A 283,201-nucleotide genomic window follows, 5' to 3' on the forward strand; every position below is an offset into this window, starting at 1 on the left:
TTTTTTGAGACGGAGCCTCACTCTGTTGCCCAGGCTGGAGTGCAGAGTGCAATGGTGAGGTCTCGGCTCACTGCAACCTCTGCTTCCCAGGTTCAAGCAATTCTCCTGCCTCAGCCTCCCGAGTGGAATGGTATTACAGGCATGCGCCAGCATGCCTAGCTAATTTTTGTATTTTTAGTGGAGATGGGGTTTCACCACGTTGACCAAGCTGGTCTCGAACTCCTGACCTCAAGTGATCTGCCTGCCTCAGCCTCCCAAAGTGCTGGGATTACAGCTTGAGCCACCCAGCGCAGCCGTTGTAACTTTTTTTTTTTTTTGAGAGGAGTCTCGCTCTGTAGCCCAGGCTGGAGTGCAGTGGCGCCATCTTGGCTCACTGCAAGCTCCGCCTCCCGGGTTCACGCCATTCTCCTGCCTCAGCCTCCTGAGTAGCTGGGACTACAGGCTCCCGCCACCATGCCCGCTAATTTTTTTTGTAATTTTAGTAGCGACGGGGTTTCACCCTGTGAGCCAGGATGGTCTGGATCTCCTGACCTCGTGATCCGCCCGTCTTGACCTCCCAAGTGCTCGGATTACAGGCGTGAGCCACCGTGCCCGGCCCATTTTAACCATTTTTAAGTGTACAGTGTAAGGCACTGAAACCGCCTTTGCAGAACTATAACTGAGGAAATTATGCCAGTGAAAGAAATCAGACCTAACTGACTCTATCTTGCTTCTAACCCTTAAGCTGTCCTTGTTCATTCCTGGGCATAGGCAGAACTAAGTTTGGGAAGGAATTCGGTTCATGGTTTGACTCTGAAACGAAATTGATAACAGCCCTATCCCGAAAATACACCCTTCTTGCCTGGGGTCCAGTCTGCCTTTGCATGACTAACAAATTAGCTACAAGATTAGAAATTAACAATTTAGGGGTCTTGCAGCTTCAGGATCCAAAAGTCTGAACCTCTCCAAATTTGCTCCTGTGGATAACATCACTATTGTAAAACCTAAGAGCAGTGCTTGAGATATTTTGCAGACCCTGCACTCGATGGATCAGCTGACACCACCCAGACCAAACCAGTTTTGCCATCGCAGATAAGGACAGAAGACATAGGAAAACCTAACTTCCACCCCGCTGTGATTTCATCTCCAACCTGACCAATCGGCACTCCCCACTTCTGAAGCCCCTACCCGCCAAATTATCTTTAAAAACTCAGGGCAGGTTGCGGTGGCTCAGGCCTGTAATCCCAGCACTTTGGGAGGCCGAGGAGGGTGGATCACCTGACGTCAGGAGTTCGACAGCAGCCTGGCCAACCTGGGAAATCCGTCTCTATGAAAAACGTAAAAATTAGCTGGGCGTGGTGGCGGGCACCCGCAATCCCAGCTACTCAGGAAGCTGAGGGGAAAGACTCGCTGGAACTCAGGCGGAGGTTGCAGTGAGCCGAGATCGCACGTGCCACTGCCCTCCAGCCTGGGCGACAAGAGCGAAACTCGCTTTCAAACAAAACAAGCAAACAAAAACCCGAAACCAACCAACCAACCAAAATCTGATTCCCGAATGCGTGAAGAAACTGATTTGAGTAATAATAAAACTCCGGTCTACCGCACAGCCGGCTCTGCGTGAATTACTCTTTCGCCATTGCAATTCCCCTGTCTTGATAAATCGGCTCTGTCTACGCAGCGGGCAAGGTGAACCCACTGGGCAGTTACAGCATTATTAGGTATATTAACACTGTTGTGCAAACATCCCCACTCTCGGTCTCCAGAACTTTTTGTCATCCCACACTGAAACTCTACCGATTAAACACTAAGTCCCCATTCTCTCCCCAGGGTTTTTAACAAGCCGTGTTAAACCGAAGGGGCACCTGCTTGCCAGGTGGAGGGCTGGGCACTGGGAGGGTTCTGCCCTCCCGACTGAGCAGGGATTCCCGAGGTGACTAAGCACGCTCTCTGGGTAGCGCTCCCGCCCTCACCTATTGTCCGGGTGGAGGAACCGGTATTTCCGGATTGGGGCCTCAGACCCAGTGATCCCGGCTAAGGGCGAGACTGGCGGGGGAGGGGAACGGAAGCGGGTCATAAAAGTTAACTTTACACTAAAATCGTTAACTTGTCTCACACCCCTCAATAAAACCTGTGACCTCCCCGCCCCTCCAAGAGCCCCCCGCGCACCCACAGTGGCCCACAACCATGCTTCCCGGGGGCTTTGAAGCGTAGAGGAGCTGACCTCCTCCTTGCCCACACCCTGGAGAGGATCAGGAAGCGGACCTGGGCACGCATAGAGAAAGAAGCCCAGCAAATTCCTCTTGCACCCGCTCTGGAAAGAAGTTCAGCTGCAGTTCTGTATAAAAGAAAAGAGGCGGCAAAGTGGGCGCGCGGACTCCAGTGACAAAGGTCTCCTAGGCGGCCGCGGCCCCTGCCCCACCGCTGGGTGGCGTACGTGCAGGCCCACCCTGTCCGCCCTTCCCGACACCCCAAAGTAGCGTTGCGAGCAGCTGCTTCTCCCTCCCGGGTCTCGCGAGCCCAGAACCCTCCGGTCTCAAGGAAGAAGGTGACAGCCGCCGCCCACCTCCTTCCCCTCCCGGCCGGCGCTCTCTGGCTCGCCACCGCCCAATTCCCCCTGCCCCCACCCTGGATTTTTTTTCTCCCTTCTCTCAAACCTCTAAACAGGAAATAGCCCAAGTCACAATAATATACAGGAGCAGCCGCGGAGGCCGCTGGCGCCCTCCCATTCCCGGGGAGCCTCCCGCACTCCGGCTCGGGTGAAGTGCTGCCAGCGACGCGCGCAGGGAGCGCAGGGGACACCAGCCCAGCAACTAGTGCCGCGCCGCCCAGCGCCCCGGAGAGCCGCCCTCGTCCTCGCCCAGCGCCCGACACCGCCGGCCGCGGCCGCCACCCGCTCTAGGCGAGTACCCTCCTCTGTCTCCCTCCCCGGCCCCGGTGCTGCCTGCAGCGCGCCCTGGGAGAGCCGCCGAGGCGCGGCAGCTTGTGCCCAGGCGTCGCCGAGATGCCTTCCCTCCTGTCCCTACTTTGGCCAGGGAATGATTTGGTGGGCGAGAATTCGCGCTGGTGCCCTGGGTCGTTTGTGCAGGCGGGGGTGAGGGGCAGCGCGAGTAAGTAGGAGTTGACGTCCTCTAGGTTTCTCTGCAGAGTGCGCGGTGTACTTCATCGGGCATTTACTTTTTCCCTGCTTCCCCATCGCTCCCGGGGCGGCAGCGCCTCACAGGGTCTCTTTGGGGGAATCATCAACAGGTGTGCCTGAACACGCACCTGCGGCAGCCACAGGTGTCTGGAAGCCACCTTCTTTCTCCTCCCTGGCCTGGCACCCTTTCACTCAAGGGATGGAAACTGTTTCACTTTCTGCTGAGCTACTCTATTACCCGATTAAAAGGGCCTTTGAGTTTCTGTTGGCGCAGCCAACCGTATCTGGAGGGGGCAGGAGCCGGTGCCTTGGAGTGACGCGGGCGGAGCGCGGCGCTGGTTATTGGAAGCTGGTGGGGCTGAGTGCCCGCTGAGCCTCCGCCGCGGGGCTTGAAAACTCCGCACTCCAGAGAGCTTGACTGTACAGCCCTGGAGGTGCTCGCCCTGCCCGCGCAGCCCGAAAAACGGGGATCTTCTCCGCCTAACGCGGCAGAGCCTTAGAAAACATTTAAACAACAACAACAACAGCAACAAATTTCGCTTTCTGACCCATTTGTAAGGGAGGGGCCGAGCTTGTCAGCATATACAGGGCGTTGTCAGTTTTCCAGGGATGCATTGCAAGGTTCTTCTGTAGGGAGCTCTCAGTCAAAACCGAGTCAGAGATCTTTATGTTGGAAAAAGGCCACTGAATTCCAGGCATTCTTCGAGCTTGAGAAGGGCATTTTCAAGAGTGTTTTGAAGTTTGCACGGGGGCTTTCTGCGCAACTAAGTGTCTCAACTATCCTTATTGTCTGTGGCTACTTCCCAGTCCCAGAGGTGGGCGGGTTCCGTAGGGAGGCCTCCGCAGGCAGGTCTTCTGTCCAGGTTTCTAAACGCATTTCCACAAACGTGGTCCATAGGTAAGTTAAGCCCTTAACTAATTCACTTGAGAGATACTATCTATCCTCTTCGTCTCCCGGTGAGGAGACTGTTATTCTAGTTGGTGATAGGGTGACATTCTGTGTACTTTGAAGTGTTCAGGTGTCTTGCCACTTTAAGTAAGGTCCTTGTTCACGGTTGCATTACCTGGAGGCCTTTTGAAATGCAGGATCTCAGGCCCCACCCAGATCTGCTGAATCAAGATCACCCAAGGGATCCGTTTGCACATTAAACTCTGAGAAGCGCTGGCCTAGGTATGTTGGAGGGAAGTTTTCTGTTCAGCTTTCAAGGAGTGCTTTACATTTCCATCAAGTTATGTATTTGAATCTTTGTTTTGCCCACCAGGACAAACACTCTACAGCCGCATGGGTTAGAGCACCTGCACCCCAGGGTGACAGGAAATGTGATTAACATACTGGCCTGTGTTTTTTTTTTTATTCTATGATTTTTATGATTATATTTGGTAAAATATACATAAAATAAAATGTACCATTTTAACCATTTAAAAATGTACCCTTAATTCACGGGCATTAAGTACATTCACAATGTTTTGTCACCATCACCACTACCTATTTCCAGAACTTTTTCATCATCCCAAACAGAAAGCCATTAGAATACCCTATTCCCTCCTTTCCCCAGCCTCTGGGCTTCTGGATACTTTTAATTATTATTATTATATTTTTTGGAGGAAGCAGAAGATGTTGACTAAGAATGTACAGTAAATGTCTCAAAAAATAAGAGAATGTATAGTAAATGTGTAGTAGAATCACGCTGGCAGAATATGAACAAACATTTGGGAATTCCTGGGTAGACAAAGCACTATAGATCAAGGTTCTTAGAGTACATGTACTTTCTTTAATAGAGACAACTGTAAACCCTCAAGGGTTTCCTATTTTGACTGAAATGGAATGGAGTTACCCAGTGCTTAACCTGCTCTAATTAGCTATGCATAGATGCCTGATGATCTCTAACTCTGCACTTCTCTGAACTGGCCTCATCTTAGGTGTCCTGTTGATATTGGGTTTAGTTTTTTTGTTTTTGTTTTTTCATTATTTTATTTTATTTTTTGAGACAGAGACTTGCTGTGTTTCCAGGCTAGAGTGTAGTGGTGCAATTTTGGTTCACTGCAGCTTCAACCTCTCAGGCTCAAGTGATACTCCCACCTCAGCCTCCCAAGTAGCTGGGACTACAGGTGCACGCTACCACGCCTGGCTAATTTTGTTTATTTTTGTAGAGGCTAGTTTAAATTATTATTATTTTTTTTTTCTGTAGATCGGGTTCTCGCTTTGCTGCCCAGTCTAGTCTCGAACTCCTGGCTTTAAGCCATCCTCCCGCCTTGGCCTCCCAAAGTGTTGGTATTACAGGTGTGAGCCTCCGCTATTTTTTCTTGACCCTTGACTCTTCTTGTGTTATGACTTTCATCAGAATGAGGTTATCAGCTCATTTACAGAATTTACAGCTTCCTTTGATTGAAAAGTCCCTTTGAAATGGTGAATGAAGATAATTCAAATGGCAAGATTTGGCAGAACATTCTCTCTTCAGAAGATTCCTGCATTCACAGACTTTCAGAATGTTATTACGTCCTTTTAATTCTAGTAAGGCAGGAGAGAAAAGGTTTGCCCTCCTATAGTATGTTCTCTTCTGAAATAACAACATAGTTCAGAGTTTTATTTGGTAAATGGATGCGTTTTGCAATCTACATAAAAAAACATTTCTTAGAAAATGTCCAGTGAATGGTTTTATCAGTGATTCAGTGATGTTTGGGGAATCACCTGGTAGCTTAGTAAAAGTGGAAACTCTCCAAATATTCCAGATTTACTAAGTCAAACTCATTTTTTTGTTTGTTTTTTTGAGATGGAGTTTCGCTCTTGTCACCCAGGCTGGAGTGCAATGACACAATCTTGGCTTACTGCAACTTCTGCTTCCGAGGTTCAAGCGATTTTCCTGTCTTAGCCTCCCAAGTAGCTGGGATTACAGGCATGTGCTGCCACGCACAGCTAATTTTTGTATTTTTAGTAGAGACGGGGTTTCTCCATGTTAGTTAGGCTGGCCTCAAACTCCTGACCTCAGGTGATCCACCTACCTCGGCTTCCCAAAGTGCTGGGATTACAGGTGTGAGCCACGGTGCCTGGCCAAGTCAAAGTCTTTATACTACAATCTGTGCATTTAATAGCACCCTGAGAGATTTTTTTTTTTTTTTTTTTTGAGACAGAGTCTAACTCTGTCATCCAGGTTGGAATGCACTGGCGCCATCTCAGCTCACTGCAACCTCTGCCCCCTGGGTTCAAGCAATTCTTGTGCCTCAGTCTCCCAAGCAGCTGTGACTACAGGCATGCACCACAATGCCCAGCTAATTTTTAGTAGAGACAGGGTTTGTCCATGTTGGCCAGGCTGGTCTTGAACTCCTGGCCTCAGGTGATCTGCCCACCTCGGCTTCCACCTCCCAAAGTGCTGGATTACAGGCATGAGCCACTGCGCCTGGCCCACCTTGATTCTGATATGTAACTAGGTTTGGGGGTCACTAAAATAAACACACATGCACACGCACACACACTTGAATGTGAGTGCAAACCAAGATATAAAATTAATCTGAAGTTACAAGAGAACACAATTTTATATACAACATGAAATAAAATTAACAATAGTTTCTTCCTTTTTTTTTTTTTTTTTTTTTTTTGAGACGGAGTCTCGCTCTGTCGCCCAGGCTGGAGTGCAGTGGCCGGATCTCAGCTCACTGCAAGCTCTGCCTCCCGGGTTCACGCCATTCTCCTGCCTCAGCCTCCGAGTAGCTGGGACTACAGACGCCCGCCACCTCGCCCGGTTAGTTTTTTGTATTTTTAGTAGAGACGGTGTTTCACCGTGTTAGCCAGGATGGTCTCGATCTCCTGACCTCGTGATCCGCCCGTCTCGGCCTCCCAAAGTGCTGGGATTACAGGCTTGAGCCACCGCGCCCAGCCAAGTTTCTTCCTTATAATTAGGTAGACAGTTCAAGTTTGGCAAATCTAATCAGCACCTTTTGATATTGATCGTCACTGAACTTTAGAATCCCCAGTGTCCAGAACTACTGGTCTCCATAGGAGATATCAAGGTACTGGGCTAGTATTTGATTTAGCATTAATGAACATTAGTTGTGCACCCATTGCGAAACAGGGTTTTTCAGATATACTCCCATTAAATCTTTATGACAACCGTGAACATGGTATTTCTTTTTTTCTCATTTTACGGAAGAGAAAATTGAGGCCACTTTGGGTCTTCTTGCTTGAAATCATGATTCTTTTCATGGTCCTCCCACATAGAATAAGAAATTCCTTACTCCCCTTCACCTCCAACAGTTATATTGAGATGTAATGCATGACAAGCTGTGTACAGTATTCATAAATTCTTCATTCAAATCTTTTGGAACATCAGGTACTGTGCTAGGCCCTGAGGCAAATAAAAGGATGAGCCAAAATGGAAATAAATTTCAAAACAGCAAAGGACTCAAAAGCAAAAGGTTCTTTCCATGGTACCATGAGACCTCCAATAAGTTAGATTATACTTGAATGGGGTCTTAGGTTGGCTAGGCCAGCTCCCCCAAAAATCAAGTCTTGGGCATTTTCTTATTGAGATCGGTCAGAAGTGTCATCTCTGCATGACAGTACCTACCTGGCACCCTGAAATGCTACACAGTGTAGAAGAAAGGACCCAGGATTTAGGTGCGGAAGAACTGACCTCTGCTATAACCAGCTGAATGAACCACAGTAAATCTCATAAGCTCGAAGCTGCAACATGCTGTTCTATAAAAAAAGGAAATAATTTTCTTGCTCCTGAATTATAGTGAAGACTCAAACAGACCTTATTTGTACAAGGGCTTGTAAAATGTAAAATGATAACAAAATCTGCTCACCTCCATTTGGGAGAAATTTATAATGCAAAGGAAATAGAAAAAGCCATACATTGACCTAGCACTTTTCAGTTTACTTTTTAGTTAACTGAGGCTATCTATAATTCTCTTTTAGCTTTGTCCATTTTTGTTTTAAATAGTTACATTGAGATATAATTCACATACTATATAATTCACCTATCTAGTCTACAATTCAATGTCTTTTAGTATATTCGTGGAGTTGTTAACCATCACCACAATCAATATTAAGAGATTTTCAAGGCTAGGTGTGGTAGTTCGTGCCTGTAATCCCAGCAGTTTGGAAGGCTGAGGTGGGAGGATTGCTTGAGCCCGGGAGTTCAAGTCCAGCCTGGGCAACATAGGGAGACCGCTGTCTCTACAAAAACCTTAAAAATTAGCTGGGCATGGTAGTCTATGCCTATAGTACCAGCTACTCAGGAGACCGAGTTGGGGGATCACTTGAGCCCAAGCGATTGGGGCTTCGGCAAGCTATGATCATGCCCCTGGACTCCAGCCTGGGCGACACAGTAAGACCCTGTCTCAAAAAAAATAAACATTAAAAAAAAGAAAGATGTTTTTAATGCCCCCCAAAGAACATTTTCCCCAGTAAACCCCCTCCACCCCTTAGCTGGCTCCTGTCAATATTCCCGCCCCCCCCAACTAGGCTACCAGGAGTCTACTTTCTGTCCCTATAGATTAACCTATTCTGAACTTTTCATATAAATGGAATCATAGACTATGCGGCCCTTCATGTCTGGCTTCTTTCACTTAGCATGTTTGCGAGGTTTATCTATGGGAGCTGTGGTTCATGCCAGTAATCCCACTCCTTTGGGGGACCGAGGTGGGAGGATCACCTGAGTCCAGGAGTTTGAGACCAGCCTGGGCAACATGGTGAAACCTGTCTCTACAGAAACAAAAACTAAAGGCTTATGTATATTGTAGTATGTATATGTTCCTTTTTTTTTTTTTTTTTTTTTTTGAGTCAGGATCTTGCTCTGTTGCACAGTCATGGTTCACTGCTGCAGCCTTGAACTTCAGGCCTCAAGCAGTCCTCCTGCCTCAGCCTCCCAAAGTGCTAAGATTATAGGTGTGAGCCATCATGCCAGGCCACTACTTTATTCTTTTTATTGCTGAATAATCATCCATTGCATGAACATGTCATGTTTTGCTTATCCATTCATATCATGGGCATCTGGATTGTTTCTGCTTTTTGGCTGTTATGAATAATGTTGCTATGAATACTCATGTACAGGTTTTTATGTGGACATATGTTTTCATTTGCTTGGGTACATACCTAGAAGTGGAAAACATATGGTAACTCCATATTTAATATTTTCAGGAATTGCCACACTGTTTTCCAGAGTGGCTACATTCTTCTACAGTCCCACCAGCCAGGTATTCGGGGTTCCAATTCCATATCTTCATACATATACATTATTACTGTTGTCTGTCTTTTTAAATTTTAACCATGCTAGTTGGTGTGTGATTTTGGATTTTACTTCTTTGATGGCTAATGATGTTGAATATTTAACTTTTCATGTGCTTATTAGACCATTCTTCCTGGACTTTTTTCTTGATTCTTTTCCAAGGGAAAATGACACAAGGTAAGAGAAAATGCTGTTTTGAATAGATTCTCCAGTTTCAATGGTTTAGATGAGAATACTGAAAATGTAAATTGAGCCCTTTGCTCTTTTGGAGTTTCTTTCAGCTTAGGCCTCAGGGCCTAGTGTAATACCTGATGTTCCTAAAGATTTGAATGAAGAATTAATGAATACATAGTTTCTTGGGGTTGATGGGGAGTAAGTAAGCAGGGACTTACTATTCTACCTGCTGATTTAATGTCCATGAAAAAAATCATACACTAAGATGTTAATAACGCACACACACAAATGCGCTAGTGCACATGGTGGACATTTTAAACTCTTTCACCAAAATATTTATTGATTAACATCTGTCAGGGCCAGATGAGGTGGTTCACGCCTATAATACCAAGGAAAGGTATTTGGGAGGCTGAGGTGGGCAGATCACTTGAATCCAAGAGTTCCAGACCAGCCTGGCCAACATAGTGAAACCCGGTCTCTACTAAAAATATGAAAAATTAGCCAGGTATGGTGGCGTGTGCCTGTCCTCCCAGCAACTCAGGAGGCTGACGTGGGAGAATCCTTTATGCCTGGGAGGTCAAGGCTTCAGTGAGCTGTGATTGCACCACTGCACTCCACCTGGGCAACAGAGCAAGACCTGTCCCCCACCCCCCAAAAAACTCCGTCAATTCTACTTACTAAAATATACAATAATATACTTTAAAATCATATTAATACATTGTCTATATATTTTATTAGGGTACTCTTTATTTTATTCTCAAGTACTGCCAAATGAAGAGTACACTAAGGCTGGGCACAGTGTCTCACGCCTGTAATCCTAGCACCTTGGGAGGCTGAGGCATGCAGATCACTTGAGGTCAGGAGTTCGAGACTAAAACCGGGCGTGGTGGCTCACGCCTGTAATCCCAGCACTTTGGGAAGCTGAGGCAGGAGGATCACCTGAGGTCAGGAGTTTGAGACCAGCCTGGCCAACATAGTGAAACCCCATCTCTACTAAAAATAAAAAATTAGCTGGGTGTGGTGGCATGCCTGTAACCCCAGCTACTTGGGAGGCTGAGGCAGGAAAATCGCTTGAACCCAGGAGGCGGAGGTTGTAGTGAGCTGAGATCATGCCATTGCACTATAGCCTGGGGGACAAGAGCGAAACTCTGTCTCAAAAAAAAAGAGTAAAAAAAGAGTAGACTAATAAGACATTTTTCACGAGTCAGTGCATTTTTGTTCTTTCTTTCCCAAGCTGCATGGCAGTGTTTTTTCTTTGTAGCCATGGAGAATTATCTTCGTTCTCTACAGTCACAAGCCAGTATTGAGTTTCTTAAATATCTGTTGTGTTTTGGAGGCTCGCTATATTGACCTCAGGTTATACTGTTTGGATCTTGTATTATGGGGAAATGTCGGTAATAGCAGAGAACTAGGGAAGTCAGCTGGATTTAGAAAAAGAAAACTTCCATTTGAGGATTCTTTGAGACAGCAGTGGGATAGGTGAATGGAATTGTGTAGTGCAGTGATTCTCAAACATTAGTTTGCATCTGAACCATCTGGAAGGCTTGTCAAAATACAGATCACGGGCCCCCCTCCTGGAGTTTCTGATTGCGTAGATCGGGCGTGGGGGCTCAAGAATCTGTGTCTAAGAGTGCCCACCCAGGTCATGCTGCTGCTGCTGCTCTGGGAATCCCACTTTGAGAACCAGCGGTTTGGAGGCCTTTGGAAGCGCAGGATCGGAACTTGCTGAGGGAAGGGGCCAGGCTTGAGGCTGGTCTGGGCATCCTGTGTGTGCGGGGGCTTGGTGGAGTACCAGCCACCAAGTACCAGGTGGCTTGGTAGGTACCAGCCAAAGCAGGGCGCATAGACAAGTGCTGAGGGCGAATGCAGGAATACTGTGGGGAGGGGTGGCTGCGAGGCAGATCAGAACCAGCTAAGAGATGGGGAAGGAATGGACAGAGGGTTATGAGGAGACCTGGGTGAGTGAAGACCCACAAACTCCTCTGTAAAGGTTCAGGAGAGTGAGGACATGTATCGGTGTTGGTGTCAGGGGAGGGACTGAGCGGTCACCCGGATGGTAGGTGTAGTAGCTGTGCAGGCCTGGCCTTTCCACCATACCTTCAGGAAGGGCAGCATCCCTGGGCAGTGGGATGTGCTGCTTGAGGCCACAGGGTCACATGTGGACTTTCCTGTAAGATTAGGGAATTCCTTCAGTCTTTCCGGCCGTAGTCCCAGGGGTCATGACTAAGTTCTCTTCCTCTTTCTGCCTGTCACTGATAATCAACCAGGATGAGTTTTACAAACCAGAAGCAAAGGTTCTTTGTGCAAGGAGTTACTGTCATCTCTAAAACTGGAGTTTGTGTCCTTGTGTGCATTTGCCTGCTCAGCTTAATAGCTTTAGGCATCCAGTCTTCTTAGCATAACTTGATATAAGCCGATTCTGAGAGTGGGTGCTGACATATGGAAGTGTTTTTGACAATCCATGTTGTGAAGGTCAGGAGGTTTGCTATAGGAAAGAAATCCAAGAAGGGCAGTGGCCGACGGGTGCTGGGTCCTCTGAAAGTGAGCTGTGTTCTACCCTTCCCGCTCATGTCACAAAGCCGAGAGAAACATCCCCTAATTTGATTGTAGATTTCATTTTAAAGGAATCTTCATTGTGTCTGAGGATGTAAAATATTTCTCTTGGGTTTCAGAAAGGGGCCAAAGCCTGCCCCAAGGTGTTCTCTGTTATCCTTCGGGGCACCTGTTGTTAGCAGAGAGCAAGGTGATTTAATATCCATGCTTGTAAACCAACTGCCTGGTGACTTGCTGTGTGGTCAGGAACTGAGTAGCAGCTCCTTAGTTTAGACTTTCCAATTTGCCCTTGATCCCACTCAGCCCTTTGCACACATGAACATTCCTGCTGGCCCCTTTAGGCCCTGGGTATGCAATTCCTCTGGTTAATGGACAGGACTGGACAGGAAACATTTCACAACCCTGCATCTGTGGAGAGGGAGTGTCTTGGAATCCCCAAGACCCCCCCACAAGTTTCGATGATTCACTAGGAGGACTCACAGGACTCGGCATAGGATTGTACTCATGGCTGTGATTTATTACGGCTCAAAGATGCAAAGCAAAATAAACCAAGGGGAAAAGTACAGGAGCGAAGTCCAAGGAAACCAGGCACAAGCTTCCAAGGTTCCTCTCCCAGTGGAGTTACACGTGATGTGCTGAATTCCCTGGCAACTAGTTGTGACCACACGTGTGAAATGTTATCAACCAGGGAAGCTTGTAAGGGACTCACTGTCCCGGGTTTTTACTGGGGGATTGTTACACTGGTGTCCTCTGCCTACCAGCTACCCAAATTTCAGACTCACATAAGGAAAGCAGCTGTTCAGCATAAACCACATGGTTTGTACAGTTTAGGGGCAGTGTGGCTCTTATCAGTCCTGGCAATGGTGGGAATCCAAATTCTCAGGCATCAGCTGAGAGCCACCTTATAAGTGGATCTTTCAAAGGATAACAGTCCTTGCTATGTTACCTTTTGGATGGGGATGAGAGTGGCAGGTGAGGATGGTGGTGGGGACCCCTGAACTTGGAGAAGGGATCTGTTAATGCAGCCTCAGGGCCTGGTACTGCAGGAGAAGGTGGAAGAAAGTGAACTGGGGTTTTGCACTTAGATCCAGGGTTCAGAATAACTGGGATTCCCACACTACAGGGATAAAGAAGGATGGAAAAGAGTTCAAAGTCCTGTGCATTCATTCATCCATTTATTCATTCTTAACAGGGGCTTATCAATGCCTATACCCTTTGAGGTGCTGTGCCAAGGTGCTAAGGATACCATGGTGAGCAGGGTAAAGTCTCTGCCCTCATGAGACCCACTTCTAGAAGGAATGAATGAGGAAAAGGGCAGTTAAATCATTGCTATGAGGATATACCAAGGGCCCTAGGGTATCCACCTGGTAGACTTAGTGGGAGTCAGAAGGCACAAATTTTATAATCAGACTAAACTGGGTAGGAATCACACCTCTAGTATTTATTACCTGTGTGCCTTGGGCAAGTTACTTAGTCACCTGGTGCCTAGATTTCTTCATTTCTTCATCTAAAAACAGGGACAATTTATAACCTTTTAAAAGATAGGGTCTCACTGGTTGCCCAGGCTGGAGTGCAGTGGCACAATCTCGACTTACTGAAACCTCTGCGTCCTGGATTCAAAGGATCCTCCTACCTCAGCTTCCCAAATAGCTGGGACTACAGGCATGTGCCAACACACCCGGCTAATTTCTGTATTTTTTGTAGAGACAGGGTTTCAACATATTGCCCAGGCTGGTCTCGAACGCTTGAGCTCAAGCAACCCTCCTGCCTCGGCCTCCCAAAGTGCTGGGATTACAGGCATGAGCCACCATGCCCACCTTTTCTTTTAAGGCTGTTGTGAGAACTAAACAAGGTCGTGTATGTAGGGTGCTTACTTCAGGGGCTGGCACAGTAGAAATGCTCACTAAATAATGACTTAGCAACGCCTAGCCAAGGAGAGGTGTGTGTTCACCGGAAAGACTGGCATCTGCTGCATCCTCACTCTGCAAGTCACTTCAGAGGCGTTCCCTTCAGCCCTGGGCTCATAGGTGCACACAAGCCTGCATTCCTGCCACGTTGCTCTGCTTACTGGTCTAGGAATGCTTTCCTGTTTCATTTTTCTGTTTTTTTTGTTTTTGTTTTTGTTTTTGTTTTGAGACGGGGTCTCGCTCTGTCACCCAGGCTGGAGTACAGTGGCTGATCTTGGCTGACTGCAGTCTCCGCCTCCTGAGTTCAAGTGATTCTTCTGCCTCAGCCTCCTGAGTAGCTGGGACTACAGTGTGCGCCACCATGCCCAGCTAAGTTTTGTATTTTTAATAGAGATGACGTTTCATTCACCATGTTACCCAGGTTTGTCTCGAACTCCTGATCTCAAGTGACCTGCCTGCCTCAGCCTCCCAATGTTCCGGGATTACAGATGTGAGCCACCACGCCCAGCCTCATTTTTCTGGCTCTTGAAGGCACTTTTCTCTTTGCCTGGATGCCCCAGATTTATTTTGTCAGCCTAAGGAATGTGTACACCTATTATTAAGACTCAACTCAAGTATTTTCTCTTTTATCTCTTTCTCTTTCCCAAACCAAGCCCCTTGGACAGGATTGTTCATGCTCTCCTTTGTCCTACCCTGGTTCCATGGTCACTCCCATCCATATTACAGCATGCTGGGTCACAGTTGCTTGTTGCTCCATTAGACTGGGTGATTCTTGAGGGCAAGGATGATGTGGTATTATTTGAATCTCCAATGTCAATCAGAGTGTTTGATAGGGACTGGCTCAGGGGATGTGGAGGGAATGAATGAATGAGTATGGAGTTGGACTAGAACACCCAACATGAAATGGATACAATGTCAGCAAAATAGGTCTCTGCCCTCAGAGCAGAGCTTACAGTCTGGAGGAGGCAGATGGTGAACAGGTAAACATAAATATAACCATTAGAGACTGAGCAGTGACACAAGTCCTGCAGCAGGTGCAGGCAGTCTCTCCTGGGAAGAGGGAGAAATAGGAGGTTGCAATGTTGATACCCTGGGCAATGTGGGGTTGTTGTCTGGAGTGTGGATGGTGGTGGAGGCCTGAAGGGCTGGTCCTGTGGGGTGCACACCTGGAGAGCTAGGAGTCCTCCAGAGGAGGTGGAGAGTGGTCACCAGCACCTCAGCTGCCAGAGGGCAGGACTGCAGCAAGATCTAAGTGTCCACTTGGAAGGCTGAAGTGCTCCACTCAAGCAAGACAAACTGGGGTCAAGAAACCCAGGGTCGATAGAGGAAGTATGACCCAGCAACCTGAAAGACCTGTCTGAGCTGTGCCTTAGTCAGCTCGGGCTGCTATAATGAAGTACCAATGACTAGGTGGGTTGAGTAACAGACATTTGTTTCTCAGCGCTCTGGAGACATGAGGTTTGATACCAGGTGCCAGCATGGTTGGGTTCTTGGTGAGGGCCCTTTTCCTGGCTTGCAGACAGCTACCATCTTGCTATGTGCTCACATGGCCTTTCCTAGATGCATTGAGGAGAGAGAGAGAGAGAGAGAGAGAGAGAGAGAGAGAGAGAGAGCTGTTTCTCTCCTTCTCCCTCTTGTTGTAAGGACACTAATCCCATCATGAGGTTCCCACCCTCATGACCTCATCTAAACCTAATTACCTCCCAAAAGTCCTATCTCGAAATACCATCACACTGGAGGTTAGGGCTTCAACATATGAATTTTGGTGAGATACAAACATTCAGTTCTTAGCAACCCAGGCCAATAACTATTTGCTGAGTAAATAATCATGGCTGGCACTCTAATAGCACTTTGGATGGGACAGGACCTAAGTGTTTTGCATATAGTCATTACATTTCATTCTCAAACAAATCTCACTAGGTACGTGCCATTATTATCCCCAGTTTACAGATGAGGAAACCCAGGCCCTGAAGAGTTTAAGTGATTTGCTAATTAAGTGTAAACCTGGATTCTCACCAGGCAGTCTGCTTCTAGAGTCTAGGTTTTTGTTGTTGTTGTTGTTGTTGTTTGTTTTTTGAGGCAGAGTCTTGCTCTGTCACCCAGGCTGGAGTACAGTGACACGATCTCATCTCACTGAAACCTCTGCCTCCCGGATTCAAGTGATTCTCCTGCCTCAGCCCCCGAGTGGCTGGGATTACAGGCACGAGCCACTACACCTAGCTATTTTTTTTTTTTTTTTTTTTGAGACGGAGTTTCACTCTTTTGCCAGGCTGGAGTGCAGGGGTGCGATCTCGGCTCACTGCAACCTCCACCTCCCGGGTTCAAGCAATTCTCCTGCCTCAGCCTCCCGAGGAGCTGGGACTATAGGCTTGCACCACCACACCCAGTTAATTTTTATATTTTTGGTACAGATGGGGTTTTACCATGTTGGCCAGGATGGTCTCGATCTTTTGTCGTGATTCACCTGTCTCGGCTTCCCAAAGTGCTGGGATTACAGGTGTAAGCCACCATGCTTGGCCTAATTTTTGCATTTTTAGTAGAGATGGTATTTTACCATGTTGGCCAGGCTGGTCTCAAACTCCTGGCCTCACGTGATCCATTCGCCTCAGCCTCCCAAAGTGCTGAGATTACAGGCATGAGTCATCCCGCCCAGCCAAGTCTAGGGTCTTAATCATTATATGTGCCTGACTCTTAAGAAGTAAACTCTAATATTACTGGACATCTGTCAAGTGCTAGTTCCTGAGTGAGGAGAGATATTAGAGATAGAAGGATAACTATGACATCATACCTACCTTTTAGGCTATCTCAGAATGCTCAAAGAGACATTATTTTTTGATGTCAATTCAAATTTGATACCACCAAGAAACTTTTGTCTTTATCTTGTAACTGTGGTCCATAGAACCAATAGCAGAGGAAAGTGTTTTGCAATTTCAAAATGTGTCTTGTGGCTGAACTGCAGACAAAAAATAGGTTTCTTTAAGAATAATGGGTGCAGTGGCTCATGTCTATAATCCCAGCACTTTGGGAGGCCAAAGCGGGAGGATCACTTGAGACCAGGAGTTTGAGACCAGTCTGGGTGACATCGTGAGACCTCATCTCTGCTGAAAAAAATAAACAATGAACTGAGTCATCGAGTTAAAATGTACAATTCATTTTAGTAGAGTGTATACTATGATGAGAATAACTTCAATGATGGTAAAAGGTATTCTAAAATTTATAATACTAATCAAATCATAATACAGTTTTAGAAAATGTAGAACCACTTATGTAAAAAAGTTTTTTTTAGCTAAAAATAAATGTAGATGATTTGGAAATATTTTATAGGAAAAATTTAGAACAAAATGTCTTAAAGACTTTGCAGTGTTTCTGGATCTTGACTACTAGGGTCATGTGCAAGCTCAGTGAATGCAGGAGGAAACTCACATCCATTTCCTGGATGGGGGTGTCTGGGGAAAAACTCAGCCCATGATGGAGAGGGAGAGGATGAGGAGGACAGTGACCCCTTGGTGAGAAGCCTGGTGATGGTGGTAGGGGGTGTTCACTCAGGCTTCCTGGAGAAGGAGAAGGAAGAGGATATCCTCTTGTCATGAACTCCACATTTGGATTCACTGGAAAACAGATTCGGGAAAGAGCAGGAGGAGAGGGAAGAGGTTGGGACCCTCCTGTCTCTAAGGAAGCAACACCCACTGCTCAGAGCAGTGCTCTGTGTGTGTCATCAGATGCTAGAGGATCCACTTCCAGAAGGCACTGAGCAGAGTGGAAAGAGTCAGCCCTGCTTTGTAGGAGCTGTGCGATCCAGGGCAGGTTCCTTAGCTCTGCCTGATCCCTGAATTATGTGGCTCGAGTTTCACTGTTCTTTTGGTTATTCTCTGTCTCAGGTCTGCAGCCTCCCGTCATGAGCAGAGGTTTTGTCCAGCTGCCCACACTCTTCAACCAATGATCATGAGCTTCTTTTTTTCCTTCCTTCCTTCCCTCCTTCCTTCCTTCCTCTTTCTTTTTCTTTTTCTTTTTTTCCTTCCTTCCTTCCTTCCTTCCTTCCTTCCTTCCTTCCTTCCTTCCTTCCTTCCTTCCCTCCCTCCCTCCCTCCTTCCTTCCTTCCTTCCTTCCCTCCTTCCCTCCTTCCCTCTCTCTCTCTCTCTCTTTCTTTCTTGACAGGGTTTTGCTCTGTTGCCCAGGCTGGATGGTCTGTGCAGTGGTGCGATCACAGCTCACTGCAACATCTGCCTCCCAGGCTCAAACGATCCTCTCATCTCAGCCTCCTGAGTAGCTGGAACCACAGATGTGCACCACCAGGCCCAGCTAATTTTTGTATTTTTTTGTTGAGATGGAGTTTTGTCATGTTGCCCAGGCTAGTCTCGAACTCCTGGGCTCAAGTGATACGCTTCGGCCTCCCAAAGTGCTGGGAATACGAGCATGAGCCACGGTACTCAGCTGAGCTTTTTTTTTCAAGGGACAGAATCTGGCCTTGAGAAGAAGAAAGAGACTTTCCAACTTTCTTCAAGGTCTTTGAATCGCTTTCTGTAGGTCCCCAGATGTCCTGGTCACAGCTCATCTTGTCATTTGCTTCAAATCTTTCCTCCTCTTCCTCTACTTTGATGGGTAATATCCCAGCAGGCTCCATTTCTTTCTCATGACAATGCGCAGTCATTTCATTTCCTCTCTCCGGAAGACTTTGGGCTGCTCAATCTGGACATCTTTAAGATGCCCCTTTGGGTCTGCCTTTCTGTTCTGTTCTTCCCCAGGGTTAGTATAGAATTGATTTTTCTGTCCCACGTGGTTGGTCAGAGGCATGCTTGACTTTGGAACATCAATCACTTTCCATCCTCATCGTTCTGCCTGTCATCAGCAGGGTCTCCATCCCCTGGTTCCAACTTATCAGCCCTATTCTCTTCTCCAAGAGGAACTGCCAGTTCTCTCATCTTGAACCAACATTCCACCCGTTCCATACCCAGACCCTCTGTACTGTCTGGAGGTCCCATGTCTTTCTTGTTTGCTCACAATAGTTGTAAGTGGGTTTTAGCTTCTCCTCTTGAGTCTGGATGGATTTGGCTTCTGCTGCCAGAGCCTAGATTGTTCCCACATATCAGACATTGGCTCATCTTGAGGGTGGAGGATTTTCTTTTCCCAGCTGGTTTGCTATAAAGTATATGATGGGCCCAATCACAGGGCTGGACAGATCCAGGCCATCAGGAACTTCTGGGCTTTCACCTTTTTCCATCACAGGACAAAACTGTATGAGAACTTTACTAAAACAAAAACAAACAAACAAACAAACAAACAAACAAACAAACAAACAAACAAAAAGGCCAGGGACCATGGTTTATGCCTGTAATCCCAGAACTTTGGGAGGCTGAGGTGGCAGGTAACTTGAGGTCCGGAGTTCGAGACCAGCCTGACCAACACAGCAAACCCCCTTCTCTACTAAAAATACAAAAATTAGCCAGGCAGCCCTGCGGCTGGGCGTGGTGGCTCATGCCTCTAGTCCCAGCACTTTGGGAGGCCAAGGTGGGAAGATCACCTGAGGTCGGGAGTTTGAGATCAGCCTCACCAACATGGAGAAACCCCATCTCTACTCAAAATACAAAATTAGCTGGGCGTGGTGGCACATGCCTGTAATCCCAGCTACCTGGGAGACTGAGGCAGGAGAATCGCTTGAACCTGGGAGGCGGAGGTTGTAGTGAGCCGAGATCACACCACTGCACTCCAGCCTGGGTGACACAGCGAGACTCCATCTCAAAAAAAAAAAGGGGGGGGGCTGGGTGCAGTGGCTCAGGCCTATAATCCCAGCATTTTGGGAGGCCAAGGTGGGCAGATCACCTGAGGTCAGGAGTTCGAGACCAGTCTGGCCAACATGGTAAAACTCCGCTTCTACTAAAAATACAAAAAAATTAGCTGAGCGTGGTGGCTCGCACCTGTAATCCCAGCTGCTGGGGAGGCTGAGGTGGGAGAATTGCTTGAACCCTGGAGGCGGAGGTTGCAGTGAGCTGAGATTGAGCCACTGCACTCCAACCTGGGTGATAGAGTGAGACTTCATCTCAAAAGAACAACCAAACAAATAAATAAAATCTTTTACTTTAGTCAGTGTTATGGGTTGAATTGTATTTCCCACCTCCAAAATTTATATGTTCAAGTCCCAACCCCCAGTTCCTCAGAATGTGCCTTTATTTGGAGATGCGGTGTTTATAGAGGTAATCAAGCTACAATGAGATCATTAAGGTGGGCCCTAATCCAATCTGTGCTTATAAGAGGAGGAAATTTGGACACAGACACATACAGAGGGAGGGTGATGTGGAGACATAGAGAAAAGATGGGCCTTTGCAAGCTAGAGAGAGTGACCTGGAGCAGCTCCTTCCCTCACAGACCTCGCAGGACCCACCCTCCCAGCACCTTGGTCTTAGATTTGCAAGCATGAGATAATGAATTTCTGTTGTTGAAGCCACCCAGTCTGTGGTATTTTGTTGTGGCAGCCCCAGGAAACTAATTCAAGCAGAATAAGAAATTCTACCTAAAATCAAGAGAGCTATTAATGCAGCAGCTCATGGCACAGCTACTATCTCCCATTGATGAGCAGCGAGAGTGAGACCAGGTCTCCCGTAGCCAGGTCCTTCTGTCTCGAACTTGGCAGTGTCTCCTGGGTTTACCAAGAGCAACAGCTCTGTAGCAGGACAAAGTTTCTCCACAGGGCCCTATACTGCCACAGAGTCCCCTGAGGCCTTTCTGGCCAGCTGGGGCACAACACTGTGGTCACTGGGCAGGCTTCTGCCTGGAGTCAAACCTTTGTCTAGAGCAAGTAGGCGACCGCTGCCAAGAGCGTTGGGGGCAGGCTTAGATCAGTAGGGAACTCAAACACTCTCAGAGCTGCCCCGGCCTCCTTCTTTCCTCTGCTTAATCTTCCATGGCCTCAGAGTGCCCACCCTTTCCTCCGCACGTGCTTAAACACATTTTAAGTCATTGTGGTTCCAGTTTTAATAGATGAAGCCCAAAGTATGTGAGAAGGCAGAATGGGAACAGCCAACCCAGTCTGGGGATTCAACCAAAGAAAGCTTTCTGGAAGAAATGAAGCCACAACTAGTCAGCAAGGAAATTAAAATACACTTACACGGTGTATATTATGTGCTGGATGTTACATGTGCTAAATGCTTTCCATGTAATAACTGGTGTAATTTTAAAAACAACTCTATGAGGTAGGCATTGTTATTAGCCCCGCTTTACAGAAAACTGAGGCAGAGATATTGACTCTTCCGAAGTCACACAGCTAGTCAGTGATGGAGCCAGACTTCATTCCCAGGCAGTATGGTCTCCCAGTTCATGCTACAGAGTGGGATGGGTGTATCAGCAGGTGCAGCCTGGGATCACGTGAACTACTCTCTTCAGCTGCTGTCAGCCGACTGCTGTATCCCAACACATCATACCCAGTGTAGTCACTACCAAGTTCCCAATTCTGATGTGAGGGGTGTTCCTTCCCTAAAATTCCAGAGCAGAGATGACTGATATTACCCTCACCCAATGAATGGTCAAGCCACACTTGTCTTAAACCAGCTCCTGCCAAGATTCTGAATTCTGTGCAACACCTCCTTGCTCATGTGTTCCCAGGCAAGGGAACTGCTAGAATCCTACAACTCTAGGCTCATAGAGTTTCTGCTCATAGCAGAAACAGCATAAGATCAATTTCTACCAACAGTAATAGGGAGTGGTGTTCCCTCACATAAGGAGTTCAAAGTTTTTTTATTTCTTTTTGTTTTTTTGAGAGACAGAGTCTCGCTGTCGCCCAGGCTGGAATGCAGTGGTGCCATCTCGGCTTACTGCCACCTTCGCCTCCCAGGCTCAAGCGATTCTCCTGCCTTAGCTTCTCAAGTAGCTGGGACTACAGGTGTGTACCACCACACCCAGCTAATTTTTGTATTTTTTTTTTTTAGTAGAGATGGGGTTTCACTATGTGTTGGCCAGGCTAGTCTCGAACTCCTAACCTCAGGTGATCCGCCTGCCTCAGCCTCCCAAAGTGCTGGGATTACAGGTGTGAGCCACTGCACCCAGCCTTAAAGTTTTTATTTCTTAGGACTGAGAGTACTCAAAGAATCCATGAATTGTTATATATATGCAAGTTGTTTGGGAAGGGCATTCGATTAAGTGATTTTAATTTCGGCTTTAACTATTCAGTAGCAGGGGTTAAAAATCTAGGACGAATCACAAGCACAAGGGAGGGCCTCCCCAGCTGGCCCACCAGAGCCAGGCCCCTTTCCTCTGCTTCCCACAGCAGGACTCAGGAGCCTGCTTTCCTTTCTTTGTGGTGTTTTCCACCGCTCACTCCAGCCCTGGGGTCCCTGTACCCTCCAGACAGCCTGTCTTTCAGTCTCACTGTTTTTCCCACAAGGATCACTCTTCTTGAAGAGGCATTAGGAATGGAAAAAGAAGGACAGATGGGAGAGAGGAAGGGAGGGAGGGATGCTATCCACCGAATGTATATACATTATGGCATTATTTATTCATTTATTTTGAGATAGAGTCTCACTCTGTCACTTAGGCTGGAGTGCAGTGTCATGATCTTGGCTCACTGCAACCTCCACCTCCTGGGGTCAAGCGATTCTTATGCCTCAGCCTCCCGAGTAGCTGGGATTACAGGTGCCCACCACCATGCCCTGCTAATTTTTGTGTTTTGAGTACAGACAGCGTTCCACCATGTTGGCCAGGCAGGTCTTGAACTCCTGGCCTCATGTGATCCACCCACCTCGGCCTGCCACAGTGCTGGGATTACAGGCGTGAGCCACCGTGCCCGGTTGCATTTATTATTTAAAACAAGCCCTTGTGGTCTTAGTCTAGCTGTATGAATGATGGAACAGAGGTTCAGAAAGGTCAGTAACTTGTTCACAGTCACGACGTCTTAAACAGTAGAGGTGGGATTCAAACCAAGTCTTTCCCCTGTGTCATGGGGTTGGTATGACTGGGGACACACAGGAATGGGTGAGGGTGTCTTCGAGGTCTCATGCTGGGTGAACCAGGAGGTGGATGCGCAGAAGCAGGAAAAGGCGAGGGGCACTGCAGCTGGGGTTGGGCACATCGGTTATTTCCAATAGACACTGCGTTGTGCCAGAGGACAGGATTGGAGTGATAGATTTGATGACTTCCAGTTGAAGGTAATAGTTTAAACCTAGTAGTGAATATGTTCTGAGGATGAATGACTCTGAGGAGAGATGGCTAGTTTGGGCTGAGCGGGGTGAGTCTAGAAGAGCCACACTAAGCTTTATTAACTCTTTGGTAATTATTTTATATCATGTAATCTGCTCTTCTTACAGTGTATTGGTGGGGCATCTGAGTAGCAAATATGTAAAGATATTATTTACGAACATATTAAGGAGGAGAGAAATGCAATGCTTTTTTCAGTAGAGCTAAAAAAGCAAAAACAAAAAAATTGCTGTTTCCCTAACTCTTCTACTTTTAGTTAAAGCTCTTTCCAGCTCCTGAAAAGCAGACCACACCCTATAAAACAGACTGTACAGGGCATTAGTTCATTTCCATTTTTATACTTCCAAAGCACAGTAACTGTTAAAACACCCAGTGAAGAAGCATGGCCACTGTCTTTCTCCAGAAGAAATAAAGTAGAAATATTCGTTCAAAGGAAATGTCAGTCTGATCTGTGAAGTTTTATATTCAATTTTAATCATCCAGAAAGAAAACCTGAGCATCCTGACTTAAAAGCTTTTTTTGGATCATGTATATTTAAAAACATTTTTTAATTAGATAAATGATTTTTAGTTAATAGTTGCAGTTATAAACAATTTCTAGAATGCTAAGGGAATTAACCCAATATATGCATATTTCTAAATAATTTCTAGAATTATAAAGAAAGTGTCATATCTGGAAGGGGCATTTTGGTTAGATATATTATTTCCTGTGTTATTAACCTTATGTACAATTATGAGAGATTCCACACAAAGATGACAATTTTAAAAAATGAATAAATAAATTAGCAAGTTGAACAGTCTAATTTATGGAAGAAAATCAAATTCTAATATTTACTAAGGCAGAATTATTTTCCTGATGAAAGAGACAATTTTAATTTTATATGAAATCATCATAGATAAGAATCACTGTAAGAGCTGCATGTTAAGCGCACCAAAAATTGCAATAAAATGAAACTTTAAAACATCCCATTTGCAAAATATCATGTCACTTTTCACTGCAGGAGAACGGCTTCCAATGGGTAACAAGTTTAAGTTGATTTTTTCTTGTTGTTAGCTCAGGCTTTGTTTCTTATTTGAGAGTACTGTATAGTAATTTTTATCATGCGTCATCAGAAATACAATTTGTTAGAACAATGACTGTTGTGTGAGTGTAATTACATCTTCCTGTATGATTAAATGAGGGCTGTATGGGACCTTTACTGAGAGGTGGCAGCTGTAGCCAACCAAGTTCAGCCTATAAAAGAATTCCTGGGACTAACTGGTACTAATTGTTTGCAGAACAACCAGTGGGAGTAATATTCATGAATACTATGGAAATGAAATATTCCAAGACCAAATGGTTTAGCCCTTGTTTTTTATTTTATTGTGGTCAGATTATATTAATTGCATAATCAGGCCAAGTGAAGTGGGAGCTCTTGGTCTTTTGTTGTTTTTGGAAGAAAACTTCGCCTTCATCTCTTCAGTCCTCTCATAAACAGGGAAATTGAGGCTTAGGGAGTAGTTGAAGGGTGATTTAAAGTCACCAAACTTTAATATACTCTGTCAGATTTTTAAGTACACTCTACCATATACATGAATATATCAGTTTGTAAATAATGTACCTTATTACAATTTAAAATATATTAGTTCTCAAGGTAAATATTATGAATATTTAAAACACAAACATTCGTTTTTTTTTGTTTTTTTTTTGAGACAGATTCTCTCTCTGTCACCCAGGCTGAAATAAAATGACACGATTATAGCTTACTGCAGCCTCGAACTTGTGGGCTCAAGTGATCCTCCTTCCTCAGTCTCCGAAAGTGCTAGGATTACAGATGTGAGCCACCATGCCCAGCAACACTCAAATTTTTAAAACATGAGAGAAGAAAAGAAGAAACAGATGGCTTAATACTTTCTTCCCACATCCCAAAGATTGTTGGTACGTGCACCTCACTTTGGAGATTTAGGTCATTTAGATGAAAAGAAACTTGCTAATGAGGAAAGAGAACCTATAGAAGTAGGGTTTAAGATTTAGGGGGATGGGGAAGGGTTTGGAACACTCACTTTGGACATGTAGGTTAATCACAGTTAACATAACATAATGGCTCCCCTTCTATTTTGCTTCCCTTTATGTATGGGTTTGTTTAGACAAAGAGCTGCATGACTCTTGTATGTTACCATAGCACATCAAATAGAAAAAAAAAAAAAAAAGCTTGAAGAAGTTGGTGAGGAAGGAGCTATGTAAGTCAGAACTCTCAGAGTGACAGAAACTCAACTAAAATTAAATTTCACAAAAGTCAATTTATTAGCTTTCATAAAACGATAACTGGAATCTCCTAGGGTGACAGTGGCCTCCGGCATAGCTAGATCCAGAAGCTCACGTGATGTCATGACATTTCTCTTGGTATAATATAATATAATATAATATAATATAATATAATATAAAGAGCCCTCTCCATGTGGCGGGGCACATGACTACTATCAAGAGCTCTAACTTCCTATCAGCCTTGGTTAGCAAATCCAATGGAAACAGGACATTGCCCTCCTATAGTCATATGTTCATCCCAGGGAAGACTGGTTGACCCGGTATGTGGATCATGTGTACTATGGTCCATTGAGTGGGCCACCATGATGGGTGGTCTACCTTTACCCATGGACAAAGGGTAAGGAAGCTCTTCAAAAGCAAGAGGAGACTTTAAAAAAATGGAGATGAAGTAGATTCTGAACCTCTCCAATCAATATATTTTCATGCTGGCAGGGATTGCACATGTTGGGTTCTAGAGGTATTTAAAAAGATGTTTTTAATAATAATTTTAAAAACCCACCAAATTGCCAGGCGCGGTGGCTCACGCCTGTAATCCCAGCACTTTGGGAGGCCGAGGTGGGCGGATCACAAGGTCAGGAGATGGAGACCATCCTGGCGAACATGGTGAAACCCCGTTTCTACTAAAAATACAAAAAATTAGCCGGGCGTGGTGGCGGGCGCCTGTAGTCCCAGCTACTCGAGAGGCTGAGGCAGGAGAATGATGTGAACCCGGGAGGCGGAGGTTGCAGTGAGCCGAGATTGCGCCACAGAACTCCAGCCTGGGCGACAGAGCCAGACTTTGTCTCAAAAAAACAAACGAACAAACAAAAAACCCCACCAAATTATTTCTTAGTTAATCTTTGCTATTGACCCAAGCAAGGAGTTTATAGTATTTAGAAATGCATTGCTATAAAATGACAACTGGAATTCCTCCCTCATTTGTCAAAGCACGGTCTTTTAGAGAGAGATATATTTGTAGAAAGAGCAAATCTGCTTCTGATTTTAGTTCATCCAGCAGCAGGCAGGCTTTTTGGACCAATTATTACCAGACCTTGAGATAAATCACCTCATGAGCCATTAGTTCTTGAAGGATTAGCGGCCTCAAAGATTTATGTGCGGATTAATTGGAGTGTACATTAGATCGCCGTGTTTAAAACCGCAGTCATTCCTGCAAATCATTTTCATTAGTGCTTTATTCAGAATTATGTAGCCTTGTATAATGCTGCCATTGCAGGGAAATCTGAAAGACATTCTCTTTATTTGTGGTCTGCCCCCCATCACCACCGTTGTGTTTAATAGATCTAGCTAGGGCTACATAGAGAACATCCAAAGGAACAGCAGCTTCCAGTAAAGATTAGTTCAGTTGCTTCAGGTGAACAGTGACTGAAATTTACAGGACCTTGTATCGAGAGAGACAAGATGAGGTATAAGAAATATATCGGTATTCTGGAAGCAGCAGTTGGTATTACCCCACTTAACAAAAGAGAACTTCTACCTGAGAGCAGAAGACACGTGAACCTTTGGCAACAACCTGGGTAAGCAGTGGAAGCTGGAAGCTTCTCGCTATAGATGTAAATACTTTTTGGCTGTTTTGGGGACCCAGATAGAAAAAAGGGTCCTCTGTCTTGTGGAGATAATAAATGAGTTCTTCATTAAGAACTTGTTTTTCTTGGTGGAGATGGAACTCCTAGACTGATTTAAAAATAGGAATGAAATTGTGGGATAGTATTCTAATACCCAATTAGATGAATAATGGGTGTGTCTAGAGCCCATTTTTACAATCTAGATATTTAATTTTCTGATTTTGAAAGTTTTTTTTTACATGGTTTACAAAGGTAGCAATTCTTAAGAACGAAGAAAATATGCCTTATTACTATAATGTTTTTCAACAATACAAGTGTTTTTCTGATTCAAGTGTATGTGCAGACTATGTTTCGGGGAAGTACTTTGCTTGAAACAGCAGTTTTTCATTGGACCTCTCTTTCTGCAGTCCCGCTGATTTACCATGATGCAGAAAGGTTTAGAAGTTCTTTATGCATAGCTACAAGCCTTAGTTCTAACTTCCTTCTCTGAAGTCTTTCTTTTGTGCTTTTTACACATTAAAGACAAGTTGAATTTACGGTGCCTGTATGGTAGACAGTATTTTTAGGATCTGAATTTAATTTTTAAACTGAATGAGTCACACAGTAGCATGTACTGATCAACTTGCATCTGTGTAGCAAATATTTCTTTTCAATAATTAGACTGTCACTAGCTTATTTTTTATCATATGAACAATGTACATTCATTATAGAAGATTTAGAAAATACAGAAAAATAAGGGGGAAAATTACTCTTTGTTCTATCTCCCCACGAGAACTACTAGAATAATTTAGGTCAGTGGCTGTCTATGGGGAGGCGGAAATAGGGAATTTGGCTCCCCAGGGGACAGTTGTCAATGTCTGGGGGCATTTTTTTGTCGTTATAGTCCAGGGGTTGCTATTGGCATCTATTTGGTAGAGTCTGGGGATACTGCCCGACATCCACAATGCACAGGACAGCCCCCTGCAACAAAGAATTATCCAGCCCACAGTGTCAATAGTGCCACTGGTGAGACATTTGATTTAGATAGATTTTCTTCCCATCTGTAAAAGGATGCATTTTATTAGAAGAAAAATAAATATTTCTTTGGGAAATCTTAAGGATGCTTTAGAATGGAATTCTGAGGCAACATTTTAAATTATCTTATTATTATTCTACTGTTATTGTCTTGAAAGTAAATGGAAGTATGTATATGCATGGAGCGGGCAGGGAGTATATAGAGACTCGATCAGCGTCCACATAGGTTAATGCTGTTCAGCCAGGGCTGTGGAAAACATTGTAATGACTACATTGTGATTCTCCAAGTAGTCTCTCGAGATTGGGCATGCTGTAGCCTAGACCTTAGTCTCAGAATGACAGAAGTTTGGAACTGGGAGGACCTTTGCCAGCGATGGCAAACAGGTTTCATGTGGAAGGCAGGTGCCAGCTGATGGTTAGTGCTTGGAGTATCTAGCTAGGAGGACCCTGAGGCCAAACCCGGGCTTAGAGGGAAAGGAATATCGCAACTGATTAGGGATGTTTGTTCTGAACCTATGATTAGGGAATAGGGGAGATGCAACCTGTGACCTATATATTTGCCATTCCTAAATTCTAGTTTAGTGTTCGAATTTTACAAGTGGGAAACTCAGCCTCATTGGAGTCATCCTGATCAAGGGTCTGGCTCTCAGACAGAAACGGGATGTTCTTAGTTTCTGCCTCAGGGTCTTTCATAAAGAGATTCGCCCTAAACAAGCTCACATGATTCAGATGTACAAGTTGATTGCTAGATTATTAATTTTTGTTCGGAGATAACCTCTTCTAGCAATTGGAATAAGTACCCTAAATAGACCTAAATAGATCTCTGCCTCTCCTCATTTCCCCAAATCAAACCAAACAGAAGTCAAGTTATTACAAAGTGGCCCTTAATAAGGGAAGTTGAACGTGCCTTTTTTTTTTGAGAGAGAGAACATTTCCTTAAGCTGGATGAAATAGCATTGGATCAGAGGACAAACAAGATCTTCCTTATACCTATAATACTCCGAGTTCTGTGAATACACAGGGATGAAATATTATTTCACTGATCTCTCTCTCTTTTTTTTTTTTTTTTTTGAGACAGAGTTTCGCTCTTGCTGCCCAGACTGGAGTGCAATGGTGCGATCTCGGCTTATGGCAACCTCCGCCTCCCGGGTTCCAGAGAGTCTCCTGCCTCAGCCTCCCGAGTAGCTGGGATTACAGACATGCGCCACCATGCCTAGCTAATTTTGTAGTTTTAGTGGAGATGGAGTTTCTCCATGTTGGTCAGGGTGGTTTCGAACTCCTGACCTCAGGTGATCTGCCCACCTTGGCCTCCCAAAGTGCTGGGATTACAGGCATGAGCCACCACGCCTGGCCCTTTCTTTCTATTTATTTATTTATTTTTATTTTTTTGAGACGGAGTCTCGGTCTGTCACCCAGGCTGGAGTGCGGCAGGGCAATCTCAGCTCACTGCAACTTCTGCCTCCCAGGTTCAAGTGATTCTCCTGCCTCAGCCTCCTGAATAGCTGAGATTACAGGTGCGTGTCACCACACCCGGCTAATTTTTTGTATTTTTGGTAGAGACAGGGTTTCACAGTGTGATCTGCCTGCCTCGGCCTCCCAAAGTGCTGGGATTACAGGTGTGAACCACTGCACCCGGCCTCTTTCTTTAAAGAAAAAAAAAAAAATAGGGAGAGACTCTCGCTGTATTGCTCAGGCAGGAGTGCAGTGGCTATTCACAGGTGTGACCTCACCATTGATAAGCCCAGGAGTTTTGACCTGCTCTGCTTCTGACCTGGGGCCAGTTCACCCCTCCTGATTAATCTTGCACTTTCTGATCTTCCTGATGGCTTTTAGTCCCAATACCTCCCCTCTCAGCAGCTGTTAAAGATATCCAGCAGTAGGAGAGTAGGTTATTGGCTGAGCTTCTATGGAAAGAAGTTGTCCTAGGAGCATTTTAACCAGAAATTTCTGTTGGCCTGGTTGACTAGATAGTGAGGCTGATTTTTTTTTTCCCAAGAACTCTGTCTCATTCATTCTTTTCAAGAAGTATTCTGATTACTACAACATACATGTAATACTGCATAGTTTTTAGGAACAGCTGCTTTTGCATTTTAAAACACAACTGAGGCTGGGAACAGTTGCTTACGTCTGTAATCCCAGTACTTTGGGAGACTGAGGTGGGCAGATCACCTGAGGTCCGGAGTTCGAGGCCAGCCTCACCAACATGGTGAAACCCCATCTCTAAAAGTACAAAAATTGACCGGGAGTGGTGGCGGGCTCTTGTAATCCCAGCTACTTTGGAGGCTAAGACAGGGATAATTGCTTGAACCTGGGAGGCAGACGTTGCAGTGAGCCAAGATCACGTCACTGCACTCCAGCCTGGGCAACAGAGCAAGACTCCCTCTCCAAAAAAAAAAAAAAAAAAAAAAAAGCCACAATTGGAAGTCAGGTTATAATCCAGTATTTAAAACCTCAAGAAATTCATTCATTCTTCTCGTGCTTCCCCCTCTGTAATACTTTTTTTTTTTTTTTTTTTTTTTTGAGATGGAGTCACACTGTGTCACCCAGGACGCTGGAGTGCAGTGGCAGGATCTTGGTTCACTGTAATCTCTGCCTTCCGGATTCAAGCAATTCTCCTGTCTCCACCTCCCAAGTAGCTGGGACTACAGATTCCACCATGCCTGGCTAATTTTTATATTTTCAGTAGAGACGCAGTTTTACCATGTTGGCCAGGCTAGTCTCGAACTCTTGACCCCAAGTGATCCACCCGCCTCGGCCTCCCAAAGTGCTGGGATTACAGGCATGAGCCACCATGCCCAGCAACCCTCTGTAATACTTTTTCTTGCTGTCTGCAAGCAAGGATGTGCTTGGGCTTCTATTCTGCAAACTGTACAGTTGCATGATTGGCCAAAACGAACAGCTACCAACCGACAATTGACTGAGTGTTGCAAGTTCATTGAAACAGAGAGTGGATGACTTATACATGTGCATATTTGCCCATTGCCCAGCACATGGTAGGTGCTCAGGAAATATTTTCCAGTGCTAACTCTGTTTCAGTATAGCCACAAATGAAGAAAGATAGAATAAAAAGAATTGATACCCAAATACTAAAATAAAATACTCAGCCACCTATGAATCTTCCTTTTGAAATCTGTAAAGTTTTTCAGCTTTAACTCATGTTACCTGACAATTTTACATTATCTGTCAATACTATTGAAATCCAAGAATATATTTGATTTCTTTCTGCCAAGTGTTCTCTTAGTTTAGAGGCCCTATTCAATAATAGTGTATTTTAGAAACAACTGATTGTTATTGGGGGTTTGTATACATGACAAAACTCCCTAGATTATTATAGAGAAAGTTAAAGTCAAGATGCCTTAGAAATGCAGAAAACTGCTTGAATTAAAAAGCAAGCCATTTTTAGAAAAGAAATAAGCTCTCTTTGGAGCTGATATCTGTAGAAAAGTTTGCATATGAAGCCAAAAGCATAACCAAGCACCTCTCGATTTGTAAGCCATTTATTTATCTTTGGAAGTAATAATAGAAACCATGTATGGGCTGGACTCTAATCCCGTTGCTTGCTTTGTAGGATGTCCAGATGGCCTAGCTTTAGCCTTTGCCTGCATTTCCTGCTGATCCTCGGACAAGGGAAATGTGCCTCCCGCCTGTACAAATAAAATCGACACCATCTTTTCTTTCTACTTCATCGTGTAGGGAGTAGAGTGTTTTGCACAGATGTCACAATATCACTTTGTCTAGCAAACAGAAGAGTATGTCCAGAACTGGTGAGAGGCTGCATTCTTCCTCCCACTGGAAGTTTTTCCTGTGACTGCCCGAGTGAAGCTGCCTTCACAAGCTCAACCCAGAAAGGAGCTTGCCTCCTTTGGGTATTTGAAAGGCACATGCAGGCTTCATAAGAATGTGCAGAAGGGGTATTTCTTGGGTTTCTTGGTCTTAGGGGTAAAATGAGAAAGTATTTGCCATCTTTCCTGCTGGTGAGCAACCCATAAATATAAACACAAGCCTAGGCCAGGCGCGGTGGCTCACGCCTGTCATCCTAGCACTTTGGGAGGCCAAGGTGGGTGGATCACTTGAGGTCGGGAATTCGAGACCAGCCTGGCCAACACGGTGAAACCCTGTTTCTACTAAAAATACAAAAATTAGCCGTCCGTGGTGGCACGTGCCTGTAATCCCAGCTACCTGAGAGGCTGAGGCAGGAAAATTGCTTGAACCCAGGAGGCTGTGGTTGCAGTGAGCCGAGATCGTGCCACTGTACTCCAGACTGGGCGACAAGTGAGACTCTGTCTCAAAAAACAAAACAATAAACACAAGCCAGTATTATAAATGCCATGAAAAACAAATTCCCCCTTACTTTAAAATGTTTTCTCTGTAGTATACTTTGGAATGGTAAATTTTATGTTATGTGTATTTTACCATAATAAAAAAATTTTTTCCTTTTTTTTTTTTGAGACAGAGTTTCACTCTTGTCTCCAGGCTGGAATGCAGTGGCAAGATCTCGCCTCACTGTAACCTCTGCCTCCTGAATTCCAGCGATTCTCCTGCCTCAGCCTCCTGAGTAGCTGGGATTACAGTGCCCCCCACACCACACCTGGCTAATTTTTTTTTTTTGAGATGGAGTCTCGCTCTGTCGCCCATTTTGGAGTGCAGTGGCGCGATCTCGGCTCACTGCAAGCTCTGCCTCCTGGGTTCACGCCATTCTCCTGCCTCAGCCTCCCGAGTAGCTGGGACTACAGGCGCCCGCCACCACGCCCGGCTAATTTTTTTGTATTTTTAGTAGAGACAGGGTTTCACCATGCTAGCCAGGATGGTCTCGATCTCCTGACCTCGTGATCCGCCTGCCTTGGCCTCCCAAAATGCTAGGATTACAGGCGTGAGCCACTGTGCCTGGCCTAGCTAATTTTTATATTTTTAGTAGAGAGGGGGTTTCACCATGTTGGCCAGGCTGGTCTTGATCGAATTCCTGGCCTCAGATGATCCACCTGCCTCACCCTCCCTAAGTGCTGGAATTACAGGCATGAGCCACCGTGCCCAGCCTAAAATATTTTGTTCTAGCTATTTCCTCACCAGCTGAATATTTGTTTAACCTGAAAGGCGAATTCTTATAAGATCTTGTTTCTCAGAGTGATCCTTAGGTGAACTGGTGATACCAAAGTTTAGGTGGCAGTTCACTTTCTCCATTTTTTGAAGACGGAAAACATTAGGGGCAGCAATTCCATTATTTCTGAGAGAAATGAAAACATATATCCACATAAACACTTATACAACAAGTGTTCATAATGGCCAAAGAGCAGAAACAACCCAAACCTCCACCAACTGATGAATAGATAATAAAATGTGGTATATCCATACAATGGAATATTATTTGGCCATAAAAATAAATGAAGTGCTGATGTATGCCACATCATCAATGAACCCTGAATACATTAAGCTAAGTAAAAGAAGGCAGTCACGAAAGGTCTCATATCATATGAGTCCATTTATATGAAATATTCAGAATAGATAAATCTATAGAGTAAAAAATTAGATTGGTGGTTGCCTAGAGCCAAGAGGCAGGGAGAGAATTGGGGGATCAGGGAATGATGGCTAAGGGTTATGGGGCTTCTTTTGTGGGGGTAATGAAGATATTCTAAAATGAATTGTGGGCTGGGCGCGGTGGCTGACGCCTGTAATCCCAGTACTTTGGGAAGCCAAGGTGGGTGGATCACCTAAGGTCGGGAGTTCAAGACCAGCCTGACCAACACGGAGAAACCCCGTTTCTACTAAAAATACAAAATTAGCCGGTGTGGTAGGGCATGCTTGTAATCCCAGCTACTCAGGAGGTAGAGGCAGGAGAATTGCTTGAACCCGGCAGGCGGAGGTTGTGCTGAGCCGATATCACACCATTGCACCCCAGCCTGTGCAACAAGAGCAAAACTCCGTCTCAAAAGAAAAAGGATTGTGGTGACAGTTGCATAACTCTGTGAAGGTACTAAATGGATCGTGGGGACAATTGCATAAGTCTGTGAAGGTACTAAAAGTCATCCTAAAAACAAGCAAATTGTATGGTATGTGGACTTCCGTGCATTTCCCAAAATCTTACCATGCAGGGAATGAGCATGTTGGATTTTTAACAACACCGTCTTTTCCAGGGTGCGAAGTACCACATTACCGTCATCTCCCTGTGAGTGGGACTGGTACCCCGGCTGCAGCTCCAGACGAAAGTACTCCAGGAAGCACAGAGCTGTGCCAGTACACGGCCCACGTTGCCAGGTATTTGCTTATTTTATCTCTCATCAACCTAGTTACTGGTCTCCCCCAAAATTTGTTCTAAGAGTTACCGTTTTCACATCCTAGAGGTAGTCTGAGTTACCATTTTCGATGTTGCTGATACATACATTTTCACAGAAAATTTAATGGTAATGTCCTATTTACCAAAGAGCAGAAACATCTTACCTGAATTAATGGACTGAATTGATAGGTATAACTTTGCCATGGATGGTGAATGCTTATTGAGGATGACCTTCCTGGCATATAAGTACAACTTCTGTGGTTCAAAATAAATGCCTCAGGCCGGGCGCGGTGGCTCAAGCCTGTAATCCCAGCACTTTGGGAGGCCGAGACGGGCGGATCACGAGGTCAGGAGATCGAGACCATCCTGGCTAACACGGTGAAACCCCATCTCTACTAAAAAATACAAAAAACTAGCCGGGCAAGGTGGCAGGCTACTGCACTCCAGCCTGGGGGACAAAGCGAGACTGCGTCTCAAAAAAAAAAAAAAAAAAAAAAAACAAAATAAATGCCTCAATTGGCATTTGGTGCTGATGATGTCTGGGATTGGAGGTCATTTTAATAGGTTATGTTTTTTCATTATTATTGAGGTAGTAAAATTATATAACAGTGGTAAGCACTTTGATGAAAAGATAAAGGACATCAGTCACGCTGGCTTCTAAAGATTAATTATGTCCAAGCTTTTAGTGAAAGAGCTAGGAGCGAGTATTATCTATTTACTGATTCACTTTTAAGAATGAATTAAATGAGATTTACAAGGTCTTAAATCTTGACAGATGTGGGATGCATTTGTTTTTTGTTACACTTTGACCTCAGTTTATAGGCCAGTCCATGGCTAGCTGGAATGGGGTTGGAATTTTTTTCATGTGCTTGTTTTATAATGACTGTCTGTTGAAACTGGCAGCCCCTACCCGAGTGGATTCCAGATAAACGTGTGAACTGGAGTTTAGTGGAGTGTGAATGGCACACTCCGGAAGAGCAGATAGTCGTTCAGATCCTAGTCCTGCTACCTTCTAATTGTGTGATCTTGGGCACATGTCTTAATGCTTCTGAGCCTCAGATCCTTCATCTGTAAAGGGAATGTCGACATGAAACTAAATGAGTTAATGGGCCCAGCAAGTACCAGGCCCATGCTAAGGCCTTTCTCAGTGTCTAGTTGTCCAAATGAGGACATTTAAGTGGGGGAAGGCCTCATTTTCCACTGAATTAACAGGGCTGGATGTGGGTTTTGTTTACTGAAATGTTCTCTCTGGAGCTCTTAAAGGTCCCAGCCAGGCAAGGCAGCTCACACCTGTAATCCCACTGTTTTGGGAAGTAGAGGTGGGAGGATCGCTTGAGGCCAGGAGTTTGAAACCAGCCTGGGCAACATAGTGAGACCCTGTCTCTATTTATTTTTTTTTTTTTTTTCCCTAAGACGGAGTTTTGCTCTGTCGCCCAGGCTGGAGTGCAGTGGCCCAATCTTGGCTCACTGCAAACTGCACTTCCCAGGTTCACGCCATTCTCCTGCCTCAGCCTCCCGAGTGGCTGGGACTACAAGCGCCTGCCACCACGCTCGGCTAATTGTTTGTATTTTTAGTAGAGATGGGGTTTCACCATGTTAGCCAGGATGGTCTCGATCTCCTGACCTCGTGATCCGCCCACCTCGGCCTCCCAAAGTGCTGGGATTACAGGCATGAGCCACCGCCCCCGGCCGACCCTGTCTCTATTTTTAAAAAAATAATAATAACTTGCTGGGCATGGTGGTGTGCTCCTGTAGTCCTAGCTATATGAGAAGCTGAGGTGGGAGGATCGCTTGAGTGCAGGAATTCGAGACTGCAGTGAGCTATAATTGCACCACTGCATTCCAGCCTGGGCAACAGAGAGACTCTGTCACAGCGACAAAAAAAAAAGTCCCAAACATGAGAAGACAGATACCTGCTCAGACTCCAGACATTGTTTTCCTTGGCTGGGCATGGTGGCTCACGCCTGTAATCCCAGCAATTTGGGAGGCCAGTGTGGAAGGATGGCTTGAGCCCAGGAGTTTGAGACCAGCCTGGGCAACATGGCGAAACCCCATCTCTGCAAAAAATACAAAATATTAGCCAGGTGTGGTGGTGCATACCGATAATCCCAGCTACTCGGGAGGCTGAGGCACGAGAATCACTTGAACCCAGGAGGTGGAGGTTGCTGTGAGCTGAGATCGTGCCACTGCATTTTAGCCTTGCGATAGAGAGAAACTGTCTCAAAAAAGAAAAAATTGTTCTCCTAAAATCTTTAAATTAGATTTCTAGATAGGATCTGTTGATTATTCAAATAAATTGGCAGGGTACTGTAGAGTATGGCAAAGAGAGATTGGAGCTAGCATTGTCTGTTGGAGGAAAGGCTCTTTCTCACTCTAGCCAGCCCCTCCTGATAAGTACCTCCCTTGTTCTGGTTCCCTGTACCTGCACTTCGAACCACATGCCTTTCCAACATCAATTAGATTGCCTAAGTCAGTGCCTTACTCCAGAGTTCTTTCATGTGTAAACACTGAAGCTTGGCTTCTGGGACGAATTAGCCTTGGGCAGGCATGAGTGATGAGGATTTTTTTCCCAGGCATCTCACATCGCCCTAGTTTCAGATCCAGCGAACACTCATTAAGGGCCTTTTATGTACCAGGCAAGGGGCAAGGTGCTTTCACACATATTGTTCCTCCTCACAACAACCCTAAGAGGAAGGTATTACTAGCTCCCTTTTGTAAATAAATAACCTGAGATTCAAAGATTTTAAATGATTCCCTTGTGGTTGCACAGCCCCTGACTTCCAAGTTCAGTGAGATTTCTATAACAGCTGATTTCTACACTAATTCTACAGAGCTTGAAGACTTAACTCCTTAACTCAGACAAGTAAAAAGGTTTCTCTCTAAGGCCAGTTTGGATCAATTGCTAGGTGGCTGTCTAGAGTTAAGGATTTGCAAGTGCTGCTCAAGTTTGTTGAGCAAGAATGTTGTGATCCATTGGCAATGTCCGGTGTGGGTGGAGCAGGTGTCTGCAAAGCTGCTCTGGACCTGAGGTTTCTAATCATCAGCCTCTACTCATTCTGCCCTCCTCTGCCATTCTAGAGTCTCCTCTGATGAGCACTATTTGCCTGAGGCTGGATTTTTGCTACTTTAAGGGGCTTTGATTATCACCTTTCTGATTTGGCAGAATCATCTTTGCCTTCAGAAATAATGCTAAGGCTTTGGGAGGCTGAGGCAGGAGGATCCCTTAAGCCTAGGAGTTCAAGATCAGCCTGGGTGACATAGCCAGACCCTGTCTCTAAAAAAAAAAGGAGAAGGTCAGGCACGGTGGTTCACACCTATAATCCCAGCACTTTGGGAGGCCGAGGCAAAAGGAGTCCTTGAGCCCAGGAGTTCAAGACCAACCTGGGCAACATAAGGAGACCCTCTTTCAATTTTATAATTATATTAAAAATTAATAATAAATAAAAAGAAAAAAGAAAAAGAAAAGATGCTAATAGTCTGGTGAAGAGCTTCATTTTCTAGATATGAAGTCTCATTGTTAGGCAATTTAGATAACTTAAAGTTATCACTGACTCACCCCATCATATAAGCTTAGAAAAGTGAGTTGAGGCCGGGCTCAGTGGCTCACGCCTGTAATCCTAGCACTTTGGGAGGCCAATGAGGGTGGATCACCTGAGGTCAGGAGTTCCAGACCAGCCTGGCCAACATGGTAAAACCTTGTCTCTACTAAAAATACAAAAATTAGCCTGGTGTGGTGGTGGGCGCCTACAATCCCAGCTACTCAGGAGGCTGAGGCACGAGAATTGCTTGAACCTGGTGGGCCAGAGACTGCAGTGAGCCGAGATGGTGCCACTTCACTCACTCCAGCCTGGGTGAAAGGGCGAAAGAGTGAAACTCCATTCCAAAAAACAAAAAAGAAAGAAAAGAAAAGTGAGTTGAAGATGAAAGCTTGAAACTTTTACTTCTGTGCACCTGGGAGCCCCTCTATACCTTCTTTCCCTCTAGGGGCTCCTCGGTTTACAGGAATTCTCAGGGAAATCACTCCAGCAGCCAAACTTCCGTACTGGGATGGACAGACCCAGAGCAGTGACACATCGTTATCACCTGGAGGGCGTGTTAAAACAGGGATTCCTGGGCCCCACCCCCGGGGTTTCTGCTTCAGGCAGTCTGGGGTAAGTCCCAGGAATTTGCATGTCTGGTTTCCACTACTTCGACAACCACTAACCTGGAGAGTACTTGTAATGGCTGGTTTAGAGCATGGGCTTGTTTACAGATGGTGTGTGTGGCCGGTTTCTCTACCTGTGGTGAAGGGATTCTTTCCTCAAATATTTAATAAGCATCTCACACTGTGCTGCTGACGGAAATGTAGAGGAATATGAAGCTTGTCCCTGGTAGACTTTGGAGCCTAATTTGGAATCAGTAAATTGCATTGCTGTGTGTAAAGTACTGCCCTCACCCCCTTAAGTGGATGTGGCAGAAGGCCTGAAGCAGTGACTAAGTCAGGGGAGTCTTCCTGGGGCAGGTGATATTTGAAAGGAAACCTGAGGATAAAAGGTTATTGGCAATGTGCGCTTATGGGGGAAGAGAAACTCAGGGAGCACAGCCTGTACATTAAAGGGTCTGGAGATACTGCACTAGGTGAGAAGAAAAGGTCTGTGTTTGTTCTGAGAATTCCATTGTGACTCCTATATGTAAACCAAAAAGTATCAGAGACAAGTCTCAATCAGCTTAGAGAGTTTGGCCAGGCAGGGTGGCTCACGCCTGTAATCCTAGCACTTTTTGGGAGGCCTGAGGCCAGCAGATCGCTTGAGGCCAGGAGTTTGAGACCAGCCTGGCCAACATGGTGAAACACCATCTCTACTAAAAATACAAAAATTAGCTGGGTATGTGGTGTGCGCCTGTAATCCCAGCTTCTTGGGAGGCTGAGGCACCAGAACTGCTTGAACCTGGGAGGCAGAAGTTGTGGTGAGCCGAGATTGCCACTGCACTCCGGCCTGGGCAACAGAGCAAGACTCTGTCCGCTCCCCGCCAAAAAAAAATTTTTAGAAAGTTTATTTTGCCAAGGTTACAGGACATGCCCATAACACAGGCTCAGGAGGTCCTGACGACATGTGCCTAAGGTGGTAAGAGTACAGCTTGCTTTTATACATTTTAGGGAGACATAATACATCAATCAATACATGTAAGATTTATAACCAACTACATTGGTTCTATCTGGCAGAGCAGGACAACTCAAAAGAGGTGGAGGGGCTGCCAGGTCATAGGTACTCTACTCTAGAGGTACCTAGGGGCTGCCAGGTCATAAGTACTGCTATTCTAAAGCCTCCAAGTAACAGGCTTTAGAGAATAAACTGTAAACATTTCTTATCAGACTTAAGGTCAGTGTTGATGTTAATATTGGAGGGGTATGATGGGGCATGTCCAACCCCCACTTCCCTTCATGGCCTGAACCAGTCTTTCAGGTTAAATTTCAGGGTGCCCTGGCCGAGAAGGAATTCCATTCAGATGGTTGCAGGGGCCCTTCAAATTTTATTTTTGGTTTATAGATATGAAAGGAAGATGCAACTATATGATGATAATGATGAAATGTGGGTGCTCACTGTGTAGTTGGTGCTGTGCTAAATATGTTACTTGCATTGTCTTATTTCTCATACCCATCCCATGAGGTGGAGGTCCAACTCTAATCCCCATTTGTAGTAGTTTGCTGAAGCCACAGTAACAAAGCACCATAAACTGGGTGGCCTAAACAGAAATTAACATAAATTATTGTCTCATGGTTCTAGAGGCTAGAAGTCTGAACTCAAGGTGTCTGCAGAGTTGGTTTCTTTTTTTTTTTTTTTTTTTTTGAGACAGTCTCTGTCGTTCAGGCTGGATTACAGTGGCATGATCTTGGCTCATTGCAACCTCTACCTCCCGGGTTCAAGCGATTCTCCTGCCTGAGACTTTTGAGTAGCTGGGATTACAGGCACACACCACCATGCCTAACTAATTTTTGTATTTTTAGTGGAGACGGGTTTCCCATTTTGGCCAGGCTGGTCTTGAACTCTTGACCTCAAGTGATCCATCTGCCTTGGCCTCCCAAAGTGCTGGGATGACAGGCATCAGCCACCATGCCTGGTCCTTATTCTTTCTTACTTTCTAACGACTTAAAGTCAAACATGTTTTCCAAACAGAAATTAGAGTGTGTGCTTCTTTACTCATGAACCAACAAGACAGAGTGCTGGTCATTTGGCCTATCCTTGGAAATCTGTGATGTCTGGACATCTTAAGCATAGGATATAGATGAGTAATACTCAAGCTAGGTTCTGAAACATAATTTAATTATACTTCTGCATGTTTAAAAGAATTCAGAACCTAAAAATTAAAAGCTGACCCAGAGGCAGGCACCGTGGCCGGCCGGGTGCGGTGATTCACTCCTGTAATCCCAGCACTTTGGGAGGCTGAGGTGGTGGATCACCTGAGGTCAGGAGTTCCAGACCAGCCTGACCAGCATGGCGAAAACCCATCTCTACTAAAAAACAAAAACAAAAACTTAGCTGGGCGTGATGGTGCACGCCTGTAATCCCAGCTATCCCAGCTACTCAGGAGGCTGAGGCAGGAGAATCGCTTGAGCCCAGGGGACAGAGGTTGCAATGAGCCTAGATCCTGCCACTGCACTCCAGCCTGGGGGACAGAGCAAGACCTTGCCTCAAAAAAAAAAAAAAAAAAAAAGAAAAGGAAAAAAAGAAAAAGAAAAAGAAAAAAAGCTGACCCAGAGCCCTAGATCTCTTAACTTTTTACAGCCAAATCTTAAAAGGCTTCTCTGTGTTTTTTGTTCCTTTTCCTCACTATCACCTGCCCTTCTGACACTTTCTCCTCTACCTATGCCAGAAACTTACAGACCCAGTAAGTGGTTTCAGGTGTCCTATGGGCTGGGCACAGCACTAAATAAAAGCTCTTGCCTTAGAAGGAACTGCAGTCTAATTGGCAATCGGTAGTCACGTTGCTGTTTAAAGGAAGCGTATTCTTCTTCTTATTATTATTTTTAAGACAAGGTCTTGCTCTGTTCCCCAGGCTGGAGTGCAGTGGCATGATCATAGCTCACTGCAGCCTCCATCCCCTGGCCTCAAGCAATCCTCCTGCTTCAGCCTCCCAAAGTGCTGGGATTATAGGTGTGAGCCACTGCATCAGGCCAGAAGCTTATCTTATGATTTCCATTTCATCTGATAAAATTGAGATGAAGAATTTGTTTCTAGTTCCAGCTGGAATGGGGAGTTCTCCACTCACATCGGTTTTGATTCTTCACTCATATCAGTTGAATGGTTGATGATAGAACTTTTCAGTTCAGTCAAAATTTTTATTCATTTAGAGGTAATCTGATTGTGTAGTGAGATTAGGCAATCCCCTTGGGCAGAATTCACCACCCCCCTCCATCAAAATTATTTGATATTTGAAAAAAACAGGCCGGGCACAGTGGTCTATGCCTGTAATCCCAGCACTTTGAGAGGCCGAGGTGGGCAGATTGCTTGAGCTCTGAGTTCAAGACCAACCTGGGCAACATGCTGAAACCCTGTCTCTACAGAAAATACAAAAAAAAAAAAAAGAAAAAAAAAAGCTGGGTGTGGTGGCAGGCACCTGTAGTCCCAGCTACTTGGGGGTGCTGAGGCAGGAAGATCACTGGCGACCAGGAGGTCCAGGCTGCAGTGAGCCAAGATTACGCCACTGTACTCCAGTCTGGGTGACAAAGTGAGACCCTGTCTCAAAAAAAAAAAAAAAATAGTGATGTTTGAAAAAATATACACAATTTTTATTATAATTATTTCTGTTTGATATTGATATTTGAAATATAATTATTGATATTCAAGTAATCAAAATATGCATATATAAAATTATTTTTACTTCACATCTTAAGACTGGTTACTTAAAATAATTAACTCTGTCAATATACTTTGAAAGAGGCTTCGTAAATTGTTAAAGTTAAATTTGTCTCTTCTGATAGCTGTAGCTCAGCAGAATAAATATGGCAATAGTCAGCTGGGTGCAGGAGCTCTTGCCTGTAATCCCAGCACTTTGGGAGGCCAAGGTGGGCAGATCAAGAGGTCAGGAGATTGAGACCATCCTGGCTAACACAGTGAAACCCCGTCTCTACTAAAAATACAAAAAATTATCCGAGTGTGGTGGAGCGTGCCTGTAGTCCCAGCTACTCGGGAGGCTGAGGCAAGAGAATCGCTTGAACCCAGGTGGCAGAGGTTGCAGTGAGCTTAGATCATGCCACTGCACTCCAGCTTGGGCAACAGAGGGAGACTCTGTCTCAAAAAAATAGAAATATATATATATGGCAATAAAGAGGGATGCTTTCCCAAGACTTAGAACAAGAAATCAAAATACTTTAGCAACTGAAGGATGATTCAAGCAAAGGCAGAACTCTATCAAGAAGGGAGAAGATATGTAAAAAATAAAATGTCATTGGGAAGAATAGCTAGGATTGGCTCTGGAAAAAATAACAGAAAAACACTCTGCTTATGTGATTCAGTGTTTACAATGTGAATCCGAAGGATGTCTGAATCTTTTGGAAATAAACTTGGATTGACTTGTTTAAAAACTTAGATCATGTCTCAGTGACAGAGCTCAGCAAAAAACCAAAACAACAACAAAAAAAACAAAAACAAACAAAAAAACAGAAACAAACAAAAACTTAGCTTATGACTTTGGAGGTAGGAAAAGCTGAAAGCTCCCTACATCCCTGAAGTTAAATGAAAGATTTCACTCTTGTGTTTAACCTGGCCGTCAGATCCTAGGTTAGCAAACAATCTGATGTACCTTCTACAAACCTGATTTTATTCATTATGACTCCCCACCTTGCTTGCTTTCCTTCACTACTGTAGGAATGTGGAAAAGTTTAGCTGGATGTAGTCCTGGCCTACCAGCAAGCACTCCCAGAGATCATGGGACAGAAAGGCTCAGAGACCAAAACCAGGTGTTACATCACACTATTCACTCAACTTGAAAACAGTGAAAAGCAAGGGGAAAAAGATGGTGTATTAGTCTATTTTCATGCTGCTGATAAAGACATACCCAAGACTGGGCAATTTACAAAAGAAAGAGGTTTAACTGGACTTACGGTTCCACATGGCTGGGGAGGCCTCACAACATGGCAGAAAGTAAAATGCACGTCTTACATGGCAGCAGACAAGAGAAGAGAGCTTGTGCAGGGAAACTCTCTTTTTTAAAAGCATCAGATCTCATGAGACTTATTCACTATCCTGAGAACAGGATGGGAGAGACTTGCCCCCTTGATTCAATTACCTCCCACTGGGTCCCTCCCATAACTCATGGAAATTCAAGATGAGATTTGGGTGGGGACACAGCCAAACCATATCAGATGGAGACTAACATAGGTAGGTGAGGATACAAATGGGGTGAGAGATCCACACTTCTGGAACCCTGTGCTTGCAGTGTCAGCTTTCCCTGCTAATGGTGTGGTCACAAAAACCAAAGTTAAGATTGAACAAGGGGCTTCAACAGATGGGAAGTATCTGAAAGTCAGCACATGTATACTCAGTTGGAGGGATGCAAGGCAATATGCCTGCCAATAGTTGTAGGTCATCAGTGATCTGTGTTTTTTCTTTCTTTCTTTCTTTTTTTTTTTTTAAGATGGAGTTTCACTCGTATTGCCCAGGCTGGAGTACAATGGCATGATCTCGGCCCACTGCCACCTCAGCCTCCTGGATTCAAGTGATTCTCCTGCCTCAGCCTTCCAGGTAGCTGGGACTACAGGCGTGTGCCACTATGCCCAGCTAATTTTTCTATTTTTAGTAGAGACAGGGTTTCAACATCTTGGCCAGGCTGGTCTAGAACCCCTGACCTCGTGATCCACCTGCCTCGGCCTCCCAAAGTGCTGGGGTTGCAGGCGTGAGCCACTGTGTCCAGCCTGATCTGTGTTTTATCCACATTTTGGGGTAGAGTATATGTGGGGCCAGAACTGAACATGACGGATGTCACCGATGGGTGATCAATTAGGAATGACATAGCTGTCAATCTGGGGGTAACATGAGCTGAGCACTATTATATATTATTAATATTTATGAAGTGTTTATTATTAACAACAATGTAAATCATAATCTAGAAAAATATTTTATATATAATTATATATTATATAAACAGTATATAATTGACTGGGTATGGTGGCTCACGCCTGTAATCCCAGCACTTTGGAAGGCTGAGGTGGGTGGATAAGCTGAGGTCAGGAATTTGAGACCAGCCTGGACAACATGGTGGAACCCCGTCTGTACTGAAAAATACAAAATTAGCTGGGTGTGGTGGTGCATGCCTGTAATTCCAGCTACTTGGGAGACTGAGGCAGGAGAATTGCTTGAACCCTGGAGACAGAGGTTGCAGTGAACCAAGATCATGCCATGCCACTCCAGTCTGGGTGACAAGAGCAAAAACTCCATCTCAAAAAAATAAATAACAGCATATAATTATACAAATTATATTTTATAAAATTGTATTATATATAATAAACATAATTTTATATTATATATGAATATATATGCCTTTATATATTATATATAAATATACATAAAATATATAATTTTGTATTATATATTATATATAAAATACAATTATAAGTTAAATATTTATTAAGTTTACTATTAAGTAAATATTATAAGATTTAAAATCTCATTCTTCCATTTCTTTGTGTATATATAAGTAAAACTCTCATTTGTTTCATTCTTTTAATCTATATTTAACACACGAATATTCTATTCTGTTTATCTTTAACATATCTTACAGGTTATTATCTTACATGTCTTACAACTTCCTGTCTACACTTAACACATCTTATGAATTCTGCGTGAGTCTTACAAGCTACTTATTTCCTCGTTATCTATGCTAAATAAATCAGGAGTTTCATTCATTTGGTTTATAAGTGTCCTCTCTACTAGTTTGAAAGATAACTTTAAGCCGGGCGCGGTGGCTCACGCCTGTAATCCCAGCACTTTGGGAGGCCGAGGCGGGCGGATCACAAGGTCAGGAGATCGAGACCACGGTGAAACCCCGTCTCTACTAAAAATACAAAAAATTAGCCGGGCGCGGTTGTGGGTGCCTGTAGTCCCAGCTACTCGGGAGGCTGAGGCAGGAGAATGGCGTGAACCCGGGAGGCGGAGCTTGCAGTGAGCCGAGATCGCGCCACTGCACTCCAGCCTGGGCGGCAGAGCGAGACTCCGTCTCAAAAAAAAAAAAAAAAAAAAAAAAGAAAGATAACTTTAAATGAAAGTATTCAGCCAATTCTGGTATATTCATACAAATGGAATATTATGCAGTTAGAAAAAAATGATGATATAGATCTAGTTCATGAAACAAATAGTCAAACTCTATTCTTATGTAGAAGTAGGTTGCAAAAGAGCAAATCTGGTATATCCCAACTATATACCCAGGTATCTAAGTTGTGTACAATATGTGCCTACTTATCTGTGCAGAGATACCTGGAAAGGGGCTCGGTAGTTGACTCTGGATGGTGACATTTTAGTTGCACTTTACCACTTTTTGGTGATCTATTTACTGTATAGTTTGAGTGAATAAACAATTATCACTTACATTAAAAACTGAAATCCAAATGTGTGTGTGTTTGTACAAACATATATGTAAATAACATAAAGAGAATTGTAAGACCAGACGCTTTTCTTTTGAAAACTGTACACAACATTTTGCAAATAATTACTTTTTAAAAAAGTATCTTTATTTAAAAATATTTTTAGCCAGGTGCAGTGGCTCAGGCCTGTAATCCCAGCACTTTGGGAGGCCAAGGCAGGGGATTGCCTCAGTTCAGGAATTCAAGACCAGCCTGGGCAACATGGCGAAACCCCATCTCTACCCAAAATACAAAAATTAGCTGGGCATGGTGGTGCATGCCTATGTTCCCAGCTATTTGAGAGGCTGAGGTGGGAGGATCACTTGAGCCTGGGAGGCAGAGGTTGTGGTGACCTGAGATTGTATCATTGCACTCCAGCCTGGGTGAGAGAGTGAGACCTTGTCTCAAAAAAAAAAAAAAAAAAGAGATGGGGTTTCACCATGTTGCCCAGACTGATCTCAAACTCCTGAGCTCAAGCAATCCATCCACCTCAGCCCTCCCAGAGTGCTGGGATTACCGGTGTGCGTGAGCTGCCGCGCCCCGCTGCAAATACTTTTTTTTTAAACTTCAGAATGTTTGGCCGGGCGCTGTGGTTCAAGCCTGTAATCCCAGCACTTTGGGAGGCCGAGACGGGCGGATCACGAGGTCAGGAGATCGAGACCATCCTGGCGAACACGGTGAAACCCCGTCTCTACTAAAAAATACAAAAAACTAGACGGGCGCGGTGGCGGGCGCCTGTAGTCCCAGCTACTCGGGAGGCTGAGGCAGGAGAATGGCATGAACCCGGGAGGCGGAGCTTGCAGTGAGCTGAGATCCGGCCACTGCACTCCAGCCTGGGCAACAGAGCCAGACTCCGTCTCAAAAAAAAAAAAAAAAAAAAAAAAAAACTTCAGAATGTTTTACCTGACTTCAAAATTGTAATCTTTCTGTCTTGTGTCAGAGAAATGTAACAATGTCCCTTTAGCAGAATTTCCTAAACCTCTCCCATGATGAGAATCACCTGGGTTGCATGTGAAAGCTTTCAGATCCCAATGCCCTTCTCAGACTGTCACTGAATTGGAATCTCTAGTAAGGGACCTAGGACACTTTTTTAAAATTTTTTTTGATGGAGTCTTGTTCTGTCGCCCAGGCTGGAGTGCAGTGGCGCGATCTCAGCTCACTGCAAGCTCCGCCTCCCGGGTTCATGCCATTCTCCTGCCTCAGCCTCCTGGGTAGCTGGGACTACAGGTGCCCGCCACCATGCCCGGCTAATTTTTTGTATTTTGAGTAGAGACAGGGTTTCATTATGTTAGCCAGGATGGTCTCGATCTCCTGACCTCATGATCCACCCGCCTTGGCCTCTCAAAGTGCTGAAATTACAGGTGTGAGCCACCGCGCCCAGCCAGGCCACTGGTTTTAACAACTGCCTCTGGTGATTTTTATCATCAGTGAAATTTAGGACACTGTCCTATAGAACCATAAATTTTATGAGCCACATTTTCAATTTTTATTGAACATCTCCTGGAGGTGCCTTTTCCAGGCCAGTTTCCTTTGTTTAAAGAGGCCCATGCAAATTTTCATGGCTACCCTGGAAAGCTATTTGCAGGCTTTTCCTAAGGCCACTTTCAGATCCGAAAATACTTTGTGAATCTAAGAGACTCTTCAACAACTTTAATCTGTGTTGCTCGAGGATCCTGAATTCTTAGAGCTAGCGGATTCTGGTGATAAGTTTTTTAAAGCAATTCAGGAGTAGTGCACAGGGCCCTCTGGTTTCCCCAGAGTATTGGGCAGTCCCATGGGCCTTGCTCACCTTAGATTCCCTCTTAGAGCCGCTGAGAGGAGTGCCTTTTTTTTTTTTTTTTTTTTTTTGAGACGGAGTCTCGCTCTGTTGCCCAGGCTGGAGTGCAGTGGCCGGATCTCAGCTCACTGCAAGCTCCGCCTCCCGGGTTTACGCCATTCTCCTGCCTCAGCCTCCCGAGTAGCTGGGACTACAGGCGCCCGCCACCTCGCCCGGCTAAGTTTTTGTATTTTTTAGTAGAGACGGGGTTTCACCGTGTCAGCCAGGATGGTCTCAATCTCCTGACCTCGTGATCCGCCCGTCTCGGCCTCCCAAAGTGCTGGGATTACAGGCTTGAGCCACCGCGCCCGGCCTGGAGTGCCTTTTTATTTAGTGAAAATTTTTGTTTACTGAAGTGTTTTTCTTACAGTATTTTGGGGGTGAAGGGAGCTCTGAAATTCAGTTAGGCAACAGAACAACATTTGAATCAAAGATTCTCTCGTTGCAGGGAGTCAAATCGCATTTGTGGCATCGACCTTTTAAATATTTCATTGGAAGAGTTTCACAAACTTGATTCCCCAGCATTGCTTGGATAAAACTGACTTCAGTTGCTGTGAGAGCAAAAATCGTCTTGCATTCTGTTAAAAGGAGCTAAAAGGAAAGCAACAATAACAGCCACACCTTTCCTCCCACCCCATGCAATTGTTTTATTGGGTAGAGGCGAAGAATAGAGGAGCTAGAAAGCCATGAAGTGAATGGGTTTTGAATCTGACGGACCTGGGCTTGGATTTTTTCTTTTTTTGAGACGGAGTCTTGCTCTGTCGCCCAGGCTGGAGCGTAGTGGCACGATCTCAGCTCACTGCAAGCTCTGCCTCCGAGGTTCAAGCGATTCTCCTGCCTCAGCCTCGCGAGTAGCTGGAATTACGGGTGCCCATCACTATGCCCGGATAATTTTTATATTTTTACTAGAGACAGGGTTTCACCATGTTGGCCAGGCTGGTCTTGAATGCCTGGCCTCAAGTGATCTGCCTGCCTTGGCCTCCCAAAGTGCTGGGATTACAGGCATGAGCCACTGCGCCTGGCTGGATTCTTTCTTTTTTTGAGACAGGGTCTCACTGTGTCGCTGAGGCTGGAGTGCAGTGGCACAATCACGGCTCACTGCAGCCCCAACCTCCTGGACTCAAGTGATTCTTCTGCCTCAGCCTCCTGAGTGGCTGGGACTTCAGGTGTATGCCATCATGCTGGCTCATTTACTTTTATTATTTTTATTTTTTTGTAGAGACAGGGTCTTCCTATGTTGCCTAGGCTGGTCTTGAACTCCTGGGCTCATGCAATCCTCCCACCTTGGTCTCCCAAAGTGCTGGGATTACAGGTGTGGCCACCATGCCCAGTGGGTTTGGATTACATCTGCTTAGGGATGACCTTGGGCAAACTGCTTTCTCTGAAGCATAATTTCTTCAGGTATGAAGCAGGGGCAATAATACTGACTATATAGTCACTACATTGAATGACTTAGTGTAGTATATGAAAAGCTCCTGGCACATAATATGCATTTAGTCAATCATTATTTATCAGAGTTTCTGTTTCTGTTTGTTTGTTTCTCAGTGGAGGGCTATAAGGGGGTCTCTATCCCCGAAAAGAGAGTGTGGCTTTCATATATTCTGCAGTGTAAACAGCAGTAAAATAATAAAAGCTGTCATACCTCGGAGCACCTTGGAGTGCCTCTGAGGACCCAGGGTGTCCTGCTAGGAAGAAGTGTTCCTCCATGTTGCAGAGCATGCTCCCTGGCAGGTATGTCTAAACTAGACCATATGCCATAGGATGCTTCTTGGCTTTCCAGGACTGGATCTGGGTTACAGTCTGCCTCAGCCCCAGGCGGAGCACCACCGTGGCCTCTGCCCACCAGCCTGAGCACACCCAGATGAGCCCTATAAGTCACCTAGGAGTCTGCATGTGGTCAGCCTAGACTACAGCCATCTCCTTCCAACCCAGGACTCCCCCCAAACACCAGTCTAGGGCACCTCAGCTTCTTAATCCATTCAGGCCACAGCTGACTCTGAATTGCACAGCTAATTCTTTTCTTTTCTTTTTTTTTTTTTTTTTGAGACAGGGTCTTGCTCTGTTACCCAGGCTGGAGTGCAGTGGTGTGATCTCGGCTAGGCAGCCTCTGCTTCCCAGGCTCAAGCCATCCTCTTGCTTCAGCCTCCCAAGCAGCTGGGACTACAGGCATGCACCACCACACCCAGCTAATTTTTTTTGTAGAGATCAGGTCTTGCTATGTTGCCCAAGGCTGGTCTTGAACTCCCGGGCTCAAACAATCCTCCCATCTTAGCCTCCCAAATTGCTGGGATTACAGGTGTGAGCCATCTGCCTGACCTTATTTACTGTTTTTAATTAAAATAACATAGGGCCAGGCACTGTGGTTCATGCCTGTAATCACAGCACTTTGGGAGACCAAGGTGGGAGGATAGCTAGAAGCCAGGAGTTTGAGGCCAGCCTGTGCAACATAGCAAGACCTCATCTCTACTCAAAATAATTTCTTTTTCCGAGTAGCTGGGATTACAGGCATGTGCCACCATGCCTGGCTAAGTTTTGTATTTTTAGTAGAGACGGGGTTTCACCATGTTGGCCAGGCTGGTCTTGAATTCCTGACCTCAAGTGATCTGCCTGCCTCCCAAAGTGCTGGGATTACAGGCGTGAGCCACCGTGCCCAGCCTTAAATATACGTTTTTTAAAAATTAGCCAGGCCTGGTGGCGTGGGCCTGTAGTCCCAGCTACTTGGGAGGCTGGGGTGGAAGGATTGCTTGAGTCCAGGAGTTGGGGGTTGCTGTGAGCTGTGATTGTGCCACTGCACTCCAGCCTGGGCAAGAGTGAGAACTTTTCTCAAAAATAAATAAAATAGGCTGGGTGCAGTTGCTCACGCCTGTAATCCTAGCACTTTGGGAGGCCAAGACAGGTGGAGCAGTTGAGGTCAGGAGTTTGAAACCAGCCTGGCCAACATGGTGAAACCCCATCTCCACGAAAAAAAACCAGAAAAATTAGCTGGGCGTGGTGGCACATGCCTATAATCCCAGCTACTTGGGAGGCTGAGGCAGGATAATTGCTTGAACTCAGGAGGGAGAGGTTGCAGTGAGCCAAGATCACACCACTGCACCCCAATCTGGGCAACAGCAAGACTCTGTCTCAAAAAGAAAAGAAAAGAGAAGGGAAGGGAGGGGAGGAGAGGGGAGGGGAGGGGAGAGGAGGGGAGGGGAGAGGAAAGAAAAACTGTAGTAGGATCTCGTTTTTGTAAACATTTTCCGTCTCTTGATAGTCATCCATGTAGTCTTCTCAGTGTATACGTGTCTGGAATGTTCACCTAATGTCGAAGATAGGTATTAGGACTTTAGTTTTTAAATTTATTTGTGTTCTTCTGAACTCCTCAAATGCTTTATAATGAGCACCTTGTTCTTGCAAAACTCAGTGGTCTAAAACATTAACAAAAATGAAAATAGTTTTCAGTAACTATGGAACAATGTAAATAGCCTTACACCTAAAGTTACTTGCTTTACTAAATAGAAGAATGTCTGTCTGGCCTGGTGTGGTGGCTCACGTCTGTAATCCCAGCACTCTGGGAGGCCGGGAGGCTGAAGCAGGCAGATCAATTGAAGCCAGGAGTTCAAGACCAGCTTGGCCAATGTGCTGAAACTCCATCTCTACTAAAAATACAATAAGTAGCCGGGCATGGTGGCACATGCCTGTAATCCCAGCTACTCGGGAGGCTAAGGCACGAGAATCACTTGGACCTGGGAGGCAGAGGTTATGGTGAGCCAAGATTGCACCACTGCACTCCAGCCTGGGCAACAGAGCAAAAGTCTGTCAAAAAAAAAAAAAAAAAAAAAAAAAAGGAAGAAGAGGAAGAAGACTGTCTGCATGAAAATTTGTTCTGTTCTTTGAGATACTAGAAATGTAGATACTAACATATTGGGTTTAATGGCAAAAACTGCAATTACTTTTGCACCAACCTGAAATAATTGAAAAGTGGCAACTTAGAGCAGCTTTCTGTTCTTTCTACATAATATCAAGATATGGGAACAATCCTGAAGACAGGCAGTCTGAAAATTACTTATGAGTCATCCACAGACTGTTTCTAAAGGAAAAGCAAGAATCTTCAGATGCCCAAAAGACGGAGGAGGCCTGAGAGTTCCTACAGTGGTTTAGAATGTGTTCCTCTGTGCTGGAAGATAGCTTGAAAAGACTTTGGTGTCTTTGTAATCTTCACACATCTATGATTGCTATAAAGTCAGCTTTGTTCCCTATTTCTAGACCCATCATATACTGGAATGAGGAGCATCTCAATTCAGAGGTCTATTATTTTTGGGGGTGGGTGTCAGAGGGCATATGGCATTAGAAGCAGCTCTGTATACAACTGAAAGCAGTCTTGTAGCTATTTGGGATCTGGGAAGTGTACATGTTAACTACCCCCACCCCAAAAAAGAAAAAAGAAGAGGACTTTAACAAACTTTGAAAGTGATCATGAGGGCTGGATGCGGTGGCTCGTGCCTGTAATCCCAGAGCTTTGGGAGGCCGAAGCAGGTGGATCACCTGAGGTCAGGAGTTCGAGACCAGCCTGGCCAACATGGTGAAACCCCATCTCTACTAAAAATACAAAAATTAGCCAGGTGTGGTGGTAGGCACCTGCAGTCCCAGCTACTCGGGAGGCTGAGGCAGGAGAATCGCTTGAACCGGGGAGGCAGACGTTGCAGTGAGCCAAGACCGCGCCATTGTACGTTGCACTCCAGCCTGAGCAACAAGAGTGAAACTCCGTCTCAAAAAAAAAAAAAAAAAAGAAAATGAGTAACAAATAATAACTAAAAGTGAAAGCATAAGGGGGCAAGCAGAATGTTAGATGCCGCTCTCCCGGAGGTAATCGGAGGGGCCATTGACTGGGGTGGTTATTGTGGGAGGAAGCCTGCAGGTGAACCGGGGTTGTTATTGTTAACTGGTGTTTGGACTGAGGAAGATGGGCGGAGCCAGGAGAGGAGATGAGGCTACCTGGAAGCGGGGGCGAGGCGTGGGGAGGACAGAAGGCCTTTACTGAAAAAAACCTCAGGTCCCTCTGGCGGAGTTTCAGCTGCTGCCTCAGCACTTTAGTCATCCCTGTAGTTGAGCAATTCTCCTGACGTGTCACCATGTGTTTACATATCTTTGTCTTCATCACACTGTGAGCAGCCTCCCTTTTATAAATTGTCATTATCTTCTCTATAGCTACCCCAGGGTATATGGTAGGCATTCAAGAAAGGTTTGTTAAAGGAGAGTTATGATTCCAGTCTACTTTACAGTGTACACGTTAACTAAATTGTTTGGTGAACCTGTAAACTTTTTGTTTTTGTTTTGAGACGGAGTTTCATTCTTGTCACCCAGGCTGGAGTACAGTGGCGTGATCTCAGCTTACTGAAACCTCCACCTCCCGAGTTCAAGTGATCCTCCTGCCTCAGTCTCCCAAGTAGCTGGGACTACAGGCGCCTGCCACCATGCCCAGCTAATTTTATTGTATTTTTAGTAGAGACGGGGTTTCACCATGTTGGTCAGGCTGGTCTCGAACTCCTGACCTCAGTTGATCCACCCGCCTTGGCCTCCCAAAGTGCTGGGATTACAGGCGTGAACCAGTGCGCCCGGCTGAACTGTAAACTTTTCAATGTTAGTTTTCTTTGCTCCCAGTCATTGATACATTATAACCATATTGCAGATATATACGTAGATATACATATATAGGTATATGTGTGTGTTTTTCTCAAGAATCTCCACATTCTTGAGAAAATATGACTAAGAGGCATTTAGTTTATCACATTAATTTGAGGTCTTCTGACTAACTTATTTCTTATTTTATTTTTTGAGACAGTGTCTTGTTCTGTCACCCAGGCTGGAGTGTAGTGGTGCAGTCATAGCTTACTGCAGCCTCAAACTCCTGGGCTCAAGCAATCCTCTCCCCTCAGTCCTTGAGTAGCTGGGACTACAGGCACATGCTACCATGCCCAGCTAATTTTATTTTATTATTATTTTTTGTAGAGACAGGGTCTCATTATGTTGTCCAGGCTAAACTCAAATCCTTAGGCTCAAGCAATCCTCCCATCTAGCCTCCAAAAGTGCTGGAATTACAAGCATGAATCCCTGCACCCAGCTGACCAACCTGTTTCAGAGACCTTATATATTGTAATATACACTGAAAAGTGTTGAAAAAATTGTCCATTGCACAAACAATAACTAACTTTAAAAAGAAAAATATTGGCCGGGCGCGGTGGCTCAAGCCTGTAATCCCAGCACTTTGGGAGGCCGAGACGGGCGGATCACGAGGTCGGGAGATCGAGACCATCCTGGCTAACACGGTGAAACCCCGTCTCTACTAAAAAAATACAAAAAACTAGCCGGGCGACGTGGCGGGCGCCTGTAGTCCCAGCTACTCGGGAGACTGAGGCAGGAGAATGGCGTAAACCCGGGAGGCGGAGCTTGCAGTGAGCTGAGATCCGGCCACTGCACTCTAGCCTGGGCAGCAGAGTGAGACTCCGTCTCAAAAAAAAAAAAAAAAAAAAAAAAAAGAAAAATATATGCACAAGCCTGTTTTTTCATGAAATCATTTTTTTGCATACTTTCCAGTTCTTATATTTTTAAAATAATTTTGTCATTGTCATCATCATATTAGATATAATTTGTGTTTTTGTTGATAATTATAGCATTATCATTCTCCTTGTCATACAATTTTTTTTTTTTTTTTTTGAGACAGTCTCGCTCTGTTGCCTAGGCTGGAGTGCAGTGGCGCCATCTCAGCTCACTCCACTCCCCGGGTTCACGCCACTCTCCAGCCTCAGCCTCCTGAGTAACTGGGACTACAGGCACCCACCACCACGCCCAGCTAATTTTTTTAATTTTTAGTAGAGGTAGTGTTTCACTGTGTTAGCCAGGATGGTCTCGATCTCCTGACCTCGTGATCTGCCCACCTCGCCCTCCCAAAGTGCTGGGATTACAGGCCTGAGCCACCGCGCGCAGCCCCTTATTACAATTTTAAATGATGGTCTGCTATGCCAATTAAGTTGATTCACTGTAATTTAATAGCCCAGCCCACCATCATTGGACATCGGTGATTTCCACCGTTCATTATTAGATATAGGCATACAATGAAGTGCTGCCTCACACCTAGTTACCCACTGTAATCTAACCTCTAGTCGTATCTTTCCATTAAAACAACTCTGACCAAGATAAGCAGTGGTCCTCTACTTAACATCATCAGTTCTTACCTTAATTGACCTCCTCGAAATTCCGTGTTGTTGGCCTCCCGCTCTTTCCTAAAGTTTGTTCTTTCCTTGGCTTTTTGGACACTCCCCCAGAGGCGTTTTCTTTCCTTTCTGGCAGCTCCTCTTTGGTCTCTGTTCCGGCGACTCAAGTCTGCCCTCTAAATATTGGCATTCCCAGAGATGAGTCCTGTCCTCAGTCCTCTCTTGGCTTAATCTATATCACGTCTCTGAATGTGGGATTGTCCCCTCCCAAGACTTCAACTTTTATGATATATTGATGATACCCAAATCAGTTCCTCCATCCCAAATACTCATCAGTGCCTAGCACATACTAGACACTTGATACATTTGTTAAATTACTTAACATCTTCACTTGGATGACCCATAGCACTTGAAAATCAGTCTATAACTAAACTCATCATCCTTCTTCAAGCTCCTCCCAAGATCTGCTCCCACTCCTGTGTTCTCTGTTTTGATAAAAGCCACCGTCATCTCCTTTAAGTAAGCCAGAAACCTGAGAGTCAGCATAGGCTCACTTCCCTCTCGCGTCTCCCCATATCTAGTCAGGCAGTCATCCAGCCTCCCGATATACTTCCTTAGTTTCTCTAGAATCTGGCTCCCTTTTGTCGAACACTGCCTCACTTCATAGCCACGTCATCTCTTACCTGCATTCACACAAAAATGCGTTCTTTGCCTGTCTTGTCATTCTTACTAACACTCTCCTCCTCGCCAACCCTGTCCCCCACCAACTGTCACATCCATCTTTATACTTGCCTGGGCAACTTCACCTCCTGGCACCTCAGGAGTAAGCCTGCTGTCTCTTCATTCCTTACTTCTCTCTGTGTTATTTATTACCCTTACCTGGAAGGCTTTTTTCCTACTTTGTGTCTCAAAAACTCATTCCGGCCTCTCCTTTAGAATGCATAGGCAACCCCATCTCTGGAAAGCCTTCCCTAACTCTTTCCCCCAAGACCACTCTGAACCTGCCAGGAATCTCAGTACTTACACAGTTTAGCATTACTTGTTGATTGTCTACTGCAATAGACAGAATTCCCTGAGGCAGGATCCTGAGTATTTTATCAAGGAGTTAACAGAGATGTTCAGTAAGTACCGGTTGAGTAGAAGATTTTTTTTTTTTTTTTTAGACGGAGTATCACTCTGTCACCAGGTTGGAGTGCAATGGTGCAATCTCGTCTCACTGTAACCTCTGCCTCCTGGGTTCAAGCGATTCTCCTGCCTCAGACTCCCGAATAGCTGGGACTACAGGTGCATGCCACCATGCCCAGCTAATTTTTTGTATTTTTAGTAGAGATGGGGTCTCATCATCTTGGCCAGCATGGTCTTGATCTCTTGACCTCGTGATCCGCCCACCTCGGCCTCCCAAACTGCTGTGATTATAGGCATGAGCCACCGCGCCCTGCCAAGTAGAAGTTCTTTGGATAAACACATTCTAGGAGTGGGGTTAAAATGTGCAGAATGTGTGAAGAATATGACTAATAAATTTCTTCTCCAAAGAGTTCTATTGATTTACACTGCCACCAACAAAAAAGCCAGTATATCAACTGAACCATGTTTCTAACAACCATTTACTGAATGTTTATCATCTGTCAGGTGTTGTGCCAGAAGAATGGAGTTCCTGTCTATAAATATTTCATCATTTCGAGTAGTGCAGTCCAACAGAACTTTCTGCAGTAATGGAAATATTCTATATCAGCACTGTCCAATAGGGTAGCTATTAGCCACATGTGGCTTCTGAGCCCTTGAAATGAGACAAGTGTGACTGAGGAACTGAATTTGTCGTTTCCTCTAATTTTAGTTAATTTACATGTAAATGTAAACACTGGTGGCAAGTGGTCATCTTATTGAACAGTGCAGCTCTGGAGAGAAAAAAGGAAATCAGTCAGTAGACATAACTGCCACATTCTGGATTATTTTTTAAATGCTAGTGGCTCTAAGCCCACGTCACTAAGGTGTGGCCATCTCTCAAGAGCTATCATTTTTATTAGCACCACCTAATTTGGGAAATATTTTATTTTTTTCCTTTTTTTTTTTTTTGATTAAAACAATTTTAAAAAAAATAGAGATGGGGTCTCGCTATGTTGCCCAGACTGGTCTCAAACTCGTGGGCTCAAGTGATTCTCCCGCCTTGCTGTCCCAAAGTGCTGGGATTACAGGCATGAGTCACCGTGCCTGGCCAGATTTGGGAAACATTTTATAAATAGGTGCTTAGATCAGGAGAGCAACGTCTTACATCAGGAATACGACCAAAATGTATAAGTCTGAAGACTTGAGGCAAAGTGGGAAACGTTAGTCACAGTGCTTTTTATCCAGAGGTGTGGACTTAGTTACTCCAAAGGAGGCCAGAAGCATAACACTTCTGGAGAGGCATCTACTGGACTTGTTTTTCCACGAAACTGCTAGACTTGTTTTGATCAGGCAGGAAGTGAAGCAACTTTTCAGGGAGAAAGCCCAGCATCTGCATCTCCTCTGGGGCAGATCACACCTTTTACCTTCTACTTGTGAGCCTAGGTCGAGTTTTATTTTACAATTAAGGGAAGAGCACGGCAGGCAAAACTATTCTCTTACAAGATGGCTTTTTAAGATTTCAAACCCAAGGTTATATTTTTAATCGGTACCTGTTTGGATTCTCCAAATTAATTTATATGCTCTTAAAATAAAGACACTTACCTAACTGCACAATTCTTTGCACATAGAGGACTTTGAAACGAATAAGCACACTGAGTTGCATTACATGAATCCTATCAGATAAGCACTTGTGACCTACTGGCAACCTTTTATAAGCTGATGATGGGAGAGGAGTTTCAATCTCTGTAATTGAATAACAATTCAATTATTGGAATTGTTGGAAATGTGCCAAAGAGATAACCTGGAGTATATTGTCCTGAAAAGTCCTGTTTTAATATTTAATACGAACATCTTATACCCTTGGAATTCGGGTAGGCAGTTGTTGGGCTAAGAAATCTGGGGTACAAGGCCGTGTATGTGTTGGTTGGCCGGGCAGGCCTCTAGACAGGACTCAAAACTTTGAGGTTTTTCCCAGTTCGACTCTTCGTAAGAGAACAGAAGCACCGCCTGTGTGAGGCCCTGCGAACCTCGCCCAAAAGTCTTCCTACAGGATGCCCCCGCGACCTCATCGGGGAAACCCTACGGACACTCGGGCCAGCAGCGCCCAGAGCTCACTCCAGGTCTCCAAACCAGGGCGCGCGCGCTCGGAACTGGACCTGCTTGCTCCAGTGCACGCCGCGGAACGAACCATCGGGCTGGCGGGGGTGGAGGGGTACAGGCGCGAGCGGCGCGGACCGCTCGGGCCTTGGGCTTCTCCTGCCGCCGCCGCCGCCGCCGCCTCCCGCCCCCGGCCAGGATTCGCGCATGACGCGGTTCGCCGCGGGGGCCTCGGAGGCGCGGCGCCGGCGAGCCCTTCCCCGGCAGGCGTGTGGGTGGTAGCGGCCGATTTGAGAGTTTCCCGGGCCGGGCGGCCCGCGCGGAGGCGCAACGCTGGGGCGGGGGGCGGGCCGACGCCGCAGCCGCCGGCGCCGCGGGAGGAGGGACAAAGGGGTGGGTCCCCGCGGGTCGGCACCCCGGCGGCTGGGGCTGCGGGTCAGAGTACTGTCCCGTGGTGCCCAGGAGGAGTAGGAGCAGGAGCAGAAGCGGGACCCGGAGCTGCGCGCCTACGCGGGACCTGCGTCCGAGATGCCGGTGCGAGGAGACCGCGGGTTTCCTCCCCGGCGGGAGCTGTCAGGTTGGCTCCGCGTAAGTGCCTCCTTGCGCCGCGCGGTTGGGAGGAGGGTCGCGAGCGTGAGCGTGGGAGCGCGGGGGCTCTGCTCGCGTGCTGCTCTGAAGTTGTTCCCCGATGCGCCGTAGGAAGCTGGGATTCTCGCACCCGGGCGTGGGACGCAGGGGAGGGGTAGGTTTCACCGTCCGGGTTGATGGCTCGTGGCCTCCGGGGCTCCTAGAACCTTTACTCTGAAGTCACTTGGGATGGAGATTAAGGCGCGAGTAGGGACACGGTCTTGAACCCAGTGTCCTGGATTTATGCTGGCTTGGAGGCGTCTCGTTGTGTCTGTTGTGTCGCTTGCATGTCTTTGTGTTTCCTTCTCTATTTCAAACCACACTCTGTATTGATGCAGTTACAGACTTGTGTACATGAGAGAAACTGAAAACTCCTCACAGAGCAGAATCCCTTTTCCTTTTCAATCAGTTGCCTCTGTAGTATAAGTAAATAAAAATTTTTTTTTCCAGTGGAGAATGGGGATGGAGGTTTGGAAGGACCCACAAAAGAGGAGTGTGATGAATGTTTGTGTTCTGACACTATCCTACCTGTCACCAGTTCCTTTTATTTTGTGTCTTCATTTGTCAAGTTTCCGCTTTTACACGGTAGTTTAAGTTATAAATACAGGGTTTTAACATTCTTGAAATGTGGACAAACTTGGGAGTGAGTGCTCCCGCGCTTAGTAGTGGAATACAGCCTCCCACCTCTGTTTCAGCTTCAGTTCTTAGGCTAGGCTGCTTTTCTGGCAGCTGTCTGGCCTGAGTAATGATGGTTGTGGTTTCCCTTAAGTTCCCAGCGGAGAGTCATCCCATGATAGAAACTGCCTTGCGCTGCTCACTCCCGCTCTCAGTCCGGGGAACCCCAGCGGGGAGGAGGGAGGCCGTTTTCTTCAGCTTCCCAGGTGGTCTGTGCTGGGTGTGCTGACGGTCCTCTTGGGAAAACAGGTCCACCTTTGTCAGCATGATTCAGAGAGAGAGGTAATTTTCTAAGAGAGCACACCTGGGCAGATCACGCGACGTGAGAAATTCGTAGCGGTAAATATATTTGTAGCAAAGTACTAGCGCATATCCTGCTTGAGAGAATGAAATTTGATTATTCAGTAAGTTTTCATGAACCACTCCATTTCAATGTAGGGATTACGGAGATGGGCAGGAGCGTGCCTCTGTCACCCAGTCCTGTTGGGAAAGCCTGCAAGTCATTAAGAATCTGATGCGTGCCATTTAGTAATATGGACAGGGTGCTGGAGCTTCCTCACTGTGGCGAGACGGCAGAAGCAGAGGTGCTTTACTAAAGCACCGGTGGCTTTTGAGGTGTTTCTTGTGGCTTTTCAGAGCTACTTCTGCAGATTGATGAAGGGGAACTTCTCCCCCATGAAATGCTGCTGTAACTTTTTCAGTACTATCCAGCCCCTACTGCTGCCAGTCACTGTGGGAGATACAAAGATGAACAAGATTCAATTTCTGCATTTCGGAAGCTAGTGGACCTGAAACTGTTAGACTTTACTCTGCAATCTGTGTTGGGATTCCTGAGACTGAGAGGGGGGATGTATGATGCCGATGCACACTTTGTAATACAGAAATTCAGCAAAGGGTGGGATTGATCCTGGATGCACTCCTTTCAGGGATTCTTGCTGGCAATAAAAGATTCGAACAGATACCTCACCGTGCAAGCCGCTGTAGAAAATGGGGCTAGTAATGCGCCCACCTCACGGGGCTGAGTGAGGTCTGAGTGAAATGACGTAGGGTACAAGGCATGTGGTGGATGCTAAGTAAATGGTAGCTATAACATGAACCAAAACGGGTGCTGAAAACTCTTTAAGTGCTGGGTCCTGGGTTGAAAAGGGAAGTGAGATCTGGAGATACAAGTAGGAGGTGCCAGGTAGGTGTCCAGGAAAAAACTGAAAGAGTTGTTGTTCACACTCTGTTGAAAGGCCTTGAAGGCCATAACGAAGCTTTCGGTGGGAGAAAGTCATAGAAATCCCTAATGTATTAAATGACTTGTCTTTCCCTACAAAAGAAGTGAACCAGTTTCCCAGTAAACATTCCACCCCACAACTATTTTTGAGGCATTCATAGGCTTAAGACCAATGAATTTATACATCACCCCCTGGGGAACTGCATTTGCAATGACTTTTGCCTACATTTAACTTTTGATCTAGTTCTTTGTACATCGACAAAAGTTCACAGCCAACCATTTCTCTTCAGGACAAGCGTGAGAACTTTCTGCATACTACTGAAGGCAAGGGAGATTTTGAGGTTAGCAAGGTTTTCTCTCCTTAAGAAGGTTATCTTTTTACTAGACACAAGTTCTTGAAACTAGGTGGGGCCACTTTAGTCCTGTGTACAATAATATGTGTAGTAATATAAACAGTAATTTAAAAAGTCATGCAGATTTGGTTGGGGAGTGGCTGAAGTGTGGGTGTGGTGTGGGGTCAGGTTGAAGCGGTAGGAGGGTTTGCAATCACTGCTGAAACTTTCAACATATTCTACCAACAATATGAGCCACCAGGGAATTCCTTTCCTAATCTCTAAAACGAATCTCATTAAGCAGTTGTGGCTACAGATGAATTTATCTAGGTTGAGAGCTGATTCCCAATAACATGCCTCATTGATTTGACTCTAAGCAGTAATCAGGGGCCTAATAGTTGTTGGACCAGCCAGCTTTGATTTTCCAGAGGTGATTTGGTATATGGTAGTGTCTGAGGGTGAGATTGCCCCAGATGGGAGTGGAGGGAAGCAGAACAGTTTTATCTGGTGTTTAACTGAGTTTGTGTCTTGATCCTAAATCCAAGGGTCAGGGTCAGAACCATAGACTCAGAGGTTAGATTTAACACCCATTTAGTGCGTTAAACACATCAATGGTTATGGGAACTTTGTTAAGGTTTAAAAAACTATTTAGGGCCTATTTCACCCTCATAGGAATTTTTGCAATCAGCCTTTTTAGTAGATGCCCATATAGAAAGTGAATTTGGGACGGTCTAAGGTGGTATTACGATTAAACTTTTTGAAAAGGCTATGTGATAGCAATGGGAAAAAAAATTCAGGCTTGGAAATCCAATATGCAGTATTGCAATAGCTAGTTTTAATTTAATTTTTTGTTTGTTTGTTTGTTTTTGGAGATGGAGTCTTGCTCTGTTGCCCAGGCTGGAGTGTGGTGGCGCGATCTTGGCTCACTGCAACCTCTGCTGCCCGGGTTCAAGCGGTTCTCCTACTTCAGCATTCCAAGTAGCTGGGATTACAGAAGTGAGCCACCGTGCCTGGCCACTAGTTTTAATTGTGGTTGGTACCTAGGAAAGCAGTTGGTTGAGCTAGTATGCTGCATACACTGTAGTATGAGAGACAGAGTTCTAAGTTGGAGAGTGTCTGCTCCCACTTTTTCCATTTGATTAGGAAAAGCACTTCTTAGAACTGGGTGACTGACAGCTAGAGCCCCGGAAGACCTGCACAGGCTGGGGCAATGGCTACCCATAACAGTGACAGTTCCATTCTATTTTCTAAAGGAATTCGTGTCTCTATCGTCCAGCTGGCCATTAAACAACCAAAGCTTCGTCATCCTAGATAACCTGTGAGCTCTCAGAGGAGACAGAGTAAGGACTCTCATACCCCCCAAATACCTAATCATTTAATAAAGTATTTTCTCTACCTTTTATGCTATGCCCACAACAGTGCTTTCCAAAGTCTGGTATACAGACAGACTTACAGGTGGTACAGGGAGATACATATTCTATTTTTCAGTTATGATGCTTGAATATTATATGTTAGGAATAAAAAGCAGAAAACCAGCTACCACATCCATTTATTTCATGGCTAGATTGCTTAGAATGAGGCAAAAATAAATATTAAGTAAAGCAGTGAGTTTGCATAAAGAAAAATTATCAATTGGGAATGAGTAATTTGAGGCTAAGGCAAAAATGGTGAAGATAGCCCTTGACATCTAAGGTGTGCACAGTACTGCTTAACATTTGAGTGTGGCGCTTACTAATAGAGAGCCTAGTATACCTCAACCATGCCTTCAAGAAAGTCAAACACAGAATGGCCCAGAATAGCCAGGAAAGTTGAATTTGATGGACTTTCTGTCTTAAGCGCGTGCATCCTGCTCTTATCCACCAGATGTCTTAGGTGCGGTTGCAGACAGTGGATTTGTAGAGCTGTTTGTTTTAATGTCTGGCCCAATTCTCATTCCTTTCTCTGCTTCCATAAGCCATTCTGCAGTTTTTAAAGGTCTGTTGGTACGACATTTTTGATATGATAGAGTGATAGTGGAGGAAGTATTTTGGCACTGATGAAGGACATCACTCTATTATCAAGTGACTCTTGCTCATGATTCATTGCCGAAGAATGTGGACAGCCAAACAGCTTCACCTATAAATGCATTTAATTTCTCAAAGTCAGAAGAATGTCAACTGGATAAGTTGTTCTTCTCTTTTTTTCTTCTTCTTCTTTTTTTTTTTTAATATGAAGCTTGTATTGGTCTGTAAAATAGGCTTTAACAAGGATTTTCATAGGAACTGGAAGCCTTGAGGTAGAAAACAAGTAGCCCTGCTTTGACCTAGAGAGATGCATGCTCATGGTAGGCGAATAAATCAAGGAGAAGAGAAAATACTGTTTCAGTAGACTCTCTAGTGATGTGTGTGTTCACACCATTTATGAGAAATCCGTAGTTTTCAATTAGTAACTTGTACTTTAGTCATTTAAAATCAGCACAGATATTTGTTTAGTGCCTCTGCCAGATGGTTAAAGTTAAATCAGGTTTTTTTGTTTGTTTTTTTTTTTTTTTTTTTTTTTGAGACGGAGTCTCGCTCTGCTGCCCAGGCTGGAGTGCAGTGGCCGGATCTCAGCTCACTGCAAGCTCCGCCTCCCGGGTTCACGCCATTCTCCTGCCTCAGCCTCCCGAGTAGCTGGGACTACAGGCGCCCGCCACCGCGCCCAGCTAGTTTTTTGTATTTTTTAGTAGAGACAGGGTTTCACCGTGTTAGCCAGGATGGTCTCGATCTCCTGACCTTGTGATCCGCCCCTCTCGGCCTCCCAAAGTGCTGGGATTACAGGCTTGAGCCACCGCGCCTGGCCTAAATCAGGGTTTTTTAACCTGAAAAACATAATGTAGCTTTCCTTAACCATTTACACACCACTGTATATTTCAGACCATAGTCAGATACATTTTGTTATAATGAATGCTTATTTTAACTTTTAGCCCAATTAGAATATCAGTGGTTATGGTTTCTATTTTGTTTTTCTTCCTACAGTTACTGTATGGGGGTGCAATAACAGCAGCAGTGGTGAAAGTGAATTTCTTTCTTTCTTTTTTTTTTTTTTTTTTTTTTTGAGATGGTGTCTGGCTCTGTTGCCCAGGCTGGAGTGCAGTGGCGTGATCTTGGCTCACTTCAAGCTCCACCTCCCGGGTTCACACCATTCTCTTGCCTCAGCCTCCTGAATAGCTGGGACTACAGGCGCCCACCACCACACCTGGCTAATTTTTTGTATTTTTACTAGAGACGGGGTTTCACTGTGTTAACCAGGATGGTCTTGATCTCCTGACCTTGTGATCCGCCCACCTCGGCCTCCCAAAGTGCTGGGATTACAGCGCCCGGCTGAAAGTGAATTTTTTAATGGATCTTCCATGAATCAAATATTTGTATTTTAGGAAGTTAGACTGACCAAAAGATTTTAAATCATACCTTTAATCATGGCAAAGATCTTATGTCACATTCTTGAGTACACATGTTTACTAAATTTTACTTATATGTGTATGTGAACATGGACTTCAGAATTAATTAGTGTGGTAATTATTATTTCTATTATAGACTCCAATCAGCCATATTAAATATATGCATTATGTTCACAGGGAAAACATGGTATCATCTTTGGAAACTTTATAGTATGCCCTATATTATAGATACCCTATATAACTATGGGACTAAATACATGAGTTAGTGACAAGTCAGGCATTTGGAGGGAATGTTTGTAACCCATTGTGGGAGAGAGTTATTAGAATAGTTATTCTTACTGGTAGGTAACAGTTGTGACTGTAATGAATAGATCGTGACTAAAATCCAGTTATGCCTTTGCCATCGTATTAAAAGCTTTGATGGAGACATGAGCATATTGCAGATACTTTGGATTTTGTCCCTTGAGTTGAAGGTAAACAGAGAAAACAGTACTTTCTAGTCATCAGTAGAAATTAATGAACTCTTCCAGGACATGTAGCTTCAGGGACTTTCTAAGTTCTTCTGAGGGGGAAATAATGTTCCATTTGGAGCTGTTTATTTCCATTTGTTGAGAGTCATTTGTTATCAGAGTATTAAAGAAGTGTTCCGAGTTCTAGGTTGTGTTTCTTTGATGCCTTATGAGGCGGAGCACACCTGAGACTCTGGGTGGAGCTCTACAATGGGAACAGGAGTAAGTAATGTAGGCTTCGAGAGACAACCATTCTGCTCTCAGTCCTTGGAAGCCGGTTCCTAGGTGTATATGGCAAAGCAGGTGAAATTATTTGAGGGAATTAATTAGCAAAACTTAACATTTCTGGTTTTGAAAAGAATGAATCATTTGGAAGGAACTTCCTGGTGAGCCCAGTTTTAGCAGCCTGGTTTCTCCCTTACCCTTCTGCAGTCTGGCTACATCAATTGTGTTCTTGCCTGTGATTGGTGAGGATGCACATGCTAGTATTTATTCTAGCCCTTATCACTTCCCATCAGCCCTGAGTCCCTCCCTGGTCTGAGTCATCTTGGTAACCCCAGAAGCTAACAGAGCACCAAATATATCCACTAAAATTGGACTGACTTGATTTGGGGCAGGCTTGTTGTATAAGCTAGTAGGAATAAGATACTAATTGAGAAATTAGGACAGTGGATTCCTGACATTTATATAGTGAGTGGATGATCATTTGTTAGAATTGCGAATTTCATCCAGAAAATTTTATCCAAAAAAAATTATAGAATTTCATCCAGACCATTTTTGTAATGGCGTGGAAGCAGCATCAGCTACACTACTGATTAGCTGGGTGACTTTTGCTGTCTTGTGACTCTAGTTCTCGATTTCTCTCTTTTTTTGTGTGTGTTGGAGTCTAGCCCTGTCACCGAGGCTGGAGTGCAATGGCCCGATCTCGGCTCACTGCAATGCCCGCCTCCTAGGTTCAAGCGATTCTCCTGCCTCAGCCTCCCAAGTAGCTAGGGTTACAAGCATGTGCCACTACGCCCTGCTAATTTTTTGTATCTATAGTAGAGACGGGGTTTCATCATGTTGGCCAGGCTGGTCTCGAACTCCTGACCTCATGATCTGCCTGACTCGGCCTCCCGAAGTGCTGGGATTACAGGCATGAGGCACCGCGCCCGGCCTAGTTCTCAATTTCTTTATCAGAAAATGAGTAGTTACAGTTGATCGTCTCAGTCTTTGGCGCTTAAGATTCTGAGGGTTTTGAAGTTTGAGTAGAAAACCTAGAGAACATTCTAAATGATTTCTATTTGTTCTTACCATCTTAAAATGTTTTTGTGGTCCTTAAATTATGTTTGCTTTCTTTCTTTTTCTTTTCTCTCCTTTTCTCTTTTCTTTTTAGTGGATTCTCTCTGAAAAGCATTTTTAAAAAAGACAAACAGAGCCCAAGAGTGACTGGTGGTTGTTTTGCTCATGAAGTGATGGAAAGATCTATTATTCAGTTGCAGCTTAAATTATGTACCAGCACAGCATGTGTTGGATTCTCTTCCTTACTCTGCAGCCTAAACCAGCAACTGCAACCATCTTGCAGAGCTTCTTGAGAATCCTTCTTCCTCTTCCTCTTCCTCTCCACCCCCATGGACTTCTCCCCAGGGCCACATAGCCTATGACATACGCTTGGAAGGAGGAGCAGGCTTGCAGCTGGGAGCTCTGTCTGATTTGTTCTTCACAAATGTGTTGAAGATGAGCCTACTCGTCACTACTGCAGAACCACATTGTTCACTGGTGTAAAATCACTCCTGTCATCTGAGTTTCAGCTTAACTTCAGGCATGTTGGAGTTTTTCAACATCACCTTAGGCAAAGAGAGTACTTTGCCTTCTGGGATTGGTCTGTTTAGTGTCTGGGTGAGTTTTAAGAGGGGAGAGAGATTGTGGCATCTTAGACACTCACTGAAATTTTCCAGAAATGGAACTGGAAACATTTATGCGTTTCCTTCTGGTGTTATTGTTAAAGCCTAAAAACAAAGGCAAGTGGCAACACATTGAAATGAAGAGGCCCCAAGTTTGCAACACATTGAAAGGAAGAGGCCCCAAGTTTGTTTTGAGCCTAAATTGAATTTTAATCAAAGGTCTGGGAGAAATATTTAGTCTACTTATACTATTTAAGTGTGCAGTTTGGCAGATGACTTTGGGAAGTGAAGGATCAGGAAGAGGCAGAAAAAGGTAGACTCAATTTGCCAGACATAGAGCTAAAAAAGTTTGCCCGATGTTTCCACGAAGAAAATTTTCCTGTGGAAGCAGTGGCATGTCCTCTGTTACAAGTCTGCTTATTGATAATGAAGGTTTTTCTGTGTTACCAATTTCATTGAAGTTATATATGTTATATGTGTGTGTATACACACACACACACACACACACACACACACACAAATCTCAAGTAGAGTGCTTGATAAATTTTTTTTTTTTTGAGGTGGGGTTTCACTCTTTTTGCCCAGGCTGAAGTGCAATGGCGCCATCTCGGCTCACCGCAATCTGCGCCCTCTGGGTTCAAGCGATTCTCCTGCCTCAGCCTCCCGAGTAGCTGGGACTACAGGCGCGTGCCACCATGCCTGGCTAATTTTGTATCTCTTTTTTTTTAGTAGAGACAGAGTTTCTCCGTGTTGGTCAGGCTGGTGTCGAACTCCTGATCTTGGGTGATCTACCTGCCTCAGCCTCCAAAGTGCTGGAATTACAGGTGTGAGCCACCGCGCCTGGTCAATGAATTTTATTTATTGTGGTGAAGTACACATAACACTAAGTGTAGCATTTTAACCATTTGAAAGTATAACATTCAATGGCATTTAATACACTCACAGTATTTTGTAAACACCATCATCACTCTCTAGTTCCAGAGGTGGATGAATTTTTACATGAATGTGTTCACCTGCATGATTACCACCTAGATTAAAAACTAGAATTTTCCATCACTCTAGAAAGTTCTCTCTTGCCACTTTTCCAATGATTACCACACCTACCTACAAGGGAACTTCTCTTCTGAGTTCTCTCACCATGGAATACTTTTGCTTGAACTTGAGAGAGGACCAATATATAAAGAAAATGAACATTTTGTGTCTGTCATCTTTCACTCAGCCGAACCTCTGTGAAATTCATCCATATTTGTTGCGTGAGATTCAGTAGTTCTTTTTTGCCACTGAGTAGTATTCCATTTATATGCATCTGCTACATTTGGCTTATCTCTTCTATTGATAGGTATTTGGGTTATTTTCAGTGTTTTTGCTCTTATGAATAAAGCTGCCTTAAAAAGCACCTACACATTGCCTTGTGGACATGTGCACTCATTTCTCTTGCGTGAATTCCTAGGACCATAGGTTAGGGATTTTTTAAAAAACTTTTTTAAATTAAAAATATATTTTTTTGAGACAGTTTCGCTCTGTCACCCAGACTGGAGTGCAGTGGCGTGATCTCAGCTCACTGCGACCTGTGCCTCCCAGATTCAAGTGATTCTTCTGCCTCAGCTTCCCCAGTAGCTGGGATTACAGGTATCTGCCACTACACCTAGCTAATTTTTGTATTTTTAGTGGAGACAGGTTTCTCTTCAACTCCTGAGTTCAAGCAGTATGCACACCTTGGCCTCCCAAAATGCTGGGATTACAAGTGTGAGCCACCATGCCCAGCCAGGTTACGGATGCTTAACTTTGATTCTTTAACCTCTGAAGTTAGATAGACCTGGGTGTGAATTCTTTTGTCCTGCCACTTGCTTGCTTGACCTTGAGCAATTTACCTTTTACTCATGTTCAGTTTTCTCAGCTGTAAAATGGGCCCACCCTATCAGTCATGGTTCAGTCAAGAAAACATGTCATTCTAGCTATTTCAAGGAGAAGGGGATTCCATACAAAGTATTAGTTGCCTTCAGAACAAAGAAAAGAGGAGATGCGCAAAAAATGGAAGCCCACTGCTGGCTTTCTGATGTGCCGCAAAGAAAGTTACAAAGCTGCTGCCACCCGGCCGGGCGTGGTGGCTCAAGCCTGTAATCCCAGCACTTTGGGAGGCCGAGACGGGCGGATCAGGTGGTCAGGAGATCGAGACCATCCTGGCTGACACGGTGAAACCCCGTCTCTACTAAAAAATACAAAAAAAAAACCAACAAAAAACTAGCCGGGCGAGCTGGCGGGCGCCTATAGTCCCAGCTACTCGGGAGGCTGAGGCAGGAGAATGGCGTGAACCCAGGAGGCGGAGCTTGCAGTGAGCTGAGATCCGGCCACTGCACTCCAGCCTGGGCGGCAGAGCGAGACTCCGTCTCAAAAAAAAAAAAAAAAAAAAAAGAAAGAAAAGAAAGCTGCTGCCACCCAGAGCAGACCCAGAAGGTCTTGACCTTCCACCTTCTCAGCCTCTCCAGCCTTGAGGGTGGTGAAAGGGCGGGGAACCTGGACATGCTGGAAAGCTCATGTCTGAGGATTCCAACTTTTGCCTGCTACTGCTGCTGTCTGTAGGAAGAAGAAAAACAAACGGCTTCTGCTTTCCTTCATCCGTCCGGATCTTAAACACGTGTACCTCGCTGGTAGAACTCTGTTGGCAAGAGAGTTGAGGGGTCTCTGGTAGAAACAGAAACTCAGTGCCAGCAAAGAAGAAGTGGCATAGATGCCATCTGGGGTTGCTTTGAGGTGCTCAGTAAATGGCAGTGGTTATAATTTATTATTTTCATCATTATTCCTCAAGAACTGCTGCTGCAGTTCAGACTGATTTCTTTCTTTCTCTCTTTTTAGTGGTTTTTTTTTTTTTTTTTTTTTTTGAGACGAGCTTGCTCTGTCACCCAGACTGGAGTGCAGTGGTGCCATCACGGCTCACTGCAGCCTAGACTTCCCCGGCTCAAGTGATCCTCTTACCTCAGCCTCCTGATTAGCTGGAACCACAGCCATGCACCACCACACCTGGCTAATTTTTAAATCTTTTGTAGAGATGAGGTCTGTCCATTTTGTCCAGGTGGGTCTTGAACTCCTGGGCTCAAACGATCCTCCTACTTTGGCCTCCTGAAATGCTGGGGTTATAGGCGTGAGTCACCATGCTTGTGGCCACCAGACTGATTTCTTTCTTTCTTTCTTTTTTTTTTTTTTTGAGACAGAGTCTTGCTTTGTCGCCCAGGCTGGAGTGCAGTGGCACAATCTCAGCTCACTACAACCTCTGCCTCCCGGGTTCAGGCAATTCTCCTGCCTCAGCCTCCTGAGTAGCTGGGATTACAGGCGTGTGCCACCATGCCTGGCTAATTTTTGTATTTTTAGTAGAGGCAGGGTTTCACCATGTTGGCCAGGCTGGTCTCAAACTCCTGACCTCAGGTGATCTGCCCACCTTGGCCTCCCAAAGTGCTGGGATTATAGGCGTGAGCCACCGTGCCCGGCCCAGACTGATTTTTTTTTTTTTTTTTTTTTTTTTTTGAGACGGAGTCTCGCTCTGCCGCCCAGGCTGGAGTGCAGTGGCCGGATCTCAGCTCACTGCAAGCTCCGCCTCCCGGGTTCACGCCATTCTCCTGCCTCAGCCTCCCGAGTAGCTGGGACTACAGGCGCCGCCACCTCGCCCGGCTAGTTTTTTGTATTTTTAAAGTAGAGACGGGGTTTCACCGTGTCAGCCAGGATGGTCTCGATCTCCTGACCTCGTGATCCGCCCGTCTCGGCCTCCCAAAGTGTTGAGATTACAGGCTTGAGCCACCGCGCCCGGCCCCAGACTGATTTTTATAACTCATGTTCATTCTTTTCACTTTATAGTCATATGGATGCCACTGTAAGAGCTCCCTGCCACATAAGGTGTTGTTTTTCTGGAAGGGCCTCTCAGATTCTGCATCTGTTGCTCTGTGATTCTAGGTACTTTCCTAAAGGAATAAGCTTGAGAAATTAGTTTTCAAGCCTGTAAGTTAATGTAGAGCTGAAAGGTGACTTAATTCTAAGAGCTGCTGTTTTGATGTATAATTTTATGGAACCTAATGAGTGTTTTCTTTTCAAAGTCATTCCAATTTATTACTAATAAAAGGTAATATATAAATCTGGCTGATAGATGGGGTTACTTTTTTCCCTGTCTTTAACTTCCTTTGTCTTTTGATAAATGAGATGGAAGATTTTTATCATATTTAGTACCTCAAATCTCTTGCGGAGGGAACACTGTAGTCTACCAAAACAGTTGGCAGAAGTGTCTGTCCTGTTATGAGCTTATTTTAGGAAACATGAGCTATAATGTAGTGCTTTTAAGACATTTAAAAATCTTGAATCAATATTGGCAACAACCTCTCTGTAATGATGTCACACATGGAAAAAACTGAGTTTTTCTGAACTTTAGAATGTGAATTCTTCCCTCCTTCACATAATTTTTCCTATAACCCAGACCTGTTTTACTTTCCAGGGACCCTACTATTACTGCCCTAAGGTAATTTGCTAGAAACGGAGTGGTCAAGATGTATTGATTAACATTTTCGGCTTCTGTAGTACTACTTCTGAAGGCTCCTTGCAGAGAAATTTGAAATGATAAGGAAAGCAAATATTCTAAGTGGAAAGATAAGTATAACCAGTGACTATTTCAGCCACTGGTTTAGCAGTTCAAGTGAGCTGGCTGTTTGTAAAGCTTGCTTAGTAAATGAATGTGCTAGAAATACATTGACAGAATTTGGTTTTATCTCTTTTTCTCCAGACTTTTAGTCGGCCAGGGCTAACAATGGATGTCCAAACAGTTTACAGTGGCTGATATACAATGCACAAAGGGCTTCACTGTTTGGAGACTGGAAAATAGAGCCAGAGGGGAGCTTCTTATGGGCATTGACCTAATTCACTTCTTTTGGCAAAAATGCTTGGTTTTAAATCGACATACATATTTTTGACCTAAATATCTATCAGTATTTCAGCTAGTAGTGTTACAGCTGGAGGAAGGGACCCGTGGTGTTGCTTTGTATATTTTTATAAAGTACAGCCTTTATTTTTATTTGACAGTATTCTTTAGAAGTGAATTGTCAAATGAACTAATATTCCACAAAAGTTAGGGAAAGTTAAGAGAGGCAACTGAAATTCCATCAGTTTCCTCCTTAGTCCCTGGAGCCTCCCCACAATCAGGAATTTGTTAGTCACCTGCTTTTTAAAGATAAGTTTCTCTGTGGGCGTTTCTGCTGAGAAATGTGGGGAAACAGGACTGGGCTAAAAATAAAATTAGTTCAGGCATTGCCGAACTTCTAAGTATCATGTTTGTGATGCACTTTTCCAGGAAACATAAATTGGCAATGTTTTTGCTCCTTTTTATTACCACAGAAAGAATATTTGCAGTCAGCATGCATGGCCTGCTCTCGCCTATTAATAGAACAGAAGGAACATACACATGTCTATGTGGGGGAAAAACATCTCATTTGGCTTAGTAGTAAGCTCCAAGTAACAATTGCATTGTTGTTCTGAATTGTCTTTGAGTGTGATTGGATGATTAAATATAAATGTTGACCTGATTGGATTATATCACAGCAATGAACTGTCCTAAAACAACAGCTGTAACATACCACTCCAGACGGTTACCAGACTTACTTGGCTGGCTTTATATTTAAGTGTTGTAGAAACTGGGGATGCTGTCATTTCTGTTTCTCTATCTTTTTCGTCTGTTCCAATTTGAGATATACTGGCTATGTTAGTGTAGTCTGCTACATGGATAGTCCTTTATCTTTCAGCAACATAAGCAACATAAGCTTTTTGACTGAGATGAGCGTAATCAAAAGGAATGCTTGGAAACAGTGAACTGTAAAAAATGTCCTCAGTTAGATATAGGCTTCAGTGCATGTGTTTATCCTTTCAGAAGATCGGTGTGTTTTCAGTGAGGGTCTAAACCCACTGGCCTGGATTCCACCTCTTGTTGGATGGGTGGTCAGTTTTAACGTTAGGGAGTATTGATTGTGAGCTCGAGGGCAGGGCTGGTTCTTTGCATTCCTAAGTAGGGATGGTGTAGAGTAGTTGCTCAGTAAATAGGGGAAGGTGAAAGGAAGAGAAGGGAGAAGGTGAGTCTCAAAAGCCTGGAGTGCGATAAGCACACGTTTATCACACTGGGTTTGTATTCTCTTCCCTTTCTTAGAGTATTCCTTGCCTCCTTTAAAAAGCACTTTGCAGGAAATAATGGAGATCTTTTGAACCTGTGACTGTATTGTTGGACCAACAAGTCCAAAATATGCATTAATGGAGCTTATAAAACTGCTCTGAGAATGTGTTCTTGAGTTCTACAAATATTATGGGGTGTGTTGGGGGCTGGCTCACTCCAGCTCAGTTCCCGTGTGTTAAGTGGAACTTCTGATCTGTGAAATGCCTAACCATGGCGGAGCCCAGGAGACAAAGGAAGGTGTGGTTTGTTTTGCTGTAAGACCACGTTTGGTTAGCTTTTCTCTAGCAAAGCTGGGGAAGGAGATCACAGGACTGATGTAGTGTTAGGCCCTTGGTGTAGATCTCACTGACTTTTCCCAATCAACGAGGGGTAAATGTTAACCCTATTTTGTAGGTGGAAAACAGAGGCTCAGAAACATTAAGTAAATTGCCCAGTGTCACATGGCTTGTGTGACAGGGAGGGGATTTGAGCCAAGGTCCATTTGACTAATTTGAAACCTGTAGATTCTGTCAACTCCACCTGTCTCTGCTTTTTAGAATCACAGTGGCAAGAAAATAGGAGAAGCTTAGGCCCTGTGTTGATTATTAGGAGTTTAAACATCGTTGCTGAAAGTGCATAGAAATATTTGTATCCCCAGAGAATCTTGAGTAACAGTAACATATCAATGTTGTCAAGAGATGTCTTCATTCATCAGAGACCTCTCTGTGCTCATTACTGTATGAGATCTCAAAGACTCCAATTCCCTCTAAGACACAGCCTTATAGGGAAGTATTAAGCGATTATGTATATAGCTAGCTAAAATCACTACTTTATTATAGACATGTTAAGAATATGTCTTATCGGCCGGGCGCGGTGGCTCAAGCCTGTAATCCCAGCACTTTGGGAGGCCGAGGCGGGCGGATCACAAGGTCAGGAGATCGAGACCACAGTGAAACCCCGTCTCTACTAAAAATACAAAAAATTAGCCGGGCGCGGTGGCGGGCGCCTGTAGTCCCAGCTACTCAGGAGGCTGAGGCAGGAGAATGGCGGGAACCTGGGAGGCGGAGCTTGCAGTGAGCCGAGATCGCGCCACTGCACTCCAGCCTGGGCAACAGCGTGAGACTCCGTCTCAAAAAAAAAAAAAAAAAAAAAAAAAAAAAAGAATATGTCTTATCATGTGAGAGTATTCTTTCAGGTCTATAGCCTCTAGTTAGAAATGACTGTGTTGTTCCATCAACCACTTCCCTCAAAAACTATTATTAATATCAGGAAAAACATATGGTTACAAACTCCAGGGTTATAGAATTGGAAAGGACAGCATAGATATGCTGTGTTTGCCTTGAGGATTGGAATTCCATTGCAAGTTTCCTTGGGGTCAAAGTACATCTCCTAAAACATCTAATACCTCCAAGAGGTTTTAGGTTATCAGACAGCCACACTTTAGTGTGGAGTAGACCAGTCAGCTTTCTTCTACTATCTAACTGACACCATACACATTGTTAAAGAGAGAATTTTGATTGGGGATGGAGATAGGGAATTTTGAAGCCAGAACTTTCTGGTGGTGGAGCAGATATTGCCTAGACATTGGCCTTGGGACAGGGTGGAGGAGGAGGACACTGATAACCAGAGCAACCAGCCCAAGGTGTAGAAAGACCTAGGAAGTCTCCACATACAAACTTTGCTTCTTTCCTGTTTCTCCACTGAACCCTAGGAAGGGTGCTTATTTCTCTTCCTCACTGTCTGTCTTTCCCCAGGACCCAGAATTGATAGGTTAGTTGAGTTTCTGTGGGCAGTCTAAGGTTGTATTACTATTTAAAATGTTAGTAGCATTTTCAGATTCACTGAGATTCTTGCTGAGTGTGGTGGCATATGCCTGTGGTCCCAACTACTTGGAGACTGAGGCAGGCAGGAGGATCGCTTGAGCCCAGGAGTTGGAAGCTACAGTGAGTTCTGATACCAGCCTGGGCACCACAGTGGAGACTCGACCTTTTTTTTTTTTTTTTTTTTTTTAAAAAGAAAGAAAAAGGAAAGTTGATTCTTGGTTCTAACTCAGTTGTGACAAATGGTGAATATAGGGTTCTGACCAGATTCTAAATTGGACTTCATGGTGGGCAAGGGAAACTTCCACTGCCTATCCCCTCTCTTTAAAAAATTTCTCCTATAGCAGTTTGCCTTGACTTGTGGGTGCCACCTCCCTCAGTGTCTTTTTCTGAGGGTACATAAACTGCATCCTAGCTTGAGATCAGGAGCCAAGGTTTTTACTTCTCTGTGTCCAACATAATTTTTCTGCATAGTGTCTTGCCCAATACATGTGTTGATAATACTGATAAACATAATCTTCTTTGAAGATTATCTGAAGCAAGATTTTGACCCTTAGGTCAGCTTCCCCTGCAGTATGTGATTGGAAACTGTGAACAAGTTCAGATTTTAGTTTAGGTAAAAATGTAACCAGAGAAGTTGCTACCAAGCGTAGTTCACTTTGAGCTGACCTAACTTTTGGATTATGTACTCACTAAGAACTTATCTCTTGTTAATTAAATAAGTACAAGGAAATCAATAACCCGATAAAAACACTTAAAACAAGTTTATCCCCAAATGGTGTGCTTGATGCTAAGGACAGACCTAAAGTTTATTGAGGATAGAAGTGAAAAATGAGGCAAAAGAAACCAGGAGTTGAGATGTGTGTGTGCCTGTACCAGCACCCGTGTGGGCGCCTCGCAGGTAAGGTCCATGGCCCCTGCACGTCAGTCTTCTGTTACTAACTTTTGCATAAATTGAGTCTGGTGGTTAGCAAGCTACATACAGGCAGCTGCCTGTTGGTTGTTTTTTCTCTGCCTGTTAGCTAAGAACTGTTCTTGCATTTTAAATGGTTATGTAAACATCTATATGATCTCCTTGATTTTTGCCTCTTGTAATGGAAAGCCTAAACTATTTATTGTCAGGCCCTTTGAGAAAATGTTTCCTGGCTCCTGCCTCAGACCTCCCGGAAGCAGGGTGTTAGCTTGATTGTCTCCAGTTCTGCAATCTGGGAATAGTAGATCAGGATGCTGACTTGTGGGAAGATGCTGGCTGCATGAGACGCCCCCGGCTGCAGTCACTCATAGCTTGGAAAAGCGAAAAGGAAAAGGGGTTGGATCTGAGCACTGACAGGCAGGTTTGCTTCTGGTTGGACTGATGTAGGACTGATAACAAGGGCCACTTGAGAAGTTGCAAATGCAGATTTCCCCGTGTTAGGTGGTGACCAATAAAAGCACATTTTGTTTTTAGGATGTAGAAAGGCCATAAAACTGAAATGTCTTTCTATCATCAAACATTTCTGTCTGTGTTTTTGATGTTTCAGATGTTCCTATTTCTCTGGATTGCAGGATTTCAACTCTGCAACATGGACTGTTGCGTTTCTGAGTTGTTGAGTATTTCAGTTCCAAACAGTTCGTTATTTCCTGTCAGAGGAAACTTCAGAGTAACAATGAAGTGCTGGTGTGTGTTCAAAGGCTTGGAGAAGTGAAAAGCAGTGGAGAAATTTTGTGAGGTTCCTTTGGCTTAGAAGATTGAGAAAGGCTTTGAGCGAATGAATGTATGTATCAGTCACTGTTACTCCAGGTCCATTAGCTGTTTCCAGGCCTTTGTGTGTCCTAAAAACAAACATCATTTTGTGGGTGGGGACTGTGTCCTATGTTGACAGGTCTTTGTTTTCAAAGTGTGATATACAATGGAGACTAAATGTTCAATGACTGAATGCAGTTCATTTTTTAATTGTTTTTTTTTTTTTTTTTAAGACAGTCTCACTCTGTTGCCTAGGCTGGAGTGCAGTAGTGGTATGATCTCAGCTCACTGCAACCTCCACCTCCCAGGTTGAAGTGATTTTCCTGCCTCAGTCTCCCGACTACCTGGGATTATAGGCACATGCCACCGTGCCCGGCTAATTTTTGTATTTTTAGTAGAGACAGGGATTTGCCATGTTGGCCAGGCTGGTGTTGAACTGCTAACCTCAGGTGATCCGCCCCCCTCTGTCTCCCAAAGTGCTGGGATTAGAGGCGTGAGCCACCACGCCCAGCCGTATGTTTTAAATCTTATATTAAGCTTATACCACTGTTGATTGCCCTTGCTAGAGTGGGGCTTATTGTTAATATTAGAAACACCCCTCATTTGAGTGGTACTTTACAGTTTATAGCAACCTCTACATAAAGCTGGGCATGGTGGCATATGCCTGTAACTCCAGCTGCTTGGGAGACTGAGGCTGGAGGATTGCTCAAGCCCAGAAGTTCGAGACCAGCCTGGGCAACATAGCAAGAACTTATATCAAAAAATAAAAAAAAAATAAACTTTCTTATAAAATTCTCACTTTGATCCTCACCAAGAACCCTGTGAGATGAGTGTTATTCACCGGATGCTCAGAGAACCTAGAGATCATACAGCTGGCTAGTGCATACCAGGAACTTGAACTACTTATAAACTGGAGCAGTCGGAGAAAGTTTGGTGTGTGTGACGTTGTCTGTCTCTTGGTCTCCAGGCCCCAACAGGAAGCAAAAGCCTAATTCATCTTGGCAAATGCAGTAGAAGTTCTTGCTTGGATTTTCTTTCCATAGACAGTTTTTGGTGGTGGTTTGTTGCTCTCCTTGGGATAAACATTTCTTGATAGTGCAGTTCTTCCCTCAGTATGTTCTTATTCTGGTGTGTACATCCATTTCTCAGAATGTTTAGTAAACATTTCTTTTGCATACCCTAATGCCAGTTTCTTACCTACTCCTCAGGAATGTGCTGCGGTAGTGGCTTTGGAACCTGGTGTAGACATTATAGGTTGCTTTATTCATTCCTCACAGTGACAAGGGGATCTTGATTGGTGCTAAGTCCTTGGATGGTTCCCTTGGCCTCATTGGCTCCGAGGAAGCCATCACTGCAGGTGTGATCAGTGCCAGGGTCTCCCTTTCTTTCTTCTCTCTCACTTTTTTTTTTTTTTTTTTTGAGATGTGGTTTCACTCTGTCACCCAGGCTAGTGTGCAGTGGCACAGTCTCAGCTCACTTGAGTCTCCTGGGCTCAAGCTGTCCTCCCATCTCAATGTCCTGAGTAGCTGGCACTATAGGCGTGCGCCAGTATGCCTGGCTAATTTTTGTATTTTTAGTAGAGACAGGATTTCACCATGTTGCCCAAGCTGGTCTTGAACTCTTGAACTCAGACGATTCACCCACTTCAGCCTCCCAAAGTGCTGAGATTACAGGCATGAGCCACCACACTTGGCTTTTATTGTAATTTTTAAAGTCTATTTCTAATTTCCTGTGAATTATGTTTTGAAATTTTCAATTTGTGGGGAACCGGCATTCTCTCCCTTTTTCTTTCTGCATCACTGCACCACCTAGTGGATAATACATCTGTTACCAGGCAGTGGCCTTTCATGATTTCCTATAACTACAAATTCTACAAAAAGGAAAACTGGGTGCCTTTTTATGCTTTTAAATCACATATAATTTCTGCCTGCAATTTTTGTTACCAGGCAAGTAGGGACTTTTTGAGAGGAGCTTAATAGTGTTTAATTCAGAATTTTAAAAAATGTCAGCCTGGGCCGGGCGCGGTGGCTCACGCCTGTAATCCCAGCACTTTGGGAGGCCGAGGCGGGCGGATCACAAGGTCAGGAGATCGAGACCATCCTGGCTAACACTGTGAAACCCCGTCTCTACTAAAAATGCAAAAAATTAGCCGGGCGAGGCGGCGGGCGCCTGTAGTCCCAGCTACTCGGGAGGCTGAGGCAGGAGAATGGCGTGAACCCGGGAGGCGGAGCTTGCAGTGAGCCGAGATGGCGCCACTGCACTCCAGCCTGGGAGACTAAGCGAGACTCCGTCTCAAAAAAAAAAAAAAAAAAAAAAGTCAGCCTGTATTTGAAGTTTCCCATGTCACCAATGGGATAATGATGCAAACTGTGAGCTTCATTCAGTTTATATGATAATGGCATACAGGATAGAAGAATGAGGTCTTCTTCTAAGTTTAGAAACAAGGCTATTTCAAACACCCGAACTTTTTTTTTATTTTTATTTTTTTATAACTTGCTTCAATTTCATCTGCTCTGTTTTATTATTAAGTCAAAAGAATTAGGAAGGCTTGTTGATTTGCATTTTCATTATTTTTAGTAGCTTGGCTTTGGCTCCACGTTTGATACAGGAAACCTCACCTTTCCCCTCCCTGTCTCTTGTCTTTGCTGCCCCCTGCCTGGATGGAGTATGTTCCTGTATGACGGAGCAATTGTTTGTTTTTCTCTGTTGATTTCCATCAGGTGCTGTGGGCACCGGTCATTGTGCTAAGTATACCATGCAAGAACGCATTCAGTTATCACGTTTATGATATTTTAAATATGTAACATACTTATGCAGTTGAAACCATAAATTGTAAGATTTTTAGTCTTGTCCATAGATTAACAGTTTAAAATAAAATTATTGTGTCTCTTACTGACAGCTGGTGAAATCAGTATTTTCGGAGTATCAGTTTGCTAAGTTTTGTCATGTGCCTCTGTAAGGAATTCAGTCTTCCTCTGCGCTCCCTCAGCCTTCTTATTTTTCCCTCCCAGGAAAAATTTTAGAGATTACCAAAAGGATTCTTAAAGTGTAAAAATGAATTTCACTGTTTTTGAGAATAAGTGCTATTTTTTCCTTAATATCTGGCATTCTGCTAATGGTTGTAGCACTGTAAATTGCTAAAAGTTATAGGTCATTACACATGAAGAGGCTTAAAAGTGCCCTTTGATCCATAATTAACTACAAAATATGGAGCGGGAGCTGTATGCACACAGTGTCTGCCATAGCATTAGTTACACTAGCAAAACATCGGAAATGGCTTAAATGACTGCTAGGGATATGGTTAATTATATGGTAAATGTGGCTATTTCCAAATTTAAATTAACTAAAATTAAACATTGCATTCTTCAGTTGCAGTAGCCACATTTCACATGTTCAGAAGCCACATGTGGCTAGTGGTTACTGTGTTGGACTGCACAGCTATAGAACATTGTCACCATGGGCAGAAACTTCTGTTGGAGAGTATTGCTAGGCAGGTGCTTCTCAAACAATTTTTTTTCCCTGTCACCTCCCTGATGAGAGGTGCTTCTCAAGCTTTAATGTGCATATGAATCACATAGGGGCTCTAGTTAGAATGCGTGTTTTTATCAGTAGGTCCAAGTTAGGGCTTGAGATTCTGTATTTTTAACAGGCTCCCAGGGGTTGGCTACGTAATACCCAAAGGGTGGGCTTCTTGCATTTATTCTCCAATTCTAATAGGAAAGGCATGTGTTTGAAGCTCAGGACTCCGTATGTAGGCTCACTGGCTTTATGGGATTAACCAGGCTCATTGTTATGTGGCACTAATGTGTCCTTCTTTTCTTTGGGAACCATCCTCTGATGGTGCCCAAGGTCAGGGAGGGGACAGTTGACCTTATGTGTTTCCTATGGGGCCAACCTTGATTGCATTTAGCTGAGCAGCTCTAATAATTGGTTTTTCAACCTACCTTTTGACAAAGCCGTTTATAATTATCTTTATCTTGGTGCCTATTATGGGGGTGGTGGTTTGTATGTATGTTTGTTTTTTTAAAGTGAAGCTATGTTTCAGTGTTATATGAGCTTAGTCAGGTTTAAAATCATAGGGTAGACAGGGCTGTGCCTGTGTTGCCAAATTAGCACCTTCCTTTTGGCTTATTAATGGCTTCTTTGTAATTACAAATAAGAATGGTCTGTTTATAGCTTAGTGTGTCAGAACTAGGAACATAGAGGTCTTAAATGTAATTATCTGCTGATTTTTTTTTTTTGCCTCATATCTTATGAACATTGGACTCATGCAAATTTGCATTCAAATTGTGACCAGACACCTCTTAGTGGTGGGGCATTGCCATGGGCAAGTTCCTTGAGATCTCACGCCTTCTATTTTTGTATGTGAAAAAAGCAGGAGTAGGGTTTTCGGAGGATTAACAGGCAATAGCCATAAAGTACTTAGCACGGTGTCTGGCATATTGTTAATGTCCAGTCAGTGATGATGTGTTTCAGGCCCCCCTTTTCCATGGTATTCACAAAGGCACAAGCATTAGGGAACTTGTACATATATACCAAAGCTGACCAGCCAGAAATAGAATCTGACCTGATTCGCTTCCTGCACCCTCTTGTTACCAACTCACTACAGAAGAGTCACTTAGCTGTGTCGACTGGACCCAGGCCAGCGGCATGGAAATAGCTATCATGCTTGCAAAGATGTTCTGAGTTGTCAGAGTGATTGAATCCATGATTGGTCTGGTGCCCAAGCACCAACAATCATGTTTTTGTTTGTGTGTTTGTTTGTTTTTTAAGAGACAGGGCCTCACTCTGTCACCCAGGCTAGAGTGCAGTGGTGCCATTGTAGCTTACTGCAGTCTCAAACTCCTGGGCTCAGGCAGTGCTCTCTTCATGGCCTCCCAATGTGCTGGGATTACAGACATGAGCCACTGAGCCCAGCTGGGATTTCTTTTGATTTGAAGACCAGTGATAGTCACTAGTAGGTTTTGGAAGGCACAATAGGTGTATAGCGGACAGGCAAGGTTCTTCAGTGGAAAGGATATAAGCTTTCTAGCCACACCAGCCTGAGTTAAGAGTCTGGCCTCTGCCACTTTTTACTTGTTTGAGCTCAACCAACTTACTTTACTTCTGACTTCAGTGTGCTTTCTGTTAAATGAGTCTATTAATAATGATATTGATAGTAGCTAAAATTGAGCATGTACTATGTGCCAGGCATTATCTTGATTTCTGTACATGCATTGTCTGATTAAATTCTCACAACAACCTTAGAGAGGTGGGTCTTGTTACTGCTACTGCCTCTGCTTTACAGATGGAGGAAACTGAGGCAAGGAGAAATTAAGTAACTTGCCCTGGGTAAAGGGTGGAGCATGAATTTGAATCCACACTTTATGACTGCAGACTCTACGATGCGCTTTTTTTTAAAACAGCTTTATTGAGATATAATTCATATATCATACAATAAAAGTATGCAACCAGTGGTTTTTAGTACTGTATATTCACAGAGTTGTGCAACCATCACCACAATTCATTTTAGAACACTTTCTTCACCCCAAAAGGAAACCGCATACCCATTAGCAGTCACTCCTCATTTCCCCCATAGTCTTAGGGAGCCAGTAATCTTTCAGCCTCTGTGGATTTGCCCCTCCTTGACATTTTACATAAATGGCATCATACAATATTTGTCATTTTATGTCTGACTTCTTTTGCTTATTATACACACACACACACACACACACACAAAATATTTTCTGAAGACAGAGTCTCACTCTCTCCCCCAGGCTAGAGTGCAGTGGTGCAATCTGGGTTCACTGCAACCTCCGCCCCCCCAGTTCAAGTGATTTTCCTGCTTCAGCCTCCCCAGTAGCTGGGATTACAGGTGCCACCACACCTGGCTAATCTTTTATATTTTTAGTAGAGATGGGGTTTTACCATGTTGGCCAGGCTGGTCTTGAATTCCTGATCTCAAGTGATCCACCTGCCTTGACCTCTCACAGTACTGGGATTACAGTCATGAGCCACCATGCCTGGCCTTGCTTATATTATTTTTAAGGATCATCCATTTTGTAGCATGTGTAGATACTTTGGTCCACCTTATTGTTGAGTAACAGTTCATTGTATGGATGTACCACATTTCATTTATCCAGTCATCAGTTGATGGACATTTGGGCTGTTTCCACTTGTTTGCTATTTTAAATAATACCATTATGAACATTTGTCTACAAGTTGTTGTGTACACATGTACTTTCAATTTTCTTGGGTTCTGTGATGTACTTGTTGGTTTTGTTTTTCTTTTTTTCTACCATGTGTTCATAATGCTCTTCTGAGAGGAAGAAAACAGACTTTTCTTACTTGGGAGCGGTCAGCTTATTTGCTGCTACGTATTAATGATGGAAAACCCTCATCAAGAGTGCTTATCCTGTGATGAGTACTGAGCAATGCTCTTCAGAAGCATTACTTTATTCAATCCTCATAATTCGAATAGGGTAGGGATCTTGACCTCATTTTGCGGATGAGGCAACTGAGCCTTACCAAGTGAACTGTTCCAGATCACAGAGCTTGGAGAGTGTGTAGGGGACTGAGCTTAGACCCAGGTGTGTGTGACGGCCTCCAGAGCTCCTGCCACTGTGTTATGTGGACACCATTGTCTACCTCCCACTGGAAGGTTTACCAGCCTGGATGTTACAGAGTGCTTTCATGGGGTTTGCCTGGTTTCACCCTGTGAAATGGGTGATGATGCGATTATTTGATGAAGTGGCAGTGAATTTCAGTGAGCGCCCAAACTCATGGGTGAATTGAGGCGCAGTCTTGGATGGAGGTCTGTTTTTGGAGTTTAAGTTTATTGCTGTTTGCGTTTCAACACAACTGCTTTGAAAGCTACAGGTTGCCTCAGGCACCCTGTCATCCTTTCCCAATTCTTTTTTTTTTGAGACTGAGTTTCGCTCTGTCACCCAGGCTGGAGTGCAGTGGCACGGTCTCAGCTCACTGGAGCCTCTGCATTCCAGGTTCAAGCCATTCTCTTGCCTCAGCCTCCCGAGTAGCTGGGACTACAGGCACGTGCCACTACACCCAGCGAATTTTTGTATTTTCAGTAGAGATGGGGTTTCACCATGTTGGCCAGGCTGGTCTTGATCTCCTGACCTCAGATGATACGCCCGCCTCGGCCTCCCAAAGTGCTGGGATTACAGGCGTGAGCCACCATGCCTGGCCACCTGTCCCAATTCTTTATTATTTATTTAAATGCACGCTAAAAAATTTACCTTAGGTAAATAAAGGACAATGTGGTTAAAAAACACAACTCAGTAAATCTGGTACTCTTCAGTAGTAGGTCTGGGATCTAGTTGTGTTAATTCTGGTGACCTATCACAAACCCCTCTCTAAGCTTATTTATGTAGCTTTTTGCCTTTAAACTTGGTCATCACCAAGCTGTGTCCATTGTGAAGTGTGTGCTGTGAGCGCATTGCATACGCTATATTTAATCATCCACTGTTGGCACTCATTGCGTTGTGAAGGGTGGGTAAGGACCTGGTGAAATCACATCTGAAACTGAAATACTTGTGGAATAAATGATGAAAGGGTTTTATTTGTAAAACAAACACTATATAAGGGATCGTTGGATTAGGTGGCAACTAGTTTATTGCTACCAGGAGGGGTTTAAGTTTGAATAGACCACAGGTAAGTGCCCTTCTGAAGCCAAAAGGACTTGGTTTATAATGTTAAAAATTATTTGTTTTTGGAAGAACAAGAGTTGAACTCATTTTCTGCCTTCTCTGGGAAAAAAGCATTTCCTGTTTTGTTATTAGACAGCTGTTTCAGAGTTTTGTCCAGTGAGCAGAATTTTGACTAAATTCTTCACAATAGTTAAAAATAAGACCAATTTCCTGGGGGCAGGTGGGGAACTATAAAAGTCCTATTTTCGTCTGGAGGTAGGTTTACCTACCAGCCTAGGCCAGCTAGCTGTTTCTTTACACTGCCCCTTTCTAAGGATTTGAGTTGGTTTGTAAAATGACATCGCAGACACAACATAATACCAGAGGGGGCTGAACGTGGTGGCTCACATCTGTAATCTCAACATTTTGCAAAGGCAAGGCAGGAGGAGTCTCAGGAGTTCGAGATCAGCCTGGGCAACGTAGTGAGACCTTGTCTCTACTAAAATTAAAAAAAAAAAAAAAATTAGCCAGGCGTGGTGGCATGTGCCTTTAAGTCCCAGCTACTCCGGGGCTGAGGTGGGAGGACCGCTTGAGCCCAAGAGGTTGAAGCTGCTGTAAGCCCTGATTGTGCACTGCACTCCAGCCTGGGCGACAGAACAAGATCCTGTCTCAAACATACACACAGGCACGCACGCACCACAGGGAAACATCATGCATAAAACCATTGGCCCATTTATTGGGTGGTGTCCTCCCGAAGTTTCAGATCCACTGTTTGGAGCCTACTTGGAACCTGACTGATTTCAGTGAGTGCTCCCTCTGTCTTACTTTGTCTTTCCTTCCTTTCTTTCCTTTCTCCCTCCTTTCCTTCTTTCCACCTATCCAGTAACATGTATTAAGGCTCAGCATGTGGAAAGCACACATCACGTTCTTCATGGAGATGAGGATCTGGAGTCAGGCAGCAGCACGGATCCCATCTCTGACAGTGCTGGGCTGTGTACACTCTCTGGCCTCAGCTTCCCTGTTTGTAAAATGGGGATGGTGGTGCTAACTCACAGGGTTGTGGGCGTTCAGGGAAGTATTGTATATTTAGTACTTGGTGTGGTGCCCTGCCAAATGTTAATGACTTCCTTCCTCTCCAGTTTTCACACTCACCTTGTCTCCCATTTCTGGGGTGAATATGCATTTTAAGGCTCCCAAGCCATAGATTAAACTGTTTTGACATGTCTGTCCCTGCTGAGAACGTGAAATTCTGTGTGTGTTATTAAACAAACAGTTTACTGCCCGACTGCACTGAGTACTTGCAATGTCTTGAACACACCTTGCAGGTCACCCCTCCTGACTCTGAACGTGCTATTTCCTCTATGCAGAACGCCCACCCACCTGACCAGTAAGTTATCCTTCAGTGTGGAGCTGTGGGAGAGGGAGCCTCCCAGTGCTTGGGACATACCTCCCTCCACCCAGGCCTTTCATCTCCAGTTGACAACCTGCCTGTGCCATCGATTTCACTGTTTTGTGGTTTTTCTAGAGACAGGATCTCACTGTATTGCCAAGGCTGGAGTGCAGTGGCATGATCATAGCTCACTGTAGCCTCCAACTCCTGGGCTCAAGTGATCCTCCTGCCTCAGTCTCCTAAGCAGCTGGGACTGTAGGCACAATGCTACTGCACCTGGCTAGATTTTAACATTTTTCTTTTCGTAGAGATAGGATCTTGCTTTGTTGCCCAGCCCAGTCCTGAACTCCTGGGCTCAACTGATGCTCCCACTTCAGCCTCTTAAAGTGCTGGGATTACAGGCTTAAGCCACCATGGGGGCTGGCCTCGCTTCACATTTTATGTAGTTGCTATAACCCCATCACTCACCCTGCTCCAGCCCACGTGGCCTTTTCTCTTTCTTAAATGTACTAAGCTTGTTTCCCACCCCAGTGCCTTTGCATTTGCTGTTCCCACAGCAATCTGGAGAGCTGTTCAGATTTTCCTAGGATTAATTCTTCCCAGTCTCCCATCCCATGGCACTTATTAAACTGTTGTGACATGTCTGTCCTGAGGTGATGATATATATTGACTCTTGTCTGCTTCCTCTGTTAAAACCCTCCCTGTGAGGAAAGGACTTTGGCACATATCCTCTGGCAGCATCTGACATGGTGTAAGTACTCAGGGAGTATATGTCGAATGAATGAGCCTTTTGGTCCGCTCTTGTACTTGCACTGAGTTGTAATTGCTTGTTTACACACCCCGCCTCCCCACTGGGCTGTGTGACTTCCTTAGCGTCAGGACTTGGGGTGATTTGTCTTTCCGTCCACAGGGCCAGGTGCATGGTTACTCTTGGATCTATGAGTATGGAAGCTAGGAATCTTTGAGAAGGCACATCCTTCAACCCATAAGCTCTGCTCGTGGAGGCAGCTGTCCACCACAAAATGTCCTTCTGATGCCAGTGGTAGAACAAGTGCTGGTTGGAGCAGGCTGCAATTGTTCTTATGTTCTGATGGCCATCTTCTACTGTCCCCTCCCCCTTTTCTTTGTCAGGTCTTTGCCCTGCGCTGTTCTTTGGACCCTGAACAAACCCTTCTCCCCACCCCTCCAATCCTGTCCTTTCCTTCAGACCTCATGTCGGTGTCCCTGGCTCATGGAAACCCTCCCTGGCCAACCTGCTTTGATCAGATGCTGGCTCCTGCAAAGCTTCCTGAGGGCAGTGCTTTGTTTTGCACTTCATTTGTCCCTCAGAGCACAATGCACTTGGTCGGCATTTGTTGAATGAATGAGTAAAGAATTAGTGATGGCATATTTGCATACCCATATTCATGGTAGCATTTTTCACTATAGCCAAGAGGTGAAAGTAACCCAAGTGTCTGTTGACAGATGAATGGATAAACAAAATAAGTCATATACATACAATGGAATATTATTCAGCCTTAAAAAGGGAGGAACTTCTGACATACACCAGCGCCTAGACGAACCTTGAGGACATTATGCCATGTGAAGTAAGCCAGTCACAGGAAGACAAATCCTGTGTGAGTCCACTTATATGATGTGTCTGTTGTAGTCAAATTTGTAGAATCACAAAACAGAATGGTGGTTGTCAGGAGCTGTGGGGAGAGGGAAATGGGGAGTTGTTTGATAGGCAAGAGTTTTGGTTTTGCAAGATGAAGAGTTCTTAAGTTCAGTATATTCTGAAGTGTGAATATACTACTGTCCTAGTCAATTCCTACTCCTGTAACTGGGAAATTTAAAAAAACCCAGAAATTTATTTGCCCACAGTTTTGGCTGGGAAGTTTAATAAGATCAAGGCAACAGCAGATTTGGCATCTGGTGAGGGCAGCTCTCTGCTTCCAAGATGGCAGTTGCTGTATCCTCACATGACAGAAGAGGTAGAAGAGCAAGGGGGTCTAGCTAGGTCCCTCTAGCCCTTTTGTAAGAGCATGAATCCCATTCATGAGGTTGGAGCCCTCTTAATCACTTCCTAAAAGCCCCACCCCTTAACACTATCGCACTGGGTCTTAGGTTCCAGCATGTGAGTTTTGGTGAGACACATAAATTGAAACCTTAGCAACTGCTACACTGTATACCCTTGAAAAGTGAGAGGTTAGGAGTGCCGACCCTCACACAGTCAAAAATCCATGTATAACTTTTGACTCCCTAAAAACTAAACCAATAACCTGCTGTTTATCAGAAACCTTACCATAACATAAACAATTAACACATTTTATATGCTATATGTATTATATACTGTTTTCTCACAATAAAGTAAGCTAGGGAAGGAAAATACATTTATTACACTAAGTGGAAGTGGATCATCCTAAAGGACTTCATCCTGATTGTCTCCATGTTGAGTAGGCTGAGGAAGAGGAGGGTTTGGTCCTGCTGTGCCCTGGCGGAAGAGGTGGAGGAGGTGAAGGGGAGGCAGGGGAGGCAGGCACACTCTGTATAGCTTTTACTGAAAAAAACCCATGGATAAGTGAACCAGGGCAGTTCAAACCTTGCTGTTCAAACCTAACTGTACTTAGAAATGGTTAAGATAATAAATTTTAGGTTATATATTTTTCAGCACAATTAAAAATAAAAAAGATTTAGTGTTGCTAGAAACTATGACCTCTGGAGATCACTGTAGAAGAATCTGGAATTCTTAAATTCTAGGACATCTCTGACTTCTGGGTAATATGCGTGAACTTAAGGGAAAGAAGTATTTATTTCTGCATCAGGGTAAGCTCAGGTGTTTTCCTTAGGACTGTCAGAGTGAAGGAGTGAGCTGGCCTGAACCCTCCCCGAATTGCCTGGGTTGTCAGGCTCCTCTGCACGTGGGGCCTAGTGAGCCAGTCCATAGGCTGAACCTGGCTGGTATGTACAGAGCCTGCACATGTCTGCACAGCCTAGGTTAAGGTTTGGACACTTGCTTAGATTCCAAGGTCCTCCTTTGTACCCACTGCCCTCTTCGCTTGTAGGATTTATTATTATTATTATTATTATTTTTGAGGCAGAGTTTCGCTCTTGTCACCTAGGCTGGAGTGCAGTGGTGGGATCTTGGCTCACTGCAGGGTTCAAGCGATTCTCCTGCCTCAGTCTCCAGAGTAGCTGGGATTACAGGCACCTGCCAATATGCCTGGATTTTTTTTTTTTTTTTTTGCATTTTTAGTAGAGACGAGGTTTCAACATGTTGGCCAGACTGGTCTTGAATTCCTGACCTCAGGTGATCCTCCCACCTCAGCCTCCCAGAATGCTGGGATTATAGGCATGAGCCACTGCACCAGCCTGGATATATATATATATTTTTGAGACAGGGTCTCGTTCTGTGGCCCAGGCTGGAATGCAGCAGCCCGATCTCAGGTCACTGCAACCTCCGCCTCCTGGGCTCAGGTGATCCTCCTACCTCAGCCTCCCAAGTAGCTGGGACTGCAGGTGTGCACCACCATGCCCAGCTAATTTTTCTGTTTTTAGTAGAGATGGGGTTTCACCATGTTGGCCAGGCTGCTCTCGAACTTCTGGGCTCAGGCGATCTGCGCATCTCGACCTCCCAGAGTGCTAGGATTACAGGCATGAGCAACTGTACCTGGCAAAGTGTAGGATTTGAAACAAACTTTTATTCACTTTTGATCTCATTTAACTGTCATAACACTTACTAAGAACTCAACTGAGAACTTACTGTCATAGACCCTTAGGAAAGGACACACACATTTCCCAGTGCCTGTCCTGCACCAGCACGAGTGCTTTGTGGAGATTGCCTTGTTTCTTGCTGACATTGCCCTTCTGAGGTGTAGATGGTTTTATCGCCACTGTATAAAGAAGGGTATAGTATATCCAGTGCCCCACAGCTAAGTGACAGGACAAGGATCTCACTCCAGATCTTGTGACTTTAAAAATCACTTCGTTGGCTCTGCTTCGCCTTGTTTCCTAGATGGTGGCCATCTCATGGTCCAGATTTATATACATCTCAGCCTCAAATCAGATGGCACATTTTCCATTTGCAAGCTATTTGACTCAACCCATTGGCATATAACATACACCATGGTAGCAAGAATTGGCCAGAGGCTCCCCAAGACCAGGCTTCTGAAATCCCAACCCCAGCTCCCAAGCCCCAAGCATCCCATAAAATCTTTGCTAGATGTTCAGAAACCTAAAATTTGCTTCTCCACCCCTCCCTTCTCCCCAGGTGGTAAAGACAAAGAAACAGACGGCAGGGTTCTTTGTTATTCTTTTATCTGCTAAGTTTCCAAAAAGGTTAGATAGTGGAACTTTGCTGAGCAAGCCTTCTGTCCCTGAGTTGTCTCTGAGCAGCACCAAATGATCGAGTCTTATCTCCCCCTTGTTATCTCCAAGGATATAAAATGTTTTCTTTTCATGCCTTTTAATTTCTATGTAACATTAGCCATTCAGTTGACCTGAAACATTGCTAGTTTATTTCTGGCTGGCTTGTGTGTGTGTGTGTGTATCAGAGGGTCTATACTGTATACATAAATACTTCTCTAACTATTCTTTTCCATAGTGTTGCTCTAAAATGTCTCATTTACTTAATACTGTCAACTTAGATGGTGAATCATTTTATGTGCCTAAAAGAAATACCTACTCGGATGCTCTAGTTCCCTGGCAAGGGAGAGAGAGGGAGAAGAAAAAAGCTGTGAAAGTGGTGCAAATCCGAACTGCTTTCTTTTTTGCTCATAAGTAGTGCTTTTCAAAGCGTTTGGCATCCCTGCCGTATGGATGTGTCACTGTGTGAGATGACAACAGGATTTGCTGGAAATGTGGGCCACTATTGTATCCGCCTTACGTAACCACGTGGAGTGATGGAAATGGGTGAGCAGCCCGGGATGTAGGCGGTGGCCTGGCCCATGCATCTCCAGAGACCATGAAGACTGCTCAAGCCCTGCGTAGGATGTGGATCCAGGCTGTTAAAAAGTTGGGGAGATGGAAAGGCCGTGTGAGTCCCTCTGCAAGCTCTCCCCTTGTTTTCCCCAACCTTTCTTCATGGGAAGGGGAGGGAAGCAAAACCATTCTCTCAGTAACTCCTTTATCCTCAGATGTGTTTGTGCTTCTGGCATCTTTCAGCAACAAATTGTGAGATTGTAGGTTGTAGTTAGTCACTGGTGGTTTTTTAAAAAAATACTTGTATTGATTTTAGCACATCTGTGTGAAACTTATAGCCTCTTACTGGATCTGTGGATCAAAGGCTGCTGTTGTCCATGTGCTCGGAATCTGTAATGGTTTTGCTTCCTGGGTAGAGCTTAACATACTGGCTTTTGTGTTTGTTCATGTATGAGAATTTCTTGTTTTGGCATAAAACTTTTTGCTTTCTTATGTTGCAGAAATCTATATTCTTACTATGTCTAGGCTTCTAACTTAGAAGAAGAAAAAGTGTTTTTCACATGTTCTTTTTTTCCTTGTGGTTTGAACATGTGTGAGTGTTTACTTTTATGACTTGAGACTTACGAAGCGTGTCTCTTATGTGGACAGCTTTCAATTAATCTTTGGTTTTAGCTTTGACCTCCATCACTGGGCAGCAGCAGTCCGTGGATATAGAATCTAAAAGCTGCCTGCTCAGGGGGACTTTGGGCAGTGAACACTTCGGTATCTGTTTTAGGGTTGGCTTTTAACACGTTTCTACATTTTTTATGTAAAATATATAGGATTTTAACCTGTCTGGCCAAGATTTTTCGAAGGAAAAAAGCTTTATAAAAAGTAGATTAAAAAAAGCACAACAAATAACTATTTGCCTTAGTTCCTTTCTCTTATTTTGTCACACAAAAACCTTACTGTTAATGCATTAAGTTTTTTGTTTATGGTAGAAGAGTTAGCTTACTTTTAACTTTCCATGAGGTCTAAGAAGCCTGTTACGATATAAAGGGGGTTGTCATGAACACTACTTACATGAAAAGTAAAAGTGATAAGGAAAGATGATGAAAGCACATTGAAGATCCTCCTGATGGATAGAATGTTGACACTTGGATTAAGAAGGCGATTTAGCGTTTTCTGCGTGCACCTCCCCCCACAGCTCCCCAGACCTAACACCTGTGTCCCCACCCTGCCCACCGCACCTGCCTTGCTTCACCCCCCTTGCCCCTTTCAAATTACTGGTACCATCCCTCAACTCGCTCTCCTTCCAGTTGAAATTATTGTACCCTCTTCACTTTGCAAAATTCTAACTGCATTGAAAAATTTGCTGTTAAGTATACCTGTGCCTCTTGGATACCTAGATCCTTCACCAGGAGTGAGTATTCACTTTGATGTTCACCCACTCATCTCCCTATTTTTTATTTATTTATTTATTTTATTTATTTATTTTTTGAGACGGAGTCTAGCTCTGTTGCCCAGGCTGGAGTGCAGTGGTGCGATCTCGGCTCACTGCAAGCTCCGCCTCCCGGGTTCACGCCATTCTCCTGCCTCAGCCTCCCGAGTAGCTGGGACTACAGGTGCCCACCACTACGCCCAGCTAATTTTTTGTATTTTTAGTAGAGATGGGGTTTCACTGTGTTAGCCAGGACGGTCCCGGTCTCCTGACCTTGTGATCCACCTATCTCGGCCTCCCAAAGTGCTGGGATTACAGGCATGAGCCACTGCGCCTGGCCTGGCCTCATCTCCCTATTCTTTTAAACTTATGAAATGTTTGGTACTCTAAAAGAATTAAATATCTAAATCATGAAGCATAATAAACAAATGCCATGAGCCCATTACACATATCTGCAGACCGTTACCAAAACAAAACACAAGGGAAATTTGTGTACCTCCCACCACACTCTGCCTCCTGGCCAGGTCACCTCATCCTGAATGTTATGTTTTTCATTTCCTTGCTTTTTCTTTATATTTTCACTGCATGGGTGCGTACGCGCGCACACACATACACATACACACAAACACACACCCCTAAATAATAGATTAATTTTGTTGGCAATTTTTTTCTGTAGCGAAAATGCATAACAAAATTTACTGTCTTTACCATTTGTAAATGTACAGTTCAGTAGTGTAAAGTTATTCAAGTTGTTGTAAAACATTGTTTTTTGAGCTGTATAAAAATGGTATCATACTCTACAAATCCTTCTGGGGTGTTTTTCACTCAACTTTATGTTTGAGATGCATCCCTTTTGTGGTGGTCTGTGTGACTGGTTTGTCTGTCTTCATTGCAATATAACATTGTATTTTAATAATGTATCAATTTGTCCATCCTGCCCTTGAGAGATACTGGGATATTTTCCAGGTTTTGGCCGTTGGGAACATTGCTGCTGTGAATATACATGTGTCCTTGTGCATATAGTCACACAGTTTTCTGGGGGCCTCTGCCTGGGTAGAGGAATGACTGGGTCGTGGAATGTGCATGCCTTTAATTCTGATGTATGTGTGCTGTCTCTATGGGCCTGCCTGTAAAGCTCCCCCTCGTGCTAAGCAGCTACCTGCTGTCATTCAGAGAAACGTCAGTTATTGCTAGCAAGTCTGATCTGCGCATAGCCAAGCACAAGTTGGGCGGGACCAGAGCCCGGTGGCCTAGTTTGAATGCCATGACCACAGCTCCCAGCTAAGCTGCTGCACCCTGGCAGCCCAGGGATGTTCCCAGAGCTGATGTTCTGAGGAATAAGGATGATTATGTGGGGTGCTCTATGTTTCTGAAAAATTATATAAATGAGGCAGGAAAGACACTCAGTAGTTTGCTCTTTGGTAAACTGCCCAAGGGCTTTGGCGGTTTTATTCGCTGATGTGTCTGAAGTGCCACAAACCATGTGCTCGGCAGAAAGTGGATGCTTAATCAGTGTTTTTGCATAAATGAACAAATGAATGAATAATGAAGAGTTTTCTGTGAGACTTTCCCAAAAAGTCACAGTTCTGTAGGCTAAATATACATAGTTATGGTGTATTTTTAATGCTCAACAGAGCTGCAAAAATTTACTTTTACTCTAGTTCCCTACCTTTACAATTAAGATTTTCTGTTTATCACTTGGCTTAGCAGAGCATATGTTCTTTGAATATTACATTAAGTAGCTAATGGTTAATTTTACTACCTGTTGACCGTAGGTAAGAAGAAGCCTCGCGATCTGATTGGTTTCAGGCACCAGGCAAGTTAATAGCAAGGTCTGATTGGTGGTGGTGCTGGTAGGAGATTAATCCTCTCTGACAAATTTAATTTAAATTACCCTTGCAGGCAGCGCAGGAACACTTAAAGATACTGTCATCCTGTTGTTGAAGGGCTGTGAATTTCAAAAGCCAGATTCATTCTACTTGAGCCACATTTAAAAAATAAAATTTTGCAGGAACTCATTTATTTGGCTAAATGATAAATTTAAATCCAAAACTTTGAAGAGTTTGTAGTTTTAAATTCTAAAATAGAAAAGTATTTTTAAAAGTAATGTACTCATAAAAATATTCTCTGTAATAGCACAGCTCCTTGGGATATTGAGCTTTTTTTTTTGGTATGTAGCATTGCCCAATCCTGGGGATGATTGTCATAGTCCCAGTTAGGTTTTTTCCTGATAATTTTAAAGTAAGTTTTGTGGGGAGGGTGCTATGTGATTTTTTTTCCCTTTAATTCATGTGGCTATGACTATATCCAAAGAAGAGTTGGCAAATATATTTATTTTACCACAACTTCTAGATTAGTTCACTTTGTTGAAAGTTGACAGCTTTAAGGTATAAGAAGGCATTGAGAAGATGAGCTTGGAGAAGTGGGCATGCTCATGAGGTCATTTCTGGGTGGTAGTGGCTTGGTTTTACTAAGGCCACATCTAAAACTGAAGTTGGTAAGGAGTTAGTAAGGTGTTCTATGGAAATGGAAAAGGGCAACCAATTCCGATTTACTGCAGGAGTTCAGTTGAGTGTCTGCTTTCTTTTTCCCTCCCTCCCTCCCTCCTTCCCTCCTTCCCTCCCTCCCTCCCTCCCTCCCTCCCTCCCTCCCTCCCTCCCTCCTTCCCTCCTTCCCTCCTTCCCTCCTTCCCTCCTTCCCTCCTTCCCTCCTTCCCTCCTTCCCTCCTTCCCTCCTTCCTTCCTTCCTTCCTTCCTTCCTTCCTTCCTTCCTTCCTTCCTTCCTTCCTTTCGAGACAGAGTCTCACTCTGGAGTGCAGTGGTGCAATCTCAGCTCATTGCAACCTCCACCTCCTAGGTTCAAGGGATTTTCTTGCTTCAGCCTCCCACGCAGCTGGGACTACAGATGTGCACCACCACACCCAGCTAATTTTTTTTTGTCTTTAGTAGAGACAGGTTTTCACCATGTTGGCCAGGCTGGTCTTGAACTTCTGGCCCCAAGTGAACCAGCTGCCTTGGCCTCCCAAAGTGTTGGGATTACAGGCATGAACCACCATGCCCGACTGGGTTTCTGCTTTCTGTTTCCGTTTAAGAAAACTTTTTGGCCAGGCACGGTGGCTCACACCTGTAATCCCAGCACTTTGGGAGGCCGAGGCAGGCAGATCATCTAAGGTTGGGAGTTCGAGACCAGCCTGACCAACATGGTGAAACCCTGTCTCTACTAAAAATGCAAAAATTACCTGGGTGTGGTGGTACATGCCTGTAATCCCAGCTACTCGGGAGACAGGCAGGAGAATCGCTAGAACCCAGGAAGTGGAGGTTGGGGTGAGCCCAGTTCGTGCCATTGCACTCCAGCCTGGGCAACAAGAGTGAAATGCCATCTCAAAAAAAAAAAAAAAAAATTTAACAAATATGTACAACTTCATTAAAATCTTGGAAAAAATTTTTTTTATACATATTGGAAAATGCTGTTTTCGACACAGGCAAAATTCCAGAGAGGAATGGCTGTAGAGCACGTCTAGAAAGTCAGATCATGGGCACCTGAGTTTTTAGTCCACCCACCTCACGTATGCTATCAAAGCAGCAGAGAGCCACGAATTTGATAGAAACTTTAAGAAAATTTATAGGCTGGGCACGATGTCTCACACCTGTAATCCCGGCACTTTGGGAGGCTAAGGTGGGTAGATCATTTGAGGTCAGGAGTTCGAGATGAGCCTGGCCAACATGGTGAAACCATGTCTCTACCAAAAATGCAAAAAATGAGCTGGATGTGGTGGCGCACAACTGTAATCCCAGCTACTTGGGAGGCTGAGGTATGTGAATCACTTGAACCCAGGAGGCAGAGGTTGCAGTGAACCTAGATCACACACCTTCATTCCAGCCTGGGTGACAGAGTGAGACCCCGTCTCAAAAAAAAAAAAAAAAAAAGTAAGTAGCAATGAGTGCTTCAATCATATTAATTGAATGATAAATGAATAGTGTATCCATCTCTTGATGTATTAAAAAGAAAAAAACTTCTTTGAGTGCCTACTCTGTGTGCCAGACACTGTTGTAGCAGATAATGGGACAAAGATGAGTAAGATATAAAAATTTCACCTGAAAATTCACTTTTATCTTTTCAAATTGAAGAACAGTTGTCATAGTGAACAGACTTTAAGTAATTGGGGAGTTTTACATATTTTAGATAATCTTTTACATATTTTAGACTTTAAGTAATTGGGGAGTTTTACATATTTTAGATAATCTTTTGGAATGTTTACATATTTCCTTGTGTTGATGGGCCTTCATTTAACCTAAATCTTGCACTTTTGGGCTGCTTGTGTCCCTGGCACCCCGGGCCCCATTCACCATCCAGACCCAGGATTGCTGGTAGCACAGATCTCTCGTTCTGACCTTTTTCAGGTATTTTGAGGGTTTTTAAAAAAAAAATATATGTGAGGTCTCACTATGTTGCTCTGGTTGGACTACGACATGTGCCACCATGCCTGGCTAACTTTAAAAATTTTTTGTAGAGATGGGAGTCTCACTATGTTGCACAGGCTGGTCTTGAACTCCTAGGCTCAAGCGATCTCTCACTTCAGCCTAAGTGCTGGGAATAGAGACATGAGCCACTGCACCCAGCCCTCCTCTAATTTCTTAAAACATATACACATAGTCCAGGCTTGGTGACTCATGCCTTTAATCCCAGCACTTTGGGAGGCCGAGGCGGGTGGATCACGAGATCAGGAGTTTGAGACCAGCCTGATCAGCATGGTGAAACCCCATCTCTACTAAAATACAAAAATTAGCCGGGAATGGTGGTGTGCGCCTGTAATTCTAGCTACCCCAGGAGACTGAGTCAGGAGAATCGCTTGAACCTGGGAGGTGGAGGTTGCGGTGAGTCAAGGTCACGCCACCGCACTCCAGCCTGGGTGACAGAGCGAGACTCCGTCTCAAGCAAAACAAAACAAAACAAAAAACCAATGTATACACATACTATAGATACTCCTTTTTTGTCTGTGGCTGCTATTTCAAATATTTAAAGTCTTTGATTCTTCAGTTTATGTTTCTTTTACCTCTCACTCATGGTGATGTGGATGTTTAAATTGTGGGCTCATTTCTTTGGATACATACTATCTGGGGAGTCCTTGAAGGCTGTGTTTGAGTGTGATCTCTGGAGAGGATTCGCATCTGCCTCTGTGTACCTGGTGGTATGGCCAGTGCAGAACCACAGTAGGCGTTAGTGTTTGGCAGGGTGTGGTCACGTCTGTAATATGAATGCCCAAACCTATGTGAATACAGGTCTGTTGATAGAAATTCTCTGGGGTTTTATTTTTAGTTATTTCCACTCTACCCATAGCCAAGGTCTCCATCTGTGTGCTGGTATTTTTTTCCCCTAATAGATCCACCCAGACCTGATTTCCCACCCTGTTGAGATCCCCACCCTCCTCTAAATGCCTGCTTCAGTGCTGGCTTGTCTCTGTGGTTCTGAGTGTTCTTGGCATTTCTAGCTTTCTCAAGGCAGCCTGCATTTAATAGATTATTATTTGTAAAATGACACCACCAGTTTTAGTTTTTTCTAGATACTTACTTTGGAATATTGTCAGAGATGGAAGTCCCAGTGGTCCATTTATGAAGACTTTCATCTTTCATACCCAGTGATACAGACGGAGAAAAAGCCAAAAGATCCCGCAGGTCGCCCAATTGGACATACCCTATGATAAGGCTAAGGCTATTTTTAGACATAAACATGCAGAAAACTTGCCTACGAGGTCACCTTTGACAGGAAGAGGGGGAGGATGATTAGAAAAAAATAATCTATTTGAAACTAGATATTTTTAAAGGGTTTTATGATGACAGTGTTTTGGAATAGTGATAATAAAAGGACTCAGCACTTAACATTCCATTCTTTTTAGGGTCTGTCTCTCACTTTCAAGTATTGTTTCCAGTTTCATTTCACTGAAGGAGTGTGTTTGAAAATAGGTAGCATAATGAACAAATATTAACTCTTTTTGGTATAGAGTGTGAGCTGGACTTGATGTCGAGGCATTTTGAATGATAATTTTATTTCTAGTATTGAAAAGGTTGTGGTTTTCATCAGACCGGTTTTGTTCTGTTAAAACAGGCCCCAGGCATGGAAGAGCTGATATGGGAACAGTACACTGTGACCCTACAAAAGGTGAGTTCTGCACATTTCATATATTCTACAGTCATGTTCTTGATTTTACGGATCATGGATCTTATTTATTTTTGCCTACACACAGTTTTGACTTTTTTTCCCCCCTTGAGGTGCATAATGCATTATAAATACTGTTAATAATTGCTATGTTAACAAAGATTTGCATGCTATTGTATTTTTTGATTAAGGACTGTTTAATATAGAACATTTTAGAGGTTATTTAGTGTATACACTTAACTCCAGATAGAACAGGTTATGAAAGAGAGAAAAGAAAGGGAAGAATGAAAGTGACCTGTAATGTTTAAGGATGTTGAGGGAGCTATTTACAACTTCTATAATTTTAATTATAACATATACATACCTTATAACTCTTAAAAAGTGTAGGATCCAAGAGACTGTAAGTCATTTGGGTGAGGCTGAGCTAGAGAACTGCCCTCATGGTTCCGCTTTTTTTTTTTTTTTTTTTTTTGAGACGGAATTGCACTCTTGTCGCCCAGGTTGGAGTGCAATGGTGCAATCTAGTCTCACTGCAACCTCCGCCTCCTGGGTTCAAGCAATTCTCCTGCCTCAGCCTCCCAAGTAGCTGGAATTACATACAGGTGCCCATCACCACGCCTGGCTCATTTTGTATTTTTAATAGAGACGGGGTTTCTTCATGTTGGTCAGGCTGGTCTCAAACTCCCAACCTCAGGTGATCCACCTGCCTCGGCCTCCCAAAGTGCTGGGGTTACAGGCGTGAGGCACCACGCCCAGCCGGTTCCGCATTTTTATTCCATCAAGCTGCCTTCCAGTCTTCATGACTGTGATTTTCCTGGGTTCTGCAGGGTTTCTTCTGGCTCCTGCAGGGTTTCTTCTGGCTCTGAATTCCTCCGGGATCTGTCGTCTCCTAGAGGGACCGTAAGCTCCTCATAGGGAGAGTTTTCCTTTGACCCTCAGAACTGTGAGCTTCAAGCTTTGTCTTCTATGAAAATTAAAGACATTCCCGAATTTAATGTTTATTGAATTAACCCAGGTAGAAAAAAATGTCTCTGGGCCAGTGCCCAGGTGCCCAGACTTCCAGATCAGTAATCACAGTTTCTTCAGTTGAGGAATTTTGTCTGCTTAGGTCTTATTTTTCAACTCTCCTCGTCTTTCTGACTCTCCTCTGCCCTTTCCCTGAGCATTTCATGCATTCCTTGAGTTGTGGACCCAAAATTGGCAGAGGTCAGAGATTGTTTTAGGCTTGGCATAGAGGATGGAGCTGCCTCTGTCTAAAACCAGGTGCCAGCTGGTGGAAGTTGCCAAATTCAAAGCCATGTGATTAATAGACAACACCCCCAACCTGTTTTGAGTTTGTAATTGTTGATCATCAGTCAGCATAGTGGGCCCCACATGGGAAACTTTCCTTGGGAGGAAAGATTTTCTTTTAGTCTCGGAGTAAATTTTTATATAATCTAACCCAGATTTAAGAATATACAGTCACATATACTCATTATCTGGATGAAACTGGGCTTAGATTTTTTTTTTTTTGAAACGGAGTTTCATTCCATTGCCCAGGCTGGAGTGTAGTGGCATGATCTCAGCTCACTGCAACCTTCACCTCCCAGGTTCAAGTGATTTTCCTGCCCCAGCCTCCTGAGTAGCTGGGATTACAGGCACGTGCCACCATGCCTGGCTAATTTTTATATTTTTAGTAGAGATGGGGTTTTGCCATGTTGGCCAGGCTGGTCTCGAACTCCTGGACTCAAGCAATTCTCTTGCCTTGGCCTCCGAAAGTGCTGGGATTACAGGCGCGAGCCACCACACCTGGCCCAGACTTAGCTTTTTAAAACACAAATGAATTAGGATTATGTATTATCTGTGCTCACCATTGTGCATTGCTAGACTGATCATGGATGTAATCTTATTTCCTATCTTCCATGCATGTAGAAAAGGGTTTAATGCTTTGCTTTCTCATGAGATCTCAACACACATTTTATGTTCAAATTTTATCTTTAAAATCCATTTGTGGGCTGGGCACGGTGGCTCATGCCTCCACACTTTGGGAGGTGGAGGCAGGCAGATCATGAGGTCAGGAGATCGAGACGATCCTGGTCAACATGGTGAAACCCTGTCTCTACTAAAAATACAAAAATTAGCTGGGTGTGGTGGCGCACGCCTGTAGTCCCAGCTACTCGGGAGGCTGAGGCAAGAGAATTGCTTGAACCCGGGAGGTGGAGGTTGCAGTGAGCTGAGCACCACTGCACTCCAGCCTGGCAACAGAGCAAAACTCCGTCTCAAAAAAAAAAAAAAAAAAAAAAATCCATCTACGTCTTTTTCACTTTATGTTGAAATGAAACTACCAGCTCATCTACTTTGAGGTTAAAGGTATACTTTTAAAATACAATTTTAGGCAGCCATAAAAAAGAAAGAAATCATGTCCTTTGCAGCAACACGAATGCACCTGGAGGCCATTATCCTAAGCAAATTAATGCAGAAACAGAAAACTAAATACTGCATGTTCTCACTTAGAAGTGGGAGCTAAACATTGGGTACATATGGACACAAAGATAGGAACAGTTAACACTGGGAATTCCAAAAGTAGGGAGGGAGGGAGAGGAGCAAAGCTTGAAAAACTACTACTTGGGTACTGTGTTCAGTACTTCGGCGACAGGATCATTAGAAGCCCAAACCTCAGCATCAGACAATACCCATATATAGCAAACCTGCACATGTGCCCCTGAATCTAAAATAAAAATAAAGCAAAATAAAATTAAAAAGGATTGACGTAGCACAGGGAAGAGCGGTCTCTTCCCACGTAGCTAGAAAGTTGTGGGGTTTTTTTGTTTTTTGGTTTTTTTTTTTTTTGAGACGGAGTCTCGCTCTGTAGCCCAGGCTGGAGTGCAGTGGCCGGATCTCAGCTCACTGCAAGCTCCGCCTCCCGGGTTCCCGCCATTCTCCGGCCTCAGCCTCCCGAGTAGCTGGGACTACAGGCGCTGCCACCTCGCCCGGCTATTTTTTGTATTTCTTAGTAGAGACGGGGTTTCACCGTGTTAGCCAGGATAGTCTCGATCTCCTGACCTCGTGATCCGCCCATCTCGGCCTGCCAAAGTGCTGGGATTACAGGCTTGAGCCACCGCGCCCGGCCTGTTTTTTGTTTTTTAGAGACATCTCCAGTTGCCCATTTAGAGTGCAGAAGCTGCCTTGGCTTGTTGCAGCCTTGACCTCACAGGCTCAGGTGATTCTCCCACCTCAGCCTCCCTAGTAGCTGGGACTACAGACGTGCACCACCATGACCAGCTAATTTTTTGTATTTCTTGTAAAGACAGGGTTTTGCCATGTTGTCCAGGCTGGTCTCCAGCTCCTGGACTCAAGCAATTTGCCCGCCTTGGCGTCCCAAAGTGCTGGGATTATAGACATGAGCCATGAGTCTAGGCAGAAGGTTTTTTTTGTTTTGTTTTGTTTTTAAGATGTCAAAACATCATAATATACGGAAAAATTAAAAATATTTACAGTATGGGCCGGGCACGGTGGCTCCCTGCTGTAATCCCAGTGCTTTGGGAGTTCGAGACAGGAGGCTTATTTGAGCCCAGAAATTTGAGGCTGCGGTGAGTAGTGATCACACCACTGCACTCTAGCCTAGCAACAGATCAAAACTCTGTCTCTTAAAAAAAAAAACAAAAACAAACAAACAAACAAAACTACAATAAGAAAATCTGAAAATGAAAAAAATACAGTTTTAGTACAGATTCAGTTTTTACTGAAGTTTTTTCCAGCTCAGGCCAGCATGATGCAAAGAGGTACAACTGGTGCTTCAAACAGTACATTCCTATTTGGACTGAAGACATTGTTTCCTATTGCTGCCAGCTTCTAGTGATAACTGCAGTCTGCACTATCAATCTTTTCCAGCCTCCACAGGCTGTTTCTTTCAGATAAGGAATTTCCCTTTATAAACCTGTCAGCTGACTATGACTATACTTTATTTTGTTTCTCATTTGTTTCTGTAAGCCCATCTGTTCCTGAACAGTCTCTGGTTATTGATTTGACCTTTATTTTATTGAGTGCGTGTAATAAATCCTGAAAGCCACTTATTGAAGGATTTTTAATATTTCTCCTCTCTGATGTACAGGATTCCAAAAGAGGATTTGGAATTGCAGTGTCTGGAGGCCGAGACAACCCCCACTTTGAAAATGGAGAAACGTCGATTGTCATTTCTGACGTGCTCCCGGGTGGGCCTGCTGACGGGCTGCTCCAGTGAGTGTCTCCCTCACCCCGCGGCCCCTGCCAGCCCTACTGGTTGGCCCTAGACAGGGTATTTTGGTTGGTATCCACTTTATATTAAAAAAAGAAAAAACAACAAACTTTTATATAATATTTGGAAAGTCTTCAAGCTGGAGTGGAAGCCGTAACACACCATGTTTGAACAATGCCCAAATCTTGGGAACACCCCATCTTTGGAGCGAGGAGGGCAGTTGTTTCTGTAAGGAGATAGTCCCAAACGTCCCTCCTAGGTTTAGGAATCATTTCTGAACATGCAGTTTTAAATTGGCATGCTTCTCAACCCCAATGCTTACCCAACACTGTTTATATTTGTTTTAATTTATATTCTTTTAAGAATTGAATAAGGAGACTTTGGTTTATTTATTATCTTATTTGTAAGAGGGATGTGGAAGTTGGGAAAATTTACTATAGGAAAACCACAAGTTTTCCAACTGCCAGCTTTCTGGCCTGAAGAGGTAACACCATTTTATTTTACTTTTTAATTATTATTATTATTTTTTTTTGAGACAGAATCTTGCTCTGTCACCCAATCTGGATTGCAGTGGTGTGATCTCAGTTCACCACAACCGTCACCTTCCAAGTTCAAGCAATTCTCTCCCGCCTCAGCCACCTGAGTAGCTGGGATTACAGGTGCCTGCCACCACACCCAGCTAATTTTTGTATTTTTAGTAGAGACGGAGTTTCGCCATGTTGACCAGGCTGGTGTTGAACTCCTGACCTGAAGTGATCTGCCCACCTTGGCCCCCCAAAGTGCTGGGATTACAGGCATGAGCCACCGTACCCAGCTGGTAATGCCATTTTAAATGATACATGCCTGATTCCCACAGGATAACCTCTCAGGACGAAATCAAAAGTTAACTGTATGGCTGCATTGGCTAAATAGCTCAAAAGTTTAGGTTCTGTTGGTGTTTAAAGCCTCTGTGGGCTAAGCACAGTGGCTCATGCCTATAATCTTGTACTTTGGGAAGCTGAGGTGGCAGGAACACTTGAGGCCAGGTATTCAAGATCAGCCTGGGCAACATAGTGAGACCCTGTTGGGATGGCATGCACCTTCTCGGGTCCCAGCTACTTGGGAGGCTAAGGTGAGAATCCTTTGAGCTCGGGAAGTTGAGGTTGTAGTGAGCTACTGCAGTCCATCCTGGGTGAGAGACGGAAACCATGCCTCTAAAAAAATAAAATTATAGTTAAGAAAGCCTCTGTAGTTTTATCAAAGTTAGTATTTCATATGGAGAAATGCAAAATTTTAAAGTAATATTTGGGATGAACTGGAGCAATAGGATTCTGTGATTTCAAAATTTCTTTAAGAATCCAAGGCAAGCTTTTGGCCCTTTTCCTGCACAAAAGCACAAATGGATGGATATACACCTACTTGGAGGGAGTGTTTTTAGACTTTTCTGAAGCTCACCGTGCACCTCAGGCAATAGGGGATTTATGGAGAAGTTTCTTTTGGTGTCCAGACCTCACCGTCATCAAGTACCAGTACCTCCTGGTGTGACCCTGTAGTCTGGGGAGATCAGGCCTCTCTCTTCCCAGATGATTTCCATTTAGACACTCAGAATTGAGCTGTATGGCCCCCAGTTCCTTTCTTTGGAAGATCTCATGCCAAGTTGACTGGGCCTTGGGCGCCACCAGACCCTGAGCCCTTTAGAAAGCCTTTCAGGTCGATTTGCTGCTTCTATTTGTTCCTAAATAAATAATTTACAATGAATAGATGGGAGTTTTTCATGACCCATTTTTGTTTCTTGTTTACAGAGAAAATGACAGAGTGGTCATGGTCAATGGCACCCCCATGGAGGATGTGCTTCATTCGTTTGCAGTTCAGCAGCTCAGAAAAAGTGGGAAGATCGCTGCTATTGTAAGTACTGGGTTTGCTTTCAGCTCGCCTCAATAGCATTTTGTTTTTTTGCCCAGAAGAAAATTACCCCTTGCTTTTAAGCATTTGACAGAATTACATAACCTAGGGACCGCTGTTCTTGGATTCTCAGTACTTTTGGAGGGGTGTGAAGATGTGTGTAAGTTATCCTTCCTGCCTTTCCTTGTGTCTTCTCCTGAGGCCAGTGATTCTCTGATCTGAGTTAGTTTGCCTTAGGAATAAAGTTAGGCAATTATTCCCTAAGAGAATTAGCTAGATTCAGAAAAAATTTAGGAAAAAATTTTCAGCTCAAAAACTCATTATAAAGGCCCAAGCAAGGTGTATTATATCTTCATAGACTAAGAGTTTCATTAGAAGACTGTCTGTAATCTTCATTCATCTATTCATTCATTCATTCACTGGCTGAGGATCAACTATGAGCTGGATGCCATTAGGCCCTGGGGCCAATCTGTGCTGCAAGGTGTGTTCACTCTAGTGGGGCAGGTAGACACACAAAGTGAGAATGCTAATAAAATAGGAATACACCCACATATATGGTGTGTATATATATATATACACACACACATACACACATATATATAGAGAGAGATACAGGTATAGGTTTTTTTGTGTTTTTTTGTGTTTTTTTTTGAGATGGGAGTTTTGCTCTTGTTGCTCAGGCTGGAGTGCTATGGCGTCATCTTGGCTCACCGCAACCTCTGCCTCCCGGGTTCAATCAATTCTCCTGCCTCAGCCTCCCAAGTAGCTGGGATTACAGACATGCTCCACCATGCCCGGCTAATTTTGTATTTTTAGTAGAGACGGGGTTTCTCCATGTTGATCAGGCTGGTCCCGAACTTCAGGTGATCTGCTGACCTTGGCCTCCCAAAGTGCTGAGATTACAGGCGTGAGCCACCACACCCAGCCACATATATGGTATTTAATGTTTTTCAACTTTATATTATGAAGATTTTCAAACAGGAAAGTTGAAAGATCAGTGTAATAAACATTTATCTTCTAAAATATTACTATTCTGCCATCTTTACTTGGTCTCTGTATGTATATAAACACTCATGTCTTGCCAGCCATTCGAAGGAAAGTTACAGACGTGACAGTTCGTTTCTACGTACTTCACATGTATTTCCTGTGAATGAGGACATTCATCTATATAATACTATTATCCAGTCTAAGAAAAGTAATAATTTTACAGTATTATCTAATATCCAGTCCATATCTCAAGATGTCTTTTTCATTTTTAGAGATGGGATCTTGTGTTTCCCAGGCTGATCTTGATCTCCTGGGTTCAAGCGATCCTTCCACCTCAGCCTCCCAAAGTGCTGGGATTACAGGTGTGAGCCACCATACCCAGCTCTCAGAATGTCTTTGATAGATGTTTTCTTCCCTATCCAGGATCCAGAGTTCACTCATTGCATTTAATCATTATCTCTTTAGTTCCTTTTACTCTAGAAGGGTTCCTCTTTCCCCTTGCCCCTCTTCCCCACCCCTCACTTTAAAAATGGCATTGGGCCAGGCTCAGTGGTTCATGCCAGCACTTTGGGAGATGGAGGCAGGCAGATCACCTGAGGTCTGGAGTTCGAGACCAGCCTGGCCAACATAGTGAAACCCCGTCTTTACTAAAAATACAAAAATTAGCCAGGCATGGTGGTGTGCGCCTGTAATCCCAGCAGTCGGGAGGGTGAGGCACGAGAATCTCTTGAACCTGGGAGGCGGAGGTTGCAGTGAGCTGAGTACAGTCCAGCCTGGGCAACAGAGTGAGACTGTGTCTTAATAATTAATAAATAAGTAAATAAATAAATAAGGCATTGACTTTTCTTCCTTAAAATTTTAAAAATTTATGCATAATGCATAGTTACAGGGTATGTGTGATTAATTTAATACATTCATATGATTTGTAAAATTCAGACGAGATCGGGTGCGTTCACGATGGTATGGCCATAGACATGATTTGTAAAATTCAAATCGGTGTTTTTGGAATATCCATCACCTTAAATAATTGTCTTTTCTTTATGGTAGAAACATTCAGATTATTATCTTCCAGCTATTTTGGAATGTACAGTGGATTCCTGTAAGCTATAGTCACCCTACCAATCTCACATTAGGTCTTATTTCTTCTGTCAGACCATATATTTGTACCTATCAATCAACTTCTCTCCATCCCCTTTTGCCCCTTACGCAGCTAGGTATAGAATGTCACACTTTCTGAATTTTTGTTTGAGTTTTATAACTTAGTGATTTGGGCCTCTGAGGCTTTTCAAACTTCAGTAGAAGCAGATTTTGGAGGTACTATTTTTATTATTACCTTAATTCAAGGCACTGTACTCAGAGCTTCAACATCATTGTCTTATTCTAACCCTGTGAGATTTTTATTGTCCGTTTCCCAATGAGGAACCCGAACTTGAGTGAGTCGGCAGGGATACAGTTTTACTGAAACCAGAACTAGGGCTGTTAAAACCACTGCCTTCTCCACGTTCAGTTGTGATTGTCCTGCGTCCACACTGAGTTTGTTTTGACAACAGGTGGTCAAGAGGCCCCGGAAGGTCCAGGTGGCCCCGCTTCAGGCCAGCCCTCCCCTGGATCAGGATGACCGGGCTTTTGAGGTGATGGACGAGTTTGACGGCAGAAGTTTCCGGAGTGGGTACAGCGAGAGGAGCCGGCTGAGCAGCCATGGGGGGCGCAGCCGCAGCTGGGAGGACAGCCCAGAAAGGGGGCGTCCCCACGAGCGGGCTCGGAGCCGGGAGCGGGACCTCAGCCGGGACCGGAGCCGCGGCCGGAGCCTGGAGCGGGGCCTGGACCAAGACCATGGGCGCGCCCGAGACCGCAGCCGTGGCCGGAGCCTGGAGCGGGGCCTGGACCACGACTTTGGGCCATCCCGGGACCGCGACCACAGCCGCGGCCGAAGCATTGACCAGGACTATGAGCGGGCTTATCACCAGGCCTACGACCCGGACTACGAGCGGGCCTACAGCCCGGAGTACAGGCGTGGGGCCCGCCACGACGCCCGCTCTCGGGGGCCCCGAAGCCGCAGCCGCGAGCACCCGCGCTCACGCAGCCCCAGCCCTGAGCCGAGGGGACGGCCGGGGCCCATCGGGGTCCTCCTGACGAAAAGCAGAGCGAACGAAGGTAGGCATGCTTGATGTAGGAAGAAAAGCAGTGTTGTGATAGGAATAACTAACTTTTTTCTTTTCTTTCTTCTTTTTTTCCCGAGAGAGTTGCTCTGTTGTCCAGGCTGGAGGGCAGTGGCATGATCTCGGCTCACTGCAACCTCCACCTACCGGGTTCAAGAGATTCTCCTGCCTCAGCCTCCTGAGTAGCTGGGACTACAGGCGCTCGCCACCACACCCAGCTAATTTTGTATTTTTAGTGGAGACAGGTTTCAACATGTTGGCCAGGCTGGTCTTGAACTCCTGACTTCAGGTGATCCATCCACCTCAGTCCCTCACAGTGCTGGGATTACAGGTGTGAGCCACCGCGCCTGGCCAGGAATAGCTAACCTTTTTTTTTTTTTTTTTTTTTTTTTTTTGAGACGGAGTCTTGAGTCTGGCTCTGTCGCCCAGGCTGGAATGCAGTGGCGTAATCTGGGCTCACTGCAACTTCCACCTCCCATGTTCATGCAGTTCTCCTGCCTCAGCCTCTCTAGTAGCTGGGATTACAGGTGTGCACCACCAAACCTGGCTGAGTTTTTTATTTTTAGTAGAGACGGGGTTACACCATGTTGGCCAGGCTGGTCTTGAACTCCTGACCTCAGGTAATTTGCCCACCGCAGCCTCCCAAAGTGCTGGGATTGTAGGCATGAGCCACTGCACCTGGCCAGCTAACTTTTTTTTTTTTTTGAGACAGAGTCTCGCTGTGTCACCCTGGCTGGAGAGTGCAGTGGCATGATCTCGGCTTATACAACCTCTGCCTCCCAAGTTCAAGTGATTCTCCTGCCTCAGCCTCCCAAGTAGCTGGGATTATAGGTGCCTGCCACCCTGTCTGGCTAATTTTTGTATTTTCAGTAGAGAGAGGGTTTTGCCAGGTTGGCCAGGCTAGTCTCAAACTCCTGACCTCAGGTGATCTGCCCACCTCGGCCTCCCAAAGTGCTGGGATTACAGGTGTGAACCACCGCGTCTGGCCGAGCTATCTCTTGATTGCACTTAACCAGCATTGTACCCAGCATTGACCTAAATGCCTAACACCACTTAGTTCGTTTAATCCTCAGAACTACCTAATGGGGGAGGACTCTTGTATCTCCATTTTATAGACAAGGAAACTGAGGCACAAAGGTTCATTGACATATACAAAGTTGTGTCATCAGTGGAGGAGCCAGGCTCCAGAATTTTGGCTTTAAACTAGGAGAACAGTGATTCTCAAGGCAGTGCATCATCTGGGCACCTGTGAGAAATGCAGACTCTCAGGCCCAGGCCAGCCCCACTGGATCAGAAACCATGGGATGGGGCCGGTGCAGTGGCTTACACCTGTCATCTCAGCACTGTGGGAGGCCGACGTGGGCAGATCACTTGAGGTCAGGAGTTGGAGACCAGCCTGGCCAACACGATGAAACCCCATCTCTACTAAAAATGCAAAAATTAGCTGGACGTGGTGGCGGGTGCCTGTAATTCCCCTCTTCTCGGGAGGCTGAGGTGGGAGAATAGCTTGAACCCTGAGGGGCAGAGTTTGCAGTAAGCAGAGATGGTACCACTGTACTCCACCCTGGGTGACAGAGCAAGACTCTGTCTTGGAAAAAAAAAAAAAAAAGAAACCATGTGGTGGGCCCCCAGAGTCTCTGTGTTAATAAGCTCTCCTAGTGAACTTGCTGCATCTCAGTTGGAAAACCACAGTGGAGGACAGTTCTCCGCCTAATCATTGTTGAGTTTCTGCTCTATGCAAGGGGCCATGTTGAATATTCTTTTACCTAGTCCTCACAGGAACCCTGTGTGTTAGGAGACTTTGTTCCTGTTTTACAAGTGAGGAATACCATGATAGAGAGGGGTTTTATTTATTTATTTTTGAGATGGGGTCTCACTCTGTCACCTAGGCTGGAGTGCAGTGTCATGATCTTGGCTCACTGCAACCTCTGCCTCCTGGGCTCAAGCAATCCTCCCACCTCAACTTCCCCCACCAACAGTAGCTAACTGGGATTACGCCTGGCTAATTTTTTGGTTTTTTTTTTTTTTTTTTTTTTTTGGTATACACGGGGTTTCACCATGTTTCCCAATCTGGGATCCACGTGCCTTGGTTGGGATTACAAAATGCTGGAATTACAGATGTGAGCCACTGTGCCAAGCCATACAGTGGAGTTTACAGGGGACATTTATAGGTGAGGATTCTGAAACTCAGACTGGGGAAGTGACTTGCCCATGGAAGCCAGTAAGTAAAGGTGGAGCTGGAACTCAAACTCCATCCTCTGGAAATAGGTGATTGGAAACAAGTAGGTGAGTGAGCCGGGCTTTTGAGCCTAGTGTTGAGATATGCCTAGCACTATTTCTTGTCTTCTGACTTAAGATTCCTTGTAGCATGTAAAAACTTTAATTTCCTTTTGTTCTCTTAATTGTTCTCATTCTAAGAGGAAAAAAGGTAAAGGGCACTTGAGAATGCAAAGGAAAAGACTTTAAGGTTTGGGATTTGCATTTTGATAGCCTATCAGATGAGAGGGTTTGTTTTCTTTAGTTTTTTTGTGAAGAGTTGAGTTATGTAACTAGGTGTCTATTGAAACAACTGAAGAATAACGCAAAGATGTGAATAGTGACATACCTGGAGTCCAGTCCATGAAAATAAATGAGTACATTGAGATTGCAATATCTCCCTGAGGAGTGTGCATCTTAGGAAGTGTAAGGATCTCACAGTGGTTTTTTTGTTTGTTTTTGTTTTGTTTTGTTTTGTTTTGTTTTTTTGAGACAGAATCTCACTTGTAAGGATCTCACAGTGGTTTTTTTGTTTGTTTTTGTTTTGTTTTGTTTTGTTTTGTTTTTTTGAGACAGAATCTCACTTTGTTGCCCAGGCTAGAGTTTAGTGGTACGACCTCCGCTCACTGCAGCCTCTATCTCCTGGGTTCAGGCAATTCTCCTGCCTCAGCCTCCCGAGTAGCTGGGACTATAGGCACCCACCACCATGTCCGGCTAATTTTTGCACTTTTAGTAGAGATGGGGTTTCACCATGTTGGCCAGACTGGTCTCAAACCCCTGACCTCAGGTGATCTGCCCACCTCGGCCTCCCAAAATGTTAGGATTACAGGTGTGAGCCACTGCACCGGGCCAATTCCACTTTGTAAAAGAAAAATGTTGCTACCTTTTATTAAGTTTTCACAATAATTTGGCTATCATTGGCTAGGGTTGTGTAAGAATTAATCTTTAAAGAAATTCGACAGTAGGTGAGACCTACATTTGATTAAGAAAAAATATGATCCGGCTATTACATTTCATGGCACCAGTTGTCTTTCTTAGAAGCTGGTCAACTGATTTTTAAATCTTCATTTGTGAAATGCCCACATACACACCGGTATATCTATTTGCAAAATTATAATGAGTGCATTTTTTAAGAGGATTGAGGAATTGAGGAAAAATGCCAGAGAGATGTCACTCAAGCTTGTCTCACTCAGCCTTCTGTTCTGGGCTGTGAGGCTGTTTGACCACTAGAGGATCGCCATCCATGAAAGTAGTTTTGCCTTTCTCTTATTCCATTCTTGACTATCAGCTTCCTAAAGGACTAGGGCTGGACCACAACACTTCTAATCTTTATGATAAGATCTGGCTGGCAAGTTTACCATAAATCATTTAAAACTTATTTTAAAATCGACTTCATACCTTTCCTGAATTGTGGAAAGTTACTTTGTTTTGTAATTATAAGATTTTTAGTTTGAACAATAATAAAAAAATTTGTGCCTGTTTTAAAACCTGCTCTGTTGTGGTGGTTTCCTAGAATGTGAAAATTTATTCTTAAAATAATGTATTTTTACAAGTTTATTAAGTAAAACCAGAATAGTCTAAGTAGCCTTGAAAGTATTTAAAAATATACATCCTTAGTAATTACAATGTTTTTGCTTTTGATAGCAATTCAGAGTCCTTAAACCCCCAAAGCTATTTTGGTTTTAGTTAAATGCTTTATTAATTGCTTTGCCTAACTTCTTTACCCCTTTTCTTCACCCACTGAATTCCTTTCAATGCCAAACTTCATATAATCTAAAGTGCTGGATTTTTTGCAGTGCCTGCCTGTAGACAGCCTCATTGTCAGCAGAAAATGCCTATTAAGGTGTGCTGAATTGTTTTTTTCTCCCCAACATTTTATTTGAAAAGTGTTAATTTGGAGTTCGAGGCCAGTCTGGCCTACATGGTGAGACCCTGTCTCTACTAAAATACAAAAATTAGCTGGACGTGGTGGTGGGCACCTGTAATCCCAGCTACTTGGGAGACTGAGGCAGTAGAATCGCTTGAACCTGGGAGGCGGAGGTTGCAGTGAGCTGAGATCATGGCCCCGCACTCCAGCCTGGGTGACAAAGCAAGATTCTGACTCAAAAAAAAAAAAAAAGAAAAATGTTAATTTTATAGCAAATACACTTATAACCTTCACCTAATTTTACCAATTGTTACCATTTTGCCACACTTACTTTCTTTTTTCTCCTCCTGTTTTTTCTTTCCTTCTGCTCCATCACCCTCCCTGTATCTTTCTCAGTGGGTTTTTCGGTACTATTTAAGTAAGTTGCAGGCAACTCACCATTACCCATAAATATTTCAGAGGTATCTTCCAAGGATAAGAACATTCTCCTACATCAGTCACCGTAATACCATCATCACACTTAAGAAAATTAGCATTAATATTGCTTTCATATATTATAGTTCATTTCAAATTGCTCCAAATGATGTAACTCATTCTCCTCCCACCCTCCACTGGATCGGGGGACCTATGATAGTTCATGCATTGCATTTGGTTTTTATGTGTCTTTTAATCTAGAACAGTTTCTCTGCCTTTTTTGTTTTTTATGGCATTGACTTTTTTGAAGAGTTCAGGCCAGTCATCTTACAGAATTTCCCATATACAAAATTAACTTTTTAATATATATTTTAAAATAGTCCTATAAACCAGACTAAGTTTTCTGAACAAGTTGATGACATGTGTATGTTTATGTGTTTGTCTCCTAGAGTATGGTCTCCGGCTTGGGAGTCAGATCTTCATAAAGGAAATGACCAGAACAGGTCTGGCAACTAAAGATGGCAACCTTCACGAAGGAGACATAATTCTCAAGGTGGGTAGATGAGGGCAGAGAACAGTAGTGTGCATACTGCCATTCATAGCCTGCATGTTCGCTTTCAGCACCAACACAGTGAGACTTAGATGCAGTGAGGTCAGTGTTGACAGAGGTGGCAAGAGCAGCATTATGAGATGATTTTTTTTTTTTTTTTTTTTTTTTTTGAGACAGAGTCTCGCTCTGCCGCCCAGGCTGGAGTGCAGTGGCGTGATCTTGGCTCACTGCAAGCATAATGAGATGATTTTTTTCAGAAAAACCAGACATCAAGGGTTGTAACAGTTTAATGTCAGTTTAGAAAACAAAAACAAAAAACTCCATGAATATTTTCTTCTTTCCTGTTTAAAGTTTAGGTCCCTATTCCTTAAACTAAGGAAAGATGAGAAGGAAAGTTGGTGGTATATGAATGCTGAATATTTAATAGGTCTTGTAAACCTCTCCAGTCAGGAAACACGTTCCGGTAGTAAACCAAACCATTGTCTTGAGCTTGGAAGTTAAATAAATTAGCAGAGTAACTTACACCTGTATTTGGCATCCAGGCATGCAGGATTATATTTAATTTAAAGGACAATTCATTTTTATTGAGTCATCCTAAAGCCAATATCTGTTTGAATATCTGAGCAAAGCCTTTACATTTTTAAAAGGGGAAAATATGAATTTTCTACTGTGAATAATTTTATTGCATTTAACGTTACCATTCTTTATAAACACAGATCAATGGGACTGTAACTGAGAACATGTCTTTAACGGATGCTCGAAAATTGATAGAAAAGTCAAGAGGAAAGCTACAGCTAGTGGTGTTGAGAGACAGCCAGCAGACCCTCATCAACATCCCATCATTAAATGACAGTGACTCAGAAATAGAAGGTAAATGAAGAGGAGGCTGTGAGCTTAGCTGGAAGTGAGGAAGGCCGTTGCTTCCCTATTCTATTTAGTGTAGCTATCCAGCTGGAAGTTAAATTTCCAAGGAAAACCCCCTTGAAACCTTAATCCCCAAAGGTCACTGTTTGGTTGTAATTTGCTTATTAAAGTGCCTATTGAAATTAGGTTTCCAATATAAAATTCTGGTGCACTTGCAAACTCTCAGAGAACTATTAATTAGGCAATTGAAAGCAAAACGTGTCAGTAAAAAAATGTGTGTTTGAGTGGTTCAAAGAGCTAACCATATCATGTATATATTTGCTAGTTGCTCATTGTTTTTTTTTTTTTTTTTTTTTGAGACAGAGTCTTCCCTCTGTTGCACAGGCCGGAGTGCAGTGGTACAATCTTGGCTCACTGCAACCTCTGCCTCCCGTGTTCAAGTGATTCTTCAGTCTCAGCCTCCTGAGTAGCTGGGATTACAGGCGCCTGCCACCACGCCTGGCTCATTTTTGTGTTTTTAGTAGAGATGGAGTTTCGCCATGTTGGCGAGGCTGGTCTCGAACTCCTGACCTCGTGACCCGTCTTGTCCTCCCAAAGTGCTGGGATTACAGGAGTGAGCCACCAGGCCCAGCCTTAATTGCTCATTCTTTAAAAGTGGTGATTAGTATTTCTAATAGAGAAGATAATTTGGAGGATAGCTAAGACAAGTAGATGCTAAAAAAGAATCAAAGTGGCTAATATTGTGGCATTCATTAGTTAGCAGTCTCCACCACCTCTTCCCTTTTAAAGAGCTATATTCATTACGTGAATATGAATTATACATAGGATAACATTTTAACCTTGTAAAAATTGCCAATAGAAATAGTTAATCACAATATATCACACTGAACCTTCTACTGTTGCTTTTATGCAGAGAAGTTTAGAAAATATTAAGTTACCAAGTTGTAAAGCAGGCTTTTGTTGATCTTTTTTTTTTTTTTTAAGGAATTTCTTTATAAAACCTTAAAACTTAATTCAGTTTCCAATGTATCAGAAGTTGTTATCACTGTTATGGATGCAGTGCAGAAAAACAAAAGGAGCATGAGAAATAATGCCAGCATGTTAGGGGGTTTGCATTTCTTTCCTTGCTACTCAGTATGTGGTCCTCATCCCCCAGCCCCTGACCCCAGTAGCATCTGCATAATCAGGGAACCTGATAGAATTGCAGAATCTCAGTCTCCCCTCAACGGCCCCACAACAACTATATTCTAACAAGATTTGCCTGCACCTTAAAGTTGGAGAAGCACTGGGCTTCTTGGGAAGAATTAGTGTATACATCTATGATCCAATAATAGAATTTTGACTCTTCTGTAGCAGCTTTGATGGGAAATGAGACAAAAGAGAAATACACAATTCTAAATTTGCCTTCCCCTTTATTTATTAATGCCTTTCCCTTAAAACGAGCAAGTTTTTCTCCAGGGGAGGACTATTAGACTAATAGCACATTTCCTGCCTACCTCACTTCCATTTCCTGTGTTTCCTACCCAGAGAATAGTGCAATTTCTCTGGGTAGGAGAATATTTTAAATATTTTATTTAAAAGTCTTTTCTTATTTTTGAAACTAGATATCTCAGAAATAGAGTCAAACCGATCATTTTCTCCAGAGGAGAGACGTCAGCAGTATTCTGATTATGATTATCATTCCTCAAGTGAGAAGCTGAAGGAAAGGCCAAGGTAAGATGACATGCATTTTCCCTTGTACATGTCATTGTGAATATACACACGTATGTATTTATGAAACTGTTATCTCTTGAGACATTAACATATGACATGTGCTTCAGTTCCAGAGAGGACACGCCGAGCAGATTGTCCAGGATGGGTGCGACACCCACTCCCTTTAAGTCTACAGGGGATATTGCAGGCACAATTGTCCCAGAGACCAACAAGGAACCCAGATACCAAGAGGACCCACCAGGTAAGCCTTTAAGACCACTCAGTTTCAACAGTTGTGTTCAGAAGTATGTGCTCACACAGCCATAACAAAGAGTGAAATCTTGCCCTTTGCAGCCACGTGGATGTAGCTGGAGGCCATTATCCTAAGCTAATTAACATGGGAACAGAAAACCACATAGCACATGTTCTCACTTTTAAGTGGGAGCTAAACACTGGGTACAAATGGACATAAAGGTGGCAATAACAGAAACTGGGGACTACTGGTGGTAAACTACTAAAGGAGGAGATGGAAAGGATTGAAAAACTATTAGGTACCATGCTCACACCTTGGTGGCAGGATCAGTTGTACCCCAAACCTCAGCATCATGCGGTATACCCATGTAACAGACCTGCACGTGCACCCCCTGAACCTAAAATAAAAGTTGAAATTATACATATATGTATACATACATGTATGTGTGCATATATGTGTACACACATGTATGTGTGTATATATGTGTATGTATACAGATATGTATGTACATGTATATGTGTATATATAAATAAGAGTGTACTTAATTCCAGAGGGTGGCTGAAAGGGAGGAGAGAAATAAAAAATTATACATGGAAGAGGCCCTCCTTTCTCTCTCTTTTGACATTGACAAAGTATAAAATAATAGCCTTGTCTATATGCCATTAGAATTGGTCACACTTTGTCATGTTTGATAAGTTGAGGTCATTGTTTTCTCCCATCCTCGATCCTGACCTCTTCCCCCCCAACCCTTCCCCACCACCCTACAATTATCATCATAATTTTATATTCATAAATATTTAAGGGGAAACTATCATTATTATATGTTTTATAAGTTATTAAAAATCCTATGTTCTTGTACATGTGATCGTATACCCTGCATATTAGAGGTTCATTTTTTTATCTCTTGTATTTTGAGAAACCATTGGTACCTGCTAATGCTTCAGAGTTAAACTGCACCTTAGCAACTTCTTTTTGTTTATGATGACATATGTGTGGCATAGACTTACATTTTTTTTGTGGATTTTGTGACTTTTCTATTTAGAAACGCACTCTTGTTAGTCCAGATTGATAACAATAGATATTTCTTAACCCACAGCTCCTCAACCAAAAGCAGCCCCAAGAACTTTTCTTCGTCCTAGTCCTGAAGATGAAGCAATATATGGGTATGTATTTCAGTCTCTCTTTGTTTTCCTTTCTTCCTTACAGCTCTTTCTCTGTAACTGAAATCCAGAAGAGTGGTGGTTTTTGCCTAGATGGTGATTTTGTACATTATCAGCCACCTTTAACAAACCCCCATTAGTAGTGCTTATGAGAAAGAGGAATCATTTGTATGAACAGCAAAATGTAGAAGTGGGTGAACTTTGTGATGTTACTGTTGTCTGTTTATCTACCCATCTAGCTACCTTTCCAGAGTGTTACTCTGAATATTTGTGTTTGTCAGATAAATTCACTCCCAAATAGGTGAAGTATTGCTAAACTACGGTGCCCCGTGGTGACTACACTAATGTGATGGACCCAGTGTCTGTCCGTGTCGAGGAGGGAGGAGGAGTGCTGCTGCGCTCTGCCCTTGATAATCAGAACCCCTAGTTCAGCAGGGTTCAAGGGCAGCAGCCTCCTGCATTAGGATACTGCTTCTTTGTACCCAGACTGTGTCTTTATTTGACAAGAATGCAGTGCAAGCAGGCCTTCCTTTGGAAGAATTTTAGCCCTAACTCTGCCCTTTATTTGCTTTCCCATCTTGACTGTGTTGCCATAAAGATTCCATAATTCTACATCTTCACCAGTAACAGGGACCTACTGATACTCATCTCATGGTCCCAAGAAAGATAAAATTGTAGGATATATGAGATATATGAGAAAAATGAGAGGGCTTTGTAAACTATAAATTACTGTATAGCTAGAAGAAATTAAATCTCTCGTTTGCTAATGTTGTTCTCCCTTTTAAAAAATATCTCCCATCTTTCCTTTCTGAAACGGAACCTATTGCAGCCCTAATACCAAAATGGTAAGGTTCAAAAAGGGAGACAGCGTGGGCCTCCGGTTGGCTGGTGGCAATGATGTTGGGATATTTGTTGCTGGCATTCAAGAGGGGACCTCGGCAGAGCAGGAGGGCCTTCAAGAAGGAGACCAGATTCTGAAGGTAAGAACTGTCCAGCTCTGTTTCTAGAAGTTACTTGTAAGGGGTGTGCTTTTCTGGGTGTTCTTTCTGTAAGGGAAGAGGAAGTGGTTCAGCTGGTGAAATAGAGCAGCTGCGAGTTTGTTGATGCCCAGCGTTGAAGTCTCTGTATTCCTCAAATGGGTCCTGTGGGTCTTGGAACCCAGAACTCATCCATGTATCCGTGAGAAGTGATAGTGTTTCAGTTCTTGCCAAGATTTTATTAGTCTGATTAATGTGAAAACATTGAGACTCTAAGTAAGCACTTACAGGAAAGATTCTTCAAAAAGATCTTTCTGATTTTTGCTTTTTTCACTGTGTTCCCCTTGACTGCCATCTTTCTTAAGGCAGTGTCCTGTAATTGAACAAAGGTGAGTGCTGGCATCAGACTGGGTGATTTGAATTTCGTTCCAGCCTCTTATTAGTTCTGTGACCCTGGTTCACCCTGAGACTCGGGTTTCTGTATCTGTTTAATGGGGATGAGAATACCTGCCTCGCAGGGACCCTGGGAAGATTAGACCAGGTAACACTTACAAGGCAGAGTTCCCTGGCACCGAATAGGAAGGTCAGTGTCCATTCTGTTTTCTTATTGGAAGATAACAAATAGCTGCTAATCAATGTTATTTACATCTAAAATTGTCCAGGAAAGGAAATTCCTGGTTAATCAAATATTGATACATTTAAAGTTACTATGTGTTGGTATAATCTGTTAAAGAATTAAAAAATAACTTGGGTTACTTTTGTGTGTGTGTGTGTGTGTGTGTGTGTGTGTGTGTGTAGCATTCTTTGTTGACTTCAGAATAAATTTCAAGAACATCAAGTACCTACTTACAATAAAAATATAGAATACTAGGGAACTGTCTTTTTTTGACAGTCTCGCTCTGTCACCCCGGCTGGCGTGCAGTGGTGCTATCTCAGATCGCTGCAACCTCCGCCTCCTGGGTTCAATCAATTCCTAGTCCTTAGCCTCCCCAGTAGCTGGGATTACAGGTGCCCTCTTAATTTTTGTCTTTTTAGTAGAGACAGGGTTTCGCCATGTTGCCCAGGCTGGTCTCGAGCTCCTGAGCTCAAGCAATCCACCCGCCTTGGCCTCCCAAAGTGCTGGGATTACAGGCATGAGCCACCGCACCCGGTTGTTAACTGTATTCATTGGAAATTTCTTTCTGCTTCTGCAAACTTGCAGTTCATATATATGAGTTTTTTTTTTTTTTCTTGTTAATGTTAGTAAAAAGTCCATATGTAATAAATTAAGGGGTTTGGTAGGGGCTTCTAGGCTCCAAGGAGAGGGGAGAAAAAAGTTGTAGAATTCTCAAGGAAGCAGGCAACAAAGTACAAAAGCAGGCAGCCCCCTTCCTTCTTGGCCCCATTGCAGTAAGTTCGGATTTCATTTGTGGAGCAGATGAAGGGCAAACCTTGATCGTGAGCTTTGCCAAAGCTTTCCGGTGAAATTCTAGACCCTCCTTGGCCCTGGTCAGGATCCTAGAAGACTGTACCTGCATGAACCTCATGGTACCGCATGATCCTAAGAAATACCACTCGCCAAATGTTACTGATGAAAACCCGTCTGAGTGCCAGCTCATACCAGTTTACTCTTTGCATATATGCTAATGAAGAAAAAAGGCATTTTTTTCTAACTAGTGTGAGGCCATAGGATGATAGCTAGAAATTTGGAGCCTTTGCTCATTAAGGTTCAAGGATAAAATATTTTTGTACGTTGAGGGATTGGGAGATTTTCTAAATTTCCGTGAAGAAACGTAGTGAATTCACCTAGAGGCTTGGCAGTCAGACCTCTCTGTAAGTTGTTAGTTGGGGAGAGTCGCTTCCAAGGATAAAAATTCATGGTATCAGCATTTTTACTTAAGGTGTTTTGTTTCTTGTTATCACCCTGGCAACATGGAAGGAACTCTGGGAACTGGCTTCTTTTGCAGTCATCCCATGTGGAGGTCAGGCAATAGGTGGTCCTCATTTCTTGGGTGCGAATAAATTTTCTGTTGACTACAAAAGAAACTTTCAGTTCTAGAAAGGGGTGAAAAAGATTGAGTTTGCCTACAAGGACGGAGAAGCTGCTGCACAATACTAAGCTGTGGCTGATACAGGATCCTCTTCAGGCTCACAGCAGACATGGCTAGACCCTGTAGACTACTAAACAGCTAATCAAAGAGGATATTTATTGGAAAGGACTGTTCAATGTAACCTTCAAGTAGAAAAGTGCTGCCCTAGCCTTTTTCTACTTTAATTTGTTTCAATGCTCCTTTTCATGGCCAAATTGAATATATAAAGTGAGCCTTATACACATGCTAATCACTTTCTTCTGTTGTGGGATTTTTAAGTGTGGCTCTTTGTTTTGCAAAGGTGACAGCTTGACATGTGGAATGGAGGCATGAGCAGGATATGTATGTTCCTTATCAATAATGGAGATATATGTGCTTTTGCTTATTCCTGTTTGACTTAACTGCTCTTTGCCTGTTATTTATCTCATAGCGTTGTCATTTCTCTTTCAGAAACTTTTATGGGATGGAAAAGAGAAAAAAGACTTCTAAGTTTGGTTATTAACCATGTAGATTTTTCAAATGTAGCTACCATGTGTGCTTTAATTTTGACCATTATAGTTTTTGGCTATCGAAGACTGTGATCTACCCTGACCTAAGGTCAATCTCTTGTGGCCAGAGAGATGGACTGAAGGACTCCCAAGGTCCTCCTCCAGCCTTGTGGCCCTGTCTTATTTAAATAAATAAATATAAGCATATATAGTACATGTAAAAATATAATATGGCTGTATGTAGATACAGATGTAGATAAACAAATGGCACAAGAGAGGATACCAAAATGGGATGATCCCTAATTGGGGGACAGAGACGAACCTTAAATACTAAATACTGTTTCAAAGGAAAAATTAACTCGATTGCTTTAGCACATCACTTTATTTTAAAAGCACCAAATTAGTTTTAGTCTAATGCCAACTTTCACTTACTCAGATTTTGGCCTTAATTAAAGCCCACCCAACTAAGGATAAGTTTCTTCTTTAATAAAGCATTACTCTTGTGATTAAAAGGATTCTGTAATTGTCAATGACTGAAGAAAATATTTCATAGGAATTTTATATCTTTATTTCTACAAAATATTATTAACATCAGGTACTTTAATATGATTTTCGTATTTTACTTATTTATAATTCTGTTTTAAAATAGGCTTAAACATAATAGAACTATGGGCCGGGCATGGTGGCTCACGCATGTAATGCCAGCACTTTGGAGGCCAAGGTGGGCAGATCACCTGAGGTCAAGAGTTCGAGACCAGCCTGGCCAACATGGTGAAACCTCGTCTCTACTAAAAATACAAAAGAAAATTAGCTGGGTGTGGTGGCACATGCCTGTAGTCCCAGCTACTTGGGGAGGCTGAGGCAGAAGAATTGCTTGAACCCAGAAAGCAGAAGTTGCAGTGAGCCAAAGATCATGCCATTGCACTCCAGCCTGGGCGACAGAGGGAGACTCCATCTCAAAAAAAAAAAAAAAAGATGTAGCACTATGATTTTAAAATGTCTTGTTCTTTGTGCTGCATTTCAATTTTACTTGCTTTCTAACTATAAGGCTGAAGCTCTTTAATTTGATAAATACCTTTCAATTTTATAAACACATGTTAAACACTTTTAGGTGATAGAAGCTATAGGAAAAGGGTGGAATTGGTCAGAGTCTTTATTTGCACGCTTTTATTTGAACCGTTTAAAATTAGCGTGAATGCTGGGCCAGCATACTCATTTGCCACAGACCCCAACACTCCCTATTGCATTATAGTTATCTGTTTCATACTTGTGTATTACCTTCTTGGCCACCTCTGTGAGAGACTCACAGAAGGGACATGGATGGAAACAACCACAAGAAATTCTAATCTGATCTGGTGACAGATCCTTGCTTCAATGGCTTATCTCTAAGGTGCAGTTGGCAGTGTGGGGAGGCCAGAAGGTATAGTGCTCAGGCCCATAGCAAGGTGCTGGGTGGGAGGGCTTGAATAGTGACATTAAGGACTCATTTACGTGTTGGCTTTGCTCTGGTCAGGCCCTAATGAAAACAAACAAAAGGCTCAGTGGCACCTTACTATAAACTTCTCTGTTTTTTCTTTTTTTTCTCTCTTTCTGTTTTTCCTTCCTAATAGGTGAACACACAGGATTTCAGAGGACTAGTGCGGGAAGATGCCGTTCTCTACCTGTTAGAAATCCCTAAAGGTGAAATGGTGACCATTTTAGCTCAGAGCCGAGCCGATGGTGAGCAAGTTTGGTCATTTAGTTTTGTTGGGGTTGGGGGTGGGGAGTGGGAAGGATGAGAGAGGTGTCTTGGTACCAGAATAGGCAAATCTGGGTAATAAAAAATTGAGATGGATCTCAACACCCAATCCTTGGGTCCTAGGTGTGTGAAGAAAATCTGGGTGCCATTTAACTTTTCCATAAAAATGTTTTCTATGCATACACTGAAATAATTTTACTAGTTGTGTCATTTTGGAATAAAAGTGCCTTCCTGAACAGTGATGCAGCCTTACGTTCTGCCTGGAGTTATTAGTGAGTTTACATATGACAGGTGCAAAGGCCATGGCTGCTGGCTGGTGCCCCTGTTGCCCCCAGCCAGTCTGACAAGTTGTTTCGCCTTTCCAGGCGTTGTTCTCATCTGTGAAGTGAGGGTTGAGAGTATCTTCCTTGTCTGCTTCAGAGTTTGATTGGCGACTGTGTTAATCAAGTTCTTCAGAGAAACAGAACCGATAGGAGATATTGGAATCAATAGGAGAGAAAGAGATTTATTGTAAAGAATTGGCTCACATAATTATGGGGACTGGCAAGTGCCAAGATCTGCAGTGAAAATGGTCAAGGTAGAGACTCAGGAGAGCCAGTGATTTAGTTCTAGTCTCAGTCTGAAGGGCTGAGAACCCGGAGAGCCAATGGTGTAGTTCCAGTACAAAAGCAGGGAAAAGAGCTGATGTCGCCTTTCGAAGGCCATCAGGCAGGAAGAGTAGTTTCCTCTTAATTGAGAATGGGTCTGGTTTTCATTCTCTTCAGACCCTCAACTGATTGGATGAGGCCCACCCGCATCAGGGAGGGCGATCTTCTTTGCTCAGTCTACCCATTTATACGTGACTCTCATTCAAAAACACCCTCAGAGAAAGACCTAGAATAAAGTCTGACCAAATACCTGGTCATTTCATGGCCCGGTCAAGTTGAAATAAAAATAACCATTGCAGCAAGCCGTGAAGCTGGTAATTTGTCCTTGTTCCTGTTGGAGCTGTGATTCCCATAGGACTTGTGCACTGAATGGAAGGAAGGTAAAGGGGAGATCAGAGATGGGAGAAGCTGTGTTGAGTGTCTAATACTTTTAACTTGTACGAAGCTGAATGCAACAAACAATGCTTTTGTCTTTCAGTGTATAGAGACATCCTGGCTTGTGGCAGAGGGGATTCATTTTTTATAAGAAGCCACTTTGAATGTGAGAAGGAAACTCCACAGAGCCTGGCCTTCACCAGGGGGGAGGTCTTCCGAGTGGTAGACACACTGTATGACGGCAAACTGGGCCACTGGCTGGCTGTGAGGATTGGGAACGAGTTGGAGAAAGGCTTAATCCCCAACAAGAGCAGGTAACAGAGATCGCATTCTCACACACCCCTTTTAATCCTTCCCCTTGCAGAAAACTACAGGCCCCCTCCCTGCAAAAGGAAACCCCACATGAGTTCATTACGTGTCATCATCTGTTTCTTGTTTATGGAGAGTGGCGTGAATTGTAAATAGCCACCAGCTGGTTTGTTGTGAGTAAATTTAGCATCATGTGGTTGGTTGTTGCATGTGGCTGTTTGAACAACTTCCTAAAGAGCGTCTACTGCCTTGTACCGTGTACAAGAGAGATACTGAATGGCCATAGCATGCCAGGACACCTCTTAGAGACAAGGTACCCTTGTCTGGTGTCCCGTCTCCATCCTTGGAGAGGCTTATGCACCCCAGTGAACACTTGGTATTTGGCTGACAGTGCAGGAACCTAGAAAAGAGGCCTGTATTTGAGCAGGAGTTCCAGGTGTGGTGTGTACTGTGTACCGGCGTATCAGAATGAGCCAGATTTCACATGTTTATTGCTGAGCCATTTCTGGTAGATTTCATAGAGACCCAGCCTTTTTCTGCTCCCATTTGGAAGTGACGGTCCCCACATTTCCCACCCTCTGAAACTTCTTCATTGTTAAGTGGAATCTTCTCTGAGCTCAGAAGTAAAATCGATTGGATTTGATTAATGAAATGTATGTTTGCTGCGTTTTCTGGCTTTAGAGATTTACTTCCCATGGTTTCTTCTCAGAGCTGAACAAATGGCCAGTGTTCAGAATGCCCAGAGAGACAATGCTGGGGACAGGGCAGATTTCTGGAGAATGCGTGGCCAGAGGTCTGGGGTGAAGAAGAACCTGAGGAAAAGTCGGGAAGACCTTACAGCCGTTGTGTCTGTCAGCACCAAATTCCCGGCTTATGAGAGGGTTTTGCTGCGAGAAGGTGAGGAAGCAACATGGGGCCTGGAAATGATCTGACTGGGCTCTGAGCCTGTTCATCTTCATTTTCAGACCGTATGGTCAAGTTCTAACTGTTCACCTTCATTTTCAGACTGTATGGTCAGGTTCTAACTGTTCACCTTCATTTTCAGACTGTATGGTCAGGTTCTAACTGTTCACCTTCATTTTCAGACTGTATGGTCAAATTCTAACTTATGTATGTCCGTTATGCCAAAGGCAGTTTATAGAGTTGAAATCAAACTCTAACAAGGAGCATGATTTATAAAAAGCTGTTCCAATTCCTAAATTCAGGCTTATTTCTGCAACCTAAAAAATGTTTTAATACCACTGTTCAAAAATTTCCTTATATTGGCTGGACACTGTATCTTACGACTGTAATCCTAGCACTTTGGGAGGCCAAGGTGGCAGGATCACTGGAGCTCAGAAGTTCAAGACTAACCTGGGCAATATAGTGAGACCTCATCTCTGCAAAAAATAAAAAAAGTTTCCATATATTATCAGTGGCAAAGTTTGTGTTTAAAAATGGTGAGGAGCTAGGCAATGTAGTCCCAGCTACTCAGGAAGCTTGAGGTAGGAGGATCGCTTGAGCCTAGGAGTTTGAGTTTAGTCTGGGCAGCATAGTGAGATCTTGTCTCTTAAAGAAAATATATCTAGGTTAGTATGTGGTTGAATGAAAAGAAAAAAATTGTTTTAAATGGTGAGGATAGTGAAGGCATATTCTTCAGAACAGAGCCAAGCTGAGTTGGGGGTGGTAGAAACCACAGTTTCTCTCATTTAGTTATGTTATCAAAAGGCCATATGATACTTGTACTGCTTATTTTAACAGCTAGGCAAGTGTGTATGCTTTAACGGCCTTTCTTGTCATTTCAGCTGGTTTCAAGAGACCTGTGGTCTTATTCGGCCCCATAGCTGATATAGCAATGGAAAAATTGGCAAATGAGTTACCTGACTGGTTTCAAACTGCTAGTAAGTCTGTCAGTGTTTTTTTTTTTTCTCTCCCATATTTTTATTTTGAAAAATTTCTAACAGAGGAGTTGGAAGAATCGTGAACACCCACGTACCCTTCACCTGGAATCACCAGTTGCTAACATTTTTCATGCACTTTCTCTCACCCACTCCTTGCACCATAGACACACACACACAAACTCTTTCAAATATTTCTGCAGAATCATTTATGACACTTTATCCCGGAATACTTGTGGGAATCTCCTAAGAACAAGGACTTTCTCCCACATAACTGCAATACCATTATCACAGCCAAGAAAGATAACACATTGATACAGTGTAATTTCGTATATAGTCCATTTTCCACATTTTCATCCTAGTTATGTGCTTCATAGCTTTTTTTTTTTTTTTTTTTAAAATTCAGGATACAACCAAGGATCATTCATGACATTTGACTTTTATGTCTTTTTGTGATTTTTATGTCTTTCCAGTCCCCTCTTTTTTCCTAAATAATTTTGTTACACTGATATTTTGAAGAATCCAAGCTAGTTGTCTCCTAGAATGCTTCCTGTTGGACTGGCCTAACCGTTTCTTCACGATTAGATTTCCGCTAAGCAGGCTGTGTGGGTCCTTCCCACTGAATCTCTTTAGGAGGCACCTAATGTCAGGTGTGCCGTCATTGCTGATGCTAGGTGGGAGTATTTGATTGTCACCGTTTTCTAAACAATTATTTAGCTCCCTGCTTTTGCTTTTGCAGAAACGGAACCAAAAGATGCAGGATCTGAGAAATCCACCGGAGTGGTCCGGTTAAATACCGTGAGGCAAATTATTGAACAGGTGAGAAAATTCATCCACAGACCATGTTCTCAGAAATAATTAGATCATGGTTTGCTGCAGTCACTTTTAGAATAGTATCTGTACCTTAATCATTAAATGTTAATAATAAAAAATTGGCCAGGTGCAGTGGCTCACACCTGTAATCCCAGCCCTTTGAGAGGCTGAAGCGGGTAGATCACCTAAGGTCAGGAGTTAGAGACCAGCCTGGCCAACATGGTGAAACCCTGTCTCTACTAAAATTATAATTAGCCGGGCGTGGTGGCAGGTGCCTGTAGTCCCAGCTACTCAGGAGGCTGAGGCAGGAGAATCGCTTGAACCCAGGAGGCAGAGGTTGCAGTGAGCCGAGATGGCACCATTGCACTCCAGCTTGGGTGATGAGAGCGAAACTCCATCTCAAAAAAAAAAAAAAAAAAAAAAAAAAAAGATAATGTGAATGCAAACCATTTCACTGTGTGGAAACCAGTCACTGTTTTCTGGCAGCAACATACTGGTTTTTTTTTTCAGAGTTCTCAGCATTATACCAAATAATGTGTTAATTCATTTTATCAGAAGTTCTAACACATTGATAATATTGAAGTGGGCATTATGTGGAAGGAAATGTGTTCTGCTTCTTGATTTAAATTTACAAGATAGGCCGGGTATGGTGGTTCACGCCTGTAATCCCAGCACTTTGGGAGACAGAGGCAGGCGATCACCTAAAGTCAGGAGTTTGAGACCAGCCTGGCCAACATGGTGAAACCCTGTCTCTACTAAATATACAAAAATTAGCTGGCCATGGTGGTGGTGGGCACCTGTAATCCCAGCTACTCAGGAGGCTGAGACAGGAGAATTGCTTGAACCCGGGAGTCGGAGGTCACAGTGAGCCGAGATTGCACCATTGCACTCCAGGCTGGGCAACAGAGCGAGACTTCATCTCAAATAAGTGAATAAATAAACAAACAAGATACGTCTCATACAGCCTTTACTTATTAAAACGAAGTCTTTGATGCTATATTACTTTATATACCCATTTATATAACTGTTCCCCCTTGTAACAGGATAAGCATGCACTACTGGATGTGACTCCGAAAGCTGTGGACCTGTTGAATTACACCCAGTGGTTCCCAATTGTGATTTTTTTCAACCCAGACTCCAGACAAGGTGTCAAAACCATGAGACAAAGGTTAAATCCAGCGTCCAACAAAAGTTCTCGAAAGTTATTTGATCAAGCCAACAAGCTTAAAAAAACGTGTGCACACCTTTTTACAGGTAAGTGAAATGTAAATGTTGTGCCTTTGCTCAAAAATGAGAAATAGAGAATTGAAGAATAGAAGAAATGACTAATTAATCTGAATGGAGAATTTGAAATCGTGTTCATGACTCCTTGAAAAATAGTTAATCCTATAAAACAAGATGTTAGACCAATGGCATTTGTATATTGAACTTTGTAATTTTGTCTATTTGAAAATGATCCTAAAGATCCATGATATGGTAATAATTAGCCATTTTGATGAAGTTCAGATTTTCCTGTGAGACTATAAGGCTAGTGATTGAGCCAGGCCGAACACCTACATCTCTGTAGAGATTGTGTCATTGTTCAGTACTCGCCATCAATACATGTATTAACTCACAAAGCAAAAGGAACTTGGTTTCATTATTTAAAAATATCCCTGTCTGGCATGGTGGATAACACTTGTAATCCTCCCACTTTGGGAGGCCAAGGCAGGAGGATCACTTGAACCCAGGAGATGGAGACCAGCCTGAGCAGCATGGTGAGATCCTGTCTCTACTATAAAGGGCCAAGCATGGTGGTACATGCCTATGGCTGAGGTGGGAGGATCGCTTGAGCCAGGAGTTCAAGGCTGCAGTGAACTATGATGGCACCGCTGCACTCCTGCCTGGGTGACTGAGCAAGACCCTGTCTCTTAAAAAAAAAAAAAAAAATCTCCAAACTAGAAACTTGGACACTCTGAGTATTGGATGATTTAAAGATTTATTACTCCTCTTTGTTAGGTGTAATAATAATATTGTGATCTTTTTTAAACAAAGTTCTTTTAGGAATGCATACTAAATAAAATATTTATGGTTGACCTAATATAATGTTGGGAATTTGCCTAAATAGTCTGGAGTGAAGAGAGTAGATGGGATTATAGACAGGACAAGACTGGCCGAGACTTGGTAGTTGTTAGTTGTTGAATTGGTTGATATGTACATGGGAGTTCATTAAACTGCTATCTGTACTTTTGTACATGTTTAAAGATTTACCTAATAGAATATATTTTTAAGTCCATGAAACAAAGACCCATTGCTATTACTCATGAAAGTAAAATGGTCTAAGAACATGACATATTTTAATAACAAAATATTCACTATCTATATAAATGATGAATTCTGTGCATATGGGATTATTAAGAGTTTTAAAGGGTTACATAAGTTTTGTGGTCATGCGGGGCATTATTTTGTGGGGGCAACATGAGGAGACTGCAAGGATATGATACCCTCAGGATGAGGCTAGCTTATTGAGTTCATTGCGCATCATCATCCACCCATGTCATTTTTAGCATATCTCTGTTACTGGAGAGGATGGGGGTGAATGATTGTGTTCACATTAGATGCTTGTTTTAGTGTAACTTGGTTTTTCTTGTTAAAGAGAGGTGCACTACTTACCACTGTGGCCAAATGAGACATAGTTTAACCAAATGCAGAGGAGGAAGTAGTCCATCATAAACTAGATTTCTGTGAATGTAGTCTTAAGTACTCATACTCTTGGTATGTTTATCAATATCTTTTCTGTCCTTTTTACTAGTATTATTATTACTATACAATAATATAGTAACATATTAGTAATATAGTGAAGAGTGGTACGGCCTTCCATGTGTGCTGTCTTATTAGGCCATAAGAAAGGCCAGCACTTTTGCATAGTCACAATTCTGGTGAATGGCTGAGCCCAGACTAAACTATGGTGTCCATAACTGTCCAATATTGTACATGTGTTACAGCACAGACATATTCTAATCCCAAAAGGGGTCACGTAATGTAGCCCTTCCTTTTAACAGATTAAAAAACTGAGGCTGAAGTGATTACAAATGAAGTTAAAACTACCCACACTTTATTTTCCCCCCTGCTTTTGTCTGAGTACACTGAATGGCTAGGGTCTTCCCTCAGAGAGTTAAATTTGGGGTTCATGTGAGGATGTAGGAAATCGGGAAGGGAAACAGTGCATTGTAGAGGAAGAACTAGGCTGAAGGCCTACAGTACTTACAGTACTTCTCAGTTAAACAGGAGAAGCTTTTTTCTGAGATTTGCCCATAAGCAAGTTGACTTGTCATAATAAGTTAAGCGTTAGGCTTGCCTCCCCAACTACCAATTTTTAAAAATTTGCTATAAAATACATTTGCATATCACAAAATTTTTTTTTTAAAAAAACAATCTTTGAATTACATGTTTTCTTGGAGTCTTCAAAGCATTCAGTTCATGGTTTGAAGATCATTTAAGTTGAATTATGGATTTAGAGACCCAAATGGGGCTACCCTTTTATACTAAATTGTAGAATTTTAATTCCTGATTTCTCAAAGGATTATAGACTACCTGGTTGACCACAGAAAACAGAAGGAAGATGCTGGGCCCCCTAGCCGGATACCTTTGCTGTTGGTTGCCCATTTAGAGGGGTGTCTAGTGTGCCACTGTTAACCCAGGCACATGAAAAGCTTTATTGAGATTTGACTTACATACCATATAATTTACCCATTGAAAGTATACAATTCGGCTGGTCACGGTGGCTCACACCTGTAATCCCAGCACATTGGGAGGCCAAGGTGGGCAGGTCACTTGAGCTCAGGAGTTTGAGACCAGCCTGGGCAACATGATGAAACCCTGTCTCTACTAAAAATACAAAAATTAGCTGGGCGTGGTGGTGGGTACCTGTAGTCCCAGCTACTCGGGAGGCTGAGCTGGGAGGATCACTTGAGCCCAGGAGCTGGAGGTTGCAGTGAGCCGAGATTGCACTATAGCACTCCAACCTGGGCGACAATGAGATCCTGTCTCAAAAAAAAAAAAAAAAAAAGTATGCAATTCAGTGGGTTTTAGTATGTTCAGAGTTGTACAGCTGTCATCACAATCAATCAATCAATCTTAGAACATTTTTATCATCCCCAAAGACACCCCATACCCATTAGCAGGCATTCCCCATTTCTCCCTTTTCCTAAACCCTCTAGTCTTAGATATTACCTTTTGCTGTTGTTCTTGGTACTTCCAAACCTTATTGGCTGGGGAGGGGGAAGTAGCACTGACCATACATGTCAGGGCTGGACACACATGCGCTCAGAACCTCAGTACTCCCAACTAAGGCAGTGGCTGAGTGAGCATCCTTTCAGTATTTCACTTTCTTGAGCTCAAAAGATAGATTAAGTCTATCCAAGGGGTTATAGGCATAGCCCAGAGGTTGGGAGCAACAGATAATTAACTAGTATTGCTCTAAGGCAAAGAATCTGAGAAGCAGAATGAGATAATCCAATAATAAGCCAAAGGTACTTAATTCAGCAGAGTCAAGGGAAGGAAGCCTCATGTCTGTGCACTTGCCTGTTAAAAAGGGGTCAAAGCATGAGTTGAATGTTACCTTTACATGCAGCTTAGGAAGTTAGCTACTGTGAAGCTCTCAATTTTTATTCATAAACTTGACTGTTAATGTGAATTCAATAAGAGGTTTTGTGATATTCTTTATTTTATCTTTTTTTTTTTTTTTTTTTTTTTTTTTTTTGAGACGGAGTCTCGCTCTGTCGCCCAGGCTGGAGTGCAGTGGCGCGATCTCGGCTCACTGCAAGCTCCGCCTCCCGGGTTCACGCCTTTCTCCTGCCTCAGCCTCCCGAGTAGCTGGGACTACAGGCGCCCACAACCGCGCCCGGCTAATTTTTTGTATTTTTAGTAGAGACGGGGTTTCACTGTGGTCTCGATCTCCTGACCTTGTGATCCGCCCGCCTCGGCCTCCCAAAGTGCTGGGATTACAGGCGTGAGCCACCGCGCCCGGCGATATTCTTTATTTTATCAAGGGGCAAGAACATATTTCCTGCATCTCACAAATGGCCCTTTTTTCTTTATGATGAATACAGACCATACTTAGACAGCTACAACATAAAGCTTTAAAAGACTGTTTAACATTTTTTATATATTTAGTGTAAATCCCTCATTTTGTCTCTGGCGTACAAAATCTCACTTCTATTTTTAAGTATAATATTTTAGCTGTGAGAAAAACACAGTAATCTTTGCAGAGTACCATAATAGGAATATAGAAGTCCATGGAACCAAAGTTCATTTTCTTCAGGTTGTCCAATGGATCAGTGTATTTCAATGTTGTAAATAATTAATAACCAAGGAAATTGTAAGCTCATTCAGGATTTTCCAAGGTCACTGTTAGAACTTCTTAAACAGAAGAAAGCTATGTTACTTGGAGGAAAACCTGAAGCATCCTTGCTCACAAAATTTGCTTAATGGTTATGTTTGGCTTTAGAAGTGATAATACATTACAGAGGCCATGGCAATGTAGTTTAAAAGAAATCCTGATTTACCTGCAGTCTGATAATTTTAGGGGTACAATTTACCCGACTTGCTTGTCTCGTTTATCTCCATTAGGTCCATAATACATATTGCTGAAGAAATGGCATATGTTGTACTTTGTTGGTATTTTATATCTGTGCTGTAAATTTCTGTTTTAGATGGGCCATGTAGTGTAGTGACTGAGGCCATAGGCTCTGAAAGCAATCTTCTGAGCTTGCATCCAGGCTTCACACTTGCTTGGTGTGTGGCCTTGGGCTAGTTAATTTCACTACTCTGTCTTGGTTTCTCATCCATAAGACGGGCATCATAGCAATACCTACCTTGCAAAGTTTGTGTAATCATGAAATGACCTAATTCAGGTAAGGTACTTGGAAAGTAACTGATTAATGCATAGTAAGTGCTATTATGTAAGATATACTTTGTTCTGAGTAGAAAAAACTGGTTGAGTTTGTTTAATCCATATGTATATTCTAAAATGTGTAAGTCTATCAAAATGATATACAGTCAGCTCTCCATATCTGTAGTTTCCACATCCATGAGTTCAACTAACCACATATAGGAAATATTTGAGGGATAAAATGGATGGTTACATCTAAACATGTGCAGGTTTTTTTTCTTGTCATTATTCCCTAAACAATATAGTATAACAATGATTTGTGTAGCATTTACGTTGTATTAGGAATTACAAGTAATCCAGAGATGATTTAAAATATATAAGAGGATGTACATAAGGCATATGCAAATACTATGTCATTTTGTATCAGGGACTTGAGCATCTGTGGATTTTGGTATCCAAGTGGAGGGTGTCCTGGAACCAATCCTCTACAGATACCAAGGGACAACTTTATGTTTAAGTGTTACTTTTAGTATTTTATTGGAGGTAGCCAACAGTATATTAGTGTATATTTTTCTTATTTGTGATATACCTGTCTATGTGAATCTTGCTCTGTCACCCAGGCTGGAGTGCAATGGTGCGATCTCGGCTCAATGCAGCCTGCACCTCCTGGGTTTAAGCAGTTCTTGTGCCTCAGTCTCCTGAGTAGCTGGAACCACAGGTGTGCGTCACCACACTCAGCTAATTTTGGTATTTTTAGTAGAGACCGGGTTGGTCAGGCTGATCTCAAACTCTTGGCCTCAAGTTATCCACTCACCTATGTCTCCCAAAGTGCTGGGATTACAGGCATGAGCCATGGCAGCTTGCGTATATTTGTTTTAGATGTATCTTTGTTCCTGAAAACACACATTTTTTGTTCTTGGCTTTTTTTTTTTTTTTTGAGACAGATTCTTGCCCTGTCGCCCAGGCTGGAGTGCAGTGGCATGATATTGGCTCACTGCAACCTCCGCCTCCTGAGTTCAAGGGATTCTCCTGCCTCAGCCTCCCTAGTTGCTGGGATTACAGGCACCTGCCATCATGCCCGGCTAATTTTTGTATTTTTGTAGAGATGAGGTTTCACCATGTGGCAGGGATGGTCTTGAACTCCTGACCTCAGGCGATTTGCCTGCCTCAGTTTCCCAAAGTGCTGAGATTACAGGCGTGAGCCAGTACACCCAGCCAAAAACACTTTTTAAAAACATTTCTTAAAGTTAGCTTTTCTGAAAATAAACATTCTTTTTTTTTTTTTTGAGACGGAGTCTCGCTGTGTCACCCAGGCTGGAGTGCAGGGCCGCGATCTCGGCTCACTGCAAGCTCTGCCTCCCGGGTTTACGCCATTCTCCTGCCTCAGCCTCCGAGTAGCTGGGACTACAGCCGCCCGCCACCACGCCCGGCTAGTTTTTTGTATTTTTAGTAGAGACGGGGTTTCACCATGTTAGCCAGGATGGTCTCGATCTCCTGACCTCGTGATCCACCCGCCTTGGCCTCCCAAAGTGCTGGGATTACAGGCTTGAGCCACTGCGCCCGGCCGAAAATAAACATTCTAAAAATCTATTTTTAGCTTTATCACATCCTATAATGTGAACTCAGACAGCTACATGGTTAATAGTTTTAATTGCATTCATTAAAAGGAGTTTAGTATTCAAAGATATGCCAACATTTTCTTGCGTCTACCAAAGTCTTAATTCAAATATCACAGAAATGAGTATAAGTTATGTCAAATAGCATCCTTAATAAACGTGGCTCTGGAAATTAATGCAGACCTTTTTGTTTATATTTCTATAGCTACAATCAACCTAAATTCAGCCAATGATAGCTGGTTCGGCAGCTTAAAGGACACTATTCAGCATCAGCAAGGAGAAGCGGTTTGGGTCTCTGAAGGAAAGGTATGTGGCATGGATATGCTGCTATGAGGTGAGAGTCCCTGTTCTGAAACTTTCCTGAAGAGGGCAGTGAATGTAGTCAAGCCATGCCCATTTCAAGTGATGCTCACATGTGTGCTGATCAAGTTTGAAATTTCATAAATTCTCTGATCAACTAATAAAAATGAAGGAACTTTTAAAAGAAGAGCAGAATGTGACATGTGCAGCCCTACATTCACTTCCCTTTTACTTTTAACGTAGTAACTAGTGTTATATTCCAAGTACACTAATCAGAGCTTACAAGATCTCATGCTGAGCTCCACAGCTTACTAAGGACGTGGGAAACTTAGAGTGCCGATGAGAGGTGAGGTCAAGCAACTTGGAGAATACGGCTAAACATTAATAAAAAGAAGAAAAGCTAATGGAGTCGGAATTACTTAGACAAAAAGATTGGTTGAGAATGTGCCATCGTTCTGAGAGTTTGAATGGGTGATATGAGAGTGTTAGGGAATTTGTCTAGGCCTCCAGAATTGGATCGCTTCTCCCTGGTGGAGATAGCTCACACACGGCTGTGCTTCAGGGAGGAAAGAGGGAGATTCTGTGGCCCCTTTTACTCTAGAAGCTTTTGGTGCTAGTATCCTGTACACCAGCTGAACTGAGTAGTTTTGTGAGACTTTACAGTGACTGATTTTGTTGCAGAATTGACTAAGTCTTGCTCTTTGAGAACTAGATGTTTGGTCAAAGTATCTGGCATCTATGGCGTGCTTCCACCTTGGAAGGCTCTATGCAAGCTTCCCTGGGGAGGACAAGTTGAACAGGACGTACCTTCTGCCTTTGAGGGTCTGAGAATCTTGTAGAGGCATGGATGTGAGTGTAGCACAAGGCAGTGTGCATGTGTTGATATTACTAGGAGAATGGTACCAGGAGAACAGGCTGTGGAGGAGCTGGATTCAGAAGAAAAGCAAGACAGTCTGAGGCAGTGTGGCTTAGCTGCGGTATGTAGGATGGATGGTAGCACAGATAGGCTGTAGGGCCCCTAATTTGAGTTCCTGCACAAAAATGTCCATAATATCAACATTGTACCAAAGCCAAGTGATTTCAGGGAGAAAAATAAAAGATGCCTTCCCTGGCGAGCACATCAATGTTTCAGTCGCTTGGCTATGTCCTTGGGAATTTTCTTGAGTCCCCACTCCCAGGAGCCACGTCAGACCCCACTGACCCTCCGACACAAATTCCTCTAGATGGAAGGGATGGATGATGACCCTGAAGACCGCATGTCCTACTTAACCGCCATGGGCGCGGACTATCTGAGTTGCGACAGCCGCCTCATCAGTGACTTTGAAGACACGGACGGCGAAGGAGGCGCCTACACTGACAATGAGCTGGATGAGCCAGCCGAGGAGCCGCTGGTGTCGTCCATCACCCGCTCCTCGGAGCCGGTGCAGCACGAGGAGGTGAGGCGAGGCAGGCCACGGGCAGGAGCAGGAGAGCCTGGTGTTTTCCTTGCACTCTCGTGGACAGCTGTGTGTTCAGGGTGCTGTGGAAGGCATTCCTAGGGGTTGGAGCAGATGACTTCCAGGGAGTCTCTCGCTCTGAGTCCACACTGGCATGGTTGAGTCTGTGGGAAAGTGGGACAGGCAGGTGGACTTCAGAAGAGCTTGAGGGGCCAGCACGCCTCACACCCATGCCCTCAGGTGCGACGGATAAACAGAATGGCTTTATGTGCCGGCTGTCCAAATTACTAGCGGAACATTCCTTCCCATGCAGTATTGTTGTATGTACTTGTAACCTTTGATTAGGTTTCTCTCTGTACTCTTAGATGTCCTTGCTTTTCTTCCCCATCCTGCTTTTAACCTTTCTAATCTTGCCAAAGCTCTTGAGTGTTTCCCCATCAGTTTCCTTCTCTCTTGTATTTCAGTTTTTTATTTGAGTTCATGATCAAACCTTCATCTGATCACAGGTACTGGGCATCCACTGTGATTAGATAGCTTATGGGATCCTTGAAATCACATTGACAGACACTGTAAAGTCACAGCCAAGTTAGCAATTATTAGTTGCACCTCAGAGAATGCTGGAATAATGATCTTTGTAGATGGGATTGTTCATATATTTGGATAATTATTGCTGTGGATTTCTCTCTAGCATCTTAGCTCATTCCAGTAAATGATTTTTTTCTTTATGAAATAGAACTACCCTAAAAAAACCACAAAAAACCCAAAACAACAAACTGAAGGGGGAGAAAAATACACCATTACCACAGCAACAAATTAGTTTATGCTAGACAAGTTGTAAAGAATAATTAACTCCCAAATGCCTATAGACATAGGTATTAGTGACACAAGAGATTTTAGACTTTTGGAGAGTTCTTAAAAAACTGTGCTTTAATGGAAGAGACTCTACATTGGATGCAGCCAGTTTTAAAAAATGTGTCTGAAGCATTTGGTGATGGTGTCTGCCTGTTCAGTAAAGAAGCACCGGCTCAGGACCTCAACTTCTGAACTTACTCAAGTTTGCAGAACTCCTCCAAAGCAGTCGAGTGCTCTATTCTCTCTGCTTGGATGTTCTTGTTGTGAATGAACCTTTATGTCTTGTAGAGCATAAGGAAACCCAGCCCAGAGCCACGAGCTCAGATGAGGAGGGCTGCTAGCAGCGATCAACTTAGGGACAATAGCCCGCCCCCAGCATTCAAGCCAGAGCCGCCCAAGGTACGTGGCTGGGAAGCCCAGGATGGGAAGGAAGACGAAGCAGATGCCTCTGGAACCTCCTGGACAGCCAGGGAGGAGCATGCAGACTGAGATGGTGTTTAATTACGGTTCTGACTCACTGTGTTCTCTATTAGAGCCTGTCTTTTGGCCTGTTGGGTGAATCCCCCACATTAGGGAAGGGCAAAAAGGAAGGAAAGGCAATATTAGGAGAACATATAATTTTAGGGCTGTTAGTGTTATTTTTTTTGTTGTTAAAAGATTGTAAAGAAAAAATACTGCATACCTAGAATCACCAATCGCAGAATCTGTTTTTCTTTTGCTGTCCAGCTAAAGTTTTTTGTCCACAGTCTGATTTAGATGCTCCAGATAATAATTTTTTTTTTTTTTTCTTGAGGCGGAGTCTCGCTTTGTTGCCCAGGCTGGAGTGCAGTGGCCCGATCTCGGCTCACTGCAAGCTCCGCCTCCCAGGTTCATGCCATTCTTCTACCTTAGCCTCCTGAGTAGTTGGGACTACAGGCACCCGCCACCACGCCCGGTTAATTTTTTGTATTTTTTTTTTTTTTTTTAGTAGAGACGGGGTTTCACCGTGTTAGCCAGGATGGTCTCTATCTCCTGACCTCGTGATCCGCCCACCTCGGCCTCCCAAAGTGCTGGAATTACAGGCGTGAGCCACCGCTCCCGGCCTAGATGCACCAGATAATTCTTACTGGTGATTTGCTAAAGAGAATAATCATTACCACTGCTTACAATGCCTCTCTTTAAGAGAGCTGCTTATTTGTTTAATAATCATTATCCAGAACAGAAAGACACAAGAGCTTATATCAAAATATTATTTACCTCCAGTCAGAATCAGAGCTATGACTCTATGTTTTTCCTTATACCCAAATAAAATCTATTTAACTCAATAATTTATTATTTATTGTTACTATTTTTTGAGATGGAGTCTCGCTCTGTTGCCCAGGCTGGAGTGTAGTGGTGCAGTCTTGGCTCACTGCAACCTCTACCTCCTGGGCTCAAGTGATTCTCTTGCCTCAGCCTCCCGAGTAGCTAGGACTTAGATGCGTGCACCACTACATTCAGCTAATTTTTGTATTTTTAGTAGAGACGCGGTTTCAACATGTTGGCCAGGCTCGTCTTGAACTCCTGGCCTCAGGTAATCCACCCACTTTGGCCTCCCACAGTGCTGGGATTACAGGTGTGAGCCACTGCGCCTGGCCTAACTCAATAATTTAGATGAGAAGAAAGCCATAATTGATTGTGTGAGCCATCAGAAGTAGTAAATGTGATAGGTACTAAGTAATAATAATAAGTGACCTCATAAAATACATCAGCGAAAATTTGCAAGCTGGGCAAGACGAAGTGTGAAGGAGAAGTGGCTGCTAGCGTGAAGCAGTGCTCCCCTCGCTCCCCACCCCAGTCTCATTCCTCAGCTGGACATGGGTCTCACCTGGGCTGGCTCATGTACCCTCGGTGCAGCAGTGACCTCAGAAGCCCACTCTTGCAGTCCCAAAGCCTGAATTGTTCTGAGATCTTCTCCAAGATGCTAACCTCTTCTAGAACAAAATTATTCCAGGTCTGATCTTACCTCCGGCAATCACAGCCCTCCCAGCACTTTCCCTGCTCCTTTTTGGCTTCCTGGCATTCCTAATAATCTAGTGTAGGAAGGGAGGTAGGGCTCAGGAAGCCTGGCCAGTGGCCGTTTACCCTGCTGTATTACATTCCTTGTCAGAATGGCATTTGTGGACCACCTTTGGAAACTGATCAGGAAATGGAGTGTATTAAATCACTAATACAGATTTGAAAATAAACTTAAAAGCCCAAGGTAAAAACGTGTCATTGCTCTCTGCAGGCCAAAACCCAGAACAAAGAAGAATCCTATGACTTCTCCAAATCCTATGAATATAAGTCAAACCCCTCTGCCATTGCTGGTAATGAAACTCCTGCGGCATCTACCAAAGGTTATCCTCCTCCTGTTGCAGCAAAACCTGCCTTTGGGCGGTCTATACTGAAGCCCTCCACTCCCATCCCTCCTCAAGAGGGTGAGGAGGTGGGAGAGAGCAGTGAGGAGCAAGATAATGCTCCCAAATCAGTCCTGGGCAAAGTCAAAATATTTGAGAAGATGGATCACAAGGCCAGATTACAGAGAATGCAGGAACTCCAAGAAGCACAGAATGCAAGGGTAATTGTTTTTAAACTACGCATCATCAATAAGAGTTTTAAATAAGTCTGATTTCAGTATAACAGCGGACAGCCCCTTTTCCACTGCTGCAGATGTGACAGGGTTGTTCACACACACTGCACCGAAAGCAGGGGCTGTGTGTGTCACTTCAGATTGCTAGCTCCCAGCACGTCCCTTGTTCTTCCAATGAAGAAAACTTGACAATATAGGGGAAGAAGATTCTGCTGTTTCTACACAGGACTTTGTATAGGGTTCTGGAATGAGGAAGTGTGAGGAGAGAATCGGTGCCTCTCAGAAGTCGTTTTAATTAGAATGTGATTTTTTTTTCTTTTCTTTTAAACATGTCTTCATTAGCTCCCAGATTTGCCATGGAAACCAAGCAAACTTTGGGTGCTAAAACAGAAAGGCCCATAGGTTGTACTTTCTGAGCTGTTTGAATTTGTTTACCATGTGCACATAGAACTTTTCAGACATCAAAGAAGAATTTAACTAAAGATCTGTGGAGTATATTTGCCCAGTAGATGTGGGAGTTTTCTTTCAGGTCTAGCACAACAGCAGCAGTACATCTGAGCATTTTTCTTTCCTTGTGGTAAAATATACATAACATAAAATTTACCATTTCAACCACTTTTTTCTTTTGTTTTATTTGTTTTGTTTTTGTTTTTGTTTTTGTTTTGTTTTGTTTTGTTTGAGACAGGGTCTCCCTCTGTCACCCAGGCTGGAGTGTAGCGGTGCGATCACAGTTCACGGCAGCCTCAACCTCTTAGGCTCAGGAGATACTCCCTCCTCAGCCTCCTGAATAGCCGTGACCACAGACACATGCCACTGCACCCCGCTAATTTTTCATATTTTTTGAAGAGACAAGGTTTTGTCATGTTGCTAGGCTGGTCTCTAACTCCTGGGCTCAAGCAAAACCCTCCTCAGCCTCCCAAAGTGCTGGGATTACAGGCATGAGTCACTGCACCCAGCCTCAACCATTTTAAAATGTTCAGTTCAGCGGCATTAAGTACCTTCACATCGCTGTTCAGCCATCACCACCGTCCATCCCCCAGATTTTTTATCCTCCCCACGTGAAACTCCATACCCATTAAATACTAACTCACCATTCTCCTCTCCCCACAGTCCCTGGCACCCACCCCTCTACTTTCTGTTTTCTGTGACTTGGACAGTGTAGGAACCTCCTATAAGTAGAATCATACACTATTTGTCTTTTTGTGATTGGCTTATTTCCCTTAGCATGATGTCCTCAAGGTTCATCCAGGTTGTAGCATGTGTCGAAGTTCCATTCCTTTTAAACAGTTTTCCTGTCTGATGTGCACTGCACATAACCGTGGAAATGAGGACGCCGCCTCTGTGTTTCCTCTTCTTGAAATGGGATGGGAAAATAAGTAGGATATGGGGAAAGGGTGGGACCAGCAGGAAACCAGCAAGCAGAGTGCCCAGTGGTTCATTCTTTTGCTCTTGTTCTTTTCTTTTTTAATTACCACAGATCGAAATTGCCCAGAAGCATCCTGATATCTACGCGGTTCCAATCAAATCGCACAAGCCAGACCCCAGCCTGCCCCAGCACACGAGGTAAGGGCTGCCCAGCAGGCGCAAGTCTAAGGCGGGGACTTCTCAAGGACTGGGACTCGAAGAAAGAATTTCCTTTACCCAAATTTCAGGGTAACAGGAGGATTTTTTCCCCACAGGATGACTGTTTGTCTTACTCATTCCATCAAATTTAATTGTAAAGATTACAGAGTCAAAACTTCTGCATAGTTTACTTGTGTGCTAAAACTCTGACAAAGTGTAATCATTGATGTTTCAAGCCAGTACTTTTGACACATTGGAGCCTGGTTATGTTACATTGCCCATGGTTAGCACATGAGCAGAATTCCTAGGGCTTAGACCTGTTTTGTCGCTGTTTGTTGCCTCTCAGCCAAGATTCTTAATTCCTTTGCATCATCCAGCAAAGTCAGACCACTTGTGCTGCCCTGAGGTCTAAAGGGACCGTGACAAGCAAATGAGTAGTCTCGGTAAATGCCACACAAACAGAAGGAATGTTCACAGTGTCTTCCTGTTGAAGTTTTATACTGGATTGCTTCCTGCTTCCGAGAAGAGAAAAAAAGTCACATTTTCTTGTGGCCATTCTTTTTTTTTTTTTGGAGACAGAGTGACTGTCACCCAGGCTGAAGTGCACTGGTGCAATCTCAGCTCACTGCAACCTCCGTCTCCCAGGTTCAAGCAATGCTTGTGCCTCGGCCTCCAAGGTAGCTGAGATTACAGGTGTGTGCCACCACACCCAGCTAATTTTCGTATTTTTAATAGAGATGGGGTTTCACCATGTTGGCCAGGCTGGTCTCGAACTCCTGACCTCCGTCCACCTCGGCTTCCCAAGATGCTGGGATTACAGGTGTGAGCCACTGTACCTGGCCTCTTGTGGCCATTCTATCTGGAAGCTGAAGTCTAGTTTTCCAGCAATAGGAAACTGGAAGCAAATTTCTTCTTTACCAGTTGAATGGTAACACAGTCAACCAGGTTGCCTCTGACAACAAAGAGTTCTTGGGTATGACAGACTGAAACTGACAGCGAACTCTCGCTGCTGGGTGAGACTAGCCAGGGAGCTTAGGGGTGAGGAGGGCTCCCCCTGTCCAACAGGGAGATTCTTAGGTCAGGGGCACCTGGCTGGCTTCCTCACTCACTGCCCAAGTGGGCATTGGATTTGACTTATTACGAACCTGGAGCAGGACCCGGGATATCTCTGGTTGCTCTGCAGAATGTGGCTCAGAGGTAAGTGATCTGCTCAGTATGCTCAGCCGCTGTGCTCCGAGCCATGCCTCCCTGGGCAGCCGGAGGAATGGATGTGCTTGAAATGTCTTTAACACCCTTTCTTTGTTAGTTCCAGACCCCCTGAGCCACAGAAAGCTCCTTCCAGACTTTATCAGGATACCAGAGGAAGTTATAGCAGTGACGCTGAGGAAGAGGAGTACCGCCAGCAGCTGTCGGAACACTCCAAGCGCGGTTACTATGGCCAGTCTGCCCGATACCGGGACACAGAATTATAGATGTCTGAGCGTGGATTCTCCCGGGCCCGCCTGCCACGGCATCGGACTAGCCGGTCCTGCCAGGCCGCCGGGATGGTTCTTCTCCAGATAGAATGCACCATGGAGACGTGGTGGTACTCTAGCTTGTGTGTCCTCATAGAGAACCCAGGGGACAGCCGGTGCAAATTCAGAACTGAAGGCTCTGTTTGTGGGACTGGGTTAGAGGAGTCTGTGGCTTTTTGCTCAGAATTAAGCAGAACACCATAGTCAGATCCTGTTACTTGCTTTCAGTGGACCAAAATCTGCATTCTGTTTGCATACTTTTAATATGTATATTAAGAAGCAATAACTATTTTTCCTCATTAATAGCTGCCTTCAAGGACTGTTTCAGTGTGAGTCAGAATGTGAAAAAGGAATAAAAAATACTGTTGGACTCAAATTAAATTCAAAGAAGTACTTTATTGCAACTCTCTAAAGTGCCTTGGATGAGAAGTGTCTTAAATTTTCTTCCTTTGAAGCTTTAGGCAGAGCCATAATGGACTAAAACATTTTGACTAAGTTTTTATACCATCTTAATAGCTGTAGCTTTCCCTGCACTGTGTCATCTTTTCAAGGCATTTGTCTTTGTAATATTTTCCCTAAATTCAGACTGTATATATCATAGCTATACTTGATAGTTTGGCTATAAGTGCTCAATAGCTTGGAGACCAAGAAGTTGGTGTCGAAATTTTTTGTTTGTTTAAAACCAAGTGCTGCACAAAAGCAGATACTTGAGGAAAACACTATTTCCAAAAGCACGTGTATTGACAACAGTTTTATAATTTAATAAAAAGGAATACATTGCAATCCATAATTTTCTTTGTGGTGGATTTGTATGCTACTTTCTATTTTAAATACAACTTTTATTTCAATTCCTAATCATAGAAGTGAGTACTTACTCCTTGTCGAACATTGGAAAATGGAAACGTGAAAAAGAAAATTATACCCATAATCCCATCCCTCAGATAATTTTGGTGTATTTTCTCCAATTACGTATTTGTGGATGTCTGTGTGTATGATGCTTGAGGGTGTACTGTGTTTGTAGTTCTATTTCGTATTTTTTCTGTTTATCTTTCTATCACTAACGTTTCTCAGGTGGTTACGACTGTGCAGCAAGGTAGTTAAAGCGTGGTGCACACATCGTCATTAACAACCACAGAGCAATATATCCCATGACTGCTTCATAAGTGAACAATTCTCCTATTGTTAGCTGTTGGGATTATTTCCAGTTTTTTGCCCTTTTTTTTTAATACATGAAATGCACCTCTTTGTATGTAATCCAGTTTTGTATATCATCGATCAACATTTCAGTATTTTTTTGCAGGCAAGTTCTCAGAAGTAGAATTACTGAGTAAAAGTATAGGAACATTTTTAAGGCCCTTGATGTTTACTGCCAAATGGCTTCCTAGGAAAGTTGCATCAATTTACACCCCCACATCCACTCTTCCTCTTCTTCCTCTTCTTCTTTTCTTTTCCTTTCTTTTCTCCTTCCTCCCTCCCTCCCTTCTCTCTCTCTCCTTTTCTTTCTTTCCCCCCCTTTTTTTTTTTTTTTTTTTTTGACAGGGTCTTGCTTTGCTGACCCCAGGCTGGTCCTGGTCTTGAACTCCTTTAGCGATCCTCCCACCTCTGCCTCCCAAAGTGCCGGGATTACAGGTGTGAGCCACCATGCCCAAACACCACTTAAATTCTTGAAGTACTGAAATAAATTTAGAACTTAAGCAAGACAGGTTAGGAATTTAGGCTTGTATTAATAAAAAGAACAATGAATTTGGAAAAGGAGAAAAGAGTCTTGGTTCCATTAAGGATCTTTTATGATATGAATTGACACAAAGGAGTTAGGCTTGTGTTTTAGTGGAGTTAGAAATTTGGCTTACTGGTAACTGAGTTATATTATAAAGGTGTCCTTGTTTATGTCTCTTCCAGTATGGGTGCTGTCACTTATAAGTCATTTAATGTATCTGGAATTTCTGAACACTCCTCAGGGCACTGACTAACATTTGCACATTCCATAAATAAAAGCTACCTTTTGTGAATAGGAGAAAAATGTACTAGTTAACTATACGATAATACTGTTGGCTTGTGTTCTTTAAATCCGGGAATGAGCGCTTTGCAAACGTAGGTGGGGAGGGGAGGAGGCTTTTGGCAGGAGCTAGGTTGTCATCTGGTTCCAGCAATTTTGTGATGCAGGCAGTGCCTCTGTTCCTGAGGATGTCCAGCAGCGTGCCTCATGGACCCCCGGCACCTTCACCCCCCTTTTTTATTCATACCCTCCTTGGTTCTGGGAAAGATTTAAAGCTGCCTACAGTATACATGGAACATAATGGAAAAAAATGATGGTAAGCAAATGAAGAAACAGGGAGAAGAGTATCAGTAGAGGGAAGATGGGGCCATGAGTGAGAGCTGTGTTCAGTTTCTGCACTGTCAGGATTCTGCAGCTCTCCAGAAGCCAGTGTGGCCCCGGCGGCACCTGCATCTGTGATAGAATTATGCCTATTCTTCTAGCCCAGTGAGACAGATGAGCGATGGGTCTTCCAGAATGACATCAGGTGCTACTGATGTCACTAACATCAGTAGTAATTTGACACTAACAAATTCTTCATAGGAAGAAAAGTTGGTTAGGAACAGTCCATTTAAGCAATTACAGTTGTCTTTTGAGAGGTTCCCAGTCAATCCTCCCTGTCCCCTTCGAACCTCTTTTCAGTTGGGATCATTTTGCCAGTTCTAGCTTTCATATACATATAAAGAGAGATTTATTTTAATGAATTGTCATATAGGATTGTAGGGGATTGGTAAGTCTAAAATCTGAAGGGTAAACCAGCAGGCTGGAGAACCAGGGGAGAGAGACAGTCCAATCCTCCTAGCTAGTGTGAGGTCCGTCTTTGTTCTGTTAAGGCCTTCAACTGATTGGATGAGGCCTACTTACATTTCAGAGGACAATCTGGTTTACTCAAAGTCCACCAATTTAAGTGTTAATCTCCTAAAACAACAACAACAGCAACAAAACTTTTACTGAAACAACCAGAATAATGTTTGACCAAATATTTGGGCACCATGGCCCAGCCAAGCTGATGCATAAAAATTAACCATCACAATCCCTCATCCCGTTTACCATGTAGGCCACCCTGCAGCCATCCTTTTTGTTTAGTGTTAAAGCATAAGTGAATGAATCAACCAGAAAAAGGAAGAATTAATTACATATATTTACACATACGTATAGGTTTTATATAATATATATACTCTGGATATACATATATTATAAATTTTTTATTTTATTATATTTTGAGACATAGTCTCACCCAGGCTTAAGTGCAGTGGTGCAGTCACAGCTCACTGCAGCCTCGATCTCCTGGATTCAAGCAATCCTCTCACACCTCAGCCTCCCAAGTAGCTGGGACTACAGGTTTGTGCCAGCATGCCTGGCTAGTTTTTGTATCTTTTGTAGAGAAGAGGTTTCACCATGTTGCCCAGACTGGTCTTGAACTCCTGGGCTCAAGCAATCCATACACTTCGGCCTCCCAAAATGCTAGAACTACAGACTACAGAACTACAGAGCCACCGCGCCCAGCCTATATTTTGTTTTAAATAAAGATGAGCAAATTTAATTTTAATGAATAGAAAAGCATTAAAAATGGGCTGGGTGTGGTGGCTTACGCCTGTAATCCCAGCATTCTGGGATGCTGAGGCAGGTGGATCATCTGAAGTTAGGAGTTCAAGACCAGCCTGGCCAACATGGTGAACCACCGTCTCTACTAAAAATACAAAAAAATAGCTGGGCGTGGTAGCGGTTGCCTGTAATCCAAGAGGCTGAGGCAGGAGAATCGCTTGAACTCGAGGGGCAGAGGTTGCGGTGAGCCGAGATCTCACCATTGTACTCCAGCCTGGGCAACAAGAGCAAAACTCTGTCTCAAAAAAAAAAAAAGCCTTAAAAATGAAGAAACAAAAACGAATGAAATTTGAATAATAGAACTGAAACCCCAATAAAAATAAAATACTTCACATTTAAAAATAATATTTAGTGAAATAAATGAGACAAAAGGCTGAATGGCAAAAATATGTATATGTTCGTGTATATATACAGAGACACAGATAAAACGTCTTATTTCCATCCTGCCTTTTATTTTAAATCTCATTTATATATACATAGATATAAAATTGGTACATTTTATATTCCCCACACTAGTGACTGCAAAGGCAGTTATAGCACTTTGGCATTTATTTTGTGCAATAAGAAGTGAAATGTGGTTTGATTGCTTCTGTACTGTCCTCAGATGCCATTCCGCCTTCGAGAGTCCAGGTTGCTCTGTCCTAAGTTTGAGTCTCTCTAAGAGGGATAACTGGGGAAGAAGGTCGTGACTGAAAGAAAGTATCCTGGGGCCGGGTGCAGTGGCTCATGCCTATAATACCACCACTTTGAGAGGCCGAGGCAGGTGGATCACTTGAGGTCAAGAGTTCGAGACCAGCCTGGCCAACAAGGTCAAACCCTGTCTCTACTAAATAAAATACAAAAATTAGCTGGGCATGGTGGCAAGCACCTGTAAGCCCAGCTACTCAGGAGGCTGAGGCAGGAGAATCACTTGAACCCAGGAGGCAGAGGCTGCAGTGAGCTGAGATCACACCACTGCACTCCACCCTGGGCAGCAGAGCGAGACTGCGTCTCAAAAAAAAAAAAAAAAAAAGACCGGGTGTGGTGACTCATGCCTGTAGTTCCAGCACTTTGGGAGGGCCGAAGGGTGGGGGGGGTTGAATCACCTGAGGTCAGGAGTTCAAGACCAGCCTGGCCAACGTGGCGAAACCCCATCTCTACTAAAAATACAAAAATTAGGCGTGATGGTGCTTGCCTGTAATCCCAGCTACTCCGGAGGCTGAGGCGGAGAATCGCTTGAACCTGGGAGGTGGAAGTTGCCGTAAGCCAAGATTGCACCATTGCACTCCAGTCTGGGCGAGAAAAGCGAAACTCCATCTCAATAAACAAAAATAAAAACAGAAAGTATCCCAAGAGACATGGGTTGAGCTTTGAAAATGCAGCTGTCCCTTGGTATCTGTGGAGGATGTATCCTATGACTTCCCATGGATACCAAAATCCAGCGATGCCCAGGTCTTTGGTATAATGGAGTGGTAGGCCGAGTGCAATGGCTCATGCATGTAATCCCAGCATTTTGGGAGGCTGAGGGGGACGGATTGCTTGAGGCCAGGAGTCCACCTGGGCAACATAGTAAGACACCACTTCTAAAAGAAAGAAAGAAAGAAATTAGCTCAGCATGGTGGCGCTTGCCTGTGGCCCCAGCTACTCTGGAGACTGAGGTGGAAAGATGGCTTGAGCTCAAGAGTGTGAGGCTGCAGTGAGCTATGATCATACCACTGCACCCCAGCCTGGGTGGCAGAGCAAGACACTGTCTCAAAAAAACAAAATAGTGTGGTATTTGCATATAACCTACATACATCCTCCTGTATACTTTAATCTCCAGATTACTTATAGTAGCCAATACAGTATAAATGCTGTGTAAATTGCTGTTATCCTGTATTGTTTTTCTGTTTGTTTGTTTGTTTGTTTGTTTGTTTGTTTGTTTCTCAGGGAATATTTTTGGTCTGAGGTTGGTTGAATCCGAGGATGCAGAACCTGCAGGTAAAGAAGGCCCAGTGTCCAGGAGACCCGCCTCTGAGGCTCAAGGGAGAGAGGAATGGAGAGAACCCGGACCTGGAAGAAAGGAGGGGAGGGCTGGAGCAGGGCAGGAGCTTCCCCCTCCCTTCTCCTCCCCCTCCTTCCCTAATCTCCCACCACATGCTCTTTCTTTTCTGCTTTAATTCCCTGCCCTCTGCCCCCTGCCATTCTCACACATTTCCATTAGGAAGCACAGAAGGGCCCACCATAGGATCTGTGGGAAATGGAAAGGGTGACTCCCCATAGGAAACATGGCTCCACCTCACGAGAAGCCTGGGAAACGGGGATGACGGCAAGACGGTTTGGAAGGGTATTAAACGGGACGGACAGATCCTGAATGCTGTCCAAATGAATGCACCTTTGAGTCACAATGAAACATATGATTCTCTGGGCAAATCTAATATGTAAATTATTCACACCAGATATTTTAAAATATTAAAATGATGTTATACATCTATAAATACATTGGCATTTTATTACTCAAAATAATATGGTGAGTCAGAATATAAAAATCACGAATGAAGTCCCTACCCCAAATCAGATGTTAGTTCCTCCCCAAAACTGGTTTCCTTATTATCCCCATCCTCCTGAGGCAGCCCACAAAAGTTACGAACTCAGATTCTGAAATCAAAGTGACTTTCATTCAAACTCCAGCTCCATCAGGTACAAGCTGTAAAACCTTGGGCAAGTTATTTAAATGTTTTAAGCCTCAGTTTTCTCATTTATAGAATAGGAATAGAAAGCTATAACTAACATGACGTCCTAAGTTTTTTGTGGCATGTTAAGAAGAGCGCATATATAAAATGTTTGCAGGAGTGGCTGGCACAAAGTAAGTGCTCAGTAAAAGCAGCTAGTATTATTATCACTGTCAATGGTTTTGCCATATGAATTTAGAAACCTGAGTGGTGTCTTTGATTTTCTTACTCTTCCTCCAAATGATGACCTACTTTATTATACTTAATAACTATTTTTAACTTGTCCCTCTGTCCCTTTTCCCACAGCCACTACCCTAGTTCAGATGGTTGTAAAGTTTCTAATCCTCTACTCAGCTAGCGGGCAGAATCATCTTTCTAACTTAGATCTGAGAATGTCTCCCTCCTGCTTGAAAAACAGTGATGACTTCCCCTTGCCTAGAACCAATTTCTTTCTTTCTTTTTTTTTTTTTTTTGGCAGTCTCACCCTGTCGCCCAGGCTGGAGTGCAATGGCGCCATCTCAGCTCACTGCAGCCTCCGCCTCCTGGGTTCAAGCAATTCTCCTGCCTCAGCCTCCCGAGTAGCTGGGGCTACAGGCGTGTGCCACCATACCCAGCTAATTTTTTGTATTTTTAGTAGAGCCGGGGTTTCACCGTGTTAGCTAGGATGGTCTCAATCTCCTGAACTCATGATCCACCCGCCTGGGCCTCCCAAAGTGCTGGGATTACAGGCGTGAGCCACTGCGCCTGACCCCAATTTAATTTTATTACAGCATTCAAAATGATTTTCCACACCATCTGTCCCTATAGTAGATTACATCACTGGCTTCGGTTCTTCATCCCTCTATGTCCTCTATGTATCTGTGTCCTCTGTCATGTGACTTTACAGCTCCTCCCACTAAAGATCAGAAGATATTTCCTTGACCCTTGGCTTTGGATTGACCACATGACTTGTTCTCTTGCACCTCTGCCACCCATGAGAGGTGCCGTGTGCCCAGGTCAGCACGAGAGAGATGTAAACAGAAGCACTCTAGCTAAGTCTAGCTTAGATCAGCCAACCCGTAGATGTATGAGAAATAATAAACAAGGGTTGTTTTAAGCCACTGAGTTTGGGGGTGAGTTGTTATGTAACAATAAACCTCCAAATCCTTTCCATGTAACTTTGTCCTGCAAAACTCATGTATGCTCCAATTACATGGAAGCACTTGTCCTCAATGCACTTTCTGAATTCTCTGTGGCCCCCTCCGCTGGGGGATAGCCTTCTTTATTCTTTACCATCTTTTAAAACCCTATTATCTTTCTAGGTCCAGTTACTGTGTCACATTTTCTGTCAAACCTTCTCTGATGCCTCCAATCAAATTTGTCTTTGACTTCTTCAAAAAGCTCCCATAGCCCTTTCTCTATATCCTCTGGCATTCTAGTTATTGATGCACAAATCTGCTTCCCACTAGCTGCTGCTCTCCTTCTCCTTCTCCTCCTCTTCCTCTTCCTCTTCTTCCTTTTCCTCCTTCTTCTCCTCCTCCTCCTCCTCCTGCTTCTCCTTCTTCTTTGAGATGGAATTTTGGTCTTGTTGCCCAGGCTGGAGTGCAATGGCACGATCTCGGCTCACTGCAACCTCCACCTCCCGGGTTCAAGTAATTCTCTGGCCTCAGCCTCCTGAGTAGCTGGGACTACAGGCACATGCCAGCATACCCAGCTAATTTTTGTATATTTAGTAGAGATGTCGTTTCACCATGTGGGCCAGGCTGGTCTCAAACTCCTGACCTCAGGTGATCTACCTGCCTCGACTTCCCAAAGTGTTGGGATTACAGGCGTGAGCCACCGCGCCTGGCCCCCACTTGCTTCTAAGTTTCATAAAGGCAGGTGTATCTGTATTCACCTATGTATTCTTATTAGTGCCCTATATGAAAAATGGAGTGAATTGGCCGGGTGCGGTGGCTCACACCTGTAATCCTAGCACTTTGGGAGGCCAAGGCGGGTGGATCACCAGGTCAGGAGATCGAGACCATCCTGGCTAACACGGTGAAATCCCATCTCTACTAAAAATACACACACACACAAAAATTAGCCGGGTGTGGTGGCAGGCGCCTGTAGTCCCAGCTACTGGGGAGGCTGAGGCAGGAGAATGGCGTGAACCCGGGAGGTGGAGCTTGCAGTGAGCTGAGACCACGCCACTGTACTCCAGCCTGGGTGACAGAACGCGACTCCATCTCAAAAAAAACAGAAAAGAAAAGAAAAGAAAAATGAAGTGAATTAATAAGGAGAGAAATAAATTGAAATGTACTATTTGCTTTTACGACAAAAGAGGGTTGATGACATAATGATTTTCTCATATCATGCCTGGTTTAAACTTGACACCATTGACACAAACTGGAAAACATTAGTAGAAGTGGAGAAAATCTGCTAAGATCTTAATTTGACCAGGCTAATGTTAAAGTGTAATTTTCAAAGGGGTGAAGTTATTCTCATCCAAATATAAAATGAACTCAGTACTAAAAGAGGGAACCAATAAGATGTTAAGACTCATTTAAAGAGCATTTGAGGAACTAGGTAATATTAATATAAGCAATTTAAGAAATATTCGGATAAGAACTTTGAGTTGATACAAAATTGATTAATTACCTACAGAACAGTAAATGATAACCTTTGTAAATATCTTTTCCACTAGACAGAAATTATTTGCATCTCTACCAGACAAAAATTTACACTAACATGTAATTTCACTAAATCTGGGAATTTTGATCAATAGTTTTAGCACTAATCAGTCATTATGGAATTACTATGCTTAGTAATCACCCAAACTATTTTGTAGGTCATTTAATTCTCTAGATTTGGATTATAGCAGGAAGGCATGTTAAGTCAATTAAATATTTATTGACTGCCTCTGTGTGCAGATAAACACAGGCATTATGGACTAAATATGGCTTATTCTCTACCTTCACATTTAACATTGTAAATTTTTTAGTTTGCTTTATTGTTTAGAGTTTATGATAAAATTTCCTGAATAGTTTGATTTGTTCTTTGTAACAACCCTGCATAGTAAGAATGGCAGGTGTGACTATGTGCATTTTATTAGTAATCCATACCTTAGTTCTGTAACTTGGTCGGAGTCCTTCAGCTTATAAGTCACACATACAGTCTAGATTCAAAATGGTTTCCTGCCTTTGAGTCCAGTGTTCTCTCTTTCCATCTAGAGCTCCCTTCTGAAGCATCTCTGGAAACAGTTTGTTGATCATGTCTTTTGGTTTTCTATTTACATTTTTAAAAACACTTTAGAGCTGAGTCTGCAAACTAACAGAACCCATGGAACTAACCTAGCTCAAAATATGATTTATTTGGCCTGCGTGGGGTGATGACATTTTTAAATTTAAATATTAAGTCAAGATTTGGGACTTTTCTTTTTCTTTTTCTCTTTCTTTCTTTCTTTCTTTTTTTTTTTTTTTTTTGAGATGGAGTCTAACTGTGTTGTTCAGGCTGGAGTGCAGTGGTGCTCTCTCAGCTCACTGCAAGCTCCGCCTCCTGGGTTCAAGTGATTCTCTCCCGCCTCAGCCTCCCAAGTAGCTGGGATTACAGGCAGACGCCACCACACCCAGCTAATTTTTTGTGTTTTTAGTAGAGACGGGGTTTCACCGTGTTGGTCAGGCTGGTCTCAAACTCCTGACCTCATGATCCGCCTGCCTTGGCCTCCCAAAGTGCTGGGATTACAAACATGAGCCACCACACCTGGCTGGGACTTTTCTTTTTAAAAATGTTAAGGTTTGGGCAGGCGCAGTGGCTCATACCAGAAATCCCAGCACTTTGGGAGGCCGAGGCAGGCGGATCATGAGGTCAGGAGTTTGAGACCAGCCTGACCAACACGGTGAAACCCCGTCTCTACTAAAAATTTAAAAAGCCGGGCATGGTGGTGCACGCCTATAATCCCAGCTACTCAGGAGGCTGAGGCACGAGAATTGCTTGAACCCAGGAGGCAGAGGTTGCAGTGAGCCAAAATCACACCACTGCACTCCAGCCTGGGCAACAGAGCAAGACTCCATATCAAAAAAAAAGAAAAAAAAAAAGAAAAAGGTAAGTTTGGTGGTGCTGGACATCCATCTTTGCATGACAACTGTAGGCTGGAGCTGGGTGGCTGCTGCTCTGTACAGACAGCACCCACCCAGACTGACTCACTCATATGGCCCTGCTAATGTCTCTGGGCATTGAGTTTGCAACCCTTGCTCACCTCTTTGCTACTTTCTCTTTCCCGTTCAAGTCCCATGCAACGTGCAGCACCCACACAGCCCTAAGGAGAGCCAGCGTTTTGAACGTGCATGCAAAAGGAACTCTGAAGCTCCCTGGGTGGGTCTGCAGCTTCCTCGGGAAGACAGGCTGTGTCACCAGGCTCTGGTGGGAACTAATGAGCATATGTTTTCAGGTCCTGTTCTCTGTGGCTATTACAGTTTAAATGGGTTGGAATAAGACATAGAGATTCAGGGGAACGTGGGAAATATATTTCTGTGGTTTAGAATTTTATTTCCCAAAGCTGTGCTTTCTGAAAGATTGCTGTTCACCTGTGTTAGCAAAGGTTCGGTTAGGTTAGGCTAGGTTAGATTAGGTTAGGTTTAGTAAAGGTTAGGTTAGGTTAGGTTTGTGGACATGGTCTTGGAAAAAGCATTCTGATAATTACCTAAAGAAACAGAATGTTCTCTAGCACATAAACAGGAGATTAGATAATTTAGGTGCAGCTTCAGGGCTCCCTGTGCCTAACCCTAACCCTAACCCTAACCCTTTAGGACTAAGTTAATTAACATCTCCTAAATTGAACACTAGTTATTCATCAATAGATACTCATGTGACAGAGGCAAATGGAAATTAATTGGCTAGTCTTCCCCATTTGGACTAACTTGCCTGAGAGGAGTCGGTAGAGGTTTATTTAGCCAAAGTTTGAGGATGCACCCAGAGAAAAAATCTGCAACCTGTGCTTTCCTAAGAGAGTTTTGAGAACTCAGTATTTAAAGGGAAAAGGACAAGCAGGAGGGAAATAAAGGAGGAAGGGTGGGCAGTGAGGCAAATGGTTATGTTCTCATGAGGCTCTGCTTAGTGCTCAGTAAATCTACATTTTATGTATGATAAAGTGAACATGAAGAGAGGGAGTAGCTGAAAAGTCAATTACGCATTTGTCTCAGGGTAGGTTGGGGGATGATTTCTGGTCTTGTCCTTGTCGGTAAGCTGGGCAATTGACATTGTCAGGGTGCGATTGAACAGAACTTAGTTTTAGGGCTAGTTTATAGGGGGTGATATTTATCCAGAAAGATTTAGGGGCTCACAAGACATTTCCTTGTGAGCAAATTGTGAGAGAGGAGATATGTGGCCTCCTATCCTTGTGGGAGCCTGGCTTGTGGATGAGGCTATGACACAGGGCTGTGAAATGACACCCGAGAACAAAAGGAAAGGCAGTATTGGGTGATTCAGTTCCCAACCTTTGGCCTAGTGGGTTTGGGGTTCCCAAGATTTGATTTACTTTCACGTCCCAAGGGATAGCAATGCTCAGTGGGACGGGAAGGGGAGGCGGGTGCCTCGTCCCTATTCAGCACTTTGTTACTTGCTGCACAAATGGTTGCTCTGTGCGAGGAAAAGGGCCTTGTGAGAGGGAACCTGCGAGGCTGTGAGGCTGGTAGACAGCTAGTCACCTCATCCCGGGTTCAGAGCAAGGGCTGACATCTCAGCAGATCTGGCTTCAGCTCCTCACGGGTCCTGTGCCCTGTCAGTTGCCTACCCTTTCTGGGTGTCAGGCTTTTCATCTGCCAAGGGACAGCAGAATTTCTTTCCACAAAGTATGGTTGTGAGAATTCGATGAGGAAGCTGTGTGAATGACTGGCCAGAGTAGACACTGCAAAAATAGTAGCCCCGCCCCTCCCGCCAATATATGTTAGCTCCTTGCTTTCTTCTCAATGCTTAGGATGTGGAATTGCTCCAAGGGCAAGGAATGGACAAAGTATAGCGGTGGAGAATGTTGGCCCTGGAGCAGACTGCCTGTGCTTGAGCCCCTCCCTGAAAATTGGTGATGATGAGAACTTGAGCTAACTGTACAACCTCTTTGTGCCTCAGTTTATACTTATATACTAGGTATAAAAATTGCACCTATCTCAAAGGGTTGATTGTGAGGATTATATACTATAGTGCAGGTAAGCACTGAGCACAGTGTCAGGCATACAGTAGGGGCTCAACAAACATAAGTCTTTAAAAAAAAAAAAAAAAAACCAGATGCAACCGGGCACTGTGGCTCACGCCTGTAATCCCAGCACTTTGGGAGGCTGAGGCAGGCAGATCACCTGAGATCAGGAGTTTGGGACCAGCCGGACCAACATGGAGAAACCCCATCTCTACTAAAAGTACAAAATTAGCCAGGCGTGTTGGTACGGGCCTGTAATCCCAGCTACTCAGGAGGCTGAGGCAGGAGAATCACTTGAATCTGGGAGGCGGAGGTTGTGGTGAGCCAAGATTGCACTCCAGCCTGGGTGGAGCAACAAGAGCAGAGCTCAGTCAAAAAAAAAAAAAAAACTAGATGCAAAAGTTCATCTCTGTTTTTGAAAACTTGAAGTAAACATTACATAATACAAGATGATTAACTATTATCCATTTTATTTATTTATTTTATTATTATTATTATTATTTTTGAGACAGAGTCTTACTCTGTTGTCTAGGCTGGAGTTCAGTGGCATGATCTCGGCTCACTGCAACCTCCGCCTCCCAAGTTCAAGCGATTCTCCTGCCTCAGCCTCCCGAGTAGCTGGGACTAAAGGCATGGGCCACCAAGCCTGGCTGATTTTTGTATTTTTAATAGAGACGGGGTTTCATCACATTGGCCAGGCTGGTCTCAAACTCCTGACCTCAAGGGACCCACCTGCCTCAGCCTCCTAAAATGCTGGGATTATAGGCATGAGCCACCGTGCCTGGCCTATTATCCATTTTAAAGTGTGCAGCTCAGTGAAATTTAGTGGATTCACAATATTGGGCAAACATCACCTCTATTTAGTTTGAAGACATTTTAATTATCCCAAGAGGAAACCCTGTACCCATTAAGCAGTCACTTCCCATGCACCCCTCCCCCAGACTTGGCAACTGCTGATCTACTTCCCGTCTCTATAGATTTGCCTGTTCTGTAGATTTTATATAAAAGGATGCATACAATATGTAACCTTTTAAGAAGGGCTTCTATGGCTCACCATAATATTTTTGAGGTTCAAAAGCCATTTCGATTATTGCTATCCTCTGAACTCCTTGGCTAATATCCCAGAATGATCAGCTTACTTTTGGGGAGTGAAGATACTTTTAAAAAAACAAACAAGTTAATGGTTAAAATGCTCTTTCTGGACAAATGGAGCCTCTTTCTGTGCATGTTTAAGTGTCAGGCATCTTGGGGTAAGTGGGAAAGAAAGCTATCCCTGGGTCACTGAAGCCCCACAGTGGCACAAGTGACTGGGCGGGATGTGCCTGCCTTGCTAGTGGGAAGACCCAAAGGAACAGGTTAGGGCTGAATTGTCCCTTACCCACAGCTACAGTTTATGAGGCTGGAGAGCAAATACCACCATTTAGGGAGCAGAATGCTGAAGACCAGCATGAAGAACTGTGTCCACATTTCTCCATGTCACTGGGCCTTAGGCAGGTGTTGAGCATTGAGGTAACAGACAAAGGGGTCAACAAACAATGCCTCACCCTAGGAGCAGGAGAGAGAAACTCCAGGGATGGCAGCCCAAAGCCCTTCCCAGGGAGTTCCTTTTAAAAGAAAGTCATCAACCTAACCAACCAGTCGTAAGTCCTTTCCTGTAACATGCACTTATTGAGTGCCTGGCTACTAGGGTCACGGAAATTAACAAAACGAGGTCCTAGGAATGTCAGTGTCATGAAGAACAAATAAGTGAATCCACATAAAGGGCTTAAACCAGGGTCTGGCATATGGTACTTAATGGGTGTTAGCTGTTATTATTACTGTTATCATGGTGCCTTGATTGGTGGATTACTTTCTGATTATTAATTATAGTAGTAGTAGCAGTAGCAGTAGGATAGAGAAACAGATGGGTAGATAGATACATACATAGGTAGACAGATACTTAGATAAATAAATATCAATTCAGTCCTTTGGGGATGGGGGATTCTGCCAGTTGCTGTGTAGATCTTGTGTTGGCCATTCTTGCATTGCTACAGAGAAATATCTGAGACTGGGTAAGTTACAAAGAAAAGAAGTTTAATTAGCTCCCAGTTCTGCAGGCTGTACAAGCATAGCACCAGCATCTGCTTAGCTTCTGGTGAGGCCTCAGGGAACTTTTACTCATGGCAAAAGGTGAATCGAGAGCAGGAGCATCCCATGGCTAGAGCAAGAGCAAGGAATAGAGAGTAGGGAAAAGTGCCACACACCTTCAAAGAGCCAGATCGTTGGGCACAGTGGCTTATGCATATAATCCCAGCATTTTGGAGGTCAAGGTGGGTGGATCACCTGAGGTCAAGAATTCGAGACCAACCTGGCCAACATGCTGAAACCCTGTTTCTACTAAAAATACAAAAATTAGCCAGATGCGGTAGTACGCACCTGTAGTCCCAGCTACTCAGGAGGCCAAGGCATGAGAATCACTTGAACCCGGGAGGCCGGGGTTTCAGTGAGCTGAGATCACGCCACTGCACTCCAGTTGGTGACAGAGTGAGACTCCATCTCAAAAATAAAGAGCCAGATTTTGCAAGAACTCACTATCGCAAGGAAGGTATCAAGTCATTCACAAGAGATCCATCTCTATGACCCAAACACTTCCCACCAGGCCCCACCTCCAGCACTGGGGATAACATCTCGACATGAGATTTGGAGGTGACACATATCTAAACTATATCAGATCTATTCCAATTATGCGTTTCTGAAAAGGGGAGATAACCACAGATGACTTCAGGGACCCACCACCGCTACTGTCATACAAACCTGAGCTCCATAGATCACAGACCTCCATAGGTCCTCTCTAACTGGTGAGCAACAGTGGCATTTGGGTCTCCAGAAAGTAGTGTCCATTCAAAGCCAGTGACTAGTAATCCCTCCCAAAGTCTGGTTACTCCCCCTTTTCCAATCCAAAGTCACTTAGTAAGTGACCTCAGGTGCTTTGGGGGAAGGCTGGGAGGTATAAATTTCTGGTGGGGTAGCAAGTTTTTTCCTCAAGGGGCCCTGGGTCTAAGAACTGGTGCAAGTGTGGAAATTGACTAGGGGACCATGTGTCTCCATTTTGATGATTCTAATCCAACTTCTCTTGACCAAACTTAGAGCTTTCTAGCTTGTATGAACAAGTAAGACTTTAGAAAGCTAGCCATGTATATCAATTCTAGGGACAGCCTAATCTACTAGCTCATTACTAAATCACCGCCAGTCTGGCTGCCCATTACTGATCCACTCTATGGCCTATCCTTGTAACCATACCCGTCCCTGTAACCATGCTCACCATGTCTTTGGCAATCAGGTGTAGCCACGTGGCCTCTACCATCCAGAGTTCCCATCACTTCCCTATCGGAGAAGCCCACCAACAGGGAAAGGATCAGAAATTGCAGCTGGACTTTTTAACTCCAAATGAATGTTTGAAGGCTTAGGTCTAAATTTCTGGATATTGATATAATATAAATGTGTGGTTAATACCTTGATCTATTCTTTAAAAAAAAAAAAAAAAAAAACTTCCTTCTAATTGACAAGGAAAGCTGAAAGCCCGATAATAATATGGGTAAGGAATAAAATTTTTGAGAAAGCAATACAAATAGCAAATGAGTGTATGAAAAACTATTCAGCTCCACTAATAACAATATGAAAATAAGAAAACAATGAAATAATATTTTTCATCTGTGGGGAGGGATACAGAGAAAGAACTCTAGAGTCTAATGTTTTGTAGTTGGAAGTGTAAATTGGCACAAATTTTCTGCAGGACAACGTAGCAATATACATCAAAACCCCTAAAATAGATTCACCTTTGATCTACACTTCTGTTTTGTGATATAATAGATTAAATATATAAGTGTATTAAGATGGCTGGGGACGGAGGCTCACTCCTGTAATTCCAGCACTTTGGGAGGCTAAGGCAGGTGGATCACCTGAGGTCAGGAGTTTGAGACCAGCCTGGCCAAAATGGCGAAACCCCATCTCTACTAAAAATACAAAAATTAGCTGGGCATGGTGGTGCATACCTGTAATCCCAGATACTGGGGAGGCTGAGGCATGAGAATCACTTGAACCCATGAGACAGAGGTTGCAGTGAGCCAAAATCATGCCACTGTGCTCCAACCTGGGTGACAGAGAGAGACTCTGTCGCAAAAAATAAAAGTAAAAATAAAAATAAATGTGTAAGTGTATAAAGATGTCACAGAGATGTTTTTATGAGAAAAAACTTGTAAACAACCTAAATGTTCAACAATGGGGATTTGTTTTAAATAAATTATGGTAAATCCATGGAATATTCAGATATTCATTCGTTCATTCAACAAGCATTTAATGAGCACCTGCCTTGTACCAAATGCTGTTGTAAAATTATCTGTTTTTATGGCGAGGTTGGAGACACAGAATAAACAGATAAAGTTTTAAAGTTTAGGTCATATGAGTTCTGTGATGAGAATTAAAAGGGTGATGTGATAAAGAGTGACTGGGGGTGGGGTTACTTTAGGTAGGTAAGGAAAAGTCTGAAGCAGTATCACTTAAGGGGAGGTGAAGATGGCAAGAGGGATATTAGAAATCATTATGTATATAAGCTTGTTTTTGTTGTTGTTGTTTTGTTTTTTTTTGAGACAGAGTCTCACTCTGTCGCCCAGGCTGGAGTGTGGAGTGCAGTGGTGCTATCTCGGCTCACTGCAACCTCTGTCTCCTGGGTTCAGGAGATTCTCCTGCCTCAGCCTCCTGAGTAGCTGGGACTACAGGTGCACACCACCATACCTGACTAATTTTTGTATTTTTAGTAGAGGCAGAGTTTCACCAGGTTGGCCAGGCTGGTCTCGAACTCCTGACCTATGGTGATTAGCCCACCTCAGCCTCCCAAAGTGCTGGGATTACAGGTGTGAGCCGTCATGCCTGGCCAAGCCTGTATTTCTTGACATGAAAATATATTAGAAAACCAATTTTTCAGCACTTTGGAGGCCAAGGCAGGTGGATCACTTTAGATCAGGAGTTGGAGACCAGCCTGGCCAACATGGCAAAACCCCATCTCTACTAAAAATACCAAAATTAGCCAGGAGTGGTATTGGGCGCTTGTAATCTCAGCTACTTGGGAGGCTGGGGCCTGAGAATCGCTTGAACCCAGGAGGCAGAGGTTGCAGTGAGCTGAGATTGCACCACTGCACTCCAGCCTGGGCGACAGAGCAAGAGTCTGTTTCAAAAAAAAAAAAGAAAACCTATTTTTTCGTGCAACCATATGTATGAGGGTAAGGTGGGGTGGGAGGTGGGGAATGTGCTGGAAAGATGTCTGAAGGAACTGACCTTGGTTAGAATGCTTTCCCAGCTGCTAGTACCTGAAAACCCGTCTCACAGCTCATTTAATAAAGCAGTAAGTTATTGACCATGAAACTGAAAAGTTGAGGCTTCCAGGGGCTCAATAATGTCTCACAGGGGCTGGTTTCTTTCTGTCTCTTCTGCATGTTGGGGAGTTGCTTCACCTCTCATGATCCCATGGTGGTGGCCAACAGTTCCTAGGGCTACATATTTCCTCATTCAGGGGGGATAGAGAATATCTTTGCTTCAACATCCTAGAAACAGACATGAATGTCACTTTGATTGAACTGGCTTGGGTGGCATGACTGATCCCAAACCAAATTCCTTGGCCAGGGCAATGGGCTATGATGATTGACTTATACCACTGAGGACACAACCATGGAGCTGAGAGTGAGGCAATCTCTGCACCACCAGCCTGAGCATTGGTAGGGAGAGGGCATTTCCCAAAGGAAGAGTGGAGAAACTTTTCCTAGATGAAAGAAGGAAGGAACTGCATAGCAAATACTAGTAGTCGAGTACAAAAAAATCACCAAAAAAACAAATAATGGTTGTATCTCTGAGCTTTGGATCATAGGATAACTAGAGATTTTTACTTTCTTTTCTATACTTTACTATATGTCTGAATTCTCTTTTTTTTTGAGACGGAGTTTCACTCTTGTTGCCCAGGCTGGAGTGCAATGGTGCAATATTGGCTCACTGCAACCTCTGCCTCCTGGATTCAAGCGATTCTTCTGCCTCAGCCTCCTGAGTAGTAGGATTATAGATATCTGCCACCATGCCCAGCTAATTTTTTGTATTTTTAGTAGAGATGGGGTTTCACCATGTTGTCCAGGCTGGTCTCAATCTCTTGACCTCACCCACCTCGGCCTCCCAAAGTGTTGGGATTACAGGCGTGAGCCACCGTGCCCAGCCATCTGAATTCTTAACAATGAAAATATATTAATTTTATAACTACAAGACAACATAGTTACTTCCTCTTTTTAAATCTAGCAAAATGAATGATATGCAATAAATGGATGACGATATGATTTTTTGGCTTGAACTTGCCTCTCCTCCCCTAAAGCATTGTCCTTGCAGCAAAACCAGCTATTCTGGCCTTTTTCGTAAATTGAAAAAAAAAAAAAAGGATCTGGTCACCGCTGGGCTTAAGGATCCTCACTATTCACAGAATCTCCTTCCTATCCGCCCTGTCTCACTTAACAATTTAGCAGTGCCTGCACTTGTTCTTCCCCGCTTCACTGTGCTATTCTGGGCCACGGTAATTATTCAGCCAGTGGAGAGTTCTCTTCTGTGACAACTGAGATACCTCAAGCTAAGAATAGGACTCTGACTGATGAAGGAAGGTGACAGCTGTGGGCTGGGAGGAACTTTGCTCTTTGCCAAGGCTTCATTAAAAGGCATAAAACTCAGCTTAATTCTTTGCTCCTCGGTTTGCCATCAGCCTGTGGTTTTGCTGTTCCATGTATTTCTGTGAAATCTTGTCAGCTGCGTAATCACACAAATGATATGGGCTGGAGATACTTACGGAGAGTTCCAGGGAATGTTTCTTCTCAGTAGGCTTCCAGCTTGGGACCCTGGGTTTAAGTTTGCCAGGCAATTCTCTATTTCACCTTTGTGAGTCTTTCCTCAGAGGCATTTTGGTTTGAGGCCAAAAGGATATTTTTGCATTTTCTAAAAGCTTCTAAGAAAAACCAATGAAGTTTTCTGCCCCGTTTGCACAGTAGGTGCTGTTGTAAAGCAGCAAATTACTTTGAAGTTAGAGGATGGGGCTCCCTCACTGCCTCACTCTGTAGCTTTGGGCACTGTAAGCTTTTCGAACCTCAGCTTTCTCATTTGTGAAATGGGGGTTATTTAACCCCCCCTCTTGGTGTTGTTATGATGATTAAATGAGTGTTTGGAGCATATCTAATGCAATAAGTGCCCACCAATATTCTCCTACAGAGGAGAATATCCATGTGTTTCTCAAGAAGTCCCTTGGGCTCAAGCTCCAAGGCCCAGAGTAGCAACCTCAAAAATGCACCCTTAGACAGTACTGGTTTCCCCTTCTTCGGGATCTCATGCTCCTTCCTCCCTCTGACTCCCTCGGATCACCTCTCACATAGGCTAATCTGTATGAAGATCTTTGTCGTGGCCTCTACTTCAATGAACCCAAGGCGAGATGGCCATAAATTAACAAAAACAGCAGAGTATTCTGAATTACACTTCACAGGAGTAAGCATCATTTGGTCACATGAAAGATGATAACAACAATGCTGACAAGAACTAGGATGATTTGGTATTCAGCTCGTTAGAGTCTACAAATCTTGATTTTAGCAAACCAAGGAAGAAGGACTGGATGTGTATGAGTTGCAGCTTAAGGGAACCCAAAAGCTGGAAGTGATAAAGCATAGAGGTATGGACTGATTCAAACTCCCCATACCCCAAATACCTTTTTTTGTTTTGTTTTTCTTTCTTAAAAACAAAAACCGTGTGTGTGTGTGTGTGTGTGTGTGTGTGTTAGGGGGATTATAAAATACCAATGCCCAAAACAGAGTTCTAGTAAACATAACATCAGGATAAGAGATGATCTGTGTCTCAGTCTGCTTTCTGCTGCTATAAAAATACCACTGACTGGGTAATTTATGTAACAAGGAATTTTATTTGGCTCAAGGTTCTAGAGGTTGGGAAGTCCAAGAGCATGATGCCAGTTTCATGCAAGGGTCATCCCATGGCAAAAGGAATCACGTGCTGAGGAAGTGCAAGTGAGAGACAGCGAGAGGAAGTTGGGTAGAATTCAGCCTTTTTATCAGGAGTCCATTCCCAAGCCAACTAACCCAGAACCTAGATAACAGCATTAGTCCATTCAAATAGCCTTCACGACCTAATCACTTTTTATTTTATTTTATTTATTTATTTACTTTGAGACAGAGTCTCACTCTATTGCCCAGGCTGGAGTGGAATGGCACAATCTTGGCTCACTGCAACCTCCGCCTCCTGGGTTCAATTGATTCTCCTGCCCTAGCCTCCCAAGTAACTGGGATCATAGGCATGTGCCACCACCACCATGTGTGAAAATTACTAAAAGTAATTTTGTACTTTTAGTAGAGACGGGGTTTCACCATGTTGGCCAGCCTGGTCTCAAATTCCTGACCTCAGGTGATCCACTGCCTCGGCCTCCCAAAGTGCTGGGATTACAGGTGTGAGCCACCACGCCCGGCCCCTAATTACTTCTTAAAGGTACCAGCTCCTAATCTGCACAATGGCAATTTCAACGTGAGTTTTAGAGGGGACATTCAAACCATAGCAGTCAGTGTTGAGCAAATTACATTTTATTCACTGTAGAGTCAATTCCCAGTTACTCTTATGGTCCTGCAAGTCTCTGCCCATTTTCCATGTCTTTGCTTCCCGCATGGCTGAGCTGGCTGTGGCAGCAGCAGTATACCCTTGGTTATCCAGACAATATCCCTGCATTGCTACAGTGCCACAGTGAGTATGACAAGGAGTCTACAGATGTTGAGATAATGAAAGCACCTGGGAAGGCTCAATAACACTGTATGCTTGTTTTGCTGTTCTGGTTACTATGGCTGTCTAACAAATTACCTCAAAGTTGAGTGGTAGAAATGACCATTTATTATGCTCATGCATTCCCTGGGTCAAGAATTTGGACCCGGTGCAGAACAGCTTGTCTCTGCTCCCCCTTGATGTCTGTGGCCTCGGCTAGAAGACTCGAAGACTTGGAGCTGGAATCATCTGAAGACCACTTTGCTTATCTGCTTAGCAGTTGATGCTACTGTTGGCTGAAATCCCAGTTCCTCTCTCCATGAACTTTCTTTCTTTTCTTTTTTTTTTTTTCTTTTTTTTTTTGAGATGGAGTCTTGCTCTGTCACCCAGGCTGGAGTGCAGTGGCGCCATCTCTGCTCATTGCAACCTCTGTCTCTGGGGTTCAAGCGATTCTCGTGCCTCAGCTTCCTGAGTAGCTGGACTTACAAGTGCGCACCACCATGCCTGGCTAATTTTCGTACTTTTTGTAGAGACAGGGTTTTGCCATGTGGCCCAGGCTGGTCTCGAACTCCTGGACTCAAGCGATCCTCCCACTTCAGCCTTCCAAATTGTTGGGATTACAGGTGTGAGCCACCACACCCCGCCCCATGAACTTTCTCATGTGGTTTATCTGTGAGGGCTTCCTCACAGCCCCGTCACTGGGTTCTGAAGGTCAGCAATCCACAAGAGGGAGCCAGCAGGAAACCGTGTCTCCTCTATGACGCAGCCTCACAAATCATGCATCATTATTTCCATTACCTTACATTCATTGAAGCAGTCGCAAAGTCCCACCCAGGTTCAAGAGGAGAGGAAACAGAATCTGCCTCTTGATGGAAAGAGGTAAGGTTCTGGAAGGATGTGGGACTGGAAATATGGCTGTAATCAGTTTTGGAAAATACTATATTCCACATTTCCACATTCCTAAGGGAATGCCCCAAGGTGCTTCCAAGACTCTGGATAATGATTATTTGAAATAGAGCAAGGGTGATGGTGTTGGGAAGGAACAATGGCTGGCTCTACTGTGAGAAACAAGGGTAGATGTTTGGTCTAGCTTCCTTCCACCATCCCTGAGAGAAACTCTAATAAAAAAGAAGGTCAAAGAAGGATCCCAAGTAAAAAGTGGACACCCAGTAGGTTAAAACACTCCCTCACAACAGAGTTGTTAAGTTTAAATAGTGAATCTTCTGACAAACTTGAAGAACAGAGCTCCATAAAGGCAGGGACCAAGTCTGCCTCTTTCTAAGATGTGTTCAAAGAGCCTCCCACCTACAGCTCCAGCAACGTGTGAACAAGAGGGCCATAGAGGCGGCTGGGTACTGGCAAAGATCCGAGAATAAAGATTGTGTCCCTAACTTGTCCAGTAGGGTTACATTCCGAGTGTCCTAAGTGAGGGCTTATGCTCTCAACATGTTGACATTCTGCAGGCAGCACAAGGATTGCAAACCTCTGGGGAGCTCTATGAAGAGGGCCCTTGAGATTTGTATGTGCCTTTTGGCCCAGTTCTTCCCTCATCCTTTTTCTTCAGGAAGGGGCCTGAAAGTTGCAGATGATTCCATTAGAAATTCTGTCCCTGCTGAGAGGGAACATTATTATTATTATTATTATTATTATTATTATTAATATTACTATACTTTAAGTTCTGGGATACATGTGCAGAACGTGCAGGTTTGTTACATAGGTATACATGTGCCATGGTGTTTTGCTGCACCGATGAACCCATCATCTACATTAGGTATTTCTCCTAATGCTGTCGCTCCCCTTGCCCCCAAGCCCCTGACAGACCCCAGTGTGTGATGTTCCCCGCCCTGTGCCCATATGTTCTCATTGTTCAACTCCCACTTGTGAGTGAGAACGCGTGGTGTGTGGTTTTCTGTTCCTGTATTAGTTTGCTTGAGAATGATGGTTTCCAGCTTCATCCATGTTCCTGCAAATGAACTCATTCTTTTTTATGGCTGCATAGTATTCCATGGTGTATATGTGCCACATTTTCTTTATCCAGTCTACCGTTGATGGCTGTTTGGGTTGGTTCCAGGTCTTTGCTAGGGAACATTATTAATCACGTGGATTTGCATGCATGTATTGAGTGATTATTTGGCACCAGACATTGAATAGGGTAGGAGCATGTCTTGCTGACTCCATAGCCCCAACAGTTGTTCAGAGTTGATAGGGAAATGCTAACACAAAGAAGGAAGAACCAGAGACAAGCAAGGTCGGGAGAGGCAACCTAAAGAAAAGGAAGAGAAGAGTGAGGCTGAAGCCTCAGCTTCCTTCCTCTCACTGCAACTTCTGGGCTACCCTTTAACAATGAAGTCAAATGGAAGTTACCATCCAGTGGAAGAGTGGTAGGCTGGGGAGGGGGTGCTTCTCTTCTGGAAACCCAGGCTTTACAGACTGTTTCTTGTCTTTTTTTTTTCCTTTTTTTTTTTTTTTTTGAGACAGAGTCTTGCTCTGTTGCCCAGGCTGGAGTGCAATGGCGCCATCTCGGCTCACTGCAACCCCTGCCTCCCAGGTTCAAGCAATTCTCCTGCCTCAGCCTCCCGAGTAGCTGGGATTACAGGCATCTGCCACCATGCCCAGCTAATTTTTGTATTTTTTAGTCAAGATGGGGTTTTGCCATGTTGGCCAGGCTAGTCTCAAACTCCTGACTTCAGGTGATCTGCCTGCCTTGGCCTTCCAAAGTCTTGAGATTACAGGTGTGAGCCACCGCGCCTGGCCCCACTTCCTCTTTCAATACAACCAGTTTTGTTTTTCGGGAGTGCTTCCAACTGGATTCATTAGTGCTGTTCTCTCTTGCTTTAAGTATTATCTTAAATGTCACCTCCTCCAGGAGGCCTTCCAAGGCTAACTTAAAAGGCCCCACCATGGGCTCCCACAGTAGCTTGTGCTTCTCCCTAACAAATAATCGATCAAATTGTTGAAAATGCCAATTACTGCCCCTATTTTGGACTGTAAACTCTGTGAGAGAAGAAAATCGTTTTCTTCTATTTTAACTTCAGCTGGGCATGTGGCAGGTGTTCAATAAGTATGTGTTGGGTTCAAAACAGGAAAATATATACTTATTTATTTTCTTCCCTTTAGACTTTCCTGGAGCAAAAGAGAATGGGGAGAAATGCTGGAGAACTTCCATAAGGAAAATACACATCCTACTATATTTTGTTTCTATTAAATAACATTTGCACCAGGATTGGGGCTATTATGTTGTAGTGAAATATAGTTGTATTAGTCTGTTTTCACACTGCTGATAAAGACATACCCAAGACTAGGTAATTTATAAATTAAAAGAGGTTTAATGAACTCACAGTTCCACATGACTAGGGAAGCCTCACAATCATGGTGGAAAGTGAAAGGCACATCTTACATGGCAGCAGGCAAGAGAGAATGAGGGCCAGGTGAAAGGTGAAACGGGAAACCCCTTATAAAATCATCGGATCTCATGACACTTATTCATTACCATAAGAACAGCATGGGGGAAACCACCCCCATGATTCAGTTATCTCCCACTGAGTCCCTCCCACAACATGTGGGAATTATGGGAGCTACAATTCAAGATGAAATTTGGGTGGGGACACAGCGAAACCATATCAGTAGTTAAATGGAGGCAGTCCTCAAGATTTGAGACATCAGGGTTTGAGAACAGGGAGTGGGTCATTCTAAACTGGTAAGCAGTCGTGCTGTGTGTCCCTCCACAGCAAAGAGAGAAACTGACAGGACTGGTCCTTAGTTGAGGGAGACTTTCTTGCCTAGATGTTGAGTGCTGAGTTTTCTAGATATGATTCCTAGAGAAAATGTTTTGGTTTTGGTTTGACCTTTTTTTTTTTATAAGAACTTAATTTTGATTGTTGTTAAAGTAATGCATGTCTATATATTTTTTTAAATCAAATGTTTTGTAAAAACATCTGTAACAAAATAAAGCAGCCCCTGTCCCACCTGTCCCCATCCCCAGTTCTGCTCCCTGAGCCAATGACTTTCAAACTCAGTTAGCTGTTTTATTTTTTTCTGTTATTTACCCCCCTATTTCTAAAGAGTATGCTGATGCTGCTATTTTTTATTTATGTATTTTGACACCATCTATCTGGTGACTTCTTATTTTTATGTAGCGTATGCCTCACTTAATCTCATTCCTACATAAATTCCCTTATCCCATCTTCTCAGTAGGGTTATTTTTATCAGAGATAATAAGATTCCGTTTCATATAACAGAAAATGCAAAATGACAGTGGTTTTAGCAGAATGTTCTTCTCTCTTGAGTAAAAGCAGTTGGGAAGTAGGCCTTTCAGGGCTGGGATGGTGCATCCACAGGTACCTGGAAGGAGGCTTCCCTAACCTTCCCCGCTCTGGCTTCCATCATCCAGGAGAAGGAAGGAGGAAGGGGCTGCATTAACGAGGATGAGGTAGGTTACACCGCAGATGAACAGGCCCAAATCTCTGGCTTGTGAGAAGCAGTAATTCTCTCACATGATACGCCTGTCACTGGTTGGCAGCTGCTCTGCTTCTCTGGCCTTCCCTCTGGGACCTGGGATGATGGAGCAGTTTCTCTCTGGGACCTTATAGATCATGATGGCAGATCAAAAAGGCACCATATACTGTGCACTACCTCTTAACACTTTCTTATTGGAAGTGACTTGTGTCATCTCTGCTCATATATCACTATACAAAATGAGACACATGGCCAAGCCTGAGTTGATGGGGTAGGGAATGATAATTTTCTCCTAGGGAGGGCCAGTGAATATTTGTGAGCACCATCTCAGACATGAGGTAAGGGGAAAGGCAGCTCATCTCAGCAAAATCGGTGCCTATAAGGAGGCTTCTCAGCGTCCTACACAGTATCCCCACTTACATCTCGGTGGCAAAACGTGGCCTAGTTAACTGCTGGGGAAGCTGGAACATGTAGTATTTTTCTCTTGGGACATTTTACCTAAATAAATAAAGTCTGGGTTCACATACTACAGAAGATGGGGACAGTGTATATTGTGTAGGCAGCTAATAATCTCTGCTAAATCTCTATCACAGTTTCGAGTTAAATCGTGTTTACATCATGATGCTCATGCCATTTTTATGGCATATTGACTTAGATAGCATTCGTATTACTTATCCTTTATCCTTAATTATTCATTTATTCCTGGAGTTAGTAATTACTTCATTTTTTCCACTTGTTTAGTTTTCTATGTGTTTCCTAATTCTCTGATAAATCTCTTAATGGGCCTATCAGCCATTTTCCCAAACGCTCAAACACTCTGCCAGCTCATTTGCTCACCAGAGTCCTCCCTCCTGTAGCTCTTTGTGATGGTGCCCCAGCAGACGGCTTGCTCCCGAGGCCTGATGCACAGCTGTCATCTGGATTTTCCCCTTCCGAGCACCCATGTTAATTCTCCCATGTCTTTCATTCTTGGTTTACTTATTCATTTTTTGTTTATTTTGTGAGAATATTACCTTCCAGTAGCTTCTTGAGACAGTGCAAGGCAGATACATGTTTAAAGACTTTGAACGTCTCAAAATAATTTTGCTCTGTCTTTTCACTTCATTTTTTTTTTTTTTTTTTTTTTGAGACAGCATCTCACTCTGTCTCCCAGGCTAGAGTGCAGTGGTGCCATCTTGGCTCACTGCAACCTCCACCTCCTAGGTTGAAGCAATTCTCCTGCCTCAGCCACCCAAGTAACTGGGATTATACAGGCGCCCCAGCACGCCTGGCTAATTTTTTTTTTTTTTTTCATATTTTTAGTAGAGACAGGGTTTTGTCATGTTGGCCAGGCTGGTCATGAACTCCTGACCTCAAGTGATCCACCCACCTTGGCTTCCCAAAGTGCTGGGATTACACGTATGAACCACTGTACCTGGCCATTACACTTCATTTTGTTTGTTTTGTTTTTTTGTTTTTGAGATGGAGCATTACTCTGTTGCCCAGGCTGGAGTACAATGTCATGTTCTTGGCTCACTGCAGCCTCTGCCTCCCGAGTTGAAGTGATTCTCCTGCCTCAGCCTCCCCAGTAGCTGGGATTATAGGCACACGCCACCACACCAAGTTGATTTTTTTGTATTTTTAGTAGAGATAGGATTTCACTATGTTGGCCAGGCTGGTCTTGAACTCCTGACCTCAAGTGATCTGCCCACCTTGGCCTCCTAAAGTGCTGGGATTACAGGCATGAGTCACCCTGCCCTCCTCATTGTACTTCATTTTTAATGTGGGAGTAGAATTAAAGTTGAAAACATAGTACCCAGTGATGCTAGACGACCAGGGTCATTCTGATTCCTGATTCTTTGTGTATGAACAGTTTATTTATTTTGGATCTTGGGATGCTCTTAGGCACTTTCTTTATGTCTGATGTTTTAATATTTCCCAAGGATATATATGTGGGTGAGCACTTTTTTATTCATTGCACTGGGGCATGTTGTGGGTCTTTCAGTCTGAAGACTTAGGTTTGTCAGTTCTGACTTTAAAAAATTATTCGTTAATTTTCTTCCTTCTTTTTTCTCTTTCTAGACCTCCTATTCATAAGATATTGGATCTCCTAAGTTCATTTTCTGGTTTTTCTCATATTTTTTCTTTTATTATCCAGCTCTTTTGTCTTTGTGTTTTTTTGTGTGAGACTTTCTCAAATTTTGTTTTGTTTACCAAAAGAGCAGCAATTTCTCAAAAAATTATTTTAATTTTTTGCTATTGAGATTTATTTTATTTCTTGCTATTGAGATATTCTCCATTTTATCTTCTAAATATTCTAGTGAAAATGTATTGCTGCTATTTCACTTTCTTGTTCTTTGTTCCTTTAAAGAAATCCTCTTCCAGTTTACCATTGTCTATCATCGCACTAAAAATAACAGTGTTTTGTTTTGCTTTAATCTTTTCCTGCTTTCTTCATTGTGTGTTTCCTCTGAGCTCCTTATTCCTTTTGTTTCCTTAATCTCCTTCTTGTGAGAGAGGCTTTCCTCAAGTGTTTGGTGATCCTTGGCTGACCACTCATGTTTGAGAATGAGTCCTAGTGAAGGAAAGTATGGAAGCCACATCCAAATGCGAAGACATGCTGAGGGCAGAACAAATGGAACAGAAATGCAGAATAATAGCCAGATTGGCACCACAAACCTGTTGGGCTTCAGTTTTGGGAGCAGGCATAGTCAGCCAGGAGTTTGACTCCATTAAGTAGGGGTAAGAAAAAATGTTTTTCATGAAATCCATAGTTTTTATATTCATCTCAACCATCAAAAAGAGTGAAAGCAAAATGTAGATTATTCAGACATACAAAAACTAAGATGGTTTAATACTGCCAGACTTTCTCCAAAAGGATTATTAAATGATGTGTCCAGTTGAAAGTAAAGTTAATCTAAAAAGATAAACAAGATAAAATGGTAAACACAGAAATTGAAACAATATGTCAGTGAATATAATTAATTATCAACTATAAATATTGTAAAGCATTTTATTTCTTCTTTAAAACAGTTTTTTTTTTTTTTTTTTGAGACAGAGTCTCGCTCTGTTGCCCAGGCTGGAGTTCAGTGGAGCGATCTCGGCTCACTGCAAGCTCCACGTCCTGGGTTCACCCCATTCTCCTGCCTCAGCCTCTTGAGTAGCTGGGACTACAGGCACCCACCACCATGCTCGGCTAACTTTTTGTATTTTTAGTAGAGATGGGGTTTCACCATGTTAGCCAGGATGGTCTCGATCTCCTGACCTCGTGATCCGCCCGCCTCAGCCTCCCAAAGTGCTGGGATTACAGGTGTGAGCTGCCACGCCCAGCCTGAAACAGCTTTATTGAGGTATAATTTATACACCATAATATTCATGCCCAGTCCAGTGAGTTTTAGTGAATCCATGCAGTTGTACAACCAGCCCACAGCCCAGTGTTAGTGCTCTTCCAGCACCCACAAACTTCCTACATGGCTGCGTGCCCTCAATCCTGGCTTTCATTCTGAACCACAGACTAACACTGATTTGCTTTCTGTTCGTATCATTTTGCCTTTTCTAGAAATTTTATATAAGCAGAATTGGACAATACGTATTATTTGTCATCTGGCTTCTCTCAGAAACCATAATGTTTTTAAGGTTTGTAAATGTTATTGCATGCACTTACATTAAACAGATATTTTTTAGTGTACAATTTCTACTCCTCTGAATTTTTAACCACTTTATTGAGATTTAATTAACATACCATATAATTCACCCATTTGAAGTTTATAATTCAATGTTTTTTAAGTATAGTCATAGAGTTGTATATCAATCACTGTAATGAATTTTAGAACATTTTCATTACTCCAAAAAGAAACCCCTCAATCCTTAGCCATCACTCCACAATCTCCCCATCTCCCTAGACCCTGGGAACCACTGATCCAATTTCTGTCTCTATGAATTTGTCTATTCTGAACATTTCAAACATATGCCGTTTTACAATATGATGGTCTTCTGTGACTTGCTTCTTTCACTTAGCTTAATGTTCTCAAGATTTGTTCATGTTGTAGCATGTATCGGTACTTCATTCCTTTTTATGGTTGAATGATATTTCATTATAAGCATATACTGTTTTCAAAAAAATTCATTCATCAGTTGATACATATTCAGGTTGTTTCCATATTTTGGTTATTGTGAATAATGCTGCTATGAACATATGTGTATGTCGTTGCATAAACATTCGTTTTCGTTTCTCTTGGATATGTACCTCAGAGCTTAACTACTGGGTCAATTCTCTATATAAGCATTTGAGGAACTGCCAGACTGGTTACCAAATTGGTTTAGCCATTTTACATTGTTACCAGCAATAGATGAAAGCTCCAATTCTGCCACATTCTTACCAACCCTTGTTATTATCTGTCTTTTTAAAAATGATATCCATCCTAGTGGGTATGAAGTGGTATCTCACTGTGGCTTTGATTTACATTTTTCCAACAACAATGAAGTTGAGTATCTTTTCATGTGCTTTTTGGCCATTTGTATATTTTTGCAGAAATATCTGTTCAGATCCTTTACCCATTTTAAAACTGTCTTTTTTATTACTGAGTTGTAAGGGTTCTTATATATTCTAGATGCAAGCTCCTGAACAGACACATGATTTACGGAAAGCTTGGTCATTCTGTAGGTTGTCTTTTCACTTTCTTGATGATGGCCTTTGAAGCACAGAAGTTTTTAATTTTGAAAAATGTTAAATGATCTATTTATTTCTGTTGTTACTCATGCTTTTGGTGTTCTCTGTTGATTTTTAAAGATAATTTTTAAGTTATTTATTTATTTTTATTTTTACATTTTATAAGCTCTGGGATACATATGCAGATCATGCAGGTTTGTTACATAGGTATATGTGTGCCATGGTGGTTTGCTGCACCCATCAACCTGTCATCTAGGTTTTAAGCCCTGCATGCATTAGGTATTTGTCCTAATGCTCTCTCTCCCTTTGCCCCTCACCCGCCGACAGGCCCCGGTGTGTGTTGTTTCTCTCCCTGTGTCCATGTGATTTTATTGTTCAACTCTCATTTATGAGTGAGAACATGTAGTGTTTGGTTTTCTGTTCCTGTGTTAGGTGGCTGAAAATTATAGCTTCCAGCATCATCCATGTCCCTACAAAGGACGTGATTTCATTCTTTTTATGGCTGCATCATATTCCAATGGTGTATATGTGCCACATTTTCTTTATGCAGTCCATCATTGATGGGCATTTGGGTTGGTTCCATGTCTTTGCTATTGTAAATAGTACTGCAATAAAAATACCTCTGCATATGACTTTATAGTTGAATGAGTTAAATTCCTTTAGGTATATATCCACTAATGGGATGGCTGGGTCAAATGGTATTTCTGGTTCTAGATCCTTGAAGAATTGCCACACTGTCTTCCACAATGGTTGAACTAATTTGCATTCCCACACACAGTGTAAAAGTGTTCCTATTTCTCCACAGTCTCACCAGCATCTATTGTTTCTTGACTTTTTCACTAATTACCATTCTGAATGGCATGAGATGGTATCTTATGTGGTTTTGATTTGCATTTCTCTAATGATCAGTGATGTTGAGCTTTTTTTCATATGTTTGTTGGCCACATAAATGTCTTCTTTTGAGAAGTGTCTGTTCATATCCTTTGCCCACTTTTTGATGGGGTTGTTTGTTTGTTTTCTTGTAAATTTGTTTAAGTTCTCTGTATATTCTGGATATAAGACCTTTGTCAGATAAGTAGATTGCAAAATTTTTCTCCCATTCTGTAGGGTGCCTGTTCACTCTGATGATAGTTTCTTTTGCTGTGCAGAAGCTGTTTAATTTAATTAGATCCCATTTGTCAATTTTGGCTTTTGTTGCAATTGCTTTTGGCATTTTCTTCATGAAATCTTTGCCCATGCCTATGTCCTAAATGGTATTGTCTAGGTTTTCTTCTAGGGTTTTTATGGTTTTGTGTTTTACATTTAAGTCTTTAATCCATCCTGAGTTAATTTTTGTATAAGGTCTAAGGAAGGGGTCCAAGTTTCAGTTTTCTGCATATGGCTAACCAGTTTTCCCAGCACCATTTATTAAGTAGAGAATGATTTCCCCATTGCTTGTTTTTGTTAGGTTTGTCAAGGATCAGATGGTTATAGACGTGTGGTGTTATTTCTGAGGTCTCTGTTCTGTTCCATTGGTCTATGTCTGTTTTGATACCAGTACCAAGCCTACAGGCTTGCAGTATAGTTTGAAGTCAGGTAGTGTGATGGCTCAGATTTGTTCTTTTTGCTTAGGATTGTCTTGGCTATATGGGCTCTTTTTTTGGTTCCATGTGAAATTTAAAGTAGCTTTTGCTAATTCTGTGAAGAATGTCAATGATAGTTTGATGGGAATGGCATTGAATCTATAAATTACTTTGGGCAGTATGGCCATTTTCACAATATTGATTCTTCCTATCATGAAGATGGAATGTTTTTCTATCGGTTTGTGTCCTCCCTTATTTCCTTGAGGAGTGGTTTGTAGTTCTCCTTGAACAGTCCTCCACATCCCTTGTTGGCTGTATTTCTAGGTATTTTATTCTCTTTGCAGCAATTGTGAGTGGGACTTCATTATGATTTGGCTCTCTGCTTATCTATTGTTGGAGTATAGGAATGCTTGTGAATTTTGCACATTGATTTTGTATCCTGAGACTTTGCTGAAGTTGCTTATCATCTTAAGGAATTTTGGGGCTGAGGTGATGGGGTTTTCTACATATAGAATCATGTCGTCTGCGAACAGAGACAGTTTGACTTCCTCTCTTCCTGTTTGAACATGCTTTATTTCTTTCTTTTGCCTGATTGTCCTGACCAGAACTTCCAATACTATGTTGACTAGGAGTGGTGAGAGAGGGCATACTTGTCTTGAATCAGTTTTCAAAGGGAATACTTCCAGGTTTTGCCTATTCAGTATGATGTTGGCTGTGGATTTTTCACAAATAGTTCATATTATTTTGAGATATGTTCCATCAATACCTAGTTTATTGAGAATTTTTAACATGAAGGAATTTTGAATTTTATAGAAGGTCTTTTCTGCATCTATTGAGATAATCATGTGGTTTTTGTCATTGGTTCTGTTTATGTGATGGATTATGTTTATTGATTTGCATATGTTGAACGACCCTAGCATCCCAGGGATAAAGCCAACTAGATCATGGTGGGTAAGCTTTTTGATGTGCTGCTGGATTTGGCTTGCCAGTATTTTATTGAGGATTTTCACATCGATGTTCATCAGGGATATTGGCGTGAAATTTTCTTTTTTTGCTGTGTCTCTGCCAGGTTTTGGTATCAGAATGATGCTGGCCTCATAAAATTAGTTAGGGAGGAGTCCCTCCTTTTCAGTTGTTTAGAATAGTTTCAGAAGGAATGGTACCAGCTCCTCTTTGTACCTCTGGTAGATTTCAGCTGTGAATCCATCTGGTCCTGGGCTTTTTTTGGTTGGTAGGCTATTAATTACTGCCTCAGTTTCAGAACTTGTTATTGGTCCATTCAGGGATTCGACTTCTTCCTGGTTTAGCCTTGGGAGGAGGTATATGTCCAGGAATTTATCCCTTTCTTCTAGATTTTCTAGTTTATTTGTTTAAAGGTGTTTATGGTATTCTCTGATGGTAGTTTGTATTTCTGTGGGGTCAGTGGTGGCATTCCCTTTATCATTTTTTTTTTGTGCCCTATTTGATTCTTCTATCTTTTCCTCTTTATTAGTCTAGCTAGCAGTCTATTTTGTTAACTTTTTCAAAAAACCAGCTCCTGGATTCATTGATTTTTTTGGAGGGTTTTTTGTGTCTCTGTCTCCTTCAGCTCTGCTCTAGGTTTTTAATTTTAAAGCAGTTGCTCTAAGGATTATAATTGATATTTAATTTCTAATAATCTACTCCAGATTAACACTAATTCTGCTAAAATATAGCAACGTTGTTCCATGATAGGTTCATACCCCACCCTGTGCTATTATTGACATACATGTTAAATCCATATGTGTTATAAACCCCAAAATATAACTATGTTTTGTCAGAAGAAAAGATAAACTAAAATTCAGGTCAACAGCAACATGAAAGAATGGAGGTGGGCAAAAGGATTTCTGTGTATAAATCATAGTGAGGCCTTTTTCAAGTCTTGCAGTAGCATTGAAATATTGAATAGCTTTCAACATTTACAGAAAAAAAGGCTGGCCTTAGGGTAATACTAAAAGCACAAGCCATGCAAGTATAGAATACAAATCACCCTAGGGAGAAAGGAAGGGAAAATGCAGAAAACTTTATCAATCCATCAGTCTAGAAAAGAAAAAAAATAAAAATATTTTGAGATAAAATAGACAGTATGTGGTAGAAAAAGGTCAAAATGAATCAGTAAATACAACAAAGTTAAATATACTACATTTGTTTATTAAAGACAGACATAATCTCTTCCTAACAGACCTAACCAGTAAGCAGCTCTTCTCATTTTTCTGATGAGAAGTCCCACAGGAGAAAGTGGAGCATGTACCCCGACCAAGAGAAGGAGGCAGAAGGAAGGGGCTGACACTTCCCACACAGACGTCTGGCTCTTCCAGTCCATCCTGCTGACTTTCACTGCAGCCCAGGTTTGTGGGCGCTCCCCATAGCTACCTAGAAGTCAGCTTTGTCTTGGGAAACACTCCTGTAGTGCTCTTGTAGAACTCAGTAGAAGCTCTTCGTGGCACATCGCTTGGAAGAAGACCAACAGTCGCCTTCATCGGAAGTTAAAAATACCAATGGTCATTTAAAAACACGTTCTTCACTCAACATAATAGATGCTAGTTTGCAAACACAGCCATTTAAAGACAGACAAGGCAAGATTACTCCTCTACCACTCCAAACAGGGGTAAAAGTATTTTAAAACAAGTTATTTCTGCCAATTACCTGTCTGATTTGTTTGTTCACTTGTTTATATGTTATCTATCCCCCAAGGAGTATTTTTGTGGCTTGCAGAAATGTGAAGAGTATTTTTTTTTTTAAAGAGAGAGAACATCATCACAATGAAGAAAGCCTGGTGCAGTAAATGAAGATGGCGCCAGGGATGACTTGGGTATATACAACGTTTGCCGTGGGGTCCTGTGCTCTTTGCAGAGGTGAGATTCAGGTTTGACTCTGAACTTCCCAGCAGCTGAAACCAAAGCACACAATGGCATCAATAACAAGAGCTACACAATCATTAAAATAAAAACAGCCCAGCTATCCAGGAGAAACAGATCCTTTCCTGGAACTTCTGTTCTTATCACTACCAGGAGGCCCTTGTGTGATATAAAAGGGACAATACCTTCAAGATCACTCCTGCAATAAAAACAATAGGTGGTTTCAAGGGGCTCATTCTGAATGTGTCTCTCAAAGGAGTAATCAGGATGTAAAGGTAATTAAGGAATCTCCAGGAATGGCCAGGAGAGTGTAGTCCGGGTACATAACTCCCAGACAACCAGACATTGTTCAAAGACAATATTTTAGGTCATCAAATGGATTGCGAACAGTTCAATGCTCCCTGGCTATTGTTTTCCACAGCAATAACTTTGACAAGAAGTACCTCACTTTGCCTCAGAGACTTGTCTATGAAACGCTGTGCCTACTCCTCACCTAGATCCCGTCCCTGGGTCTTGCAAGCCTTAAATTCAGCTTTTGTGAGCTAGTTCACTTTCTTGCACACTGTATTGGCCCAGGCTTATGCACAGTCTATGAGGCAAACCCCTTGAACCGCATAGTTGTCTTGGAACCGACAGTCTTGCAATGCTTTGATCATACTGTCAACTAAGATATTCGAAGAAATTCAGATACTAAGATATTCAGAGAAGGCTCAGCCTCTGTCTCTTGACAAAGAGATTTGTGCCAGGGTCAAGTTTACTTTCTCTAGTAGGCCCTAAATTGCTTTGTTATCTTCCCAGCAGCGGAAGTGATAAGAGAAAAGCATTCTGATTTGGAACCAGAGCAGATATGTTTGCGGGAGTGGAAAACCACAGCAGTTTTTTCTTCTGCCACCTTCATTAATGTGAACAAAAATGTTTTCACGCCAAATTCAGAACAGAAACCATTTTTTTTTGGTTTTCTAATTTTGTTGAATCAGCATTTTGTAGATCAGTAGTCATTAAGGAAAGTTCAATGTGAGGCCAGACTTGGGCATTTCGTTCCGCCCTGCACACTTGCTATTTTGAAGGGTCTGATCCTGCATCACCTATGGGGCTCTGAGCGGTGGGGTGAGGATGACCAGACACCACCCATTACTAGGGGGATCTGAAGCAAAAGGTTCTCTAGTGGCCAGGCACAACTGAAGCGGAACGTCTTCTTGAAAGGACCCTGATCTTAAAAATCTTGGCTGGAGAAGACTGATCAACAGGTATTAACTTGTCTTTGGGCCTTCCAAGGGTTGAAAGGAGGGTCTTAAAGGGGCCATTGCCTCTTCTACAACAGACAACGGGTTGAATCAAAGAGCATATAATCGGCTACCAGGAAATGCGATGGCTCCCGTCCCACCCCTCACAAGGGGCATGGGAATCACATTGTTGGTTCCACTTGGCCCCCTTAAGGCAGCACTTTCACATGGGGCCCACCCTTCGTGCTCTGGGTGGTCAGGAGCAGGTTGTGCAAAGGGTGTACATGACTTTCCTCAGCTCTCTGCATGGACCCATCACATAGACATTTTTATTGTGGTGGCTTCACAAAACCACCAAATTTGAAGAAAAAACACTTATTGTTTGAGCAAATGAAAATTCTGACACATTAAAAAAATTCATCTGTAGGTGCAAGTCTCACTATGTCGCCCAGACTGGTCTTGAACTCCTGGGCTCAAGTGATTCCCCAACCTCGGCGTCTCAAACTGCTGGGATTACAGGTGAGAGCCACTAATTGGCCTAATTTCAGTGTTGTTTTGTCTCAGGTAATAGGGAAGCCTGGTGAGGGGGAGAAGGATGGGAAATGGCAAGTTGATAAAGCAGTTAAAAAATAAACAACATTTATCGATTAAGTTTGCCATCTTGTATGGGTGTGGTTCATGGTGCCCCCCAAAAAATCACAAGAGACAGATTGTAAGAATTAGCAAAATGTGACACAAAGATACAAAGTGTCTACATGCTGTTGGAAAAATGGCACCAACAGACTTGCTCAATCTAGCTTGCTGCAAACCTGCAATTTGTAAAAAACACATTATCTCCAAAGTGCAATAAAAAAGGTATGCCTGTATGTAAACTGTTACAACTCTGGCAAATTTGCTTGTTAAAAACTGTACTTTTTAAGCATTCTACACCACTGTAGTTAACAATAATATATAGTTGCAAATAGCTAGAAGGAGAATGTTGACTGATTGAATGATCCCAATGCAAAGAAATAAGTATTTGAGATGATGGGTGAGATAATTAGCCTAATCTGATCACTATGCGTTGTATGTATCAAAATATCACTATGTACCCCATAAATATGTATAATTATTATATGTTGATTTTAAAAAGTTTACTTTTGATATGTGACTTTAATTTTCTCAGAAATTCTGACACTTGCTGTTCAACCCACAAGCTGCACTGTTACAAAAAACCTTCTAGTGATTTCTGTTGTGGTTGTTTTGTCTATCCTTCTTCCTACTGCTCTGCATCCCATTCCTTGAGCCTGGCACTTCTCAAGGCTTTTAGAGAGAAGCCTCACCACCTGGCAGCCCATATGGGTTGGATTACATTGCCTGAGTTGAATTAAAAAAATGATAGAACATTCTTAGAGGTTCTGTGTATGTGTGCTTGCCTAGCTGAGGGATGGCTCACCTTTTCCTTCTCAGAATGTAGTAGATACCTAGATCCCTCTAGGATGGAAGATGGGGAGGTAAGGAGAACTACATGAGGCCGCCTGCCCAGCTTGTAGATGGGCCTGCCTTCCAGTGCAGGGTAATGTGTGTGAATGGGCTGTGCAGCTTCCCAGAGCTGGAGTTGCTGAATGAGGAGATGGAGGCTGCAAAACCTACATAAGACAGAACAGAACTACCCACCCCAGGAAGGAGTGGGCAGCCTTAGCCCCTGCTTTGAGGGAGGCAGCAACTCCTGTCATTTCAGAGCATTTTTCTTCATTCACCCCTTCCCGTGGGTAGGAAAAAGAGTTACCTAGTAGACTTGATCTCAAGTCAGTAATATGTCATGCTAAACCTAGGGACTTCCAGATTGGGTGGACACTTGTTCCATGCTACTTCCAGCTAATGAGGCCAGTCTGACTTCGGAAATCCATACCCTTTGCTTTTTGTTAACACAAGTGTTTCCTTAACCTGAATCCTCTGCTTATTGGCTGTGATTAGGCTTGCCTTTTAAAAAAACCTTTATGTTTTGAGCTCATTGAGATTTGCATGCAATTATGAGATTCCACCTGCCTTTCACCCAGTTTAACCCAATGGTAAAATCTTGCATAATTATAGAACAATATCACAACCAGAAAATTGATATTGGTACACTTGATCATCTTACTCAGATTTTACCAGTTTTTCATGCACTCATCTGTGTGTGTGTGTATGTGTGTGCATGTGTGTGTGTATGTGTGTGCATGTGTGTGTTTTATTCCATGCAGTGTTGTCACACGTGTAGGTTCAGGTGATCACCATCACAGTCAAGATATGAAACAGTTCCATCACAACAAGTGTCCCTCTTGTGTTGCTTTTTTTTTTTTTTTTTTGAGACAGTCTCACTCTGTTGCCCAGGCTGGTCTCGAACTCCTGACCTCAAGTGATCCACCAGCCTTGGCCTCCCAAAGTGCTGGGATTATAGACCTGAGCCACTGTGCCTGGCCTCTTGTTGCTTTTTTGTAACTGTATGTACATCCTCCCTCCACTCAGCCGCTGGCAACGACTCATCTTTATCCCATTTCTATAATTTTGTCATTTTAAGAATGTTACATGAATGGAATCACACAGTATATAATCTTTTGTGACTGGCTTTTTTCCACTCAGCATAATTCCCTGGAGAAGTTGTGTGTATCAACAATAGTTCCTTTCTTTTCATTGTTGAGTAGTATACCACATGGAATCGATGTACCAGTTTAACCATTCATCCACTGAAGGAAATTGGATTGTTTCCAGTTTGGAGGTACAAATTATGCTGCTACAAGCATTCCTGTAAAGGATTTTGTGTGAATATATGTATTCATTTCTGTAAGATAAGTGCTCAAGAGTGCAGTTGCTGGATTGTGCAGTAGTTGCATGTTTAGTTTTTCCAGAAACTACCAAACTATTTTCCAGAGTGGCTGTACCATTTTACATTTTCACCAGCAATGTATATGTGATCTAGTTAACTGCATCCTCATCAGCATTTGGTGTTGACTCTGTTTTTTATGTTAGCTGTTCTGTAGTTGTGTAGCAATATTGCACTGTGATTTTCATTTGCATTTCCCCGATGACTAATAATGTTGAATATCTTCTCATGTGTTTATTGACCATCTGTATATCTTCTTCAGTGAAATATCTCTTCATATCTTTTGCTAATTTTTCTAATTAGATGGACATTTTCTTGACTTTTGAAAGTTCTTTATATATTCTGGATACTAGTCCTCTGTCAGATACATGATTTGCAAATCTTGTCACAGTCTATAGCTTGTCTTTTATCTTATTTTTTCCCAGCATTTTTTTAATTTTAATTTTTATTTTTTGAGATGGAGTCTTGCTTTGTTGCCCAGGCTGGAGTGCAGTGGTGCAATCTTGGCTCACTGCAAACTCAGCCTCCTGGGTTCAAGTGATTCTCCCACCTCAGCCTCCTGAGTATCTGGATTTTCAGGCACCTGCCACTATGCCTAGATAAGTTTTGTATTTTTAGTAGAGACGGGGTTTTGCCATGTTGGCCAGGCTGGTCTCAAACTCCTGACCTCAGGTGATCCTTCTGCCTTAGTCTCCTAAAGTGCTGGGATTACAGGTGTAAGCCACTGTGCCCAGCTCACACTTTTTCTTTTTTTTTTTAAATTTTAGATTCAGGGGTACATGTGCAGGGTTGTTACCTGGCCAGATTGTGTTATGCTGAAGTTTAGGGTATGAATGATCCTATCACCCTGGTACTGAGCATAATACCCACTAGTTAGTTTTTCATCCCTTGTCCTGCTTCCTCCCTTCCCTGTCTAGTAATCCCGTTTCTATTATTGTCATCTTTATGACTATGAGTACCCCATGTTTAGCTCCCACTTACAAGTGAGAATATGTGGTATTTGGTTTTCTGTTTCTGCACTAATTTGCTTAGGATAATGGTCCCCAGCTGAATCCATGTTGTTGTAAACGACATGATTGAGTAAGCTCATCCTGCATTCCTATGCAAAGAGTTCAATGGCAATATATTCTACAACAGTAAAGAAAAATGAGCAAAATTATCCCAAGTAAACTAAATAAGGAGGCTTATCATAAACTGGGAAACTGTTGAAACCAAGCTGATATGGAGTTGCTAGCTGATTCCAGTACAGGCTCAGAATTAGAATAATAATCCAGATTATTTACATTACTCATCCCTCTTGTTTCTTCTGAGCAGCAGCCAGAGATCACTGGTTGGTTCACAGGAATAAGCAGAGTTAGTCTAAATTGCAGAAATAAGCTTAAAAACAACTAATGAGACTAGAATCTAATAGGTTCTTGAAACAATTTTTTTCTCTCTCTACTTTCCCATTTTTACTAAAGACAAATCATAATAGAACTGATTTGTTTGCAAAAATAAGCTTTAGTCTTATACTTTGCCTGATTATTTGCATAATGTGCAGCAAGAATAATTATTTTTCACATAGGCTTTTTAAGTGGCTTTGATGAAACTCTACTCCGTAAGGAATTTCAGATAAGACTTTTTTTTTTAAAGCCAAGACTAGTCATGGGTTCATATCCTCCAATACTTATGAGTTGAGTAAAGTCCTCTCCTCTTGAGGTCCCAAGATAACTTAAGGTTCCTGGGCCTGTTAGAAAGTGAGATTCTTTACTTACCACAGGTAAGAAACCCTGTACAGAGACTATGTAGACAAGGTATGAAGCCAGTTTTCCCAAGGGACTTTTATTGGCTCTATAAGTCAAGTTTGATTCCTTAAAGGAAAGCACACCCCTTCAGTCAAAGCCTTGGTAAAATAATCAGTGTCTCCAATTGTGTCCTGTTACAAAAGAAAACAGATTCTTATTGCACTTATGCAAAACTATATTGCTGTAAGTTAACAATACTCACAAATAGTTTCCACATTCTGGAGAAATAAGGTAGAGAGGAAAAAGTATGCTTCAAATTTTGTTCACAGGAGTGTACTTTACTCAATTGTTAAAAGCTGTAAATAGCTCAAACATTTTCTTGACTCTGAAAAACAAAACAAAGGATCAGCAACATTTTAAGCAAAAGTCAAAAATATTACTTCAGTCTTCTATTAGTTCAGTCCATGCAGTTAACTCCTGTCCTGGTTGATATTAATGAACATTCCACTCTCCATGATAGTCCTGAAGGTTTTTCTTCTATTCTAATGCCATAGTCTCCAAAGTTATCAGAAACCATTTTGCAGGAGCACCTGTCAAAGTCCTATAGCTGACTATAAACTCACCTAAAGAGAACCAAAACAAGGTAATTGTCTGTGTATGATGAAAAGTTTTAGGGCAGCCACAGTCAAAGACACAGTTGACAAGGAAATTTGTTACCTCTATGGCACACAATAATTTAACGTAACAATTATAATTATTACTGATAATATACATTAAGTCATATCAGAATTATAGGAGTTTCCCATAATTTTGGAACACATACCAATAACATATTTACACAAATACAGCCCAAAGAAAGCCAAATGCCATTTCATATTTGACAAGGCTTTCTATATAATTTTAATACCAAATAAGCCAAATATGTGATTTTTTGGCCTTTAGGAGACCTAATATCTAAAAGGTTAATTAGGTCAGAAAAAAGACATAATTTATAATTCGATTTTGGAAATTTTGTCAAATATCAAAGGTTTAAAACTCTTGATATTACAAAATAGAATTCCAGGTCACCATAAGTTATTCATTTAACCAAAATGATAACTCAAATATTTTAAAAAGGCAAAAACTCATGCTCACTGAGAGAGGAGAGAATGAGCTTTCTAAACAGGACCAAGTAAAGACAGCGTGAGCCAACTGAATTTGTCTCTTTTCTTTCTCTTATTGTTCCTACAGTTAATTTAAAAGGCAAGCACAAATATTTGATTTTTTAAAATATTACATGAAAATCTTTTTCAAGAGAAAAAGCAAAATTTCACCTTTACATTAATGTACTATTAATGTTAAACCCAGTTCTTCATAAAGTCTTATAGACCAATCTATCCAATTTTAATCAGTTTGACCATCAGATAAGATTCTCACAAACATTTTAAAACCCTTTACAATGTTTGTGAAAGAGCAGATTAGTGCTTTAAAAAAAAACCTGTTGTGCTTTTATCCCAACGTCCAATGTACAGAAAAACTGAATAATACTTCTTTAACTTTAGCCAATGTTCACACACAGAACATTGTGTTCTTTTACAAGATTAACTTTTCACAAACCTTCCACAACTTGCTGAAGCCTTTAGCTATATCCTATGTAACTTAAAACAATTCTTTAACCCTTTAACCTAGGCTAAAAAAATCCATATTCCCATAAGTTCTTATAATCTTTCACCAGGAACACATTTTGCTTTCCTTACACACCTTGCATGTAAAAACTGTTTCTTCAGTAGTCTCAATTACCTGTCACAATGTTAACTCTTAGCAACTTTTACTTTTGGTGACAACCTTGGTAAGTAAGGGATTTTAATTATGTACTAGATGTGGAGCCTAGGACACCAGACAGAAGTGCAGGTAAGGCCTGACTCTTTCCAGCATAGCTAGGGGGCATGGCTAACTCCACACGTCCCCAGGCCTTACCTAGAATCTAATGGCTCCAAAGTAGATAAGATGAATAATTTTCAAAAGTCAAAGAAGCAATTTATGACCTTAAATTACCAATAATTCTTAAAAATGTCTTTATTTCCCAAAGCTTACTAAAGTCATGTGAAGACATTACAGTTTTTATTTTTCTGACAAAATATTTGATTTCAGTGCTTATTACTTTTAAGCTAATTAATCAGAGTTCTTTCCTATATAAACATCACACACACATGTGAATACAGACAGAAGAAGATCCAGTACTTGTAAGATTTTTCATTTGCCAGTTTTTATGTTTCTCTTTAAAGCATGCAGTTTCTAGGGCCTACTATGCAGGCACAGCTGGAAGGCAAAACAGATCCCCCAAAATTCAGGGTCCCATTTTTATACCTGATCCTAGATCCCAAAAAGGGTGAATCAGCTCATCTCCTATGGGAGTGTTATCTCTCAGTGCAGGGTGGGGACATTCCTTACTTTCCAGGTGGCCAGGAGCATGTGTCTTTAATCCAAACATGCAAAGAACCACGTATTCCCCCACTGCCATTAGCTATCCCCAAAAGTGTATTTCCTACCTAGTTATTACACACCAAAGTTCTCTCATAATGTGAAGCAATTTCTGAAATCCTCAAAAGTCAAAACCATCAGATAACGCAATGCAAAACAGAACACAGCCTTAGATTTTGAGAGGGATCTATCTGCTTTCCATTCCTAGGGTTCCATGAGAAAAACAGAGTTTTCCCCCAAAATGAGGTCTAGGGAGCTTCCTCTGTTTTTCCTAAGGAGAGCCAGGCTGTTACAGCTTGAATATCCACTTTTAATTAAGTTGACTTTTAACAATAGCATTCTAAAAAAAAATTATTTTAAATCTCTTGTTACCTGGTTTTATCCAAGCCAAATGGCCAATATTTCTGGGTTTTGAACTTCACCAAAGGTAACCTCCTAGGTCCTCAGAAAAGGAAAATTCCAGACAGTTTGTGGACAGGAAGAGAATTAACAAATGGTAAAGGTCACACAGACATCAAACCAGAAAGAACTCATCCCCTAAGCCAGGAATTGAACCCTGGATTCAGGCTGCCATTGTGAAAAAACAAGGCCTTAGTCACTAAGCTACAGCACTGGGCAGTTTCCATTGCTCTTCCTAGAAGGAGTCTAGAGCTTGAAAAGGCTTTTAACTGCTCAAGATAATTTTTAGGGCTACCTATTGACATGAACTCCATGTTTGTTGTCTGCCGGATGATGGAGACCAAGAGAAAATATCACTATGTGGTTACAAGGTCAAGCTCCCAAGGACATGAAACAAGACGAGAGGGAAACTTCATCCAGCTTTTTTTGTTTTGGGGACCTGCAGCAAAGTTTGTTACTGAGGTCCTAACCCCATGTTCTATCCTAAGGTACTCCTCTTTATGACAGAGCGATACAGAAAGACAAATTTATAGCACACAGTACACCAGGTTCACTACAGTCACCACTCCACTCAGCACCCAAAATGGAACTGGCAAGGCTCAAACTTGCTTCTGGATGGACCCTGTCAGCTTTCATCCAACCCCTGACCAAGAGTTTCAACATGAGGTCTCTGGGCAAGATGATCGCCCTGAATAGCAGAAAAGATAGGAAAGGGGAAGAAGAGAAAGGAAGAAAAGCATTGCCTGTAGCAGGGTGGGGAGGCAAAGAGCTCAGGGAGGCCAGAGAAAGACCCATTGCAGTGACACTGAATCAAAAGTTTAGGTGGCCACTTGTCAGTTGTGAAGGGCTCTTTCCCGGCAGCTCCGTCAGCTCTCAAGTTTCCCCTTTTGGGGAGGAAAAGGCTCTTACGTCTCATGATCCTGTACAGGTCTAATCCTGTTATGCACAGCAAAGAGTGCAAGGCAAATGAATCCAAAGAGAATTGTGGTTAACATCCTGTAATGGCAAATCCATTTTCAGCCAAGGGAGATTTTACTGACAGGGGCCTCTAACCCCCTAAATCTTAGGAAGAACTCTAACCTTCCTAAGTTGGGCCTCAAACCCAAGTCCGGTCAAGCATTTTTACCTTTTATTAAGAGGGTCCTTTAACCCACACTGTCTTAGGACCGAGACGCTAACTCCTCTAAGTTGGGCCTCTAACCCAATCCCATCCTTTACCCGGATAAAATGTACCCGAATACTTACCCAAAGTTGGCCCATTGGTGCTGCAGTCTATTTCCTTAGGGTCAGGGGTCTCTTCAGTATTGTCTCTTCATGGTCACCAGGAAGATGTTACCAGAAAGGGGTCCCAATCCAGACCCTAAGAGAAGGTTCTTGAATCTCACACAAGAAAGAGTTTGAGGTGAATCTGTGAAGTGAAAGTGAGTTTATTAAGAAAATTAAGGAATAAAGAATGGCAGAATGGCTACACCATAGGCAGAGCGGCAGCATGGGCTGTTCCACTGTTAATACTTATGGTTATTTCTTGACTATATGTTAAACAGGGGTGGATTATTCACGAGTTTTCCAGGAAAGGGGTGGGCAATTCCTGGAACTGAGGGTTCCTCCCCCTTTTAGATCATATAGGGTAACTTCCTGACATTGCCATGGCACTTGTAAACTGTCATGGTGCTGGTGGGAGTGTCTTTTAGCATGCTAATGCATTATAATTAGCATATAATGAGCAGTGAGGACGGCCAGAGGTCACTTTCATCACCATCTTGGTTTTGGTGGGTTTAGGCCGGCTTCTTTACCTCATGCTATTTTATCAGCAAGGCCTTTGTGACCTATATATTGTGCCGACCTTCTATCTCATCCTGTGACGTAGAATACCTAACCTCCTGGAAATCAGCCCAGTAGGTCTCAGCCTTATTTTACCTAGTTCCTATTCAAGATGGAGTTGCTCTGGTTCAAACATCCCTGACAGAAAGACTACAGTAGGAAAGGGAATGGAAAAAATTGATCTGCATACTTGTCACTAGGTGAAGTAACAATGTTGGGCTGTCGTGTGATTCTGCAGAGTGAGGGTAGTGAGGAGTAAAACAGTGTTCAGATGGGTGTTTGGGGAAGTTGTAGGCAGCTGGTGGTTAGATTTTTGGGAAGACGTGGTCTCCCTTCACAGACTACACCAGTACCAGCCCCTCTTGTAGGGCACCCTAACTTCTCCAGGACATGACCAAACTTGGCATTTCATAGAAGAGAAATACCAGGCCTGCCTCAAGTGCTCTCCTTACTGCATTTGCCCCTCTTCAACTTCCCTGTAAAGCTGGAATGTAACTACTTAAGTACTCAAGAGGCCTTGCACAAGAAACACAAAAGCTTTGCATTCCAGCTCTTGGTTCTCTGCCACATGACTGTCTCTAAGAATTTCGATGTTATTTTTGGAATGGAAAAACCAGACACAGTATGGCTTCTTTGAAAAGACAAGGTGATTGCTCTCCAGCTTGTTTTCAGAAAACAAGTACTCTAATGCTTCTGTTCAACAGGCATTTAAAATTCAAGAAGAATGAGGGCATGAGGAAAGAACTGTTTGGACACAGTTAATTCTCTGTATGTGCCTTATTAGTGGTTGTAGTGGAATTTGGAGCAGAATATAATCAAACACATTAGCACTTATGCAGAAGGAGCAAACAGTGAGATGGGCAATATGGCCCACTTTGAGATCATTTGTTTAAAACAACAACAACACTAAAAGAGCCACCTGGCTACTTCCTTAGTTCTGGAATTTTCCCCAGGTGGGCTATTCACGTGACAGAGTGGAGGAAGGGAGTATCTAGCTGGTGTTGGTTTATTTTCTGGCTTCTTTATAGATCATATTAGTGCTGCCTGTAACATATATTAAGCCATGTGCTTCTTTTACAGCTTTTTAACATGATCTTCACATGTACTTTTCGGACTGAATGGTGCCCCATCCTCACCAAAATATAGGTTCACATCCGAATCCCTAAAACCTGTGAATGTAACCTTATTTGGAAGAGGATCTTTGCAGAGGTAATTAAGTTAAGAATCTTGAGATAAGATCATCCTGGATTATCTGGGTGGACCATAAATCCAACAGGTATCCTTACAAGAGACAGAAGAGAAGACAGGCACATGGAGGAGAAGGTCACGTGGAGGTAAAGGCAGAGATTGGAGCGGTACAGCTGCAAGCCAAGGAACACCTAACGCCACCAGAAGCTGGAAGAGGTGAGAATGGGTTCTCCCTATAGCCTTGGGAGGGAGCATGGCCTCCCCAACACCTTGATTTCATACTTCTGGCCTATAGAACTGTGAGAGAATACGTTTCTGTTCTCGTAAGCCACAAAGTTTGTAGTAATTTATTATAGAGACCTGACCCAGGCCTCACATTTTACAGATGTGGACTCTGAGATCCTGAGAGGAAAACTGCTCTACTTCAGGCCACATAGGCAGTTAGCAGCAGGGACAAGAAGAGATGTCAGCTCTTCTGATTCTGCCTCCACCAGACTCCTTTTGCACACAGTGAGCCACTCCACAGACCTGTGTTCACTTTTCCACACCAGATCATTTCTGCAGGAGCTAACTGCCTCCGTTACACTGTATTCTTTCAGTTTTAAGTGACAGACATCCATCAACATAGGTCAAACAATAAAGGAGTCACTGGCTCACGTAACTGGAAAGGCTGAAGGTGGGTTTGACATCAGGTGCTGAATCGAGGCCCCAAGCAATGCCACCAGGGCTTCCCTGCCGTCCCTCAGCTCTTCCTCTGTCAGCCTCAAATCTCTGTGTTTTCCCTCATCCTCTCTGATAGTGGATGTGCTTTCTCCATCGCTGAGGGAAAAGGCTGCTGACAGCTCCAAGTTCACGTCTTTCCTGCACCTTGACTCCAAGGCCAAGAGAGAGCTTCCTGTCACATCCACAGAAAAGCCCCAGGGAAGAGCTTCAAGTGGCCTAGTTTGGGGCACATGTCTAGTCCTTTGGTGGAATGCCAAGGGGCAGGGTCTGTGGGGTGGAAGCTGCCGACTGCTCCCCCAAATCCATGTTCTCCTCTTATTCCAGGGCACTCAGCCACAGTTCTTTCCCAGCCTCCTGTAGCGAGGTGTGATGACAACTCCACTGTCATCAATGGAGTGTGAGCAGATGTGATGTGCCCCACTTCTAGGTCTGGCCCCTCAAAATCTATGTGCTCCTCCATGTTCCTTTTCCCTTCTGGTTGGCTGGAAGGGAGAGGACCCCAGGGCAACCTTGGAAACTTCATATTGAATATGCCAATGATCCCACCAGTTAGCAGTGACCAATCTGAATGACTGCATGGAAGAAGGCCACCCTGCTCACCTATTCATCAGCCTTCTACTGTTACGTGAAGAAAAAATAAACTACTGAATCTGAGCAATTGTAATGGAGGAGTTTATGTCTTCACAGTTAACCTACATTGGCAAACACAATTTGTTACCAAGAGAAGGTGCGAGGGGCAAAACCTTTTTGACTACCCAAAACCTTACCAGCTATGTCAAATATACTAGTCAGGTAGCATGGTTATGCCCTGGTAACCACCGACCACAGCTCTCAGTGGCTTAAAACAACAGAGGGTTATCTCTTACTTGTGCAAGCTGTTTATCCTGGGTTGTCTGGGAAGGACTTTGCCTTAATCTCATTCTCACTCAGGGACCCAGACTGAGAGAGGCTCCATCTTCAAGTTTCCATGATTACCAAGGCAAGATGAAGGTGGTGGTGATTCATTCCCTGTTTTTTAAAGCATCAGCTCCAAAGTGATGTTTAACTGGCCAGATCAAGTCACATAACCATTTCCAATGTCAAGAGGGTGGAGATGTGTGGTTTTACAATGTCCCCAGAAGGAGTATGTTTGGTAAAAGGAAAGACTGAGTATCGCTTGCCTTTGGGTAGAGGAAGTGGGAGAAAGGGAAAGAGGGGTCTCGATCTCCTGACCTCGTGATCCACCTGCCTCGGCCTCCCAAAGTGCTGGGATTACAGACGTGAGCCACCGTGCCCGGCCTGAAATGGATTTTTCTTTTTCTCCTGCATGGTTAGGCTGCAAATTTTCCAAACTGTTATGCTCTGCTTCCCTTTTAAATATAAATTCTAAGGAGATCGAGACCATCCTGGCTAACATGGTGAAACCCCATCTCTACAAAAAATTAGCCAGGCATGGTGATGGGAGCCTGTAGTCCCAGCTACTTGGGAGGCTGAGGCAGGAGAACGGCATGAACCCAGGAGGCGGAGCTTGCAGTGAGCCAAGATTGTGCCAGTGCACTCCAGCCTGGGTAACAGAGCGAGACTCCATCTCAAAAAAATAAAAATAAAAATAAAAAATATATATAGATAGATGGATGTAAATCTATATCTATATCTATATAAGTTCTAGTTTCAGGTCATTTCTTTGTTTATGCAAATAAGCACAGGCTTTTAGAAGCAGCCAGGCAACATCTTAAATACTTCGTTGCTTAGAAATTTCTTCTACCAGATACCCTAAATCATCTCTCTCAACTTCAAAGTTCCACAGATTTCTACAGCAGGAGCACAACGCCACCAGTCTCTTTGCTAAAGCATAGCAAGTGTGACCTTTATTCCAACTCACAATAAGTTCGTCAACTCCATCTGAGACCACCTCAGCCTGGATTTTACTGTCTATGTCACTATCAGCACGTTGGTCATAACCATTCAACAAAGTCTCTAGGAAGTTCCAAACTTTCGCTTATCTTCCTGTCTTCTTCTAATCCCTCCGAACTGTTCTAATGTCTGCCCATCTACCCAGTTCCAAAGTCACTTCCACATGTTCAGGTATCTTTATTGCAATGTCCTACTTCTCTGGTACCAATTTTCTGTATTACTCTGTTCTTACATTGCTATAAGGAACTGCCTGAGACTGGGTAATTTATAAAGAAAAGAGGTTTAATTGACTCACAGTTCTACAGACTGTACAGGAGGCATGACAGGGCAGGCCTCAGGAAGCTCACAATCATGTTGGAAAGGGGAAGGGGAAGCAAGCCCATCTTCACGTGGTGGCAGGAGAGAGAGAGAAAGAGAGTAGGGGAAGAAGTGCTGTGCACTTTTAAACAACCAGATCTCGTGAGAACTCACCAGACTGTCACAAGAACAGGAAGGAGGAAATCCACCTCCATGATCCAATCACCTCCCACCAGGCCCCTCCTCCAATACTGAAGATCATAACTCAACATGAGATTTTCCTGGGGACACAAAGCCAAACCATATCAAGTGGGATTACTTAAATCTGGAAATAAAGGCTGAATCTGGAAATAAAGGGTATGAGACCTGGAGCTATAGACATCCAGGCATTGACACCACGGAACTGTCGATGTTGGCTTCTTTGGTGTCTGTGATAGGGTTCAAAACTTAAAAAAAGAAATGTGATTTGGGTAGACAACTAGCTGGACTCCATTTATCCAAATACTTGAGTCACTGCTTACTCATGAAATCTACAAATCCCCACTCAAGAGATCACTTGATTGGTTTTGCACTTGTGTGGCTTTTTTTTTTTTTTTTCTTTTGAGACAGCCTGTTGCCCAGACTGGAGTGCAGTGGTGTGTTCATAGTTCACTGCAGCCTCAAACTCCTGGGCTTAATGGATCCTCCTGCCTCAGCCTCCTAAATAGCTAGTACTACTGGCACAAGCCACCATGCCCATCTAATTTAAGAATTTCTCTTTTGTAGAGATGAAGTCTCTCTGCGTTGCTCAGGCTAGTCTCAAAGTTATGGTCCCAAAGGATCCTCCTGCCTCTGTGGCTTTTATGTAAAATAAAAGTCACATACAACTTTGAAATTGTTAGAAACCTAAGATATTTAAACATGCTTTTTATTTAACTTTAAATATATTTGAATTTGATGGATTCTTCTATTCATTCACGTTTTGGATATTTGGTGTTATCCTACTTTTTTTCCCCAGGCATAAGTAATATATTTGAAGTCAAATATTTGTCATTGCTTAGCTAAAAAGCCTACAAAAATATTTAAAGTGGTGATTACAGACATTCTAAACTTCTAAATTTAATGAAAACTGTTTTATATGCTCTTGAAGATGTTGAGATCAATAATAACATTAAGAAATTATGTCATCTGTTTTTTCAAGATATTTTTTAAAAAATCAAGAATACATTTTGAACAGCTTTATTGAGATATAATTCACATACTATACAACTGACCCGTTTAAAGTCTACCAGTCAATGATTTTTGTATATTCACAGATACTCGCAACCATCACCAGAGTCAATTTTAGAACATTTTAATCACCTAAGAAACCCTATACCCTTTACCTATATCCTGTTCACCCCAGTCCTAAGTAACCAGTAGTATGCTTTCTGTCTCTATAAAATTCACTTTTTCTGGACGTTCCATATAAATGGAATCATATAATATGTGGTCTTTTCATGACTGGCTTTTTTCGTTTAGAGGAATGGATGTTAAATTCGATTTAAAAACCTTTCTAGAAAATATGAACAGAGATGTCCCACTTTTTGATTTGAACTTCTCTCACAGATTTGTCCAATTTGAGTTCACAATGATGAGGTCGTTGTGTTGGTACGAACCAACCTCTTATGGCCCACAAGGGAGATGCTAACAGGCCTTCTCAGGTCAGGTGCCGGCCTCAGATCCAATCTCTAGACAGAGAGGCAAAGGCAATCAGGAATATGGTAGCCCTGATCAGGGCATGGTTGGGGCACAGCAAAGAGTAATCCCTGGAAAGGGACAAACAGACAGAATTGAAGATGTCTTCTTTAATTAAGCCATCCAAGGGCCCTCTGCCATGCTTTCCTGAATCATGATGAAATTACAAGCAAGATATTGCTGTGATATATGGGGACAGGGACTGAATTAAAAGTCAGAAAGCCTAGGTTTTTACTCTGGTTTTGCAGTTTGACTTTAAGAAAGTCACTTTGTCACACCTTTAATCCCAGCAACTTGGGAGACCGGGGTGGGTGGATCACTTGATCCCAGGAGTTGGGGACCAGCCTGGATGACATGGCAAAACCTCATCTCTACAAAAAAAAAAGCAAAAATTAGCCTGGCCTGGTGGCATACACGTGCCTTTAGCCCCACCTACTTGGGAGGCTGAGGTGGGAGGATTGCTTGAGCCCTAGGAAGTCGAGGCTGCAGTGAGCCATGATCATGCCACTGCACTCCAGCCTGGATGACAGAGCGAGACCCTGTCTTAAAAAAGAAAAAAGTTGCTTTGTATCTCTGAGCCTCAAATTCTTCACCTTTACGTGGGTAAAAATTAGCTGCCTACCATGATTGTTGCTGGTGTTAAAGAGATAATGTGCCTGAAGTCACATAAGACATTAACATTAGAAGACATAAGTGTCCAGTAACTATCTTCTGTCTCCCTCTGATTCTTTAATGCCCTGCATGGTTTCTCCACAGGCCACTGCTTTCTGGAGCCGTTTCAGATTTAATTCTTGGTTACGTGCACTCAGCATTTCTACCTTCCACTTTGTGCTGCCACTGGGGTCTCTGTTTTCAAGGTCTGTGGTTAATGGCCTTATATTAAAATTCAATTCCTCAGGGTCTTCAGAGGTTTTCCCCAGACTGCATCCACCTGCCACTTCCAAGAAGCTGAAAACCATGCACCACTCCCCGCCCCGCCCCCACCCCTACCTTAAGCCTTCACTCACCCTCCCCAGCCCAGCAAACAAGGTTTCATCGGTGGTTACATTGGCCCCCTCAGAGGTCTTCCATAGTCAAGCTTATCCTTAGTCACATCTTAAGCTGCAAAGCCCTGAGTTGAGGAGGGGACATGGTCCCTGCTCTCTAGGGTTAGAGTTCCGAGGCGGGCAGGTAACACAGCCTCTGTGAATGGGACACCTGATATTCCAGTGGCAGGTAGCCTGACACCAGGGCTTTGGGGCCCTGAGTTCCCTTTCAGCTTCACTTACACACACGCACACAGACACACACACACACACATTAACATTTTTCTTTGTATTTATGGCGATGAGTCATAATCAGGATATTCCCATTCAAAGAAGACCAAGGAATCATTGAATGACGTCAAGAAGAGAGCAAAGATCTATGTATTCCTGGCATTTAGAAGTGTATGTTGGAGCTGGAGAGACCTTGGATATAATCCAGGATAAACCCCTCCTTACTCTACCCCCACCACACCTCCATTGATGGAAAAAACTGAAGTCTGAACAGGTGATGTGACTAGTCTAAGATCTCCAAATAAGAAAAAGGGCAAAGACTATCCATTCATTTATTCATTCAGTAAAAGTTTATTGATTCCTATTTATCAGGCACAACCCTTTAAGATGAGAATATCAGGTTATCAGCAGAAAGTCCCTGCCCTCATGGAGCTACATTTGTCATACTATCACGAGATCGGGATAAACAATGTAATGTCAGATAGTGATATATACTAGGAAGAAAGCCAGAATAAAGGGATAGGGAGGAAAGAAGGAGGAGAAGTGACAAATTTGACAAGGAGGTCAGAAAATGTTTCTCTATGAAGTAAATGGACTGAGGTGGTGAGACATATCTGGGGGAAGAGCACTCCAGATAGAGAAAACAGCCGATACAAAGGCCCTAGTGCAGCAACGGAACCAATCTGACCAAGAGGTCTCGATTCTTCGTGCAGAGCTCGTTCATCAAACCACATGCTCTCTAAGTCATCACTGTGGCCCGAAGGGCTTCATGCCACATGCAGTGTCTAGGTTTGACAGTGACCGTGAGAGCCCAGAAGGCACCATGCTGCCCAGATTGGAATAAAGCTGTGTCCCCTACATATATGACATTGACTCAGAACCTCAGCATAGTGAAATAGAAACAGCTCTGACTTGGAGATCCAGACACCTGAGGCCCTGGTCTCTGGGGTGCCTTGTGGGGATATCAAGGAAGACTTCTTGAGCAAAATGAGCTCAATCTGTAACCTAGGGATGAGTAGGAGTGCCCTGGGGAAATGTGTGTATAGGTATTGGGGACCGAGGGGTTAGGCACAGAGCTATGTTCTTAACAGATGGAACAGTAAGTTTAAATGCCCCAAAGAAAAAAAGCACCTGACACAAAAGACTGATCTATGTCAGGATGCCAATTTATTAAGTGAGAACAAGATGAAAGGCTTTCTAATGCACAGAACTCACATCTGCTATCAAGGGCAGCCCATTTCTTGGGTCAGAGTGGCTGGGAGGGTGATTTCGTATCAGAAAATCACTTGGAAAGTGTATTAGTCTATTCTTGCATTGCTATAAAGAACTACCTGAGACTGGGTAATTTATAAAGAAAAGAGGTTGAATTGGCCCGTGGTTCTGCAGACTCTACAGGAAGCATGGATGTGGAGGCATCAGGAAACTTTCAATCATGGCAGAAGGTGAAGGAGAAGCAGTTGGTCTTACACGGCTGGAGCAGGAGAAAGGGAAGGGGGAGGTGCTACATAATTGTAAACAACTAGATCTCATGAGAACACACTAATTACCATGAGAAGGGCAAGGGGGGAGACTGCCCCATGATCAAATCATCTCCCACCAGGTCCCTCCTCCGACATTGGGGATCACAATTTGCCATGAGATTTGGGTGAGGACACAAGTCCAAACCATACCAGAGAGAAATCTTGTTTTTCTGCTCTCCCAGGGACTGTTGAGAAAAGCAGATAGAAACTGTGGGTGCAAGAAACACAAAGGTGAATAAATTTCCCTCTGTTCCTTCCTTTTCTTTTCTGGCCTAATTAAAACAAAGCCCTATTTGATAGAGTTGTTGCATTAGAAATAATGTACACAAATCCTGAATACAGTAGGCAATCAAAATCAGTAGCGAGGATTAGCAGGAGGCCCAGGCTGTTCCTACATCCTCAGCTTCACTTCCTTCAGTTCTCTTTTCCTTTCCTAGGAATAACCACTGCTGGGCCAGTTAACAGCAGTTATGCCCTCTCCTCTTAGGGGGCATCCCACCTCTCTCTCCCTGGGTGACTTTGTGACCTTCTGCAGGATAATGACCAAGATATTTTAAATTCAGCAAATTTGTACATTTCCCACAGTTAGAGTTTGTCAATCTTAAAAAAGCCTACTATATAGGGACATCCACAGCTCAGTCTACTTGTGCTGTGCAGAGCCCAAGCCAAGTCCCTCTTACTGTCTTTCCTCCAGCTTGACTGGCAGGATATCTTTGGGGGCCTGAGGTCTTCTCTTTCATGAGTAGTTGCCAGGAACAAGAACACACACAGACACACAGACACACACACACACACACACACACACACACACTGCACATATGGAGGTACTAGAAACCCCTATCTGGAAGAGGAGTATTGGTCTCTGAGACATGGCTTTAGAGGACTGTGCATCTCAAACCTTAGGGGAGATGTTACTAATATATCTGTATAGACCTCACCCCACTGCAGATCTTATACATCAGGGTATCTGCAACTGGAGGCTTAGACTTTGTATACAGTTTCTGAAGCTTCCCCGGTGAGTCTGACAAGCACCTTAGACAAAGAGCTCCTTCGTCGGGGAATGGGTGGCTCTGTTCACATTATTACAAGACAACTTCTGTCATTAACACACAGCTGTCTCCTAAACATCTGTTTCAGGGGGTCTGTGCTTCACATTGGATTAACTAAAAGCCTGTTCAACAGATTTCTCCAGAACAAAGAAACAGCCTCCATTCGTGAATTACAGCTTTGACTTCTACAGAAACTTGAAACTGCAGGAAGCTCTGATATAAGGTTACCCATAGATACACACACACTCACATACTTGTAGGACACACTTTATTTTATATATATATGTATGTGTGTGTATATATACGTGTGTGTGTGTATATATATGTATAGCTTATCTATTCTAGAAATTGATCAGCCATGAATAATTTTTAAAGCAGCTGGCTTGAATTATCTTTTGTGGGATTTGCATGGTAAGAAGTTTTCAGTATTTAATTTGAACAATGAGAAAAATATGGCTACAGCTCGTCTATTTGACAAATAAGTCTGTCTTGGGGCCAGAGGCATTAGGAATTCTTAACAATCAGTCTGCAACATTATTTCAGAAAAATCTGGTGCCTGATTTGCCCAGCTCTGCTCGGGGTTTCTTTCTTTCTTTCTTTTATTCTTCCCGTCTCTCTTAATTAAAAGAAACCTCACACAGCCCTTTCCCTGCAAAGTGAAATGTTATAATTGCTCTTAACACTCATCGATTTCCTCAGGGAAAATCCTAGGACCATGGAACCTGAGGCCTTAAAGTTTAGAATAGTGAGCTTTGGGTTTTGTTGGGGAATTTTGAGTCTATAAATTTATTCCACCCCCAAATTTACCTGCTATTCTTAGTCCTTGTTCTCTTGCTGGCCATCTGAGAAATCATGGCGATGAGGATGACTGAATTTCAAAATCGCAGGCCTGGGGGTATCCAAATGATTGCACAGCCCAACCTCAGGCGGATGATACTCACAAACCCGTTTCTTAGAGATGAAGCTATTGAGGCCAAGAAGCTCCTGACTGGGTCAGAGGCACACAGTAGAGGAGGGGCTAGAACCCAGCAGCTGGTTTCTCCTACGGTACCCTTCCCATTAGAATTCAGTAGTCTAACTCCTTCTGTGCATACAGATCACCTGGGCAGTGGAGCTCTGCTGGGGGCCAGCAAAGCCCTTCCACCAACATATTTGCATGTATGTTTGCTTTCAAGTCAAATTCCCTACCTTCCTCTCCCATATAAGCATTCCCATATAAAAATTCTGGAGTCTAAATAGTACTATCTACTAATGTTTCTTTGCATTTGTTAAAATGAAGGTTCCAGGCCTTCAGTCCACAGTATCTGATCCCACAGGTGTGGGGGGAAGTGAATGAACTTGACATTCCCCTTTCCCGCCCTGGCATGATCCTGTGGTCTTTGGAGTACACTTCAAGAAGCTGCTCCAGTGAGCGTATTAACTGAGACTTCTAGAGTCCACTATGCCTTAATTCAGAGAAGCACTTCCTTTTTCTGTAAAATATAAGACCTGGAGGATCTTGCCAGGGAATAGGTTTTGAGGAAAGAGTTTCTTCAACAGCTCTCACTCCAATGTGGAACAGCCTCCTTTAATTAACTGACAGATGGAGTCTTCTGAGAAGTGTGGAATGAACTGAGGAGTTTATTTAAAGGGTCCTTGGGAGACTGAGGTGGGCGGATCACGAGGTCAGGAGTTCGAGACCAGCATGACCAACATGGTGAAACCCTGTTGCTACTAAAAATACAGAAATTAACAGAGTGTGGTGGTGTGCACCTGTAATCCCAGCTATTCAGGAGGCTGAGGCAGGAGAATTGCTTGAGCCTGGGAGGCGGAGGTTGCAGTGAGCCGAGATCATGTCACTGCACTCCAGCCTGGGCAACAGAGCGAGACTGTCTCAAAAAAGAAAAAAAAAAAGATGTCCAAGAAACCTGGGCAAAGAAACTGAACTCCTCAGTGGAGGAGACTCCTAGTGCAAGGAGTGGAAAATGAGGGACAGGGAGGGGAAGCATTAGTGGAAGGTGTATGGAACCTGCTTGGAGTTCAGCTTTGATCTTGAGGAAACCTGGCATACGGGTTCCACCAAACAACACACTTCAGCGATTGTTTCCTTGAATTTTGGCCTACATTAATGAAGAATCTGGGGCAAATTTTTCACAGGTTCTTCCTCACTTTATTCATTTTTAAATTTTTTGATAATAACTTTATTGAGATATCATTCACATACCCTACATACAATTCACCCATTAACGTGTACAATTCACTGGTTTTTAGTACATTCAGAGTTGTACAATCATCAGTACAATCAATTGTAGAACATTTTCTTTCTTTCTTTTTTTTTTTTTGAGACGGAGTCTCGCTCTGTCACCCAGGCTGGAGTGCAGTGGCTGGATCTCAGCTCACTGCAAGCTCCGCCTCCCGGGTTTATGCCATTCTCCTGCCTCAGCCTCCCGAGTAGCTGGGACTACAGGCGCCCGCCACCACGCCCGGCTAATTTTTTGTATTTTTTTAGTGGAGACGGGGTTTCACCATGTTAGCCCATGTTGGGATTGTCTGGATCTCCTGACCTCGTGATCCGCCCGTCTCGGCCTCCCAAAGTGCTGGGATTACAGGCTTGAGCCACCACGCCCGGCCTAATTTTAGAACATTTTCACCACCTTAAAAAGAACCCACATATCCTTTAGCCATCATCCCCCTACAATCTCCCCATTTCCTCAGCCCTAAGCAGCCGGTAAGCTACTTTCTGTCTCTACAAATTTCTCTATTCTAGACAATTTAGATAAATGGAATCATATAATATGTGGTCATTTGTGACTGGCTTTTTTCACTTAGCATAATGTCTAAAAATTTTTTAATTATTGTGGATACATAATAATTATACATATTATGGGGTACATATGATATTTTGAAACTTAGTATAATGTTTTCAAGGTTTCTACATGTAGCATAGATGAACACCTCATTCCTTGTTTACTGACAAATATACTCCACTGGCTGCATATTCCATGTTTTGTTAATCCACTCGTCCAGTTGATTGACACTTGGGTTGCTTCCACTTTTTGGTTGTTGTGAATAATGCTGCTATTTGTGCACTGGTTTTTGTGTGAATATGTTCATTTCTTTTGGGTATATACCTAGGAGTGGAATTAGTGGGTCAAATAACAATAAACACTATACTTGACTTCTTGAGAAATTGACAGACTGTTTTCAAAAGTCATCACTTTTTAAAAAAATTTATTAAGACAAATGGAAATCAATGGCTCTGAATTATCCTATAAGAGCTTAGTTACATACAGCTTACTCAGATCTAACTAAAGACTTAACGTAAGCAGGGTTTGGGAGATGCAAAGAATCAAGCTTGGTTTACAAAAATACCAAGCCCAAATACTTGAGAATTTTTATTGGCATAATTTTAAAGGTTGGGGTAGTGTTATATGGATTTGCGTTTATAACCAGAAAAAGAAACTCAGTTATAAATGTGGCCAATAACAACAACAACAACAACAACAAATGACTGTATGACAACCCTTAATTAGTAGCTTTGGAAAAGTTTTAAGTCACCTTATAAGATGAGTAAAGCCTTTAAGACGATAAAATCATCTATGGATTTCAATTACTTCTGCTATCATCTGTTTCTGCATGGGGAAAAAGACTTTAAAAATTTTAAGAATAAAGTATTTGGAAATACTTTACAGTATTTAAGTATAAAATATACACAGAGACGCACACAAATCATAACTGTAACTCCATGAATTTTCACAAAATGAACCTTACTCATGTAATTAGCACCCACATCAAGAAAGAAATAGTCACTAGCACCCCTTGAAACCCTCTTTCCAGTCATAATCATGTCCCTCCCCAAGGACCAGAGGATATCCTGACTTCTAACAGCAACATTCTTAGACACAAATAATACATTTTTAATTGTAAGTTTCAGATGTCAAGAACTGGCCAATGAAATAGATTTGTTTAGCGGAGAGAATTTCTTAAGACTCAGTCAGACTTACTATATTGCATGGTGTAATACATGGTTAAAAATTAAATACTGTTAAGCTTGTATATAAAATAGAGTATAACTTCGGCCCAAAGAAGCTTTTCATTTAACATCAGCAGCAATTTAAGAGCATATACTATATGGCATTTTAAAAATGAATCAACAGACTTTAAACCCTTATTTTGAAAGACATCTCCCTTTTCCTCCAGAATTTGAATTTATTCATGGGAGCAGTCTGTAAAGGAAGTCCTAGGCACCATTAATGACATGTGCTTTAATAATTTAAGAAGTGTATATGTAAACTTGGGCACATTGACAGTATATCACATTGTGGATTAAAGTGTAACGACCAATATAAATACAGCTTCCACAAACAGAGTATAAAAACTGACACACACTTTTCTTGGTATATTGGGTGGGAGGATGTTAAATACCTTAGGATAAGACAAGTTTTCTAATACTGGAACTGACTAACTGCCAAGAACACTGCTGTGGTTCTTATCAGGAAAAAAAGTCTATTATAATCATTTTAGGTACGAAACTTTCTACGCATTAGAATTCTTCCAAGGTGAAAAGATATTACTAAGGGAATTCATTTTGCAAAGAGGAATCATCTTTTTTTTTTTCTCTAAAGATTTTTCATATATTACCAAAATAGTTTAGGATTTTATTAGGATATTTCCTCGGAAGTTTGGGGGTTCCGTGTTCTACCAGGTGATGCCTAATAGATGCCTGATACCGCTCATGAGTCAATAAGAGGAGGATAGAGCGTAATCCTTGCCATGCGCTCCGGGCTGCCCCGGGTACTTTCTGTACGGATGCTGGATGCTTCCAAGGTAACCCAGTCCTTTCATTCCCGCTCCTACCGAGATGCCGGGAAAGCATTCCCGGGCTGATGCGGGGTAGGCAGGTCCTGCGCCCTGCGAGCCGTAACTGCGCTCGGCGTCGTCCTTCCCGAAGTCCTTGGCTTACGCCTCTTCCCATCGAGTCGCCCCAAAGCCCCTCCTCCAGCCATCCCCCTCCTTGTGGGGGCAAAAGTTTAAGGGCGGGCTCCCTTCTCATTAAAGCGCGCCGGGGCCTCTTTAGTGGCTGGACTGTAAACGGGTCCGAGGGTCCACGGCGCTTTCCTCGCTCTTCTCTAGCCCCAGCTCGGCGGGTGGGGACAGACGCTGAGACTGTCGGTGGCCGGCGCTGACGCGTCCTGGCCGTAGGGTGCCTCCCAGCTCGAGGGACTTATTTAAATATTTGGGGCAGGGCACCCTGCCAGGACCCCAGGAAGCCGGCGCAGATTTGGCGGGGACCCCGAGGCTGTGGCGCACTTGCCCCAGCGCAGCGCGAGCACTGGGTGCGCGTGGGTGAGAGTGAGGTTGCGCCCGGGGCCAGCGGGAGGCGGACCCGCCAGGCGGCAGGTGGGTGCGGCCGGCTGGAGCCAGGGCAGCGGCGGCGGCGGCAGCGGCGGCAGCAAGTGGTTGGGCCGTGCGCATTTCCTTCCCTCCCCCTCGGCCTCGGAGCCCGCCCGCGGTGCCCAGTGTGCGGCGCCTTCGGCTCCGCTCAGCGTCCCCTCCCCGCCACCGCCGGCCGCACCCTTCACGGTCCGTCCATGTCCCTGCCGGTGGTGCTCCCGGGCTCCTGCTGCCCCGTGGCTGGGCTTTCGGGTGGGCCGCAGACCGGGGGCCCGGGCGCCGCCGCCGCCGCCGCCCAGGAGCCGCCGCTGCCCCCGCTGCGGCCGCGCTGGCCCCGGGGCGCGCTGCAGCCCCCGTCGCGGCCTCGCTGCGCGGCCACCGCTGCCGCCGGGGTTCTGGCCGCGCCGCCGGCGCTCTCCTCCCGCCGGGCAGCCGCCGCCGCTGCCGCCGCGGCCCCGGGCTCTGCGCTGTTGCCCGCCCGCCCGCTGCTGTCACTCGGGCTGCTGCAGCTGATCCTGGGCTGCTGCATGGTGGCGCTCAGCTTCGGGGCGCTGTCGCTGAGCAGCTCTCCGCAGGTGAAGAACTCGTGCCCGTTCTGGGCCGGCTCCTCGGTGAGTACCGCGCGCGCGCCCCGCTAGCCCGGTCATCCCGTGGATAGGGGGCTCTGGTCGTACCCTTTCATTGTCCCTTAGTTGGCCTCCAGGGCTGCAGTTGGGGGAGCCTTAACGCCATCTGAAGTTTTTGGAGCCTGGAGAAAAATGTTCCGCGACGGTCGAGTTCAGGGGTGAATTGGGCTGCACCTGGGTAGTGTCTGTTGCGCGCAGGCTGAAGGATTTTATTGTCCCAGTTAAGCTAATAGAATTAAGCAAAGACACCCAGCTCTTTGGGAGATTGGAAGGACAGGGTGTGGGTGGCAGGAAAGTGGGAGGAAAGTGATTAAACTTCTTTTGGTCGTTGAATATTTGCTGCACTGACAACGTCTGTGCTGGGAGGGCAGGGATTTTGATCATTTTTGTTCACCGATGTATCAAGAATGCCTGGCACATAGTAGGAGTATTTGTGGGATGGGACAGTTTCGGACACATCGCTTGTTTTATTCTCCATTAAGACACACATAAATGTGAAATGTGTAGGGTGGCTCGACCCCCAGACGAGTTCAGGAGGTAATGAGAGGGTGTGTGTGAACTGGCGCTTGTACCTGGTCATTAAAGGAGGGCCTTAACCCCACTTGGTTCCTGGAGCCATGCAGGCTGCTGTGCAGAATTCAGTTTGTGAGAACCGGGACCTGTCATTAGGGACGAGCTGGCCAAAGGTCCTGGAGCACGCAGCAGCTAGCTAGAGATGTCTGCTCTCCAGGACCCACTCCTCCAACCGGGAACGCTGAGCCTGGGGCCAAAGAGTGCCCAACTTCAGAGAAAAGCTGCTGCCAGCCAGTATCTACGGACACCGGGTGGTCACTCCCCTCTACCTCCTAACAATCGCACAATGTCCAAGGCATGTAACCCCCTGAAGTTCTCTGGGTGTTGAGAGACTTGGAAACACATCTTTGTGGGATGACTATGGAAGATGAGTAAAGTAAATAACCTTCCTTTATATCTTTTTTTTTTAATTTTTAATTTTTATTTTTTATTTTTAAGGGACGGAGTTTCCCCATGTTGCCCAGGCTGGCTTCCAACTCCTGAGCTCAAGTGATTCTCCTGCCTTGGCCTCCCAAAATGTGGGGATTAGAGGCATGAACCACCACAGCCGGCCGTAAATAACCTTTCTATGAACTCACTGTGTAAATCTGAAAGTCTAGCAATGCTGCTAGTTTTTAGTAAGATCTGTAATCAGTGTATGTCCTGAATGGTAAGAACTGCTTTTGCAGTTTCACACATACGGCAATTCAAGACCAAACTGAAAAAAAGGACTCGAAGAACTAGTTGAACCCAAAGTAATTGTTTAAATAAGAACATTAGGTTCCTTGAGACTCGCCTGAAATTGTATACTTCATCCAGTGCCAATTTGCTTTCCTTTTGAAATACTTTCATGTTGAATGATCTTATTGGGGTACATGCTGTGCTGTGGTGAGGGAAGACCACGATTTGTGCCTCATGTAGAAAAAATGCCACCCTAGTGGCCCTGCCTGTGGGCTCTGCAGCTGGCCTCCATGAGTGTTCAGGAAAACTCCAGAAGGATGGATATTCCAGATGGGGTAGGAATTAGACCTGTTATGCTACCTATTCTACTTGTCTGACTAAATCCAGCCAAAGAGTGGGTGCATTTCGTTTCTCTAAATACTATGGGCCAGTAATAATCTTGCATATATTTTTAGGAATTTGCTCTTCATAAAATCGTGATCTATTGTCTTCTCAAACATAGCTAGTTTAGAATTATTAAAAACTATTTTTTGTCTTATAAAATTAAAAGCTGATATCATTTACTATTGTGAATCATTTCAGAGGTAAATGCACTTAGATATCAGTCAAGCCACAGTTGAATTTGATGAAGTACCAAAAAAAAAAAAAAAAAAAAAAGAAGAAAAGAAAAGAAAAAAGGCCTTCAACCAGAAGGTGAAGGTTAATACTCCTGGTCTGGGCCGGGCGCGGTGGCTCATGCCTGGAATCCCAGCACTTTGGGGGGCCGAGGCGGGCGGATCACGAGGTCAGGATATCGAGACCATCCTGGCTAACACGGTGAAACCCTGTCTCTACTAAAAATACAAAAAATTAGCCGGGCGCGGTGGCGGGCACCTGGAGTCCCAGCTACTCGGGAGGCTGAGGCAGGAGAAAGGCGTGAACCCGGGAGGCGGAGCTTGCAGTGAGCCGAGATCGCGCTGCTGCACTGCAGCCTGGGCGACAGAGCCAGACTCCGTCTCAAAAAAAAAAAAAAAAATAAATAAATAAATAAATAAAATAAAATAAAATAAAATAAAATAAATAGATAAATACTCCTGGTCTGCTGGCTGGGTATGTCCTTGTCTCCAAGTCTGGGCATAGCAGAGCAGAGAAAGAAATCAGTGATTTGGAACTGACAAGTTCTCTGCCATGTCTTTCCCCATTCTTCCCCATACCCTCCAAACCCTGGTCTATATGCAACTCTATAACTGTTGGTTATTCCTGCTTTTTGTGACTTGATCCTGAGATTGATCTCAGAATTTGCAAAGTGACAACAGAAGCAATAGATACTGTATTTGTAGAACAATTAATTAAATACAGTTTTAAGAGGATGGCTTTAGGCACCATGACTCTCTTGGTGCTTTAGGGGAAAAAGAGCCTTGTATCACATGTTTTGAATTTATGCATGTGACAGAGGTTGTTTTTGAAAAACTTCGTGTTGTGGAAAAGTTTACATTTTATGCAGTATATGTTGAACCCACATATATCTTTCACCCAGCTTCAACAACGGTTTCGTTTGTACCCGCTTCCCGGGCTCTGCTGCGGGCCTTGTGTCTTCTGATAAACTTCAGGAAGGATGGATATTCCAAGCAGGGTAGGAATTAGATCCTTCGTGCTCCCTAGTCTATTTGTGAGATTAAGTTCTCTTGTTATTTGGAAGCAAATCTCAGGTGTCACATTTCATCTATATATATTTCAATGTGTGTATTTTTATTACAAGAAAATAGAACCAGCGTAGGATTGAGTGGGCAGTTCGAAGAACTACTCCCTTTAACTTTAAATCTTTTATTATGAAAATTAAAAAAATCTCAACAAATGTAGAAAGAAGGGTGTAATGATCCCTCATTTTACCCTTCACCCAGTAGCTATCAACACATGACCACTTTATACCTAACACTGCTTCCCCTTCCTAACACCCTCAGATAATTTTTTTTTTTTTTTGAGACGGAGTCTCACTCTGTTGCCCAGGCTGCAGTGCAATGGCGCGATCTTGGCTCACTGCAAGCTCTGTCTCCCAGGTTCACACTATTCTCGGTCCCAAGTAGCTGGGACCACAGGTGCCCACCACCACGCCCAGCTAATTTTTTTTGTGTTTTTTTTTAGTAGAGACAGGGTTTCACCGTGTTAGCCAGGATGGTCTTGATCTCCTGACCTCGTGATCTGCCTGCCTGGGCCTCCCAAAGTGCTGGGATTACAGGCGTGAGCCACCACATCCGGCCCCACCCTCGGATTATTTTAAGGCAAATTCCAGGTATCACAACTTCAGCCATTAGTATTTTAGTATGTATTTATAAAAGAAATGGGCTTGATAGCACATTGTAACTAATTAAAAGATAGCTAAACTAAGGTTTCTATTAAAAAAAAATGCTGGAAGAGTATGAGTCGAGAACTGCAGAATTAAAAAAAAAGCTTTGACATGCCGTACAATTTACCCATTTAAAGTGTACTGGTCAATGGTTTTTAGTAAATTCACAGTTGTGCAACTATTACAGTTTTAGAAAATGTTTGTCACCCCCAAAGTTTTGAGTAGTTACTCCCCATTCTCCACCACCTCCACCTCTAGCCACCCACTGATTAACCCACTTTCAGTCTCTGTAGATATGTCTGTTCTGGACATTTCATATACATGGGATCATATAATGTGTGGTCTTTTATTATTTGTTTCTTTCACTTAGCATGTTTTCAAGCTTCATCCATGCTGTGGCAAGTCTCAGTATTTCATTCCTATTTTATTGTATGGATATGCCATGTTTATTTATTCATTCACAAGTTTTATTGGCATATGAAGCTAGGTAGTTGAATGGAAGTGCCAACTTATGTCTAAGGTTACTTTGAAGCCACATAGGAACACAGTAGAAGAATATCCTCATATTTCAAGCTTTGACCATTAGGATCTTTAGCCTGCTATATCAACTGAACCCACACATCTTCTTTAGGCTTCACTGAAAAATTTTGCTTGTATATTTGATACAAAATTAGGTTCAAGAGACAAATATATTTATTTGAAATGACTATTTGTTGAACACCGTATAGTTCAAGGATATTTTTTCATACATATTTCCTTAAGAGAGCCCTGAGCCTGAGATTTTGGAGGCTTCTTTCACTTGTTTGAACTTTGAAGGATATTTTATGTATTTTTTAAAACACTTAAGAATTAACAAATTCTATAAAGCATCTTTTCTCATAGTTTTCATTCATACTTTCAGCAACTTGAAGGGAGAGTTTTTAACGTAGTTTGTGTTTTTGAGCACTCTGAGCATTCGATTTCTTCCTGGTATCACTGGTAAATCACTCAATATATTATTATTCCCAAAATTCATGAAGCTAAAAGATGAGCCATCTTGAAAAACAACCTGACGTTTGACTGGAGGTGAGTGGCTAAGGGAGTGTCTCAGTGTCCGTCTTCAGCTGTGCTGTCCTAGCTCTCGGTTTGGGGGGTGTGTTTAGTGTTAACTAGATTCCACTGGGGCATGGGAGTTAACTAGATTACACTGGGGTATGGGAGTTAATGTTAACTAGATTCCACTGGGGTATGGGAGTTAACCAGGTTCCACTGGAGTTAACTAGATTCCACTGGGGTATGGGAGTTAATGCTAACTAGATTCCACTGGGGTATGGGAGTTAACTGTTCCAGTGGGGTTAACTAGATTCCACTGGGTTATGGGAGTTAACTGTTCCAATGGGATTAACTAGATTCCACTGGGGTATGGGAGTTAATGTTAACTAGATTCCACTGGTGTATGGGAGTTAACTCGGTTCCGCTGGGGTTAACTAGATTCCACTGGGGTATGGGAGTTAACTAGGTTCCACTGGGGTTAACTACATTCCACTGCGGTATGGGAGACTCAGTCTGCCACACTGCACTAGATTTAATGAAAGAGGAGAGAGAGTTGCATTGGGTTGTCTTTCCTCCTTCAGAAACAAAATTCCTAACTTCGATGACGTGCATGATCCCTGGGAGATATTTCAGATGAGTGGTAGAGAATTGGTTGTTGTTTTTTGTTCCTCACTGAGTGCCGTGTTATTCTTTATCAGTTGTATACTGCTTTAAGTCACTGATCTGAATTCATGATCATCCTTCTTTGAGTCCATGATTCTTTGGCAAGGTTTCACTTTCATATAAAGAGACAGACATTGGTGAACTTTAGGGTGAACCTTTTTTAAAAAAATTGCAGTGAATAAACGTAAAGAAAAATCAGTGGACCAAAGGAAAAACTAACATAAAGATTATGCTTACTACCAGTTAAATGATAGTAAATATTTTTTATCATACTAATCAAATACTACTTTAATATTTAAAGGATATTTAAAATATAATTTTGAGGATGAGTTTTGATTTCTTTGGTCCTTTATTTTGCATATCAGCAGAGTCACATTTATAAGTTCTGTGCCTCTCGGCCTCAGTTACTCATCTGTAAAATGGGTGGGATGCTGCTTCTTCAGGACTAATTTTGTGAAGGTGTAGCTAGAGTATATATGGGAGAGTGCATCACTGCTGGACCCAAGCACCAGACCTGGAATACACAGGAACCTCTATCAATGGTTTTTAAACACCAAAGTCATAGTTAATCAAAGTAAAGTGAACAGGCCAGTATTTTTGTAGGACATTATAGTTACCATCATGTTTTCATTAGAAATATTCAGTTGCCCATTTTCTCAAAAATTTTTTTTTTTAAATGAGCTATGCTAGACAGATAGGGAAGAAAACCACACACACACACACACACACACACATTTTTTAAAAAATTGCCATCATAAGAGCTATAGGGCAGGGTAGGTTGTTGAGAAGTTTGACATGATTTTCTGCTTATTTACAAGGTAACACAGGATATTTACAACAATGGCTTTTTAAAAATCTCTGTGTTTACACACAGCAGCTTTTGATAAATGATTCAGAACATTTTTGCTCTAACACATGTTAATGGATTAGCAAAGGGAAATAGGGCAGTAGAATTATAAGCTTCTGATCTTAACGATTTGATTTTTACTTTGGAAAATGAAAGCACATTAACCATTTATGGTGGGTAACAGTGACTCTCCCCTGGGGTATCTCAGAGCCCTTCTTTGTAGTATCAGAAAAAAGGAAAGGCCTCTGCTTTTTCCTATAAGCTACAAGAAATGGGTTATCAGTGAGTGAAACAAAACTTGTAATACCTCTCATTATAATACAGAGATTGTTTGGTGTTAGAAAATAGGTTCTTACCTGTTCATTCAGGGCTAGTTCCATCTTGCACTGGATGGAAAGAATGCTGATGGAGTTGCTTTTTGTTGCTGCTGTACTCTTTCAGGAAGCACAGGGGATGAAAAATGTGTTTAGGCTTACATAGTCATCTTTGAGCATGGTCATCTCCTGTCTCTGGCCTCCATTCATTCATTCACTCATTGACTCTTGCCGTAACTAACTGAGTGCCTTCTGGGATCCTTTAGTGGTGTGCGAGTAAGTATGCACAAGTCCAAGCCCTCATCGTGATACTGACGGTTAAACATGTAATAGCATTCCGGCATAGTGGGAGCCATGGAAGGACATTGTTAAGGGACCTTCTTGACTCATTTCTGATGGAGCTCCAGCTACTGCTGCCACCAAGGGAGTGGAGGCATTGAATACTCTGCCTCCTTCTCTTCTTTTCCCAACTCCTTTCCCCATCCGTGAATTCTGCCTCCCTTTCAGATGAAATGGAAGCATCATTCCTTAAGTCTTGAGCTCTTAAAAAATTTATCCCCAACTGTAGCACCTCTGTTCCCATTAACCATTCGAGAGGCTTCTAACCATCCAGGCCTGCTTCCTCTATTTGCTTTTCTCCCCATCAACACTCACAGGGTTCCCCAAGTGCCTCAGGGCTTCACTGGGCTTGAAGAGAGGGAGAAGTTGAATAAAAGTAGGTGTGTGCCTTTGTTGCTGGGTTCAGGAATGAAGAGCCACAACTATAGCTCCCGCCTGGAGCTGGAATATAGTTTCTAAAACATTGTAAAGAGCGGTGGCTTACAGGAATCCTGGTGGGATTTAACTTGAATATGTGCTGAGTCTATATAACAACTTAAATGGAAATGACATTCTTAGTTTGTTTTCCATCCACAGACTTGGTATATGCCTTGACTTACTTGGCTATTCGTTTAATATTGCATGATAAACTTTGTATTTCTCCCCACTGAGGCCTTAAAGATCTTTGTCATATATAGTTTGAGATTATTGATGTTTCTCATTTTGTACATATATACATTTTGTACATATTTTTTAACTTACATTTTCTATAGTTTGTTGCTACCATATGCAAACAAAATACCTCCCCTCCAAAGGAAGAAATACAGATAGCTTAGTTCTTTGGTTTCAGAGATACCTCATTTGAAATGACAGTTGAATCTATTAAAATAAAAAAATTAGAAATACCTTTCAACTTAGAAACTTCACTCCTGGGACTTTTTTCCGCTGAAATAAAAGCACTTGTTTTTAAAGATATGTGTTCATAGATGTTTACTGCAGCATTGTTTGTGAGAGCAAAAAACTAGACATAGAATGAATGCCCATTAATATGGAAATGATTGAATATGTTAAATACAGTCACACAATGGAATGTTATGTAGCCACTAAAGTGAAATGAATTAGAGCTGTTCCAATGCATATGAAGAGATTTCCATGAAGTATTTATTGAGAGAGTAAAGGAAGAGGCAGGGAAAGTATATCTTTTATGATTTTTTTCACAAAAATCACATCCCTGTGAGTGTGTATGTATACACATAGACATATGTGTGTAGTACTAAGAATTTAGAGAAAAATACATGCATATATGTAAACATATAAACAAAAATGTAACATATGTTTATATGTAAACATATAAACAAACATGTAAACAAAAATACATGTAAAATATGTAAACATGCTAGATTGTTAACATGGAGGAGGGTGGGGTGCTGTGGCTGGGTAGGCAAGGTGAGAAGAATAGTTTAGGCATATCGCTATTTTATGGGTTTTTATGGCTGGAGCTGGACACTTCCTTTTAATAATACTTTTTTTTTTTTTTTTGGAGACGAGTCGCGCTCTGTCACCTAGGCTGGAGTGCAGTGGTGCGATCTCGATTCACTGCACCCTCTACCTCCTGGGTTCAAGAGATTCTTGTGCCTCAGCCTCCCAAGTAGCGTCACCATGCCTGGCTAAGGTTTTGTATTTTAGTGGAGATGGGGTTTCACCATGTTGTCCAGGATGGTCTCGAAGTCCTGAGCTCAGGCAATCCGCCTGCCTCGGCCTCCCAAAGTGCTGGGGGTAACAGGAGTGAGCCACCAGGCCCAGCCTGTTTTTTTCTTATTGAGATTTTTTAGCTCGTTTTTTATCGAAGTGTCATTTTGCAACATGGGCTCCTTCTCACAGTAGTTCCTCCCACTTTGTGAAATAAATGCTGTAGAACATATATTAATTGCCAACAATTGGGGCACAATACTGGGAACTAGGACTTTAGAGAGACAAGACAGGAGTTCACAGTTAGTGGGTAATACAGAGACACATCCCTCAATTATTACAATAGAGTTTTTGGAAAAAAAGAAGTGTGTGCAGAGGGCTTCCATGAGTGTGGAGCAGTGGAATCAGTGAGGGCTTCTCAGGGCAGGTGACTGCTAAATGGGGCCTTGAAGGATGGGTAAAAGTTCTCAGGCAGCTAGGAGGGAAGCTGGGAGGACACAGCAGTTCAGCAAAGAGAAAGAAGCGCATAGCCCAGGAATGTCAGGAGCCTGGCTGGCCCGAGGGAGGGCAGGTACTTGGTAGGAAGGTGTGTGGTGGAGGGGCTGGGATATGTAAAAACCAAGCTTGAGAGTAGGTAAGAGAAAATCCTGAAGGGCGTTGTTTCCCATTTCGAAGACTTTACCTGTCCCATAGTGGATGGGTACCTGATGAATGGAAAGGATACCGCCAGACATGCATCCGATGAGGCTGACCCTGGCAACAGATTGGGTGCTGCTAGGAACAGGGAGCTTGGCTGAGAAATAGTAATTCCTCACTCACCAGGAGAGGCTAATTTCTGATTGTGTGTTCTTAATTGACATTAAGATAAAACAGGCCAGGTGTGGTGACGTGCGCCTGTAGTCCTAGCTCCTGGAGAGGCAGAGGCGGGAGGATAACCAGAGCCCAGGAAGTCAAGGCTGCAGTGAGGCATGATCACGCTATTGCACTCCAGCCTGGGTGGCAGAGCAAGACCCTGTCTTTAAAAACAAAACAAAATTAAAGTCAGTAAAAAAGCTTTGAGGACTTGGAAGTAAAAGTCCAAAGTGGTCTACCAGGGTGAACCCTGTAATCCAGGAGGAATATTAAATGTTTGATTTAGAATGTTTTGAAATTTCAGTATCTTTAAAAATATGTACTTTTGTGACTGAGGATTTGTTTATTGGAATTGGTCCATTTTCTATATTTATGATAGTTTATTTTTACAGGTGATACTCTCTGGAATCATAGGATTAACAACTTGGAAAAGGCCTATGATACTCCTGGTATGTACTGATCTTATAAATTGCTACCCTTTATAAAATGTGCTATGTAGGAAGTCTGTTCATATAAACCACTGAAGAAATGCTTAAGCTTCCTTGTTCATTAAAAAAATAAGTTAACAGTAGATAATATTAGAAGTCAGATGATGATAACAAGTAAGTAAGATAATAATTTTGCTGGTTTTCTGATTCACTTTAAGCTCCTTAAGTACCCAGTGCTATACAAGTGTCTTTAGTTCCAGCATTAAACCCATCCTAAAGATAGAATTTAAAAAAAACTACTTACTATGGGCAGTTTTAAATATACACAGTAGTGGAGGGAATAATATAATAAACTCCCTGTACCCATTGCCCAGGTTCCATAATGATTAACTTCCAGCCAATCTTTACAGCTATACTCCCACTCATTTTCTCTCATATTCCTTTTTCTCTATATTCTATTTATTATTATTATTATTATTATTATTATTATTATTTTTGAGACGGAGTCTCACACTGTTGCCCGGGCTGGAGTGCAGTGGCACAATCTCAGCTTGCTGTAACCTTTGCCTCCTGGGTTCAAGCAATCCTCCCAGGTAGCTGGGATTATAGGTGCCCGCCACTGCGCCCAGCTAATTTCTTGTATTTTTAGTAGAGATGGGGTTTCACTGTGTTGGTCAGGCTGGTCTCAAACTCCTGACCTCGTGATCCTCCCGCCTTGGCCTCCCAAAGTGCTGAGATTACAGGCGTGAGCCACCAAGCCTGGCTGTTATTCTTTTTTTTTTTTTTTTTTTGACACAGTCTCACCCTGTTGCCCAGGCTGGAGTGCAGTGGCACGTTCTTAGCTCATCGCAACCTCTGCCTCCCAGATTTAAGCAATTGTCATGCCTCAGCCTCCTGAGTGGCTGAGATTACAGGTGTGCACCAACATGCCTGGCTAATTTTTGTATTTTTAGTAGAGATGGGGTTTCACCATGTTGGCCAGGCTGGTCCCAAACTCCTGATCTCAAGTGATCCACCTGCCTTGGCCTTCCAGAGTGTTGAGATTACAGGCGTGAGCCACCGCGCCTGGCCTCCTCTATATTCTTTTGAAGCAGATCTCATATATTAATCATGAATATATGACTTTTTATTGTTATAATGTTTGAGTTGAACAACCTTGGAATTTTGTTGCATAGATTTGCTATATTATCTCTTTATCGCATAAATATTATATTCTCTTGGAAATATAGACATATACTGGTGATTTTATCCTTTTTTTTGTTATTGAGGTAAAATTTATACAGCAAAATGAATCATTTTAAAGAATATGATTCAGTGGCATTTTTAGAACATTTCCAATGTTCATCCTTTGTTTTTATTTGCTATGTCATTTTGATTCAGGGACTATAAACTTATCATGTACAGTTTTAAATGGTAAGTTTAAACTTATCATTTAAAGTGAATCAAAATAGACAATGCTAATGGAGTTTCCAACTTTTAAAGATAAAATAGAGGGTCTAGGAAATTAGATTTGAATTGTGGTATACTTAAAATTTTTTTTCTTTATAGTATCTCTTATTTTTATTTGTCTCATCCATCTTGAAATGGAGTTAAATAATTTTCTAGAGTCATTTTGTATATATGCTTAATAGTTCATCTTAAACAGATTGTTGTTTGCTAGGCAACGGGCAATTAGTGCAAAACTCCTTAAATTTTTAAATACAAAGAGAAGAAGCACATTGCGGAATCTTTGTGTGTCAGAATAATTAATGGATCCCAATACTGTGATGGTCTTGAAAAACTAACCTGAAGTGGTTTTAGGCCCACAAGATGACATAGGCAACATTTTACATCTCCATCAATGATTGTATTTCATGAAATTCCTTTAATAATTTTGGAAATAATCAATTTTTAACATACTATTTTAATATATTAAACAGTAGGATGAGAGAAAATGAGACTTTGGATGAGTTGTATAGCCTGTGTTATAAGTGGCGAAAATTTGTTTCACAATAACTCTCTAGGTTTACAGTCTCTGTGAAAAATTTTGGTTAGTGTTTAGTGTTTATACGAATATTTGGTAACAGGAATCTCCTTTGCACTGTCTTTTTCCATTGAGTCAATATTAAATTGCTCAGTAATGCAAATCTCCAGTATCTAAATTGAATTAAAAGAAGGAAATCTTCAATGGTATTTGTACTTTGAAAATTCCAAATGATGAAGAGAGTATAAGTGTGTTCTGGATAGATTCAAGAAAGTATACTTATTAAGGCATTTATTTGACCTTGTTGTCTTTTAAAAAGCTGCCTCACATATTTATTATGTAAGCTTAAGCAGCCTTAAATGAAAATGGCCCTGTCTTATTACATTCTTATCCATTTATTTCTCATCTTTGTTAAGTATATGCATTTTGTCACAAAGTTGTAACCAGTGTGTACATACTATGTCCTGCACTGCTTTTTCTGTTTAATGTAAAATTAAGTTACTATCAGGTTTCCATGTATGAGGAGTCTACATGCTTATCATTTAAAACTGTAAGCAGGCTTCTGCCTTATTTCTGTATCATCATCAGTTTTTACCCTATTGTTGGACATTTGAGCTTCTATATTTTGGCTGCTATGAGTTAGGTACTTAGAAGTCATATAGAGATTGTCTTGAAATGTTAATTAGCATCAGTTTATAAAGAAGATAAATTAATTTGTAGGGATTCTACAAGGGAAAACTTTCTATCTCTTGATAATTGGAGACTTAGTCAATATCATAAATGAAAAATCCTCAGTTCATATGTATCTTTTATTTTTTTTTTGAGAGAGGGTCTTGTTCTATTGCCCAGGCTGGAGTGTGGTGGCGTGATCACTGCTCATTGCAGCCTCAAACTCCTAGGCTCAAGGGATCCCCCCAGCTTAGTCTCCTGAGTAGCTGGGACTACAGGTGTGTGCCAAAACACCCAGCTAATGTTTAAATTTTTTTTGCAGAGATGGGAGTCTCACAACATTACCCAGGCTGGTCTCGAACTCCTGGGCTCAAGTGATCTTCCCACCTCAGCTTCCCAAAGTTCTGGGATTACAGGTGTGAGCCACTATGCCTGGCTCACATGAATCTTAATAGTATACCATTATAACTCATGCCAGATGCTTATGTTATGTTAAAACATGGAAAAATGCCAGTCAGATATTCCTAGCCCATCCTTTTAAGAGTGGCATCACTGTGTGCAAGCCACTGAACTCTTCTGAGCCTAGTTTTCTTTTTGGCACAGAGGGGATAATTTAGTGATACCAAGGGAAGTTCTACCCTACTCCTCCCTTAATGGATATTTTTTCTCCATTCCGCCCCCTCCAAGCCCCTCTGCCTCAGTTTCCCAAGTTTAGGGACTGTGCCAGTGCATGCTTTTTGGCTCCATTAGGGGAGCCAGAGGACCCCATGGGCTTGGCTGATTAGAGTTCTGTCCCCTTCCCCTTCTCATCCATACTGTAGGCTCAGGGGCACCTTCTGACTTGGGACTTTCACCCCCTAGCTAGTTGCTTGGCTGGTGCCTTCTCTTCCGGCTCTCAGTTCAGCAGTCACTTCCTGCCAGAGGCCTTTCCTGACCACTCTGATTGCAGTGGCTCCTGCCTTGCCCCTAGCCATATCCCAGCACTGAATTACTGGCTTTGTGGTCTGTGATTAGCCTATGTACCTTACATTTGTTGCCCCTCTCCCCAGACTATAGTCAGTTCCATGAGGACAAGAGTCTTGTCTTTTTCACTCTCTTTCTCTAGGGCCAATGTGCTCAATACACATTTGTTGTTGACTGTGGAGTTAATTTGACAGCCAATAAGAAATTTAGGTCCTGGGTGAATTCTCACAGTTTCTTTTATTTTTGTCTTAAATTTCTCTCACTTGCATTTGTTCTCCAGAACCTTGTATTCATTGCTTTTGAACTTCAAGGTTGTCAGGGAGTGTTTTGGTGGTGGAGGTTTGGAGGGGAAGGATACTCTTTTTCAGGGCCCTTGGAGAGGCAAGCTGTCCTTGTTTTTAGTTGTTCACATCAATCTAGAACACATGAATATTCCCTTTTGAGAACCATTTGCATTTGGGCTTCCTCTTTTGTGGTTGTTACCTTGATAACATCAGGTTTTTTACTGGGTTGAACAAAGAAGGGTCGCTGTGACCTAGTTCCTTCAAACTCGAGTTTTCATGGAAATTCAGGGTTGGAAGCCTTCATTTACTGGGTCATGTTTCTTATGCTAACATACTCGTGTGTTCAGAACAAAAATGATCATATTGGAAAATAGTTGCTAAATATTTGTAGCTATTTATGGCTATGACTAAGAATAAGCTAGGAAGTATGGGTGCGTGTGTGTGTGTGTGTGTGTGTGTGTAGTATTCTAGGTTGTGTGTTTTCCATGAAGAGCTAACATTTTCCATTTTTAAATAATATTTTATTTCTTCTAGACATCATTCCTCTTTCATTCTAAGAAAATGTTCTGTAAGTGTTTATAAATGACGGACAATGCTAGAAACAGCCTCAAAGATTGTCTAGTCTAGGCACCTCAGTTAGAAAACAGAACGGTCTTAATAAGATTTTTAAAAAAATTTTTCTTTTGTGGTACAGGCATTTTTAGTGGCAGGTATTTTTCCTTGGTGGTACATTTAGTAAGAATTGCTGCTGTGAATGTCCACCTAGCTCTTTGCCTATATTTTTGGTTCCTTATGAAGTGGTGATGTGAGCTTTGTTATCTGTTTTCTTGTCAATTAGATGGGGTAAGTACGACCTAAAAATGATAAAGGGACAGCTCCATTCTTTAGCATCAACAACGAAGGTTCTTCCCCAGTGATGTTCTCGGGGCACACACGTGTGGCTTATTCCCAACTGTGGCTCCTGTTGATTTGTACCCCAGACCAAGAATAAATAGATGAGGGTAAATGTATTGGCTATTGGTCTTTCAGTTTATTTTCTAACTTCAAGATTATAGTATTTAGGATAAAACCTCATTACCTTAAGAGACTACAAAATGGCTTAAGGTATGCTTAATTTTTTTTTTTTTTCATCTAAGAGTCCATATAGGCTAGGTTGGTAAGATAGTTCAGCTCACAAAGCCATTTGGGGAGCTAGGAATTTTTCCTCTTATTGTGTCTTGGATGGAGAGTCATAGAATACTTACTTTGTCAAAAGTCAGAAATAGTTTTAGGTGGATTATGCTGTGAGACAGATTGTGGTCTTTTCTTTCCTGAGGATATGGAGAGCTGGAGGGGTCAGAATACCTATGTGCAGTTTTTGAAGCTCTCTGACTTTGGCAGTTGAGTTCTTTGAAGTACATTTCAATAAATCGAAATGAACCCTTGTTTAATAGTTCACAAAACCTGGATTTTAATGCTGACACGTTACCACTGATTGTCAGGTGATCTTGGGGAAATCTCTTGACCCAAAAGTCAAGAGATTTTCCCAAGGTCTAAACCAATAAATGCTTAGATCAAAATAATATTTTAAGATTCCTTCCAACTCTCATATTATAGATTTCCAGAGTCCTCTTTAGTTACCTCGATGGTATTTTAATTTCAGATGGACATTTCAACTGGTCATTATAAGCTCCTTGTATATAAACTGAAATACTATGATTATTTCACTCTGTGTTTTTTAAGGCATAAAATGGAAGACTCTTCTTACTCTTCAGAATTATTAGTAATACATTCTTGCATGTATATAATGCTTAAGAATTTTCCAGGTTCTTTCATATAACTTTTCTAATGGCAGATGTTATTCCTTTTATGTGGATAAGAGAATATGAGCTCAGGAGTTAATATTAGCTCAGGCTTGTCCAGTTCACAATGAGTGGAATGATTATTAGAAAGAACCCAGGGATTTGGGCTCCTAGTTCATTGCTTCTTGCATTGTAACATTTTACCACCTCCTCCATTAGCCAATCAGTAGCCATCTCACTGTGGTCAACAGTGGCTTTTTTGTGGTGTAGAATATAAATTAAATAAGCTGTTGTCTTATTTGTGAATGTCCAATTCTTTTTCAAGATCTGAAGTGGCAAACGTTTTGGGAATTTTATCTTTCACTCAAAAGAGCCAGAGGCAGAAACGACCAAGGTAACACAAGGTGTAGTTTTGAGTCTCAGTCCTATCAATTTCAATCAATGAGTGGCCAAGGAAATGATCTAATTTGTACACTCATCTGTACAGTGGGAGTATACCCGTTCCTCAGGATCGTAATGCACATTGAAACTAAACTGTACAATGGGATTTAAGGCTGTGTAAACACATTATGAATTATTTTTTAATCGTTCATTGAGAAAATCTCCAAGAGAATATCTGGCCCCTCAATTTGATGTGTCATTATGTAACAACCCATGGTAGAAAAATGTGCACTTAGGTATTGTGAAGGCATCTTAGGCTGGGTTCAGGCTTCTCTGTGATCACAGTGCATTTAGTCTGTTGGCAACAGATCTTTGGTTTCTCCCCCGATCACCTTCTCCCAGGAACTGTGCATTGGGTAAGAACTTGGGATCCTCAGAAATTGAAAGCAGTCTTGGGTAGTTCATCTACGGTTAGAATCAAGACCTGGGCAGTACCTTGTTTTGCAGACTGACCTAAGCCAATTTGGGTATGCTTTAATTAGTGGGTTTAATTTGGTAGCTACAGGTAATTGCCAAAGCTTAGAAGTAACCTTTCTGCCAAGTTAATTGTTCAAATGAAGTTGATTCTCAGATCAAATTCTGCTATCCATACACTTATTGCTATCCATCAGACAAAAAAATTGTTCATGCCCTTTGTTCTGAAGCTTAAAGTATAGAGAGTTGAGATTTGTATCATGCTTACAAAATAGGGTGTGTGAACAATGTTTTGTCTCTCATTTTCCTATTCACTTGTCTTGAATACCACTGTGGATTCCTTGAAAACCTGTTGACCAAGCAAAGCTAAGTTTATGAGACCCACTTCAGTAAGGGAGAGCAGCTCTTTGTCAGTTCTCAGAAGGGATGAGCCAAAGAGAGGATATTTACAGGGTTTTAGAGCCCCTGCTGGATGATTGGTTTTTTTGAGACAGGGTCTCACTCTGTCACCCAGGCTTCTAAGTGAAATGGCACCATCACAGCTCACTGCAGCCTCAACCTTCCTGGCTCAGGTGATCCTCCCACCTCAGCCTCAGCCTCCTGAGTAGCTGATGTTGAAAAGGTAATCATTAGCTTGGTCAACATCACTAGTCACTAGGGAAATGAAAATCAAAACCACAATATCAAAACATCATGTAATATACCTTTAATATAAACAATTAAACATGAGAGCCCATTTTTAACATCCATTATGCTAATTAAACAAGCTAATAATTTCATCAATGGCATCTCATTTGCATATTCACTCTGCTAATTTAGCAAAATCAGTTGGGTGTTGTTGGGAGATCAAGATAAGGGAAGCAAGCTTTTGGAGTTTGGCCTTCCTCATAAATGCTAGCTGACCATCCTGGAATATGAATTCTTGACTATCCTTGGGTGTAGCTTGGACCAACCAATGTGTACATACATAATATCACACTGCCAGTGCTAAAATGCATTATAGACTATTTTGTGATTTAAAAGTAATGGCAAAAACCGCAATTACTTTTGCACCAAATCTAATAGTAGTACATATGTATTTGGGTTGCTTAAGGGAGCCCTCTGACCAGTCCTGCATCCAGGTTGTCTGAGCCCAACAGACTACAGTGATCAATTTCTGAATATGACTATGAGAAAATTCTCAAATTATGAATGATTCAGGCCAAGAGGGGAGACCACTTTGAGTTGGGGAACATCTTAAAATTCATGTGTTGTCAAGAAATGTTGCAGAATAATGTGTACGGTCCTATCTGTGTGTGTGTGTGTGTGTGTGTGTGTGTGTGTAGTGTATAAAAAACACCAAGTGATCATACATGTGTGTTTGTAGTTACAGGGAAAATTTCTGAAAAGATATACGAGAAATTGTTTACAGTGGGCCCCTCTGTGGAGTGAAATGAGAATGGGAAGGAGGAAGATTTTTCTTGCTCTCCAATTTGTATTTGGAGGAAATAGTGCCGTATTGTGTGAAGAGGAGACTTTTAGTTCTCTTTTGTTTGATTTTTGCCACCCTGTACCTGCAATGTCTGAATTCCCTTTTTGGAGTTGGTGTCTCTGCCTTTGTGTGCGTCTTGGTGAGCCACGGGGCCCTGCCTCCAGCGATGCAGCTTCTGAGGACACGTGCTTATGTTGCTGAATGCCAGCAGCCAGCCTGTGAGCCCATGACCTCTACCTACCAGAGCTCTAGCCCAGGACTCTGAATCTGGAGCCGTGGATGCGCTGTAGCCCTGGGGCCACTTGGAACTTACTGGGCAAAGGAGGCAGCTTATGTCCAAGGCTGACAACAAGGGACCTGGTTTTCCTGTGGCATGACCTTCCTAGAAGTTCCGGCTCCCAGGTTCTTTGGCTCCTTCCTGGGTTCCTGGGCCTCGTTCTTGTGGATTCTGTGAGCTACCTGATAGTCTTGCAAGGAATTCCTTTTCTTCTTAAATAGCCTGAGTTGGTTTCTCTTGTTCCTAACATAATCAAGAACCCTGAATGCTTAAGACCATGATTTTTCTTCTATGAATATTACTTTTATAATAATTAAAAATACTTCAAACTAAATAGATTCATTTTTAAACATTTGGACACTTATGGTAACTCAGTTGAAAAACAAGAAATCCAGTGGGCATGCAAAGTAGATGGATTGGTGGTAAGCTCAGCATTGGTGGGAAGTGTCGGGTGAAGGAGGCTGGGTCAGGGTGTCAGGGCATGGGTGGTGGTAGAATTGGGTCTTATGAGCTGTAATCTCTCAATGATGATATCAAAGAGTTGCCTGGTAAAGCTCTTCTGTGAAGAGAAAGTAATGATCTCTAAATGGGCATTCTGTGTTAGCAGGCATTCTGCACATTGAAGGAGAGGAAAGAGTATAGATTTGGGTCAGACCCAGATCTGACCTGGGTCCTGTAGTTAGTCGTATCATTTGGCATAATACTTTACCCCTCGGAGACTGTTTCTCATTTATTTCATATTTATAGTTACATATCTAAATCTATTATCTCTCTATTTATCCATCTACCTATATCTCAAATACACCACAGTGATATTTTATAATTTAGTAGGTGCCTTTTAAGAGGGAAAATATTTTTTATTAAAAAAATGGGAGCTCATTAGGTTTCTTACTCTTTTTTGAAAATTTTTATCTTTTGAGATGGAGTCTCACTCTGTCGCCCAGACTGGAGTATAGCGGCACAATCTTGGCTCACTGCAACCTCCGCCTCCCGGGTCCAAGGGATTCTCGTGCCTCAACCTCCTGAGTAGCTGGGATTACAGGCACGCACCGCCATACCTGGCTTAATTTTTGTATTTTTGGTAGAAATGGGGTTTCACCATCTTGGCCGGGCTGGTCTTGAACTCCTGACCTCAAGTGACTTGCCCGTCTCAGTCTCCCAAAGTGCTGGGATTACAGGTGTAAGCCACTGTGCCTGGCCTACCTTCTTATTCTTATTAAAAATAATTAGACCTCTTCATTTATCCCACACCTAAACCTGACTTACACTCCACACAAATAACACTTTTTTTTTTTTTTTTTTGAGATGGAGTCTCACTCTGTTGCCCAGGCTGCAGTGCAGTGGTGGCGATCTTGGCTCACTGCAGTCTCTGCCTCCTGGGTTCAAGCGATTCTCCTGTCTCAGCCTCCTGAGTAGCTGGGATTACAGGTACGTGCCACCATGCCCGGCTAATTTATGTATTTTTAGTAGAGACGGGGTTTCACCACATTGGCCAGGCTGGTCTTGAACTCCTGACCTCAGTTGATTCACCTACCTAGGCCTCCCTGAGTGCTGGGATTACAGGCGTGAGCCTCTGCGTCTGGCCAGAAATAACATTTTAAACACTTTCTGGTTTTAGCATTCTTGGTGGTTGTCCCACCTTGTTAAAAGTGAGGAATTTGCCATGGTTAATGTTAACCCACTTCCCTCCTTTCTTGTTTTTTAAAAAGTTATTTTTGTTACTCCTATTAATGACTATTGTTGTAGATAATATTATAAGCTTCTATTTCTTAATTTCTGAACTTTGGATAGTATCTTTTGACCCTCTCTTATATAAGATAAAGAAATTATGACTTTTCTTTACTTCTTACCCTGCTTTTCCAGTTTTTGATAGTGACATTATTATTTTATGTTGTCAGTGTCTTAACATTTACATTTTGCTCTTAAACTATATTATATAGTTTGAACTTTGCCTATAAATTGTTTCTCAGATAATGAAAACTGCTAATGGCATTTATTAGATTCTTTATTTCCAGATTCACCTGAGGCCTTGGTATAAGGGATGCCAACATTCCAGTGTCTGTGTTAGACTATCTAAGCAGGGCTTGCAAAGCTGCTGGGTGAAAACCAGTTTTGCAACCCTTAGCTGATCTCCATCTCCCAGCCTAGAAAAAGATTAGGGATTAAAGAGACAAATGTTTTGGTGAAACTTACTGAATTGCTGTGGCATTTTGAGTTCCACCTTCTCATGGGGGAAAGGGGGAGTATTTAAAGATAAACAATTGGAGAATATGATAGGGATTCTTTGGTGTTTGACTGGACCTTCGTCGCTATGCCTGGGGATTCTAAAGGATGGATTGGAGCACCATGTGGCCTCAGAGTTAAAGCCTATAGTTGGAAAATAACTCTATGTTCATAGACTAAGCCCAACCAGATGGGCCTCCCAGGAAATAGCAGGCGTGGAGTGAGCTCACATCCTGCCCAGAGAGGCCATAGAGAGTGAGTGGACCACAGCAGAAGGAGGCTCGGCCTGGATGCTCAGGTTAAGGGAGCTGGAAGCTCAGCAGTAGGTATCTCTGAGGAGCCAATGCAAGCTCCATTCCAGAGAGATTCCCCTGTAAACACTTGCCAAGTCCCAACATAACAGGCAGGTGAACTCTCCCTGCCCCTTACTTTGCTTACCAACATGGCTTTGGCCTTCCCCACACTCCCTTCTATCTAAAATGACCCAACTGTGTTGTAGGGGGAGCAGTAGACCCACACGGAAAAAGGGAAACAGAGCAGATTGAGGCCATTCCCTTGCCTTCCCACAGCAGGCTTGCTCCCTGCCTAGAGTAATAAGCCTGATGGCAGAGAGAGAAGCTTACATTCAAATGAAGTTCCAAGTTTTGACTGGGACACAGGCTTGGACATTGTGATTACTGAAATGAGTTGTTTTGTGACTTGAAGTGACTGGAGGACTTTTTGTACCTGATATTGATCAGAGAAGTCATGGTCCTGGACTCAAATTTCATCTTAAACAATCAGGAATAATGAGCCCTACAGAGTGGCCTTGAACAACGTTGCAGCAAGGAAACAAAGTGGTTTTCTGTTGACCTCCATAAGCCCTGCTTGTTCAAGGGACCAGCTACATTATTTACTGCAACACCAGGAAGAATGATTGACACTAAAGAGAAGGAAATGTAATTCCATGTTATTCAAAGGAAGACTGTTTCCTTTGCCAAGTCAAATGCATTATTTTTTCTTATTCTCTAGTATGTTCTTGGTATCATGCCACATTCTAGGTTGCTTCATGTTTGGACCATGACTTTGATGTATATCTTTATATTTTTCTCATAGGTTCTAAATGATTCTTTTCTTTCTTTCTTTTTGTTGACAAAAAGACACCTAATCTCGGAGATCATCTACTTGCTGCTTCTGTCTTTTTTTTTTTTTTTTAAGACAGGATCTCACTCTCACCCAGGCTGGATTGCAGTGGCGTGGACACGGCTCACTGCAGCCTCAACTTCCTGGGGTCAAGTGATCCTCCCACCTCAGGCCAAGTAGCTGGGACTACAGACATGTGCCACCATGCCCAGCTAATTTTTTTCATTTAATTTTTTGCAGAGTCAGGGTTTCACCATTTTGCCTAGGCTGGTCTTGAACTCCTGAGCTCAAGTGATCTGCCCACCTTGGCCTCCCAGAGTGCTGGGATTACGGGTGTGAGCCACCATGCCCATTCTGCTGCTTTTTTCTTTATTCAGATGTAGTTGACATACCAAAAAGTTCACACATTTAAAGCATACAATTCAATGGATTTTTCACATATTCCCAGATCTATGCAAACTTCACTACTATCAATTATGGAATATCTTCATCACCCTCCAAAAAAATCTGTCATTCCTGATTTCCTTTCAACACTTTCAGCCCCAGGAAACCACTAATGTACTTTTTGTCTTCATAGATTTGCCCATTCTGGATATTTCAAATAACTTGAATCATACAGTATGTGATCCTTTGTAACTGACTTCTTTCAGTTAGCATATTTTTTAGCTTAATATTTTTAAGGTTCATCCATGCTATAGTATCTGTCAGTACTTTTCCCTTTTTTATCGCTGAATAATATTCCATTATGTGGATATGTCACATTTATTTATTTATTCATCAGTTGATGGACATTTCCACTTTGGCTATTAGGAATAATGCTGGGCCAGGCATGGTGGCTCATGCCTGTAATCTCAGCACTTTGGGAGGCTGAGGTGGGTGGATCACCTGAGGTCAAGAGTTTGAGACTAGCCCGGCCAACATGGTGAAACCCTGTCTTTACTAAAAATACAAAAATTAACAAGGCATGGTGCGGGCACCTGTAATCCCAGCCACTCAGAAGGCTGAGGCAGGGGAATTGCTTGAACCCAGGAGGTGGAGGTTGCAGTGAGCCAAGATTGCACCATGCTACTCCAGCCTGGGTGCCAAAAAAGTGAAACTCCATCTGAAAAAAAAAAAAAGAAAAGGAAAGAAAAAAAAAAGGAATAATGCTGCTATGAACATTAATGTACATTTTTTTTTGTGGATATGTTTTCATTTCTCTTGGGTATATGTATAGGGGTGGAATTGCTGACTCATATGGTAACTACATGTTTAACATTTTGAGAAATTGCTAAACTGTTTTCAAAGTGGCTGTCATTTTATATTTCCACCAGCAGTGTTTGAAGGTTCTAGTTTCTCCACAATTTTGCCAACACTTATCGTCTGTTTTTTTTGATTGTGGCCATTTTTTGGAGTGTGATGTGGCATCTCATTGTGATTTTGATTTGATGTTCAGCATCTTTTTATGTGTGTATTGGCCATTTGTACATCATCTTTGGAGAAATGTCTACTCAGAGCCATTGCCCATTTAAAAATTGGTTACTTGTCTTTTTATTATGAGTCCTTATCAGATACAGAGGCTCCCTACTTACAGTGGGGGTTATGTCCAGATAAACTCATCATAAATTGAAAATACTGTAAGTGAAAAATGTATTTAACACACCTAACTTACTGAGCATCATAGCTTAGCCTAGCTTACTTTAAACAAACTCAGAACATGTACATTAGCCAACAGTTGGGCAAAGTCATCTAACACAAAGCCTATTTTATAATAAAGTATTACATATCTCATGTAATTTATTGAATACTGTACTGAATATGAAAAATGGAATAGTTGTATGGATATTTGAAGTACAGTTTCTACTGAATGGGTATGGCTTTCACACTATTTTAAAGGCAAAATATTATGGGGTGAACCATTGTCAAGTTGGGGACTGTCGGATATGATTTGCAAACATTTTCTTTGATTCTCTGGATTGTCTTTTTACTTTCTTGATGATGCCCTTTGAAGCACAAAAGTTTACAATTTTGAAGTTCAGTTCATCTATTTTTAATTTTGTAGCTTACACTGTTGTATTTAAGCAGGGCTTTGTCTAGCCCAAGGTCATGAACGCTTACTCCTATAAATTTTTTCTAAGATTTTTATTATTTAGCTGTTTTGCTTAGGTCTTTCATTTTTTTTGAGTTAATTTTTGCATATGGTATGAGGCAGGGGTCCAAGTTTATTCTTTTGCATGTGGATATACAGTTGCCCCAGCACCATTTGTTACAAAGACTCTTCTTTCCCCATTGAATTATCTTGACACCTTTGTTGAAAATAAGTTAACCCTAAGTGTGAGGTTTATGTATCCGGCTTCTTGAACATGTTCTTTTTCCTAGTTGTTCCACTTTCCCTTTTGGATGTTTCTTGTTAAGACCACTCACTTCCTGTTCTAGTCTGGACTTAATTGTTTTCTGGCCTGCTGCACAGATGTCATCTGAATATTTCTTTTCATTGTATTCTTAAATTAGATCCATTGTTTCTTAGGTCTCATGCATTCTTTTTCTTTGGGTTCCTTTTTCATTTGCCAGAGAACATTCTCAAATAATAATTTTCAGAAAGAATTGAGAGAAGACAGCTCTCTCAGGGTTTGAACACCTTGATGTGTTTTTGTTTTCACCTCTCACCTGAATAATAGTTAGGCTGGATATAGAATCCTGGGTTCAAAATAATTTTTCTTCCAAAAAATGAAGTCATTGCTTGATGCTTTTGCCATAGATGAGAATCTTGATGCTGATCTGATTGTTGTTCCTTGGTAGAAACCCTTTTTCTTTTTCTATCCGGAAGCTTTTAAGATTTTTTTTTTTTCCTTGAAAATCAATAAAATTTGATTTTCAAAAAGATAAAATCATGAGTCTCAGGCAAATATAAAATGAACATGACTGATTAACGAGGGAGCACTGGTTCAAAGAGCATTTGAGAAACTAAGCATTTATTGGCAATGTTGGGAGAAGATTGCTGGGATAGACACAAAACTGGTTAATGTACTGCAAAGCCATAAACTGTAACTTCTGAAGTTCCAATTCAACAGAACCTTATTTTCATCTCTACTGAAATAACATCTACAACTTAAACTCTGTTCCTACAGATGTTAAGTAGCCATTTCAATAAGTAGATTACCCAGTAATCTCTTCTACCTGTTTTCAAGTTTCAGATAATTTTTCGGAGTCTTCTGAAGTTACATGAAGTTATGTCTAGGTGGAGTCTTTTCTCCTTCATCCTTTTGAGTATTTGGTGAGCTTTTGTGATTTGAATATATGTGCCTTTCTTCAACACTGAGAATTTTTCTTGTTTCTCTGATGATGATGATGATGATGATGATATGATGATTGTGATTATTATCATTATTTTGAGACCGAGTTTCACTCTGGCCCCCAGGCTAGAGTGTAGTGGCATAATCTTGGCTCACTGCAGTCTCTGCCTCCCAGGTTCAAGCGATTCTCCTGCCTCAGCCTTTGGAGTTGCTGGGACTACAGGCATGCACCAACACACTCAGCTAATTTTTGTATTTTTAGTAGAGACGGCGTTTCGCCTTGTTGGCCAGGCTGGTCTCAAACTGCTGACCTCAAGTGACCCATCTGCCTCGGCTGCCCAAGTGCTGGGATTACAAACGCGAGCCACCGTACCCAGCCTCCTTGATTATTTTCTTCCCTCCATTTGCTCTGTTCTTTCCTTCTAGAACATCTAAAAATCAGATGTTGGACCTCTTGGATTGAACCTCTTTGTTTCTTAACTTTTCAGAGTTTCACATTTCTGTTTGTCTTTTAAATGTATTATCTTAATTTTTGCTCCTGCCATTCTATTGAAGTGTTTGAAAATTATTTTTTTTAATGTTCAAGAACACTTTTTTGATCTGATTTATTCTTTTTCTTAGCAGCTGTTCTTGTGTTATTATGCTGTATTTTTTTTTCCTATTTGAAGATACATATTATATATATTTAACATTTTTCTATTCTCTGAGTAATCTGTTTTCTTTTTTGGGGTCAGTGATTCTGGTTGACATCTAGGTCCTTCTTTTTTGTATTGTTAGTTTTTTTTCTTTTTTTGAGACAGAGTCTCGCTCTGTTGCCCAGGCTGGAGTGCAGTGGCACCATCTCGGCTCACTGCAACCTCTCCACCTCCCAGGTTCAAGCAATTCTCCTGCCTCAGCCTCTCAAGTAGCTGGGATTATAGGCATGTGCCACCACACCTGGCTAATTTTTGTATTTTCAGCAGAGACTGAGTTTCTCCATGTTGGCCAGGCTGGTCTCGAACTCCTAACCTCAGGTGATCTACCCTCCCGGCCTCCCAAAGTGCTGGGATTATAAGCGTGAGCCACTGCGTCCAGCCATGTTGTTAGATTTTTGAATGTCTGTTGATCCTTGATCATTCATTCTAGTCATAACTAAAGAGCTAGATTGGTAATATTTACAATAATATTTGCAATCATAACAACAACACATAACTGAGATGCACGTACTAAGCGACTAATCACATGAGGTGTTATTAGTATCCTCATTCTGAGGAAACCAAGACACAGAGAGGTTAAGTGATTTGCCTAGGTCATATAGCTAGAAGTGGCAGAGCTGGGCTGCGGTTCCAGCAGGTCTGTCTCTGGAGTCTTTCTTCTAATCACTACCTGGTTCCATAGCAGGCTTGTTTGGGAGGCCAGCTAGCTGTCTGAGAGCTCTGTGCAGCTTAATGGGCCATAGCGATTGATAGGCTTCATTTTAGTGTGTGCTTGAGAGAAGCAAGCCGATGACCCCCAGTATGCCAAAAAGAAGAAGACAAGGCTGGATGTGGTGGCTCATGCTTGTAATCCCAGTACTTTGGAAGGCCAAGGTGGGAGGATCATTTGGGGCCAGGACTTTGAAACCAGCCTGGGCAAAAGAACTAGACCCCCATCTCTACAAAAGCTTAAAAAATTAGCTGGACATAATGACACATGCCTATAGTCCCAGCTGCTTAGGAGGCTGAGGCAGGAGGATCACTTGAGTCCAGGAAACTGAGGCTGCAGTGAGCCATGATTGCACCACTGCAGTCCAGGCTGGGTGACAGAGTGAGACTGTACCTCTAAGAAAAATAAAAGTAAAAGAAGATAACACCGCACCAGGACCCCTGTACCCCAAGGCAGATTATTTCACTCTCTCAGAGTGAAGTTCACTAGTATTTGCTGGTGGACAAATGCTTGTACTCTCTATTACTTTTGCATCTTTGAAAGTCTCTTCAATATTTTTTCAATGTTTTATTAGGAAAATTCTCAACAGAACAGTTGAGCAAATAGCACAATAAACTCTGATATGCCCTTCACTTGAATTCCAATGCCATTAACATTTTGCCACATTTGCTATGTCTCTATATAAATAGATATTCTATATTCAACTATTCAAAGTTGCAGATTTCGTGGTGATTCACCCCTATATGCTGTAGGAAGCACCTTCTAAAGATAAAACGTTCTCTGCATCACCATAATAACATGATCATGTTATTAAAATCTTTCTTATAATTTTCCTAATAAATTTCCTAATGTCATCTAATACTCAGCCTACGTTTAAATTTCCCCACTTGGTTCAAAATCTTTAAATAACTTTTCTTAATCAAAACCTTTGTAACTGAAGTATGATTTGTGCACATTTCTGTAGGTATAATGTGCAAAAAAGTCCACGATTCTATCAAGGTTTGCTTATGGCATTTTATTAGTCTGTCTCTTTAGTCTTTTGTGTTCTAGAATACTCTTCTTTTTCCTTTTTTTCTTTTTGTAGGAATTAGTGAAGAGATTACTCCAGTTGGCTTATATGTTATTGTTGTTCTTCTTTTTCTTCTTTGATATGAAAATTTCAAATATACTCCAAAGTTGAGAGAAATACAAAAATCCCCACGTACCCATTGCCCAGCTACAGCAATCAACACATGTCCAGGCTTGTCTCATCTGGACCCCTATTTTCCTTCTCTTTTGCCACTGGATTATTTTGAAATAAATTTCAGCCTTGATGACATTTAATCCTTAAATATTTTAGTATATATTTATAACAGATACATAATTTGTCAGACTCATCAAGTATCTAGGCATTGCCTTACATATTTTTTTAATAATTGGTTTGTTTTAATTTGACCCACATTGCACTTAGCTGATATGTCTCTTAAGTTTCTTTTAATCAGTAAGTCCCTCTCTCTCTTGTTTTCTCTGTTGCAACTTTTTTTTTTTTTTTTTGAGATGGAGTCTTGCTCTGTCGCTCAGGCTGGAGTGCAGTGGTGCCATCTTGGCTCACTGCAACCTCTGCTTCCTGGGTTCAAGTGATTCTCCTGCCTCAGTCTCCCTGAGTAGCTGGGATTACAGTCTTCCTGAGTAGCATGCCCACCACCATGCCCAGCTAATTTTTGTATTTTTAGTAGAGACGGGGTTTCACCATGTTGACCAGGCTGGTCTTGAACTCAGGTGATCCACCTGCCTTGGCTTCCCAAAGTGCTGGAATTACAGGCATGAGCCACTGCGCCTGGCTCATTGCAACTTATTTGTTAAAGAAACCGAGTCCTTTGTTCCATTGAGTTACATTGCATCCCCATGGTGCTGTTCAACATGTTTCTCTGTCCCCTTTATTTCCAGTAACTGGTAGTTAAATCTAGAGGCTTGGTCTGATTCAGGTTCGGTTCTGGGGTCAGAACACTTCACCAGTGGTGGTGTGTATTTCCAACAGGAAGCACCCATTGTTCAGTTGTCTCTCTTTTTGTGATATTGGCAGTCAGTGATGACACTTCCTTAGATCACTTGAGTAACTTGAATCTTTTATGTTAAAAAGTGTCAATAAATAACAGTTGCAAGCAGGAATCTTTAAACCATTGATCCCCACACCATATCCATTAAACCTTCTGTCCTTTGAGATATTAGATTGGTATCCTTGGAAAAGGGGGGCCTTATATAAATTCAAGGAGTGCCATATACTGTGATGAATTATTACAATGTAAATACTCCCATGTAGCCTTGCTTTAAAAAATAATCTGGGATGTTATCAAGGTTCACTTATGGCATTTAATTATGATAATTTAGTTTACTGTAAAATTATAATGGCTCTTGGAAGTGCTAATTGTTTAACTTTGTTTAACTTAAGGTTTCTCAGATTTATCTCACTTCATGCCTCTTTCTCCACAGACTACGTATTAAGCCCTCCCAGAAAAGTAATCAATGGAAAGTTATTTGGGAAACACCTTAAATCATTTGTTCAGTCACTCAGTAAGCATTTTTCGAGCACCTGCTTTATGTCAGGCATTGTATTAAACACATATATAGAAATGGACTCTCAAGCCTGATTGGTTCTTTTTTTTTTTTTTTTTTTTTTTTTTTTTTTTGAGACAGAGTCTCGCTTAGTCGCCCAGGCTGGAGTGCAATGGCGCGATATCGGCTCACTGCAAGCTCCGCCTCCCGGGTTCACGCCATTCTCCTGCCTCAGCCTCCCGAGTAGCTGGGGCTACAGGCGCCCGCCGCCTCGCCCGGCTAATTTTTTTTTTGCATTTTTAGTAGAGACGGGGTTTCACCGTGTTAGCCAGGATGGTCTCGATCTCCTGACCTCGTGATCTGCCCGCCTCGGCCTCCCAAAGTGCTGGGATTACAGGCGTGAGCCACCGCACCCGGCGATTGGTTCTTTTCTTGTCTGGTGTTAGAATATTTCAAATGTCACGTGGAGAGAAATACCTGACTTAGAAGATTATAACGATCTGATCACTGGGGCATACAATATCTCAAAATAGGCAATATCCCTGTCTCTGAAGAGTCATATAATCTGGCTTTCATTCCACTGCTCAGTCAGGAGTTGAAGAGGGGAGAGACAGGGTGAAGCACTCCAATTATCCATGACTGACTGCATCACGAACCACCCGAAAACCTAATGGTTTCAAGCCACAGCTTATCATTGTCTCTTACGGTTTTGTGGATTGACAGGATTCCTGTTTGGCGTCTCTCATGTGATTGCAGTTAGATGGCAGCTGGGTTGGGAATCATCCGGAGGTTTGACTGCCCCAAACCTCCCTGATGGCTCTTTCACATGACTGGCAGGTGGTACTGGCTGTTGCCTGGGAGCTCAGCTAGATTTGGTGACTAGAGTGTGACCCTGTGACCTCCTCATGGAACACGGTGGCTGGTTTCTGAGACGGAGTGTCTCAAGTCAGTAGTGTTCCAGGAGGCCTACTTTTGTGTGTGTGTGTGCATTTTTTATTATGGTAAAACATACATAACCTCACATAAAACTTACCGTTTTAAACATTTTAAAGTGTACAATTCAGTGGCATTTTAAAGTGTACACTTAGTGGCATTAAGCACATTCACAGTGTTGTGCAATCATCACCACTGTCCATCTCCAGAACTTTTTCATCATCCCAAATAGAAACTACACCCATTAAACAACAATACCCCATTTCCTTCTCCCCCCAAGTCTGTGGCAATCACTATTCTACTTTCTGCCTCTATGACTTTGCCTGTTCTAGGTATTGCATATAAGTAAGTGGACTCATACAATATTTGTCCTTTTGTGTCTGGCTTATTTCACTTAGCAAAATGTTTTCAAGGTTTATCCATGCTGTCGGAGCATGTGTTAGAACTTTATTCCTTTTCATGGCTGAATGAGATTACATGGTAGGTATCGGACCTCACCTCTTGATGTGAGGAACGCCCTATGAGTACAGAGAGGGAAGGACTTGCTGTTGGCCATCTTCGGAGACTGCTGACCCTGGTTTGCAGATTCTTCTTAGGAGCTGTGATCTTTGTGGCTGGGGAGTCATATGACCTGACTCTTGAACCTGCTGAACCTTGAGAAGCTAAGAGCAGCAAAGAAGGGGCCAGAAGGAGGGAAAGAAAGAAAATTAGAGAGGCACAGAGGAAAGGATAAAAGAGGAATGAAGTCAGAGAAGTGGAGTCTCAGGAACCATGGATATGCAACTTTGTTTACAATGAACTTTCTGCTGCCTTTCTAATCTTCACATCCAAATTGATTTTGGCCACCTTATTCCCAAGGGGCATAGCAGATCGGGTTCCTGACCAGTTCACCTATTGGAACAATAAATCTCATGTGTCACATGATTCACTTACTGTTTCTCTTGTGACTCTTCCCTGGTCTTGGTCATATTCCTAATGAGAACATGTTAATGTAGGGGTGACAGTGATGCCCAACTTGAGTTGAGGAATTGTAGAGCTAGATATGTGCTGAGGGTCCCCTCTTCTCTGCAGAGGCTGATTGCTTGGCTTATAAGAAGTCCCTTTTGAGCTGGGTGTGGTGGCTCACGCCAGCAGCCCCAGTGCTTTGGGAGGCTGAGGTGGAAGGGTCAGCTTGAGGCCTGGAGTGTGAGACCAGCCTGGGCAACAAAGTGAGACCCTGTCTCTACAAACAAACAAAAAACAAAAATCACTTTCCTGAGAAATGAGAGACAATGTGCTAAAAAGAGGGACTGAGGGACCCGGGAGAGGGCAGAATTTGCTTTTCACAAGAGGCTTGAAAGTGCCCTTGAGACATGTGTGTTTTCACTAGGACTAGGCAACTCTGACTTATAAGAGCTTTAAAGTTGTGTCCCCAAATGATAAATATTTGTGTCTGTCTCATTCTGGTAGGAGAAGCAAGAGGCCTTTCACCCCTGTTGAAAGAGGAATGAGAAAGCAATGGTTATTATTATATCTTAGACACTTTATAAAAGGAAAATCAGGGACTTCCGTGATATGAGGAAACCTGGCACTTCAGCGTGCTGGAGAGGAGAGAGAGACAGTCGGTTCTGTTCACAGCAACGGGCCTGTGTTTGGCTTGTTGGCAAGGAGAGCTGGTCTGGGTGATGGTAATGTATCTGCCAAACTTCTGGCAGAAGTTTAAAGGGTGTCAAGGGACTGAAACTGGGAGTAGGTTCTGTGGGGGTCTAAGGATTAAAGGCACACAGGCAAACCAAGTCAGTGCATGTGGGAGCTCCTGAAATAGGTTGACAGTGGTGAGAATGTGGGCTTTGTGAGTGGTTGTGATTTATGATGTTTTGTTGGTTGCTGTGGTGCTGGGCTGTCAATCCAAGCATTCGTTTTGCTAGACCAGTTCAGAAAAATTTTAGTTTGGTGCCTTGTCTTTAATTACTTTTTTTCCAGTGCAATTGTGTTGTGTTCAGATGACTTGCTCATGATTCTAGATCTTTATATTGAAATGCTTCCCCAAATTAAATTGAAATGTAAAATGTTAAGAGTTAAATAAGTGGTTACATCAACTGTCATGGGTCCTGTGCCATTTGTCTTATTAACCAGTGACTAATCAGATTTTTTGGTGCTTGGACTCCATGGCACTGAGGACATACATGTTAAATGGCAGATTCACAGCAAGACCACACAATTGTTCTTGTTTTAGTGGGAAAATGGAACTTGAATTCTAAGGAACAGGTATTTTGTTCTCCCACCCACCCACCATTCTCACTTCTTCCTTCGACATAATGGAATTGAAGTCCCAACCCTTCCTATCTTCTTTCTTGGGGAAGTGATGAGTTCCCAGCAGAAGCAATGGTGGTAGCCATTTTCATGCTAGCAGTGATAGTCAATCAGGTGTTTGCCTTTCAGGCCTGTCTATATATGTCCTAGAATATTAGTAAGAATGTATTATACCTGTAGATAGCACTTATCAGAAAGAATAGATTTTCTTTCATTTGTCCATTGATTGGTTGACTGATTCATTCAGTATTATTTACCACCACTTATGTTTTTGTGTTCTTGTTTCAGATTTTCTACCCCACTGGAGAAAAGCATTTTTTTAAAAATTTATTTTTGAGAGTATCAAAAGGCTGCATGTGAGGGGGATAAAAGGGCACAATGATGAAATGAGGACCAGTAATATTTTCTTGGGGAATTAAAAGACAAAACAGAGTGTGAAAGCGAAGAATTCTAGGGTGGGATTAGCACCTTTTGAAGTAAAAGTTCCTGCTTTCTTAGAAGTTTCTTCTCATGAGGAAATAATTTGGTGAACTGCTCATATTTAAATGAAAACAACACATATACCTGCACAAATTCATTGTTAACATTTAGGAAAAATATGTGTTATTTCTGATAATTTAAAAAGAAGCATCACATTTGATGAACATATTTAATTGTTAAGAAAATTTTTTAAAAAGCATTAATAAAGCCTTTTTTTCTTTTTTCTTTTTTTTTTTTTTTTCTTTTTTGAGATGGAGTCTCACTCTGTCACCCAGGTTGGAGTGTGGTGGTGCTATCTCGGCTTACTGTGCAACCTCTGCCTCCCGGATTCAAGCAATTCTCCTGCCTCAGCCTCCTGAGTAGCTGGGATTATAGGCGTGTACCACCATGCCTGGCTAATTTTTGCATTTTTAGTAGAGGCAGGGTTTCACCATGTTGGCCAGGCTGGTCTTGAACTCCTGACCTCAAGTGATCCGCCCGCCTCAGCCTCCCAAAGTGCTGGGATTACAGATGTGAGTCACTGCACCCAGCCAGAGCCTTTCTTGATTAGAATACTGCATGTGATGCCAGACAGATGTGATAGAGGCCAAACCCAGCTGGGAAGTTGCTTTATACCAACATCCACCTATGAGCATACTAAGAAGTGGAGGTGAGATGGTGATATGGGTTAGGCTTTTTGTCCCCACCCAAATTTCATCTTGAATTGTAATCCCCATAATCCCTACATGTCAAGGGAGCGACCAGGTGGAGGTAATTGAATCTTGGTGGCATTTTCCCTCATCCTGTTCTTATGAGATCTGATGGTTTTATAAGGAGCTGTTCCCCATTCACTTGGCACATCTCCTTCCTGCTACCTTGTGAAGAAGGTGCCTTGCTTCCCCTTCACCTTCTGCCGTGACTGTATGTCTCTCCAGCCACGCTGAACTGTGAGTCAATTAAACCTCTTTCTTTTATAAATTACCTGGTCTTGGGCAGTTCTTTCTAGCAGCATGAAAATGGACTAACACAAATGGCAAAGGTCAGGGACAGGTGTGAGGACTGAGAGTGGGACAATGAGGACAGTTACAGGCTAGATGGGGAGGACAACTGCACGAAGGGAGAAGTGCTAAGCTGGAGTGATGGGCAGGAAGACAGAGAGATGGCCATAGTTCCCGATCTATTAAAAGTTTGTGAATTGACAAGTGCATTTGTTGAGGAGAGATGTATTGAACGTATTATACGTGTTGGGCACTGCTGTGGGCAGCTTTATAGACATGTTCTTATTTTGCTTTTATTTTTTTTAGTTGTTCCTTTCAACAGCCATTTGAGGTATTACTCATTTTTTATAAGTAAATAAGTGAGACCCAGTGAGTTTCAGTAATTTGCTCAAGATTATTCATCCAGTAAGCCAATGGGCTGGAAATTAAACACACATTTATCTCACTCTGAGTTCACGTTTTTTTATTCCATTTTATGCTTTAAATTTAGTTTTTCCATTTATCAAGGTTATGTATGCACATAGTTTAAAGGGTCAAATAATGCTGTAAGTCTGAAGAAGAAATCCTCAGTTCTTTATCCCATTTTCCAAACACAGTCACTTCAACCAGTTTCCAAAGGCAATCAGTCACTGAGGCATTGTAGACAATTAGGAAATCTTTCTCTTTTACATTTCACCTCTCTGCCCCAATACGTACTTTTATAGTCCTTTTCTCTATAAAGTTCTATCATGATTTTGGTCAGAGCTATTTTCAATGCTCATTTTATTTTGACTATCCCTTTCCTCTCCAGTAAAATATTTTATTTTTCTTCAAGTTAACAAAGGTGCTCCTTCTTCATTTGCTTCATTTTTCTGTGTATTATTGATTCAAATGTCAACCATCCTCTTATTGTTTAAGTTGCTTTTCGTATATTCAAGCACATCTGTTGGATATTCTATCACTTTCATCCTTCCTGGAGCCTTTTGACTTGCTCTATCTGGACTAGCCAGTCCAGTAGGCTCTGCATATGTTACTATCATCTTTGTCATCCTTCCACCATTATCCTGGGCGTTCCCTTAACCTCTCTTGAGTTGGATCCCTGTTTCCTAGATTCCATAGCTTCTTTTTTTTCCTAACTCCCCACAAATTTTGGTGGAGCATCCTGTAGTAAATTTCTGAGAAAAGGGTATGTTAAAAACACATTTTAAAAATCTTATATGTAAATTGCAAAAAAAAAAAGTGAAAATATTTTTATCCTATTCAAACTTGATCAACATTTTTAGCTAAGTATAGAATTCCAAAATTGGAATTCTCTCTGAAAATTTTGAAGGCATGGCTCCATAGAATTTTGGCTCTCCAGCGGAAAAATCTTTCAACCTTAAACTGTGGTTGAGATTTTTCTTCTGGGTCCAAAGGTGTGGTCAGAAAAAGGAATCAGGAGTTCTAAGTGACTTTTTAAAAAAAGGGATAATTTATATATGGTACCAGACACAAATCTTAAATGTATAGATTGCTGGATTTTTATACATGTATACACCTGTGTAATCATTATCCAGATCAAGATACAGAACTTTTCCAGCAATCTATAAAGTTTCCTTATGCCTCTTCTCAGTCGATTGCTCTCTCTCCCTGCAGGAGTAACCACTGTTCTGATTTTTTTCTACCATAGGTTATTTTTATGTGTTCTAGAACTTTTTTTTATATGGCATCATACAGCACATGCCCTTTTGTGTCTGGCTTCTTTCAGTCAATATAAGGTTGCTGAGATTCATCCATGTTTTATATGCATCAGTTGTCTGTTTCTTTTTATTGTTGAGCTTCATTCCACTTATGAATGTAGTATAATTTGTTCATCCATTCTTCTGTTATTGACATTTTGGTTCTTTCCAGTTTTGGGCCATTAGGAGCATGTGCTATGAACATTCTTGTCTATGTTTTTTTGTGAACATATGCAAAGGTCATAGAATGGAATAAATTTAACTTTGTTAGAAACTGCTGATCATTTTCCATTGTGGTTGTACCGTTTTCTAATTGTTTTTTAAATAGACTCTTGTCAGTTCTATTTTGAGGCTCACTTTCATTCCAAAGAGTATCTGGTGCCACCATTTCTGAACATCTGGGGATTCTGAAGAGTAAATCCTGTTGAGTTTTGGCTTTCTACATTGCTTTTGTGGGATTCACTTTTCTCAGGACCACTGAGTCAATTCATTCTTGTCCACCAACTTTCTACCTTCTAAAATTTTGTTGCTGTTCTCATGTTCTCTCTGTCCTTAAGGATTTCTGCATTAAAAATATTTTCTTTTCCTGTCATTTTGGTGAGTTTTCAGGAACTAGTAGAGCTAAATCCTTACGCTCAATTCACCATTTAAAACCTATTGACTTTTAAACTATTCTGTCTTCCCACAGTTACTGGAACTATTTATTTAAACCTGCACAGTAAGTTTAAGTCGCATCTAGAGATTGGAGCAGTGGCGAAGCAAGGAGCAAAGTAAAAGTCCTTAGGCAGTAGGGAAAGGTCAGCCTATTTAAAGAATGAAATCTTGTATCAAACAATACCAAGCTGTGATAGGCATAATTATTTAATGGTACAGTGTGACAGGGATTATGAAGAAATCTTAGCAGGAAGGGATAGGCAAATTGAAGGTGATGTTGCTTCTTGATAGCCTCAGGTTCCCCAAACATTCTTTCATTGGGCCAGTTAATTGAGACCTGGAATGAACTGGGGGCACAATTACCAGAGATCAGAGCTGAGGTGAATTCAAAATACTGAACTGAAAAACATAATTTGTTTTGCATAAAGGCACCTGGTATAAGTATCATAAAATAGTCATGATTCAAATGAATAACAAAAAATAAGAAAAGCATAGAAGACTTAACTCATTGTGATGGTTAATACTGAGTGTCAACTTGATTGGATTGAAGGATGCAAAGTGTTGATCCTGGGTGTGTCTGTGAGGGTGTTACCAAAGGAGATTAACATTTGAGTCGGTGGGCTGGGGAAGGCAGACCCACCTTTAATCTGGGTGGGCACCATCTAATCTCTGACAGTGAATAGAAAGGAGGCAGAAAAATGTGAAAAGGCTAGACTGGCCTAGCCTCCCAGCCCACATCTTTCTCCTGTGCTGGATGCTTCCTGCCCTTGAACATTGAACTCCAAGTTCTTCAGCTTTGGGGATCAGACTGGCTTCCTTGCTCCTCAGCTTGTAGACAGCCTATTGTGGGACCTTGTGATTGTGTGATTTAATACTACTTAATAAACCCCCCTTTATACATTGATCTGTCCTATTAGTTCTGCACATCTAGAGAACCCTGACCGATACGCCCATGTCGCCAGTCCCTGTGAGAGCACTAGCTCTTTGGATCTTGGATTTTGCAATGTATCCTTAAATGGTTGGATTTTGCATCTTACTCTTAAAGACTACAGGGCAATGTGGGGCAAGCCCTCTAATTTTTGGCTCCCACCGTCTCTCACGGTCTAAAATACAAGTTCTAGAAAGACAGTTCTCTGTCAACTTTGTGTTTTTCTGTTTCTCGAGAGTAAACCTCAATGATGCATTGGCTTTGGTAGAATTCAGGAGCAGTAATCCATAGTGTTCCCTTCACTGGGCAAGTGATGATTAATTTGAAATGATAACAATAGGAATGGGGCTTCATGAGCAGGAAGAACATTAGGTTAAACATTAATATAAGGAACAATTTTATAGAGAAGTTGGATCAGTCAAGCTCCCAGCAGGAAACAGATGGCACAATACAATTACAATTGACAAGTGGTTAATAAAGGGACGACTCACAGAGGTATGTGCAGGGTATGGGGAATGATGAAATTAGAAAAAGATGGACCTTTTCTAAGCCTGCAGGGAAGAGTGGGGGTGGCGGCAAGAATCTGGGAGTCAGAGTCATGTACAGAGGACCCCTGAGAGCCTGTGTGGCTTTCCTTTAAGGGACACAGCCAGCCTGAGGCTGCAGAGAAGGAACCAGGAGAATAACTTCCCCAGCCTCACTCTCTTCCCTCCCCGTGGTCTTCTTTCCATCAGGGGTCCCTGTTGGTTGAGCTTCACTGGAGACCAGAGGGCAGAGGAGCCCCACTGAGCCAGTCTGCATAGCTCAGCCTTCCCCATGGGTAGAGTAAAGGGAGGGTAAGTGTGGAGAGAGGCTGTGGCAGGGCAAACAGGGAGATGCCCCACTTGCAGATGTCAGTGGTCCAGTGTAGAGCGAGTTCCTAAAGGAGGCTGCAGACATCATTCTTTTTGGACAAGTTCTGGAAATAATATAACTGCAGATTTATCTTACAATTTGAATGTCCCTTCCAGCTTCCATAAATTCAGGTGTCACAAGCAAAAGAATGAAATTCTGGTACCAAACCTAATGAAATGTGTTTTGTGAAATTCACTTTGTAATAACAAGCTGCTCCTGCAAAGAGGAAATTCCCATTAATAATAAAGCTGTGTACATTGTATTTTGCAGTTTATAAAGGACTTCCATATAAATAAGCTAACATGCCTCTCCTAATAATCTTGTGAGGTAGGTGGGAAGATAGACCCACTTAATGGATGAGAAAAATCTCACAAAATTGGCCTAAGATATCACAGCAAACAAGTGGGAAAGCCTGAGTTTGAGCCAGGTCTTCAGATGTCAAATTCACATTTTAACCAGGTTAAAGCTAGAGGGGTCCATTCTGAAGGTCCCTGTAAACCCTGAGTTCTTTAGGACTCCAATCTTTTGTATCCTGGAAGATGATCCAACTTCTGAAAGAGCTATGTCTGATTTATGCCACAGTTGTCTGTGCTAGGGTAATTCAGGTGACCATTTGGCTAAGTTTGACCAGAGTTTTAATAACATAATAGTAAAGTCATATGCAGGAATAAAGTTGAACAACAGTGCATGGCGATTTTGTACAGAGTCTATGTGTACAAGTGAAACCCCAGGTCTTCCTTCTGGGCTTTGCAGGAGAGGCATTCTAACGATTTGACTTTGACTTGTACTTGGCAGCCCCTCCGGTATAGGAGGGAAATGAAGCCTACCAGGCAGTGACTCCCTGGAACCTTCTCTCAGCTTGTTTGCCAATCAGACATTTTAGAAGTAGCCACATTCATTGTATGATCTCACAATCCTGCCTTGACTGCTGGATTTAGGATTTTCTTTTAAAAAATAAGGTAAGTATGATTTATCTACAGTCCTATTCCAGATTGCAAGTGTTCAGTTAGCTAAATTTTGACAATTTGAATACTGCATGTAACTACCACCCAAAACAAGAGGTGGAACATTTTTATCACCCCAGAACATTCTTTCATGTGTTTCCAGTCAGTCTTCTCCCTCCCTGCCCTCCTCCCAAGTAGGCAATTGCTCTTCTAATTTCTATCACTATAGGTTATTTTGTCTATTCCTTAACTTTAAGTAAGTGAAATCATACAGTATCTGGCTAATTTCACTCAATGCAGTTTTAAAACATTGATACATAATATATGGACATATGGGTTAAACGTGCTATTTTGTTACATGGATAGCAACAAAATAATGATCATATAATGATCAAATCAGGGTATTTAGGATATCCCTCACCTTGAGTGTTTATCATTTCTATGTATTGGGGGACATTTCAAGACTTCTAGCTATTTTGAAATATACAATATATTTTTGTTAACTATAGTCACCCTACTCTGCTTTCAAACATTAGAACGTATTCCTTCTATCTAATTGTATGTTTGTATCCATTAACCAACCTCTCTTCCTTGATCCTATCCCCCACACCCCACATGCACCCATCTCAGTCTCTGGTGACTATAATTCTACTCTCTATCTCCGTGAGATTAACTGTTTAAGCGCCCGCATGTGAATGAGAACATGCAATATTTATCTTTCTGTGCCTGACTTATTTCCCTTAACATAAGGGCCTCCAGTTCCATTCAGGTTGCTGCGAATGACTGGATTTCATTCTTTTTTACGACCAGTTAAACTTTTCAATATGTATATATACCGTATATTACCATATATTCTTGATTCATTCATCTGCTGATGGGCACTTAGGTGGCTTCCATAGCTTAGCTATTGTGAATAGTACTGCAATAAACATACACACACACATATATATGTGTATATATATGTGTGTATATATATATTTGTAGCTATTGTAAATGGGATTGCCTTCTTTATTTCTTTGTCAGCTCATTTGTTATTGGTGTATATAAATGCTACTGATTTTCTAAATGTTGATTTTGTATCCTGAAACTTTACTGAATTTATTTATCAGATTTAAGAGTCTTTTGGGGGAGTCTTTAGATTTTTCTAGCTATAAGATTATGTCATCTGCAAAGAGGAACAATTTGACTTCCTCTGCACTAATTTGGATGCCTTTTATTTCTTTCTCTTTCTTGATTGCTCTGGGTAGGACTTCTAGTACTGTGTTGAATAGAAGTAGTAAAAGTGGGCATCCTTTTCTTGTTCCAGTTCTTAGAGGAAAGGCTTTCAGCTTTTCCTCATTCAATGTGGTGTTAGCTGTGGGTTTTTCATTTATGGTCTTTATTATGTTGAGGTATGTTTCTTCTATGCCTAGTCTGTTGAAGGGATGTTAAATTTGAGGATCATGTGCTTTCTGTCCTTCATTCTCATGATGTGATGTATCACATTTATTGTTTGGGTATGTTGAACTATCCTTGCATGAATGGGATAAATTCCATTTGATCATGATGTATATCTTTTTGATGTGCTGTTGGATTCAGTTTGCTAGCATTTTATTGAGGATTTTTGTGTCTATGTTCATCAGGGACATTGGATATTTTCTTTTTTTTGTTGTGTCCTTGTCTGGTGTTGGTATTAGGATAATGCTAGCTTTGTAAATGTGTTAGGGAGAATTCCCTCTCCTTCAATTTTTTGGAATAGCTTGAGGAGAATCGGTGTTAGTTCTTCTTTATAAGTTTGGTAGAATTTGGCAGTGGCTTCATAAATTATTTGCAATTCTTCTGCATGGGAGATTTATATTTAATTTTTAAGAAACTGACAAACAATTTTCTTTTTTTTTCTTTTATTATACTTTAAGTTCTGGGATACATGTGCAGAACATGCAGGTTTGTTACATAGGTATACACATGCCATGGTGGTTTACTGCACCCATCAACCCTCATCTACGTTAGGTATTTCTCCTAATGCTCTCCCTTTCCTAGCCTCCCCAGCCCTGGCAGGCCCTGGTGTGTGAAGTTGCCCTCCCTGTGTCCATGTGTTCTCATTGTTCAACTCCCACTTGTGAGTGAGAACACGTGGTGTTTGGTTTTCTATTCCTGTGTTAGTTTGCTGAGAATGATGGTTTCCAGCTTCGTCCATGTCCCTGCAAAGGACATGAACTCATCCTTTTTTATGGCTGCATAGTATTCCATGATGTGTATGTGCCAAATTTTCTTTATCCAGTCTGTCATTGATAGGCATTTGGGTTGGTTCCAAGTCTTTGGTATTGTGAATAGTGCTGCAATAAACATACGTGTGCGTGTGTCTTGATAGTAGAATGATTTATAATCCTTTGGGTATATACTCAGTAATGGGATTGCTGGGTCAAATGGAATTTCTGGTTCTAGATCCTTGAGGAATCACCACACTGTCTTCCACAATGGCTGAACTAATTTACACTTCCACCAACAGTGTAAAAGCGTTCCTATTTCTCCACATCCTCTCCAGCATTTATTGTTTCTTGACTTTTTAATGATCGCCATTCTAACTGGCATGAGATGGTATCTCATTGTGGTTTTGATTTGCATTTCTCTAATGACCAGTGATGATGAGCTTTTTTTTCATATGACAAACAATTTTCTAAAGTGGTTGTGCCATCTTATACTTGCACAAGCAGTGTCTGAGAGTCCAAGTGTTCCTCATTCTCACCAGCACTTGGTTTTGTCAGTCTTTTACATTTTAACCATTCTAGTTGGTGTGAAATGGTATCTCATTTGGTTTTTACTTTGCACTTGTGACAACTAATTATGTTGAACAGCTTTTCATGTGCTTTTTGGCTAGTCATATATTTTTTGTGTGTCTGTATGAAATGTCTATTTAAGTCTTTTGCCCCAATTTTTAATTGGGTTGCTTGTCTCTTTATTATTGATTTGAGGAGTTACTTGTATATTCTGGACACAAGTTGTTGTTGAATGTATGCATGAAAATATTTTCTACCGGTCTGTAGCTTGCCTACTATTGATTTTCCTAACTGTGTCCTTCAGTGGGCTGGCTTTAAGATTTTAGTGAAGAGATTTTGGGTTTGGTGTTAGGAGTAATGGGCCCTCACCCATTTTATAGCTGATGATGTTAATTTTTATTGGCGTGCTGATGGGCATTATAACCACACTTTCTTTTCAAGGCATTGTACATTGTCTTAAAAGAAAACTTCCAAAGGAAAACTCAAGACTTTTCCATAGGAACAGTGACTGTGTTATTGGGTATGAAGATTCTAGATATATTAGATCTCTCTGAGTAGCAACTGCTAGTGTGTAATAGAAGCCCATGTGGGAAGATCAAGCCCTGTCCTTTGCCAATTATGTATTCTCCTTTTCCAAGAAACTGTGGCATAATCATAAATGATACAGTGCAGGAGGGGACATATTCTATATGCTGCTCAAGTTAAGTCCAGTAGACACCGAGGAATCCAGCCTGGGAAACAGTAACAACAGCAGCTTCCATTAGTATTTTCCCCAAAATCTGATGGCAGGCTGTATCCCAATTAACAATAAAAGGAAAGAAGCCAAACTTCTCTTGGAGAGAAGAAGGAATTCCCCCTAGGTAAAGTGGCATCATGTGATATTAAACACTGACTCAAAATGGGTCTTGGGAAATGCTTTCAAGCTTGACTTGGAATAACAATAGTTAAAGAACAAGGTTTCTTGTTCATATGTGAACTCATTTACCAGCCAACTCTGACATATCAGCTACCTGAATTGACGCTTGGTTCTAACACTGATAATTATTTCCTCTAATCTTTTGTATTTGCAGTAAGATTTAATTTTCTTAATAATCATGGCTGTCAAGTTGAAAAGCCTGCATAATCTCTAACTTGTACTAAGTAAATACTGGCTTCTCAGTTGACTACTATCAATTTTTTAATTATTCGGAGTAATATTTGTAATAATTAACTTTAGAGAAAAGCACATGGAAAATCTTTGTGTACGTATTCTTTAGTACCTAAAGTGTTCAGAACTGAAAAAAGGACCCATCTTTATGTCCATTTGCATACTGTGATTTCTGGATAGTAAAGGCTCTGAGCTCCTTGATGTACCTGGGTTTCACTTATATTCCAGAGTTCTCCATTTGTTTATTTGCTGCTGATCCCACAAAACTAAAAGAAAAAAAATAAGAGTGGCTCAAGAAGGAAATAGCTAGGGCTTAATGTAATGTGTGGATGAAAGATAAGGGAGTAAGAATTATTTTCAAAGAGGAAAAAATAAGGACTTGAGGTTATTGAGAAGACTTAAGAGTCAATGGCATCCCTCAGCACAATTTTAACAACTCTAAAATGTGAAAAAAAGTTTGTCACATTAAAAACACGGTTCTGATCTTTTTTTAAAAAATTTCATCTTGGAAGAGGATATGAGGTTTTAAAATTAGATAAAACTTTGTCTGAATTTAGCTGTTATCTTTTACTAACTGTCCATTCTCTTGCCATTTCAGGTAAACCTCTTTGTGCTGCTGTCTGTGGTTTGCGTCCTCTTAAATCTAGCTGGATTTATCCTAGGCTGCCAAGGGGCCCAGTTTGTGTCCAGCGTCCCCAGGTGTGATCTGGTAAGCAGTCCTAAAACATCACCGGGCATCTAGGCAGACCCTGGCTTGTCAGGGGTTCCTGGCGAGACTTGCAACATTCAGCACCAGGCAACTGTCCTGAAGTGAAACCTGAAATGGGTAAAAGGAAGTGGGAAAACAAAACAAAGAGCTGCCTGCTGATTATTTCACCCAAGTTGTCGATTACTTTTTCCAAAGCAGGGACCAGCCAGCAAAACCCTGGAACCATAGTGATATAATGCATCATTAGTTAGTGAATAGATGGATCAGGTGTCCACAAGCAATCAGTCTCTGACTGTCCTCATCTAAAGAGAAAAAAATGGATATTTGGATATTGCCAGAATACAGGTCAACAGTCTTTTATCTGAAACCTTTGGAGGCCAGGTGTGTGTCAGCATTTAGAGTTTTTCCAATTTTAGAAGATTAAATATTGTGCATATACTATTTATTATATAGCATGCCAGTGGAGTCTGGGACAGCAGGCTGTTATCATGATTTCTGGTTTTCAGAGCTTTTTGTATTTCAGCATTGTGAGTAAGAGGTTGTGGACTTGTACCATCTCTGAACTTAAAAGAAAAAAATTTTATTGTAAAATACACATAGCATGAAATTTACCATCTTAACCATTTTTAAGTTTACAGTTCAGTAGAGGTAAGTATATTCACATTATTATACAACCAATCTCTAGAACTCTTTTCATTTTGCAAAACTGAAAGTCTATGCATATTAAACAACAACAGCTCCCCATCCTCCAGCCCCTGGTAACCACCACTTCACATTCCCTTTCTATGAATTTGAGTACCCTAGGTACCTCATACAAGTAGGATAATACACTGTTTGTCTTTCTGTGACTGGATTATTTCACTTAGCATCATCTCCTCAAGGTTCATCATGTTGCAGCATGTGTTAGAATTCCCTTCCTTTTTAAGACTATGTAATATTCCATTGTATGTACATGATACCTTTTGTTTATCCATTAATCTGTGATGGATATTTAAGTTGGCCCCTACTCTTGGTTATTGTGAATAACATTGCAATAAACATGGGCATGCAAATATATCTCTGAGATCCTGGTTTTAATTCTTTGGGATATGTAACCAGAAGTGATCATTTGGTAATTCTATTTGAAATTTTTTGAGGAAGCTTTGTATTGGTTTTCATAGCAATGGCACCATTTAATATTTCCACCAACAGTGCACACAGGTTCCAATTTCCACACATCTTCAGTGACAGTTGTTATTTTCTGCTTTTTTTTTTTTTTAAGTGGCCATTCTAATGAGTATAAGGTGATACCTCATTTGGTTTCGATTTGCATTTTCCTTATTATTAGTGATGTTGATAGTCTCTTCATATGCCTGCTGGCTATTTGTATGTCTTCATTAAAGGAAGAACGTCTATACAAGTCTTTTGCCCATTTTAAAATTGAGTTATTTGTTTTTTTGTTATTGAGTTGTAGAAGTTCTTTATATATTCTGTATATCAGAATATGGTTTGCACTAAGTCTATTTTTAATAAATTTTTTTTCTACCACAAAACCAACTCTGTGATTATTTCTGATGATATAATTATAAAAGTTTGGGCAAGCCATGAAAGTATAAGGCAGAACTTAAATATCATTTGAATTCCCACTATCCCTGGATAACAGTTTGGCCATGTGTTAAGCATCTCTTTATGCACAAAAATGCACATAGTCAACAGGATCATGTTATAAGTGTTGTTTTCCTTTGGGGAAATTATTGACAAATGAAACCTTTTCGGACAAGGGGTTGTTCTTTCCTCTTTCCCGCTCTGCCTGTATCTGTCGCCCCAAATCCTTAGTAACAGGCTGGGAAATTATATTTCTTAATGTTTTCATGGTCATGTAATATTACATAAGTATGTATGGGGTGGGGTTGTTCATGATTTTTTAAAAATGGGCATATTGTATGTACTTCCCTGCATCCTGTTTTTATTACTTAAAGATGTATCACTTAGAGAAGAGTAAATACAGACTAACACCCTTAATTTCTTCTACCAAGTTAGTTCCTTATTTTGTTATTGCCTGCTGTGGCTTGGGTTTTGACCAATAGACACAGTGTTGCCATTAATATCATTCTGTATATCCTCAGGGAGATTTTAGTTCTAAGCGGAGTAGGTTCCCAGGACAAGGAATTGTTCTCAGCAGTATCTTGTCTCCTGCCTGTCTCACTTATTATTACAAATTCAACCATTTTATTGTTCTATCCATTGTTTTTAAATTGGGGTAAAAGTTATAGTGAAAAACACAAATCTTAAGTGTGCAGTTCATTATAAGTTTTGACCAATGTATACATTTATTTTGACAAATGTATACACTCATGTTATACTCCAATCTCTATAGTGCAAACAAAATATTGTTTGTTATACTCCAAACAGTATTTCTATCACCTTAAAAAGTTCTTTAGTTTCTCTTTTCAGGCAGTCTCTACTCTCTCATAGGCAACCACTGTTCCTATTTCTTTCACCATAGGTTAGTTTTGCCTGTCCTTGAACTTCATATAGATGGAGTCACATGGTTTGAACATTTTTGTGTCTGACTTATTTTGCTCAGTAATGTTCTTGAACTTCATCCATATTTTTATATTGTATCTGTTGTTTGTTCCTTTTTTTCAGGACACTATTTCATTTTATAAAAATACCAGAATTGTTTTTTTTTTTTTTTTTTTTTGTTCTCCTGTTGATGGACATTTAGATTGTTTCCAGTTTGGGGGTATTACGAACAAAGCTGCTGTGAGCATTGTTGTTTTGGGGAGGCACTTTTCATTTCTCTTGAGTGAATACCTAGGCATGGAGTTGCTGGATCATGTGGTGCTAAAGAATTTTCCAAAGTGGTTGGGGACGTAGTTTTAATTTAAAATGGATAGTCAGTTCCTTCATTAAAGGGCTTAAACTCCCCAGTGACTGGTGAGTTTCTACTAGTGGCTCTCCACATCTCCACCAGCAAAGAGAGTTTCTCTCTCTTTAAAGTTTTGCCAGTCTGATGAGGCCAAAGGGAGAGCTTGCTGTCACTTTAATTTGTAGTTCCCTGAGTGCTAAAGATGGCATCATCGGTTTTTAAAACGCTCTCCAGAAAATTCAAATGTGCTGGTAGGGTTAAGAATGCTACTGTTGAAAGGCGACGGGGGGAAGACAAGGATCTGACCTCTTCAGGCAATAGCATCAAGAATGCAGGGTGGATGTTCATTATTTAGGATCAGCGAGACTTCTACAGATTTGTTTGTGGATAGGCTAAAGTGACTGATGAGAAGCAAGAGTAAGTTTTTAGAAATATTTGGGCAGAGATGGGATTAAGAATGGAGGTGAAGGTATTAGATTCTGCAAGGATCAGGAATAGGGGAGCAGGAACGCACAATGCACAGTTGCCTGGAATCGTTTTGTACAGAGTCTGAGGGCTTCTTTGTATCCAGTGGGAAAATTAGTTGGTATTCATGATCATTTGTATAATGAGTAAACTTTCAAATAGGTTTGTTTAAAGGGATTAAATTTCACCCATCTGGAAAATTTTGCCATCCAGACTGGCTCACTGCAGAGGTTCTAGGTAGCTGAAGTTTCTGAAGAGCTGGACATCTATGTTATATGGATAAAGCACTCACATGGGTGCAGCCCACATAGGCCTGGTTTCCCACTTAACTAAACGCTTTGTATCAAGAATGGACTTGGTTGGGAAGGGAGTACTTTGTAAGATGATGCCTAGCATTGTCTGAGAGAGAGAGAGAGCTTTCAGGTTAAGATCTTGAGGCTTGCACCAAGTCCAAAAAATGAAAATCAGAGTGCATCGTGTTGGAAAAAGAAAGTGAGTTTGGTTCTTTTTGGGGAAGAGTGGGACTCGTGTACATGAGCAGAATGGAGGCTGATACTTCGTCTCATTTAGCTGCTTATTTGTTAGCACTAAACGGGATTAGTGTAAAAACAGGAAGTTCTCAGCTGGAGACTTTAAAGGAGAAAGGAGGAATATTAAAATTCCCTTTGTTTTGGGAAAGCCACTGAAGTGTAGGTTTTGGTTGTTACCATGCCATACCCTAGCCCATCCTGACCGAGAGAGGCATTGCCTGACACAGAACCCTGCCATAACCTCATTCTACAGGATTGGTGCTCCATGGTGGAGCCGGGGTGGTTTTCTTAATAATTAAAGTATTTTTCTACCTTTCCTCCATTAAGGTGGACTTAGGTGAAGGCAAGATTTGCTTCTGTTGTGAAGAATTTCAACCAGCCAAGTGCACAGACAAAGAAAACGCCTTGAAACTCTTTCCAGTTCAGCCCTGTAGTGCTGTTCACCTTCTACTTAAGGTACCTCGAACAGATTCCCACCCCCACAGTAAATACACCACGGAGCCCCCAAAGAAGGCAAAATTACTTGAAATATTCCTGTTCTGTTACCTGCTTCAAATAGTTAAGCTGCTGAAAGCACATGTGAGTGACCCCAGAGACAGAATTGAATGCAGAAGGAACCACAGATCATTGTGTGTGTTAAATTATGTATGGACAGCCTTCTTTGTGCTGAAGAACTGTAAGATAGTAAAAAATGGAAAGGAGCCTGACTATATATATGTATATGTATACACATACACACACACATATGCATACGTACGTATGTATACATACACACATATATATGGTGTAGCTGTTAGCAAAACCTTTAAGTTGCACACTCATGTGTCATTGTTCTGATGCTCATTTGTTTGCTTATGTGGGTCATATGCACCACTGAGTACTACAAGTCTGCAACACATAGACTAAGGAGAGAGATTGGCCAGAAAATATGGGGGAATTGAAGCACCTTAGCTCTTGTTTCATAGGCAACAACTATAATAAGCAAAAGAGATTAAACAAACAGATGATCCCAGTTGAAGAGAAGTACAAAATTAGCCTTCATCAGGGAGTTGCATAAAATTTGTGCCCTGACTTAAGGAACATTAGCTCAGTGAGTGACAACATCGGCTGGTGAACCCTGAGGCATGGCTTTTAGAGAATCCACTTCCACCGGTTTTCTTTAGATATTTGTTTGGGGTTTCATTTTGGTGGGGAGGAAGAGTCTCCAAGCAAAGAGAGAACTGTTCCAAGCTACCAGCTCTGGGTTGTGTGGGATGTAGAAATGGCCTGCTTTCCATGGCTTCTGCATTTTTGGTAGCTGAGTCACCCCCAAACTTTCGGAGCCAGGACTTAGCTTGGGGAAAGCCCCACTAAAGGAGCCAGGACTGTACCAACAGAAGTGTTTGGAATGGCTTTTGCTATTTTGAGATGTGTGTTTAGTGGAGAGAAGTCCTATTTCCACTCTGGCTGGGCCGGCCCCTGCAGCGTCCTCGTCGTGTGCATGGGGCCGCACAGCCAATTGCTCTTGAAATAGAATCAGTGGCCACAAATGAAGCAGTGCGCTGTGCGGGTGGGAGGCTGTGGGAGGGAGGAGGCTGGGAATTGCTATCCCTGGGGAAATCAGCCTCAGAAGAGAAACTCACTGCTCTCCTGGAAGGAGTGTTTCCTGACAGTATTCTGATGCTTGCAAAAAGAAATACTGTCATACCAGGTCGTTCTGTGACAGGGAGCTTCTAAGAAAAGTTTTTGGAATTAAGAAGTGAGCATTATTGCATGAGGGTCATAATAATAGCCAGCATTTATGTGGGCGCTTTCCATGAGGCAGACACCACCTAAATCCTTTACATGCAGCCTCTCCTGAGAATTGTCTTATGGAGGCAGCGTTACTATTATTTTTAAGATTTTCTACATGATATTCTGGTGATGTATGTTGAAGGACTTAGTGGTGCCCTTGTTTCCTTGCCCCAGAAAGTCCTCTTTGCCCTGTGTGCCTTGAATGCCCTGACCACCACCGTCTGCTTGGTGGCCGCCGCCCTCCGCTACCTCCAGATATTCGCAACCAGGAGATCCTGCATCGTAAGTCATGGCTATGTTTCCCCTGAGCCAGCCCGTGGACCCCTTCGTGTCCTCCACTACCTCTCTCCCCGTGCCTTTGTAATGAAGACCGTTGACTAACCGAGCTGCTGTTTAATTAGGATGAATCCCAGATTTCTGCTGAAGAAGTGGAGGATCATGGACGCATCCCGGACCCTGATGATTTTGTGCCGCCTGTGCCTCCCCCTTCCTATTTTGCCACATTTTACTCGTGCACACCCCGGATGAACCGCAGGTATCGTTCCTGAGTTCCCCTGCAGTCTCGGTGGGGTGCTGTAGGTTCTGAAGACTGAAGTGTCTCCGGAACTCACAGCATGAGATCTCACTTTGCTTTGAAAAAGAAAAAGAAAAATTGTTCCTGACTTAAGGAATATTATTAGCCCACTGAGTGACAAAATCAGCTAGTGAACCCTGAGGTATGGCTTTTAGAGAGTCCACTTCTGCCAGCCTTCTTTAGAAAACTGAAAAACAATTGTGCTGTTTTTCAGGGGTTTCTATTCTCTCTGTCACTCTCTGTTTTCTGTCTTACTTTGTCTGTCTCTTTTTGTCTGATAAAGCAGATGGATCCAAAGAAAAGTTAAACTTTGACCTAAAGGTAGACATTTTCAATTTGAATTAGCTTTCTAAGGGAAACTGATACCCAGGGAGATAACAGCTGTAATTTGACATGATTTAGAGTCACTGTTGCCTTGGAAACACTCCCAGTTAGGCCAAATCGATGTTTCATTGTAATACCATCAGCAGGTCTCAACAATCATGAAATTCTTCCTAGCCATTAAAAAGAGATTAATTATTAATTGTCTCTCCCTGGTCTAGAAAAAATAGATACTGTACTTACTTTCCTTTTCAAATTTCAAACTCAAAATTTTGACCTTCTTAAATATCAAGGATTTTTATTGGTACATTGAAATGCCACATACATTTGTCTGATTGTTAGCAACTTCTAGAAACAAACCTTTTTTAAAAGAATGACTTCATTTATTCATTCAACAAACATAGAATCCTCGGTTACTGGAATTCAAAATGAGCTAGACCTGCTTCCTCCCCTACCATTAAGGAGCTCACAGTCTAGGTCATTAAAATGTGTTGGAAGGATCACAGTAGTATTCAAAAGAGGGACTTTGGGTGCACAGAGAAGGTCCAGCTCACCCAGAGTGGCGAGGCAGTCAGAGGTGGCGTCCTGGAAGAAGTGACGTTAAGCTGAGTTTAAAGGATAAGCAAACCTCTGTTGAACTTTCTGAAAGAGAATCTCTCAATTCCACAGAAATACTAGTGTCTTTGGCTTCATATTCAGAGGGCCAGAAATTTCTATTTTTTTAATCCCTGTAGTACATGTAGAGACTTATCAAACCAACTTGGTGCTGAGCTTGAGGTTTTTAGAGAAGTATTTTCTAATGTCCAGGGTGACTGTATGTGACTTTGAGATGGGTCACCAGTGGGGCTGCCACCCAGACACTGTTAGTGTTCTTTTCAGTGACTTAGCTGCTGACTCATCCCTTAGAGTTATACCTGAACCCTATCTCTATACCCTCCCCAGCTCACTTGCCCAGGCAGCGGCAGAGATGACCGCAAAGCTGGAGGGGGTGTCAGCTGGGTGACAGGTGGCTTGGGCTAGGCCTGTGGGACAGCTTGGCCCTGTGGTGTTCAGGGAGTGGCCTCTACTGGAATTTCACAGCCTCAGGGGCTGGGATGACTTCCCTAATCTTTCGGGAAATGAGCCAAGAATGACAGAGGATGAAGAGATACAGCAGCAAAACACATGTTCTTTCTGTACCTGAGGACACATTTGCGAAAATCTTAGCACCATCTCAGGCTGTCTGTAGAGGGTACATTGGAGGATAGTAAAAATGACTGATATTTCTTGGTGGGGATGAGAAATACCCTCTCCAATAAGAGGAATTCTTTGACGCTGAGGTTGCAGATGAGCACTCTGTTGACCTAGGAGGAGGCAACAGACAGATTTAGTTTCTGCAGTGGCAGAAGGGGAAAGTGACTCATGTGGGTTTAGGAGCTGAGCCATCCAGCAGTGTGCTCTGAGCACTCCCGACCTTCCTGTCTCCTCGCTTTCCTTTCTCTTCTCTGCTTCACTGTAATAGTGCTCATCACTGCAGATATTTCCATTCTTTAATATCTAGGTACATCCTCGGATTTGTCTCTCTGAGTCTTGAGACTACCTCTGGCCACATCTAGGTTGGAAGACAACAGACAAGCTTCTCATCAAGGGCTTTATCATTCAGAACTTTCTAGAAAGAAGGCAGAAGGAGGGAGTTAAATCTAAACAGTCTTGTGAGAAAGAAGACATTGCCCAGTCTAAAACGTGCCCAGAGCCCTATAATCATATTGCCAGTGGGCAAACACCTTAATTTTTGGAAATTTTACCAATATCAGAGTGCAGTCCACGTTCCTTTTCAAAAGGGCTGAATTTATTCACATTTAAATACATGTCCTATCAAAAAAATTTAAAATGTGACCAACTTTGCTAGATTCACAGTATAAATCAACTTTATACACACTAATGGTTTAACCTCAGCTGGTAATTTTATTTCTCATAAGCAGGCAGGCAAGAATATTCACGAATGTTTTTGTTACTATTTCTACGATCAGTTTTATCCAGAGTTTTCACACAACAGAGGCTCACCATTTCCTGTAAGGTATTATGACCTCTCAGAAGAGGTTGATTTAACTTCTATAAATACAACCACTTCATGCGTTGGCATCTCCTTGAGAAAAGGCTTCTCGAGTTACTGTCATAAACGGAAGCCTGACTGCAGTTGAGGTTTCTGTCCAAAGATGGATTCACTACTTTGTGAATTGATTTGTGATACAGGAGGGGGCCGTGCACCCCACCTCCACTACTCCGGGGTGTCTTTCTTCTCAGAAGTTGGCTTGAGCCAGGAATCAAGGAGTCTCCAACCTATTTCTTGAACATGGACCTGGTTTTTACTCTGGGGATGTACCCTATTAAAGAAAACTGAAGACTGAGGGGGTCTTGGGCATTGACATGGTTGACATGGGCATTTCTTAAAGCAGAGCCCCCACAAAACCCCACTCATTTCCTTTCCTAAGAATTTCCAAATCCAAATTCAAGCGGAGTCCGGCAATGCTGGGGTTGAGTCTGTGCTCAGCTCTAGAGAGGGGGCGGGAGGGCCCTTCCCTGTCTCCCACTCCGCAAGCAGCAACCCTGTACCCAGTCACAGGGCACAGTTTTCCAGTACAGGAGGAGGAGGATTCTCTGGTCAACGGTGTATTCGCTGCTGCATTCCCCCTGAGTAAGTCTTCAGGGCCTATTTGTAGCCTGAAAGCAGAACATGCTTTGCATTTCCGTCTTCAGTGCTCCTGAGCCTGCACCAGTGAAGGCTTCCTGGGGACTTGGTGATGAATTCGAAAGAGCCCAGGCTCTAGAGTCTCTGCAGAGGGTGACCCAGGATGAGTCTCTCACCATTTCTGAGCCTCAGTTTCCTCATTCACCTTCGTTGTCATGTGGCTGCGGGGAGTATTGTTATGAGAGAATGGACTTAAGAAGCTTTCTGAAAAGAGCATCTTAGACTGGGCTTTCCCAGTGTTAGTTCTGGGTTTTAAAATGCTCTCAGTATGTGTCCTGCTCTTAAGAAACACTTAGCTCTTAACCTTAGCCTGACCTTATTAGGCAACTGTCTTCTGAAGACCCTCATTCTTAATAAAAATTTGATCAACTTTCCCAGTAGAACAGGGCTTTAATTTCAATCACCGTTATCCATTTGCTTTTGCAATGGTGCTCCATCTTGGCGGTGTATTAGAATCCCCTAGGAGCGCTGACAACAGGCAGATTCCTGGGCCCCACCATAGGCGATGAGAGCAGAATTTCTAGAAGTGAGGCCTGGGCCATCCAGAGTTTTAGAACCTCCCAAGGTGATTCTACCCACCTTGCCAGGACTGAGAGCCATGGGGATCTGGGGAAAGAAACAGTAGTCAAAAAACACACAAAAAACAACCTGCCAGTATGAGCAGACCCATTTCCCTCCACAGACCCTCGTTAACACAAACGAGGTAAAACAAGAAATTGCTTAATTGGAAAGGAACTTTTCTTCTATGTCAACTCTAGCAGCATCTTCCTTCAAAGTGAGGCTTTTATGGGCATTATCAAAACTACCATAGAAGCTGTTTATTTTGTGGTCAACTTGGATAAAGTATGCCCCCTCTTTCTCAAGCTATTCTTCTGGAAGAAATTCTACAATAGTTTAGAATCTAAAACAGGGCCTGTTCCTCTGACCTCTTGGCCCTCAGCAAGCCCTCCTCTCTCTCTGGACACATAGGTACCCATTGTGTTGGGACTGCCAAACAGGGACCATCAGAGCTAAGAAACAGGTAACAAAGCTGGGGATAGAAACTTTCCAGGCAGGGGACACAGCAGCAAAGAAATACAGGTGTCATTTGTTGGAGAGAAAAAGTCAAATGTTTGTAAGTGCTAGGAAGATGGCTTATGGGGGCTATGCTCATTAAAGATGGAAGGCTGGCCCTCCAGAGAGGATAGAAGTCCATAGGTCTCATTGATGAAAACAAATTGCACTGTTCATTTGCCAGGAAAGAATCTTCACTCTTAGATCCAAGAAGGGTCTGGCTTCTCAGAGTCACTTAGCACATATAGTTCTTAAACAGTTTCGGTGGAGTATGGGAGTTGGAATGAAGCCTGTTGGCAAGTCCTGCTCTAAGGGGAGAATCTCTCTTTCTTGATAACTTTGCTAGGACCCCTCCCCCACGAAGGGACCCTTTGTGCTAGTGCCTCGCATTCAACTGGAGGCTTGACATGTTGCGTGCTGAACCTGCAAAGATCTCCACGTCAGGCGTTAGCACATCACCTTCTGCCTTCCCTTTCAGGTCAAGCAAGGGATGAGAGCCTTGCTTATGAACAGACAAATATAGGTGAAAATGAGGGAGTGCATTCTCATCTTTTCACTCAGGTTGCAGAGTCTCGTTCTTCTCAGTCCCAGATTTATTGTTAGGAAGAAAGAAGATGACATCCTTTTCAAATGTTTTCTTCCACCAATCACATTTTGTACATGGCCACAAAGAATAAAATGAAACAACTATAAATTCAGAGAACACCGCTCCCCAAAAGGCAGTGCCTGCAAGCAACTAGCCCCAGAATCTGTTTACTCATCCATTTCTTTTAGCTTTTTAAAATCCTGTTTTTGTATTTCAAGAACAAACTTTTGCTGGTTTTTGTTTTTTTTTTTTTCATTCTTTGATACTCCATAGCGGAATACAGGTTTTCTGGCTTTTATATGTATTTTATAAATTATTTTAAAACTTAGGTTCATCATTATCTAGATCATCTAGCACCTTGGGCAGAGATTTGTGGAATTTTCTGTCAACACTAGTGAGAAATCTTATGGAGGATTTTGCTATTATTTTGAATTTTGCTGTTGATGGTTCTTTACCCACAGGACAAAAACAAGAGCCATGTAGAATGTAAGAAATAATTGAATTTTCCTGAATCCTTACTTGTTTTTTAAATTGAGGTGAAACTCATATAAAATGAAATTAACCAAAGTATATGATTCAGTAGCATTTAGTACATTCAAATTATTTTGTAACCATCTTTATCTAGTTCCAAAGCATTTTCAATACTTCAAGGAGGCCCCATACCCCTCAAACAGTCACTCCCCATTCCCTTCTCCCCCATCCCCTGGCAACCACTCATCTGCTCTGTGTCTCTATGGATTATTTGCTTTTGACTGATGGGTTTAAAAGGAATGATGGGGTTGCATTTTATACACTGTCATTTGCTTAAGGAACTCTGGCCACTTCGTCAGAGAGCAGCTTCTGTTATTCTCCTTCTCCTGGCCAAGCAGACCATGGTACGGAGAGGTGAGTGGTTTTGCCCATGGTTTAGAGTGAAGCCAGTATCCAGGCATCACTGCAGTCACGTGGCCAGTCTGTAGAATGTGCTTTCTGACGCCGAGTTCCTTTTCCTAGGATGGTTGGTCCTGATGTTATTCCCCTGCCACACATCTACGGAGCTCGAATCAAAGGTGTGGAAGTGTTCTGTCCTCTGGATCCCCCGCCGCCGTATGAAGCTGTGGTGAGCCAGATGGACCAGGAGCAGGTACTGTCTGTCCCACATCTCTCTAAGTACATTGACTGCAAGTGGGAAACACAGCATCTCCCCAACCCCTGCCCCCAGAGAAGAGCAGGGAGACCGGGCCCCACACATCTTTTTAAGGAGTTAACTGGGTCTAATGAGCGGTGAGTTAAACATCAACAAAATAACCCTCTTTTTCCTGTGATGCAGGGATCTTCATTCCAAATGGCAGAAGGATCAGAAGCTGCTATGATCCCACTGGATCCGGGCTGCACACAAGTGACTCAAGGTAATAGATACATTGTGACATGATTCAGTAGATTAAAACATGATAAAATAGGCTGTGCAAGGTGGCTAATCTCTGTAATCTCAGCACTTTGGGAGGCCGAGGTGGGAGAATCACATGAGGCCAGGAGTTTGAGGCTAGCCTGGACAACATGGAGAGACCCTGTTTCTACAAATGAATAATAATAATAATAATGATCTTGTCTGGTATTGTGCTGGAGGGCAGATATTCTCGGAGCAAATAGTTCAAGCTCTACCTTTTTCTCCAGGTGCAAAAACGCCATCAACTATTAGGGCTTATAAATGGGAGAAAATACGTGAACTGAAAAAAGATATCCTTAGACATTTTTATGAACCAGACTATTCTCAGGAACCATGAAATAGGTTACAGCGTTTGATTTGGTATTCCTGTGTTTTCTGATCTATAATTTTCTTCCTCCTATTAAAATTAGCTAGACTTTTGGCAGGGGGAATTTGCAGTGAGATTGTGCTGTGTCATTTATAACCTAGGGCCCATGTCATGCTGCCTGAGCAGTTAGTGAATTCTGGTTTTCAGTACTATAGTAAGTACTAGAGTCAGTTTACATTTATCCTTGTAATTTAAGGGAACATTGTTATGGCCTTCTCTCTTTGGGGAGGTTTTAAGTGGCCCAGAAAATTGTTCAGCAGGACAAAATCGCAAATGGCAATAAATAATGGATCAACTCTTAGCAATTTTAGATGAAGGTAATTTTTCAGCAGTACTATGTGTAATGTAATACTTTGTGTTCTGTTCACCTTCCATCCCAAGTAGAATTATGAAGCAGTGTCCTGTCTCCTAAGTATGTTCATAATTTTTCCATTTTTTATTTTTTAACTTTATTTTTATTTATTTTTTCTGAGACAGAGTTTTGCTCCTTTTGCCCAGGGTGGAGTGAAATGGCACAGTCTCAGCTCACTGCAACCTCCACCTCCTGGGTTCAAGTGATTCTCCTGCCTTGGCCTCCCGAGTAGCTGGAACTACAGGCGCCCGCCACCATGCCCAGCTAATTTTTGTATTTTTAGTAGAGACAGGATTTTGCCATGTTGGCCAGGCTGGTCTCGAACTCCTGCCTCAGGTGATCTGCCCGCCTCGGCCTCCCAAAGTGCTGGGATTCCAGGCATGAGACACTGTGCCCAGCGAATTTTTCCATTTTGAAAAGTTTCCCGAATTGCAACTCAGGCTCACGAATGATGCAATTTTTTTTTTATGAGCATAAATTATCCAGTTCCCGCAGGGTTTTACGGATTTGTTTAGTGGATACTTGACTCTCTAACTCAGCCTTCTGGGAGTTCTGCAGCCCACAGAGCAGCCACCTCACCTGTGCAGGTATTACTTTCCCAGAACCAGGCTCATCCTGATAGGTCAGGGTGCTTCTCCGTACTGCCCCAGGATGCTTCCCTGGAGACGAGTCTAAGCACCTTTGGGAAAAACAGCCTGACATTTTGGCATGGCTCCTTTATTTTGCTGTTGGATGTAAATTTTTCTGTTTGTTTGTTTTAGGTGTGGAGGGGTGGTTTGGAAAGGCAACTTTTCCCATAGCGCAGTGATATAAAAACCTACTGGGCCAGCAGCCTGAGTAAATGTTATTAACTGCGTTACCCTTGCCCGGGCAGGTTCAGGCTCACAGGTGTTTCCTGCGCATTTTGAGGACTACAGCTGGTGAAATAATTTATGTTTCGCCTCTTGTTTTTTCTTTTTTTTAATCAGGTGGGGCCATTCCTAACATACCTGCAGAAGAAAACACATCCATGTCAAGTCCCAGTTCAACCCTGGTGCGTCCTGTGAGAAGCCGGAGAGCCCTCCCACCCCTGAGGACGAGGTCAAAGAGTGACCCTGTGCTCCATCATTCCGAGGACAGAGGTGACATCATTCCCCAAGCTCTGCGCGGGGCTCTGTGCTTATTTGCTTAAAGGAGCCAGGTGAAGGCGGGTGGCTCTGGCCAGCTCAAGACCCTGCAGTTTAAGTGGTCATTTGAAGGCGTTTATGAGGTCTTGGGAAAGTAAAATATTCTACGTCCATGTTAGGATTATACATCTACCATGTCTTTTAAGGATGGTAGGGGCTGGGTGCAGTGGCTCACACCTGTAATCCCAGCACTTTGAGAGGCCGAGGCGGGCGGATCACGAGGTCAGGAGATCGAGACCATCCTGGCTAACACAGTGAAATCCTGTCTCTACTAAAAATACAAAAAATTAGCCGGGCACAGTGGCAGGCGCCTGTAGTCCCAGCTGCTCGGGAGGCTGAGGCAGGAGAATGGCGTGAACCCGGGAGGCGGAGCTTGCAGTGAGCCGAGATTGCGCCATTGCCCTCTGGCCTGGGCAACAGAGTGAGACTCCCATATCAAAAAAAAAAAAAAAAAAAAAAAAGATGGTAGGGTTTTTTTTTTGTTTTTTGTTTTTTAATTCATTGTCATCAAAAGAATTTGGTTGTACATGATACTATGCTAGGTACTACATGAAGACAGTTATGCACACCTAGTTCTGACTTCTAGATGCTGCAATCCTATGGGAATATGCATTGTCTTAAAAAAAGTCAAAAAGATTTTTGTATACTCCCTCTTTTATAATTTGTTATATATTTAATATGTATGAGTAGATGATTAAATTATTGAAATCTGACCTTGTTTTTAGAACTTTGCATAGAATGAAATACACACACCCACACACTTCACCTCTCTCTCTGTGTTGTTTGTTTGTGTATAGCTGTTACCTGAATAATTAAAAATTAAAATGACAACACTGAGTTTTTCCTGAATATATGAATACCTGAACATCTCCAAATATCTCTTCATTGTAGAAAATTATAAAAAATAAAAAAACTAAAGGGAGAAAATTAAAACCTCCTGTAACTCCACCAGCACCAGCTTCTTCCTGTGAAGTAGTCTAGCAGAGTTGACCTCTGCTCCTCTAAAACACCTATGCAAATAAAACTTTGATAATCCTCCACCCTGCTCTCTCCAGGGTCCTGTCTTGAGCCCTTGCAGTCTTGGTTCTGCCTGTCTGACAGTGTGTGTTATTTGCCACAGCTCTGGACTGACCATGTTCGAGCCAGAGAGAACATTCCTCTTGTCTCTACAGCAGCTTCTGAGTGGAGAGGAAATCCTGCCGCCTGGTACTGAGCGTGTCTCTGAAGCACAGTGGCCGGGCAGCCTGGCTTCTGATTCCCAAGACCTGCCTTCACTGTGGGTCTCCTACACCCTACCTGGCAAGTTGAGGACTCCAGCCTCAACGGGAACTTAGCTGTTTTGCACAGCTTAGGGAAATCTTTCTGGAACCCCTTCTCATTCTGCAGACCTGCAGGGGTGAAGACAGCAGCTGCTGGAGCCCTCCATTGTGGAAGGTGCCAGGTTGCCTTCAAGTGGAAGAGTGGAGACACTGACTCTGTCCTCACACATGAGTGTCTTTGGCGAGTGCTTCTGGAAGACTCTTGCTCTCTGTGACATGCATATGGCTGCCTGAGAGGACAGTCTTGAATCCTGGTTTAGAGCTCCCCGTGCCTGCCTTTCTCCAGAGGAAAAGGAGTGCTCCCCTTCTTCCACCTGCTCTCTCGCCCCCTGCTTCTTGTCTTCTTTGAATTTCTAAATTTCTGCTTATCAGGCCTTCATAGACTGATGCCAGTGTTGTGTATGCTGAAGGCTGCTGGCTGGCTTCTGGACACATAATGACCAGATCTGAGTTTTGCTTCACCCACTTCAAAGTGCAGAAGCATTCTGCTGGTCTTTACACCCTTGCTGATGTAGGTAGCCATGGAAATTAGAGCCTGCGATGGATTTCCCAGGCCCTGTGTTGACTTCCAGCATGATGTGTACTTTTTCTGCATCTAAATTTCTCTTTCTGTAATAGCTATAGATCTACCTCATATCCATGGTGTGAGCATCGATAGCACAAGTCAGTACAATGTCCTTGAGGACGTTTGGGACAAAGGTATAGTCAAAGTGATCAGAGCATTACATTCATCTGACAAGTCTTGTCTCTTCAGCCCTTTCCTCTCTTAATTGACTACTTCATCCTTGCTCCTTGGAACATCCTTTCATGGGTCAGCCACATTTTTCCTGCTTGGCCCATCCATGCCCATCTGTTTGTCATACCCCATGAAACTTAACTTCATTATGGTTTGCATTCTGGATTCTCCTCTCCACCATCTGGCTTTACTTTGCAGGTGATGTCACATGGCACGATGACATGTTTTGGGCCATATCCTATTGGAACTGGACATCAGGGAATAACCTTGTGTCATAATTGTTTTCCCCCCTTCTGCAAGATGAAAAGCAGGATGTGCATGGCTATCAGCATTTGTCACATGCTTTCCATGTTGAGTTTTGTGGTCTGTGCTTTCAGGTACGGGCATGTGTTCAAAAGGGGTTGGCCAATGGGTTCGCGTTGTTTGTTTCTGCCCACAGCTGCCCCGGTGCTCAGCTGTGAAGCTGCGACACAGACTGAAAGGAGACTGGATCTGGCTGCGGTGACTCTGAGGAGAGGCTTGAGATCGAGAACTTCGCGATGCAGACCGCGGTCTTTGATAGATTACAAATCCTACCTGGACACCAAGCTGCTGGTGGCAAGGTTCCTGGAGCAGTCCTCCTGTACCATGACCCCAGACATCCATGAACTTGTAGAAAACATTAAATCTGTTTTGAAGTCTGATGAGGAGCACATGGAGGAAGCCATCACAAGTGCCAGTTTCCTAGAACAGGTAGTTCTATTATTAATCTCAGATGTGAATCAGATAACTCATTTTTATAGCAGCTAAAGTGGCTTCTCTGCTTTCCTGCCCAAGGCAGAGTAAATTTATGGTCACAGTCTTCAGGGAAATGGGGTTGGGAGGTCAGGGGAGGGAGAGAGAGAGAGGAAGCCATGGAGCTTTCAAGTGTGGTAACTTTCCCACGTCATTCTTGGCTCAAGGGAAGAGAACCCAGTTTTCCTGGGATGTGGAAGCATGTCTGCAAAAAGAAAAGAGTGCATGCCAGGAATAGAAGCGGAGGATATGGACAATGGGGAGTGCATTCAACATTTGATTTCCTGAATTGAAGGTTTCCTTTGATAAGGCATGTTTTCTCAGCCCTTTGAAAATGATGACATAGGTGAATTTTAATATTGACAAGATTCTAAGAGGCTGTTCACATTCCCATGAAATGTTTGGCAAGATAAGCCAACAGGTCCTGAGGGAATAAACACCTTTCTTCTTATAGATTAAAAAATACAAGGCAATCCCCAAAACTGAAGCCACTTGGAGAAAAGATAGAATTGGGCATGAACATAATCCAGTTGGGTCTCAGGTTTCTCCTCTTTAAAGTAAAGGGTTGGACTAGGTAGTCTCTATATCTCTATTTCTGAATGGATGGTGTTTCCTTCTGGAAGGAGCCTTCTCTCCACCTTTTTAAAAAGCCATTCCCTTTTAGGTGTTGGCTTCATTGCTGCAGGTAGTGGGGTAGATGTTGTAGACAGCACCCCACAATGACGTATGGATGTTATGCGACTCTGTGTCTTTGTGCATTAAATGTCCAACAAATACTTCTTCAATTGAAGTGGGCTAATTTCTCAGGGTAATTACCAACTTCAGGATGTAGGTAAATTTTTAATTCAGATTGAGTAAATACCCTTCTCACTTTCCCTTCTGTTCCCCCTTTCTACCTGCTGGCCTCTTCTTACAGAAGCCAGAAGCCAAACTCTCTCCCAGTCCCTCAGGGGATTCAGGGAGAGGAATGATCTGATTCCTTGCATGAAGAGATACACGAACCACAGACCGTCTTGCGTTTGCACTCTAAAAGAGTGATCAGTTACGATTCCGGGTCAGGCTCTAGTTACTAACCTGTGTGGGGGAAACATTTTACATCCTCGTGTCCCTTAGCTACTCCAGATGTCATTCTCTGTCACCTTCCCTCTCTGTGGCCCCAAGAGCCCAATAAACAGGAGCTGCTTCTGGAAGGCTGCCAAGCTCTGTCGAGCTAAGAGCTGGAGCATTCACCAGGCAGTGGGCCTGGACCTTCTGCAAAGTCTTGCTCCCTGGGAAATAACTCTGGGGAAAAAGAACAAGCACTTATACAGTTCACTAGATGCTATCATCACAAATGGTTGCTAGATCTTTGTGCCCCAGGCAGTTTAAAAGTTCAGGTGCTGAGATTGTTGTGATAGATTTTGGGTCATCTGCAGGGCCTTCCAGGACTGGACCCTAGAGGTGAGGTTTCACAATTCCATACCTTTTCCCAGGCAGAAGGAGGTAAGGACAGCAGAAGGAGACCGGTTATTTCTGACTGTAGCTGGCTTCGCATATTGGAGCTTTTAGATCCATTTTAATTTTCACTGATATCAAAACCACTTGTCCTAACTTACTGTGTAGAACAGTCAACTTCTATGAATGTTGAACTTTTCTTAATCGGGAGACAAGGACAGACCTCAAAGACAGATGTAATTAAGTAGATTGTTAATAAAATTTAATTTCCCATCTTTGGGGGAATAATCTTTTAATGACCTTAAAAGCTCAGAATGGTACAAATGAAACAAAAAGTCATCCAAATGATTGTGCTGTGATGTTAGGTAACAGTAAAGCCCCGAGTTTTCCCCGAGCTGCTGACACTATTACAGGTCAAACAGACATGGCTGTGCAATTTACAAAAAATTGACGGGACAGTTTTCTCCTCTTCAATCCCAGTTGGATGAGGAATTTTTCATATTTTTGCCATTTTTACAGAGTAAGTGATATTATTATATATTCAAAATTATGTTTGTGACACATTGCAAAATAGATTTAGCGAAAAGAATCATTCTTAAAGACTTTTTACAAATAAATTGGCCTAGTTTTTATATTGTTTATTAAAGGATTATCAGATCCATTTGAAGCATCATTGGATGGTTTGGGTTGACTTTTTCTCTTTTGAAACAGGGTCTCCATCTGTCACCCAGGCTAAAGTGCAGTGGTGTAGTCATAGCTCCCTGCAACCTTGAAATCCTGGGCTCAGGTGATCTTCCTGCCTCACCCTCTCAGGTAGCTGGGACTACAGGCACACACCACCACGCCCAGCTAAGTTTTCTTATTTTTAGTAGAGACGAGGTCTTGCGATGTTGTCTAGGCTGGTCTAGAACTCCTGGGCTCAAGTGATCCTCCTGCCTCAACCTCCCAGTAGCTGGGACTACAGGCATGAACCACCATGCCCAGCTAATTAAAAAAAAATTTTTTTTTTTTTTCTGTAGAGATGGAGTCACACTATGTTACTCAGGGTGGTCTCAAACTGCTGGGTTGAAGTAATCCACCTGCTTCAGCCTCCCAAAGTGCTGGGATTACAAGTGTGAGCCACTGTGCCTATACTTGGTTGACTTGGTTGACATTTTATAAACCCATCACCTGGTCCCAATCCCATACCAGTGGTTTTTACTTGGATTCTTGTTAAAAATGCAGGTTCTTGAGTCCAGGCTAACTGTTCCCATTGCTATGGGAATTCTGTGGCAATTCAGCAGGGAATTCATGTTTCTGACAATACCCGTCCCTCCCTGACCCAGTAATAATGTTCAGATGCCAGTGAGGATCACTGACTTAGGCTTCAGAGAAATTAGAGAAAAGCTATGAGAAGAATGTTAAAGCAAGAAATTGCAGCGGACAAATCAGTTAAGTGTGGTTTATGGGTCTACAGCGGAAGTGGTAGAACATTTGGAGGATTTACAAAGAACCCCTGGAATTCCAGGTGAGTTCCACATTGGGAAAATGCGTTTTTTTCTTTCTTTTTCAAAGCAATTACACATTAAGATAGGTGGATGGACCTAGGAGGTAGGTCAAAGGGCCACATCTGGTAAAGCTTACTTAACTTCTCCCCACCCTCTCTTTTCCCAAAGATAATGGCCCCATTGCAACCCAGCACATCCAGGGCCTGCACGCTGCCCTTGCGGAGACAGCCTGGCCTGCTGCACCTCCAGAGCTGCGGCGACCTGAGCACCTTCGCACCGGCGGGGAGGCCCCGAGCCGAGAGGAGGTCCCGGCGAGTGGAGGCTGAGCGGCCACACAGCCTCATTGGGGTCATCCGAGAGACTGTCCTGTGAACCCTGGAAGACAGAAGGCCACTCCAAGGGAAAGGATCCACATCCTCTCTGCCATTCCTGCCTGAGAGCTGGGTCCCCCTCAAAAAAAGGAGCACTCTGGAGGACACGTTTTCCCACCTGTTGGCTCCCGTGTCTGCTGACCGAGGACATTCAGGAGTAAATGCACAGGTCGGTCCAGGCCCGTCTGGGTTTGGGATGCACCACGTTGGAGGTTACGAAAGCGTTGATCCTCTCCTTCCCCTGCTGGGCCTCGCGGCATTCCCAAGGGTCACATGCCCTGGCACGGGCAGAAACTGGGCTAATGATTCTTTGCCCGCCTCACCCCTCGCGTCTCTCTTTGTTGCTAAGTTCTTTCCCTCTTGGAAGGACAGATCTGCCTGACCGCTATTTATAGCTGCCTGTGGCCTTTCACTGCTCTGTGAATTGGCAGGAAATAAGGCGATTAACCCTATGTGTCCACAAGCCTCAAGCCTTGTTTCAGGTCACCCTCAAATCACACTTTCTTTAGGCAAAACCAGAAACTTTTTAAGTGACAAATTTTAATGCCAGACATTTAAGGAGAGGATTATTGTTGATTCCATTTACCCATGCTTGCAAAACTAGACACCCCTAAGGCAGAACTGAGAATAAAAATGTTTACTTTGGGCCACTGGGCTTGATGTGTAATATTTGTTTACACTTAGGTAGCCAGGCCTTACCGTACAGAGGGCTGGGAACTTGGAAGGCCACTGAACCGGTTTAATTTATAAAGCACCTAAAACCCGTGGATAACGTGTCCTTCATTCCTTCAGCAAGCGCTTGGCTGGATGGCTTCATGGAGCTGCCTTCTCATGGGATCATGAACAATAAATCAATGAAGTAATTACAGATTGAGGATTATTGCTGAAAAAGAGCAGTAGGTGGTTAGAGGGGCTTCTTTGAGAAAATGACACTTGAGCTGAGTCATGACTTAGCGGGTCAGGGAATAATGTTCCAGGTAGAGAGAGGTGAAGAACAGCAGAGGCTACTGTGACCACAGCCCCGAGTCAGGGCGGCGGTGGGCAGTCGCTGCGCAGGCTGCCTGCTGTGCTAGCAATGAGATACTGTTAAGGAGTTTTCATCAGGAGAGTGATGGATGTCAGCATATTTTCAAAAGATCACCATGCTGCATGGAGAATAGTTTGGGCCAGACACGAGTGGAGGTGAGGAGCTGAGTAAAGAGGTTACATAGGAAATGGAGTACTGCTTCTTGCTGGGCACTGCCTGTGTACCAGCTACTATGCTAAGAGCTTTGCACACACTCCTATTTTGTGTTTATGACAGTGTAGGTGGTGGAAGCTGTTATTGTCTGTATTTTACAGGTGTGGAAAATGAGGTTCAGTAATGTGCCCATGGTCTCCCCGCAGCTAAGGGGTGGAGCTGCATTCACACCCAGGCAGTCCAGCTCCAGAAACTGCTCTGTTCCTCGACCTCCCGAACATGAAATGGATTTGCCATTTCATGTTCCTGTGAGAAAGGGCTGTTAAGACTTCTAGCTTGCCTCCCCAGACCACAGATTCCCTGGCTCCAAGCCAACAAACAATGCCAGAGTGGGAACTGTGGTGGGGACAAGGGATGGAGGAAAGGAGGGGAAAGACACTTATGTGGAGGTGCTGAGCTGGGGTGGAAGGGGGCTGTGGAAACAGCCCTGGAAACAGGGGAGAGATGGAGGGCTGTGAACAGGCTGGGGTCTGGCCTCTTGCCTGGGGTCAGCTGTGTTTGGGGAAGAACTACAGTGACATCTCAGAATGACATTTTCTCCATTCTTATCTGCCCATTCCCAGAAACTGAATTCCCCTTCAGGCTCATGATCTTTCCATTTCTCCAGGAGTCCTCCTGTCGGCACCATAGCTGTCCACTAGGGGCTGGCCCACTGCCCCGGGTAAGCCCCTCCCTTGTTTGAGGGCCTCACCGTAGCTCTCCAACGTTCCGTGGACTGCCTACGTGGCCCGGTCTGGTTTCTTCTCTCCCTCACAGCTGCTTGTGTACCCTCAAACTGCTTTCTCCAAGTGAAGCCCTACAGCTCTTAGCCAACCACTTTGTCCCAGTCCCATAGCCAGGCAAGAGAAGGGACTGGCCTTCCCTTCCCTCACTCAGGCCTGGCTACACCTTTCTTACAGCTCTGGAATCAGTTTTGTTTTGTTTTGTTTTTTTCCTAGCTGCATCCCTCTCCACCTTCCCTTCTGAACCCTATTGCTCACCTCCACCCGCCACCACAGGCCTCCCTATGTACCTGAAAGGCTCAAGGAAGACAGGTCTGCACCACAAGTGTGGACAGTGTCTGGCTTCTAGTCTTGAGGGGACAGTCACAGAGATGGCCTCAGCCATCTCGAGGAATGAGAAATTGCCAGCAGCAACTGGAAGAGGAAAGGAGGCATAAAACCTGACAGCATCAGTTAGATGGACACCAGGAGCAAGTAGGGGCCTGGCTTAGCTTCACAGAATTGTCCCTGCAACTTGAGAGATGGCGAAATCTGAAAACCTACTTCTGCCTTCCTTCCCTGACTTTAAGGAGTATTAAAGGGGAAAAAAAAAAAAACAACACACACACACACAGAAACATATATATATATATGGTTTTTTTTTTTTTTTTTTTTTTTTTGAGACGGAGTCTCGCTCTGTCGCCCAGGCTGGAGTGCAGTGGCCGGATCTCAGCTCACTGCAAGCTCCGCCTCCCGGGTTTACGCCATTCTCCTGCCTCAGCCTCCCGAGTAGCTGGGACTACAGGCGCCCGCCACCTCGCCCGGCTAGTTTTTTTGTATTTTTAGTAGAGACGGGGTTTCACCGTGTTAGCCAGGATGGTCTTGATCTCCTGACCTCGTGATCCGCCCATCTCGGCCTCCCAAAGTGCTGGGATTACAGGCTTGAGCCACCGCGCCCGGCCTATATATGTTTTTATATATATATAAAATACAATAGTTTACATATATTTAGCATGGGAGGGAACTCAGAAGTCATGTGATTTATCTCCTTGCTGGTTCATCTGGGTAGTAATATACTTTTAAATACTTAGGCATTAATAATACACATGCTCATAGGTTAACTGAATATACATAGGGAGGGCAGCTGTTTTGCCTTTGGAGTTCTTTAGGAATCCATAGTCCAGAGGTGTTGACAAAGCATTTCAAATGTGGTCATCAACATTACACCCGAGGGTTGATTAATTAGCATAAGGGATGTTTGAAATAAGTTTTCACTGGCGAAGTAAATAATGTTTATGAATGTGGACAGCTAGGAGCCCTGCACAGTCATCGTTGCCTCTGTATGAATGAGGCATCAGAATCTGGTCCCCACTTTGTGAGACTGTGACAGGATGGACCGAGATGCAGGCTGCTCCTTCAGAACCCCAACCTTTCAAGCAAGCTACATGTCTGAGAGTCTGAGGACAGCTAAGACTTCCCCAAGCGTACACCCTATTTTGTGCAGCCTTGCCAATGAGCGTGGCTGGCTGGCAGAATTCCCCAAGACCTGCTTTTATTGGAGCATCTTGATGGTGAGGTTTGGAGGGGGAGTCTATGGCCCCTCATTGCCAGAGGCTGCCTGTACTTGTCAAAAGAACCAGACATTAGCTGAACTGTCAAATTGGGTAGGTCAGATCATGCTACCCCCTCAATTTGCAGAAAAGGAAACTGAGGCCCAATGCTAAGAATGCGGCAGGGGTAAGAGACCAGGACTTCCAGCTGGAGTTAACCTTTGGTGTCGTCCATTCCATGAATTTGAACAATGCGTAATGACGTGTATCCACCACTGTAGCAGTATACAGGGTAGTTCCACTGCCCTGAAATCCTCTGTGCTCCACCCAGCCATGCCTCTCTCCCCTAACTCCTGGCAACCGCTGGTCCTTTTACTGTCTCCAGAGTTTTGCTTTCCCCGGAATGTCATACACTTGGAATCAGGTACTATACAGCCTTTTCAGATGGACTTCTTTCACTTCTTAGTAACATGCATTCAAGTTTCCTGTATCTTTCCATGGTCTGATAATCCATTCAAACCCTTGAAAAATTATTTGATTCAATAGTCATAAAAGTACTCTATCATGTTAACATCTCCAAACACTGACCCTCCTTTTCTGAATTTACTCATGTCGGGGACCAGGGAAAAGCAGGTCTGCAGGCCACACTGGATTAGTGCTCACCTGGGTTCCACTCTAGATGGAGCCTCCCAGTTTCGTTTCTCTTGTGTGACAGGCCCTGGGGACACTGAAGAAGAGGACTGGGAGGGAACAGGTAGGGACCCCCTCTTCTCTCTGCACCCATGTCCATCTCTGAGGCTACCTGTGAGGTGAGGCCCGTCCTCACAGTGAGACCCACGGTGTGGGTCTCCAAGGCTTTGGCGAATCCCTCAGGATTAGGAAGAACTGGCAGAGGAAGCGGGGGCTGCAGCCAGGCCTCCACCCCGCCGGAGCGGAATTCTGGAAGTAGAACAAAGGGGTCCATTTCCACCTCCCCCCAGGCCACTGTGGGATGCAGAGGAGGACGGTGGGGCGGGGAGGGAAGGGCCCAGGACAAGGCCATCTTTGTTTCCGTGTTGTTCCTCCCTGAGGCCTCTGCCAGGAAAGCCAAGTGTGAAGTCCAAAGACGCCTTCCACTCCTCTCTCTCTGCAGGAGCCTCCATCCTCTCATTCACTCAACAGGTATTTATGGAGCTCCAGGGAACCAGGCTGTGAACAAGGAGCTGAGGGTAGAATGCTGAGCAAGGAGCGGGGACACACAAATCACAAATTACAAACGCAAAGCCATCTTCCTCCTGGCTGCTGAACTGTGCCCAGGCCCCAGCAAGGAGGAGGAGCCAAGAGAAGGTGACTTTGAGACCAACAGGCACACGCCTGGTTTCTTAGAGGCTGCTATGAAGGATCCCTCATCCCTGATTATCGAACAGGCTCACGTGGCAGGTGGTTCACCATCCTGGGAATTCTTCATGAAAAGTTATTCATGACCATTGTTAAAGATGGTAATGGGCTGGGCACCGTGGCTCACACCTGTAATTCCAGCACTTTGGGAGGCCGAGGCAGACAAATCACCTGAGGTCAGGAGTTCGAGATGAGCCTGGTCCACATGGTGAAACCCCATCTCTACTAAAGATACAAAAATTAGCCGGGTGTGATGATGGGCACCTGTAATCCCAGCTACTCAGGAGCCTGAGGCAGGAGAACTGCTTGAACCTAGGAGGTGGAGGTTGCAGTGAGCCGAGATTGTGCCATTGCACTCCAGCCTGGGCAACAGAGCGAGACTCCGTCTCAAAAAAAAAAAAAAAAGATGGTAAGGAAGACTTATTCAAGCAGGAGCCACCGCAGTGGGGTTCTGCAATAGGGGAGAAGGGTCAAACTCAACCCCAAACGTAGCAGGATAAGTGGAGATTTATATAGCCAAGGAGCAATGTTGGGGTCAGTGGATAGAAAAGTACTAAGAGGAACATGAGGGCTGGGGCAATTCTTGATAGACCAACTCACTAGGATTCTTGTTGAAGGCAGGCCAGGGTGATAAGCTATCAGGGTAGGGAATGAGGAATGTGATCAGATATCAAGGATAGGAGATTTTTGCTAAACTGACTCAGCAGAATTCTTGCTAAAACTGAACTAAGAGTCCAAGAGTCAGAAAGAGGACTCAGGTAGGGTGCAATAGCTCATGCCCATAATTCCAACACTTTGAAAGCTAAGGTGGGGGGATCACTCGAGTCCAGAAGTTCAAAACCAGACTGGGTAACATGGTGAAACCCTATCTCGACAAAAAAGTGTAAAAATTAGCCAGGCATGTTTGTAGTCCCAGCTACTCGGGAGGCTGAGGTTGGAGGATCACTTGAACCCAAGAGGTTGAGGCTGCAGTGAGCCATGATTGTACCACTGCACTCCCACCTGGGAGACAGAGTGAGACACTTTCTCAAAAATACAAAACAACAACAACAACAAACATCAAAAAAGAAAAAGAAAGATGACTCGGAGGAGCCCTACTCAAGTTTGGTCAAGGGGCAAGTTGGTCAGACTCCAAGGAGCACCTCTGTTTCTGAGTGGGAACTCTCATCACACTGTGTCCCTTGCCTCAGGCTTGTCACTGTCTAAAGAAAAATGCTCCTTTCGTTCCAAGAGCTGGCAGGATCTCTGTGTTTTGCCCTAACAAAGAAGCTAGAGCCAAAATTCAGGATGATTCATCGTTCTTCTCTGGCAAAGTGGCTGTAGGTCCCAAGTCTATGGAGGCTTTCCCAGAATCTTTCAGACACTGTTCACGAATTCTGATCCAAAAGGAACATTTCATAGTGGGGGCAGGGCCACATATTAGGCAGAAAAGAATTCCAAGCAAGGAGAGTTGCTGGGATTATTCTGCTCTGGTCATGAGCTGTTTCTCCCGCCGCCCTGTATCTGCTTGGTGGAGGCAAGCAGGTGTTCAACAGTAATCATACACCAAAATATGAGAGATGTCAGGCACAGAGGCCTCTCGTCTCAGATGAGGAGACCAGCATCCAGAGTGGTAAACAGATTTGCTTGGTCTCATACGAGCTGCAAGTGTCAGCATGCCACAACTTTAGCCTGTGTCTTCTGCCTTCCATTACAGCCGACTGCTTGCTCTTCTCTAGACTGCCGAGGCAGGGAACTCTGGGGAGGCGAAAGAAACACACCACTGGAACTCACAGGGAGCTGAAATGGTAACACCAGTGTGTCACTTACAAACAGTGACAATGAGGCCAGGCACAGTGGCTTGCACCTGTAATCCCAGCACTTTGGGAGGCCAAGGTGAGAGGACTGCTTGAGCCCAAGAGCTTGAGACCAGCCTGAGCAATATAGTGAGACCCTGTCTCCACAAAAAATAAAAAAGCCAGGCATGGTGGTGTATACCTGTGGTCTCAGCTACTTGGGAGGCTGAGGTGGGGGGGTCGCTTGAGCCCAGGAGGTTGAGATTGCAGTCATCTGTGATAGTGCCACTGCACCCCAGCCTGGGTGACAGAGCAAGACCCTGTCTCAAAAAAAAAAAAAAAAAAAAAAAAAAAAAAAAAAAAAAAAAAGATAATGACTAGCATTTATTGTGAGGCCTTCCAGAGCTGTCTTATTAACTTAAGATTAAGTTCAAGTAATCTTCGTAATAGTCTTCACAATTCTTTACCGATCTCTTATGACTCTACTTGATTTCTCTTGTTTAATTACATTTGGCGGACATCTCTAGTACAATGTTGAAGAGTAGTGGAAATAGAACATCCTTGTCATGTTCCTGATCTTAGAGGAAATGTCTCTGATGTTTCTCCATTAAATAAGATATTAGCTTTAGGACATAAATAAATACATAAGTAAATAAAATATAAAGATAGCATCCCTCAGTTCCTGTGTTCTTGAGAGTTTTTGTTTTGTCCTAGTTGACTTTTGTTTGTTTCATGAAGGGGTATTGGATTTTGTCAAAGGCTCACTCAGTATCTCTGGAAATAATCAGATTATTTTTCCCCCTTAGGTTTATTAATGTGGACTATGGTATTAATGGATTTTGAATAGTGAACCAACCTTGAATTATTGAATAAATCCCATTAATTCATGGTGTATTATTTTCTTAATGCGATATTGGATTCTGTTTGCTAATATTTTATTTCAGAAAATTTCAATGCTATTTATTAATGATGCTGCTCTGTATATTTCTGTATACTCTTTATCTGGTTTGGGTATCAGTGTTTTATTAGATTCATAAAATGAATTGGGAACTTTTCCTTCTTTTTCAGTGCTCTGAAATATTTTAGAGAACACTGGTCTTTGGAGGCATGGTAGAATTTCCTGTCAAAGCCCTTGGTGCTTTTGGGTAGAATAGTTCCTTAATAAATTTCTCTATTTCTTCTATTAAAATTGGTCCATTTAAACTTTCCAACTCTAGTGAGGGTCAATTTTGGTAATTTTTATCTCCCCAGGAAATCCTCTATCTACTTCACCCAGTTTTTCAAATTCATTTGCATAGAAATTTGTCATCTCTTATAATTAAAAAAAATTATTTTGTTCCAATGGTTATCCCCCTTGCCATTTTAAATTTTATATATTTATGGTTTCCCCTCTTTTTTCTTGTTAGCTATTTTTTTTAAAAAAACTTTTTATTTATTAATTATATCCACTGTTTATTCGCTTTCTCATTAATTTTTGCTTTTAGTTTTTTTTTTCTTTTTTGAGACAGGGTCTCACTTTGTCACCCACGCTGGAGTGCGGTCATGAGACCATGGCTCACTGCAGCCCTGACCTCCCCAGGCCCAGTGATCCTTCTACTTCAGCCTCCTGAGTAGCTGGGACTACAGGCACGTGCCACCACGGCCAGCTAATATTTGTGTTTTTTGTAGAGATGGGGTTTCACTGTGTCGCCCAGGCTGGTCTGGAACTCATGGGCTCAAATAATCCTCCTACCTCAGCCTCCCAAAATGCTAGGATTGCAGATGCGAGCCACAGCGCCTGGCTGCCTTTAACTTTATTATTTTCTTTTTTGTGCTTTCTTTTGCTTTACTTTGTTGTTCTTTGTTTGGTGCTTTGAGCTGGAAATTGAATTCGTTTCATGTTAGTTTCTTACTTTGATAAAGTTTAGCGCAATGGATTTTCTTATCACTGCTTGAATTGAGTCCCATAGAATCGGATACATTTTCATTGTGATTAGGGACCCCCTTGGGAAAAAAAAAGAACACAAAATTAGGTACAGGGCATTGAAAGGGGCTAATTATGGGACAATCTATGATACTTGAATTTCAGTGGCTTCACAATAAATCCACCGTTGTTCAAGAATAAGGCTTTGGAGTTTACACCTGAGTTTTGGGTAAGTGGTTGGCATTTTTGAGATCGGCAGCAGTAAGAAAAGACTCTGAGACCATGAGTAACAGGAAAAAGGAACTGGAAAGAGAATGAACTATAATGTGTATCTTGTACCAGGCACTTGGCAGAATTAATCTCAATATAATCTTACCATATTGATAGTTTTACTATCACCAGTTGCAAATGATTAAAAGGAGTTTCTGGGTGTTAAGAAATGTGTTTCAGATCACACATGTGGTTAAGTGCGGCTACATCCAGCCCAGTCCAACCCTGAAGCCTATGTTTTCTTCACTACATGCACCATATTGCTGGTGCCAGAAAGGACTGGCTACAGTGCTCCTCCCATCTTCTTCCACAAGCCGTGAGCTGAGGAACTTCTTGTAGAAAGTCACCTGGAAAGACAAGTACTGGCAGTGTGGGATTACTTATTGCAGGGAATTTGACAAACCATGGTGACCAAATTATTAGTCATCTATTGCTGCGTAATGAATTATCCCCAAGTGACAAACATTTATTATGTCACAGGCTCTGAGAGTCAGAAATTCAGGAGCAGCTTACCTGGGTGCTTCTGGCTTAGGTTTTCTCATGAGGTTGACATCAAATGTTTGGCTAGAGCTACACTCATCTCAAGACTCAAGTGGGGCTGGAGGATCTGCTTCCAGGCTCGCTGATGCAGTTATGGATGGGCCTCAGTTTCTCACTGGTTACCAAGACTTCACCATGCAGAAATTCTCACCATGTAGACCTCACTATGTAGGCTTCTCCACAGGGCTGCTCATAACATGGCAGCTTGCTTCCCAGAGTGAGATATGAGAGAGAGAGAGAGAGAGAGAGAGAGAGAGAGGATAAACCAGAAATCCCACCCAAGATGGAAGCCACAGTCCTTTTATAACATATCTTAGAAGTGATATAGCATCATTTATGTTTATTAGAAGCAAATCACTAGGTCCTACCCACACTCAAGGGGAGGGAAATTGAGCTGTACCTTTTGAAGGAAGGGGTATTTAAAATATGTATGGATGTTGATGAGGTTCAGGACACATATCTCAGTCTGTTTTCTGTTGCTATAACCGAATACCTGAGACTGGGTGATTCTTTTTTGGATAGAGTTTTGCTGTGTCACCCAGGTTGGAGTACAGTGGTGCATCTTGGCTCACTGCAGCCTCCACCACCTGGGTTCAGGTGATTCTCCTGCCTCAGCCTCCTGAGTAGTTAGGATTACAGGCACATTCCACCATGTCTGGCTAATTTTTGTATTTTTAGTAGAGACAGGGTTTCACCATGTTGGCCAGGCTGGTCTCGAACTCCTGACCTCAGGTGATCTGCCTGCCAAAGTGCTGGGATTACAGGAGTGAGCCACCATGCCCAGCCTGAGATTGGGTAATTTACATAGGAAAAAAGTTTATTTGGCTCACAGTTTTGGAGACTGAAGTCCAAGAGCATGGTGACAGCTTCTGGCAAAGACTTGTACTGTGTTGTTACATACAGAGAAGTGAACAGGGAAGGGCAAAACACGAGGGGTGGCCTTGCTTTATAACACCCTGCTCTCACAGGAACTAATCCAGTCCCTTGAGAGCAAGAACTCACCTCCATGAGCATTAACTCAGTCCTGAGAGAGCAGTGTTAATCCCTCCTAAAGACCTCATCACCTCTTAAAGACCCCACCTCCCAATACCATCACACTGGGACCAAGTTTCCAACACATGAATTCTGGGGAACACACTCAAACCACAAACCACAGCAACACACTACCCCAAAATATGCCACCTTGGCATTTGAGAAAACAGCAGAAGCAGGAAACTCACTTTCACCTTCTCCTCACTCTTCTCTCCTAAAGCAGGTCACAAAACCTTCATTCTAGAGGTTCCCTTCCTATACCCGAGGAAAAGAATGTCTTTATCTCCGAAGATGCCAGGACACAGAGAGCAACATGAACAACCAGGCCTTGCTTAAGTTTTCCTCAGTTTATTACCATTAGACCATAACTTCTTTGTCCAAACATACTTGTCAACACCTATCCACTACTTCATCATACTTAGCATAAAAATACACAATTTCTCTGTTCCTTTGGGTCTTCAGTTTTGAAGGCTTTCATGTCACATGAACTTTATATGTTAAATAAATTTGTACGCTTTTTCTCTTGTTAATCTATCTTTTGTTACAGGGTCCTCAACCATGAAGCTAGCCATGGGTGAAAAGAGGAATTTTTTCTCTCTCACAATGTGTTTTTAAACCCATCACAGTGATACTGGCTGCGTATGCAGACCTTTCAGAATTTATTCCTGCCATGAGATTTGTAATAAGGGGATTTTGCCTAGGCTAAAGCCATCCTCCAAATCCCATTCCTTGCTCTCCCTGTAAATCTAAGCCCCATCATGCCCTGTGGCATATAGAGAAGAGATCACCTTCATTCATGCCTGCATTCATTCACTCACTCAGCAAATATTCATCAAGTGACAATGAAATGTTGGGCATAGCTCCAGGTACTGGGGGTAAAGAAGTGGAAAAAGCACATGAAGTCTCTGCCCTCATAGAGCTGATATTTGAATGGGAGGAGTCAGACAATGAATAAAAAGATAATTGAAGTAACAGCAATGGTAATAAGGGCTATGAAGAAAAATAATGGATAGGAGGTGATGGGCACTGCTACCTTAGAGTGACCATGGTAGGTCCTCTGCACTGTGTTGGAGGAGGTGCTCAGAGAAATCCCCTTTGATGAGGTGACATTTTAGCAGAAATTTGAATGAAATGAGAGTCAGCCACAGGGATATTGGGAGAAAGTACAGCAGGGACAAAGGTCCTGAGGCAGGAGTGTTCTTGGTGTGTGTTCAGGGAGTAGCGTGGTTGGAATGGAGTGAGCAAAGGAATGATGAATAGGAAATGAGATCAGAGAGGTAGCCAGGCATCAGATCAGGGCTTTGCAAGGTCCTAGGTTTAGTCCAGTGTGATGGAACTCACTTGGAGGGTTTTGAGCAGAGGAAAGATGCAATCTGACTTCATCATGTTATTGGGGTCACTCTGATTGCTAAATGAGGGATGGGATGGGGGAGAAGAGAGGAAACGGGGCCAGTTAGGGGACTGCTACAGTCATTCAGGTAAAGAAGGTAGTGGCTTGTTCTGAGGAGAACACAGTGGAGGTCATGAGACATGGTCAGATTTGGATGTGATACCTCCCACATTGCTGTTTCCGGGAAGTAGTGCTGATGACTTAAAACAAGGATGTTTCTGCTACTTTTGTATGTTTCTAGCTAACTGGTGGTCATTCTTTTAACAAAATCCCATGTTATGTACTATGTTCCAGGTGCTATCCTGGCGTAATGGGTAAAGAAGCGAACCAGACACCGTCCTACTCTCATGACAATCACAGAACAGCAGAGAAGAGAGGCAGAGCAGATACATCACATTCCAATGTGCTAAATACTGGAAAAAATACTAGAGGCATCACAAAGCAGCAAGTCATTCACCCCATGAGCAGGCAGGAAGACTGAATAGGATTTGCATGGGCAGGAATGGGGTGGCAGGTGTTGCAGGTGCAGGATAAAGCTATCTGTGTCCGGGAGCAGTGAGGGGCCACAGATGAGGCAAGACAAAAGTTAGAACCAGGCTTGCAAAGACCCTGGAATGCCAAGCTAAATCCATTAGACTTTACTCTTGGAGGCACATGAAGAGGCGCTGAGTAAGCCCAGTGACAGCAGAGAGTATGAGCTGGAGTGGAAAAAACTGGAAATATGAACTCCTTTTGTGATGCTATTGTTAATACCATTAGGAAAGATTTAGGAGGGGTGGAGCAAGATGGCCGAATAGGAACAGCTCCAGTCTCCAACTCCCAGCGCGAGCGACACAGAAGACAGGTGATTTCTGCATTTTCAACTGAGGTACTGGGTTCATCTCACTAGGGAGCGCAGGACAATCGGTGCTGGTCAGCTGCTGCAGCCCATCCAGCGAGAGCTGAAGCAGGGCGAGGCATCGCCTCACCTGGGAAACACAAGCAGGAAGGGAATCCCTTTTCCTAGCTAGGGGAACTGAGACATACAACACCTGGAAAATCGGGTAACTCCCACCCCAATACTGTGCTTTACCAAGGATCTTAGCAAACGGGCACACCAGGAGATTATATCCCACACCTGGCTGGGAGGGTCCCACGCCCACAGAGCCGCCCTCATTGCTAGCACAGCAGTCTGCGATCTACCGGCAAGGCAGCAGCGAGGCTGGGGGAGGGGCGCCTGCCATTGCTGAGGCTTAAGTAGGTAAACAAAGCCACTGGGAAGCTCGAACTGGGTGGAGCTCACAGCAGCTCAAGGAGTCCTGCCTGTCTCTGTAGACTCCACCTCTGGGGACAGGGCACAGCTAAACAACAACAACAAAACAAAAAAGCAGCTGAAACCTCTGCAGGCATAAACGACTCTGTCTGACAGCTTTGAAGAGAGCAGTGGATCTCCCAACACAGAGGTTGAGATCTGAGAACGGACAGACTGCCTGCTCAAGTGGGTCCCTGACCCCTGAGTAGCCTAACTGGGAGACATCCCCCACTAGGGGCAGACCGACACCCCACACCTCACACGGTGGAGTACACCCCTGAGCTTCCAAAGCAAGAATCAGACAGGTAAACTCGCTGTTCAGCAATATTCTATCTTCTGCAGCCTCTGCTGCTGATACCCAGGCAAACAGGGTCTGGAGTGGACCTCAAGCAATCTCCAACAGACCTACAGCTGAGGGTCCTGACTGTTAGAAGGAAACTAACAAACAGGAAGGACACCCACACTAAAACCCCATCAGTACATCACCATTATCAAAGACCAGAGGCAGATAAAACCACATAGATGGGGAAAAAGCAGGGCAGAAAAGCTGGAAATTCAAAAAATAAGAGCGCATCTCCCCCTGCAAAGGAACGCAGCTCATCGCCAGCAACGGATCAAAGCTGGACAGAGAATGACTTTGATGAGATGAGAGAAGAAGCCTCCAGTCCATCAAACTTCTCAGAGCTAAAGGAGGAATTACGTACCCAGCACAAAGAAACTAAAAATCTTGAAAAAAGAGTGGAAGAATTGATAACTAGAATAATTAATGCAGAGAAGGCCATAAACGAACTGACAGAGATGAAAACCATGACACGAGAAATACGTGACAAATGCACAAGCTTCAGTAAACGACTCGATCAACTGGAAGAAAGAGTATCAGCGATTGAGGATCAAATGAATGAAATGAAGCGAGAAGAGAAATCTAAAGAAAAAAGAAGAAAAAGAAATGAACAAAGCCTGCAAGAAGTATGGGATTATGTAAAAAGACCAAATCTACGTCTGATTGGGGTGCCTGAAAGTGAGGGGGAAAATGGAACCAAGTTGGAAAACACTCTTCAGGATATCATCCAGGAGAACTTCCCCAACCTAGTAGGGCAGGCCAACATTCAAATCCAGGAAATACAGAGAACGCCACAAAGATACTCCTCGAGAAGAGCAACTCCAAGACACATAATTGCCGGATTCACCAAAGTTGAAATGAAGGAAAAAATCTTAAGGGCAGCCAGAGAGAAAGGTCGGGTTACCCACAAAGGGAAGCCCATCAGACTAACAGCAGATCTCTCGGCAGAAACTCTACAAGCCAGAAGAGAGTGGGGGCCAATATTCAACATTCTTAAAGAAAAGAATTTTAAACCCAGAATTTCATATCCAGCCAAACTAAGTTTCATAAGTGAAGGAGAAATAAAATCCTTTACAGAGAAGCAAATGCTTAGAGATTTTGTCACCACCAGGCCTGCCTTATAAGAGACCCTGAAGGAAGCACTAAACATGGAAAGGAACAACCGGTACCAGCCATTGCAAAAACATGCCAAAATGTAAAGACCATCGAGGCTAGGAAGAAACTGCATCAACTAATGAGCAAAATAACCAGTTAATATCATAATGGCAGGATCAAGTTCACACATAACAATATTAACCTTAAATGTAAATGGACTAAATGCTCCAATTAAAAGACACAGACTGGCAAATTGGATAAAGAGTCAAGACCCATCAGTTTGCTGTATTCAGGAGACCCATCTCACATGCAGAGACATACATAGGCTCAAAATAAAGGGATGGAAGAAGATCCACCAAGCAAATGGAGAACAAAAGAAAGCAGGGGTTGCAATACTAGTCTCTGATAAAACAGACTTTAAACCATCAAAGATCAAAAGAGACAAAGAAGGCCATTACATAATGGTAAAGGGATCAATTCAACAGGAAGAGCTAACTATCCTAAATATATATGCACCCAATACAGGAGCACCCAGATTCATAAAGCAAGTCCTTAGAGACTTACAAAGAGACTTAGACTCCCATACAATAATAATGGGAGACTTCAACCCTCCACTGTCAACATTAGACAGATCAACGAGACAGAAAGTTAACAAGGATATCCAGGAATTGAACTCAGCTCTGCACCAAGCAGACCTAATAGACATCTACAGAACTCTCCACCCCAAATCAACAGAATATACATTCTACTCAGCACCACATCACACTTATTCCAAAATTGACCACATAATTGGAAGTAAAGCACTCCTCAGCAAATGTACAAGAACAGAAATTATAACAAACTGTCTCTCAGACCACAGTGCAATCAAACTAGAACTCAGAACTAAGAAACTCAATCAAAACCGCTCAACTACATGGAAACTGAATAACCTGCTCCTGGATGACTACTGGGTACATAATGAAATGAAGGCAGAAATAAAGATGTTCTTTGAAACCAATGAGAACAAAGATACAACATACCAGAATCTCTGGGACACATTTAAAGCAGTGTGTAGAGGGAAATTTATAGCACTAAAGGCCCACAAGAGAAAGCTGGAAAGATCTAAAATTGACACTCTAACATCATAAAAGAACTAGAGAAGCAAGAGCAAACAAATTCAGAAGCTAGCAGAAGGCAAGAAATAACTAAGATCAGAGCAGAACTGAAGGAGATAGAGACACAAAAAACCTTCCAAAAAAATCAATGAATCCAGGAGTTGGTTTTTTTGAAAAGATCAACAAAATTGATAGACCGCTAGCAAGACTAATAAAGAAGAAAAGAGAGAAGAATCAAATAGATGCAAAAAAAAATGATAAAGGGGATAACACCACTGACCCCACAGAAATACAAACTACCATCAGAGAATACTATAAACACCTCTACGCAAATAAACTAGAAAATCTAGAAGAAATGGATAATTTCCTGGACACTTACACTCTCCCAAGACTAAACCAGGAAGAAGCTGAATTCCTGAATAGACCAATAGCAGGCTCTGAAATTGAGGCAATAATTAATAGCCTACCAACCAAAAAAAGTCCAGGACCAGATGGATTCACAGCTGAATTCTACTAGAGGTACAAGGAGGAGCTGGTACCATTCCTTCTGAAACTATTCCAATCAATAGAAAAAGAGGGAATCCTCCCTAACTCATTTTATGAGGCCAACATCATCCTGATACCAAAGCCTGGCAGAGACACAACAGAAAAAGAGAATTTTAGACCAATATCCCTGATGAACATCGATGCAAAAATCCTCAATAAAATACTGGCAAACCAGATCCAGCAGCACATCAAAAAGCTTATCCACCATGATCAAGTGGGCTTCATCCCTGGGATGCAAGGCTGGTTCAACATATGCAAATCAATAAACGTAATCCAGCATATAAACAGAACCAAAGACAAAAACCACATGATTATCTCAATAGATGCAGAAAAGGCCTTTGACAAAATTCAACAGCCCTTCATGCTAAAAACGCTCAATAAATTTGGTATTGATGGAACGTATCTCAAAATAATAAGAGCTATTTATGACAAACCCACAGCCAATATCATACTGAATGGGCAAAACCTGGAAAAATTCCCTTTGAAAACTGGCACAAGACAGAGATGCCCTCTCTCACCACTCTTATTCAACATAGTGTTGGAAGTTCTGGCTAGGGCAATCAGGCAAGAGAAAGAAATAAAGGGTATTCAGTTAGGAAAAGAAGAAGTCAAATTGTCCCTGTTTGCAGATGACATGATTGTATATTTAGAAAACCCCATTGTCTCAGCCCAAATTCTCCTTAAGCTGATAAGCAACTTCAGCAAAGTCTCAGAATACAAAATAAATGTGCAAAAATCACAAGCATTCTTATACACCAGTAACAGACAAACAGAGCCAAATCATGAATGAACTTCCATTCACAATTGCTTCAAAGAGAATAAAATACCTAGGAATCCAACTTATAAGGGATGTAAAGGACCTCTTCAAGGAGAACTACAAACCACTGCTCAGTGAAATAAAAGAGGACACAAACAAATGGAAGAACATACCATGCTCATGGATAGGAAGAATCAATATCGTGAAAATGGTCATACTGCCCAAGGTAATTTATAGATTCAATGCCATCCCCATCAAGCTACCAATGAGTTTCTTCACAGAATTGGAAAAAAACTGCTTTAAAGTTCATATGGAACCAAAAAAGAGCCCGCATTGCCAAGACAATCCTAAGTCAAAAGAACAAAGCTGGAGGCATCACGCTACCTGACTTCAAACTATACTACAAGGCTACAGTAACCAAAACAGCATGGTACTGGTACCAAAACAGAGATATAGACCAATGGAACAGAACAGAGTCCTCAGAAATAATACCACACATCTACAGCCATCTGATCTTTGACAAACCTGACAAAAACAAGAAATGGGGAAAGGATTCCCTATTTAATAAATGGTGCTGGGAAAATTGGCTAGCCATAAGTAGAAAGCTGAAACTGGATCCTTTCCTTACTCCTTATACAAAAATTAATTCAAGATGGATTAGAGACTTAAATGTAAGACCTAATACCATAAAAACCCTAGAAGAAAACCTAGGTAATACCATTCAGGACATAGGCATGGGCAAGGACTTCATGTCTAAAACACCAAAAGCAATGGCAACAAAAGCCAAAATTGACAAATGGGATCTAATTAAACTAAAGAGCTTCTGCACAGC

General features: G+C 42.9%; 2 protein-coding genes across 11 annotated transcripts; both read left to right on the top strand.

Moving 5' to 3' along the window:
* Positions 1 to 2,432: 2,432 nt before the first annotated feature.
* On the top strand, positions 2,433 to 142,088 carry TJP2 (tight junction protein 2). 10 transcript variants are annotated; one of them, XM_015117858.3, is made up of 24 exons: positions 2,433 to 2,878; positions 34,165 to 34,285; positions 97,919 to 97,972; positions 102,060 to 102,184; positions 103,964 to 104,066; positions 106,601 to 107,204; positions 112,196 to 112,299; positions 113,013 to 113,166; positions 114,765 to 114,873; positions 114,981 to 115,114; positions 116,202 to 116,268; positions 117,095 to 117,245; positions 121,410 to 121,518; positions 122,663 to 122,873; positions 123,578 to 123,765; positions 124,653 to 124,748; positions 125,485 to 125,564; positions 126,602 to 126,812; positions 133,252 to 133,352; positions 134,570 to 134,782; positions 135,923 to 136,033; positions 137,883 to 138,212; positions 139,702 to 139,787; positions 141,094 to 142,088. In XM_015117858.3, the coding sequence occupies exons 3-24, from the start codon at positions 97,928 to 97,930 to the stop codon at positions 141,257 to 141,259; spliced, it is 3,498 nt and encodes a 1,165-aa protein (XP_014973344.3). In that variant the 5' UTR covers positions 2,433 to 2,878; positions 34,165 to 34,285; positions 97,919 to 97,927; the 3' UTR covers positions 141,260 to 142,088. The 10 variants fall into 10 exon arrangements, with proteins under 10 accessions (XP_014973344.3, XP_077822324.1, XP_014973349.2 ...); XM_077966195.1 differs by lacking the exon at positions 2,433 to 2,878 and adding an exon at positions 24,850 to 25,073; XM_077966198.1 differs by lacking the exon at positions 135,923 to 136,033.
* A 59,564-nt stretch (positions 142,089 to 201,652) lies between these two features.
* ENTREP1 (endosomal transmembrane epsin interactor 1) lies at positions 201,653 to 266,118 on the top strand. Its single transcript, XM_015117864.3, has 11 exons — positions 201,653 to 202,214; positions 211,893 to 211,949; positions 245,045 to 245,155; positions 249,329 to 249,457; positions 250,949 to 251,056; positions 251,176 to 251,309; positions 257,030 to 257,159; positions 257,346 to 257,424; positions 259,150 to 259,302; positions 261,842 to 262,134; positions 265,266 to 266,118. The coding sequence occupies exons 1-11, from the start codon at positions 201,801 to 201,803 to the stop codon at positions 265,467 to 265,469; spliced, it is 1,812 nt and encodes a 603-aa protein (XP_014973350.3). The 5' UTR covers positions 201,653 to 201,800; the 3' UTR covers positions 265,470 to 266,118.
* Positions 266,119 to 283,201: the final 17,083 nt, after the last annotated feature.

This window comes from Macaca mulatta, chromosome 15 (genome assembly GCF_049350105.2).
Source record: "Macaca mulatta isolate MMU2019108-1 chromosome 15, T2T-MMU8v2.0, whole genome shotgun sequence".
NCBI lineage: Eukaryota > Metazoa > Chordata > Mammalia > Primates > Cercopithecidae > Macaca > Macaca mulatta.

Bases quoted from the DNA above. Each gene is read 5' to 3' on its own strand.
- TJP2 (XM_015117855.3), top strand. From the start codon at position 90,440: ATGAAGACTGCTCAAGCCCTGCGTAGGATGTGGATCCAGGCTGTTAAA. The intron at 97,973-102,059 runs GTGAGTTCTGCA...TCTGATGTACAG, and splicing joins ACACTGTGACCCTACAAAAG to GATTCCAAAAGAGGATTTGG. The intron at 112,300-113,012 runs GTGGGTAGATGA...TTATAAACACAG, and splicing joins AAGGAGACATAATTCTCAAG to ATCAATGGGACTGTAACTGA.
- ENTREP1 (XM_015117864.3), top strand. From the start codon at position 201,801: ATGTCCCTGCCGGTGGTGCTCCCGGGCTCCTGCTGCCCCGTGGCTGGG. The intron at 249,458-250,948 runs GTACCTCGAACA...TCCTTGCCCCAG, and splicing joins CTGTTCACCTTCTACTTAAG to AAAGTCCTCTTTGCCCTGTG. The intron at 259,303-261,841 runs GTGACATCATTC...TTCTGCCCACAG, and splicing joins CCATCATTCCGAGGACAGAG to CTGCCCCGGTGCTCAGCTGT.